We start from the raw sequence: 244,868 nt of genomic DNA, 5'->3' as shown, positions 1-244,868 counted from the left end.
AAATGCCTTTCCACTGGCAACAATAGTCTCCCGAGGAAAGGCCTGCACATTGCTCTGGCTTTCCGAAGCCACATGAAGTTTCCTCCTGCAGGCAACTTTGGAAAGTCAAAGCACAATGCGTAGGCCTTTCCTCTGGCGACTCCTATTGTTGCCAGTGGAAAGGCATACTGGAGCAGTTTGTCACCTGTGATAGCGGAGATCTATAGCGGGCAACTAACTCGCTCCATGGGTCATCAGCCTTAACTGCAGCTTGGAGAGCCAAATCAGATGCTATATAGGCATTTTGGAGAGGTTAGTTGCCTGTGTAAGCAGAGATCTGTCGCAGGTGACTAACGCACTCCGTGGCCCATCAGCCTAAAGGAAAGAAAGCTTATTTCCCTCTTCTTCTTCTATCTGAACTTCTATCTCTTGAAAATTTTGCCTTAATTAGTTCTATAAGAAATCCTGGTTAAGGTAAATGCCACCTGGGTGCTGGGCATTATTCAGAAAGCTATTACATGGGGGCTGTGAGATAGAACAAGGCTTTTCTCTCCTGAATAAAAGGCTGCTGTGACCTCGACACAATACCACTCCACTACCTTGTTGTGCTTGTTAAAGGTGGCTCTGACTTGCTGTTTAAAGAATAATCTTAACACCCTGGGAATGAAGTGTGAAAGTTATCTGAGCGCAAAGTTGAAATGAACAGTTGGAAACAAATGGACTGCATCGTTAGAAACATAATTCATTTCTGCAATTTTACTTCAGCTGCTTTTTTTTTTTTTCTTTAATTACAAATTTAAAAATCACTGTACCTTATTCTTGCCAAACTAATTTGTAACTAATTTTTAAATGACTTATGAAAAGTGTATTTTATCCACAGTTTATCCAATAGTAATGGATATATAATATGTATGTAAGAGTATTGGCACAATGGAGTACTCGAGGTATTATTAATATCAGGGCTGTGGAGTCGGTAGATAAATTCTCCGACTCCGACTCCTCCGTTTCTGATACTTCCGACTCCGACTCCTCTGTTTTTAACATGCTAATGTATTTTATACATCCAGGAAGGGGAAGGGGCACTTAAAACACAACTGAACTGATAATAAACTGATAGACAATTTTATCTATACTCCTAATGATTTCCCTAGAATCCCATAGTCATGTTTAAAGTTTAAGCTAACATTACAGCTGAATTACAGCAGTTTTTCAAATGTTTTAACGCTTCAGTCTTAAAGGAACAGTAACACCAAAAAAGTATATATTTCAAAGAAATTAAACTATAATGTGCTGCTGCCCTGCACTGGTAAAAGTTTTTTGTGTTTGCTTCAGAGACATTACTACAGTTTATATAAACCCTGGTGTGTAGCCATGGGGGCAGCCATTCAAAAGAAGAAAAGGCACAGGTTACATAGAAGCTAACAGATAAACCCTGTAGAATACAATGGTGTCTTATCTGTTATCTGCTATGTAACCTGTGCCCTTTCTCCTTTTTTCCAGCTTGAATGGCTGCCCCCGGGGCTACACAGCGGGGTATTTATATAAACTATAGTAGGGTTTCTGTAGCAAACACCCCAGCTGTACCAGTGCAGGAATGGCTGCCCCCGGGGCTACACAGCGGGGTATTTATATAAACTATAGTAGGGTTTCTGTAGCAAACACCCCAGCTGTACCGGTGCAGGAACGGCTGCCCCCGGGGCTACACAGCGGGGTATTTATATAAACTATAGTAGGGTTTCTGTAGCAAACACCCCAGCTGTACCAGTGCAGGAATGGCTGCCCCCGGGGCTACACAGCGGGGTATTTATATAAACTATAGTAGGGTTTCTGTAGCAAACACCCCAGCTGTACCGGTGCAGGAATGGCTGCCCCCGGGGCTACACAGCGGGGTATTTATATAAACTATAGTAGGGTTTCTGTAGCAAACACCCCAGCTGTACCAGTGCAGGAACAGCTGCCCCCGGGGCTACACAGCGGGGTATTTATATAAACTATAGTAGGGTTCCTGAAGCAAACACCCCCGTTTCACCAGTGCAGGGCCACAGTACATTATATTTCAATTACTTTAAAACACTTTGAAAAGCATGCTTCATGGTCAATCAACGTTTTCGTTTATGCACTGTGTGCATTGGGCTTTATTCTTATAGCAGAGAAGTAACTAATTATGACTGTTTATGAATTGGGAAATTTAAACTTGCTGTATTTTTTTTTTTTGATTCCTATTTAAATTTAGTAGGAGTCGGAGTCGGAGTTGGTTCATTTTTTGCCGACTCCGACTCCAGGTACCCAAAATTGCCTCCGACTCCTCGACTCCGACTCAACAGCCCTGATTAATATTGGTGAAAATCAGTGTTTCTTACTAAACTCAGGTGCTATCGAAAAATATATATAGGGGGGAGCACGAAACAAAATGAAAAATCTCTGCAAAAAAGTGCTTTTATTTTTATGCCATACACGACATGTTTCGGGCCCCTTTCGTGCCCTTTATCAAGTGTATCAGGTGCTGACTTGGCTGCTACTTACTTTGTCTTTCCCGTTACACAATTACTGACAATTACTGTATAGTCTGCAATATTTTTGGGGAGGAAGCCCACCTACATTCCACATACAGTACAGACATTTTGAGGCACAGAGTTGGTTAGCCTAATGACTTCTAGGTTCAACATTTTTGCCATTCTTGACACTGCCACATTCACTTTTTATGTGAAATTATAATTGGGTTTGTTCCTTTATGTTCTGACAGGCAAAGCACTTGAGAGGCCACATTGTAATCACTGGGACTCATTTCTGCTGCCATCAGCAATTCAAAGGGGTCTAGTGACTAAGTACAGTAGTTTACTACCAGTTAGGGCAGTGACACACGGGGAGAGTAGTCACCGCGCGACAAATCTTCACTGTCACGGGCGACTTATCACCCTGCAATGCCATCCCACCAGCTAGAATGTAAATCTCTGGTGGGATGGCATACGCAGCACCGCGATTTGCCTCTCAAGGCACCTTTGGCGACTTCGGCAAATTGCGGTGCCATGTATGCCATCCCACCAGCGATTTACATTCTAGCCAGTGGGATGGCATTGCAGGGAGATTTGTTGCGGCGCAACTAATCTTCCCGTGTACCCCTGCCCTTAGAGGAGGAAAGCTTGATGATTCCTATGGACAACTACACAGCTATCTTTGTAACCCGGCCCCAAGAGGTATTGTATTAAAACATTCAAAGTTTGCCTTCATGTCACAACCCAGAGCAACCCGTTTTTTTCAACGGTCCGACTGTTTTTATTTACTTTTTCAATATTTATTGAAGTTCCTAAAATAAAATAAACAAGTTATAGCTTCAAGAAAGATTACAGATATGGAGTACAGCTCTTGGAAGTATATAAATTACAATCTGTTCAAAAGATTGGTTGTATGAATAACAAACAATATATTTGTTAAAAATAATATGTATCAGAATGAATTATACTAACCTACTACCTGCTGATTTGTTTCCTGCTTGTCTAGTAACCAGTCAGTTTCCCGCTAATTAGTTACTTGAGCAAATATTTCACCTTTTATTACACAAGGCTCCTGCCACACAGGGCAGATTCTCAGATTCCGGATAAACGCATGCTGAGAATCTGCCCCTACGCTTCAAAAAGCTTACTGATGTGCCTGCACCCGGAGTCATTGCGTCAGCCCCTGGTGTAGGCACACTGAATGGATTTTGGGGCGTAAGTGCACGAGTATGCAGTTATGCTCCTAATCAAGTCAATGTGCCTGTACCTGGGCCAACACTATGGCTCAATGTGCTGGCACATCAATTAGCTGTTTAAAGTGTAGGGGCAGATTCTTGGCCCTGAATGGCAGGAGCCTTATTTCATAATCTTTATTATGCAAATCTGCAGCCTAAAACACTTTTTAATTGCTGTGGTTATTGCTTTTTCTTTGAATCTTCCAATTCTAAAACTAAATGTGCAAATCACCTAGAGCACTATTCTAAGATACTTCTGCGCTGGTACTTAACTCAAGCAGCCTGCTGGCGACAATGGGGGGCAATAGGTACAATAAAACATAAATTCTGGGACTGCCCAGTTATCCAGAACGTGTGGAAAGATCTGTCAAGGTTTCTGGCAACCAAACTGGACATCAACTTGACACTCACACCACTAATGACGCTATTACATGGGTTCCCACCAAACATAGAAAAGGGACAGGCTTTCAAGTTTTTATTGTTATATAGAAATAACAATAAAGCTTTCCTCACACACCAACTTCTATTTGCAGTCACAACTTTGATAGCCCGAATGTGGAAGTCAGCAATTGTTCCCACACTCAATCAGATTCTTAAAGAAGAGGAAAACAACATAAGAAGGGAGGAGAGACTAGATACGGATACAACACGCAGAACGCAAACAATACTCTATGGAAGGCATGGAGAAGAGACCAATATTTGCAGATATGCAGGCAAATGTTTATAACCCCAGTGGCCCAAAACACCAATAACACAGGAACTGCTTAAACACGATATTGAATACTAAGAGCTTGGAAAAAAAGGTGATGCCAGGACCCCTGCCCCCCGCATCCTCCTATTGCAACCCGTACTAACAAACCCCTCCCGTTCCCATAAAAATTGTATTGCAATGACAAAAGTGTACTGTTTTCCTTCTTTATTTCTTTTTCTATGCATATTAAGTATGCTACAAAATGTCAATATATAGTCTTTTTTACTATGCATTTCCTGCTTCCCCTGACCCCACTTATGTAAAAACCAATAAAGAAAGATTTAAATAATATACCTACATAATCTGTTCCTTCAAAAAGTATGAATAAATACCATTTTTATATGCTGAAATCCAGCTGCAAAACAGTTCTTGTCTTTCTGCATCATTAAAAATCCTGGCAGGGGAGAAGGAACTAAAACATTGATGTTACAAATTGTAAGAATTTTTCCACAGCTTACAGACAGCATGCAGGAACTACATACCCCACAATGCATTGCACTGTGATGTTCCTTTCCTTATTGACATCACATGTGCAAGGAATTGTGGGATTTGGAGGATGCAGGCTGAGGGCAGTTGCCTACTTTGAGTCTCAAAGTAGATCAGCAGGGGAACAGGGGGTGGGGCTTACAGAACTGTTCCAAACCTTATTATTACATTAAAAATCAAAGCATATTTTTTAATTAATGTATATTGCTTGAAATTATGTTTTCTTTTGAAAAATTGTTTGGGTGGCATTCCCCTATAATTATGGTTCCATTAGGAGAAATAACAACATAAAAATCACAATTGTGGACAATTCTAAACGCAAATACAGTAAAGATTTTTATACTTACCTTAAGGCTGATGCCACACGTGGCGTAGGGCTGATTTTTTCGGGAAGCAGAAAAACGCAAAAATTCAGCCCTACGCCTGCTACTTGTGCCTGCACCCGAATGAATGGAATACGCTCGGGTGCAGGCACATGAAGCCGATATACGCATGAAAACGCGACACTTTCCATTATCTCGCGTTTTCATGCGTATATCGGCTTCATGTGCCTGCACCCGAGCGTATTCCATTCATTCGGGTGCAGGCACAAGTAGCAGGCGTAGGGCTGAATTTTAGGGCAAGCGCTTTTCCGCTTGTCGAAAAAATCAGCCCTACGCCACGTGTGGCATCAGCCTAAAATGAGTTGGGTTGGATTGGTTGCCCCTGAGCAAATAATATTTAATTGAACCCCTGGCCTTCCTTTGGAGCTAGCGCATGTATAGAATTACTCAGTGAATGGGTGATCTGTAAGTGGAATAAAAAAATAACAGAAGTTTAAAACTTTAGTCAGTTTACTCTAAGTGGATACACCTGGGGGCAGATTTATCAAAATGTGAGTTTAGAGCTTAATACGAAAAAAACTCACCCACGTTCTATTCATTCCTATGGGATCTTTAGAAGCATACTTATCAAATGGTAAGTTCTAACTTACCCATAACACCCATTGATAAATACACTTCTAAAAATCCCATAGGAATGAATAGAACGAGTGAGTTTTTTTTGTCTGCTGCACATACCAGTCAATTTGGGGGGTGGATCAATCAATTAACCAGTCACCAAAAAAATCATACCCTTTTTATCTTGTGCAGAATATCTCTTATTTTCAGATACTGTGCATTCCAGCGTTTCTGGATCTTTATTCTGCTATCCCAGTCACTGACCCTTCTTCCCAGAGGCTATTATCCCACTGCTACTATAGGCACCATCTCTCCCTACTATACCTGCTATCCCACAGCCACAGTCCCTTCCCAGAGGCTATTATCCCACTGTTACTATAGGCACCATCTCTCCCTACTATACCTGCTATCCCACAGTCACAGTCCCTTCCCAGAGGCTATTATCCCACTGCTACTATAGGCACCATCTCTCCCTACTATACCTGCTATCCCACAGCCACAGTCCCTTCCCAGAGGCTTTTATCCCACTGCTACTATAGGCACCATCTCTCCTACTATACCTGCTATCCCACAGTCACAGTCCCTTCCCAGAGGCTATTATCCCACTGCTACTATAGGCACCATCTCTCCCTACTATACCTGCTATCCCACAGCCACAGTCCCTTCCCAGAGTCTATTATCCCCCCACTGCTACTATAGGTACCATCTCTCCCTACTATACCTGCTATCCCACAGTCACAGTCCCTTCCCAGAGGCTATTATCCCCCCACTGCTACTATAGGCACCATCTCTCCCTACTATACCTGCTATCCCACAGCCACAGTCCATTCCCAGAGGCTATTATCCCACTGCTACTATAGGCACCATCTCTCCCTACTATACCTGCTATCCCACAGCCACAGTCCCTTCCCAGAGGCTATTATCCCACTGTTACTATAGGCACCATCTCTCCCTACTATACCTGCTATCCCACAGCCCCAGTCCCTTCCCAGAGGCTATTATCCCACTGCATGTATGTATGACTTTATTTGTAAAGCGCCACAAGGGTACGCAGTGCTGTACAATCTTACAGTATACACAATTACACACAGGGAGGACAAGTGTTATAATAAATACAATAAATAAATATAAATAAGTAAGTGCCATGTGGTATGAGACACAGTAGAAAGGAGGTCCCTGCCCCGTAGAGCTTACAATCTGAGTGGTTGGGTAACATACAGGCACAAACTGGAAGGTAAGAGTGCACCAGGTATGGGCATTTGCCCTTAAGCGCAGGACTGGGCAAAATAATGTTTTAGTGCTCCAGAAGGTAACAGCTGAGTTTTTTCTTAAAGAGAGTGGGGGAGTTTTCCCTACGGAGGGATTCAGGGATAGAGTTCCAGAGGTAAGGAGCAGCGAGATAGAAAGGTTTAAGATGAGAGAGCGCAGTGGGTGTGGATGGTGTAAAAAGACGGAGGCTCTGAGAGGAGCGGAGGAGACGACCAGGAACATGTAGGGAGACCAGTGAAGAAATGTAGTGAGGAGCAGAGTATACCTGCTATCCCAAAGCCACAGTCTCTTCCCAGAGGCTATTATCCCCCCACTGCTAATATAGGCACCATCTCTCCCTTCTATACCTGCTATCCCACAGCCCCAGTCCCTTCCCAGAGGCTATTATCCCCCCACTGCTACTATAGGCACCATCTCTCCCTACTATACCTGCTATCCCACAGCCACAGTCCCTTCCCAGAGGCTATTATCCCCCCACTGCTACTATAGGCACCATCTCTCCCTTCTATACCTGCTATCCCACAACCACAGTCCCTTCCCAGAGGCTATTATCCCCCCACTGCTAATATAGGCGCCATCTCTCCCTACTATACCTGCTATGCCAAAGCCACAGTCCCTTCCCAGGGGCTATTATCCCCCCACTGCTACTATAGGCACCATCTCTCCCTACTATACCTGCTATCCCACAGCCCCAGTCCCTTCCCAGAGGCTATTACCCCCCCCCCCCACTGCTACTATAGGCACCATCTCTCCATACTATACCTGGTATTGGTATCCCACAGCCACAGTCCCTTCCCAGAGGCTATTATCCCCCCACTGCTACTATAGGCACCATCTCTCCCTACTATACCTGCTATCCCACAGCCCCAGTCCCTTCCCAGAGGCTATTACCCCCCCCCCCCCACTGCTACTATAGGCACCATCTCTCCATACTATACCTGCTATCCCACAGCCACAGTCCCTTCCCAGAGACTATTATCCCCCCACTGCTACTATAGGCACCATCTCTCCTACTATACCTGCTATTCCACAGCCACATTCCCTTCCCAGAGGCTATTATCCCCCCACTGCTACTATAGGTACTATCTCTCCCCACTATACTGCTATCCCACAGCCCCAGTCCCTTCCCAGAGGCTATTATCCCCACTGTTACTATAGGCACCATCTCTCCCTACTATACCTGCTATCCCACAGCCACAGTCCCTTCCCAGAGGCTATTATCCCACTGTTACTATAGGCACCATCTCTCCCTACTATACCTGCTATCCCACAGCCACAGTCCCTTCCCAGAGGCTATTATCCCACTGTTACTATAGGCACCATCTCTCCCTACTATACCTGCTATACCACAGCCACAGTACCATTTCCGACTAGAGAAGCACGGAGAAGGCACTGACAGCAGGTTCGGATCTGGGATTCAGAATAGGCCCTGGCATTTCAAGTACATAGAGGCCCAAACAGCCCCCCACCAGCCCAAAACATACCGATTGTCAATTGCATCTTACAGCTGCCCCTCTGGCATTTGCCAGAATCCACAGATTGCCAGTCAAGGCCTGATTGACAAATATTAAACTGCTGGCCAAAAGTTATTGCTGCTCCAGTGTCCCCTTTGTTTACTGCACTCCACCCATGTCAGCCAAATCCAGATTCCCGAAGTGAAGCTGGGGAGAGCGCAGAGATGTGCAACTGGACTAGTAAAGGGGATGGAAGATATAAACTGTGAGGAAAGACTGTCATGGCAGGTGTCATTTTCCCAAGTGAGGGGACATGATTACTATGCTAAGAACAAGAGGCAACCCCTATAGACATAAATAAAACTTTGTTTCTTTAAGGTGAGGGCTGTGAGATTTTGGGATGCCCTGCCGGGTGATGTTATCATGGCAGATTCTATTAATAAGTGGCTGGGTGACTTTTTGGAAAAGCACAATATTGAGCTCCCTCCCGGGGCAGGTAGCCTAGCGCTGACAGGGGTAGTTTTTTTAAAAAATTAATTTTAAAAATTGATATTAGCTCACACCTCTGTTGGGGGAAACATAGGGGTGATAGGTGAGCTTTCCCATTTTTAGTTCTATAAAAGTACGTGTGTGTGTGTGCGTGTATATAAATAATATATATATATATATGTCTCCCAAGACATCACCTGTACAAACGTTTATATAGAAATAGAGATATATGAACTGGCGATAATTACTTAGGATTGTACTTGATGAACTACAGTCTCTCTCAACCCCAATAAACTATGTATTTAAAAAGTTAACAAGTGCTCCTCTCATGGAAATAGGAAGGCAATATGTTACATTAAAGCATAATTTGTTTATAACCCAGAAGTACGAATTTTCCACACACTGCTTTATTTTATTCAATCATTTCTATTTCTTTGGAAATGCATTCCATTCTCACTTAGATGTATTCCCTTCTCATTACTAGCACTTAGACAGCCCTATGCTCCCTATGTCCATTCGTTCAGTTCACCTCAGAAATACTTTCACAGACTGCCCCCTCGCCCACCCCACACTCTGCCTCTGCCAAGCCAATGTATTCCCAGCATGCACTGCGGTTCCCGTCAAAAAGCCGTCAGGCACATTCAGGCCTTGTCAACATGTGACGCTCCTGTACTGCTCAATACTTCACAACTAGGCCCCGCCCAGCCGCCGACGACACCTGAGACGTCAGTGTTCGGCCATATTAGAACTGGTACCCACATCGGCTGTCAGCGTCCTCCCGTTTCACTACGAGCCCTCCCCCCTCCAGCAGATGCAGAACGGAAGCCGGGGGGGGGATGAAAAGGACCCAGAGGAGAGTGAGGGGAGCATTGAGCGGCGCAGGTATTACTCTTTTATGTTCAGAGGCTTCATGTTAGTGACTCCATCCCCCCCAAATGTGTTTTAGGGTACATAGCCATGGGTGTTTATGCGATCAGGGGGAGGGGTGGGGAGGCTGCTACAGGTAATAGGAATTCAGAGACTGAAGGGTGAATATTAGGCGCATCCCGTGCGATTACCTGCGCCTGACGCACTCAGATGCGACAAGATGCTGCCCAGTTTGCCATAGTGCGGGGATGCAGGCCCACCTCCAGCAACACACCACGCCTTAAACGCAACTGTATGGTAGGGAATTGGCATCTGTACCCTGGGCCCCACATTCCCAGGGCCCCTGTGGCATATACTGATCAGAGTACCAAGCAGCTGCCATTGTCTCACATTCACCCCCCCCGGCTGTGTCCCTTCAGCTGTTGCTTTACTACATTTCCCTGAATACTGAGAGTTGTAGTACAACTGCAGCTAGAGGAACTCATTATGGGTTTCCCCACAGGTTGGAGCCCATTCTCTCCATGTTGTTGGCCCCTTTCTTCATCTCTTGCTTTGGCCCCAACAGCCTCAAGCTATAAAGCCATTGGGCTCATATGGGTATAAGTGCACTTACCTTTAGCAGGTACTGGTATGGGGCCTGTTATCCAGATTGCTCAGGACCTGGGGTTTTCCAGATAAGGGATCTTTCCGTAATTTGGATCTCCATAACTTAAATCTGCTAAACATCATTTAAATATTGAATAAACCCAATAGGGCTGTTCTGCCCCCAATAAGGGGTAATTATATCTTAGTTGGGATCAAGTACAGGTACTGTTTTATTATTACAGAGAAAAGGGAATCATTTAACCATTAAATAAACCCAATAGGACTGTTCTGCCCCCAATAAGGGGTAATTATATCTTAGTTGGGATCAAGTACAGGTACTGTTTTATTATTACAGAGAAAAGGGAATCATTTAACCATTAAATAAACCCAATAGGCCTGTTCTGCCCCCAATAAGGGGTAATTATATCTTAGTTGGGATCAAGTACAGGTATTGTTTTATTATTACAGAGAAAAGGGAATCATTTAACCATTAAATAAACCCAATAGGGCTGTTCTGCCCCCAATAAGGGGTAATTATATCTTAGTTGGGATCAAGTACAGGTACTGTTTTATTATTACAGAGAAAGGGGAATCATTTAACCATTAAATAAACCCAATAGGGCTGTTCTGCCCCCAATAAGGGGTAATTATATCTTAGTTGGGATCAAGTACAGGTACTGTTTTATTATTACAGAGAAAAGGGAATCATTTAACCATTAAATAAACCCAATAGGGCTGTTCTGCCCCCAATAAGGGGTAATTATATCTTAGTTGGGATCAAATACAAGGAAATGTTTTATTATTACAGAGAGAAAGGAAATCATTTATAAGAATTAAAGATATTTGCTTATAACAGAGTCTATGGGCAATGGCCTTTCCATAATTCGGAAGTTTCTGGATAACTGGTTTCCAGATAAGGGATCCCATACCTGTATTTTAGATCAATCTGCTACAAGTTTCCAAAGACCTTGGTGCTCTTAAGAAATCATGTTTTATACTACAGTTTTCCTTTTTATTCTCTTTTCAGGCTTCCTGGGCTCTGACTCCATGGTTCTGATGTAAACCCAGCTGAACCACCCGTTATGGATTTGCCTGGGGGGTCTACATCCTGGGCTGATCCGACAACACTTTAGGGAACCTGCAAGGGCTTCAGTATTAAGATGAATCTAACGGAGAGACTGACGGAGTTTGGCGAGCAGGGTCGTTACGATTATGTTAATAGCACGTCCGTGTCGCACATTGGCAACGCTACCTTTAGAGACATCCAGGAGATTATACACACTGCCACCTTGGTCACGTGCACTTTTCTACTGATAATCATCTTTTGCCTGGGGTCCTATGGAAACCTTGTGGTCTTCTTGTCATTCTTTGATCCAGCTTTTAGGAAATTTAGGACCAACTTTGACTTCATGATCCTGAATCTGTCCTTCTGTGACCTTTTTATCTGTTGCATATCTGCCCCAATGTTTGCCTTTGTCTTGTTTCTAGATTCCGGCAAGAATGTCCCCGACGCGTTTTGCTTCACTTTCCATCTCACCAGTTCTGGATTCATTATTATGTCTCTTAAAACAGTGGCCGTGATTGCGCTTCACCGCCTGCGAATGGTGCTTGGGCAGCAGCCCAACAGGACAGCCTCTTTTCCCTGCACTTTAATGCTGACCGTTCTGTTGTGGACGACGAGTTTTACTTTGGCCACGCTGGCCACACTAAGGACAAGGAAGTCTCGGATTTGCCTTCCCATGTACAGCCTGATTAACGGAGAAGGGAAAATTATCTTGTACTTGTATGTTATTGATTTTACCTTCTGTGTTGCCATTGTGTCTGTTTCCTACATCATGATAGCGCAAACGCTGAGAAAAAATGCCCAAGTCCGAAAATGCCCTATAATCACTGTAGACACATCAAGACCACAGCCATTTATTGGGCCAGCAGTCGAGGGCGTGCATTGTGCTGTGCCTGCTCTGTACAGGAATCAGAATTACAATAAACTTCAGCATGTCCAGACACATGCCTACACCAAAAAACTAAGCCAGATGCCAGTGCCAGCCAGCCGATTGCAGCTTGTCTCTGCAGTCAACCTGTCCACTGCTAAAGACTCCAAAGCGGTGGTGACTTGTGTTGTGATTGTTCTCTCCGTTTTAATCTGTTGCCTCCCGTTAGGGATCTCATTGGTCCAAGATGTCCTAACTAGTAACAGCAGTTTTATCCTGTACCAGTTTGAGCTTTGTGGCTTCACTCTCATATTTCTGAAGTCTGGTTTGAACCCTTTTATATATTCCCGTAACAGTGCTGGACTGAGGAGGAGGGTCCTTTGGTGTCTGCAGTACGTTGCCCTGGGCTTTTTATGCTGCAAAAAAAAGACAAGATTACGTGCCATGGGCAAGGGGAGTCTAGAGGTCAACAGGAACAAGTCGTCCCACCACGAAACCAACTCTGCTTACATGTTGTCCCCAAAGCCACAAAAGAAGTTTGTGGACCAAGCGTGTGGCCCAAGCCACTCTAAAGACAGTGTTCTAAGCCCTAAAGGGTCTGCTGGGCATCAGCACTACGCACAAAGCAGCTCCACTCCAATTAATACCCGCATTGAACCCTATTACAGTATCTACAACAGCAGCCCCTCTCAAGAACTCAGCACGCCCAACAGCTTGCAGCCGGTGAACTCTACGTTTGGCTTTGCCAAGTCTTATATTGCCATGCATTACCATACGGCCAATGACTTGATGCAAGACTGCGAGAGCACCTCGGCCAAGCAGATACCTGTGCCATCTGTGTAGCAGCGATGCCATGTTGCGCATCATGTCAGCATTCGATTTCATTGCCATAAATCTCTAGGTTTAACAATTGACGGTTTCATGAGTATTAGGACTCAAGTGTATACAAAGTATTTTCATATAACTTTATTAAATAATGTAATGTTGCATTACTGGAGCGATTACTTTTTTAAGATTGCATTCTGCGATTAGGATCTGAGTTTCTTTTGTACTTACAAGGGCACTTACATTTTAAATCACTCAACAGGAACTCGTGTAGGTGCAAAACTGCTTTCCAGCAGTAGCACAGTAACCAATTAGCAGTTTGCTGCAGGAACATCATAGTCAGTAAATGCTGCTTATGTTCCAAATGTGCAGTTTCCATAGGTGTATGCATGAAACATGGCCTCTCACTTTTTTGTTTGCTAGTGCCCGTCTCTGTGCCAAGAATGGGGTCTCGCCTAAAAGGTTTGGACTATCAGAACTTAGCCACAAAGGTGCCAGTTGGTCAGGGGGTATGGCCAAATTTGGGTATGTGTGGCCACCTTTATAAAGCCCTGTTCCGTGCCAAAACATGTCTAATAGGCAACACTCCCAACTTTTGAATTACATTTCCCAGAATGCTTTAGTCATATGAAAGCTCCTCCGGCATTATAATTGCCATATTTTGCCAAACATGTCTCTCATATACTGAGTGCTGTATCTAAAATCATTCTACAACTCTGATCACTGCAGCCCCTCTCTCCCCCCTCCCCTTTTTCAATACGAAATGAAGTTTGGCTTCAGTATAAGGGCAAATTGAATAGAGTTCTATACAGGTTTCTTTTTTTAAATGTTGTCCTCTATAATGCAAGTATATTTTTGTATTAGGTGCAAAAAAATACAAAAGAAATATAAAATGGACAGAATTGTTTTTTATGGCAAGAATATCTAATTCTTATTTATTTGTCACCCCCCATAACATTGTTTTCCTTTTGTTTCTTTATTTATTGAGATTAAACATTACTTAATTTGAGCCTTTAAAATTTGTCTGATCCAATGCTCAATCCCAGAACACCTGTTCATGAGTCAGGGTCGGCCATGGTCAATATTCTGAGGGTACCGTAATGCTGACACTCAAACCCCCTCCCATTTTGGTATGTGGTTTGGGACTAAATTTTTGCTAAATCTGCAGCTGAATCACAATATGTAGATTAGGAAACAACGTACCCCCTGTTGTAATGTATAAGGAACAAATCCCAAACCGCTTCCAAACCAAAATTTGTTAAAGTACCCCACACAACACAGAAAACCCCTAATGTACCTATCACTGTAATCTGTTCCATCAAAAAGTATGAATGAATACTTTTTGAAGTATTATCATACACTGAAATCCAGCAAGCTGCAAAATAGTTCTCTCTGCTTCATTTGGTATCCTGGCAGGGGAGGAGGGAATTAAACATTGATGTTACAAATTGTAACAACTTCTTCTCCACAGCTTACAGACAGCGTGCAGGAACTACATGACCCACAATGCATTGCACTGATGTTCCTTTCTTTATTGACATCCCATTTGCAGGGAATTGTGGGATTTGGAGGATGCAAGCTGAAGGCAGGCTGAGGAAAGGCAACTACTGTTACATTTTATTTGAGTCTCAAAGTAGTCAGCCAGATCAGCAGGGGAACAGGGGGGCAGGCTTAGGGAACTGTTCCAACCATATAATAACATTAAGAATCATGAAAAGGCTGCATATTTTTGTTTACTTTTCAAAAAACCTTAAGTTGTGTTTGGGTGGAGTTCCCCTTTAATAAAACATATGACGGTATTAGAAGTCACCTCCATGACCTGAATATAAGCACTTTCCTTGCGGACTGCTCAGTGGCTTCTGTTATTGTTATACATTATATTATGGAGTAAACTGTACTTATAAATGTACAAGTATGGAATACCTGAAATCCATAATAGCCCTGTGTAGGATCTGAGCCTCAATGCAAGTTATGGAAGATACTGGAGAGAATGGCTATTTGCTCTCCTACATATACGGGGATGCCCAGCATAAAGGTCACGTAGGGTGAGATTTGCTTTTAAAACCTATTTGTTGTCTTAGATATTGTTGGAACAATGGCTGAATGACTGATCCACAGATTCCTTATGTTTATCCCTTTATAACCTAAAGGGAGCTCTGGCCCCAGGATGAGCCTCAAAGGGGAGCCTAAACTGTAAAACTGTGACAACCAAGCTGTAGTGTGTTCAGTACACCAGTACCATACGGCAGTGGCTGTTGGATTTTTTGGGGGTCAAGTCCCAGTTTGAGGCCCAACACTAGGTCTCCCTTAGCTTATAATTAGGTTCCAAATATCGTTAAAAAATTGCTGAATCAGCCATATAGCCTGAGTTCCAAGAAAACAAAAACTATATATATAAAGAATCCTACTTTTACATTTACCTGCTGCTAAAACCAAAGTAAATCCCAAAAAAATGTAATTACTTAGGCCAGACCGCAAATAATTGGCATAATTTCTGGGATACGGGATGCTTGGGATCATTTGGAAGGGTTGACATGATGGACTGTTGCATTTTTTTAAACCTCAATTAACTGTGTAACTATTTGAGACATTAAAGCAGTATTAATCCAAATCTTGTTATAACTGCTATGATGTCCTTCCAGAGGGATCTAGGAGAACAAATAGGCATTCTTCCCCAAATCTGCCCATACGGCCCATAGGCCTACCATCCAAGGCTTTGAGTCTCCCTAGGGGAACCAGCCCTGCACTTTGGGAGCCACTGCCCTAGGAGGAAATGGAAGGTTAAGGAATCTAAGGAGCAGATTTATCAGAATGTGAGTTTAGGACTCACCCCACTATTTATTCCTATGGGATTTTTAGAAGTGGTTTTATCAAATGAGGAACTCGAACTTTCACACATTGATAAATACGCTTCTAAAATCCCACAGGAATTTTCTGTAGTGAGTTTTAATTGTACGTTTTTATAAATCTGCCCTTGAGTGTACAGTTAAAGTTAATTTCTGAATTACTGAAGGGGCCCAAGTCATTATATTTTTTATTTTCACATACTATTGGCTGTATCCCAACATAGCTTTGTTTAACAACAGCTCCATGAAATAAAATCCTGCCATCTTAAATAATGAAACTGACCAGCTGCAAGCAGCACCCATATGCTGCACTTGGTCTAAACTACATTCTGGCATTGCCCAGCTGCTAGAAATGCTAGAATGCCATTATTGGCACATAAAGAGAAGAATGATTGCCAGAGCACAGTTTTAGCCTTTGTTTTGTTGCAAAAAAATACAGTATCAGTACAGGTATGGGATCCATTATCCATAACGTTTCAAATTACAGAAAGGCAATCTCCAATAGACTCCAAATAATTCAAATTGAATTCAAGATTTCCTTTTCCTCCATAATAATAAAACAGTACCTGTACTTGATCCCAACTAAGATATAATTACCCCTTATTGGGGGCAGAACAGCCCTATTGGGTTTATTTCATGGTTAAATGATTCCCTTTTCTCTGTAATAATAAAACAGTACCTGTACTTGATCCCAACTAAGATATAATTACCCCTTATTGGGGCAGAACAGCCCTATTGGGTTTATTTAATGGTTAAATGATTCCCTTTTCTCTGTAATAATAAAACAGTACCTGTACTTGATCCCAACTAAGATATAATTACCCCTTATTGGGGCAGAACAGCCCTATTGGGTTTATTTAATGGTTAAATTATTCCCATTTCTCTGTAATAATAAAACAGTACCTGTACTTGATCCCAACTAAGATATAATTACCCCTTATTGGGGGCAGAACAGTCCTATTGGGTTTATTTAATGGTTAAATTATTCCCTTTTCTCTGTAATAATAAAACAGTACCTGTACTTGATCCCAACTAAGATATAATTACCCCTTATTGGGGCAGAACAGCCCTATTGGGTTTATTTAATGGTTAAATGATTCCCTTTTCTCTGTAATAATAAAACAGTACCTGTACTTGATCCCAACTAAGATATAATTAATCTTTACTAGAGGCAAAACAACACTATTGGGTTTATTTAATATTAAATTGATTTTTGTAGATCCAACGCATGGAGATCCAAATTATGGAAAGATCCCTTATCTGGAAAACCCCAGGTGCCAAGCATTCTGGATAACCGGTCCCATACCTGTACCACACTTTGGTCAAAATATGTAAGATCACATGTCAAGGCCCTTCATTGTACTTTCTAAGACTGTGCCCCCTTACTGCCAGAGTTAACTAAGTAAGATCTACTCAAATCTGATTTTCCAAGTTACAGGAAAGAGCAAAAAAAAAAAAAAAAAAAGAGCCCCAGTATCAGCTTGAGTATCAGCTAATGGCGATGGCAGGGCCAAATCCTTCTTCATCGGAACTGATATCAGCAAGGGGCAGGACTGCCATGTTAACAGGGAGAGTTTCTTATCCCAACATGGACATTCCAATGTAGAATTGTGTCTCGGCAAAAATATATAAATGAAATCTGCATGAACTGAAAGCTGCTTTATTACAGTGGCTTTGTGCAGATGATATAATTCCCTTATTTCTTGCAATTTCACTTGAATCTTTCTAGGTTGTGCTAAGGGAAGGTTGTTTCATGTAATATTGGGTCACATGGTGATGGTGAATAATGAGAGGGGAAATTGGCAAAGTTGGCACAGTAAGATAAGGACCATGGGCAGCCAGACTGAGCCTGCTTTTATCCTTCATCAAACAGCTTTAATTGCAGCTTATTTAAAGGGGAACGCCACACAAACACAACTTTATATTTTCTTTTCAAAAAGCTTAAAAACATAATTTTAAGCAACTTTGCAGTATACATCAGTTAAAAAATATGCAGCTTTTTATGATTTTTAATGTAATAATACGGTTTGGAACAGTTCCCTAAGCCCCGCCCCCTGTTCCCCTGCTGGTCTGACTGACTACTTTGTGACTCAAATAAAATGTAACAGTAGTCGCCTGTCCTCAGCCTGCATCCTCCCAATCCCACAATTCCCTGCACACATGGTGTCAATAAGGAAAGGAACATCCCAGTGCAATGCATTGTGGGTTATGTAGTTCCTGCATGCTCTCTGTAAGCTGTGGTGAAGTTGTTACAATTTGTAACATCAATGTTTTAGTTCCTCCTCCCCTGCCAGGATATCAAATGATGCGGATAGACAAGAACTGTTTATAGCTGGATTTCAGCATATAAAAATGGTATTTATTCATACGTTTAGAAGGAACACATTACAGAGATAGGGATATTAGGGGTTTCCGTGTTGTGTGGGGCTCTTTAACAAATTTTGGAAACTGGAGCTCCCCTTTAAGGCATGAGAGGTAGGATCAGAACTGCTTCAGCTGCAAGAGAGAAACTGCACCAATACAGGATCTGTTCCCACCTCTATGTATAATGCACAGACCATTTAACATACATATGGCATATGGTAGTCCATGGCTTCACCAACATGTATCATACCCAGGGTTACAGTAATCTCAAGGTTCATAGTCAGTTTTGTATATTTATTTGTTTAGAGCACAAGCTCATATAGTGGGACTTGGTAACTCATAGCAACCAATCAGTGATTAGCTTTGCTTCACCAGCTGCAAGTAGAACAATGAAAGCACACAACTGATTGGTTGCCATTGGTAACTGCCCACATGCAAATTGGCTCAGTGTTTATACATGACCCCCAGTGTGTATATATGTTCACAGGGGATCATTTGGATGGATTCGCCATGAATGATGTTACTACGCTGTACAACATGTTCATTTTGCCAACTCTGTTGTTTGATGGACTGAAACACAAAACACTTGGGGTCCCCTCCTAATACTGCACTGCTCCATCTTTTGCCCTCAGAGTCAATGAGGCATTTGGATTACAGAGCTACAGGTTTGCTGTAATTGATGCTATGTACATACTGTATATGGAACCTTACACAGGTATGGGACCTGTTATCCAGAATGCTCGGGACCTGGCGGTTTCCAGATAAGGGATCTTTCCGTAATTTGGATCTCCATAACTTAAGTCTGCTAAAAATGATTTAAATATTAAATAAACCCAATAGGCTTGTTCTGCCCCCAATAAGGGGTAATTATATCTTAGTTGGGATCAAGTACAGGTACTGTTTTATTATTACAGAGAAAAGGGAATCATTTAACCATTAAATAAACCCAATAGGGCTGTTCTGCCCCCAATAAGGGGCAATTATATCTTAGTTGGGATCAAGTACAGGTACTGTTTTATTATTACAGAGAAAAGGGAATCATTTAACCATTAAATAAACCCAATAGGGCTGTTCTGCCCCCAATAAGGGGTAATTATATCTTAGTTGGGATCACATACAGGTACTGTTTTATTATTACAGAGAAAAGGGAATCATTTAACCATGAAATAAACCCAATAGGTCTGTTCTGCCCCAAATAAGGGGTAATTATATCTTAGTTGGGATCAAGTACAGGTACTGTTTTATTATTACAGAGAAAAGGGAATCATTTAACCATTAAATAAACCCAATAGGGCTGTTCTGCCCCCAATAAGGGGTAATTATATCTTAGTTGGGATCAAGTACTGGTACTGTTTTATTATTACAGAGAAAAGGGAATCATTTAACCATTAAATAAACCCAATAGGGCTGTTCTGCCCCCAATAAGGGGTAATTATATCTTAGTTGGGATCAAGTACAGGTACTGTTTTATTATTACAGAGAAAAGGAATCATTTAACCATTAAATAAACCCAATAGGACTGTTCTGCCCCCAATAAGGGGTAATTATATCTTAGTTGGGATCAAGTACAGGTACTGTTTTTATTATTACAGAGAAAAAGAAAATCATTTTTAAAAATTAGAATTATTTGCTTATAATGGAGTCTATGAGAGATGGTCTTTCCGTAATTCAGAACTTTCTGGATAGTGGGTTTCCGGATAAGGGATTCCATACCTGTACTGAAATTTTTTAAAAAATGTGGCCAGTCCTATATGACTAGAACAATTCCTTTCAATATAAATCTAAATAGAAATGCTAATGCAATATCTCTTTTTCCTAAATATCCTAAGGAATCCAAAGTCTTACACCCACCTCTCCCAGAATGAATTTAATTGGACGTTTCACTTTAGAGAAAGAATCTTTTCATATTCACACGTAATTGCAAAAAGGATCCTTGCAAACATATAAAAACAAGTGAGAACTTTATAACAGATTGTCATATTTAAAACGTTTCTGTATTATGCAATATATACACACATACATATAAACAGGATGGCTCATATTCATTCTCCTTTGTACAGTGCTCAGTCTGCCATTATGTACTAATTACAGGGTCCTGGAAGACTGTTTTACTTCATTTACACGTCAGTTGGGAATTGAAAGGAGTCCGTTCTCATCTGCGGTATCTAAAATTTTACATATTACTGGAGATTCCACCTGAAACAAAGTAAAAAAAAAATGGTAAAAATCAAAATCACACCTAATAAAGAGGGATAAAGCCAGCCATATGCAAGCTGTTATTGGCTGCGGCCCAGACTGGCAATCTGTGGATCCAGGGGTTGCTGTAGGATACAATAGACAGTATTTATTGGGCTGCTGGGGGGCTGTTTGGGCCTCTGTGTACCTGAAATGCCTGGGCCTATTTTGAAGCCCAGTCTGGGCCTGCCCATATGGCCACTCCTAAATTAGATGGCAGCTTACTGGTGCACATATGGGCTCAAAAGGATGAAAATGACCAACACTCAAAAGCCCTGGGCGTGGGCAAAGATACCCCAGTCACTACAACTCGAACTTTTATCCAACTCGGGGAACATCATGCTGCCATGTTTTCCTATACTCCCAGTTACCTTTATCTGCAATTTAAGTGTCTGTGCTTCCCCCGGGCAGTGCAAGGGATATCTAGAAGCTGGGAAAACATGGCAGTGCTTTGCATGAAAAAAGGTAAGCTTGCCTTGGGTAAAAGTGGCCTGTTTTAGTCACTATGGGGCACATTACAAATTAGCAACTCCCAGTGTAAAATGTTTTTCTTCTTTTATATTTTATAGTAAATTAAGAGCGCTGTACGTACCCCGAGAATGTACTGGCAGGTCTGTGGCTCAAGCATATATACAGTAACAGCGTGAGGGGACTCGGACTCTTTGCACCTGCAAATTTAACAAAAATGGGAGTTAATTAGGAAAAGAAATTCTCACCCATTAAGCAAAAAAAATAATAAAAAAACAAATACTTACTTTAATTTCACAATTACTTGTCTTGGCTGCTCACTTACTTCACACACATCTCCACCACCATAGAAATGGGATACAGTTCTGAAAAACAATCATGCAAAGATAATTAAAAAAATACCTTTCCCCCCAAATTCTAAGATGCAATAGTTTTAGGACAGTGACAACTAAATGGCCATAAGGTGCAGAACAAAGGTTGTTCATACAATGCGTTCCTCATATCATGAGGCATTCCAACAAAACAAATCCAAATATATCATCTAACACTTTCAAACATGAATATCCTGTAAATGATATCCATATAAAGTAAAATGGAGGGGACGGATGCCAGATAGACCCTGGAGGGGACCACAGGGGAAGGACACAGCAGTGGGGAAGACTGAGGGCAGAAAACAGATGGAAGTGCTAAAATTCTGAAAAAAAACATGCAGGAAAGGGCTGTAGTAAATACCCCTACTGTAATTAGTCCTATTCAAATAAATAGGAAGCAGCAGTCAGTGAAGGGTATTTTGAATGTTATATTCCTGAGAGGTCTAAGGAAGTAATGCCATCTTGAACCTAAGGGTTGCATTTTGTTTGGCATTTGCATTAAATCTGAATGTGCAGGCATAACATTATCTGGTAATAGTAGGATACTTGCTTTACAGTTTGGACTCCATCGGGTGTTGTCATGTACGCTCTTGCAAGGTTCTTTTTAGCCCATTCTTGGTGCTCATCAGCTTTCCATGTTCCAACAACAACCGTGGTTTTTCCAGTGTCCTTATCCTACAGGAGACTAAATTATTATTACTGAGCAAAGTGCCAACGTACAACTTACATACAACCTACCCACAACCTTTAAGTGCACAAAACACTGTAAATGTGCCTTCTGCTTTCATTATGTAATTTTCCTGTAACAGTCTCAGTGTTAATTAAACAGCATTGATTGTATCAGTACAACCAGTTCATTTCATTCACCTGACAGATGATCTATATGTTACAGGGGTGGTTCACCTTTAAGTTAACTTTATGTATGTTATAGAATGACCAATTCTAAGCAACTTTGCAATCAGACTTTTTTTTTTTATTTTCATAGTTTCTTAATTTTCTTTCTTCTTTGGATTCTTATCAGCTTTCAAACAGGGGTCACTGACCCCAGCATCTACAAACTATTGTTCTGTGAGGCTACAATTTAATTGTTAGTTTCATTACTTACCTTTCTGTCCAGGTCCTCTCGTAATCTTTTTGCAGTCTCTCATTTAAAACACTGCGTGGTTGCTAAGGTAATTTTGACTCTAGCAACCAGATAGCTACTGACATTCCATATACTGGAATGCTGCTAAACAAAAAGCCAAATAATTAAAAAAAATAAAGATCAACTGCAAGGTGTCTCAGAATATTGCTCTCTGCATTATATTAAGAATTAATTTAAAGGTGAAAGACCCCTTTAATGTCAAAGTATTATCAATATATAATGATAGATACAAATCTATTTAGGGCAATGAGGACATCTAGTGGACAATCTGTGTAGATGCAGTATAACCTACCTCATGATACTGATGCACATATTTTCCGTAGCAGAATTCATATTTCCACCAACCAACGCCCTGTTAAAGTAAGAAAATGATAAATTGAAATGTGCTCTGGCTATTATGGATATATTTATATGATTATTCATAAATATTTGACAAGACTAAATGAAGCAGATTAAATTTAAAAATAATTTAAATAAAAAAATGATTCTGGACAAATCAACTATGATCCAACAGGATCATCTGACACAATACACCTCCAAACCCACGTGGTTGAGAATTATAATAAAAAAAATAAGCCAAACTACCTGACTAACACTGGGCGTGTGGGGCCAGCTGTAGCTGCTATGTTTATACACAGCTTGGCATTTCCATTTGATGCCTTACCCCATGAAAACAATAGGAACCACTAAGAAACTCTTTAATCAGTTGCTCATCCGTCAGCCTGGAGATGTGAGTAGTTCCCACAGTTACTTGCTGCTGAGATCCCACTGTGACCGGCTTGTGAATCGTGGAGAACTTCTCTCTCAGCAACTGCTGTTCTTCCTGCAATGATTTCATGCAGACAACATTAACTTGCTTGAAGAGCCAGCAACAGCAGGATACATCTAAATATATTATACTGTTGCTATGCATTTGATACAATTGTGTGCTTGCTTCAGAAACTTTTATATACATTTATATAGTTATGTGAAATAGTATTCCATAAAACATTCCATGGACATCTTTTTCATTTAAACATACGTGGACATATCCATATCTGATCTTCAATTAAACAGTATATAAAAATAAAGGTGATTGAGAAAAAAGTGGCTTTGCAATGATTTATTCAACAAATAAAGTACATACACCTTTGGCTTTAATACCTGGAATTGCCCCCAGGGGCTCATATAATAGTCTTTAGCATTAGGTCCTTCAAACTGACACAAAGGCACCCATTCTGATTAGAAGGAAGGAGGTTCTGTCTAAATATTTGGATTTGTTACTGTGAGAGCTGTGAAGTTGTGGAATTCTCTCCCAGAACCAGTCGTATTGGCTGATACATTATATAGCTTCAAGAAGGGGCTGGATGGCAGAAGTACGTCATACCAACTGTAAAGGGTGGTGTTGGAAATGTTATGGTTATGGCTTTGCTGCATCAGGGCTGGGGTAGCTCACCATCATACAAGCCACTATAGATTCTTCATTGTACCAGAGGGTACACAAGACCATCTTACAGAGAGCGGATATTGCAACATGACAATAACTATAAACACTACAGTAAATCCACTGGGGAATGGCTAAAAGAAAAAGAAATGGAGGATATTGGAATGAAACATATACTGTTTGACTGAAGATCAAATACTGATATTTCCATATGCTGAAAAGAAATATTCCATGGGTGTACTTTCTTTGTAACATGACTGTAAACAAGTTCCTTTTCAGCAGTGGAGGCAGCATTGCAGGGTCCCGTAGGGCTATAGAACTTTGGCACACAGTTATGTTACCCAACACTGCCCATTAGTAAAGAATAGCCGCATCAAAATGCTCCCCGCCATTGCTCCTAATACTTAAAAATGAAAAGTGCCCTATATGAGGCACAGGGAGCAGCAATAGGTTTGTGCGTGCTAGGATTAATTGGAAGGGTTAAACTTGATGGACTCTGGTCTTTTTTCAACCCTATGTAACTATGTAAGGGTGGACCTTGGAGCCAAAATGCTCAAGTGCAAAAAAGCCTTGTGACATTAAGCTTAGGACAACTTTGAATTGTAGATAAGGGATACGTTACTTAAAGGACTATCATGTTAGTATTTCATAAGGGTGATAAGCAGAGATCAGATGTATTTCACATACCTTTAAACCCAGAGGAAACCCTAAATATAAAACAGTACTGTTGCTGCTGTGAAACATTCAGTTGGGGGAAGCTGGGGGATGTATCCAAGATCCCTTACTCCCACACAGAAGTAACATAAGGCAAATTTGCCCCTGCGAGCCACTCCAGAATAATAAAGGGCAATTCCTGCTTTTGGATGTGAATTACAGGAATCTAGAAATAGAGTAAAACTCTGCTTCCAGCATATTTAACAGGTACCTCTTTGTTGGGTTTTAATGGAGATTTGATTTCTTCCTTCTGGTGCTCAAGTTTCACCAGGCTCTGGGGTCGTAGTGGCGACCCTGGCATCGACTGGCAAAATATGTCATTTATAGGTGAAGTTCTAAACCTGCATTGGGAACAGAAGAAATATTTTAGTTTATAAATCTGCAAACATATGTGGCAAGAAAAGCATAAAAGTACCTGCTTTATCCCATGATATTTAACAGAACTAACCTGTATTTAGGGTGATTGCACAACAGGGGAGTCAGTATCACAACTTCATATTCGCACGTGGTTACTTCAGCTACAGACAGGATTTCATGTTTTGACTCAGGGTGGCATATATACATGACTGTGCTGCTCCGCGGTTGGTTCTGTTTCAAACTGCATGGTGTCCCATTTATCATCTCTACTGGATAGTATGGTGTCATCTGCCCTTCAATGTTTTTTGTATAAATCTGCCAGAAAGAAAAGGGGTTAAAAAGCAGGAAATGTTCTTTTTTTCTTGGCAGTGTAATTAATGATTTTTCAGTGATTTTAAATGTATTTGAAAATGCAATTTCTATTAAAAGCCGTTCCCATCTGTGCTTTGTCATTCTCTGCACTGCTGGTTCTGACTACATGCATCATCAAAACAATGTTGCAATAGCCAGTAGTGCTTTTCCCACAATGCCCTGAAAACTGTTATGGGTATTTTACTCACAGAACATGCAAGGTGCTGTGGGAATAGGACACTTAGCTGGAGAGGAACTGGCTTTCTTCCTTGCACAATCACAAAACAAAAACTGTAGTACCGTGTTAGCCAGTGTCAAAAATAATAATAAAAAAACAACAAAACACAAATACAAGAGTATTGTAGAAATGATACCTATATTGGCTAACAAAAAAAATGCATCGCAAGCTTTCGGAGCTCTAAGGCCCCTTCATCAGGCATAATGCCTTGCACAACAAATTCTAGTGCATTCGGTAAAGATACTGGAAATGTATATTGAGGCCAGTTGCCCTGCTGCTTGGTCGAAAATGACCAACTTGTACTACCAGTAATTAGTAGTAGACCAATTGGGTAAAATTAACAGACAAGCAACAATCTATGTAAGAAAGTCGATTACAATCTCCAATCGCCAAAATAACTTTTTGCCTAATAAAAGAAAACATAATCCCAAGCAATTTTCCAATGGCAACTTATTGAAAAAATTTCAGTGTTTAAAAGTTATTTGCAAATGTAATCGCTATTGAAAGCAGCATTTGCTGAACTCCTGGTTGTTACTTTTTAAACAATGTTGCAAATCCAGGCTCCAGGGCAGAGAATAAAAAAGGCAAACACTATTTCTACTAGCCGTTTATATATATATATATATATATATACATTATATATATATATATATATATATATATATATATATATATATATATATATATATATATATACAAATAAGTAAAAACACCATTGCACATTTGTAATAAATGTATATTGCAAAGTTGCTTACTTTTTACCCCAGACTGGTGCTCCTGTTCTGTAAGAAGGGCCCTATGCACATGTACAGCATAATATTTTACCAAAGTCCAGAACAGCTGCAAGGGACCAATAGGAGGTGACCAAAAATGGCTGAGCAACACAAGAGTAGCCCGACCAGTGGTAGTCTGGTCAAGGGTAAAAAGGAAGGGATTGTATTGACTGCTTGTTACCCCCCCCGTGAATAACATTTTACTTGTCCTTTAAAGCTATGTTCTAAATCCTTCTTTCCATGCCCATAGTATTCTAAGAACGATTTCAGGACACAAAAAAAAGCCTTTGGGTTTCCTCACTTACTTCTTTAGGGCTTTCTGTACTCTCTTTCTCTTCCTGGTTTTCACCTACAACATAGTTGGATACAAAAGGACACAAACTTTATTGATGATGAGATTTTATCAGTGTTTATCACAACTATAAAAATGAGTGAAAGTCTCTTTTGGAGAAAAACGACAAACCTGCTTCTGTAGTGCTCTTTTTCATCATCTTTCCCAGATAATACTCTTGTATGCTCAATTTCTTTAAAAAATAAAAAACTACATTAGATTTAGTATGTCATGGATACACAATTCAGTTTTGCCCCCAGATCACCATAAATAATTTGGGGATTTAAAATATGTACAAAACCCTAGTTCATATCTCCACAAACATAAGCCCAAAAACATGCACGGGGAACATGCAGAACACTTGGTAAATGCTGAGTTCCTAATTATCGTCTAGGATCTATATTTTAAAGGGGACCTGTCACCCAGACATAAAAAGCTGTATAACAAAAAGTCAAATTAAACATGAAACCTAAATTCATATTTCATTAACACATCCATAACCATTATAAAGGCATTTAAATATCCCAGCATCATATATTGCCTGCCCCGCTTTAGGCATAGAAGCAGGGGAAGACAATGAATTAAACTTTCTATTCAGAACTCACATTCCCCCTCCCTCCGAGAATCTGAGAAACTGCACACAAGATGGAGAAGCACAGTCTGTATGATTTTAATATGCAGGGCACTTCAGGGCAGTTATTGGACACAAAGACTTGTGAGTCTGCTGCCTGCTTTGAGGGGGCTTGCGACCTGTCTTAGTTCAGCAAAAACCTCTATAACTCATACACACAGATTCTTTTGAGACAGATTTAATGTCATTTTTAAGCATTTAAATTAAGAAACAAAATATGGAAGAAGGGTAAAATAGTCTTATTCATCTAATAAAAGTATATATGTTTACTCTAAATTCAACTTTTTGCATTCTATAGATGGGACTATTTGTGGCATTCTTTCACAGGCATCTATTACCTAAAAAGCTTTGGTATGAGTACCGATAGGCAAGTTTATGGTGGACTGTTTGGTTGCTTTAACAAAGCACTTTTGGTCTACTTAACCAAACTTAATGCACCTGAAACAGCCCTGTGTGCCATTACCATTAGGATTACTTTACATTGAATTTGTCAGTACAAATATAGGATCTATTATCCACAATTCTTGGGAAAGGGTTTTTTTCAGGATAAGGGATCTTTATGTAATTTGGATCACAATACTTTAAAATCTGCTAAAACTTATTTAAACATTAAATAAACCCAATAAGTTTGTTTTGCCACCAATATGGATTCATGCAGTTTAGTTACTATCAAGTACAAGGAACTGTTTTATTATTACAGATAAAAAGGAAATCATTTTTAAAAACTATAATTTTATGCTGAAATTGGCTCTATGGGGCATGGCTTCCTGTAGTTGAGCTTCCTGGATACTGGGTTTCTAGATAGGGGATCTTATATCTGTATTTGGAAGCCACAAATTTCACTTGAGATGTAGTAAAAAAAAAAGCTAGCCTCCAAACACTTTCCAGTGTGGATAATCAATAGCAGCCTGAAAAAATAAGGCTTCTGCTTTGCTTCTCTGATCTCTCCCATTAATCAACTTAAACCTATTAAGGCATAGTGCAGTCCATTACATAAATACAATTCTGAAAATGGTCTGATGACTTGTTGTTATATTAATCTCTTTAGAAGCCCAACAAAGGACTAAGGGGCAATTTAGAATATCTAGAGAGGTTTTGTCTGCCAGCCCAAAATAACTAATGCAGCTGAAGCTGCACCCTGCATTCTGCCATTGTGCTGAGAAATCTCTGCCACTTCAAAAGTGTCAATGATTTCCCTGCAGACTGACTGCAGTCAGTGCTATGCCTATTTTCCAAATTATGTTTGCGCCCACAGATTAAACCTTACCTACAAACATGAGAAAAGCCCTTTAAACATTGTTTTCTAATTAACATTATTTACTCATCTCTTTAATCATTTTGTTGGTTTCAAGGAATGGAAAGGGGGCTGTCAAGCACCTGCCCAGTTTCTTTCTCTTCATGGTACTGCCGAATGTACTTTCCATGGCACACCTCATATGTCCAGTATGATTCAATCTAAAATGAGAATAAATATTTGGAGTTTTTTTTTTTTTTAATAAAATGCAATAATAAACAAACTGGGATGCCTGTGCTTTCTCCATTAATAACAATTGATTGCATAAACAGACTTTAATAAACATATCCAAAAATGTTCGATAATTGCTATCCTTTTCTTGCCAAGTCACAGAACAAAATATAAAGTAAATCTTCTAGTAATCTAAACACATATTTATTCTTGGCGCACACAGAGTCAGACTGGGACCCCAGGGGCCCACCAGAAAACCTTAGACCAAAGGCCCACTTTCAAACTATTTTTCCTCCTTTCCTCACCCAACCTCTTTATTCTCCTAGTCTCTTTTATTAATATTCCAACATCTATTTCTCTTCTGTGCTTTCATTCAGAAATAGGGAATGACCATAAAGAAGGCCAAATGGCCAGGAGCAGGAGGGCCCACTGGGAGTTTTCCTGGTAGGCCAGTCCGACATTGGACGTACAGGAGAATTTTACTGCTTCATGTACAGAGATACAGGTTTATGTGCTATGGTTTCCCTTACAGCACCTTTCCTGTTTTCAGTGTTTCCCATCATCCCCCTGGGAAATCCAACAACACTCTCTATCTATAAAATTCAAAACCACCAAAAAAGAAATCATTGTACCCTGTATGAGCAGCTGCTTAGTTTGAAGAGTGGCTCCAGTAGTGCACCAGGGCTAGGCCCTTTGTATTCACCATCTTGTTCCTGAAATAAAATTTATATTGTTGAATAACATTTATTTCCCTGATTCACAAACATCTTCCTGGATGAAAGCAATAATCTTGCATGGTATTTTAACCATTTAATGGAAAAAATATAACACCTTTCTCATTCAGCTGGACTTATAAAATATATATATATATTTTTAATTTGTAACTTTTCAAAAGTTCCCATTGTGCATCTACTTTCTGAAATGGATTAAATACAGCTTCATTCTGCTTTCCATAGTGGTTGGTAGGCATTCTCGGAAAAGCAGAGAGATTTCAAGTCTCATATTCCATCAGTTCAAAATGCGACAAGATGAAAGAGGGGTTGCATTACTCTGTGAGCCAAAGGGGGGGTGGGGCTGAGGAAACCGTCCACTATTATGGTTTCCGTTCATTCTATGGAGTCAGGTTTGTCTGGGTAAAGGTCCCCATACACTGGCAGATCCACTCGCTTGGCAAAGTCGCCAAGCGAGCGGATCTTCTCTTGATATCCCCCACCTACGGGTGGGCGATATCGGGAGAATCCAGGGTAATTCGATCATTTGGCCCTGGGGGTATAGGCAAAGTCGGTCCGGGGACCGCATCAATGAGCCGATGCGGTCCCCAATCAGACTAGCTTTTCTAACCTGCCCAATCAAGATCTGGCCGATTTCAGGCCAGATATCAGTCGGGCAGGCCCGTCAGGAGTGCCCATACACGGCCCATTTAGCTGCCGAATCGGTCCGAGGGACCGATATCGGCAGCTACTATCGGCCCGTGTATGGGGACCTTTAAAGTTCAGATGCGTTCAGTGTTTATGCACCATTTAAATATGTCCAGTATATATTAGGCTAAAGTACCTCATTTCCATTGGCCATTAGAGGAAGCAAACACTTATATTTTTCTTTGTCAGCAGTGGTCATGATGATGTAGTTATCCTCTTTGTAGGGTATACCTGCTGTAGGCTGAAAAAAGAAAAAAAAACAAACTTACTACATTTCTATCTAAGGGTTTGAATATGAATATGATGATTTCTTTATTTCCAGCGGCTGCTTTACTGCTGCACCGGCACAGAATGTGCGCACCTCTGCTCTTTTTACATTGCACAAATGGTACTGTATATATGAAAAATGCTTTTAAAATTCAATGAAAGAAAAAGAGAGTATGTGTAGAATGGCATGTAAACAATAGCGGGGTAATAATGCCTCTAGTCAGTGCTAACACTCATCTAGCAAACCGTGACACAGTTTATATTTTTTATAGTTTTTCAGTTATTCAGCTCTCCAGTTTGAAATTTCAGAGGCTATCTGGTTGCTATAGTCTTCTTTATCCTAGCAACAAGGCAGTGGTTTTAATAAGAGACTTGAATATAAATAGGAGCGTGACTGAATCAAAAGATAAGTAACAAAAAGTAACAATAAGAACAAAATTGTAGCCTCACAGAGCAATCATTTTTTGGCTGCATCAGTGACCCCAGTTTGAAAACTGGAAAGAGGCAGAAGAAATTGGCAAATAATTAAAAAAACTAAAACTAAATAAATAATGAAGACCAATTGCAAAGTTGATTGGAATATGACAATACCAGTAGTACATTGGTCTTGTGTTTGGGATCATTGTTCTGCTAAAAAAATGAACTTTAACCCAAGCTTCTGCTTTTTGTTTGAATGAATGAAAACAGGTCCTCATTATTTATTCCTGCATTTTTCACCAGTTATTCCCACATCTTTAGATATGGGTCAGCCATATCAAGAACTCGGCATAACACTGACCTGCACGTGAGTAAGTGGTACAAAAGAAGCCATTTGAAACCACATCTGGAGTTTGCCAAAAGCCAATGAAGTCATCCAGCAGTGACAGAAGGAGGTGCTTTGTGGTCAGATGAAACCAAGGATGAATTTTTGGGAAAATGTTCTAAGTAATATAAGGTTCTCAACCTTATATTGGATAGGCAGTTTTGAACCCAGGCAATACACGTAAAAAAAAATCAATAGGTGGCAAACCCAGGCCCCATTGCCTCAAGAACAAAAAAGTGAATGCCCTATTAAGTTCCTAGTCAAAGCCATGATCTCAATTTACCTATTTATATGACAATTTGAAAAATGAGGTGTACAAGCTATTTCCAGTCTTATCTTGGAGGAAAAAAACAGTTTTTCTCATAATGTCATGTATAAGACAGGATCTGCATTTCAGTCCCTTCTATGTATAAAGCAGAAAGCCACTTCAGTGCTTTTTTTAAGAAACAAAAAGCACAAGCTTTCAGGGGATAGCCCCTTCTTCAGGTGTAGTACTGCACCTTAAGAAGGGGCTATCCCCTGAAAGCTTGAGCTTTTTGTTTCTGCAATAAATGAGTTAAAAGCATTGCCGGCATATTGGTGTGCTTCTTCCCTCTACAATGATACATGGAAAAGGCACGGGAGCGGCTGAGGAAGTTAAGCACCCTTTGACAGTATACATGTAAGTTGTGTGCTGAAGATTTTTTCTTTATGTTGATTGAACTTTTATTTAGGATTACATTGATCAGCATAATAAGCTTTTGCACTTCTCGGGTTAATAATAGACGCTCAAGGTTTCAGTGACATGTAGCTACAATTTATTACCTTAAATCTGAAATAGTATTTCTCCCTCAGGTTGTGACAGTACCATAGGAAGGAAGTACTAAATGCTTATGAGCAATATATTCACAGTATAAATTGGGTGAGTTTGATTCATTCCATAGGGTGTTTATGCAACAGGCATAGCAATTACATATAAACATATATAGGTAAAGGAGGCTCTGCTCACTAGCTTATAATCCCACTGTAACACAGTCAGTGGCTCTGTGTGCTTCACGTGATTCTTCCAATGAGCCCTAACAAGCCCTCTCCAGTTCACACCATCAATACAGCTTTAGCTTTCTTTTTCTAAGTGACTTTAAACCCACATTGCACTATTGCTGTTGCTAACTAGCTTCCATGTCCAGGACACATTTCGTGACCATATGTTCCACGCCCCCTGCTCCATTTTCCATATTACAATTACCTGCCACTACTGAACTTGCCCCCAAGCCAAGAATTCAAAAATAAGCACATGCTTTGAGGCCACTGGGAGCAACATCCAAAGGGTTGGAGAGCAACATGTTGCTCACGAGCCACTGGTTGGGGATCACTGTCCTATACTATTGTCAACCAACTGCCATCCCCTACCCTAATTGCCTCCATTCCCTGATTTCCTGTACCGTACAGCCTACCCAACCCAATTCTCTCCCCTGCTGCTCTCACACCTCTTCTCGTACCACGTCCTGATGCTCTCCCACCTAGGGTCACCCTGTACTCTCGCACAAGTCCCACCTAGTGCCGCCTTGTACCCTGCTGCTCTCCCACCTAGTGCCGCCTTGTACCCTGCTGCTCTCCTACCTAGTGTCGCCCTGTACCCTGCTGCTCTCCCACCTAGTGTGACCCTGTACCCTGCTGCTCTCCCACCTAGTGTGACCCTGTACCCTGCTGCTCTCCTACCTAGTGTCACCCTGTAACCTGCTGCTCTCCTACCTTGTGTCGCCCTGTACCCTGCTGCTCTCCTACCTAGTGTCGCCCTGTACCCTGCTGCTCTCCTACCTAGTGTCGCCCTGTACCCTGCTGCTCTCCTACCTAGTGTCGCCCTGTACCCTGCTGCTCTCCTACCTAGTGTCGCCCTGTACCCTGCTGCTCTCCTACCTTGTGTCGCCCTGTACCCTGCTGCTCTCCTACCTAGTGTCGCCCTGTACCCTGCTGCTCTCCTACCTAGTGTCGCCCTGTACCCTGCTGCTCTCCTACCTAGTGTCACCCTGTACCCTGCTGCTCTCCTACCTAGTGTCGCCCTGTACCCTGCTGCTCTCCTACCTAGTGTCACCCTGTACCCTGCTGCTCTCCTACCTAGTGTCGCCCTGTACCCTGCTGCTCTCCTACCTAGTGTCGCCCTGTACCTTGCTGCTCTCCTACCTAGTGTCGCCCTGTACCCTGCTGCTCTCCTACCTAGTGTCGCCCTGTACCCTGCTGCTCTCCTACCTAGTGTCGCCCTGTACCCTGCTGCTCTCCTACCTAGTGTCGCCCTGTACCCTGCTGCTCTCCTACCTAGTGTCGCCCTGTACCCTGCTGCTCTCCTACCTTGTGTCGCCCTGTACCCTGCTGCTCTCCTACCTAGTGTCGCCCTGTACCCTGCTGCTCTCCTACCTAGTGTCGCCCTGTACCCTGCTGCTCTCCCACCCCCTGCTCTCCAGCAATCAGTCCCTTATAATCTCCTGTAGTATAGTTGAGACATTACTGAGACATCAGTGCTTCCTACTAAACCATCTGTTACCCCTATGGTGCAGTCTGCCATAGTGAGACTGTAGCTGAGGCTGAAACAAGACCAGTCCCTATCCATGACACACACTGTAACGTTGCTTCGTATCTTTATTTCACATTCTGCTTCTTTCTTCTCTGGGACCTTCCCTCACTGTGTGTGCATATAACAGCCAATCACAGCCCCAGCCTGACAGCCTGCTCCGCTCTCCATACACGTCCCTACGCTATATAATGTATAACCCATGTTCGGTCACTCACCAGAGTGAAGTCTGGCCCGGGCCACTTGAGCCGGAATGGGATGTCATCACTGAGGGCTGGTAGTGTTCTGCCGCCAAAGGAGGAACGGAACACGCCGCATAAGACCACTAGCAGCGAAGCACCGGCACACCGTAACCGGTCACTCCTGCGCATTCTCTCCGCGGCACGGAGAAGCAGCCGCTATCCCGATGTTTGGCAGAAGTCTAGTCAGCCAATCACCGAGCTGCGACGCGCTGCACCACAGGCGCGCCACGTCTCTTCCGGGAGTAGTGAAGCCGGCTAGGGCATCCAACAGCTCAGCACTTCCGGGATGTCAAGTGCCAGTGTTTTTTTTTTTATTAAACTTTATTGTACAAAACAATCCTTTTCAATACAAAAAATATATGCATAGTACATGAGCAGAATGATCAACCATCTTCAGAAATCAGCTGGACTGTATAGATAAACCCTATGGTCAATGCTTCTCCCGTTGTACTGATACATTTACCTTCCCCGCTACCTATCCGACCCGCATCACTCCCACAGTCACATAACTTTCCTCTCAGACTGAACAGTAGTGTGTATCTCTTTAGATCCTTTAAAGTGCCAATCAGTTCTATAAACGGCACAGAATAATCGCAAATCACAAATGGCCTGTGTTCCCTACAGTTTACAGGCATATATAAATTTGAAGCACTACTTACACCGTAGTCTCATTGCTTTGCCTCTTGTCCAGTAACTGGTTACCTTGGAATTGAAGCCAAGAAGCATACCTCCCAACATTTGAAAAATGAAAAGAGGGACAAAACTATTTTGACCACACCCACTTTTGTGGCCACACCCCAATTACCACACCCCATTTTTTAAATAGTTGAAATAGTGCCCCCAATGGCCCAATAGACAGTGGCCCATTTGCCCCCATAAAAAGTTCCCCCATACACAGTGCCCCCAATTGCCCCCATACACAGTGCCCCCATACACAGTGCCTCCATACACAGTAGCCCCCAATTGCCCCCATAGAGAGTACCTCCAATACACAGTAGCCCCCAATTGCCCCCATAGAGAGTACCTCCAATACACAGTGCCCTCCATAGACACTGCTTCTTGTGGGTCCTGCTCCTTATGCGGCTCCTTCCACAGCGGCGACAGGTCCTTTTATTACGCGTGACGTCACATGTACGCACAGGCGCAACCTTATAAAAGGGCCTGTCGCCACTATATGAGGAGCCGAATAAGGAGCGGGAGCCACAGAACGAGCTGCAGCCGGAGCGCTCGGCTCCAGCCAGCGCATCCCGCTGTCCTGGATAGTTCAATGAATGTTCTGCATTTCCGTAATGCGGGACATTCCTTGAACTATCCGGGACAGCGGGATGCGCTGTAAAAACCGGGACTGTCCCGCGAAAAGCGGGACAGTTGGGGGGTATGAAGAAGTACATTCTGTAATTTAGATAATATGTGTAATATCACTGGTGCTAAAATACATTTTAAAAGCTTCATTGTTTTCATTCACGTTCATTTATTACTCCATTTGGTTTTCCCCATTTGTATTACTATGCAATTTTCTAAATTCAGTTATCAAACACTTGCCATAGGGTTCACTAAAGGCGTCAAAGACACTGTAGCATTGTTATGTATTATAATCATGTGATTAATTGGAAACATATGGTCTTAGGGGTAATACAGTGGGGGAGGATTTTCCAACAGGGATATATATCAGCAACAAAAGGCTGGTCTCACAGATATACAGACACACACACCCTTACACACACACACACTCTCAATTCACTCTAACACACATGCATACATTGTTACTATTTTAAATTAATACATACATACTTTGTATTGTATTGGGAAGCTGTCAATATTGTTTGTGACTGGCTTAATCATTGGTAACTTGTATGTAACTTCTGTAACTCTTTTCCACACATTAAATATACTTAAAATATCACCTTGGTGAGTGGTGTTTGTTGACCATAGAACTTACACAAATAGATTAGATAAGGATAATTATAACAGGCCTCATGATGGGTTCTACAAAATCAGAACATCGGGCTTGTATGCATATAAGAACTTTCAGTGGGAGATTCTCTCCAAGTGTAGGAAGTCTTTTCAAGAAAAAAACAAGGTTAACTTTGTGCTACGGGACAATTTTCTCTTAGAAGCCCTGTTGGCCGATGCCCGATGGGGAGATTAATCACCCACGGTTAAATCTCTGCTACAGCAGGCAGCTAATCTCCCCAAAATGCCTTTCCACCAACAATAAAGTGAATTACCTGTGTGGAAAGGCATACATGTTGCTTTGTTTTCCTGAGGTTGTGTGAAGTTTCCTCCTGCAGGCAAACCTCCTGCTCCAACCTGGCCCAAGGAAAGTCTCCCATAGGGCTCAATGGCACTCTGCAGCTCCAACCCGGCCCAAGGAAAGTCTCCCATAGGGCTCAATGGCACTCTGCAGCTCCAACCCGGCCCAAGGAAAGTCTCCCATAGGGCTCAATGGCACTCTGCAGCTCCAACCCGGCCCAAGGAAAGTCTCCCATAGGGCTCAATGGCACTCTGCAGCTCCAACCCGGCCCAAGGAAAGTCTCCCATAGGGCTCAATGGCACTCTGCAGCTCCAACCTGGCCCAAGGAAAGTCTCCCATAGGGCTCAATGGTACTCTGCAGCTCCAACCCGGCCCAAGGAAAGTCTCCCATAGGACTCAATGGCACTCTGCAGCTCCAACCTGGCCCAAGGAAAGTCTCCCATAGGGCTCAATGGCACTCTGCAGCTCCAACCCAGCCCAAGGAAAGTCTCCCATAGGGCTCAATGGCACTCTGCAGCTCCAACCCGGCCCAAGGAATGTCTCCCATAGGGCTCAATGGCACTCTGCAGCTCCAACCCGGCCCAAGGGAAGCCTCCCATAGGGCTCAATGGCACTCTGCAGCTCCAAGCCGGCCCAAGGAAAGTCTCCCATAGGGCTCAATGGCACTCTGCAGCTCCAACCTGGCCCAAGGAAAGTCTCCCATAGGGCTCAATGGCACTCTGCAGCTCCAACCCGGCCCAAGGGAAGTCTCCCATAGGGCTCAATGGCACTCTGCAGCTCCAACCTGGCCCAAGGAAAGTCTCCCATAGGGCTCAATGGCACTCTGCAGCTCCAACCCGGCCCAAGGGAAGTCTCCCATAGGGCTCAATGGCACTCTGCAGCTCCAACCTGGCCCAAGGAAAGTCTCCCATAGGGCTCAATGGCACTCTGCAGCTCCAACCCGGCCCAAGGAAAGTCTCCCATAGGGCTCAATGGCACTCTGCAGCTCCAACCCGGCCCAAGGAAAGTCTCCCATAGGGCTCAATGGCACTCTGCAGCTCCAACCTGGCCCAAGGAAAGTCTCCCATAGGGCTCAATGGCACTCTGCAGCTCCAACCCGGCCCAAGGAAAGTCTCCCATAGGGCTCAATGGCACTCTGCAGCTCCAACCTGGCCCAAGGAAAGTCTCCCATAGGGCTCAATGGCACTCTGCAGCTCCAACCTGGCCCAAGGAAAGTCTCCCATAGGGCTCAATGGCACTCTGCAGCTCCAACCCGGCCCAAGGAAAGTCTCCCATAGGGCTCAATGGCACTCTGCAGCTCCAACCTGGCCCAAGGAAAGTCTCCCATAGGGCTCAATGGCACTCTGCAGCTCCAACCCGGCCCAAGGAAAGTCTCCCATAGGGCTCAATGGCACTCTGCAGCTCCAACCTGGCCCAAGGAAAGTCACGATACCAAAGCTTGAATGAATCCAAAACTTTCGTATTCGGCGTGACAATACGATTTTGTCGCACAAATTGTTTCACAAATTGTTGCAAAGTATCAAAAAGTCACGCAAATTAGCGAAAATGTCGCCGAAAACAAGCAAAAGTTGTAAACTTTAGAAAAAATACACATTTTTTGTATTCAGACCTGTTGTACTTTAATGAATGTGCCCCATGAAGTAATATTCTGAGATATGTCTTCATTTTCTATTATTTGTAGTTTTTTCATTATTTCAATTTTTGTTCAGCAGCTCTGCAGTTTGGAGTTTTAGCAGCTATCAGGTTGCTAAGGCCCAAGTTACCTTAGCAACCTGGGATTAATTTGAACAAGAATAGGAGAGGAATTAAGAGGAAAAATATGTAATAAAAAGTAACAATAACAATTAAAATGTAGCCTCACAGAGCAACAGTTTCTTGGCTGCTGGAGTCAGTGACCCCAATTTGAAAGCTGCAAAGGTAGGAGAAGGTGGCAAATAATTCTAAAACTATAAATTATAAATAATTAAGACCAACTGAAAGGATAGTTAGAAATGGCCATTTTAGAACATCCTAAAAGTTAACTTACAGTAAAAAGGAAATGGTAAGTTCTGCTCTTTCAGAAGTTAGAATATGAGTGAAGTACTGCAGGTCAAGCATAATGGTCTCCACTGCTGCTTTGTCAATAAGTCAGTAGCTGTGCAACACCCACATGGAATATACATCATTACTGATATTGGGGGAACATTCTGCACCATATACTGTCGCAGTTCAGAAGAAAAGGCAAACATTTGGGTTGCATTTTTGGTGGGTAATATGTGGATATAGGGTAATATTGTTGTAGTTCTTTTAGCAGTCTCTCCGAAAGCCGCAGGAACAACAGAAGCAGTGACGCTATATTTATATAGGCTCCTCAAGTGAGCAGAGGTGAAAAAAATTAAAACAAATACAGCCAATAAAAGTTTTAAGGGCTTATAATGTCAGTGAAATAAGAAGGCCTTTCACAAGATCCATTTGGTAGAAACACCCATCTACTGAGATTGCTCAGAACGGGAAGCCCCTTAAGCCCCAAGACGCTATCATACATTTACCGTAACAAGTATTCTACCCAGCCTATTATTTATAACAATGATTTGAATGGTTTACACACACACACAAAAACAAAATGTGTTGTATAAAATATTTAATTCCTAATCATTTTACATATTAAGGTAATATGCATGGGCTAGACTTTGGGATTATCTATTAGTGAACCAAAAGCACTATTGTAATTCACTATACTGATATAAAATATCACCTTTTCCCCTTTAGAAACAAATATATTGCTAACCATTATACCAATAAATATCTACACTCAAAAAAATACAGTACTTTTTAAAAACAGATTTAATGTGGTTGATAGATTCATGTTGTGAAAAGCATTTATCGTTACAGTTAAAATGAGAAGGGGCTTTGTCACATCCTATGCAGCATAAATAAAATGTGGACATATTACTGAACCGTGCAAGTGGTTAGACTTGAGGAAAGCTTTGGACATTGGATAAAGCAATCATTGACCCCGTAATATTATATACAATTTAGGTTTCGGTGTGCTTCCAAAAGCTGCCTAACTAGCCTCTCTAGAGAAAACAAATGCTCGTCTGCATCTTCGGGAACAAGATTTCTCAGGGAATTAGCTAGTTCAAATAGGTATTCTGTGTTTCTTCCACTGGGCCCAACAGCGTTCAAGATCTGTTCTGCAATGTCTTCTAAGGGTGCAGGGCCGAGGTAATCGGGGTTGTCACATGTTCCAATATACAGCAGCACATTAAATGGTTTGATTGAAGGGTCTTTTGGATAAAAGACACCAGTACTAGTCCTGTAGCCTCCTTTCTCTCTGAAGTCAAGGTAAGCTTTAACTTCTTCCTCTTTACCCTCAGGCAATCTGTACGCAACACCCCATACACAGCCCTAGTAAGAGAGAAAAAAATATATGCTATTATAATGATATAGTTATAGCTTCTTAGAAATAACAAAAAACAATACTTTTTGTCAACCTTCCCCCCAGAACAAGGAGGCTGCATTGTATAAATAGTTCCTTCATGTATAAACTATAATCTGTGGAAGAAGTAATTTATTTTCGGAGAGAAGAAATGGGAAAGGAAGCCAAGACTAAATTATTCCTTTTCACAAATCCAAGTACAGGTATGGGACCTGTTTTCCAGAATGCTCTGGACCTGGGGTTTTACAGATAAGGGATCTTTCCGTAATTTGGATCTCCCTAACTTAAGTCTGCTAAAAATTATTTAAATACCGAATAAACCCAATAGGCTTGTTTTGCCCCCAGTAAGGATTAATTATATCTTAGTTGGGATCAAGTACAAGGTACTGTTTTATTATTACAGAGAAAAGGGAATCATTTAACCATTAAATAAATCCAATAGGGCTGTTCTGCCCCCAATAAGGGGTAATTATATCTTAGTTGGGATCAAGTACAAGGTACTGTTTTATTATTACAGAGAAAAGGGAATCATTTAACCATTAAATAAACCCAATAGGCTTGTTCTGCCCCCAATAGGGGGTAATTATATCTTAGTTGGGATCAAGTACAGGTACTGTTTTATTATTACAGAGAAAAGGGAATCATTTAACCATTAAATAAACCCAATAGGACTGTTCTGCCCCCAATAAGGGGTAATTATATCTTAGTTGGGATCAAGTACAGGTACTGTTTTATTATTACAGAGAAAAAGGAAATCAGTTTTAAAAATTAGAATTATCTGTTTATAATGGAGTCTATGGGAGGTGACCTTTCTGTAATTCTGAACTTTCTGGATAACAGGTTTCCGGATAAGGGATTTTATACCTGTACAAGATTTGATTGGGAGGGCACTCGTATAAAAAAAAAAAAAATACCCCACTGATAGGTACTGCTTCATAACAACAAAACTACCCTTCCCCTAACAAATATTACAAACAATTGACACACACCTCCAATGATAAAGTACAGGGGAATTAAAAACAAACTATGGGGGACTATAGAAGGATGGAGAAACTCACAGCTTTATTAAAAATAGTAATATGAACAAATTTAAGAACACATAGCACATTTGGCTACCCATCTTTCCCCCTTCCTTTCCCTCTTTTCTGTGCTTATTTTTCCCTATAGTTTTAGTTAAATGAAAATTATATTGAGAGTATACAAAATATTGTAATTGCAGAGTACAAATGAAATAAAAGAAGAAGCTGAATATAGATAATAGTGTGAAGGGACTGCATTCATATAAATTATAAAAAAAAACAGCTTGGCTTTCAGGCGCTCCCTCCTGCAGTAACAATTGAGGCTTAATAGTGACAAAACAAGTACACAGAAACCATGAAGCCAGCATAATGGTGTGATATGTGCAGCAGTCAATTGTAGAGCAGGCTTACCAGAAAATGTCAGAAGCACCAATGGAAAAATAACAAATAACCCCGACTGCCAGGTCATTTATTTATTACAGAAAAGGGAACTATGTTGCTTTTAGTGTCCATACTCTTGCATAGGTATTGAGATACCAAAGGCTCAGATATAGTTAATAATCAATAAGTTCACTAATCCTCTGACGTAGGGCTCAGAATTAAATTACCAGGCTGGGCACTGAGATAATACATTTTAAATGCTGTATAAACTAGCTGAAAGGTGTGTTTCTTAAACTGTAAGTCGGGACCAATCTGTCCCCAAAATCTTACACTGTGATTTTCTTGATGTAATCGCAGTGTGCCTACTGCACTTGCATCCAATTCACCAAAATGGGTGCAACCGTGCATGCACTTCTTTGTAAATTGGCTGCAATTGCTCCAAATATTTTCTAGGTCTGCCTGGCACTATTTTCAGGGTTCAGGCCAGGATTTAAGCAGCTGGCACCCCGTGGCCTGCACTACAAGTTGCCCCCAGTCCTTTCCTTATAGTGTGAAACATGCACCCTGATCCACAGGGTATTTTTTTTGTTGGCTCCGGAGTACTTGGGATTGGCACACAGGAGATTTAAAGAGCTATCAAATCTTGTGTTCGATTCTTTAGGTGCTAGTGTGCTGCATATATTTACACAGGGCACTAAGGGAACCCTGCTGCTGGCCAGCGGGTGGCAGTAATTATAAGGTTCCTCTGTGTCACTAGGCTCAGCAGCACCTGATTCAGAACAGAAGATAAGAAGGATTGAGCGGCACTGAGCGCAACCATAGGGAAGTAGGAAGAGCACATTTTTTAAGGGGACCTGTCAGCATAAGAAATAATTTCAAATCCTTTTCTATCATCTTAATTAAGCAAAATAAACTTTACTTACTATATAAATTATTTTTGGAATTTACAGTCACAGCCAGCAGGCCGGCGCCATTTAGTTATTAAGAAAAGCTTTGTATTACCCCGATATCTTATGCATTTGCCATGTAAGAGATATCTAGGAAGTGCTGAATGGAAAGTTAAAGTGATTGTAATTAAAATCTAAGCTGCCAATCATATATTGCCTGCCCTGCCTCTATCCTTTATTTTATGTATAATGGTCCCTGCCTAATCAATATTGGAGAATGCTGGAATACCATAGGGAAAGTGGGTTAGAGGTTGCAGTACAGGACAACACCCGGTATGCACGTCCTGTTTGTAAAATGGGAACTGTGGAGAGGTCTAGAAATATTACAGAGACATATATATTAAAATAAATATAAATAAATTACCTCTGGATCTTCAACAAGAGTGACAACTCTTCCAGGCTACAAAGAAAAATAAGGTAAATGTTATTTATGTGTATAATAACCAAGAACTAGCAATTAGAATACACACAAGCCAGTTTCTCAGCTGATGATAGCTGTGGTGGAAGGCTGAGTGTGTAAGAGTGCATGTAGTATTAACGTGTATTTATAAAGCGCCAACATATTCTGTAGTGCTGTACAATAGATGGGTGTAGGATCCTGCAATCTAAATGGAGAAGAGGCATAAGAAATGTGGGGATGTGAAAAAAAACAGAAGTCAAAAAGGTAAGAGATATGGCATATGTTGCAAGGCATGGGGCAAAACCCAATTCAGTGGTGACACATTTGGCCAGTCAGGTACTGACGTCAACATTTTGTTTAAAGGGGAACTAAAGCTTAACAAAAAAGTAAGGTAGATAGAAGCTACATTATGTTTTGGCCTTCTGTACCAGCCCATGGAAAACAGAGCCCTTAAGCAGGGAAGACCTGAGCCTCTAAATATGCCTCCAGTAGCCCCCCCCTTCTTCTTTTCTGCTGATTCACTGCACTCTGTGCTGCTGTCAGTTATTGCTTAGAGGCCCCCTGTGCACAACTTTGAAGGCCTGGATCATTACTGTTATAGAGATTCTGCAACTTAAAGGACATGTAAACCCCACACACAAAAATGAGTGAACAGCCTCTTTGAAATGTTTCAATACCTGCCACACTGGTTGTCTAGAAGTTAATAGTAAGGCTGCAGCATCCCCTTAATCACTTAGATTTCCTTCTCCTCCTGTAACCCACTCAGCCCCCTCCCTCGGGAACTTGCTTTGACTTCTGGCTTGTGGGCATGCTCAGTTGTTCTAAGATCAAATTGCTAAACACGCCCCCCAGTCTAGCAGCCAGTGAAGAGATAGTATTGCTGGCTCCCATAGAAACTCAGCTCTAGCTGTCAGCTTCAATTTTTTTCTCCTAACTTTCTCTCCTGAGCTCAGCTCAAACAAAGTAGAACTTATATCAAAGACAGTTCTGCCTGTGTGAGCCTGTATTCTTGATGAAATGTATGCTGAATAAGGGTCTGTGTGTGTGTGTATGCTGCTTGCAGATTTAAATGTATCTGATTATGTATCATAAGAAAAATGGCCACCAGATGAAAGCTGCTATTTGCTTTAGGAAAATGTGATGGTGCTGGCAAGCGAGGGGATATATACAGTAAAAATGATGCCATTTGGGTGGGGGAGACGTGCCCAACTGATATACATTGTAGGCTTTACATATCCTTTAAGGCTAGTGCAGTAAGTTCAGTATATAAAATATGGCATTTCTACACACATTTATACTTAGGGATTAGTTCTCCTAACACAGACACAAAAATGGCTTGCCATTGTATTCTAGCCCACAATACAATCTGCAAGAGTAGAGGCTGCATTCAAGCAATAACCAACAAGGAGCTTTGTTGCCTTGCTCTTTCTTGGCAACAAAGTGCACAAAAAATACCTTTCTGTAACATGTCTATATATTTTTGTGAAATTACACAAAATCGCCACATTTAAAGTGATTTTAAATAAGGGGATTCCAATAGCAACAAATAGCAAGGTAATTCCAGGCACTTTGTTGCCTCAGAGAAAACAATGAGACCTATTTCTATCTGGCTACAGGTTGCAGCTATTTTCTCCCAGTGGGATATATGCCATGCAGTCTTTTAATCTAGGTGTGAGTCAAACAGGATCCAAAATGATTCAGCACAAAGAGCTAAAGGTGTGCAATGCAACAGCTATAGTCTGACATGTTGCACTCACATTCAGGGTGTTGTTTAACCATGTCTCCAAATGGCAGATTTTGTTCCTTGTACTCCCTATTTTCAAAATCTGAAGCATTCTGTACTGAAACCATTACCAGCACCTGCAGCACCCCTTTTCCTTGTCTTACAAAATAATGTATTAAGCATAATGCATTAATAATGATCTCTCTTTATATATATATATATATATATATATACACACATACATACATACATAGGGATCATTTAATTAATCGGGCAACTATGTCCTTACCGCTTGCTATAGGTCACGGGATGAGTACAGGGCAGCTTTATGGCCTGCAATAGAGCAGGATGGGAACCCTACATGCCTGCCCTACCAGCCCCTCATGAATACAGTTCTGCCAAGCACAGGCTGTGCTGCTGTATTCATGAGGCAGAAGCCATTTTGGGCACATATAAAAGGTGTTTTGTATTTTGCACCTTCTTTAATTTGTATGAGAGGCTTGGGGGTAGTTTTATCAAAGTATAAAATTAAGGTTCACTACAAAAAAACGTACCCACTTTCTATTCATTCCTATGGGAATGCTATGGTGAATGCTAACTTTCACCCACTGGTAAATAAGTTTCTAAAAATTCTATAGGCATGAACAGAAAGTTGGATAGTTTTTCTGGTGAGCTCTTATTTTATGCTTAAATTTGCCACATAATGCCTTCAATTTACAAATCAATTGTTTCTTAATAAAGCTGCTTCAGGTACACTCACATCACTTAATCCTTGGATGATGATGGGATGAAGTGAACCTAGCAAAGGGCTACCAGAACTTTCAATCATTATCAATCCAAAAGCACAATAAACATGGCTTAAGCCACCATCAGACTGGGGTGTGCGGGGCTGCAACCTCAAGGGCCCCACTCCCACATAAATCTGTATTTTCAATCTATGGCTTTGCCCTCTGTATGGACAAATTATGTAAGGAAAATAAAATATACCCTGAATGAAAACCAGGCTTTAATATGTACTATTAGTTCCTGGATAAAGTTGTAACCCCTGAAAAAAATAAAGGAATGAAAATCAGCCTTATGTTTTACTATTCCTGTCTGCAGGGCTTTATTTCTTGCATTACTGCCTCGTGTCTGTACAGATCAGGTTAATGGGGGGGGGGGGGGGGGGGGACTGTTCAAACTCTGTGACCTGTGCCGATGAGAGTGCAGCTGCTGACTCATTCTAACAAGGGACAGATATGGAACTACCCTATCTACAGCTTAAAATGGGAACAAGCATGCTAAAATGCAAGTCATATTCATTTGCAGAACAGAGGCTAATGGGATGTTTATATATATATATATATACACACATTCATAGGTGCGAGGAATATTAAGCAAACTAACACCAAGCTGAAAGGGTAAGTCAAAGTTAAATACAGAGTTTACAGAACACTGCAGGCATGCATGTTAATACACATTTTGTCCAGGATGAAATATCTGTCATTTACACTGCTTCATTTGGAGGGGAATGTACATTATAACATTATAACTGTATACTAAAGGACAGGATAATACATTCTCTTCACTAAGACTAATATTAGAGGTGGCGGTTACTCTGTGGCTCTGTCACTAAGAAGATTTAATGGTACAGGTATGGGATCTGTTATCCGGAAACCCATTGTACAGAAAGTTCCGAATTACGGAAGGCCATCTCCCCTAGATTCCGTTATAAGCAAATAATTCTAATTTTTAAAAATGATTTCCTTTTTCTCTGTAATAATAAAACAGTACACTGTACTTGATCCCAACTAAGATATAATTAATCCTTATTGGGGGCAGAACAGCCCTATTGGGTTTATTTAATGGTTAAATGATTCCTTTTTCTCGGTAATAATAAAACAGAACATTGTACTTGATTCCAACTAAGATATAATTAATCATTACTTAAGTTATGGAGATCCACATTATGGAAAGATACCTTATCCAGAAAACCCCAGGTCCGGAGCATTCTATATAATAGGTCCCATACCTGTACATTTGCTTTTCATGCACACATACATTTTCAGGCCAGAAAGGTATAGAAAAGGCCAGTTCTGACATTTGGTATTTTAACACACAGTCTATGGGGTAAAGTTGCCCGCTACTCTTCCTAATGACATCTACAAATACAGGCACATATCAGGCTGGACTGCCTGATATTCCAAATAGGCCCTGTACACAGATACCCAAACAGTCCCCCACATGTCCAATAAATAGTGACTGTCTGTGGCAACTTACAGCAGCCCCTCTGGCATTTGCCAGAATCCAGAGTAAGTGAATGCTAAAACATACTGTTACTGAAAATATGCTGCAATATTTCATATATTTACAAACACATCATTGTCTGGGCAGGATATATTCCTAGAAAGCAATATTCCGTGGCACAAATATAAGCGAGTCCAAGGATCCCATGAAAAACAGTGCTCAAAAGCGTATCTGAGAAACTACATTCAGTGTTATAGATAATGCTTATATAATACCGCTACATTGCTGGCCCTTTGGTTGGCAGTTTGTGCAGTGCTGGCTCAGCTCAACTGTGGCACTGGCATCTGATGCTTTATTTCTGTCTCATACAATTATTGAACTATACTCTATGCCAGTCCTTCTAATCAGACAAATCACTTTCCTTCATTTACCCATTGCATAGCAGCTAGACTACTGATCAGGGGCAAATCACCATACAGATGGAGCTCAAGGGCAGAGCTAGTCTAAAAAGCATCCAAAGCTGACATAAAGTGAGTATGGAATGTCATCAACTGCAAATTGGTGATGCATTATTTAAGGATAAAAAAAAAAAAGTAATCATATTACAATTGCTTTGTAACCTTTATGTATTACAGGTATAGGATCCTTTATCCGGAAAACAATTATACAGAAAGCTCCAAATTATGAGAAGGCCATCTCCCATAGACTGCATTTTAATCAAATAATTCTAATTTTTCAAAATGATTTCCTTTTTCCCTGTAATAATTAAACAGTACCTTGTACTTGGTCCTAGTAATGTTTCCAATGATTTAATGGTTTAATGATATATATACATATACCACTCAGAGGCAAAATAACTGAAATAAATAAAAGCCATAATGTTTGTCTTTAACGTGACCCATTCCCAAAATATTTGCAGAGATGTGTTGTATAGTGTATAAATATATATAGTGACACCATAGCAGTGGGCAGTAACCCAGAGCAACCAATCACATGGTTCAATGAAAAAAAAGTTGACAGCATGCCAGGGTTGCTGCAACCACTCCAACTAAAGCGCCCATTGGCCAACATCAGCACTCCAACTAAAGCGCCCATTGGCCAACATCAGCACTCCAACTAAAGCGCCCATTGGCCAACATCAGCACTCCAACTAAAGCGCCCATTGGCCAACATCAGCACTCCAACTAAAGCGCCCATTGGCCAACATCAGCACTCCAACTAAAGCGCCCATTGGCCAACATCAGCACTCCAACTAAAGCGCCCATTGGCCAACATCACACTCCAACTAAAGCGCCCATTGGCCAACATCACACTCCAACTAAAGCGCCCATTGGCCAACATCACACTCCAACTAAAGCGCCCATTGGCCAACATCAGCACTCCAACTAAAGCACCCATTAGCCAACATCACACTCCAACTAAAGCGCCCACAGCCCAACATCAGCACTCCAACTAAAGTGCCCATTGGCCAACATCACACTCCAACTAAAGTGCCCATTGGCCAACATCACACTCCAACTAAAGTGCCCATTGCCCAACATCAGCACTCCAACTAAAGTGCCCATTGGCCAACATCACACTCCAACTAAAGCGCCCATTGGCCAACATCACACTCCAACTAAAGCGCCCATTGGCCAACATCACACTCCAACTAAAGCGCCCATTGGCCAACATCAGCACTCCAACTAAAGCGCCCATTGGCCAACATCAGCACTCCAACTAAAGCGCCCATTGGCCAACATCAGCACTCCAACTAAAGCGCCCATTGGCCAACACCATCACTATAATTGAAGTATGTACACAGCCCAGCTTCAGGCCTGTTCCACTGTGGGAATCAGCTGACCTACAGATTGTATTCAATGTGAATGAAATACAGCAGCTCTAGTACCATGTGAAGCTGCGGGACGGGTCACTGTAGAGAGCTTACCTTGCCTGGGACCCCTCGGTGGTCAGTACTTCCCTGCCAGAACCTCCTGCTATAGCAGGTAATATAGCCCACAAGCTTTTCCACATAAGGGAAGTCCACCTTCCAGATCAGCGACCCGTAACCGAAGACCCACATGGCTCCGGCGCTCGTCCCTGGAAGGCAGCCAGCTCCCCGGGTAGATTATTTGCTTGCCGGTACTGAGCAGAAAGAGCAGGATCTCCCATCTGTTCTGTCAATAATCCCCGCCCATTACACGTTCTGTCCAATAGCAGCTAAGAGCAGAGCATGATGGGCGTGTGAGCTAATATTGGCTACGGCCTGTCTTTTTTTTAAACAAACTTTATTGCAAGTTATATGAATTAAACGTCAACAGTGTTGCTGTAGGAGGACTAGTCCATATGGGCGGGACTTACAGAGTCACATGACACGGGGCAAGCTGGCGATGTGAGAAGCGGCGTCCGTTCCGGCTGCAGGTGACGTCATAGTGCCCCTGAGCTCCATCCGTAATGTGCGAAATTACCTCATGTTCAGAACGTTCCCAAAAATATTCTCTTTGTGTAAAAATAGGTACAGAGCTTGCCACAGGCCAATGCGCCCACAGCAACCAATCAGCAGACAGCACTTATGGGCTAGCTGTTTAAAAGCAAAAGTTTTATTGGTTGCTATGGGTTCCTGCATCTGGCAACCTTTATACCTTTTTATCTCATATTAAGGTAGTGTGTATATGTATGGCTGTGCTTCAGGGGTATATAGATTTCATTCTTTCCTGTGGGTGTATAGAGTAATGTGCCCAATGTTCTTTTCCACTTGTTACAGAGGGGTACAGGCCATATTGCTGTACTTGGGGTCTCCATGGTCTTTTCTGTCATTGCTGCTCCCCAAAGCATTAATGGGCGTTTTTTTGTATTGTGGATTCATGGGTTTTAGGTAAGGGTTAAACGCCATAGGGCTGTGACAGACGGGGAGATTATTCAGCGCGCAACAAATCTCCCCGAAATGCTATCCCACCGGCTAGAATGTAAATCATCGGTGGATGGCATACGCTCGCCGAAATCGCCAATCCAGTTTCTGAACCCAAATGTGTTAAAGAGCCCCACACAACACAGAAACCCCTTATATACATATTACTGTTATCTATTCCTTCAAAAAGAATGGATAAATAACATTTTATAAGCTGAAATCCAGCTGCAAAACAGTTTTTCTTTTTCTGCATCATTTGAAATCCGGCAGGGGAGGAGGGACTAAAACATTAATGTTACAAATTGTAACAACTTCTCCACAGCTTACAGGCAGCATGCAGGAACTACATAATCCACAAGGATTTGCACTGCGATGTTCCTTTTCTTTTTGACATTACGTGTGCAGGGGATTGTGGGATTGGGAGGATGCAGGCTGAAGGCAGGCTGAGGACAGTCGACTGTACTGTTACATTTTATTTGGGTCAAAGTAGCCAGTCAGATCAGCAGGGCAACAGGGGGCGGGGCTTAGGTAACTGTTCCAAACCATATTATTATATTAAAAATCATGAAAAGGCTGCATATTTTTCATTGTTGTATATTGCAAAGTTGCTTGAAATTGTGTTTACTTTTTCAGTAATGATTTTTCAGCATGATGTCTATTAATGGGACCTTGTACATGTAACAGATATAATATAGCATTCACTCTCAACTGTATACGTGTGTGATCTACTATCCATAAACCCAGTATCCAGAAATCTCCAAAAACAGCATTGTCATGTCCCATGCAGTTATATTTAAAGCAGAAGGAAACTCTCGGTCATCGGGGGGGATGCCAAATAATAGTCATTGTAATCATTGTCCTTTAACCCTTTTAGTGCCATGGGACGTAGATTCTACGTCCTGGGTAGCAAAGGACCAAAGTGCCACAGGACGTAGAATCTACGTCCTACAGCACTATCAGGTTTACAAGCGCTGCGCTCGCTTTTAAAGCAGCGCAGCGCTTGTAAACCCTTCACAACCCCCTAGGCAACGAGCAGAGCGGATCATACTCACCGATCCGGTCCCACGATCGCGTCGCCAGCCAATGACAGCAGTGGACACGCGATGATGACGTGTCCACTGCTGTCCCTTTAAATAGCGCTGCCTACTGTCGGCTCCTCATTCCTGCTGCGCACTTCGGACCTGATGGAGCTCCCCTGCTGCCTTCCTGCTGCCTTCCTGCCAGATTGGTCGCCCCTGATCGCCTGCCTGCCTTGGGTAAGCTGAACTACAACTCTCTACCACTGTTTATTTTGCTTATTTCTATCTCAACTGTCTAAAATTTATTTTTTTTTTTTTCAATTTTTTCTTCTATCTTTGTCATTATTACACTTTTGCACACATACACACTTATTTACAACTTTCCCAAGCACACACAGACACTCACACACACACTTACACTTACACTTTTTTTTTTTTTCTATCTTTCTTTGCTTTCTTTGGCAGTCTTTTTTTTTACTAAAACTTTATTTCTGATCTTGCTCTATAATTATCTGATTTATTTGGTTGCATTTTAGTGTTTTTTTGGCATTTTCATAATTGATTTCTGTTTTTTTATTATTCTATTGCACTGTAACTTTTTTTATTGCTATTGGGTGCTGAATTTGCAGTGACGTTGGTGGATCCAGGGCTCTGACCACCGATTTCATTGCAATTATTGTTCTTCTGTTGGTTTAGGTGGTTTTATTGGATTTTACTGATTTTATGGTGTTTTATCTTTGCATTGTTCTTTGTGTGTTTAGTGCCCCCAAAAAGGTTGCTTTTGCAGTGACATTGGTGGATCCAGGGCTCTGACCACCGATTTCATTGCAATTATTGTTCTTTGATTGCTTTTAGTGGTTTTATTCCATTTTAACTTCATTTGATTTCAGTTGTTCTAGAAAGGCTAAGATTGTTCTGGTAGTTTCTATTGCCAAGGGTTAGGCTGATGCCACACATGGCGTAGGGCTGATTTTTTTCAGCAAGTGGAAAAACGCTGGCCGAAAATTCAGCCCTACGCCTGCTACTTGTGCCTGCACCCGAATGAATGGAATACGCTCGGGTGCAGACACATGTAGCCGATATACGCATGAAAACGCGAGACTTCATGCGTATATCGGCTACATGTGCCTGCACCCGAGCGTATTCCATTCATTCGGGTGCAGGCAAAAAAAAAGGGGTGCATAGAGTGCAGCCCCAATATTATGCATTTTCAGGTTTGGCGGCCATGTACTTATGTGCAACCAGACATAGGTATCGTTTTATTCAGGGGAACTTGCAGATTGATGTTTAGTAAGTTTTTGGTAGTTGCCATGGAAATTTTGGAGAGAAATCTAGGTTTGTATCTGGTTTTTCCTTGATTTCTGACCAAAGCGCTGACTTCTGCAAGGGACTGCGGCCACAATTTTCCATGTAGAAAGAGAAGAGTGGTGTCTCTGAATAGCTGAAGGTGTGCACTTTTCGTAAATATATTGATTGTGGGGGTTATTTCACAGGTATGGGGGTGTTTAGACTAAATAACTGCAGGTAGAGCACATAGAGCACAGACCCCCCTTATGCATTGCCCCTGTTTGGGGGCATTTGGTGGCCACGTCTTTATGTGCACCCATACATATGGGGTATCGTTTTATTCAGGGGAACTTGCAAATTGAGGTTTAGTAAGTTTTTGGTAGTTGCCATGGAGATTTTGGGGAGAAATCTAGGTTTTTATCTGGTTCTTCCTTGATTTCTGACCAAAATCTAGGTTTGTATCTGGTTTTTCCTTGATTTCTGACCAAAGCGCTGACTTCTGCAATGGACTGCAGCCACAATTTTCCATGTAGAAAGAGAAGAGTGGCGTCTCTGAATAGCTGAAGGTGTGCACTTTTCGTAAATATATTGATTGTGGGGGTTATCTCACAGGTAGGGGGGGTTAACACTGAAAAGCTGCAGGTAGTGCACATAGAGCGCAGCCCCCAAAATTTCAACTGAAATTGCCCTTATACATTGCCCCTGTTTTGGGGCATTTGGTGGCCACGTCTTTATGTGCTCCCATACATATGGGGTATCGTTTTATTCAGGGGAACTTGCAGATTGATGGTTAGTAAGTTTTTGGTAGTTGCCATGGAGATTTTGGGGAGAAATCTAGGTTTGTATCTGGTTTTTCCTTGATTTCTGACCAAAGCGCTGACTTCTGCAAGGGACTGCGGCCACAATTTTCCATGTAGAAAGAGAAGAGTGGTGTCTCTGAATAGCTGAAGGTGTGCACTTTTCGTAAATATATAGATTGTGGGGGTTATCTCACAGGTAGGGGGGGTTAACACTGAAAAACTGCAGGTAGTGCACATAGAGCGCAGCCCCCAAAATTTCAACTGAAATTGCCCTTATGCATTGCCCCTGTTTTGGGGCATTTGGTGGCCATGTCTTTATGTGCTCCCATACATATGGGGTATCGTTTTATTCAGGGGAACTTGCAGATTGATGGTTAGTAAGTTTTTGGTAGTTGCCATGGAGATTTTGGGGAGAAATCTAGGTTTTTTATCTGGTTTTTCCTTGATTTCTGACCAAAATCTAGGTTTGTATCTGGTTTTTCCTTGATTTCTGACCAAAGCGCTGACTTCTGCAAGGGACTGCAGCCACAATTTTCCATGTAGAAAGAGAAGAGTGGTGTCTCTGAATAGCTGAAGGTGTGCACTTTTCGTAAATATATAGATTGTGGGGGTTATTCCACAGGTAGGGGGGGTTAACACTGAAAAACTGCAGGTAGTGCACATAGAGCACAGCCCCCAAAATTTCAACTGAAATTGCCCTTATGCATTGCCCCTGTTTTGGGGCATTTGGTGGCCACGTCTTTATGTGCACCCATACATATGGGGTATCGTTTTATTCAGGGGAACTTGCAGATTGATGGTTAGTAAGTTTTTGGTAGTTGCCATGGAGATTTTGGGGAGAAATATAGGTTTGTATCTGGTTTTTCCTTGATTTCTGACCAAAGCGCTGACTTCTGCAAGGGACTGCGGCCACAATTTTTCATGTAGAAAGAGAAGAGTGGTGTCTCTGAATAGCTGAAGGTGTGCACTTTTTGTAAATATATAGTTTGCGGGGGTTATTTCACAGGTATGGGGGTGTTTAGACTATATAACTGCAGGTAGAGCACATAGAGCACAGCCCCCCCTTATGTATTGCCCCTGTTTGGGGGCATTTGGTGGCCACGTCTTTATGTGCACCCATACATATGGGGTATCGTTTTATTCAGGGGAACTTGCAGATTGATGTTTAGTAAGTTTTTGGTAGTTGCCATGGAGATTTTGGGGAGAAATCTAGGTTTTTTATCTGGTTTTTCCTTGATTTCTGACCAAAATCTAGGTTTGTATCTGGTTTTTCCTTGATTTCTGACCAAAGCGCTGACTTCTGCAAGGGACTGCGGCCACAATTTTTCATGTAGAAAGAGAAGAGTGGTGTCTCTGAATAGCTGAAGGTGTGCACTTTTTGTAAATATATAGTTTGCGGGGGTAATTTCACAGGTATGGGGGTGTTTAGACTATATAACTGCAGGTAGAGCACATAGAGCACAGCCCCCCCTTATGCATTGCCCCTGTTTGGTGGCCACGTCTTTATGTGCACCCATACATATGGGGTATCGTTTTATTCAGGGGAACTTGCAGATTGATGTTTAGTAAGTTTTTGGTAGTTGCCATGGAGATTTTGGGGAGAAATCTAGGTTTGTATCTGGTTTTTCCTTGATTTCTGACCAAAGCGCTGACTTCTGCAAGGGACTGCGGCCACAATTTTCCATGTAGAAAGAGAAGAGTGGTGTCTCTGAATAGCTGAAGGTGTGCACTTTTCGTAAATATATAGATTTTGGGGGTTATTTCACAGGTAGGGGGGTTAACACTGAAAAACTGCAGGTAGTGCACATAGAGCGTAGCCCCCAAAATTTCAACTGAAATTGCCCTTATGCATTGCCCCTGTTTTGGGGCATTTGGTGGCCACGTCTTTATGTGCTCCCATACATATGGGGTATCGTTTTATTCAGGGGAACTTGCAGATTGATGGTTAGTAAGATTTTGGTAGTTGCCATGGAGATTTTGGGGAGAAATCTAGGTTTGTATCTGGTTTTTCCTTGATTTCTGACCAAAGCGCTGACTTCTGCAAGGGACTGCGGCCACAATTTTCCATGTAGAAAGAGAAGAGTGGCGTCTCTGAATAGCTGAAGGTGTGCACTTTTTGTAAATATATAGATTGTGGGGGTTATCTCACAGGTAGGGGGGGTTAACACTGAAAAACTGCAGGTAGTGCACATAGAGCGCAGCCCCCAAAATTTCAACTGTAATTGCCCTTATGCATTGCCCCTGTTTTGGGGCATTTGGTGGCCACGTCTTTATGTGCACCCATACATATGGGGTATCGTTTTATTCAGGGGAACTTGCAAATTGAGGTTTAGTAAGTTTTTGGTAGTTGCCATGGAGATTTTGGGGAGAAATCTAGGTTTTTTATCTGGTTTTTCCTTGATTTCTGACCAAAATCTAGGTTTGTATCTGGTTTTTCCTTGATTTCTGACCAAAGCGCTGACTTCTGCAAGGGACTGCAGCCACAATTTTCCATGTAGAAAGAGAAGAGTGGTGTCTCTGAATAGCTGAAGGTGTGCACTTTTCGTAAATATATTGATTGTGGGGGTTATCTCACAGGTAGGGGGGGTTAACACTGAAAAACTGCAGGTAGTGCACATAGAGCGCAGCCCCCAAAATTTCAACTGAAATTGCCCTTATGCATTGCCCCTGTTTTGGGGCATTTGGTGGCCACGTCTTTATGTGCACCCATACATATGGGGTATCGTTTTATTCAGGGGAACTTGCAGATTGATGTTTAGTAAGTTTTTGGTAGTTGCCATGGAGATTTTGGGGAGAAATCTAGGTTTGTATCTGTTTTTTTCCTTGATTTCTGACCAAAGCGCTGACTTCTGCAAGGGACTGCATCCACAATTTTCCATGTAGAAAGAGAAGAGTGGTGTCTCTGAATAGCTGAAGGTGTGCACTTTTCAGAAATATATAGTTTGTGGGGGTTATTTCACAGGTAGGGGGGGTTAACACTGAAAAACTGCAGGTAGTGCACATAGAGTGCAGCCCCCAAATTTTTAGCTGTAATTGCCTTTATGCATTGCCCCTGCTTTGGAGTGTTTGGTGCCCATGTCTTTATGTGCACCCATACATATGGGGCATCATTTTATTCAGGAGAAGTTTGTCTTTCAAATTTGCCTTTGTTAGAAAATTTTTATGAGATTTTTTTTTGTCAAATCCACATTTGATCATGCGTCCAAGTTTACGTTTTAGAAAAAAAAAAAATGTCAAAAAAAGCTCCAAATTGCACAATGCACTGACAAAAAGTATTTGGCTTTTGAGAGAAAACTACATTGCACCTAGAAACCTGAAGGTCTGTAGTTTCTAAAGATACCGAACATGAGGAGATATTTTAGATTTACATATAAGTTATGCTGCATCAACTGTTACAAGCGCTTTTCCGCTTTGTTCTGGTGTGATATTGTACTAAGTATTGCTTTAGTTTGGGGGTTACTTCTGGACAGGAACTGTGGGGTACCACCACATATTTGGTATCGTTGGAATTGGGAGTATCAGGGCTTTTACAAACAATAAAAAAAAGTGAGTAAAATTAACTTTTCTATGGAAAAAAACCTCAAAATATACAGAAATGTTTCATAATTTTTTTTTTTTTTTACATATTTCACCCAAAATACACATCATATCTCCAGAAAAGTTATAAAATTTGATATGTATGTCGAAGCCCAATTAGTGACGAAAAAAACGATATATAATTTCCCTAGTTTCATGGAGGTTTCATTGTTAAAGTGAATGAGTACAAAATGCTTAAAAACGTCTGGCACTGGGGGGAACCGAAATGACGAATTCGGCTGGCACTTAAAGGGTTAAGATATGGTGATTCAGATTTCACAAAGATCCGTAGGCCCCATGCATTCCTGGTAATAGATCCGATACCCGTACTTTTAAATTTACTAGCATTGACAGTAACTTTATATTCCCCTTAACTCTAGTTAGGGGAAAGTACATTTTCGACACTATATTTATAGGAACCAAAGTAAACTTTATATTGGAGCTTCTGAGTCCTCTATGGCCTGATTTACAGTGGCTTGCAAAAGTATTCGGCCCCCTTGAACTTTTCCACATTTTGTCACATTACAGCCACAAACATGAATCAATTTTATTGGAATTCCACGTGAAAGGCCAATACAAAGTGGTGTACATGTGAGAAGTGGAACGAAAATCATACATGATTCCAAACATTTTTTACAAATAAATAACTGCAAGGTGGGGTGTGCGTAATTATTCAGCCCCCGTTGGTCTGAGTGCAGTCAGTTCCCCATAGACATTGCCTGATGAGTGCTAATGACTAAATAGAGTGCACCTGTGTGTAATCTAATGTCAGTACAAATACAGCTGCTCTGTGACGGCCTCAGAGGTTGTCTAAGAGAATATTGGGAGCAACTACACCATGAAGTCCAAAGAACTCACCAGACAGGTCAGGGATAAAATTATTGAGACATTTAAAGCAGGCTTAAGCTACAAAAAGATTTCCAAAGCCTTGAACATCCCACGGAGCACTGTTCAAGCGATCATTCAGAAATGGAAGGAGTATGGCACAACTGTAAACCTACCACGACAAGGCCGTCCCCCTAAACTCACAGGCCGAACAAGGAGAGCACTGATCAGAAATACAGCCAAGAGGCCCATGGTGACTCTGGGGGAGCTGCAGAGATCTACAGCTCAGGTGGGGGAATCTGTCCATAGGACAACTATTAGTCGTGCACTGCACAAAGTTGGCCTTTATGGAAGAGTGGCAAGAAGAAAGCCATTGTTCACAGAAAACCATAAGAAGTCCCGTTTGCAGTTTGCCACAAGCCATGTGGGGGACACAGCAAACATGTGGAAGAAGGTGCTCTGGTCAGATGAGACAAAAATGGAACTTTTTGGCCAAAATGCAAAACGCTATTTGTGGTGGAAAACTAACGCTGCACATCACTCTGAACACACCATCCCCACTGTCAAATATGGTGGTGGCAGCATCATGCTCTGGGGGTGCTTCTCTTCAGCAGGGACAGGGAAGCTGGTCAAAGTTGATGGGAAGATGGATGGAGCCAAATACAGGGCAATCTTGGAAGAAAACCTCTTGGAGTCTGCAAAAGACTTGAGACTGGGGTGGAGGTTCACCTTCCAGCAGGACAATGACCCTAAACATAAAGCCAGGGCAACAATGGAATGGTTTAAAACAAAACATATCCATGTGTTAGAATGGCCCAGTCACAGTCCAGATATAAATCCAATCGAGAATCTGTGGCAAGATCTGAAAACTGCTGTTCACAAACGCTGTCCATCTAATCTGACTGAGCTGGAGCTGTTTTGCAAAGAAGAATGGGCAAGGATTTCAGTCTGTAGATGGGCAAAGCTGGTAGAGACATACCCTAAAAGCCTGGCAGCTGTAATTGCAGCAAAAGGGGGTTCTACAAAGTATTGACTCAGGGGGCTGAATAATTACGCACACCCCACTTTGCAGTTATTTATTTGTAAAAAATGTTTGGAATCATGTATGATTTTCATTTCACTTCTCACGTGTACACCACTTTGTATTGGTCTTTCACGTGGAATTCCAATAAAATTGATTCATGTTTGTGGCTGTAATGTGACAAAATGTGGAAAAGTTCAAGGGGGCCGAATACTTTTGCAAGCCACTGTATATAATCGTGTTACTGTGATAAAGGGGCTGTTTCAGAACCTTAGTTGCACACAAAAAAAAGCAGGTAGACAATGAGCCACATTCTGCTTTCTCCCTTCACTGTTCCAGCTAACCCCATACCCCACTGTTGCACACTCAGCCGCAATCCTGCTCTCTCCCTCATTGTCCCAACTCATCCCAAATTCCATTGTTGCACACTCAGCTACACATATACTTTCATTCCCTGTACTAGCTCATTCCAAATCCCAGTGTGGCACATTTTGCTAAAAAACAGCTCTCTCCTAATTGGCCCAAATTTAGCTACAGACCTGCTTGCTCTTTCCAATCTCCAGCCAGAAGCACCCACACGATCATGCACCCGTTTTGTCACAATACAAACTTAACCCAGTTTGTCATTTACCTTTTACTTCATGGTAACTAAGCTGCATCATACCATTCTGGTTGCAGTCCTACTCAGTTTATTCATTTTTTACTTTTTTTTTTCAAGACATTACACAAAGATCCACGGGTCCCAAACATTCCAAACACTAGTGGTTGTATTTATAGTTTATGTATGTGAGTGTATAGATTGGTATGTGTGGGTTAGGTGTGCTGGGTTTACTTGGATGGATTGAACTTGATGGACACTGGTCTTTTTTCAACCCTATGTAACTATGTAACTATGTAACTATTCCAGATAATAGATCCTATACCTGTACTTTGAAATGTTCATTCTACTACCCTGTTTCCCCGAAAATAGGACATCCTCGAAAGTAAGGCACCCCCCCGATTTTTCACCCCCCTTGGAAAATAAGGCACCCCCCAAAAATAAGACACCCACCTAGGGCTGGGCGATAAATCTGTACTGTATTCTTCTTCATGGAAAAATAAGACATCCCCTGAAAATAAGACCTAGTGCATATTTTGGAGCTTAAAAAAATATAAGACAGTGTCTTATTTTCGGGGAAACACGGTATTGACAGCAACTTGACATTTCACTTAACTTTAGTTAAAGGAGAAGGAAAGGTAAAAACTAAGTAAGCTTTATCAGAAAGGGCTATGTAAATACAGTCATAAGCGCTTACAGTAATGCTGCGGAGTCCTCTATCAAAAGAAACACTGGATTTCTTGTCTCTTTTTTTTTGTAAACATGATGTTTATCTGACTTCCTCTCTCAGAAACATCCTTAATTCTGTGGCCAGAGTCTGGACAGTTCTCTCCTCTCTTCCTTTTTCCTGCTTCCCCCTCCCTCAAGAATGCTAAGAACTCCCTTAGGAATGTGTGATCTCTGCTATATCGGCTAGACTGTAGGCAGGAAGCTACCTAAAATGGCAGCTGCTATCTTAAGCAAACAGAGAAAGATTCTTAAGTTGTGTACTCAGGTATGGTAATGGTTTTTGCAGAATAAATATAATGTTCTCTGTGGCACTAATGTGGCAAATCTATTGGCAGTAAAATGCCAAAATGACTTTCCTTCTCCTTTAAGGTGAAAGTACAACTTCAACACAGGGCTGGAACTAGGGGTAGGCAGAAGAGGCACGCGCCTAGGGTCATGGGGAGCTAGGCACATACCACTTTCGGCTACTCTTTGCCCCCACTGCTCTCCTGTCTTTTTCTTTCCTCCCCTCCATCTTCAGCATGGCCAAACGCACACTCATTCGTGCATACACACAGGGGTGGGAACGAGGAGGCCGGCCAGGTTGCCTAGAGTGTCCAACTGGCTTGGCCCGGCACTGCTTCAACATTATTTTTATAGGAACCAAAGTAACCTTTGTATTACAGCTTCAAAGTCCTTTATGGCCTGGTTTATTTACTGGTGTTACTGTGATAAAGGGGCTGTCCCCTTGATTGTAATTTTAACAAACACAGAGCCCAAGTTTAGTGATAAAGTTTGGGATATTGGGTTTTACTATTAAAAACAAGTGAGGCCTAAAGTGTGTTCGTCACTGTGAATATGGTTATTTTTTTAACTAAAATATAGAAAAGAGTGTTCTCACTGGAATTATATTGATACCTTTTTCTAAATTAATGCACTTTAAACATAATTTCATTGTCATAATTTCCCTTCCAAATAAACAATTTTATCTTCTGTTTTCATTTCCCAATAACTAACTGCCGCAAGAGTAATATATAATATTGTTCTCTGTAGATCTGCTTATGGAAAAACGATCCTTGTTATGATGTTTATAATCGGTGGCTGTAAATCCAAATCACTTAATGAACAATGATAATAAATTAGTCATTGCTAAAAGAACAAAACAAAGTGCAAGTGTGTTTAAGGCTAACCTAGAAAATACAAGGCTAACCTAGAAATATATATATATATATAGTGAGCACATAGCCTAAAGACCTAAATAGCTGACGTGTAAAACAGCAGGCCAAGACAAAGAATAGGGGTCAAACTTCGAAAAAGTGAAATGACTACAAATTCCTGATCCAGAGAAAACTGTTTTGTGTAGAACTTGCTTGTATGCACAGGAAAGGGTTTTCCTTTGTTTCATACATAGCTCCCTTGTGCATAAAACCTGAATATGGGCTTGAAACAATGTTCCGTCTAAAACAGCAAATGGTAGCCTCTCAAGAACTTAGGTTAGAGCCACTAAATGCTCCAAATGTCCACTTTGTTCCACTTTGTGACACTACATATAAAGTAGTGTAAGGAACTGTTCTCTTATACTAGGAGCTATACTGGTTTATTGATGCAACAGGCTTCAAGTCACAATGCCAATGACAAATGTATATGCTCCTGCTGCAATTAACCTCTTTGACTACTAGGACCCATTAGGATGGCAACAATTAGGAGGAGTTGGCCTAGTGATTAAAGGTCACCTATAACCCTAAATTTTTTTCCCCACCTGAGGTGCAGGCTTATAGAGACCACACTCTGGTTGGGGGAAATAATAGTTTAAAAAAACATTCCCAGTTGGTACTAGGCCGTCTGCATCGGGAGGGAGCTTCAGGTGCAGGCAGCCATGTTATTTAGCGTGCATACTTTGGATCGGTGGATGATACTCACCCTTCTACGTCTAGGTGGCATGTGAAAATTTTTATCAATGCAGGTGTCAAGGAGCTGCTATCTTGCTACCTTCCCATTGTCCTGCTGATTGGCTGCTGGAGTGGGAGGTGGTGATATGACTTTCAGTGCAGCAGTAAAGAGACTAAAGTTCCTCAGACCACAAGTCACATGGCTGAGGGCTCCTGGGAAACTAAGAATGTGTCTAGCCCCATGTTAAATTTAAAATCAAATGTAAAAAAATCTGTTTGCTCTTTTCAAAAACGGATTTCAGAGCACTTAACTGATGTTTCCCAGCATGCTTTGTGCACCTATAATAGCTGCCTTGCATGCAGTAAATCACTTTGAGTCCTACTGAAGAAAAGCGCTATATACATGTTTCCAATTTGTCTATTCCTTGTCTCTTGAATCACTTTGCCCTCACATACTCTAAGCAGTGATGGGTAAGCTAAGCAGCACTGTTACAGCACAGAATTTTACGGGTGTGTTCAGAGAACATTAATAGCCACAGTGCATCTGTCAGGGGCATTTCGGGCCCGATGTCCAGAGCGTGCAATTGCACTCTGCACTAAAAGCTGACTTTTTAAAAAAAAAAAAAAAATGGACATGGTTGAGCTCTGATGCCCACTGGCACTAAAAGGGAGAAACGAAATATCCTAGGCTTTTAAAGAAAGTTAAGCAGCTTGTACATGCCTTGGAGACATTATGGTGAGCAGCTTCAAATACATTTATTGCTTGTTTCTCATTACAACAAAATGTAATTGCAATCTAGCCGTCCCACTGGTGAAGAATTTTCTACCTTTAAATAATTTTGTTTTTGTCCACAGGTGATAATGGATTTTACAGAGGCCTACACTGATAGATGCTCCTCAGTCGGGCATGCCGCTCGGATAGGAGATGCGAAATCCCTGCGGAAGCTAATTAAGAAGGGGAGCAGTGTGGATGTGCCTGATAACAGAGGATGGATGCCAATTCATGAAGCTGCCTTCTCCAAGTCAACTCATTGTTTGCAGTTGTTAATTCATTCAGGTGAAAAGAAATAATTGATTTGTTCATTGGACAGGATTCTCAAACACTTTGCCTGTGTTTAATCGGCTTTTTTGCTATTACCTTCTACGGTTCTTTATTTAAAGCATATCCAGGATCTTGATCAGCTTTTATTACATTCTCTGTTAAGTTCTACTTTGGTTGGTACAGACACAGTACAGAATTAAAAAGTCAACCTGCACCCAACATGAACCAGCCGTATGTATTTATAGACCCTCACCTGACCTGCCCAGCTCTGATGTCACCAAAGGGCGAAGGGCAGACTATGCACGAGTTTATAAATACAGGCTGTCTGGCCTACACATGACTAAAGGTGGCCATACATGGTAAGATCCGCAAGGTCGCCAAGCAAGCGGATCGTCTCCCGATATCCCCACCTACTGATTGGCGATATCGGGATAATTTGGTCGTTTGGCCCCAAACGATGGTTATAGGTGCCGTCGGTTCGGGGACTACATCAACTAGCCTATGCGGTGCCTGATCCGATGAAAAATCAAACCTTCCCTGATCTGGCCAATTTCAGTTGAGCATGCCCGTCGTTAATGCCCATACACAGGCAGAGAAGACCAGATATTCCACAGTGCTGTACAATAGGGCTGGGAATTTGTATTGTAGCTCTAAACACTTTAATGCTGCATACACAACTGTCCAAAGCAATAGTTGCCATGTAGCTCAATGACAGTTCTTCAGCATCTGCCATACCACTAGAAACATTATACTGCAAAAAAAAAAAAAATTTTGCTGCTTTTGCTATAGAGTCTGTATACATGAGACTTTTCTAGATGTAAAATTCTCTTTAAAAGGACCTTAAAGAAAAAGTAGAAGGTCATTAAGTGTGAGTGCTGCAATCAGACAAATACTGGATGAGGGTTCTGCAAAGACTGGAATATTAAGGATCCTTCTATGTGAGCGATGGCCGGGGGAAAGGCTAGAGCAGATAAAGCCTGAGCTGTTCATCATTGTAATATGACAAAGAAGAGCGCTATTAATTTATTGCTATCGTGGAAAAATGCAGGCTGCTGCAATGTGAATCTCCATTTGCAGTGTCCTACCCTAGCTGTAATTCATAGCATTTATCTAACTGACTGCCCATTCTAAAGCATGTCTTTTTTGCTTTGTGTGTGAAGGGTCATACTGGCCTGCCAGAGGGCCAGAGGATCTCTCGGTGGGCCCCAGCCAAGGGCCATTCCCATTAGCCTGTACTTATTTACCACCATACCTCTGTATCATACCTAAAGCTTTTAACACTTTCTACATTTGATTGGTGTATGGAAGAGGATTTCAGGGTTCTCTGATGTTCCCTAGGAGGCCCAGTCCCACACTGGTCTTTTTGCTTAAAACATTTGGATCTGCTGTTTTGGATACATAGGCCACATCCCTGATGTATTCCTTGGTTCATCTAATGCATTTATAAATAACAGTTTTCCTCTAGTTTGAACTTAGCAACTAAGATATCATCTTTTTTTATTTTATCAGCTCCTTCCAGCTCATATATAAGAGCAAAGACATTCGAAGGGGAAACTGCTCTGCATCTGGCTGCTAAGAGTGGCAGTGTTAGATGTGTGCAGCTACTTTTGCAGGCCGGTGCTGATCCAAATGAAGTCACTAATGAAGAGACAACACCTCTGTTTTTAGGTAAGACTATGAAACCTCTAGCTATTTAAAAGGCTGGTTCACCGTCAGGTAAACTTTTAGTACGTTAAAGAATGGTCTAAGCAGCTTTTCAGTTGCCAATAAACTGCTTTACTTTGTGAGGCTACAACGTTATTGCTACTTTTTATTGCTTATCTTTCTATTTAGGTCTTCCTCTAGTCCAGCCATTGCCTGGTTGCTAGGTTGGACCTTAGCAACCAGGTAGCTGCCTAAATTACAAACTTGAGTGCTACTAAACAAAATGCTGAATAGTTGCTATTATAAAAAATGACCACCGATTTCAAATTGTCTCAGAATAGCACTCTCTACATCATACTTAAATGTAATTAAAAGGTAAAGAACGCCTTAACCTGACATTTGTTTTAAGGTTTAAATAAACAAGTTACAAATATAAATGAATGAATAAACTTGATTTGCCTCAAGTCAAAATAAGAAAATGAAGTAATTATGTGAATAGCTAAAATATTTCTGTTATTGTTCTTTGTATTATTGGACACACTTTCATTTAGCAGCTGAAGTACGGGGCTAGTAGGATGTACTTGGAAATAGCTAAATGGCCTTCATTTTCCCTTAATCTACTGCATATGTACATTATCTTTATTGCTGCTTATATATTCCGATCGATGGTATGCTAAGTTTAGCAACTAAAGTACATGAGGAGTTATATTTGTTTATGGGCATTTGAGTAGCACAGGAGTAGTTTATGTGTAGATAAGTGAACGCCAAGCATTTTACTATATCTAAGTGCACTATATATAAACTTTAACTGTGCTGAATATCCAGTGTTTTGTTTTACTAGTAGCTAGAGTACTCTATAACATTATTACTTTCAATAACAATAACTGCTTTTTATGTACGTAACTTTAGAAATGACTACAGCAATTTATATTTTTATCCTTTAAACAATGCTTCTGTCAGCAGTTGAAACCTCATGCACTTCTAATAACTGAACCAGTTTAAAATTATGTAATTAAATGGTTAGTGCTACTTTGCCATATTTAGCATGGACTCACCACTCTGCCCTTTTATCCTGGGCTAACAATCAGATTATAATTGGGGCATTGGGAGATCCATTGGGCAAGGGCCGCTTTAACACACCAATGCAGTTCTTGTGATGGGATTTTCTATCCTGCCCAATAGATACCTGGTCAAAGTCAGGCAGGGCGCCGGGAATACCCCATACACATGTCAGTAAGCTGACAAACTGATTATTGGCCCATATAGGCACCTTTAGATTTACCAGCAGAGAGAGTACAAAGATAGTTGTGAGTATGTATATACTGTAAGTAAATGCCACAGGCCCTTCAGCTAGGCAGTGTTCTATTTATAAATATTAATAAAGCAAAGTATGTGTAGAACTAATATTTACTCTAGTAATAACATTTGCTTATATATTTTCTTTATGGTAAACACACTGTAGAGTACTTTGGAGAACAGGATAAAATACATGAAAAATTATAGGGAGCACTAACCAATCTAATGGCTCTGTGCTACAACTTTAGACAGGAAAGAAAATCATCAGGGAATAACAAAATTATAAATGTAACCTTTATAATGTTCCCATAAAATCATACACCATGAGTCAGGAGCGAAAATCCCATGTTTGGCACATTTTGTGGTACCCACATTTGTTTACACACATGTATAAACTTATATTACTCAAATTATGGTTACAATCATAGTACAGGTATTGGATCCATTATCCGGAAACCCATTATCCAGAAAGCTCTGAATTACCGAAAGCCGTCTCCCATAGACTCCATTTTAATCAAATAATATAGAATTTTAAAACTGATTTCCTTTTTCTCTATAGTAATAAAACAGTACCTTGTAATTGATCCCAACTAAGATATAAATAATCCTTATTGGATGCAAAACAATCCTATGGGGTTTCATTAATGTTTTATTGATTTTTTAGTAGACTTAAGGTATGGAGATCCAAATTACGGAAAGACCACTTATCCAGAATACCCTTGGTCCCGAGCATTCCTGATAATGGGTCCTATACCTGTATCTACAAAAAAAGTGTTCATACAGTATAGTTGAAACCGAAATTTCAATAATAGCAGGAAACTTCCCAATCCCTGTTCTTCCCCTATATATTTCTGTAGTTCTTAAAATATAGATCTAATACATCTTGTTTAGAGAGTCTCTTAATTTTGCTGACTTATGCTGTATGGTTTTATTATAAGATAATAAGATTGTAAGATAATAAAAGTTACATTTGAAGTTGCTCCATGAATATTTCCTTTCCTGTGCACATAGGAGAACACAACTGTAGAGTACATTTTCAATCCTGATGATCTAGCTTAGTATTTCGTCCAGAATGCTCGGGACCTGGGATTTTCCGGATAAGGGGTCTTTCTCTAAGTCTGCTAAAAAAAAATTATTTAAACAGTAATTAAACCAAATAGGATTGCTTTGGCTCCAGTAAGGATTAATTATATCTTAGTTGGGATCAAGTACAAGGTAATGTTTTATTATTATAGAGAAAAAGGAAATCATTTTGAAAAATGTGACTTATTTGATTAAAATTAAGTCTATGGGAGATGGTCTTTCCGTTTTTTAATTCGGGAACTCTCTGGATAAGTGGTTTCCGGATAAGGGGTCCGATACCTGTACCGTTTAAACCCCAATCTCACCCTAAATAACCTTCAAGTTGTATCTCTATGAGAAAATATTGTGTATGTGAATGCATAATGCTGGATAGTTGTATATTTGTACTGCAAATGTAACATGGATCTTCCGATTCTTCATCACTTCTGCTAGATGTTTGGCGAATGTTGAATAAGCTCAGTTTATGTAAAACGAGTGTATAGAGCAAACAGATTGCTATGGAGAAAGACCGCACAGCTTATTTTCTGTAATTTACCTGCTTTTCTAACATATTTCAGCCCAACAAGCCTGTAGCATTGTCAGCCTTTGAATATTTTATAACTTTTGAATGATTAAGGGAAGGCATATGCTCTACGACTAAAAAATAGCTGTGCTTTCCTGGCATTTCTGGTAATACTTTACCTGCATACTTCAGATTATGTGATCTTGATAACAATAACATTTGTAAACAAGAGACAAAATTGATTCTAAACTGGTAATGTTCCATTAAACATGCAGCAAAAATATCCATATGAATATTATTAAGCTGGTAAGCCATCTAATGCAAGTTACATGCATAGATTTAGTTGGTTGCTACAGGGTGCAATTTAGCACCTATATTAATGAGGGGTTTTTTTGGATGGTGGCCCTTAATCCTAAAATAATGCCTGAACTGGGAACTTGGCCCTACCAATTTGCATTGAGTGACTGGGACCAATTTGTGAACAGTTTTGTGCTAAAGCAGAAATCTATAGATTTTAATGCACAACTGTCAGTGCTGGATGCAATTTTGGAATGGTGCAATATATTTGGGCAGCTGACAGTATAATGTGTGATTACTGCTATGTTATAGACACAATTACAGTGCCAAAATAGCACTTATAGTTAGGCTAATCATGCTAGATGAGCTGGCACATAGAACATTTTGTGGTTATTTATTCATGGAAGCACAGACCGCTTACAGTTATCTTAAAGAGACACTTACACCAGAAATTAAACCTTTTTTACATCTATTATAACATTGTCTTTGCATGCTATTTATAATTTTGCCTTAAAAGTATTTGCCCAACGCTGTTTAATTACCTGATCCCCTATGTTCCTCTATGAGGGGGCTGCCATGTTTGTGCAGCAGGAGGCCGTTAGCATTAGAAGCGATAAGTGACAGGCTGAGAAGGGACAGTCAGGTCAGCAAAACAGTCAGGCTTAGGGACTTCAATTAACAATTACTTACAAAAGCAACCCTATCAGTGAAAAATGATCAACATGACCTATAGGGAACTTTTAATGTACATTCATATTTTGAAGAGTAGTTTTTCAGTTTCAGTATCACTTTAAGAGAAGAATCTTGGAAATCACTTTAGCTATGGAAATCTCACAAAACATCCCACAATATATGAATTTGGGGTTTATTACTGCCCTTGTATGCCCCCTTTTTTTTGCAGACATCGTTCCCGTTGTTTTGATTCCAATTGTTTGATTTCAATTGTCCCCTGTGTGGTTGGTCTCACTTTGTCCCACCATTAAATATTTTGCCTGGATGCCCATGGGAATACTTGGGTGGTGGGATTATTCTATACAAGCAGTGAGGAAGCACGGAGAGTTGTCTCTGCTTGCCTAGCAGTGCTCCAGTAGCATCAGGACATCCATGGGCCTTTAGGCCCACTCCCCTTGCTGGGGATTATAACACAATAGGACAGTTATGGGAGCAGGATGATTGTGAACAGCCAGCCTGAGACACAGGTTAGGCAACAGTGCAACCCAAGCCATTAACTGCAACATCAAAGAAAGCTAGGGAAACAAAACATGAGCCACACAGTGACCAGTAAGTGAGTGGGGGATTTCTGGGGCCCTGTAACTTTATGCTAGCCATATTATACACTGGTGCACAGGCCCTGGATCCCTACAGCCAGCTGCTGCCTGACTGAATATGTTGATTTATTCTGTGCTGTGTCATACATTGATTTATAGCCCATTTTGTTTGGTGTATTGATCTAAGAAAAAAGGAAAAAATCTGTACAAACTTTGCTGGGGAGTAACATGTTTTAATAAATGCCATTGCACTGTGCAGTAATCTCTTTCTACAGAGATATTTGTATGAACAAATAGTATATTTTCAATCAACAACACACTATAAAAATACAGTTCTAAATAGTAGCAATTTAGGCAACATGTTATTGTAGTATCAGTGAAATGCCCTGTAACAAATAATATAACATTTTCATCTTTTTAAGGCAGTTTTATTGATACAGAGGGACAAAACTGTACATGTAAAGAAGGCAATTTAACTATTAGAAAGTGCCCAGGGCCTGCCAATAAGCCACCCAATAATGGCTGTTTATGCACAGAGCCACATAAATGGGCAGTTTTCCAATCATTGGCTGATACTATTTGGCAAATGACTATCAGGGCTGAACGGATGAATCCTGTCTGAGGGATCCTGCTTTGTATGGCCTCCTCTGTATTCTTTCAGTTATGCTGACAGCCCAAACGATTGGTAGAGCAGAGAGGCGCTGCAGCTCATCTTCACTTCACCATCTGTCAATCCACCATATACTGGCCGACATAAACAAATGATATTTTCAAACATGTCCACTTGGCAAATTGATCAATATCCTTGGTACCGTGATGGCTGAGAACATCTACCCTACAAACACATAGGGACATTTTAATGATATATAATTACAGTACTTCCCACCTTTCAGGGTGTATCCTGCTGGGCTGAGCACTTCTCTTGGGCCTGCTCCATCTGTCTGACTCTTATCCAGACAGAACAGAAAACATGGACGGAAACAAAATAGGCTGGACACCATTTCCATTTATAGCAGTAGCACCATTAAGGCTTCCACATAGTAAGGCACGGAAACTTCTGCTAACAGGAACGCTGACTGTGGGGTTTAATTCAGGCACCACTTGCTGGTGTTACCTATTCCATGGGCTTCTTTAATATTGTGCTGAGGTATATAACAGCCAGATGGGGCATTATGATAGGGTTGCACAACCCACATCTTTATAAACAGACTGTTATGTTAAACCTAGTGATGTCTTCCTCACCAAATTAGAATGAATGCATTAAGATATAATTACATGTATCAAACACATTATCCAGAAAGCTCCGAATTACAGGAAGGTCATCTGCCACAGACTGCACTTTAATCAAATAATTCAAATTTTAAAAAAATGATTTCGTTTTTCTCTGTAATAATAAAACAGTACCTGTACTTGATCCCAACTAAGATATAATTACCCTTTATTGGGGGCAGAACAGCCCTATTGGGTTTATTTAATGGTTAAATGATTCCCTTTTCTCTGTAATAATAAAACAGTACCTGTACTTGATCCCAACTAAGATATAATTACCCCTTATTGGGGCAGAACAGTCCTATTGGGTTTATTTAATGGTTAAATGATTCCCTTTTCTCTGTAATAATAAAACAGTACCTGTACTTGATCCCAACTAAGATATAATTACCCTTTATTGGGGGCAGAACAATCCTATTGGGTTTATTTAATGGTTAAATGATTCCCTTTTCTCTGTAATAATAAAACAGTACATGTACTTGATCCCAACTAAGATATAATTTCCCCTTATTGGGGGCAGAACAGCCCTATTGGGTTTATTTCATGGTTAAATGATTCCCTTTTCTCTGTAATAATAAAACAGTACCTGTACTTGATCCCAACTAAGATATAATTTCCCCTTATTGGGGGCAGAACAGCCCTATTGGGTTTATTTCATGGTTAAATGATTCCCTTTTCTCTGTAATAATAAAACAGTACCTGTACTTGATCCCAACTAAGATATAATTACCCCTTATTGGGGGCAGAACAGCCCTATTGGGTTTATTTAATGGTTAAATGATTCCCTTTTCTCTGTAATAATAAAACAGTACCTGTACTTGATCCCAGCTAAGACATATTTCATCCTTATTGGTGGCAAAACAATCCTATTGGGTTTATCTAATGTTTAAAAGATTTTCTTTAGTGAATTTAAGTTATGGAGATCTAAATTACAGAAAGACCCCCTATCTGGAGAGCCCCGGGTTCCAAGCATTCTGGATTATGGGTCCTATACTTGTACTATTATTAACATTCATTTATAAAGAGGCAAAATATTTCACAGCTCTGTACAACAGACATAATCTTCGGTCTCTTAAAGGAGAAGTAAAGGTAAAAACTAAGTAAGCTTTATCAGAAAGGTCTATGTAAATACAGCCAAAAGCACTCACAGAGAAGCTACACTGAGTCCTCTATCAAAAGAAACACAGGATTTCTGGTCTCCTTTTTTGTAAACATGTAAACAGTATCTGACTTCCTCTCTCAGACAAATCCTTTATTCCCGAGGCCAGAGAGTTTAGTGCTTAGTACATGAAAACTCACCCACGTTCTATTCATTCCTATGGGGTTTTTAGAAGTGGATTTATCAATGGGTGAAAGTTAGAGTTCACCATTTAATAAATACACTTCATGGGAATAAATAGAACATGAGTTGTTTTTTTATGTATTAAGCTTTAAACTGACATTTTTATAAATCTGCCCCTTAGTGTCATGTATAGTGAGACAATTTGCAATTGGTCTTCACTTTTTATTTTTCTTCTGTATTTGAATTATTTAGCTTTTTGTTTAGTAGCTCTCCACTTTGGGATTTCATCCGCTATCTGGTTGCCAGGGTCCAAATTACCCTAGCAACCAGGCAGTAATTTGAATGTGAGAGGACTTGAATAGAGAGATAAGTAATACAAAGTAACTATAAAATTGTAGCCTCACAGAGAAATAGTTTTTGGCTGCTGGCTCAATGACCCCCATTTGAAAGCTGGAAAGCTTCAGAAGAAGGAGGCAAATAATTCAAAATCTGGAAAAAATAAAAAATGAAGTTGTTAGGAATCAGCCATTCTATAACATATAAAAGTTAACTGAACGGTGAGCTACCTCTTTAAAGGGGTAATAATTTCTTTAGTTTATTGTTCACTAAATGTATATTTTGAATAACTTCTTTTATTCATTCTAAAATAGAACCTATCTGCAAAGAACCATGAAAATGCATTGTCACAATAGATGGCTGCTATAAGTCAAATTCCAGGTGACAGAGAAACTTGTAAAGGATGTGGGGCCACCAATAAAGTGTCAGGGGCCACAAACCTAAATGCCAGTTTGACAAGTTTTGTCCTTTCTGCTGCTCATGTGATGCATGCAGTTGTGGGTTTGTGAGTCCTTTGGGCAGCACAGCAATCACTAATGAACGCAAGTGAGTTCTAAGTTAAATTTTACAATTTTCTCACCATGGTTACTGAGCAACTCCCCACTAGGTGTCACTATGATCATACACTAGCAACCCATGTAAAAAAAAAAACAATTTTGTAAGCAGCTTATCAAAAATAAACCGCTTTAAATGAAAGAAAATAAATGAATTGGTGAAAAATATAAATAGAATCTAATTTCACTTAATTTTTGTACTCCCCGTGTTCATTCCTGCTAATGGATTTTAAACAGTTACCGCTTTTTCATCCTATGATATTTTCCCCAGCTGTAGTGGAAAGTAAAGTTGCGGCGTTGTATGAATTCAGCGTGACTGCATTATATTCTCGATATGCCTATAGACAGACAAACATTGATGTAGGCTTAAGCATTGCAGATATTTGAATTGATATATTCTAATGACCAGCAGGTGTCAGTAAAGCAAAGCCGACAATATTCAGGGCTGTAATATATTGTTCAGTCATAGCACTATGTTATTTATGGCCATCTGAAAGCATTAAATTTGTGGTAATCCGTTAATGACATGATATGAGAAGCAGATCATCTTTGTTTGTAATATTTTTTTAATGCCTGGATGTAAATTAATTGATCGGTAAGGCAATGCGTGCCATTATATGTTCCACAGTAATGCTTGTGGCTTTGAATTGATTAGTCAGCATCCATATTGTGCCAATATTCCCCCTAATGATCTCAGACAGTGTCAGCATGCTGCAGAAGTCACAGCTAACTTCAGTGTACATAAGGCATCATTGTATTTCTGTTTGACCCACCCCTCCATCCTTGTTGGTTCCTTTCTGTTTAAAGTTGGGTTACCAGGAACATCCATTACTAAGGGTCTATGAAATATTCTGAATAATTACTGCATAAAATTGCACCTTGCAGAAGGCATTACTCTTATCTATTCCTTATAAAGCTTATATAATATACAAATGGAACAGGGTTTAATAGTGCAGTATATTGCACATACAGTAACAGCCATTGCATTACATTGGGCTGACAGCTTCATTAAAGGTTCGTTTTTTTCTGTATATATATGTGTAGCGAAGCCCTGTAGTTGCCACAGTTTCTTCTACTAAGCCTGCTCCACTATGGAACACACGGCCATCTTTAACTTTGTTTTGAATCTTTCCAGAGTAGTTGCAGGCAGGCAGCAGGGCCCAACAGAACTGGGGCCCATTGGGATTTCTTCTGGTGGGTCGGTCTGAACCTGCAAGCATGTTAATAAAATGGATCAAATTGATACCAGTTGTGTTATACCTACTAATTAATCAGAAATTTCATGCAACCAGTTTAATGTGACCACTATAAGTAGAGGTTTGGTTACTATATTCTGTTGCAAAATTGCACCAGTGTTTCCATTTCCATTTTCCTGCATTTCCCAATCCAACCCAGTGATTTTGTAGGTGTTAATCTTCCCCTACTGTGAAATGTCCCTAAATGTCAGACATGACATGTTGAAGATCTTGGCCCAAGGGTGTTATGATGTATTCCCTGGTATATAAAAAGAAAGGGATACCAGTATAGGTCCCTTTGGCCTCTACTTTGTGGGTAAATAATACCCAAGGCAGGAGTCCTCAGTAAAGAAGAATGTAGCAAGTGTTTCAGTGAAAATCTGGGATCCTGTGAAAGAGAAGTAGATTGTTTGAGTCTAGCCCCTGTTATATCAGTCTGTTGTTGTAGGGGGCAGGTGTAGGATATACTGTGATCAGTCAGTGCTCCACAAAGGAGGCAGAGTGCGGGGTTAAAACTTGTCAGAGTAGAGACTTAAGAGGTGGTGGACATTCTCTGGCAACATTGTGAACTGGTACTTATATAGTGAATAACATACCACCTATTGTAAAATATAAGGATATTCACTGAGTCACCGAGAATTCCAAGCACAAGACCGAAGGCCTCATTATACAAATGAGTATTACCCAAAAACTGTCAGCTGTAATTGGTTCATACAGTATGAAGCCCCTGTCTGAAGAATCTCTACAGCAATAAAGTTCCACTTTCAGTTAATGTGAGTAAATCTACTTTGAAGACCGTTTCCTCCAATACAATAGCAAGAGCTATTCTTGTGTGAGTATAATATAGGTACTCTACTACAGTATGATAGGGTATAGACTGTAAGCTACACTGGGGCACAGACTGATGGGAATGATGTAAAGCTCTGCCAAATATATCAGTGCAATATGATATAAAGAGTAATAAATGGCACCTATCTAGTCATTGACTATAGAGGAAGAGGGTGCTTTCTGTGCTTTTACATCATATAGCAACTTTGCTCATTGTACAGTCAGCGGAGAGCGTGCCACTGTAGGTCCTCACACATCTCATCAGAGCCCAATAACAGTCACGTTTCCAAATAAACTCCCAGCAGTACAGATGGATCAGAGGGAATTCCTGTTGTGTAGATATATCCATACATAGATATGTACAAAATCCACCCTGTTGGGACAGATGACAGGTTCATTCCTTTTGATGCCAGGTCTCCTTGATCTTGTTGTGTCACACGTTGCCACGCATAGATTAAAGACTTACCTGGAAACATATATTTTGAGGCAACGACAGTCAGGTCCATTACAGCTGTCGTATATACTGTATACTATGCCTTACACCAAGGTTAGCCAAGTGGAGCTCAGGAGCTTTAATTACTTTAATTCATTTAATTTAATTCAATGCACCGAATCCAGGATTCGGTTTGGTATTCGGCCAGGGTTCAGCATTGTTTGGCAGGGTTTGGTTTGGTATTCAGCCAGGATTCAGCATTGTTTGGCAGGGTTCGGTTTGGTATTCAGCCAGGATTCAGCATTGTTTGGCAGGGTTTGGTTTGGTATTCGGCCAGGGTTCAGCATTGTTTGGCAGGGTTCGGTTTGGTATTCAGCCAGGATTCAGCATTGTTTGGCAGGGTTCGGTTTGGTATTCGGCCAGGGTTCAGCATTGTTTGGCAGGGTTCGGTTTGGTATTCAGCCAGGATTCAGCATTGTTTGGCAGGGTTTGGTTTGGTATTCAGCCAGGATTCAGCATTGTTTGGCAGGGTTCGGTTTGGTATTCGGCCAGGGTTCAGCATTGTTTGGCAGGGTTCGGTTTGGTATTCGGCCAGGATTCAGCATTGTTTGGCAGGGTTCGGTTTGGTATTCGGCCAGGGTTCAGCATTGTTTGGCAGGGTTCGGTTTGGTATTCGGCCAGGGTTCAGCATTGTTTGGCAGGGTTCGGTTTTGGCCGAAAACTGAATTTTTTTTCCCCCTAAAGCAGGGGTGTCAAACTCAATCACATAAGGGGGCCGAAATCTAAAACACAGGCTAAGTCGCGGGCCAGATTTTTTATTAATATACTTAGTAAGATACTAAGGGGTATATTTATCACAATGTGTAAAAAATGGAGTAAGTCTTTACCGGTGATGTTGCTCATTGCAGCCAATAGATGCTTTGCTACTGTTGAAATCTGATTACTGATTGGATGCCTTGGGCAACATCCCCGGTAATGCTTCACTCCACTTTTTACACAGCATGATAAATATACCCCTTAGTCTTAGTTACTATGTGAGGAAAATGGAAATTGATCAGGCTGGATGGTCAGACACACACACCAAGGGCCACATAAAACAGCCAGGTGGGCCGGATTTGGCCCCCAGGCCTTGTGTTTGACATATATGGCCTAAGGTGATTAAAGGCGATTTTTAACCCTTCCGGGTCCTAATTAGCATGTGCCAATTAGGATTTGGATTCACTTTGGTATTCGGCTGAATCCATCAGAGTCGATTTGTGGGTTCTGCCGAACCCAAAAAAACTGGGTTCGGTGCATCCCTACTTTCAACCATGACTTAGTGGGAGATTTTTGGGAGCAACATAAGGAGTTTTTATCCTTATATCTGGTTCTAATCACTAAGCAGATACAAATCATATGAGCAGTCCCTATAAGTTACTTCTTGTCTTGTACAGATCGCAGTTTTAGAATTCGGTGTTCTTAATTGTATGTATTTGTTCATTTTGGACTTATTTCAAAAAATTCTTTGATAACCGAAATACAAAGAAAATGCGTTACAGTGAAATCTAAAAACATGAATCTCTAAAATCCATTTGAATATATAAACTAAAAAGTACTATTTTTTATTTTTTTTAAATGTTCTAAAAAGTTTAGGTGAAGAATGCAAATGGTTTATCCTTCAAGTGCAGCTTGGAATGACATATAGTATCCCTGTCTCATTGGTTTGATTTAGCAGTTCTTTTGCTGAACATGGTATGCTAGAAACATTAATAAGAAAAATGAGATAGAGGCTTGTTGTTGCAGGGCTTCTAGTATAACTAAATATAAACCATATGGAAATATATCAGCCAAAGAGACTTGTATTTATACATCTTTGTTTATAAGTGACAGTCGTAATGCTATTGTAGCTCAAGGTTTTCAAATGACCTTTCATAGCTAATACGAAGACAAAGTAATATGAGTTTTTATTGTGGTTATCTTTCATTAGTTGCTGGGATCTCTGAAGTAAATTTTTTGAAAATAGGGATGCGCTGAATCCAGGATTCGGGTCGGGATTCAACCAAGATTCAGCTGTTTTCAGCAGGGTTTGGCCGAATCCTTAAAATCATGTGACTTTTTGTCACATAAACATGAAGGTTAAAACATTTTCACCATACAATCTCTCTTTAACCCTTCCTTGTCCTAATTTACATATGAAAATTAGGAGTCCGATTGGTGTTTGACCAGTATTTCACAAAGGATTCAGGGTTTGGCTGGATCATAAAATAGTGGATTTGGTGCATGCCTACTTGAAAACCTGTATAGGACCCATTAAGTGGAAACCTATTATCCAGAAAGCACCGAATTATGGGAAGGCCACCTCTCAGAAAAACAATTTAAAATGTTATAAATGATTTCCATTTTCTCTGAAATAATAAAACAGTACCTTTCACTTGATCCTAACCAAGGTATAAGTAATCCTTGTTGGAGGCAAAACAATCCTATTGGGTTTATTCAATGTTTAAAAAATTTTTAGTATACGGTACTTAAATTATGATGATCCAAATTATGGAAAAAAAACCTTATTCAGAAACCCCAGGTCCCAAGCATGCTGGATATCTAATATTCTATATGTTTGGAGTAGGGTCTTTTTATTATGGGCTTTACCTGGCTGTATTACTTGTTTTTTAATGCATTTTAAAGCAATATGCCTTAGAAAAACAAAGCTTATGTGGGTCTGCAAAATGGTATCTTTAAACTATGCCTCAAATTTCCAAGATTTTTTGTTGCTGTAAGTAACCTAAAATTGCTTACTGGTGGGGTTTACTTTAGCACGGTGTTATTTTCATTTAAGCTATATTCAATCAACATTATTTATAACTGTGAAATAAAACCAATGGGAAGTTAAACTAGATATTGGGGCATGCCATTGATGTCATTGATTCCAAGAAAAATATGTATTGAAAGAAGGACTGTGAGCCTTGTCCTCATCATCATTAGTTATTATGACCATTGGCTTATAAGATAGCAACAAATGTCCTCTCCCCTTCTGCTTATTTTTTTGGTTACTTTTGTAACCCCACACCACTATAAGTCACCATGTTACCTGAGGCCCACCTCTCCTGGTGTCCAGTGAGGGGCATTTAAGGCTATGTGTCATGCCTTAGCACATGTCCAATCCATCTCAATGGCCTATACATTGTGATGGTGGCTATATTCTCCAGGTGACTTTGGTCAAGAAACAGTCATTGAAGCAGTAAATGAAGCTTGGTTCATCTTTGTTGTTTCTAAGGCTTTTCAGTTGGAAACAATGTAATTGCTTTGCTTTGGCCTGAGATGGAGTCTAATATTGGCTTCTTTTTAAGAGATTCTGTGGATTTTATAACCAGTATCCATGAGCTGCAAGTTCTTTTGCCTCGTACTGTTCAATAGAAATGACAGCACTGACTTCTAAATTGCTTTGGAACAATACCCACTTGTATCTGATTTTCTCAGACTTTGACTGTAGATGAAACTTACTGTATTTAAGTGCAGGGTCGGACTGGACCGGGGGACACTGGGAAAATACCTGGTGGGCCCCAGTGGCCCAGACCCGACCCTGTTGCCACTTCCCCTGGCCGCCGATGTCCTCCTGTAATGCGTTTCCCATACGTACGTTTAGGGTAGGACGTTGGGCTGGGCCCCTGCGGGGGGTGGGGGGTGTGGGGCCCCTGGGGCGGTAGCCCCGGTGGGCCCTACACCCCCCAGGTCCAACCATGTTTAAGTGTTAGCTTAAAATTTGCCTTCAGAGAGGAAGTGATTAACTTTCCACTATGGCGGAAATGTTGTTAGCTTAACCTGATTTGAAATTAAGCTGACCACTGGGACTATCAAGCCACCCTTATTTAATTTCTGTCTGTGGGCATCCCCTAGATCAGTGATCCCCAACCAGTGGCTCACCAACCCCTTGGATGTTGCGCCCAGTGCCCCCCAAACCAGGTAGTTATTTTTGAATTCCTGACTTGGGGGCAAGTTTTGGTTGAATAAAAACAAGATTCACTACCAAATAAAGCCCCCTGTAAGCTGATAGTGTGCATAGAGGCTCACGAGTAAAGGTTGGGGATCCCTGCCCTAGATATTTGAAGTTGGATTTTTGCAGTTCACAGTTCAATACTCACTATGAATTCTGGCACTGGCTATTTAGGACTGCCTCGGGAATCATGACATGGAATTCATGCCCATGGTACTTTCATTTGCTGTTCAGTACTATGACAATATTAAATGCATATAAATGATATGTACCACTAAATTATTGCTTTATATAAAACAACCTTAGGAAGTGATTTTCTTCTTCGCTTTAAAGACATTTATATGGCGTTTGATTACACCATGTGCGTTTTGCCAAGCAGTGTCTGGCCACTAGGGAACATTTTGGACTTGCACGGAGGCATTAAACAAAGGATTCTCTCATCAGACTGAACATTTTATTAGATAAATATTTTAGCCCTTGCCTTGAAACTTTGCTGTGCTCCTTGCTAGAAAGCCTTTCCAAAAGCCCAAAATAAGTGATAAAACCTGCATCATATCCATCCGTGAAAGAAACGTTATCCTAGATGAACTATTTTGTTCATCCCTAGTAGTGCTGAATAGGGGACTGCGGCATAACTAATTACAACTTACAGTATATTGCCAAAAAGCTGAAGCCATGTTTTACTTTTTAAATTATAAAATTGCTTGTTCTTGCAGTGTTCCTCCTGGCTTGTGGGGTTGCTTGCTTTCTCTATAGGTTTAAATTCCAATATACTTGTATCTGAATGCTGACAAAGATTTTGCAACGTAGAATTTGTAGTCATAACCATAAAAATATCCATGATGTGACTGCTTTACCTTTTATATTTAAGGTGACTTTTGTAGCCGGTGTTAGCTTCATATTAATCCGGCATAATTGTAGCATTTAGAGCAAAAATTCTACTTGTGCACAGAGGAAACCTGATATTTCTCTACATTGCTTCTTTCATTACTGGCTCCATTGCCTAGAGGTAAAATATTAATGCAAATTAATGTGTATATAAGCAGCTAAGCTTCCAAAGGTGCCCTACATTTCAATGCCTGCTTGGACTTTCCCACCGGTAAAGAAAGTGCTCCTAGTAATTCACTTCATACGGGTAGTTTAGTCTTATCGTTTTCTATGGGGCTTTCAAAACTGTGTTAAATAAGATTCTGTGACTATTTCTAGAAAATAGTGGAAAATAAAAGCATTTCTTGGCAGCAAATTCTGTTCCTGTTATATTTGAGTCCCACTAAAACAAGCAAAAACTTACAATATTAATGAACCACACATTGTTGCAGATGTATAAGCCACCTTTCTGTGATTTGAATGGAATTCATCTTGTTTTGCAAAGAAACACTGTAAAATTATTTGAAAAAACAGTCCATAATGCCACGTTGCATATCTGCTATAAATGAACAAAGTGTTACCCCACAATACTAAACCCTTAATGGGCATATTGAACATTTTTTTTGTATGTTTTCCAGCTGTGGAGGGGGGGCATAAAGAAGTTGTTGAGCTGTTGCTGAAGAATAAAGCAAATATTAATGGGCCCCACTCGTGTTCTGGATGGAATCCATTACACCAAGCTTCTTTGATGGTAAGTAAGCTATCTGTGTAGACTTCATTCACTTGAAGAGTCATCTTCTTCCATTTGGTGTGCATAGCGACACATGTATAGCTCTTTATAGTCCATATTGGCAGCTAAAGCTAGCTGTTGTGTCATCATACCCAAAAGGGCAAGGTGAAAATTGTCTTTTAATAGCATTAGATAAACAGAACGTGAAAAACAACCTTTTCATCCTTTAGGAAAATTTGTAGGATTAGTTGTTGACAAAAACATTACATCACGCTTTACCTCTTGTCTTCTTTAGCCATCCGGCAACACACAGCTGTGCCTCTATAGGCACTTCCCAAAGAGTAAGACAAGAAAAGCCCCCAAAATAATACTTTTGTAAATATGACGCCCATTTGTGAACTGCTACATTGTTGTGCACCCAAAATTATCTACATTTGTTGATATTCGTGGCTGCCATATTGTTTTTGGGTCATCCTTCAGGCCATTTTCGCATACATGCAATTCCAGGGTAAATGATGATGCTAACTAATTCTATGTGACGTTTGCATCATCTCGCTATTCAGTAGCTCCATGTTTGTGCGTGTGTGTAGCATTTCCTACTAGCGGTCCCCGATCCGACTGGATTTTCTAACCTGGCCGATCGATATCTGGCCAATTTCAGCCCAGATATCGGTCGGCCAGGCCGCTCGTTTCTGCCCATACACGGGCCGATTAGCTGCCGAATCGGTCCAAGGGACCGATATCGGCAGCTTCTATTGGCCTGTGTATGGGGGCCTTTAGGTTTACTGCTTTAATTTCCTTTAAAACAAAAATAAAACAGTATATTTGTTTTAATTATTTTCTACTCATACTCCTGTCATGCTTTGAGTTGATTTTATTATTGTCTCTACATTTATGGTTCAGCTGACTGACCCTATTAAGGTACTGTTTTAATACAAAGGGAAATACTCCAAAATGTGGTCAATGGCTCCCTGTGGAGTAATACACACAAAACTATATCAACAGACAAAACTGTAGATGGATTTAGTCTTGTGTGGTCAAGTATTCCCTCTAAGATCCATCAGCTTCCATGTGGCTCTTCAAACCTATGAACTTAAATGGACAGAACAAATGATTAATTGCTCTGTGATCACCCTGAACCTGCTGGGATGTCTCCACATACATTGTGCAGCACATCTCTTCCCTTCCAGAAGTCGTGTCTCCAGGGTTCCAGCAGATGCTCATTCTTCACTAGACTGAGCATTTTTCCAAACACATTTTGCCATCAGCTTCAGTCACTTTCTGATTGGATATTAGTGTTAAATATATTAGTAACTCTGAAACAAATCTAATAACCCAATAAAGCCCTTTATTTTCTTATAAAAAAAAATATTATTTTAATTATTTTCAAGCAAATATCTCATTTGGTGCATATTATTTACTATTAAAGGAGAAGGAAAGGTACAATCACTGGGGGAAGGGGGGGGGGTTGCCAAAATGTTAGGCACCCCCTCCAGTGATTGTAATTGCTTACCTTATACCCTTGATTGGTGCTCCTGTTAAGAGAAAACCGCACCACCCCGGGGTAGCTGCAAAAATAGCGATCCTCTTCCTTCTTTGCGCTGCTTGCGCATCCACAGTAGAATGAAAAGGTGAACTTTAACAAAAAGCCGGCTTCTTCACTCTAATGTGCATGCCTCGGCCCCGGGATCACAAGGAAAAAAGACAGGAGGAAGAGGGTCGCTCGTTTGCAGCTACCCCGGGCTCGTGCTATTTATTCTTAACAGGAGCACCAACCCAGGGTATAAGGTAAGCGATTACAATCACTGGGGGGTGCCTAACATTTTGGTACCCCCAGTGATTTTACCTTCCCTTCTTCTTAATCTCTTGCCAAACCATACAAAACGTATTTCTTTTTAATGAATCTCTGTTATAGGACTGATGTACAAGCCTGCAGATATAGCTGCCCCATGACTTACCTTTATAATGGTCAGTGATTTAGAGGCCATCTTATTTACTTCTCTGTGCATGATACATGTTGAATTTTTAACTAGAAGCCTATTTATGACCTAATTCTAGAACGATTAGATTGCAATTTAGTTGATTAAAAACATGAGACTGTTATGCTTTAGGTGCATTTGCCAGTGTTTCAATCAGTTTTCTGCAGGCTTGTGTTAGTGAAAAAACCTTTAAAACAGCAAGATTTTGGGGTTATGGGGGAAGTGAACAGTATTTCTAATGGTGTAGGCAACAGTAACCTGACAACTGATCTTCATGTTTAGACACTGATCTGATTGCAACTGATTGCAAGCTTCGGCTGTGTAAATGTGCCCATACTTTAAAGATCAGCTCGTTTGGCGAGGCCTTTGCTCTATCTTGAGGTAGGCAATAACGGTTGATGGTCAAATAATCGGATCACAATGACAGGGATACAGGCCATTAGGGTAAGAACCGCATCAATGAGCCGCTGTAGTCCTCGCCCAATGGGATTTTCAGACCTCTCCTGTGGGCCCTTAAGCTGCTGACTTGGTCTGTCAACAGCTTTTATCAGCTTGTCCAGCTTTATGCCTGCACCCCCTCTACTTCTCCAAGCCTTGCACAAGCCTTTTCTTATACAACATCATATGGGGAAGGGGGGAGGCAATATATGGCTCATTTCTTATAATACAGTATATTGTATTGCAAAAGCTTGCACGTATATTTTAATTCATTGCCCTATTTGACCGTCTCAACTGTATATTGTGAGCAGAAATAGACTGTTATTTAGCATAAAAATGCTCACTTTATTATAAATTCCATGAACAGGAGAAAATCTTTGCCAGAGTTGGCCTGTTTCTTGGAAACCCCCTGTACTTCTCCCAGCCTTGCACAAGACTTTTGTAATACAACATCATATGGGGAAGGGGGTGGGGAGGCAATACATGGCTATGTGACCGTCTCAACTATAGTGAGCAGGAATAAACTGTTATTTATCATAAAAATGCCCACTTTATTATAAATTCCATGGACAGAAGCAAACCCTTTCCACAGTTGGCCTGTAACTAAAAAATATGTTTTTTTTTATTGGAAACCATCCACACTGTAGCCCTTTATCCACTCAGATCTGAAGTTTCTTAACTCTCACTGGAACATGCTCCCTTAGGGTTCCAAGTTTGCCGTAGTTAAACCAGGACAAAGGGTCGAACCAATAACGTTAGGGGGCGGGTGCAGTTATGTAGGCAGCAAGGCTGTGCTTTTGGAGGCAGAACCCTGACATACTGGAGTGGGACTATGATGTCAATGGCAGGGTTACTGCATTGCTCAGATGCAATTGGGTGGATTTCTGTGAAAATCCGGATGGAAAGTTTTAAACCAGACAGCCCTTTGAATAATCAGACTGCCTGGTTTAAAACCAGATAGGTGGCAACCCTGTTCTCCCTCTGACCAGATAGCAGATACGAAGCTAATTATACCTGTGTGTGTATTTCCTGATATTTTTGTTGTAATTATATATTTATAAAACAGCTGAAAATGTGTTTGCTTTTCAGGGACGCACAGATATAATCCTGTTACTTCTTGAAAATGGAGTTGACAAGGAATGTGAAGATGACTTTGGGATCACACCAACATTTATTGCATCCCAATATGGAAAATATGAGAGCTTAAACCTGCTCCTGTTGCATGGTGAGTGCTTGATTGGATTATTATTTACAGGGATTATGGGTTATGATGAAATGAACAGATCAAAAAATTTTGACTTCTAAAACACCAGTTTGATTTGATAGAGGAGAAAAACATTGGACACAATTTCTGGTTTACATCAACCCTTAAGCAGGCAGTTTCTGAGACTGTCCACCTTTTAACCCTCCTGCAGATGGAACAAGAAGGGCCTTAGGTGGGACATCTATAACCTAAGCTGGCTGAATTTGGAGTGAAATTCTAAATGGCTCAACTGTTGTGCTGTGTGTAGTTGCACCTTTCTTTCTCTTGTATAAAATTACAAACAGTCTAGTGACAAATTGTGTAACAGCCTCCTGGCAGGAAGGGAGCTTTATTGGAAGATAGTATCAATGGGACATGTAGTCAGAACCAGCAGTGCAGAGAACAGCAAAGCACAGGCCAAAACTGCTTTCACTAGCAATTACATTTTACAAATCATTCAACATTTGTTATTAATGTACAGATTGATTGATTATCCGGAAACACATTATGCAGAAAACGATCAAATACAGGAGACTATATATGTTTTAACTGATTTCCATGAAAATAGTACGTTTTACTTGATGGCAACTAAGCTGCATGAATCCATGTTGGAACAATCTGTTGGGTTTTTTATGACTACATTTTATAGCAGAGATCTTGTATGGCGTTCCAAAACCCCTACAAAGAAACCCTCAGGTCCCAAGCAGGCAAAAAATTTAAAAAATTAATTTAACAATTTAATTGAACAGTTGAACAATGTAATTGAAACAAAGGTGTATATAGGTTTATATATTTTCCCCATGCACTTTCTATAATACAGTATGCATTAGAACAACGCTGCCAACTTCTGTGGTACCGAGTGCTGGAATTTTTCTGGCCTACCTGGCGGAGGGCACACAGACAGCATAGGGCAGACAGAGTATGGCCCACACAGGCAGCATAGGGCAGAAAGAGTATTGCACACAGGCAGCACAGGGCAGGCAGAGTATGGCACACACAGGCAGCATAGGGCAGACAGAGTATGGCCCACACAGGCAGCATAGGGCAGGCAGCACATACAGGGACACAATGCTGGCACTGCTCTTACAGTCTGATGTATGAACAGGTGAACAATGTGGGTGATTACAGTCTGAGCCTGAGTGGTGAGCAATGCAGGGGGTGAACAATGCACTATAAAGTGTGAACAAAACAGGGTCTTAAAGTTGTGAACAACACAGGGGATTACAGCCTGAATTTAAGGTGTGAAGCATGCAGGGGGCCAGTTAATCTCAGTACTGATACCATTTAAAGCTTATACAAAGGTAAGCCATCAATGCAGCCAGACAGGTGGGGGCCACACAGAGGGGGGCGCCAGTTGGACAGCACTGCATTAAAAAAATCGGTTCATCATAGATAATATGAGGTCTCATTGCTACAAGAATGGAAATAATCATCACAATTTAATCTGATCACCTGCTTTTTGTTTAGGGACCCAAGATAAAGAATATAAGGATTTTTTTTCTAGTTTGCAATTTTGGTTTGATGATGTATTTGTAATTCTGCATTTTTGATCTGAAGAACTGACTGTCCACCCGTGGGTTTGTTATTTACACAGTTGCGTGGGGTTTAGTTTTCTCAAATTGGTAATGCATATTCTTTCATACAATGCCAACTCATATTAAATGTTTGCTTGTGATTAACTAAACACCATTAGTTATTCTGCCTAATGATTATATAACCTAAGCACTGAATACCCTTATTACCCCTTTAGCTGTTGTACTGGTCCCTCATTCATCAAGTGGTTTTCTTATTCCTACAGTGAAGAATGTGCCGTTGTGCTGTTTTTGTTACAATTTACGCCTAAAATAATTGTAGATTTGTTTGTCCCTTACAAATGAAATAATTCTCTGTGTGTTTCTGTTTACTAAATAACATCATGATGTTTTCACAAGCATTTGAGGATTTGTCGCATCATAAATATTTCAGGCGTTATCATGCATCATTCATGTACCTGTTTGCCCATACAAATGACTCGGCTGTCTCACAGCTAAAAGGTACTTGCTGCCATTTATATTTTATGGCTTGAGTTAAAGGCACATAAGTTTCCCGTTCGAGGTATCACATTTGACATTTCCTGTTTGATTGGCCTTTTGTCAGCTTACACTCAGTGCATCTGTTCATGCGGGCCTGTAACCTTGAGAGGACACAATGTGTATTGCAAACTTTGTGCTCTTTAGCTTTTTTTCAATTTACATGAATTATTTGCTTTAGTTCTTTTAGTTTTCTAGATATTAGCAGGTTTTAAACGGCTAATATATTGAATTTAAAACAACTCTACCTGAGGTTTATTTCAATTGACTGATTACAGTCGGCTGAAAATACATTTTATGAGAAAAGGAACACGTTGTGATGTTGCTCTGCCTTGAATAAAGTGAACATAGAAGAGTCACCTTCGGGTAAGGCGTCACGTTGAGTATGCAGTGCAGTTTTGGACTTAAGAAGGATATTAATGAACTAGAAAGAGTGCAGAGACGCAGGGTCATACTGGGATGATCCCCACAGGGTGATCCCCGATACAGCAAGTTGTTTTTTAACTTACCCTTCTGATCTGGCTCCAAAATGATGTCACTACCGGTATACACTGTCATCACTTTAGGTTTTACAAGTCCCAGGTCTGAAGGTAAGTTACCTATTTGCAGTTAGGGGTGGGTAGTGGGTCTGGGTAAGTGGACATATAGGGTGGTGGGTGCAGGTCATGTAGTTGTTAGGGTTCCTGACTGCGGACTCTTAAGTATAGGAACCTGTGGGAGCCCTCCTGCCAGGACAAAGGCATATACGGGAACAAGAAGGACACAACCACAATGGAAGTTCAAACTTTAATTTATTGTTAAGTGATCATAACCTTTATAACCTTCGGCGCAATTACATAGGGGTGTGTTATAACAAATAAAAAAAAGACTATTGTTAATTCAAAGATGGCCTTCAAGGATGGCCTGTACCAGACAGGAATGTAACTAATAAGATAAATAATATGTATTTTGCGATGTGCAAGCCCTGCAAGGACACTATTTGGGAAAAACAAACTATTGTGAGTTGTTCGAGCTTTGCTGTTTGCAGTTACAAAATTGAGATGTATTTCTAAAATGGAGCATGATATTCTAAGCTCCAAGGTATAGCAAAGTATATGAATATACGGATAAATGATTATATCAATATGAGAGTATAAGATATCATGTCAAACCTCACAGTAGTGAGTCCAGGTTGGACACATATCTGCTCAACAAGACCTGTGCCTGCTCAACAAGACCTGTGCAGAACTCTACACTGGGTGTAATTTGGAGGGGTTGAACTTTACTTTTTTCAACCCAAATTACTATCTAATGTAAATTTGCCAAAGTGCTTAGAAGAATCCTCTGGTCAATTTTACATTCATTTGCATTCTTGACTTCATTCAAGAGCTTTTAAATCACTGAACATAAGATTGCCGCTCTAGGAATTTTTAGACCCCTGAGACCTGGGCAGGCAGCTTTGAACCAACCAGACTGTCTGGTTTAAAATCCAAGAGATTTCCCATTCTGTATATAGGGTGTGGGATTCAAAATCTTGCACCCATTTTAGGCTTATGAAATCTATTAATCATGCCAGTTATTGAATATCCATTGAAACTGAGCAGATATAGTTGTGGAACATAAGAATGAATACAAATAAAACACATGAAAGAATTTTGTTCCAGTCTTTCTTGTTGGTGAATTAAAGCAACTGACACTATGAAGCATTCGGGTTTTTAGTGACTTCTAATCAAAAGTAAATAAATTCCATATACTATAGAAGAATTCAGGGCTCTCCACAAAGGACAGACATTTCTATTTGAGTATTAATTCTTCATGTTTATAAATACACAGTTTATTTTCTAACCAAAAACCAACAACTGGCAGTAGCTACAGGCTCCCTTATGGCAGTCTGTATTTAGTGTAGGAGCCTTCCCAATCCACCATAGACAAATATATCATTCATAGGACATCTACTGTAAATATCAGTATTCAGCCCAGCACAAATTGCTCTACCAACCAAACAAATCGACTACAGTTTTGCTTGATGAACATTAGTAATCATAGGCAGCTGATAAAGCCAGTTCACATAAATCCCAATATATGGAGGAATTCTATTGATGTGTGTGCTTTTTATAAACTAAGTAAGAAATTGTACAATATTGACACTTACAATTGGTCTTTGTTTCTTTATTATTTGGGGTTTTTAAATTGTTTTCTCCATGCACATAAATGAGGACTTCTCTGCTCAACCATAATGCTTTTCTAGTGAATCCACTTCCCTAGATCTACATATGCTTATTGGAAAACCCTACGCCCCAATAAGGGCAAAACTGATCTACATTTTAGAATCCCATTATCATACTGCCCTGGCTGTGCTTTAAAACCCAGTGGGTAAGGCTCAGTGTGATGGGTATTCCATGTAAATGGGCATTTTAGGAGTGACATAGGAGTGACATAGGTCAGGCATGTATAAAAAAACAAAAAAATACTTAATATGAATGTGTAAAGGAACTACCGTATATACTCGTGTATAAGCCAATCCGAATATAAGCCGAGGTACCTAATTTTATCTAAGAAAACTGGAAAAACTTATTGACTCGAGTATAAGCCTACAGGGTGGGAAATGCAGCAGCTATTGCTAAGTTTCAGTAATCAAAATAAATACCAATACAATTACATTAAATGAGGCATGAGTGGGGTATATGTAAATTAGCTCTGTAAGTGGAGAAGAGGGTCAACAAAAACAATATGGTATCAACAATGATACCTTAAGAGTACTACCCCCTTAGCTCAATCAGCAACCAAGCTAAAACACAAAGAGTAAAAATCATTCAAAACTATATATAGATTATATAGAATATAAAGTGCAATGTCTAGTGCAGAATGGGACAGGTGAGAATGGTAGAAGAAGATGAATTTGGGAGTGGGCCAGGGCACTGGAGGGTCTGGTTGCGGGGGGCCTAATTTGCACACAAAAGACAGGGTGCAAGACTGGAGGCACCCGACTCGAGTATAAGCCGAGGGTGACTTTTTCAGCACATTTTGGGTGCTCAAAAACTAGGCTTATACTCGAGTATATACAGTAATTAGCATGACTGACTAATTGATTCCTTTAAACATCCATGAAAAATAATTCTATGCACATTCTATGCATTTTCTCATTGTGCAGTCATACATGGTGGCCAAAGCCCAGGGACTTATTGCGGGGGGGCAACTCCCAGTGGTTGCTGTATTAACTCCAAACATCGTTGATGCAGATATATCCCATTTAAACACTGGAGACCAAAACGGCACGGCATATTCTAGATGGGGCCTTACCAGTAAAGTGAAAGGATGACCCCCCTCCTCCTGTCTCCAGTTTTTGTTGTTTTTTAATTATTTATATTTTTTCTTCCTGTGTAGCTCTCAGGCTTGAAGCTTTAATGGCTACCTGGTCACCAGGGCTTACATACTGTAGCCACAAGGCAGCCGTTTGGAAGCCAGAATGGAAGATGAATAGCAGAGAGCCTGTTCATAAATACAAGCAATGAAAAATAAGGATAACACAATTACAAGATTAAAGCCTCAGAGTTGAGCTTTTTATGGTTGCCAGGGACAGTGAGCCAACAAAAAAAAAGGCAGCATTGTCTAATAACGTGAAATCCATAATACTTAAAAAATAAAAACCAGATAAAAAGTAACTTATAATGAATACTTATATGTCTTACATAGAGAATACCTAGTTCAATATAGTTTTATATATAAAATCACATAATGGCATCAGAAAAGAGAATACAGCAATAAATCATAGGTAATTACAGAGAAGTTGGCAGTACTACTAGTGGCTCAGTGGTTAGCACTTCTGCCTTTCAGCTCTAAGGAGTTTGATGTTTGCATGGTATAAACATAATAGACAGGCTAATTGGCACCTCATACAGTTGTATATACAGTAAACAGCACCATTTAAATTCTGTAACATTAAAAAAGCCTTTATTCCATCATGGCTATATGCTGGATAGTACAAGCGAACAGGATATAACCATGATGGAAAAAGATTAAGGAATTTAAATGGTGCTGTTTACTGGATACAAAGTTGATGCTGTGATATGTGGCCACTAAGAAAACATGGCGTAGCTTTGTGCTGTTCCGAGTTTTTCTTTTTTGGACCTGATAAAATTGTCCACAGTCTGTGTATGGATGTGAGAGGGACCTTAGACTGTAAGCTCCACTGGGCCAGGGACTGTAATAATGTGTACAGGACTGAGGAAAAGTGTCAGCGCTATATAAATAACAGATATAACAAATAAATGATAATAACTTTTAGTTCAGCTTAAAATCAGCTTTTACTGTGATGTACGTCATTATTCTTTTTATATCTTATATTCTGCTGTTCTTAATTACCCTAGGAACCAGGAAGCAGGCTGGAAAGCAGAATGGAAGATGAATAGCAGTGTGCCCGAATAGAAAGATAGAGTGAAAGATAAGAACAGTAATATAATTGAAGCCTCACTCACAGTTAATCTGTTTTTTTTTTTTGGTTGCCAGGGTCAGTGACCCCAGCAATTAGACAGTATTTGCAGCTGCAGGCAGAAGACAGGATACAATGTCAAATAATTAAACAAAATAAATAAATAAATAAAAAGTGAAAACCATTTAAAATGTTCTTTTATAGAATACTGAAAAGGATATGTTTACAGGTATAGTACCCCCTAAAATACCTATGGGGTTATGTAATAAAAGACACTAAGTTTGCCCAAGAGCAGTAACCCATAGCAACCAATTAGCTGAAAGCATTTACTGGTCACCTGTTTAAAAGCAAACTTCTTATTGGTTCCTGTGGGTTACTTCTCATGGGCAAACTTTGTATTTTATATTCCATATGGGGGCTAAACCCTGTCTTTTGTTTTTTTGCTAGGGGAACCTCCACATCAGGGCAAGAACTGGGGATAGGCAGAGCTGCTTAAGGCACAAGAGGGTTAAAGGAGAAGAAGTAAAAACTAAGTAAGAAGTAAAAAGCTGCAATAGGTCCTCTATCAAAAGAAGCACAGGATTTATTGTCTTCTTTTGTGTGCACATGTACTTCGGTATCAGGCTTCCTCTCTCAGAAAAATCCTTCATAAGAATTCACTCCCCCTCCCATCAGATTGTGTGATCTGAGCTACCAGCCCCTAGAGCTGCAGCAGGAAGCTACTGAGACCAAACTAAAATGGCAGCTGCTATCTTAAACAAACAGAGGGAACTTATAGGGCTGTTTAGCTTTCTGCAGAATAAATATAGCATTCTAGCTTGTGGCTAATTTATTGGCAGTAAAATGCCAAAACGACTTTCCTTTTCCTTTAAGGGTGCAATTCCAAGGTAGAGAATGGACTAATGACTGGCTGTGGGGGTTGGATTTGTGAGTGTAGTAGTAGTAGTAGAAGGAGTACGTGGGGCTTGAGCAATAGGAGTAGTGGAGAGGGGGAGTCTGAGTAGAGACAGTATGTTTAGTGGTGCTAGGCCAGTTAGTATCCTTTGTATACATCAGGATTCATTTACTAATTGCAGGGCAGAAAGACAAAAGGATGCAAAGTGCAATGATTTTAGCATGTTCCCCCAGAGTGTAGCATATCCCATGGGTACAATGCTCAGTGGAAGGGCCATAATCTTGCACCCCTTAATGCTATATCAACCATAAATATTGTAGCATGGGTTTATTTTCTTCTGCATTTCTTTCAGTTCAAACAAGTGCATTTTGGCGCATCCAAGTTCGGAATGAATATCCCTCAATGTAGAAGTATCTCCATTTACTGCAGACTTCTCTCCTTTATCATAAAGCTTGTTACTTAGCTTGCTGGGTGTATAATCTGTCAGACTAAGTACACATTCAGAATAATTGGTAACCATAAGGAAGGTGAATTGCTTTTAGAATGGTCCACATTTAGCAGTTCTGGGAAATACACACAATTTTTCAAGCCAGTTGGCCCCCATAATGAAGGAAAGCACAAGACAATAAAAGCCATTGAGCGGTTTCCTTGTGCCAACTATCTGGTTCTCTGTGACTGATCTGGCAAGTTCCATGTGACTGGAGCTCCAGTTGGCCGCAGTGGATCTTGCAGATTAGTACTGACAGGAGCATTGTTCCTTAGTTACTTCTATTATGGGGATTTTTTTTTTTTAAATAACATTTTTGCCTAATGTCTCTCTGTTCCCTCCCTTAGTTTTTTTTCCCCATGGATGTTTAGAGCCATGACATTGATCTGCTCGTGCCCCATCAGGCAATACCCAGCCGACAGGCTAGAAGTCAGAAACAGCTACAGCAATTTGTATGTTTGTGTTGATGCTGTAAATCCTGTTGGTTTTTATTAGCTTGGCTTGACACAATCCTTCGATTGCCTTCGAACACCCCCCCCCCTCAGCCGCCTTTTAGTCATATCTTTCATTATACTGAATGTCATCCTCCCTCGCTCGGTTCAGATCATTCATCTTTTATCACTGGATTTAAAAGAGCTGACTTCATATTCCATCACTTTGTGCTGGTGGCACAGTATCTCACCACTTCCTTCAAAACAGAATGAATTGCCGCGACGTGCCGCCATCATCGTGCAGACATGAGACTTTCCAGCAAAGTCTTTGGTGTTCAAAGAGTTCCACCACTTTTATAATTTATTGTAACGTGAGTGATTGGAAAAGAAGTTCAACAAAACAAATATAAACAGGCAGGAGAAATTTCACTTACAATGTGGATTGTGGATAACGATATTGTGGGTGCAATTACGTTTTGGTAAATCAAGTGCAAGTTGTTGTGCGCACTTTTCCCTCTGCATTCTTGCTTGTATGGCCTCTGAATCACGTTGCACAAGTCAGTTGCGGCTATTGAGACTCGTTTATAAACACTGAGCAAACTTGCACCTGGGCAGTATCCCATAGCAACCAATCAGTTTTACCCTTTTTTTAGCCAGCTGCTGGTAGAACAGTGAAAACAAACCTCTGGTTGGGATACTGCCCAGGTGCAAATTTGCCCAGGCTTTATAAATGAGCCCCATTAACACTTGCCAAAGGAACCCTGGAATTAGCTGCAGGTCCTAGCTGATGGTACTTCCAGTGCTGACTTGCATCAGTGTGTGCTCTTGTGTGCAATTCATCAGAGCAGGCAGAAGGGGCACTTGCCCCAAGTTGCAAAGGAGCATCTATGGGCTCAAGTACCTTTCTTTACAGAAAGGTACTTTCTGTTGTTTTACCTGTAATGCAGTGTTTTTCCCCTATAATTCCAGGGTCTTTCTCACTGCATGGCAAGTTCAACCATCATCTGGGGCAAACCTGGCTGCCACCTCAAGGTTCCCCACACAGGCCCAGCGCCACAGTCGCGAGGTCCTTCTCACAACCCTCCACTTATACTTTTTCATTGTGGTGCAATCAGGTGAAGGTCAGGAGGAGCACTTCTGGGTCATCAGTGACTGTGTGGGAAATTGCACCCAGTGTTGTTGGGTCCTGGAGCCTACCTAGGGCTGCTGTTTCAGGGCCCCCCCACACAGCACCTGGGTCCCTGCTCCAGTCATAAGGTCCTTAACACACCTTAACTCCCTGTGTGTAACTTGTACTTTTCCCTTGTGGACACGATTGAGGGATGGTCAGGGGGAGTGTCTGTAGCGTCAGACAAGGAGCGAGTCTGGGTCAGTGGGGCACACCGGATTTTTCCTGGTGTCCCGCTGGGCCAGTCCATCCCTGGTTGCACCCAAAACAATTGCACTCCATGCATCAAAATGAATGAGCATATGTACAATAGGAAATCGGGTACAAGTTGTGGGTAAACTTTTCAGATTCACAATTAAGTCAATTTAAATGATGTTATCATGTGTCTCAGGTTTGCTTTGCTTGCAACCTGCCAAGGACTTACCCATACATTCAGGGGAGCACAATAAATATTCTAAACGGGAACAATAAATATTCTTTCTGGGAGATTCAGTTGAATGTATGTAATAGGTGTAGGTCTGCTTTTTTTTCTATAAAAAGTCCTCTTCTGCTGTCTGTGCCATTTAGTAAGCAAACAAGCGTAAATTTGCCTTGCTAGTGACAATAACATTGATGTAGCATATGGTTTTGGTAGATACCTCATTAACACTGCTGCATTTGTTACATCGGCCTAATCTTTGCAGGAATTGTTGATGATTTTCTATTAAGAGCTTCATTATGTATCAGGTGCAAACTCCGACTGCCAGGCCAAGGACAAAGCCACGCCGTTATTCATCGCCGCACAGGAAGGCCATGACAAGTGTGTGGAGCTGCTACTGTCCAAGGGAGCCGATCCAAACCTTTACTGCAACGATGACAACTGGCAGTTGCCAATTCATGCGGCTGCTCAGATGGGCCAAAGCAAGTAAGTCCTCTGATATATGGGTCTGATTAAGGAATTTTGTGGCCACATAAGCTAATTAGAAAATATGATATTGTTTTATAAAATGATCAGTCTACTGCAGTTGGCCTAAGTATAATTTCATAGCTCTTATTCATTTGGCACAAGAGCCTGTGCCTAGTTATGACAGACTAATGGGTATTTAGTGATATCAGAATCCGTATTTAAAGGTATAATCTTATCCAAAACATATAAATTTTAACTAAAGTAGCTGATTTCTTGAAAAATATTTAATTTAACAATCCAATTTCTAGATAAATGGAAGTATTTCTTGGATGCCTGCCCTCTCCCAAGGGAACCTCACCTGTTTACCCCCAAAATTACCCCTTAGTTTACTTACCTGTTGAGAATAAGCAGAGTAGAAGAATATGGTTGAAGGACACCTTGCACCTCTAAATTTTCTCTAATTGGTTGGAAACTCTCTAAACAAAACTCCCATCCAGAATATCTGGTTAGTCTGTTCCTATTATTGTTGGTTGAGAAATTTAATTGCATCTTCTATTTCCCCTCCACTAGTGTGATAGGAGATTCAGTTCCTCTGCTAGTGGAGATATGTACCAGTGCATAGGCTCCTATCTGTATACATTTCTTGCCTTTAGCCTATAGAAACATCAACTGGAGGCATTTATTTTCTTTAGGACTTTGGATTTGCTACTGCCGGTCACAGATTCAGCTGGTGGAGTAGAGAATGGGAAAGTGAGCCCCGTGTATTCTGCAGTTTATGGGGGCCACAAAGACTGTCTGGAAAAGTTGCTGATGAGCGGATATAGCCCCGAAGCTCAAAAGTGCCCATTGTTTGGATGTGAAACACCAATGTGTATGGTTTTCCAGAGAAGGTATGCATATCATATACTTTTATTTTTATCCTCTTAAAGTATGCTTGTGTAAAAAATGAATTTGTAAAAAATAAATTTGCAGAATTTAGAAGATTTCTACAGCGGTTTACCAAATCTCTACTTTAATTCAGCTTCCACATCCACCACCCCCCAATAGTTGTGGGTCCATGCACCAGTTATTCCCTATTTCGAGGGCTAATCCCAGGCAGCCTTCAGTGTTTCAGGTGAATATAAGAGATCTGGTATGGATTAAGTATTGTGATTGCTGCCATAAGTATTGATACTTGCAAAGTAGCATGTGTGCCATATCTCTTGTCGCTGCTCTATGCTTGATGTAAATAGTATGTAATGCATATCTAATGGGTCTAGGTCAGATGTTTCTTGAGTCAAGGAAAGTTCTTAGAGCAGTTATTTAGATGAGATTGGTTCTCCAACTTATTGACAACATTTTAGCAATGCTACTAAAGGGATTTGACAAGAATCAGAATCTAGTTTTTGTTTCTGTGCCAAGCATGGATTGGTTAGGTTCAACTTCCAGAGGACAGCTACAAGTGTAAATCCAGACTCTGGTATAATAATTTATTTCTAGACGTTCTCTTGCTTTCCTTGGCAGTTAACTTGTGATCCTCCCCTTCTATGACATCAGCAATGTGTTTGGTTTGGACCTTGGAATATGGTCCAGGGTTGATCAGTGTTTGGTGTGGGTTGATGTGTTCTCTAATCTGCACATTACTAGTGTCAAGCATCCATTAATGCGTTACCATGGGTTACCAACCTTTCCGTATTACATTATAGCTAGAAGAAAACACTCTTTCAAGAACTGTTGACATTATGTCAAGAAGTCATTGACATTCCTGTGTTTCATGGAAAAGGAATCTTCTAAATCAGAGCTAGGTAATATATTTAGCCTGAGGGGTGCACATAAAATGTGTACCAGTGAAAACCACTTAGCTGTTTTTTTGTATAGGAGAAGGGACCCAGCACTAATCCAGTACAGGGGCCCTGGCAGTACATGCATAGATTTGTTTGATTGAGTTTCTTTACACTGTGAGGGGATGGGTGGGAAAGGGTCATACTTTAAGTCTTAAGGTCCCCATACACTATAAGATCCGCTCGCTTGGCGATGTCGCCAAGCGAGCGGATCTTCACCCGATATCCCCACCTACGGGTGGGCAATATCGGGTAGCAAGTAGCTAAAAAAAAAAAAAATCTGATCGCTTGGCCCTGGGGCCAAACGATCGAATTACATTTGCGGCCATGGGGCAGTCGGTTCGGGGACCACATCAACGAGCTGATGCGGTCCCCGATGCGACTGGATTTTTTAACCTGGCCGATCGAGATCTGGCCAATTTCAGGCCAGATATCGGTCGGCCAGGCCGCTCGGTTCTGCCCATATCTACTATCGGCCCGTGTATGGGGACCTTTACTTCCTTTCATATTTTGTGGTGTGACCCTGGCTGGCTAAAGGATTGGTTCATGCGCTACATGGAAGAAGGCAAATTGGCCATTTGACCAGTTTATGAGCCAGACCTTTAGCTTAATGGCACCCTCCCACCTTGTCTGTGAGTGATCTAATCAAATCAGAATTAAAAAGGATTTTTTTAAATGTCCTTTTTTCATTGGTGAATGTTTTACTAAATGTTACCTAACATTTTCTCCATAGTGCGCACCATGCATTTCAGCTGTAGTTCCCTTTTACTTCAACACAATATGCTCTTATAACTGCAAGGAGGCATATGCATGTCTTCATCCGCCTTCAACAGCATATTTGCAGGGTCTCAGACGTGATAAATGATCTAACTAAATTGACACTTTCTTATATATTGGATGAATAGCAAGCTCCGAGTCGCTTACCCATGTCTCTATGACAGGTTTTTTTTGTGTGTGTGTGTAGTATATTTCACAAACTGGGGTTGATTCATCAAGAATCAATAAACTAACTGAAACGTGTAGGTGCTTCTTTGAATGTATAAACAGCGGCTGCATTTGCCTAGAGTTGGTCCTTATTGTATTTAGGAGTAGCAGAATTGATGGGGTTTCAGTGGGGAAAGTCAGTGTGCATGTAAATGTTTTTTACTCCCACAATGTTTTTACAACACTAAAACGGAGACTCTCCATACACAAGGAAGACTTTTCAAATGCAAAAAAGCTGAAGTATTGATTCCTTATCTGATATGGTCAAAATGCAAAGATCGATTTTTCTGCGTAATGCCTCTTGAGGCCTAATTAAATCCACTTGAACTTTGTATGCGTGCTAGAGGTCAGGGGGGGATATAGATGGGGAAACATGAAGTCCTAAACATTGTCATTAAGGGAGGAAATTAACCGCTATTGGATAACAACCAAGTGAATATGGATTTTCTTATGCCTATTGCCAAGTACAAGTTGGAGTAAATTGATTTTATTTTCCTTTTGCCTACAAATGAAAACAAATACCGCCAATAACATTCCAGCATCTGGTAGAAAGTCTTCCTAGAAGATTAAAAGTCCTTTTAGCAGCAAAGAGAAGACTAGCTTCATATTAATGCCCTTTGGCTTTGAAATGAGATGTTAGACACACAGATCTCCACCTACTTTTGGCCATAAAGTGTAGCTTAGTCAGGATTTACAAATTCCAGGATTTGAACTAAACCAGAAATCCACCATTTTAAACATTTACTACGTCTCCCAGACTTTCACTACTGGCCTAGGCTTGGGGTCCGTTACTTACAAGACCTCCTGTTCCCAATCCTCAACCAATTAAAAGAGACGCTAAACCAGCCATCTATTGTCTTGTATCTCTACCTCCAACTGCGCCACTTACATACATAAACTATATATACCAATATCAATACTAACTTAAGGTTTTAGTATCACGATAGCCTTGGATACAAGGTTTTTTAGGGACCTAAACCCTAAAAAGCTGGTATCTGATCCATACAAGATGCTCATAACGGCTCTGGGGGCCCCAATTGCTAAAAATGCAAATGGGAAGGTGATATCCCACAACTGGATGATGATAAATGGGCAGATGTGCAGACGATTTGTGGGTTGACTTTTGATTTGTAATTGTGGCTTGACTTTTAGTGCAGAAAAGTTTCTGTGTATTTCTTTGATAAAAGCAATTAATAAATACCAGGTGTACAGACTATTTAAAGCCCATATCTCTAGAAGTTTAAAATTCAGCCAACAAATTGAATAAGTTAAATTAGGGCTGGGCGATATACCATTTAATACCGAATACCGGTGTTTTTTTTTTTAAACTATATTCATTTTTCAGATACCGCAATACCGGGGTGTCAGGGTACTCACCCGTGCGGCCCGGTCTCGTGTGCCCCCTTGCGTGCACACTTTGACATGTACGTGCGCTTTGACGCACGCGTACTTGTCAAAGTGTGCATGTCCACGATGCGCTGACAGCGCCGGTTCTGCGCATGCGTGGGCGGTATTTAAAGCTATCAAACGCCTCCTCCTGTGCTATGTTGTCTGCGGCCTTGCCTGGGAAACTAAGCCTGCCTGATTTACCTTACGACTTTCTGTTGCCGATCCTTCGCTTGCCTGACTCTGATTTTCAATACTGCAGTAATTATTCTCTAATTTATTAGGAAATGGGGTTAAAACCTAATCATGAATGGAAAAAAAAAATACCGTCAAATACTGTGACACCGATATAATTTTGAAAAATACTGTGATATAAATTTTTGGTCATACTGCCCAGCTCTAAGTTAAATATCTTCTATTCTGTTTCTTTCTTTGTCAGCGTCGCTAGCCCCACACACAAAATAGTCACTAGACGGACAGTAACACCTCCCACTAACCCATATTGGTTGTTAGGAGGTCAGCTGTTTCATTTGGTGGTAAACATTTCACAAAATAAATCCAGGCTTCAAAAAAAGATTGAAAAAAAAAAAACTGAACAAGTTTGTTGCTTACATAATTGTGCAAATTCTGAGCCAGCAAACAGGTAAGAAGCACCCCCAGATGTCAACAACATTTGTATTAGAGCGCACCTATTACTCCTAATGTTTCTGTGGTCAAACTAGGAATGAGATGAAATTGCTGGAGGCAAGAGCTCATCCAGATCCTCGGGTGCACATGTGAATACATTCGTCTGGATAAAAGCCAGAGCCTTCTCTGCCAGGTGCCTTATACATTATGGATGAGGCTAGCGATGAAGCGATGCTCATAGTTCATCGTATGGCCTTTTTACAGTGTATCACTTGGAGCGCATCTTCAGAAATCCTCGCCCGACATTTGTTTTGTTTCGTCTATTGCAAATGGCTGAATAAACAGGCATAAACATCAGCATTTCTTCATTTTAATCAGCCCGACTTGCCCTCGCCATGAGTTATATAAAGAGAAATGTAATCAAATGAGCCTGTCTGATACGGATCTGCGGTCATCCGACAGCAGTTTTTTTTAGTTTCTCAAGAAAAACACGGGGAATGTCGCAGCAGCTTTCCAACATTTTATTGCAGAGACCTCTTGCAGCCGAGGGTCAGACACTCATTATGCACCTGTCTAGGCTTTTAAAATTATTTTAACGTCTTCAGAAGAGACCGGCAAAGCAAGAGGCACATTTACTGCACGCGTGCAATAATCATCCCTGTCTCTTATTGGGGGATTAGTCATTGGGCTATTAGCTATGACTGCCATCAGGCTGACTGAATAAAATATATTCTATTGACAGCCAGTGGCCAGTTTCTTCGTTGTGTGTGTGTTTTTTTTATTTAGGGCATAGCAGAGTGTGAACAGAATAACAATCATGTTGTCAGACGCTGAGCTACAATTCATCTTGACTTGTGTTTTGGTTTCCATGAAGCAACTGCTCAATTACAGTGACCTTGTTTTAAGATGTAAATCATAATTATTTGTTCTTGTGCATGTTACTACAAATTACACTGTAACGCGATCTCGCCATATTCACGTATATCAAGCCTTTCACATTCTGTGCACATAATTGCCGACCAGCTTTATAATTCACTGTTTGCTGTTTATTCCAGGCACTTTGAAATGGTACCCGTTCTTCTCAAATACGGCTTCAGACTGTCTAGCGCACATTTAATGTGCTGTCTGGAAAACAAAACCTTTGATCTGTTCCGCTATTTCTTGAATCAGCGCTGCCCGTTGCCATCTGGGAAAGAGGTAGCTGCACTTAGTCAGTACGTTTGTAACGCACAGCGGGAATGGGAGGAATGGCTGCCTGATCTGTTACTGGCCGGATTTGATCCCCTGCTTTTGTTGGAAGCTACATGGTAAGGGATTTTAATTGCAGTTATTTCTGTGCCCACAGCTACACTGCAATGTATGTATATGGAGTAATGGACTCCTTTCTGTAAAATACAAGAAGTCACCAAGGTGCCAACATTCAGAGCCTGGCCAAGTAGTATTACCGCCCAATACTACTTTGCCTGGTGTCTAACCAGCATCCTGCCGCCACAGCCTTCTCATCCTCCATAATTGCTGCCATTGTTACTCCCCACATAGCTGCCACTCAGTCCTTTCCCTTTATGCCAACCATCACCACCATCACTACCTGCTCCCTAGGCACTAGTGATGTGCAAGCCAGCCTGAAGCCAACGGTTCAGGCCAACATTCACACAACCTTTGGGGGTCACTACCGGGTTCGGGCTGAACCTAAAGATGTTGCTATTTATATATTAGTGTCTGCATGTCCGGCCCCTTTTATGAAATTAGGGCCGGGGCGGATGTGTGTCTATAAATACAGAGGCTCACCGGTTTAGGGTCAGATGCAGGATAAGGAAGGAGCAGATTTTAGTCGGTACGGGTAGACTTTTTGTCGACCCACACATCAATACTAGACACCTGCAAACATTTTCCACAATACTTTAGAGCGATTATAGCGCACATCAATTAAATCAATCCCTGCCTACAATTCCCTTTTACACACCCAAGAAATTGGCACCATTTATATCTGAAGGCAACAATAGGCACTGTTTACGTAGAGGATAATGATTATGTAAAGTGCTGCAGAATATATTGGCACTATATAAAAATATAATGAATAATATTAATGTACCCCTTACTGCAATTTATAAGACACCTCATATTTTTGTAACCATATAAAAAGCACAAGGCCACAGTTCAAGTGCTTTACTAAAGGTATCCTAATTCTGTTTTTAATATTTATATGAAACTTATATAAGGTTATTTAAAGGTAACAATTAAAGGAAACTATCATGAAATCAAAAGGCAAATTGTTGAGCTTTGCAACCTGTATAACAGGTTGCATAGATCAGGACTGTGGTGGTCTCCATAGTATAATCTTGCACACACGCTAATGCATATGTGTGGCCGTGTGTTCACGCCTGTATGTGTGTGTGCTTTACAAATTTAAGGGCAAAAATTCCTGATTGGCATTAACTAAGATCATTGGAGCCCACTATTTTATACATTTGTGGCAGTGACCCCCAAACTATGGGCCCCCTGCAGCAAAACAGAGGACAGGAAGGAAGATGGAAATAGGAAAGACAATTAGGGTGAGGTTTGACAGCCGTTGCACTCTAGATACCCCTGTATGCCCAACTAGGGGGCCCATTTACTTACTCACGAACGGGCCGAATGCGTCCGATTGCGTTTTTTTCGTAATGATCGGTATTTTGCGATTTTTTCGGAAAATTATCGCGACTTTTTCGTTACCAATACGATTTTTGCGGAAAAACGCGAGTTTTTCGTAGCCATTCCGAAAGTTGCGATTTTTTCGTAGCGTTAAAACTTGCGCAAAAAGTTGCGCTTTTTTCGTAGCGTTAAAACTCAAAAGGCGCGACGTATTGCGCAAGTTTTAACACTACGAAAAAATCGCAACTTTTTGCGCAAGTTTTAACGCTACGAAAAAATCGCAACTTTCGGAATGGCTACGAAAAACTCGCGTTTTTTCGCGCAAATCGTATTGGTAACGAAAAAGTCGCGATAATTTCCGAAAAGTTGTAAAGGCGCCGAAAAAATCGCAAAAAATACGAAAAAGTCGCAAAATGTTCGTTTTCCAATCGGAATTTTTCCAATTCGGTCGGAATTCGTGTCTTAGTAAATCAGCCCCTAGGTGTTGTGTTAAGGCGAGTACTTATTTTCTGCCCTAGATATCTAGTATAAATAAACCTAAAGCAACTGGACTTGTTAGGTAATCATTGAAGACGTTTCACTACTCATCCGAGCAGCTTCTTCAGGTCAACTGACTGGTATGGGAATATATTCTCTTCCACTAATCCAATCACAATGGCACTTTGTAACTCTTCAGAGAGGTGACATCTGAAACTCACAGAGGTGTGAATGCTGTGGAGTTACTTTTTTTTTAGATTTTTTTTAGATTTATTTATACTAGATAAACCATGACCTGGATGAAAAATATTGAAAATCTTCATAGACATTCTGCCCTAGATATTCTTAGAAATGTAGGAATAGTTGATCCAGCAGTGATTTCCTATATCTGTAACCTGGTTATGAGCCCTTATCGATGAAGGACGTTAATGGGGATCTTCAACCAAAAAGTCTAAAAACTACTAAACTGCTTTGTGGACTTGTACAGGTACGGGATCTGTTATCCAGAATGATCTGGACCTGGGGTATTCTAGGTAAAGGATCTCTATCTTTTTTAAAATGGCATCTATGGGAGGTGACCATCCTGTAATTCAATAATGTGTAGTAAAATTGTCCGACCAAATGTGCATATTATACATTTACATGTGTGCCAAGTTTTGGTGCTAGGGAATTATGAAAACATAGAGATTGGTAGGCTCTAATTTGAGGTAATTTTGCATTTTCTTGACCATTATTTAAAATAAACTAATGACTTCAATAATGTTTAAAGACATTTTAGTCTTAATTCCAGTATCCTCTGCTGGAAAGCTTTTACTGGGAATAAAGTGACGTGTCAGCATGACAGTGACCCTCAGGCATGTTTTTCAATCAGCTATTGGGCTAGCGAACATAAAATCGATGTTTTTGATTGGCCGTTACAGTTTTCTGACCTCAATACAACTGAACATTTGGGATTTGAACTCAATAAAGCAGTTCACAAAAAGCAAAGCACAGGGATATGAAGCAGCTTATTGAAACATTACCGAAAGCGTCATCTCAGCGCGATCAAAGCAAAAACACAAATTACTGATTGCCGGGTGTGAAAATAATTCCCGTCTCTCTGGTTTGTTTTATAAGCCTGGGAAAAGCGAATAATGGAGCTGTTTTTTATTTATAAAAATAAATCCCATTTACCTGAGCAGAAAATACATTTCACAAATGGTACATTTCTGTTGAACGGTGTTTTCAGTTCCATTTATACGGGAAAGGCGCTGTTGTATATTTATGAAAGAGTTCATTGTTGGGGAATAAAACTGTTGAGTTTATATACGCATTATCCTTGTATATATTTTTATTGTTATATTATTATTTCCCTGGTAGCCATTTCCATTTTATAGAAACACCCTAGAAGGTTTGGCGTGAAGCTGCAGTCAGCGGGAGCAAGATCTAGCAAGAGTCACAGAGTCACAGACGCCTAGGTTCAGAAACAAACTTGTGCACCTCTTGAAAATGATTGAGCCGCCACAGCAGGGCAGTTCAATGCAGGCAGCTCCCCTGCGCTTATATTGGGCGTGTTTACTAAGATTGGAGATAAATATCTCCAGTTTCCATAGCAACCAATCAGCAATAAGATTTGAATAGTCACCTACAATTAAGAAATCAAAACAAAGATCTAATTGGTTGCTAAAGGCAACACCACCGGTGATATTTATCTCCATTCTTAGATTCTTAGTAAACATACCCCTCAGTCACAAACATTGGGACCCCTTTGTCAGGTATAGAAACCATCCCACTTAATTAAAGATAGGAAAGTCATTTTGGCATTTTACTGCCAATAGATTTGCCACATTAGTACCACTTAGAACACTAAATTTATTCTGCAGAAACCAGTACTATGCTTAAGTAAACAGCTTTAGAAGCTTTCTCCTATAGCAGCTGCCATTTTAAGTAGCTTCCTTCCTGCAGTCTAGCTGTCACATTCCTAAGGGAGAGAGGGGAGCAAGTAAAAGCTTCAGTAGAACCTTTATGCCACATTTTATAACCAGAGTAATGTAGATATGTGCTTGGCTACTGCCTGCCTCGAATCACCAGCAGGTCCGGGTAATGGTAATTAAAGAGTACTCTTGCGGAAATGCTTACACACGCTTGTAATTCATCAGAGCAGGCAGAAGGGGCACAATGGCATTCTCCATAATCATGGGCCGATTGTATGGGGGGTTTCATAAAAGTCGATTTTATTTAAATTAAAAAATGCTCTAAAATTTACAGTTTGGAAATTTGATAAACGAGCCTTCCCTACTCCCATGTAATAACAAGTAACAGCAAAAATATGAATAAACATAAAATGTAAATTGTACAGGTATGGAACCCATTAACCAGAATGCTCGGGACCTGGGGTTTTCTAGATCAGGGGTCTTTCTGTAATTAGGATCTCCTACTCTAAGGGGCCCATTTACTTACTCACGAACGGGCCGAATGCGTCCGATTGCGTTTTTTTCGTAATGATCGGTATTTTGCGATTTTTTCGGAAAATTATCGCGACTTTTTCGTTACCAATACGATTTTTGCGGAAAAACGTGAGTTTTTCGTAGCCATTCCGAAAGTTGCGATTTTTTCGTAGCGTTAAAACTTGCGCGAAACGTTGCGCCTTTTAAGTTTTAACGCTACGAAAAAAGCGCAACTTTTCGCGCAAGTTTTAACGCTACGAAAAAATCGCAACTTTCGGAATGGCTACGAAAAACTCGCGTTTTTTCGCGCAAATCGTATTGGTAATGAAAAAGTCGCGATAATTTCCGAAAAGTCGTAAAGGCGCCGAAAAAATCGCAAAAAATACGAAAAAGTCGCAAAATGTTCGTTTTCCAATCGGAATTTTTCCAATTCGGTCGGAATTCGTGTCTTAGTAAATCAGCCCCTAAGTATGCTAAAAAAATTATTTAAACCCAATTAAACTAATTAAACCCAACAGGATTGTTTTGCCTCTAATAAGAATTAATTATGTCTTAGGTGGGATAAAGTACAAGGTAAAAGTATGGGACCTGGGGTTTTCCGGATAAGGGATCTTTCCGTAATTTGGATCTCCATAACTTAAGTCTGCTAAAAATCATTTAAATATTGAATAAACCCAATAGGCTTGTTTTGCCTCCAATAAGGATTGATTATATTTTAGTTGGTATCAAGTACAGGTACTGTTTTATTATTACAGAGAAAAGGGAATCATTTAACCATTAAATAAACCCAATAGGGCTGTTCTGCTCCCAATAAGGGGTAATTATATCTTAGTTGGGATCAAGTACAGGTACTGTTTTATTATTACAGAGAAAAGGGAATCATTTAACCATTAAATAAACCCAATAGGGCTGTTTTGGCCCCAATAAGGGGTAATTATATCTTAGTTGGGATCAAGTACAGGTACTGTTTTATTATTACAGAGAAAAGGGAATCATTTAACCATTAAATAAACCCAATAGGGCTGTTCTGCCCCCAATAAGGGGTAATTATATCTTAGTTGGGATCAAGTACAGGTACTGTTTTATAATTACAGAGCAAGGAAACCATTTTTATTATTTGCTTATAATGGAGTCTATGGGAGACAGCCTTTCCGTAACTCGTAACTTTCTGGATAACAGGTTTCCGGATAGTGGATCCCATACCTGTACTGTTTTATTATTACTGAGAAAAAGGAAATCATATTTAAAAATTTGAATTATTTGCTTACAATGAAGTCTATGGGAGGTGGCCTTCCCACAATTTGGAGCTCTCCGTAATTCGGAACTTTCTGGATAATGGGTTTCTGGATAAGGGATCCTATACCTGTATACTTCTTCTTCTGGCTTGTGTACAACAAAGTGCTGCATTGAGAGGTTTAGATGTAGAATCTTGTTCATCTGTTGTAAGCAGAGTTGTCGAAGACATTTAGTGGCCATGGAGCACAATTCTTTCATTTCATATGGCAGATAATTCCCTTCTAAATAGATCAGAAACAAATGGCTGTTTTTTTGCGGGAGAGTTGTGCCGCCACTGAATGGCAACATATAGAGTAAGCTAAATTAGCAACATTTCTTCTTCCTTTGGAAACTGTTTTAATTAGTTTTATAGGTTTTTTCCAGCCACTTTGTCTGACTTGCAATCATTTTATATATCATGCCTGTCGTAAGCCTTTTCAGCATATCTCATTTCCAGACTGTACCGTGACAGGCAATTATTTTACCAAGTAAGCTTAACTTCAGAAAGTTTAATTTTTTGTGTGTACTTTCCAGCGCTTGAAAGTAATGAACAATCAATGGCAAATGGCGTTAGTACCGCAGGGGAACAAGTGCCAGTTTTTATCAGTGTGTTGAGTAATGAAATCCATAATGTTATACAAGTTTTTTACATTTTGGTTATATGCAAAAAAGCTTTAATCATTTTTCTGCAAATATGTATGGCCTTTGTGTAACAGTAATGTTTATACTATATTTCACTCATTCGAATGTTCACTAGTAGGCACGCTATTAGCTTGGAGGACCTAGAATAATGCTACTGGCAATTAAAAAAAAAGTTAAAGGTTCTCGAACTCAAACCAAAACATTAACAAATTAAACTTTTTTAATACTAAAAAAGGCCCAATGTGCACTTTGCAATCTCTCTGTGTGTATGTTGCCTTTGGGGTTATGTAATAAAAGGCACTATGTTTGCCCAGGAGCAGTAACCCATAGCAACCAGCCAGCAGGTAGAATTTACTGGTCACCTGTTTAAAAGCAATGGTTGGTTGCTATGGGTTACTTCAACTAGGCAAACTTAGTGCCTTTTATTACATATGGGGGCTTATGGGTGTGCGTGTATGTATGTATGTGTATGTATATATATATATATATATATATAATTTATAAAACTAAATACAGCACTCATAGGACTTAATAGATGGAATGAACAAGCATTAGGACTTTTTAAATACAGAAAAAAAGTAAAACTATTTAAAATTGTTTAACATTTAGGAATGGCGTTGGTATATTTTAGGAGAAAATATTCTTATACCTGTAATAAAATAACAGTTTCAGCTATTTATGTGTTTTCTATTTATTAGCTTTAAAGGTGCTGTTTTAAGGCAAATTTATTTGATTTAGGGTTGTCACCTTTTCTGGCAAAAAAAACTTCCAGCCTTTCTGTATTTTTATGCCTTATTAATAACATTGACATCAAGCTCTGTTTTTACCGGCCAGGCCGGTAAACATACAAAATACAAATTTTTTGTAATTCGTACCTGTCGTACTTTAATAATTAGGCCCCTAAATCTCTCCACTGCAGTTATCTACCTTTTATCCTCATTAATGAAAAAAACAGTTCTCCATCAAGATCTTGACATATAAGGGCAAATTTATTATAGCGTGTAAGCCAACATTACTTGTGATCTTCCCCATAGCAACCAATCAGATCTTTGCTTTTGTTTTCTAACTTGTAGGTGACCATTCAAATCGAATTGCTGATTTGTTGCTATGGGCAACATCACCGGTAATGTTGATTTACACATTATAATAAATATGTCCCTATAATATATGTGTAACATATGTGCAACATTTAAAATTCACTTACATTCGACACCCAATTCATGTGGCCTGTTGAGTATGTTTCCTGTGATAAAGATGCCCTTCAATCATGCCAGTGTAACCTTGCCACAAATATATAACCCAATTATCATTTTAATTACATCATTAATTACTGCATGTATTGGCTAATTGAGGGCTGACATCATAGAGTGCTACTAGGGTTGTGTCCCTGACCAAACATAGTGCTGGTTAATTGTTCCACACTCCCATCCATGTGCACTTTTTGTAGTAATTTATAATGTTATTATTGTTTATCATTAGAAATATTGTGCAGATCTAGAAGGTTTTTTTTAGATTTCATTGTGTGGCCTGGCTTCTTGACTGAAATCACAGATGATGAATTGCCCTGAATGTCTGGAGATTACGTCAAGACCATTGATTTTTTTTTCTCAGCCGCTATAGGAAGATTAGCTTTTGTAATGGTAGGAAAATGGGTTTCTTATTCGAATAACAAAAGTGTGGAAACATTGGAATTTGCCTTTACTTTATTCTGCTCAAAACACACGAACAGGGTGCTTTTCTTCTCTACAAAGCTTACAAATATATAGCAGTCGCTCACAGATTTGATTGTAGTCTTCCTTACTATCCCAGCCCCCCCCCACACCACAGGGGTAGCTCCCTGCTATTCACAGGTCATCGACAAAGATCTACTTTTCTCTTTGTCTACAACCCAGACTACACAGCCTAGTCCATGTTGTCTTCAATGATAGTACTTTCCCAAGCATGGTCTTTTGGCCCTCAGTCTTTGATTCTCTGAGGCCCATAGCTCTCTCTTAATCTCAAGCTCCACAGCCCCTTGGCTCACTCTCAGGCTCCACAGCCACTTAGCTCTCTCTTAATCTCAGGCTCCACAGTCCCCTGTCTATCTCTCTCTTAGGCTCCATAACCCATTAGCTGTCTCAGGCTTTACAGCCCCTTGGCTTTCTCTGTCGCAGGCTCCACACCCCTTTGTCTCTGTCTCAGGCTCCACAACCCATTAGTTATCTGAACCTCAGGCTCCACAGCCCCTTGTCTCTGTCTTAGGATCCACAGCCCATTAGTTATCTGAACCTCAGGCTCCACACCCCTTTGTCTCTGTCTCAGGCTCCACAACCCATTAGTTATCTGAACCTCAGGCTCCACAGCCCCTTGTCTCTGTCTTAGGATCCACAGCCCATTAGCTCTCTTAACCTCAGGCTCCACAGCCCATTAGCTCTCTCAACCTCAGGCTGCACAGCCCATTAGCTCTCTCAACCTCAGGCTCCACAACCCATTAGCTATCTGAACCTCAGGCTCCACAGCCCCTTGTCTCTGTCTTAGGCTCCACAGCCCATTAGCTCTCTCAACCTCAGGCTCCACAGCCCATTAGCTCTCTCAACCTCAGGCTCCACAGCCCATTAGCTCTCTCAACCTCAGGCTCCACAGCCCATTAGCTCTCTCAACCTCAGGCTCCACAGCCCATTAGCTCTCTCAACCTCAGGCTTTACAGCCCCTTGTCTCTGTCTCAGACTCCCCAGCCCATTAGCTATCTCAGCCCCAGGCTCCACAACCCCATGTCTCTCTGACTCTCAGGCTCCACAGCCCCTTGGCTGACTATCAATCTCCATGGCCCTTTTGTAGCCCTCTGCAGCCTATATATTACACCTTAAAGAAACACATCTATGTACTTTCCAAAATAGAAAGGTGGGTTTTCTAACCACACTGCCATTTTACGTATTGCAGATTCTAATGAAAGCTTAACATCATTATCTGTATTATGTTTCCTGCCAAGCTTTAGCTAAGCTATAATTATTGTTAGATGTGCATACTTTCTAGCCATAACCCATCTTCCATCAAAAGTATGGTAAGTTGGGGAAATCTGAGATGATTGTAATTAGTTGATGTAGAACTGGGGTGATTGACATAAGGAATACATAGGGCTTGACTTTGGCCTAAACACCTCTATTCTTGCGTGCCCCTTCTTATACATGCCAGACTGAGCGCTTACCTCCCACATATAAAAAGGATGCTGAGATGATAATTATACTTATTTCCTCTTTTGAACGATTCTTTTTCAGCTGTCTCTCTAGTTGTAAATATATGTTATTAAATAAAAGATTGACTTGCCATAAAGCGACAGTGCTACGGTTACATTGTCTCTCGTTACGATTTTTATCTCTCCCATTCTGCTTCTTAATTCTGTTAAGGACTCTCCATGCTGTAGTGGTGCAATCAATACCAGCCCTTATTTCTGTCTTTATTTAGAGAGTATCTATGTCTCTCCTGTGGCTCCTGTTATGTTCTACAGTAAGTAACAGATCTGCTATATATATATATATACATCCAGCAAAGTAGGAATATGGGGACTTAGTCTAACTTTCAACACACTTCTCTGTTTTTATGTTTCAGTAAATTTTCTTCTAGTAATTTCAGTGTGTGTGTATATATATATATATATATATATATATATATATATATATATATATATTCTGACATAAACCAATATTCTCAGGCACAAATAAATCTAAATTCCAGTTATATACTTGAGCTTGCCTTTCATTCTGTTGCCTAGGATGAGTTCTGCTAATGATGATATCCTGAATTTTACCCTGGAGTTCAGTGATTGGAAGAGGCTGCCTAGACATGTGGAGCAGTACCTGTCTACACAGGGAAAGGCTTCAGTTTGGGCTCCACACAAACAGTTTGGTAAGTGAAGAATTGGAGGGTGAATTTGTTGTCTTGTAGGGAATCGTAACCCTAATTTACAACTGCACGTGCGACCTGTATATGAATTAATAAGCCAAACACAAAATATTGCATACATGGAAAAATCCTCGTTCATGAAAGGCTTTCAAACATGAGCTTTGGATTTAACAAGTCACTAAAATATTATATTTCCTTGTATTTTTGAGCTGGCCAAGGTTACGTGTACTTTGAGGATAATGTTAAATCAAAAGAGTAATACAGAGCCTTAACGTCCATTGATACTGGCAAGTATGTCATATTCCTGCCCAGATACTTGGCACAGAGTCAGGAGATGGTGCCAATTTTGTTGTTTTTCCTCATCTACTTCTGCAGAGTTTATAGAAATCCAGTATGTTCAGCAAAAAATAAAATATTACTGCTCGAGGATGGTTCATTCATTACTGACTGGGTCAAAAAGATGTATTTTTATGGGGCAGTTCCAAGTCCCATACACTGAACTGTTCAATGTATATATTTGTAATCCTGGAGGAACAGAAAAGGGTGTTAGTTTTGCTTATAATAAAGCACTGCAATATTTTTTGGACAAATCTACCCCAAGCCATCCCCAGCCCAGCATTGATTACCCTTCTAGACTTTGGTTGGATTGGTTTCACCCAATCCAAAAAAGTGGAGGCTTATGGGAAAGTATCGCTTGAGTCCTGGAAAGATGCACCTGCTAATAACCTAAGAATTGGGGTAACAGGGAATGGACTGGGATCTAACATTCAGACAGATGGTTTTACTGCTACAAAGAAGAACTAGTAACATTGATTGTGGAAAGTCCATTTTCCCTTTATTCCAGTCTGTCTGTGCTCCTTGATAAGTAAGATCATATATAACTTAAATTGCATTTATCTCTCTGTAACATTAAAATAAAATCTCTAAATGATCACAAAAGGATGATACAGGGGCACATTTACTGAGCAATTTTGAGAAAAAGTCGATTTTTATTTTACTTCTAGATATTTTCAAGATTTATGAATGGGTTTTTTGCAGTTCTTGATTTTTTTTTATATTGTTTCTCTAAAAAATCAAGTTTTTCTAAAATAACATAATTTGTGATTTACTAATGCTTGGTTAACTTTTTTTGTAAAAAAAAAAAAAGAATTGGCAGGTCAGATCTGTCAAGTACCTAAATCCTATAGAGCAGTGGTTCTCAACCTGTGGGTCGGGACCCCTTTGGGGGTTGAACTACCCTTTCACAGGGGTCGCCTAAGACCATTGGAAAACACATATTTACGATGGTCTTAGGAATAATCTTATGGTTGGGGTCACCACAACATGAGCAACTGTATTAAAGGGTCGCGGCATTAGGAAGGTTGAGAACCACTGCTATAGAATAATGCTTAGAATAATAGCGGAATAGAATAGTCAGTGACATCCTGACTACAAACTTTCAAGGAGAAGTTAATCCCTTCATTGTTTTCTGTTTCACTCAGTTTCAAGGGGAAATTAACCCCCTCATTGTTTCCTATTTCACACATCTTCAAGGGGAAATTAATCCCATCATAGTTTTTTTATTTCATCCCTTTTCAAGTGAAACGTAAACAGATTATTGTTTTCCAAGAATGAGTGCCAATGCTCCTAAAATGGCTGCTGGAGCAATTCCTGTTTGGAGAAAAATAAAGAGGATTCATGGAAACAAACATCTGTTAAAACCCGAATTTTTCAAATTTTAACAATACTTTCAACTCGAAAAATTCGAGATTTTCAAAACACAGCAATGATCAAGTTTAATTCAAATTTATACCATGTCGAGTTTATACGACTTTCAAGGACAGAAAAAAAAATGAGTTCTAGTAAATGTGCCCATAAAGTTGCCTATCTAACATTCTTCTCCATTCTTTCCACTGAAGAATCCATTCCAACACTGACGCACCTCTGTCGGCTGAAAATACGCTCCTTGTTGAAGACAGAACGTTTGCGATCCAGTGAATTTCTGTGCCATTTGCCACTCCCTGTGTGTCTCCAGGACTTTCTCCATTATTCTGAAGTGCTACGAAAATACGGCATTACCCGGAAACCTAATTCCACCGACAGTATACTGAGAAGCGACTGACTAGAATCTGTGTGCCGTGCAACAAACAAATACTGTGTCTTGGACTGCTGAGATTATTCTAGAACATTACTCCTTTACATGTATTTTTATATAAACTTATCTGTGGTTCATTTCGTATTTTCTTTGCTTTAAAGGGGTTGTTCACCTTTAAAATCACTTTTACTGTGACATAGGCGATGATATTCTGAGACAACTTGCAGTTTTTTACTTTTTGTGGTTTTTCAATTATTTAGCTCCAGTTTGGAATTTCAGAAGCTATCTGGTTGCTAGGGTCTTGTTTACCTTAGCATCACAGAGCAATAGTTTATTAGCTGCCGGGGTCAGTGACCCCCCATTTGGAAGCTGAGAAGATGTAGCAGAAGAAGGCAAATAATTAAAAAACTAAAAAAATAAATAATAAAGGCCAGTAGCAAAGTTGCCATTAAAGGTGAACCACCCCTTTAAAGTTTTTAAGACACAAGTATGCCAATGGAATGGAAATATAAGCAAAAAGGTCCATTTTGATGTATATAATGTATTTATTTTTTTGACTTTCAATTTATTTCTATGTGCCTATATTTAATGGGCTATTATGCCAACGGACAATATACTCCCATGCATGAGATTCTTTGTTTCAAAGTCCATGTTTGGGAGAGCCCATCAAGTATTCTACCAGCCGTTATTATAGGTTGGCCACCAGAGGGTGCTGCTCAGTATCCTGTAGGTCAGTGTTGGACTGAAGACACAAGGGCCCAATGGCAGACCAGACCTCCAGGGCACAACTGCCACCAACCCCACACTCCAGCCACTGTTATCAATGCCCCTGGCCCACAACTCAATCCCCCACCAACGGCATACATACCTACTCAAACCCCCACCCACTGCATACATACCTACCCTATGAACCCAGACCAATGCTATTTTCAGTGGAGTTTTTATTCAACATATTCATTGTTATGACATATATTGTCTTCTCCTGTCCCAAATGGCAATGAAAATTCTTCTATTTTTTACATGAACAAGTTTGGTTTTGTCTTTACATATAATACATTTACTATCTCTAATACAAAATATACACCAGGCAGATCAGTAGTCTTCCCTCACATCTCACATTGATTGCATGAGCATATTTCTGTTATTCTTAATATTCTATGATATTGCTGCTTTCATATTACGAGATGTAAACCCGTTCTCACTTACCCACTGCTCCTATTACACCGGGAATTTCTTTCTGTTAATGGCAGTTTTTATTAGTCATATCTCTCCGTTTACTGCTCCAAATCCGTAAGATCGGAGGCAGTAACATATATTAGTATTATGGAGTTTTAATGGAGAAAGAAAAACACCAGTGTTATCCAAGGTATATAAGTTTTTCCCATAAGCCAATAATAATCAGTGATGACTTGAACGTTCAATCCATTGTGTCAGTGGTGCAATTTAGAGAGTCAGACTGCAGGAAATACTGAATCAGCCCAAGGGGGAAAGGCACTTTATAGAGAAGCATGTATACAATATGTAAATATAAACAACTGATAGGGAAACAACATTATGAGCCAAGAGATTCTGACTATATACTCCTAACGAATGTTCTGCAATATATCCTTGTAGTATGTTTCTAATTAGGAGGGAAAGCAGCCGTTGGTACAACAGTATTGCTGGGAATCTCAGACGTTTTTTAGATCAGCAAAAGAGCTTCTCCTCCACCTGCGGCAGAGAGTTACATGAGGTAACTTAGTGTCCCATATACCCAAAAGTATAATCACTGCTGCTATATACCCTAATGTATAGTCGCTGCTGCTTTCTAGATACAAGAATAGGACCTGTTATTCACAATGCTCAGGACCTGGAGTTCTCTGGATAAGGGATGTTTCTGTAATTTTAATCTCCAAACTGCTAAAAAACTATTTAAACAGTAATTAAACCCAATAGGATCGTTTTATCTTCAATGAGGATTAATTATATCTTAGTTGGGATCAAGTATAAGGTACTGTTTTATTATTACAGAGAAAAGGGAATCATTTAACCATTAAATAAACCCAATAGGGCTGTTCTGCCCCCAATAAGGGGTAATTATATCTTAGTTGGGATCAAGTACAGGTACTGTTTTATTATTACAGAGAAAAGGGAATCATTTAACCATTAAATAAACCCAATAGGGCTGTTCTGCCCCAATAAGGGGTAATTATATCTTAGTTGGGATCAAGTACAGGTACTGTTTTATTATTACAGAGAAAAGGGAATCATTTAACCATGAAATAAACCCAATAGGGCTGTTCTGCCCCCAATAAGGGGTAATTATATCTTAGTTGGGATCAAGTACAGGTACTGTTTTATTATTACAGAGAAAAGGGAATCATTTAACCATTAAATAAACCCAATAGGGCTGTTCTGCCCCAATAAGGGGTAATTATATCTTAGTTGGGATCAAGTACAGGTACTGTTTTATTATTACAGAGAAAAGGGAATCATTTAACCATTAAATAAACCCAATAGGGCTGTTCTGCCCCCAATAAGGGGTAATTATATCTTAGTTGGGATCAAGTACAGGTACTGTTTTATTATTACAGAGAAAAGGGAATCATTTAACCATTAAATAAACCCAATAGGGCTGTTCTGCCCCCAATAAGGGGTAATTATATCTTAGTTGGGATCAAGTACAGGTACTGTTTTATTATTACAGAGAAAAGGGAATCATTTAACCATTAAATAAACCCAATAGGGCTGTTCTGCCCCAATAAGGGGTAATTATATCTTAGTTGGGATCAAGTACAGGTACTGTTTTATTATTACAGAGAAAAGGGAATCATTTAACCATTAAATAAACCCAATAGGGCTGTTCTGCCCCCAATAAGGGGTAATTATATCTTAGTTGGGATCAAGTACAAGGTACAGTTTTATTATTACAGAGATAAAGGAAATATGTTTTCAAATTTTGAATGATTTTATTGAAAATGAGTCTATGGGAGATGATCTTCCCATCATTTGGAACTTTCTGGATAATGGATGTTATACCTGTACCAAATTTTAGTGTTGAGGCTCCCCATAGCACATCCAAATGCCTTTATTTTTGTTAATACCATGAACTCATACACTGTACTCTATAGGCCCTTGATTTTAAGCTAGTCCTCTGCATACTAATTGCATGTTACCAGAATAGTGTACAGGTACGGGATCCATTATCCAGAAATCTCCAAATTACAGGAGGGCCATCTCTGTAATAATAAAACAGCTGTGTTTAGTTATTCTTTTGCACAAACCTTGTGTAGGCCTTACGTTCATATTGCCCCCGACTCAATCATTCTCTCAGAACTGAATGTTTTCCAGAATGTGATATTTTCCAAAACAAAAACAACTTTAAAATCTTTAGTAATTCCAGTTCCTTGGCATCTTGCTCAAGTGTAAAGATTCAGAACAAGGAGAGTTTCTATATGGCTGTACTTTGTAGTGCAGACACCATTGATAACCAAGAGGGCGTTGAGCGGATGACATTTAGAGGAACCATAGTTAATGAGTGAGTCGGTTACTGTGTGTGGGGAAGTAATGTAAAAAAGTTATTGGTTTTATATTAGGGTCCAAAATGAACTCGGAGGCAGCGTAGGAGGAATTGGAAATTGTGGGAGGATTTATGAGGGAAGCGCCTGGCAGATGTATTTATGGAAGATTGTAAAGGCCAGGATCTAATTGCAGGAGATCAATAAGAAGGGAATTGCTGGAAGGCTTGAAATCTTCAAACGATACAGATTTTTTTTTCTACTGGTAGATTGGATTAGGAATAGTGTAAAGGTGTGAGCCAATACAGTTCCCCCCATAGAGTCTTTAAATAATTTAAATTTAAACATGACGGTAAAGGGATGACAGACATAACAGATATTTAGGTTTTAAAGGGGCCATTCTAGCACAAAATGTCTTATAAAAGTATTACATTTTCTTTCATGGGGCAAAATTGTATTTTTGGGGTTACAACCCCTCACCCAGCGGCTTTTCAAGGTGATTAACACCCAAGTAAAACATTTGAACAGTAACTGTTTATGATGCTGGCCACACAGAAGATTTTGGGTTGGTTATTTCAGCAACACATCTTATTTGCTTTAAATTGGTTTATGGTCTCTGGAGTTGCAAGGAAAGGAAGCAGAAATGAGCAGTAGACCAAGGCAGGATGAGAGCGGATAAGACGAGAGCCAGGGTATAAGCCTCAGTATTAAACAACAATACATAGGCCAAGAAGTGATCTGGGAGAATGAATTAAATAGGGCGCACCCAGCTCTAATTGGCCCTAAAAAGCCCATAAGGTTGCTGGGCCACAATGGGAAAGACCAATGAAGAGACCATACACACCTGAAGTTTTCTGGCTGCCCATTTATTAGGGAGCAATATCTAGATAATAAGAGAGATCGGGTCTGAATCCCAGCAGAGCATTAAGACTGGTGTCAGCCACCCCATGTGACCAATAGTCCATCAGTATTTTTTATGGTATCACAATTTAAGTTTTAGATGAATTTATGAAGTTTCCCAGGACTGTTGTTTTCTTGTAATATAGGGCTGCTGGGTGTGTGGAATAACGAGCTGTCACAGTCATGAATATAAAGGTAGGGAGGGAGAGAGTTGGATTGCTGTGAAAACAATTCAAATGTATTCGATTTGTCTTTAGTAAGTTTCACTGTTGTTTAAATAATGTTCCATTTGGCCAGGGATGTTCAACCTGAAGCCTTCCAGCTGTTGTTTTACTGTAACTCTCTCATCCCCTTGCAGTATATGAATTTCTATGTGAACAACATCTGGTAGGCCGCATATTGCAGATCCTTTCCGAACCTTTGCCAAACTCACAGGTGTTATTTCCTTGGCCAGACTTTACTACCTTGTCCTATCATCCAAATCCCCATCAAAGCCAAGCTCTCCTAGCCGCACAGGTCTCAAATACACTCCAGCAAAGTTCTAATATATTCAAGTAGTCCAACAGCAGCAACAAGCAACCGGAACAGGTGTTAATTGCAACTGGGAATAGGAGACACAAGAATGACATCTGTTTGCGTCCTTCTGACTAGTTAATAATTATCATAACATTTAATTCACTGGTTTAGTCTGTGGATTATAAAGTCTATTATGAGTCATTATCAAGCGTTTATTGTCATTTTACTCTCAATTGGATTGTTCTGGTAGGATCCGGGTCCATCTGGAAAGCAGATATTAAAGGGAGCAGTAAAATATAATTGCCAAGGTTAATATGTGGGTGTCTAAAATAACCGGATCCGCAGGATTCGCTCAGACATTTAGGAGCGTCTGCTCCTCCACAATAGCCGTGGGAGAACGCTGAAATTGTGTTTGGTTTACAAATCATAGGCGCATTCCTTCGGTTTTAATGATTATCTCCAAGATGTATGCACCAATTAGAGCTTCGATTTACTTCTAAATAAGATTGAGTGAATGTGGCAGCTTTTCAGCGCTTTAATACGGGGAGAACTGCCATTGTAAAAACCCGGTTTCATCAGCTTTAATAAACATCTTTAGAAAAGAAAGGATAAAAAAGATAGAGAGGGGCTGCTGTGAGTGCCGCTGCCAGATAGAAGCAAGTCATGCAGGGAGCTATAATCAGGAACATAAAGCCCAAAGTATAGAGGGAAAGAAATAGCCTGCTTTCACTCAAAGCAACTCGCGCGGGAGGAGGAGTATTGATCCTCGCAAGTACTCTGCGCTATTTTATTTGTGCAGATTTCACTCCTTAATCTTCGAGAGCCCCAAAGATCATTTGCATGTGAAATTTACAATTATACAAGATCAGTTTTACAATGAGCACTTTGCACAGGGGATGCAACATCAGCGAGGGTTTTACTAAGCAAGATAAGCCATGGGTGTTAGTTCAGGGATATATCATGTCCTGTCTTGTACAGGGATGGGATTCATTATCCATAAGCCCATTATCCAGAGAGTTCGGAATTACAGGAACGCCATCTCCCACAGACATACATTGTAATCCAATAATTCAAATTTTTAAAAATGATTTCTTTTTTCTCTGTAATAATAACACAGTACCTTGTATTTAATGCTGACAATTAATCCTTATTGAAGGCAAAACAATCCTATTGGGTTTAATTAATGTTTACTTTTTTAAAGTTTCTTATTAAATTTAAAGGAGAAGGAAAGTCATTTTGGCATTTTACTGCCAATAGATTCGCCACGTTAGTGCCACCTAGAACGCTATATTTATTCTGCAGAAAGCATTACCATACCTGAGTAAAGAGCCCTAGAAGTTTTCTGTTTGTTTAAGATAGCAGCTGCCATTTTAAATAGCTTCCTGCTGCAGCTCTAGCCTTCAGATTACACATTCCTAAGGGTGGGGGGAGCAGGAGAGAGGAGAGTTGACAGACTTTGGCCCCTGGAATGAAGGATGAGAGAGGAAGTCTGATTCCGGAAGAACATGTTTACAAAAAAGGAGACAAGAAATCCTGTGTTTCTTTTGATAGAGAACTCAGTGCAGCGTTTCTGTGAGTGCTTATGGCTGTATTTACATATACCTTTCTGATACAGCTTATTTAGTTTTTACCTTTCCATAAAAGCTTTAAGTGATACTGACACCTGAAATTAAACTGTTTTTTTCAGTATATCATAACATTGTCTTTACCTTTATAATTTTAGAATTTTTCTATGGTACTTATCAGATCCCCCAAGTTCCTCTATGAGGGGCTGCCATATTTGTGCAGCAGGAGGCCGTTAGCATTAGAAGCTATAACTGACAGGCTGAGAAGGGACAGTCAGGTTTAGGAACTACAAAAGCAGCCCTATCAGGGAAAAATGATCAACATGACCTATAGGGAACTTTTAATGTACATTCATATTTTGAATAGCAGATTTTTAGTGTCAGTATCACAGAGTATCATAAAGCTCAGAAGCAATGCAAATGGTATTTTGGAACTCCGTACCAGCCCAAGGCAACCACAAGCCTCCAACAGGGAAGATCTGTGTCCCCAGTAGTCCCCCACATCTTCTTTTCAGTTGAGCTTAGGGACCAACTCACAATATACTGTATATATGGAATATAAATGTCACATTTTCATTACATGGCAGCTCAGAAACCAGTACAGTTAGCTTCAGAATTTAATAACCAGCGCTGTAGCATTATCTTCTATGACTTGTGATCCTTATTTTCTGCTTAATGAATGGCAACAACCCCTAAGCTTAGATTCTCAACAGCTGCACGGAGTACACTGAGCATGTGCAGTGTCATTGACACTCCTAACAAAATCCAAGATGGTGACTCCCTGTACACAATTTCAAAGGCCCAAATCATTACAGGTATAATAATTCTAAATCTTGAGGCTGATGTAGCTCATTATATACAATATGGCATTTCAAGCCTTATTAGTTTTTATTGTTTAGTTCTCCTTTGAGGGGATGCCATTTTGATAGCAATGCACTATTTAGATGAATGTTTTCTGTTGACAGATATAAACCATGTTTGCATGCACTGTTAAAAGTATGACACTGTCAGCCAGGTCCAGACTGAGATTTAAAAAAAAGACCTGCATATCAAATCCACAGTATATAGTGAATCTCTCCAGTACCTTCCAGCAGCTCCTCTGCCATTTGGCACAATCTACACATTGCCAGATTAGGCTTTTATCAACCAGGGTCAGACTGGGCTGGCAATACACCGGAAAAAAACATAGTGGGTCCCGCTGACCCAGGCCTTCTCCCTGACGGTACATGGGGGTGCTGCAAAGCCCCCATCCCCAATTTAGCACAAAGAGGAGCAAATGGTACAGGGAGCATGTGAGGGTGCTGAGTTTGCCATGAGCAGGAGCTTCCAGGTAAGGTCAGGGCCCCCAGTGGTGGCAGCTCCTGTTGTCCCAAGCCAGCCCAGTGCGAAGCTGATGTCAACCACTATGTTTGTAAGCTAGGCCATACTTACTTATTTTATGCTACTATAGATCTTTTGTTGTTGAGCTGCTACTCATGCCTTGTTCTGCCATTGACTCTGCTCCATGTACCCTGATCTACATCTTAGCCCCCATCCATATCCCACCCTCGCTTCTTCTCCTCTGTGCCCACACACCATTCCTCCCTGAGCCTTGGAACTTGCCAGTCAGTGGGGGTCATTTATCAACACTGGGCAAATTTGCCCGTGGGCAGTAACCTATGCCAACCAATCATTGTTCTACCTGCAACTGGCTGAGAATAGCCAATCACTGATAGGTTGCTATGGCTTACTGCCCATGGGCAAATTTGCCCAGTGTTGATAAATGACCCCCACTTGTTCCCTGATTGTCAAGACTTTATTTTCTCATCAGCTTATAAATATATTTTAACTTTGCCACTTGCCAGGAGTCAGCTGTACTTTATGGCTCTTGGCATCTTTTCAAGGTCCTTCCGTCCTGTCCACGGAGGGGAAGTTTCCCAGGTACAGTTATTCACAGAGGCGCCTGCAGCTGTTTCAGCATTTTCTGGGATATCTGTCATTTTATTTATGAGCGACTTGGTGAATTGCAACTACAGAGTCCTGTTTCCAGAGCCGAGACACCTGGCACACCCAGGGAAACTGATACGGACGCTCTAATGCAGCAGTTAATATCTGATGCTTCCCGGACAGCTTATGCGAGCTCTCGGAATGAATGGCTGCAATCTAAAGATCAATTCGGCGGTTTTAATGACATATTGGATGCAGAGCAGTTAATTGTTTTCATGCTGCATAACGGCCAATTAGACTTAGCTGTCCCTGCTCCGAAGGGGGAAAAAAACTGTCAGGCGTTCCTTCTTTGTATAGATTTTTAATGAGAAGGACATAGCTAATTCTTTTCTACTGAGGCAAGTCATAGAGGTTGCTGGAAAAGATTGGTTAAAGACAAACAACCATGAAGACAAAATACACATCCAGTGCTGTTGCCAGAATATCCACAATCAAGTCTTCATGGCTTGGGGCAAATCTTATACTTCTTTCACATGTTTCACATAATGGGCCACATTCAATTCTATAAGAAAACATTATTTTCTATCTCCTATGTGTAGCTGAGAACAAAATTAGGAGAAAAGGAAAGACAATTGAAGAGACCTTGAGTGGCTTGTCTTTCCTCTGAATTTTGAGAAAACTATATGCTTTCTTATTTTACTGTTGCTTTCTTTGTTTATATATTCATACAAGGCAGTTCTTCATTTTTTTAACCCATTTTATTAATGTACAAGGGGCATGGCTAAACTTTAAAGGAGAACTTAACCATAAAAATGAATATGTCTAAAAATGTTATTTTATATACTGAGCTTACAGCATCAGCCTAAAGGTTCAGCATCTCTATAACAATAATGATCCAGACCTTCACAGTTGTGCACAGGAGCTTCCCATCTTGGATTTTGTTAGAAGTGTCAGTGGCACTGCACATGCTCAGTGGGCTCTGAGCAGCAGTTGAGAAGCTAAGTTTAGGGGTCATTGCAAATTATCAAGCAGGAAATTAGGTTTGTCTGTCATATAAGCTGATGCTACAGGGCTGATTATTACATTGTGATGCTGTCATGTACTAATTATCTGTATCAATTACTTACTAGGCTTGTATTGTGACTTCATGTTCTATGTATACAGTATATTGTGAGTTAGTTCGTAAGCTCAGCAGCCTACAATATGTGCAGTGGAAGAAGATTGGGGGCTACTGGGGTTATATTCAGGGGCACAAATCTTCCCTGCTTTAGGGCTGTTGTTGCCTTGGGATGGTTCAGAGCCCCAAGCATTTCTGCCCACCTATTCTATTTGTTCACGGAGCTACTAGTAGCAGTTACTTGTCGCGGCTACAAAAACAGACAATGCTGATCATTTAGTGATAATTGTCTCTACATGTGTTTTTAGCAGAGGCAGCTCTCAGTATTTTCTATGGGTAATTTCTGATGTTTAGAAACCATGACTAAGTAGCTCCACAACCAAAGCTCCGCAGCGACTCATGTCTATGGCAACTAAATTGCAGCGACTGAGCTTTTAAAAGTTGTGGTGACTAATCGCACCGTGTGTCATCCCTTAGCCCTTATCTGCATTACTGATGGGCCACATTTATTTCTTGCGGAAAACCTCCTAATTCAATTACAGATTTCCCCATAGAGCCAGATGCAATTCAGTGAGGAAAAACTTATCTCAATGTTTATCACATGAAAACTCTATTGACATCTATGGGAACAAATCAGTCCTGAATTAGGAGAAAAGTTTTCCCTCTCCAAACTGAATCTCGCCCATAAGTTTTCATATAATAAACTATAAATAGAGAATAAATAACATTCTATAATGCTGAAAATAACACTTGGGGGTTATTTATCAACCTTAGTATTTCTTTGCCGCAATTCAAGTTTTTTGTGTTATAAAAAAATGTAATAATGATATTAAAAAACTGTGTGTGTGACAGAGCAAGAGAATTAAAGATATACTGTTTTTTACAAACACATCAGTTAATGGTGCTGCTCCAGCAGAATCCTGCATTGAAATCCGTTTTCAAAAGAGCAAATAGGTTTTTTTTGTATTTAATTTATATTTTTAAATTCACCATAGGGCTAGCCATATTCTAAGTTTCCCAGGTGTTCCCAGCCACACTTCCCCAGTCACACTTTACTGTGTTGCTGCAAGTGATGTCTGTGCCCCAAACAGAGCCATACCTGGTCAGCCTGTCAGGCAGGTATCAGGATAACCGCTCTGACTCCTCTTTAGAAGGATTCTGCTGCCTTAGGGCTGTGACAGATGAGGAGATTAGACACCGCGCAACAAATCTCCCTTGACTTGGGCAACTAATCTCCCCAAAATGCCATCCTACCGGCTAGAATGTAAATCACCGGTGGGATGGCAAACGCGGCGCCTCGATTTGCAGAAGTCGCCTTGAGAGGATTTACATTCTAGCTGGTGGGATGGCATTTTGGGGAGATTAGTCGCCCGCGATGAGGGAGATTTGTCGCGCGGTGTCTAATCCCCCCGTCTGTCACAGTCCTTAAAATGAAGACATAATCCCTTTAACGGACAATGAAAGGTTAATATAAATTAAAAGTAAGTCTAAAGGCATTCTTTTTAAGTACTTACTGCATATCTAAATTCCCAGATCCCTGCTTGCTTCTCTGAGATATGGTGCTGGCAGCCTACAGCAGTGTGAAGCCTACAGTGACATCACTGAAATCTCTCTCCCCTTCCTGTAGGTGCCAGCGGCAGCCTTCCTATTCTCTGAGCATGTGTGTAACTTGATCCTGTCTCCTGTTCTGAGCTACACATGCCCACCAGCCAATCAGAAGCGGATCTGGCAGAGGGGGGGGGGGGAGGGAATGAAACACATGTGCAGTATGAAGCAAGGAGGGAAAGGAAGGGAGAATACCTGTTTAGAGATGGCTGCCTGTTCTAGAAAATGTGAAGTAAGTGTGACTGAGTAAATATGTGATTAGGTGAGCCAAAAGTGTGGCGTTTTTACTAAACAATAGGAGGACTATTGGGCAGTATGCTTTTTACATTTTGACTTGCATTCTCCTTTAAGTTATGTGGCAATGTTTGTGTAATAAAACTAAATACAATGTACTAATCAGAATATACATCCCCCCAGGATACTGCAAGGGTTTGTAACAGGTCTGGATATACACTCCCAGGAGTAGCCAGAGGTGCAGTGGCATAACTAGATGTTACTGGGCCCCAAAACATTGGTAAGGTGACCTATTCTACCAAGATATATTAAAATTGCTTATTCTTTAGGGCCTTACCGGAGCCTTTACACTCCAGGCACCCTGCAACCACAGGGTCTGCTTCTTCTGTAGTTACCCCCCTGCTGAGGTGTCTTTCTCTAACCATGGTAGCCCAATATTCATTGTGAAGATAACCCTTCACCTTATGGGTTCTCCAAGTCATATGAAGCTGCCCAGTGGCAATATAAAGGATAAGACATATGGTAAATAGACCAATACAGGGCTAAATATGATATAGATATGCAAAACTTTGGGTAAAACTTCTTGTTTTAGTGCATCTGGGGCAAATAGCTTGTGCGAGGGAAAACTTGGGTTGCTTAGAGACTTCTGAAGATGTTAGTTTGGTGCCGAGGCAGGAAAGCACAGAATTGGAGCCATTAGCCCAAGAAAACCCCTTATTTTCATGCTTGGACAACACATAGATGCAATGTTTACTGTAAAGGTGTGTGGTGTAGCGTGAAACCCTGCATGTCCCCGAGCGAGACCTCTCCATTATAGTTCTGATACAGGGAGACACTCAGGAATGTTCTTGTTGTTCTTGACTGAAGTAAAATTGGACATGACTTCAATTAATTTTTTTCCCCCTCTCTCAGCAATAATGGAAACTGAAATAATCCAAACTTGATGCACTTATGCCTCTCTTAAACATTCCTCGCTGTGAAACAATTCAGCTATGAAACAACAACACTTAGTGGTCAGCATTTTATTTGACCCATAAGCGTTCTCTCTCGCAGTCCCACGGCGCGGTCTTGCCTTAAATTTCCACTGTTCTGCCTTGAGAAGCAAGAGTGGATTTCTAGGTTAAAATGCATTTAAGAAATATATGTTAGAAACTTAAGTGTTAGTCCAAGAAAACGACTTTTTAACCCATTTTCTAGTCATTACAAAGATTTAATGCCTATTATGGAAAAAAGAAAGAGGCATGGATGTTGCAAATTAAAGGAAAACTATACCCCCAGAATAAATACTTAACCAACAGATTATATTATGTTAAGTGACCTATTAAAGAATCTCGCCAAACTGGAATATATATATTGGTAAATATTGCCCTTTTACATCTTTTCCCTTGAGCCGCCATTTAGTGACGGGCTGTGTGCTCCCTCAGAGATCAGCTGACAGGAAATAATGCAGCTCTAACTGTAACAGGAAGTAGTGTGGGAGTAAAAATCAGAACACTGCCCATTAATTGGCTGATGGGGCCTAGCATGTATGTGTGCCTTGGCTTGTTTGTGTGCACTGTGAATCCCAGGGGGTGGCCCTTCATTTTTAAAATGGCAGTTTTCTATTTAGGATGACCCCAATGGCACATACTGCTAAAATGCATATTTATATGAAAATGGTTTATTTAGATGAAGCAGGGTTTTGCATATAAGTTTGTTTATGCAATATATTTTTATAGAGACCTACATTGTTTGGGGGTATAACCATTTAGGGAACACACCACTGTGACAGAGCATGGGAGGCTTGTTGTTGAACACTCAGAAGAATGTGGGAGCATTTATGATCGCAAGTGCAGTTGCGTGTGCAACCCATTAACTAAAGGTATTTGGATTAAAATCCACTCCTTCACTTTGGTATAGTTGCAGTTGCCTCTTTCCTCCTGTTTCAAACCAGGTAATTCGGTGCTTATTGATGAAGAGGAACCCTGGCGCTACCCCCACCTCTGCTGTAGCTCCAGGGTTCCCTTAGCACCCAGCGCAAATGGGCAGGATGTATTTAGATCCGGTGACTATTGTGGCCACCTTAGATATCGAACCTAAGTACGCCCCTTAGAGGGTGAAATTGATGTCACGTGCATGGGTGCACATGATGTCACTTCCACCGATGTCATGGGGGGGAAATGTGTTGGACCCCTATAGTAAGTTGGATTTCCACTGGTAGGTCGGATGGCAGCTGCAGAGGGTTTTTATTTTTTTGTAACTGTGAGTGCTACCAGGCAGGCAAGCTAAAAGAACTCAAATGTAAAAATTCTGTGTCTACAAGCTAAGAGTACTCCTAGCAAAATTCAAGCATTTTTTTTTAAAGTTTGTGGACTCATTGCAAATGATGAATGCAATGGCACCGTGTTGAAGGTTTTTTTTACATTTTGTAACCAACTGAGGTTCGAGTTTTTGTTTTATAAATAAACTCAAATTTGAGTTTGGTGAGTTTTTGGTTTTAAATTAAAAAAAAAACTCTCAAACTCAAATTTTTATAAATTGTCCTTAAATCTGTCCTTATATCTAAATGCATTTAGTGTATTGAGATATAAGAGTATTGGAATTTGTTGTTTCCTGCAGCAGCCCAGTGGGTAGTACTGATGCCTTACAGCGCTGGGCTCCTGAGTTCAATCCCAGACAGGGCACTAGCTGCAAGGAGTTTGTATGTTCTTCCCATGTCTGTGTGGGTTTCCTTCCACTCTTCAAAAACATACAGGCAGCATAACTGGCTCCTGATAAAATGTGCCTTTCTGAATGTGATAGGGATTTTAGATTGTAAACTCCACTGGGGCAGGGACTGATGTAAAGGGTGTATTTGATGGAAAATGCTGCGGAAATGTGTCAGAGCTATAGAAATCCAAGGAATAAATAAAAACTGCCCTTTTAAATGCATTTATAAACATAACAATCCTAATATTGTATATCATGTATTGATTCTTTAATGTGCTATTCCCAAAAATTATCAGCTAAAATTGTCTTAAAAATTTGATTCACAGTACAGGTATGGGATCCATTATCCTCAAACCTGTTATCCAGAAAGCTCTGAATTACAGAAAGGCCAATCAAACACTTCACATTTTTTCAAATGATTCCCTTTTCTCTTTAATAATAAAACAGTACCTGTACTTGATCCCAACTAAGATATAATTATCCCTTATTGGGGCAGAACAGCCCTATTGGGTTTATTTCATGGTTAAATGATTCCCTTTTCTCTGTAATAATAAAACAGTACCTGTACTTGATCCCAACTTAGATATAATTACCCCTTATTGGGGCAGAACAGCCCTATTGGGTTTATTTAATGGTTAAATGATTCCCTTTTCTCTGTAATAATAAAACAGTACCTGTACTTGATCCCAACTAAGATATAATTACCCCTTATTGGGGCAGAACAGCCCTATTGGGTTTATTTAATGGTTAAATGATTCCCTTTTCTCTGTAATAATAAAACAGTACCTGTACTTGATCCCAACTTAGATATAATTACCCCTTATTGGGGCAGAACAGCCCTATTGGGTTTATTTAATGGTTAAATGATTCCCTTTTCTCTGTAATAATAAAACAGTACCTGTACTTGATCCCAACTAAGATATAATTACCCCTTATTGGGGGCAGAACAGCCCTATTGGGTTTATTTAATGGTTAAATGATTCCCTTTTCTCTGTAATAATAAAACAGTACCTGTACTTGATCCCAACTAAGATATAATTACCCCTTATTGGGGGCAGAACAGCCCTATTGGGTTTATTTTTTTTTTAACCTTTTTTTATGATACTGTTTCCCTTTTTCAGTTTTCGAGGCAAACGGCACCTCAGAACGGCAGCCTTTAACTCAGACGTGAGCCCAACCAGTTTGCATTTGAGATTTCCCATGAGGCTTCTCTGTTCTCCAGACCAAAATGAATCTTAATTCTTTGTTTTCTTGCCAATGATACTTAATCCTCACGGCCGGCAGTGTGAGCTGAGGAAACCCTTGCTGCGCACAAACCAAATTTGTTGTTCTGCAAAAAAAGAATAAAAAAAATAAAAAAAGAGATCAATGTCTTTGCTAGCAATGATTGAATTAAACCAAATCCATAATAAATGAAAAAAAAAGCAAATCCATTATGTGGCCTAAATAAAAGCCTGAGAGGCAATGGGGAATTTAGAACTGCATAAAGCAATATTTTATTCTTCCATGTTTTCTTAATGAATCAGATGTCGCTTTTGATTGCATACCATTTTATTTGTAGCCTCCACATATTCCAAAGGTGCCTTCCTTAATAATTTGGTTTGAGCACATTGATACCCATTTCCCTTGATCGATGTTCAGTACGGACGCATAACGGACTTCAGCCATTAGAATTTTTGGTACAAGATGAAGAAATAAAGGCACAATAAGGGGCCTACTTATCATACTGTGTATAAGAAACAGTGATGTACGTGGCCACCTATCACCATCGCCAGACATTGTAGTGTCAAATGAAGCCTTGTATGGTTTTACAGGTATGGAACCCGTTATCCAGAATGCTCGGGACCTAGGGTATTCCGGATAAGGGATCTTTCCGTAATTCGAAACTCCTGCCTTAAATCTACTAAAACAATTATCTAAACAGTAATTAAACCCAATAGGATTGTTTTGCCTCCAATAAGGGGTAATTATATCTTAGTTGGGATCAAGTAAAGGTACTGTTTTATTATTACAGAGAAAAGGGAATCATTTAACCATGAAATAAACCCAATAGGGCTGTTCTGCCCCCAATAAGGGGTAATTATATCTTAGTTGGGATCAAGTACAGGTACTGTTTTATTATTACAGAGAAAAGGGAATCATTTAACCATTAAATAAACCCAATAGGGCTGTTCTGCCCCCAATAAGGGGTAATTATATCTTAGTTGGGATCAAGTACAGGTACTGTTTTATTATTACAGAGAAAAGGGAATCATTTAACCATTAAATGAACCCAATAGGGCTGTTCTGCCCCCAATAAGGGGTAATTATATCTTAGTTGGGATCAAGTACAGGTACTGTTTTATTATTACAGAGAAAAGGGAATCATTTAACCATTAAATAAACCCAATAGGGCTGTTCTGCCCCCAATAAGGGGTAATTATATCTTAGTTGGGATCAAGTACAGGTACTGTTTTATTATTACAGAGAAAAAGGAAATTATTTTTAAAAATGTGAATTATTTGAGTCTATCGGAGATGGCCTTTTTTCTGTAATTCGGAACTTTCTGGATAATGCGTTTTCAGATAAGGGGTCCGATACCTGTAGTAAAATTTACAGCATAAAAAGCAGCAGCTATCTATCTATCTATCTATCTATCTATTTATCTATCATCTATTATCTATCTATCTATCTGTCATCTATCATATCTATCTATCTATCTATCTATCTATCTATCATCTATCTATCTATCTATCTATCTATCTATCTATCATCTATCTATCCTTCTATCCATCCATCATCTCTCCCTCTCTCTCTTTATCTATGTTGATATGACGTGTTCAGGCTACAATTGACTGTGAAATTTGTCAAAGGTTGGAGTCAATAGCCCGGGGGCGGAAATGACCATCCCTAAACCCATTTTTACCCCTTGTTAGCGTAAATACTAAGGGTAAGACTAAAACATATTTTTTAAAAAATGTGCAGTAAAGGCTGATTAATGTGGCCTAAATTGTAACGTAAACAAAGCTGGTTTACCTGATAGGGGTCCCTCCAGTGTAGTCATCCAGAAACGTCCCAGAAACTTCTTGTTTTGCTCCAATATACAAATGGATCAGCACAAGAAACCTCCTTCCCCTGTCCCACTAAGTACAGTGTGGGAGAAGGGTCAACTCAAGCCATCTCAAGCAGCATAATAGCTGTTGTTATAAAACATGTTTTAACTCAGATGTTAATTAATTTCATATGTTCATATGAATACCTGGACCTGTCAGTTTGTGGTTCCCGTGAGCTGTACTGAGGGCATCTCCTTGCACTCAAACTCCACACTGAGCAATTCAGAAGGTCTAAGGGCAAGTGAAGGCTGAAAGCAAAACCTTTATGAGTTTAAAATATTTACCTTAATTACAAATACACTTCTGCCCTCTTCATATATTGCAATTTTGATCTTGTACTAGTTTCCTTTTATTGCCCACATCATGATGTTAATATTGCACTTTGATATACGCAGATGCCATCATACAGTCTGCAGCACTCCGCGTCCTGAAATACAAAACATAAATTGTGCATCTACAAAAACATTCCCTGGTTTTATTTGGATAGTGCTGCCTGTTATGGCAATTTACGGCTGACTAGAAATGATCCTGACAGAAGCATGTTGAAATACAGTGAGCTGGTTAGACATATAAAACAAATATACTGTAATCTTTTCACCGTCTCCAGCACCTTCATATTTTATTTATTGTGGATGATCCATCCTTACAGGAATTTGCCCTTAAATACAGCACATATAACATTATTTAATGCCTGTGGTTCTATTGACCTCATTTTAAATCAGGTTCCCAGAGATATATCCAGAAGTGCTAAAAACCGATGCTTATGGGAAGATATTTTAGGCTCATCACATGAATATACCAGAGTTAACGGATACATCTTCTGCCATCAAACTTGCTTTTATTACTTGTTGAATTATGCTGATGCTTTTTTGTAATGCAACACAGAATCATGAGCAAATGGTTTTAAAGGGGAAAATCACAGCGGTTTTTGTGCTCCAGTTGATACAGAGTTAGAAATGGTTTCAAAAGTTATACATTAACTTCAAAACTTTTTGTAAATTTAGCAAAAATTCGCAAAGAGACCATCCAATTAGGGCGGTTTCACAACAATTCACACTTCCAGTCATGTACTTTGAAGGATTAAAGGTGCCCATACATAGTAAGATCCACTCGCCAAGCGAGCCGATCTTCCCCCGATATCCCCACCTACGGGTGGCCGATATCAGGGAGCTTGAAGTTAAAAAAAAAAATAATCCGATCGGATTATGTAGGTGGCAATGGGGCAGTCGGTTCGGGGACCGCATCAATTAGCCGATGCGGTCCCCGATCCGACTGGATTTTCTAACCTGGCCGATCAATATCTGGCCAATTTCAGGCCAGATATCGGTCAGTCAGCCAGCCCGCTCGTTTCTGCCCCTACACGGGCCGATAAGCTGCCGAGTCGGTCCAAGGGACCAATATCGGCAGCTTCTATCGGCCCGTGTATGGGGGCCTTAACACCTTCATCAATGAGAATCATGGTACCATTGTGATTGGATCATACCTTACACCTGTCAGTTTCAGCTAACACCTAACTGACAAGTTCAATGGAACCATTGTGATTGGATGTCTGTGACTCTACTACCATCAAGAGTTTAAATACTGGGGAATTCCCTACCAGTCATTTGAACTGAAGAAGCCACTCGGATGAGTGGTGAATTGTTTTCAAGAAAACCTCAGAAAAGTCCAGTTGTTTTAGATTTAATTCTACTTGATACCATTCAATTAATTTAATGCTTATTTTGGTGCAACCGTAGTAGATATTTGTTTTTACAGAAGGCATATACTTTACATACATAGTTACCCATAAGGTTAATGGGACCTATGGCTTTAAGTCCCCTACACTTTTTATTCTTTTCGTTACTAGGCAGAAGCCACTGTATCTAGTTCTCTGCTTTGCATATTTTTATTATTGGCCCATAGGTTTAGTGACCTCTTCCTGTCACACTTTCATTTGGTGTTTGAAAAGGGTGAGGCACTTCCTTTTTGACCTTCATCTGTTGGAGCCTGAAGTCAACAAGGGCCAGTAAAGCTGTTCTGCCCTAGAGGGACCCTACCTCCCAGTAAAAGTTGGGGAACAGGGACCCCATAAACAAGGTTTAGTCAGTTACTGGACAGCATCTGTTATAGTATGTTCTAGAATGACAAGATATTCAGGAAAAACTAGAAAGAGCAGCTTTATGCTCCACCAATGATTGATAGCTGGAGATAGCTCTTCCCTAGGCTCTGCTAGATTCAGGTTATATTAAGTTATGTTCTTCTCCCTGATTTTTTTCTACCGTAGGGGCTCGAGACCACATACACTAGAAACCCTAGAAAGTGAACCTGAACCTATAAGGCTGTTTCCACAGGGTGTCAAATTGCTGTCTCTGCCTTGATTGTATCTGGCATCTACAGGTATTTCCATTCGACCTCTATTGGATCTTTGAGCATAATCTTGTGGTGCTTTGACAATAAACCCTGTTGTTACTTTAATGTGCAAGTACTTCTCTTTATCAAGTAATTCCTTTCTCTATATTTTACAAAACAGTAAGTGAGGTGTAGTTCCTCAACGCCCTCACTTTCCTTTACCACTTAGGGAAGGTACATCTGGAGGAGAGAGTCCAATGTCACCCCTATTCTACTGGTCATTAGCTTGGGAAGGCCTGTTTTAGCCAAGAAAGAATTACAAATATAAAAATAGATCTTTTAAAATTGATTTAAAAAAAAAAAAAAATTTCATAAAGGCCACAATTGCATGATAAAAAAGATATATTCCTTGTGGTGTCATTCTCATGTTGACATAGAAGTGGCATGCTGATTTTGTCTCCTTGGATCAATCACTGACAACAAAGGATCTAGCAGTCAGGAAATACGACACAGACTGGTACTGGGTAGAACCAGGAGGAAAAGATCTGTAAATGTACCGATGTATCTATAAAATCAAAGAATCGGAATTGGTACTTTCTGCCATTCTTTATAATGTGAAAGCTGAACATAAAGAAGCAGAAGACTATTGATGCCTTTGAACTTTGGTGTTGCCGAAGACTTATGAGAACAAAAACAAATGGATCTTAAACCAATAAAGCCCAATCTTCTATGTCAGCATAAATAACCAGACTGAAGCTCAGATGGAACATATTAGGTGAAGGCCCAATTGGAAAAGACAATTACACGTGGAAGATTAAAAAGGAAAAGAGGAAGAGGGCAATCAGCAACAAGAAGAATGGATCCAATTACAACCACCATCCACGTGCTACTGAGAAGCTAAAAGACCCAAACACATGATTGAAAATGATGGAGAAAACTTTCTGTATGATCTTAGGATTCAACATTAGCTTGACACTGCTTAAGGGGGTCCTCTACCTGAAACCTGTTTAGAAAATATAATTCTTAGCATCTTTCCAATATACATTCTCACAGTGATTTTTAAGTTATTTTCAATGCAATTGATACTGAAAACAGTGTTTTTTCCCCCTTACTATTCTTTGGGACTGACTCTTAAATCAGTGTAACAGGAGTCAGGTCTTTTAGAGAGGCTTCTCTTTAATTGTAAATAATATTGTACTAATGGTGTTTCTGCAGCACAATCTCAGTTTTAAGCCCTATGGAATAAATTGGCCTTTGACTAAAACTGGTGAAAAGTGATATTGCAACTCTATTGTAAAGTTTGATACAGGTCTAATCACTATTGCAGCTAACTGGCAGATAACATTTACTGGTCCCGTTTAAAAGCGGAAACCTGATTGATTGGTTGGTATAGGTTGCTAGACCATTTATTACATTATCTAGACACTGGGGGTCATTTATCAACACTGGGCAAATGTGCCCATGGACAATAACCCATGGAAACCAATCATATTATTGCATTCATTGTTCTACCTGCAGCTGGCTAAAAAAAGGCAGTCACTGATTGATTGGTTGCTATTGGTTACTGCCCATGGGCAAATTTGCCCAGTGTTGATAAATGCTCCCCAATGTGTCATTTGTTTTTGCAATAACTTTTAAACAAAGCTCCTCTCAGATGAGAGTTATCTGTGTCCATAAGCCTTTTTATTTTTTAGATTTATTCTTGGTTATTTTCTATTCTTCACTCAATACATTTTCTATTTTTTAAAGGGTCCTTATACCCTAAAATGTTCCTGCACAGTCATGCATAGTACAGGGGGCACACTTGTTTATTGATAAATGGCATCCCCTTATATAGATGATGGGAAACCTAAAGTGCTGCCCCTGCAAAGGTATGTTTTTTTTATTACTATTTTATTACCATACGCCCTTGGCCAAGGCCAAATCGACTACAGAAGCTAAGTCAGTGGCTTAAAACAAGAGTAAAATAAATATATCCTTATTTCTTTCAGTCTAAGAAACTTTAGTGGGCAAATAGTAATGAGTCCTTGATTTTACTTGGGAGGCCCTAGATCAATGGCAGGCAACATACTGACCCCCAGATGCTGCTTCCAGTATTCCACCATCAGTTGAAGGGCTGCAGGTTGACAAGCCATTATAACCTATGGGTGCCAATATACTTGACTAGGTTTTTCAACTGTTCTATCAATTAAACAGGAGTTTGCCAGAGGTTTTCTTCACAAAATACACTGAGCTTGAATGAAAAGGACAACAGTTGATTAAGCAGATTCAAAGAATAATAATTAGGAAAATAATGAAACATTTTCCTTCTGGTAGTATAAAACTCCAAAAAGAACGCCTGCAAAGCCAAAAAATGTTCTAACAAGTCTGCAAATTGAATTTCAGAGTACAAAAAATATAATTAAAATGTAGATAAATCAACTGTGCCCAAAGTCATCATAGTTTACATGGGAGAAATATGTTAATGCGAAAGGAAGAAATGATGGTACACCTACCTAGCGTGAAGCACGTCCCGGGCAAATTGTTTCATTTCGTTCCTCTGGAATATTGATGATTCCTTGAATATTTGCAATTATGTGGCGGCTGTACTGAGCGATGAAGAACTTTATGAAAATTAAAACTTAATAACTGAAATAAGCTGTGTACGTATAATCCCCATAATAAAGTAGTTCACGTTAGTGTTTATCTAAATTGGGGTAATGTTATACTTTGAAGTTCTTACTCCTGAATAAGTTATAAAAACGTGCATTTAGATATTATGGGAGGATTTTATAAGGGATATAAGCAGAGCCTGTGCATCTCTACTACTGTCTAACCCAGCCGATTGTTTTTTCTTTTTTTTTACAGAACCAGCCTGAAAAAAAAGATGCTTTGGTCAGGAAACACAAGGCGAGAGAATGGGCATAGATCAAATCATTTTTGGGGGTTTCTATTTTGATCTTTGGCAGTAAGTGGGGGTGAAATTGTAGCAGTGTGCTCTGCTATCCCCAAACTTGTTGCTAGGATGGAGTAGAGCAGGGATCCCAAACCTTTCTTACTTGTGAGCCACAGTCACATTTAAAAACACTTGGAGAGCAACACAAGCACCATAAAAGTTCATGGAGGTGCCAAATAAGACTATTGACTATTTGGTAGCCTCTATGCCAGCGGTTCTCAACCTGTGGGTTGAACGACCCTTTCACTGGGGTTGCCCAAGACCATTGGAAAACACATATTTCTGATGGCCTTAGGAATAATTTTATGGTTGGGGGTCACCACAACATGAGGAACTGCATTAAAGGGTCGCGGCATTAGGAAGGTTGAGAACCACTGCTCTATGCAGACCATCAGCCTACAGGAGGCTTTGTTTGGTAGTGCTTTTATTCAACCAAAACTTGCCACCAAGCCAGGAATTCAAAAATAACCACCAGCTTTGGGGAGCAACATTCAAAAGGTTGGTAAGTAACATGTTGGGGATCACTGGAGTAGCACCTGGGTGGTAAGCGAGTTCCTGCATTGTCAAGCTTTTGAGCAGAAGGGTATAGCTGCATTTAGGTGTAGAGTGACCCAGATCACCCAACAGTGTTGTAATACTTGATGGGGCTTTACTTTAAAGCAGTCAATGACAAATTAGAAGCCTATAAGTCATTTGCAATGACCAAAAGCATAGTGTAAAGAGCCACCATCAAAGTCTAAGGGGCCTCCTGGGTGGTAGGCCAAACAAACCCAAATGAGTAGAATAGGACTCCGTTTTATAAAGAATTCTCATCTTAATAGGCCATGTCCCAAACATTGCCCATCCTCTGGCAAGCTCTGGCCTTTTGGGACTGTAGTCCTGGCCCCTTGACAGGCTTTCCACTGAGCCACCCCCACCATTATGGCGGCCCTGTTTACAGGTCTTAAAGCTTATTGATGTCCTTAGGGCAGTGATCCCCAACTAGTGGCTCGGGGGCAACATGTTGCTCACCAACCCCTTGGATGTTGCTCTCAGTGCCCCCAGACCAGGTAGTTATTGTTGAATTCCTGACTTGGTGGCAAGTTTTGGTTGAATAAAAAACAGATTTACTACCAAATAAAGCCTTCTGTAAGCTGATAGAGGCTACCTAATAGCCTTCTGTGCATAGAGGCTACCTAATAGCCAATCTTAGCCCTTATTTGGCTCCTCCATGAACATTTATGATACTGTGGCTCACGAGTAAGAAAGGTTGGGGACCCCTGCCTTAGGGCAACGGCACGCAGGACATTTGTTGGTGAATATCGGCTCTGTGTGTGTCTGCAACTGGGGATAGTAAGTGCTTCTGGGTGCAGGCACAACAGGAAGTTTTTGAAGCGTATGTGTGCCCTTGCCCTGAATATGCATGTTTTCTGTTTGCCTCCATGTTCTAAAATGTGTGTGTTTACTCTAACAAACAAACACTTTATTTGGGTTTTTTTCGCTCACAGTTTTCAAGTAATTATAAAGAAATGTCAAAAGAACAAAAGGAAGTGACAAAAGAACAGATAATAGACCAAGCATTAAACAGAATCTCTTCACGTTCTATTTAAACTGAAAGACAGTGTCAGTGATGCTCTTTAAAACATGCAACTGTAGAATAGAGCTAATTAAAATTCTCCCCATGAAATCCAACCTTAATTTGTTTTATTGAAGAGAAAGGTACCAATTTAATATAGGACACAATCCAAATGAATTTGTTGTTCATTACAATACCATTAGTCATGATGAAGTAATGAGGCATTAATGTTGATGCAGTATGTGTTTTCCAAGGAATTTCATGGTATGTAAGCAACTAATTAATGCATGTGTAAATTGCCACTTGTTACAATGAATTATAATGTTATTTGGCTGTTCTATTGCACCACTTGCCGGAGGATCTATTGTGACTATTACATTCCTCTCATGGACCGACCCTATTGAAACAGTCAGCCATTAGCAGTGGGTTGATCCTTAAAATGAAAAACTGTGTCTAAACACTTTGGGTGGAGATTTACACGCTCTTGCAATTCAAAAATCCATTAATCTCTTTTCTGTGCTGAAACAATTCCTTCCAGCTCAAAAACCCTTGCCCTATACCTTATCCCCTTGCCAAATTGATCAGGGATTAAGGATTCAGAGTGGTGTTACAGCTCAGGGCTGCCTCCGAACTCTAACACCCTATCGAGCAGAATTATGTCTCAAGCACAAGTTGTACAGGTATCAGACCCCTTATCCGGAAAACCATTATCCAGAAAGTTCCGAATTACAGAAAGGCCACCTCCCATAGACTCCATTACAAGCAAATATTTCTAATTTTATAAAAATGATTCCCTTTTTCTCCGTAATAATAAAACAGTACCTGTACTTGATCCCAACTAAGATATAATTACCCCTTATTGGGGCAGAACAGCCCCATTGGGTTTATTTAATGGTTACATGATTCCCTTTTCTCTGTAATAATAAAACAGTACCTGTACTTGATCCCAACTAAGATATAATTACCCCTTATTGGGGCAGAACAGCCCTATTGGGTTTATTTCATGGTTAAATGATTCATTTTTCTCTGTAATAATAAAACAGTACCTGTACTTGATCCCAACTAAGATATAATTACCCCTTATTGGGGGCAGAACAGCCCTATTGGGTTTATTTCATGGTTAAATGATTCATTTTTCTCTGTAATAATAAAACAGTACCTGTACTTGATCCCAACTAAGATATAATTACCCCTTATTGGGGGCAGAACAGCCCTATTGGGTTTATTTCATGGTTAAATGATTCCCTTTTCTCTGTAATAATAAAACATTACCTGTACTTGATCCCAACTAAGATATAATTACCCCTTATTGGGGGCAGAACAATCCTATTGGGTTTATTTAATGGTTAAATGATTCCCTTTTCTCTGTAATAATAAAACAGTACCTGTACTTGATCCCAACTAAGATATAATTACCCCTTATTGGGGGCAGAACAGCCCTATTGGGTTTATTTAATGGTTAAATGATTCCCTTTTCTCTGTAATAATAAAACAGTACCTGTACTTGATCCCAACTAAGATATAATTACCCCTTATTGGGGGCAGAACAATCCTATTGGGTTTATTTAATGGTTAAATGATTCCCTTTTCTCTGTAATAATAAAACAGTACCTGTACTTGATCCCAACTAAGATATAATTACCCCTTATTGGGGGCAGAACAGCCCTATTGGGTTTATTTAATGGTTAAATGATTCCCTTTTCTCTGTAATAATAAAACATTACCTGTACTTGATCCCAACTAAGATATAATTACCCCTTATTGGGGGCAGAACAATCCTATTGGGTTTATTTAATGGTTAAATGATTCCCTTTTCTCTGTAATAATAAAACAGTACCTGTACTTGATCCCAACTAAGATATAATTACCCCTTATTGGGGGCAGAACAATCCTATTGGGTTTATTTAATGGTTAAATGATTCTGGTATTAGAAGTATAGATATTGCTCCTTAAGCTGGCCATACATGCACCAATAAAATTGTCCAAAATCTAGTTTTGTATGATTTTTGGACCATATGTGGGCTCAGAAATTATCATCCCATTCATTTTTGTACCATGATGAAGCGTTAAGTTGATCAACCAGGTAAGAAAATTTCGGCCATCCAAGCCAATAGAAGCTGCAGGAGTTTTTTTAAGCTGGAATGTACCCCTGTGTATTTTGCAAAAACTCCAAATAAAGGTTTTTTTTTGGACATTAGTAAACATTGTTATTTTATAATAAGGGAAACTTAAACCTACATTTGAAAATTAAGGGTTAATTGTAATAAATGCAGGTTGATGGGTTGCAGTGGCTGATACCTCACTGCATATGCAACAAATCTGTGATATGATAACTAACATGAAGTAAATATCAATATTGAAAATAAGAGAAATGTAAAAGAAAAAGCCCCCCTACCCGACACATGATGGAATGTTCTTAGATGCTATTTCATGGCTACCTGCTTTTATTGATATGGCAACCATCTCTGTACTTAGCTCAACTAAAGCTTCATAATGGATTAGGCTAAATATAATGTGTTGTATACTCATTTCTTTCTATAAGAAGCCACAGGCATTGCATTAGTTCTTATATAGAGCTCCAGCTTATATACTGCACCAAACACAGAATTCTGTAAGAACAATAAATCACAGTTGCCTAGAACATTCTACAGGGGAATATAATAACAGCTATTAATTGAAAAAAATAAGCACACTTTCCCTTTGGATGTATTTAATATAAGGTTCCCAACTGATAAGAGATTGTAGGATTCCTTGCTTGCACCAGTTGGCAGAAGTTTAGAATGACTGGAAAATGTGTTATTTCGCAGCAAATAAACTTGGCACATCTCAGATAAAAGCAGGTAAAATTTGTGAATAGAGTTCAACTTATACTACACAGGCTGGCTAGGATGTACCCAGGATACCCAGTACAGTTGTGTCAAGAAGCACTGGCACCCAAGGCCAGGGTCGGACTGGGGGGTGAAGGGCCCACCCCAGGGGCCCTGCAGGTGCATGCACCGCACCCCCCCCCTTGGAGGGCCTCCCATCCGATGTCCTTCCCCGAGCCCGTAAATTTAACACATCAGGGAGGAGCGGTCAGGCAGGGGGAGCACAGGTAAGGGACGGGTCTGGGCCCACCGACCCTGTCCGACCCTGCCCAAGGCAAGTACCTCTCATCCCTGCTCCCTTTTGCTACCCCAATTATTTGCCTACCCACCACCGCTACTCAGCTACAACAGCCTGCCTTCTTCTCTGTCACCCCAGTCCCCCCTCTTGCTCACCCAACTCCTACTTACCCTTTCAAAAGCTTCAAGGAGAAGGATAGCCTAAATCATTGGTTGGTGCCAAATTTTAGACACCCCCCCCCCCCCCGGTCATTGTAATCACTTACCTGATACCCATGGCCGGTGGTCCTATTAGCAGAAAACTGCCCCAGCTGTGGATCTACCCAATGAGAACTACCAAGCGTTCCTCTTTATTTACAACTGCTGCTTTTGCAAAAGAGTGAAAAAGCCGGCTTTTTTGTTAAAGTTCAACTTTTTACTCTACTATGCATGCACAGCTGCAAGAAAAAGAAAGAAGCAAGAAGAGGATCGCTTTGTGGTATTTGCTGAGATGAACCCTGGGCTGAGGCAGTTTTCTGCTAACGGAAGCACTGGCCTGGGGTGTTGGGTAACTCATTACAATCACTGTGGGTGCCTAACATTTGCCACCCCCAGCAGTTTATACTTTTCTTCTCCTTTAAAGTAAACCAGGGAAGAGGTAGTAGAGTGGGTTATGCAATTTTTTGGGGGGTAGGAATTGTGCACCCCTTCCCTTTATTGCCTCTTCTGCCTACCCCTAGTTCTGCCCAGGGTACCAAGATTCCTGGCTAAAATAAAATACAGAGCAGTCAACATACTTATGTGTTTTCTGGGATTGACATCAGATCCAACTCTATTTGCCTTACCCTGCCCTGTGCCTCCTGGGATATACAAAGGACTAGATTCAGATTAGATACTAGATTAGATACAGTGTCCAATGAGCTGCGATAATGCTCAAGATCTCCAAACTTCTCTGGACTGTACCTGTTTTTTCTACTTTTTCACTATTCTTCCTCTACATTTTCACCTAAATTGTCTTGAATTCATAAATAATATAGTGAAGAAGTATCCCCTTTTGTAACAAATAAGAATATTATAAGTCATGTGACAGAAATGACATCACTAAGCACTGATTATAACTGATGCCATCACTAAGCACCGTTTATAAGGCTATAATTTACAGAATATTCACGGCTCTTGTGTATTATAAAATAATAAAGAAAATGTGATCTAATATGTAATATATCCAATATGTAATTGTAGGGAACTGGTAAATTGTACCTTTTCTAACTCTGGGTCCCCTAGTATTTGGACAGCTATGAAGGGTCCTAAATATAATAGGAAGTAAGTCCCTGTTCCTGGGTCATAGCATGACCCTTTGTACATTTTCACAGTTTGGCCATAAGGTGGCACTGTGGTATAAAAGGCTAGAGCCATGAGGCCAGACAGCCATTTTGGTGAAGTCTCTGCTGAATAAGCAGGCAGGCTGTGGAATCTGGGAGTAGGTAGGTTCAGAAAGAATAGCCAGCTCCTGTTATAGATCACACTAGGGGGCACATTTACTAATCCACGAATCCAAATCACGAATGGGAAAAAATCGTATTGGAAACGAAAATTTCGTAAGATCGCAAATATCATGAAAATGCTTACGAAAAAATCGTATTAGTCACGATAATATCGTATTGGCGATCCGAAAGTCACGAAATTTTCATACCGAACAATTGTAAACAGCGGTAAAACCTTTCCGATTTTTTCGTGCAAACGTCCGAAAAAGTCGTGCGCCGTCCGAAAAAGTCGTGCGGACACGCCCGAAAAAATCGTCGAAAATACGCTCGGAGCGTTCGTGCTTTTGTAAATGTGCCCCTAGGTGTGATAGACAGGCAGGGCTATTTAGTGAGCCGCATTTGCTCCAACCAGGATTGTAGAGGCATTATAAGCCGGGTATAATACTGCCCAGAGTAGGGTAACAGTGTACAGACCTAGGGTTAAATAGTGATCACCCAGGTTCCACTGGAAGCCATAACCTGAAAGCTGGGACTTAACCCATTGTGCCCTGCAGCTAAAGGATAATTGTGACTATTCCTTGTAAGTACTCCCTATGCTGTGAAATGCTACTACCTGCCTATTCTGTAATTACTCCTAAGTGGCTGTGTAAAGAAACAGTTCATGGTTTCAAGGTTAAGAACCACTGGCGCCCATTTATTGAGAAATACAACACATATCCACCTGGCCTCCATACAAAGCGAGGACTCACCCCTGAAAGATACAGTCTCACCTGGGATAAAATATGGTGTAGCTTGTGGTAATTGAAGGGCTAATTTACTATAAGATTACATAATCTAATATTTAATTTATAAACACATGTAGCAAACACACACAGACAGCAGATATCAAGTTGTCATTTTGTTCCAAATTGTTTTCACTTGTAGCGCAATAACACACGTAACAGAGCAAATTAATATAATGAACCCGTCCAAAATGTAACTGTTAATCACAATGCAGCTAAATTCCAGAATAATTTCAGGCATCATGATTCAATATAGAGACGAAGTTGCTAATGATTAATCTCCATATTCATGCTCCATTTAGGGGTTAAGGGTAGAAAAAGGTTCATTAATTTCAATACAATTATTAAGTCTTCGGCGAGTAGGCAGCTTTTAATTGCTGTGTTTCTCTCCTTACCAGAGTTCTTTCTCGCCATTAACGTAACATATTCATTTTTATACATTAACAAATGTATCTACGGAAGTTTCCAGCAGAAGTGATTTATGGTCCTGGTTTGAGCCCGTTAATTCATTATTTTGTCCTATAAAAAGGCTTTAGGAGGTTATTATTTCATTACAATGCATTATTGTCTAATCTGTTAGCATATAGATATTTCTATTAGAGCCAATCATGTGAAACTGGAAACAAATTAAACCACACGTCTGTGGACTTGGAATATGATGTTAAAAGTGAAAATATGTGCTATTTATTAGTACTGTTTGTCTTCTATTTATTTTCCCTTAAAGACTCATTAACTTTCTTTTTATTTTTCAATTTATAATTGTCTAGGGAAAAATGCATATTAGGCATTATTTATTTTCCTTATAATGCATGTCATTTGTTACAGTTCCTTCCATCGCTTTTATTAAGGAGTCTGCTTAGTTATCATAGTTCTGTAGCTACTCCATGGTTTAAAGGAGACATATACTGTAGGAAAAACGAATAAACCTTTAATCTTGTAGGCAATTATGAATAATATAAGGTGCTGGTTTCACTTTGGTTTAAAAATGAATATTGTCTGTAACAATGGCCCCTTTATTGGAGCTCCCTATAGATCCTATCAGGTCCCTGTCTGGGTTTCAAATGATGGGTGGGCGTGTCCTAACGGTCCCTGCCAGAAGCACAGTAGGTGGGGAGTAGCCAATTACAGCTCTGCAGTCGCACAAGCAAAGACAGGCTTCAGTTCCCTATCAGGTCCGCCTGGTTGCTGATTGGTTCCCATCCTACAGTGCAGTGTACTGAGGGCCGCCGGCTCCCCTGCACAGCCTGGGAAAGGAGGCAGCAGGAAGGGGAATAGATGGGACGGGGTTAGCAGGGTTTTTGGAAACATTTCCAATAAATCTTTTAGAAAACAATATTTTTTAAAAAACATTCCTTCAATATTTAGATGTGTACAAGTCATTGTTTTCACACAATATGTCCCCTTTAAAGAAGAACAGAACCCTAAAAATGAATTCCATATTTTATATATATATATATATATATATGTACTTACAGCATCTCTGTAATGATACAGGCCTTTAACGTTTTCACAGGAGGTCCTGAGGTCCATCTTGGAAGGTATCAGCGACACTGCACATGCTCAGTGTGCTCTGAGCGGCTCTTATGAAGCTGAACCATCTTGTCACCCCTCTTGCAGTACCCATGCATCAGCACCAGTCGTAACAATTCATGGCCATAGGCCCCCAGGGCAAGCATTCCACCGCCAACTGTGACAAACAAACATTTTTGGACCCAAGTGAGTCCCCACCTGTCACTATTATGACCTCTCCTATAGGGCGGGTGGGAGGGACGCTGCTCCGCTCTTCCAAAATGGCGCCACTTCTCCTGAGAGCTGCACCTCTGTCTCCCCTCCCCTACCTATTGTGTCACTTCCTGCTTCCTCCCAGCCCTGTCACTGCCCTCCTCCCTGCACTGTGGGCCGTCCGGGGCTCCTATTCTCTGACATCTACAAATAAAAAACACTTTAAATTCCCCTCCACCTCACACTGAGGCACAGCCATAGTCTATGACAGTCTCCCACTCTCTCTCACACAGCATCATGTGACATGGCTCAATTCTGGGCAAAAAGGAAACAATGTAAAGAAATATCAGGGCCTCAGCAGCTGCCGAGAGATCTGAAATGTTATCAGGAGAGAGACTCACAATCAGCAGTAGTCTGATTAAACTCAGTTATGGGGACCTGAGGCACTTCTTCTTGCCCTGTCTCAGGGGGAATCTTTAAGTATGGCACTTCCTATGGAGACCTATGCCAGCAACTGAAGCAAACAGTTAGAGGTGGCTAGCAGAAATGTATAAATCATTAAAGGACATATAAAGTCTAAAATGTTATAAACCCCCCAGTGAAATGGATCCTAAGTTTTTTTCCACAGGCTGGTGGTCCTGTTAGGTCTGAGCACCACCATTTGGTTAGGTCTGAGCACCGCCATTTGGTTAGGTCTGAGCACCGCCATTTGGTTAGGTCTGAGCACCGCCATTTGGTTAGGTCTGAGCACCGCCATTTGGTTAGGTCTGAGCACCGCCATTTGGTTAGGTCTGAGCACCGCCATTTGGTTAGGTCTGAGCACCGCCATTTGGTTTGGTCTGAGCACCGCCATTTGGTTAGGTCTGAGCACCGCCATTTGGTTAGGTCTGAGCACCGCCATTTGGTTAGGTCTGAACACCGCCATTTGGTTAGGTCTGAGCACCGCCATTTGGTTAGGTCTGAGCACCGCCATTTGGTTAGGTCTGAGCACCACCATTTTGGTTTGGTCTGAGCACCACCATTTTGGTCTGAGCACCGCCATTTTGGTCTGAGCACCACCATTTTGGTCTGAGCACCACCATTTAACTTACCTTTCTACTGGAGTCTCCCAGGCATCCCCTATGGAAATTCCTTTTCGTGCATACGCAGCGCCGGATTTGTTATCATGTTGCCCCGAGGCAACCCCCACTCGCCACAAATCCGGGCTTGTGCATATGCAGTAGTGTATATCTGTTGAGATTTACTCTATTGGGCAGGCACAAACACCAAGTGGCAAGCAATAATAAAGGAATGTAAGGAGATGCCGGCGGGGTGCTCAGAAAAAACGTATAAAACAATTTCACTGGGGGGGTGCCTAAAATGTCGGCACCCCTACCCCCAGTAAAATAGACTTCACACGTCCTTTAAAAAGCCCTGTAAGGAATTGCCAGGTTCACAATCTAGATATAATCAATAAAGTGCATGGATAAAAAGCAGTTAATTTAGATTCAGTCTCTAATAATAGATCAGGTGATTTCCCTGGATCTTCGTCATGGAAATGATGAGTGCCCCCGGTGGGCCAGACATCTGCTCTGGGGGTCAGAGACTGCAGTTATAAGAATGCATTTGTCAGCAGGAATCATGAACTTGCCGTTCTAGTCTTCTCTTTGTATCCTGCTCTGCAGCAGCAGACATGTTGTTTTATTCCGGAGACCACCTATTGTGAGTTAAGGTAAAGCAACCTGTCAGCCTGTGGGAAAGACAAGTGAATCATGGAATATACAATTCTGGCAGGTTCTTATAATTACTGTCCGGGGCCACTAAGGAACTGCACAGTGAAGCCCCACAGGAATATGGCGGGTCAGTTGCATAGATATGAGCAACCTGCCACGTTTCCCTGTAAGGTCAGAGGTTATAGTTTGCCTTTGAAGACCAGTAAGTGCTTTTATAGTAGCGCAGATCCACTGATCAAGATAATTAGCTTTTGAAATGTTCATTGGGTTTACACTGAATGTTGTTCACGAGCCATATAACTTCTCTTCATGTCATTTTTTTTAAGCTAAAAGTTCTCTGATATTCATGCTAAAAATGTTCATTAATTTGTTATGCTCCCTTTTATGTCTGAAACTGCATTTTTAATATCTCGGCAGATGGTACGCAGACACTTATGAATTTTACACCCCAAGATCCCTTGATGCCAGGAAGGTATCTCTTTTATGTAGCACATTTTTTTGCTGTCTTATTATACCATATTGCATTTTCATCATCAAGCTAATTTTATACCTTGCTCCCTCTTTTAATTAAAATTTTAGAATCAGGTCATTTGCAAAAGTGCTTTCTTACAGCAAGTTGTCAGTGCCGAATGGAGAACCATATGTACATGTACAAATGTTGGTCTGTCATTAGTGTTGCTAATCCGAGGGGAGAAGTGGCTTCTAAAAGGGACCGTTTATTTGTTTAAGGCACACATATTGCGTGGCTTCCAGGAATATATCGAAATCCATTATTCATATATAAAATTAAATAACAAATCCTCAGTTATAAATGTGAATGTGTTTTGGGCTGCATTCTAAAGATAATCCAATTTTTATTTGTTGGATGTGTAGCTCTAATAATATTACAGGTATGGGATCCCTTATCCGGAAACCTGTTATCTAAAGCATCTCTATTACAGAAAGCCTGTCTCCCATAGACTCCATTTTAACCAAATAATTCAGAATTTTAAAACTGATTTCCTTTTTCTCTGTAATAATAAAACAGTACCTGTAATTGATCCCAACTAAGATATAATTAATCCTTATTCGATGCAAAACAATCCTGTTGCGTTTAATTCATGTTTTATTGATTTTTTAGCAGACTTAAGGTATGGAGATCCAAATTACGGAAAGACCCCTTATCCGGAATACCCTTGGTCCCAAGCATTCTGGAAAATAGATCCTATACCTGTATACTGTCTTAAACATATATATACATTTATGCACGCTGCAGTATTGGCAGGGTTGGACTGGCCCACTGGGTTACCAGTAAAAATCCTGTTGGGCCCTTGTCCTATTGGGCTCTACCACCTGCCTGCAAATACTTCAGAAAGCTTAAAATGAAATTAAAGATGGCTGTGCATCCTACAGTGGTATGGGCATTTTTACATTTTCCCCAGAGCCTGATCTATGTTGAGTAGTAAGTAGATGTGTGGTGCAATGGGGCAGAAAGGGAGTAGGTAGGGGTTAGGGTGGGGGATTTCAGTGCAGTAGTGGTTGGGTGGTGGGCCTTTGACAAAATAGAACATTTTTTAAATATTTAATTTTGAGATTTGACGTGGGGCTAGACATGATCTTAGCTTCCCAGGTGCCCTGAGCCATCTGACTTGTGTTCTGAAAAACTTCAGCATTTCATTATGGCTGCACTGAAGATTTAAGTGATGTCACCCCTTTTACTTTTTACCATGATAGTAAAACCGACCATGACTCCTCCAGTCACAATGAGCAAGAGAAACAGTAGCTTACCTGAAAGCAGTTCTAATGTGTAGTGCTGGCTCCTACACACAACTAAAAAAAAAATACTTTTATTGGTCAAGAATAAAATTTTAAATAGTAAAAACATTATATAAACATTTTGCATGGTTTGTATAATTTTTGTTTTTACAAATCAATATTTCTAACTGTATATTCAACTGATACAACATCAGTGTCAAAGTAATAAACACAGAATTTTTTTTAAGATGCACATTAAACAGAAAATGGATGGTGATGTACAATGTAAGTCACCTTCTGTAAATTTAGATTTACTCTGCTTTTGTGCCTTAATATTAATTTAGAAGAATATTGTAGAGGCTAGCAATGGGGAAACATCACTTTTGTGTTTAAGCATTTTAAAACATATTTCCACTTATCTTTTTCTGTTCCATAGAATGTTTGCATATATTGTTTGCATTATTCAAATATTACTAACATATTCTTGTTATTGTCAGTCAGTCCACGTGGAGCTTACGATCTAAAGTGATTACAACCCCCCACACCCCTGGAGAGCCTGCCTGTAAACTAAGGTTGGTCTTCCTTCTGTTTTTCCTTTACATTCTTTGTCTCCCTTGCGCCTCTCTTGTTCCCTCCTTTGACATTTTATCCTTTTATACTGTATACTTCTCTCACCTTTTCAACACATCCCAATTTATCTTTTTTACCCACCTTATCTACTTTCTTTTAGCTTTATGTTTAGATTCTCCATCTTTACCTCTTGTTTCTCTTTATTTGTTTGCCCCTTGACCTATCACCTTCTATTCTTTCCCTTAAACCCCAATCAAATGTCCCACTTTCCTTTAGCTCTCTTTCTTTCTGAACAGGCTCCACTTTCTGTGATACTCTCCACTTGTCTCTATCCCTGTCTTCATGTAAACTCCCTTCTCTTCTCCAACTCAATTCTGCTCTCCCTTCCTTTCTCCTTTCTTTTCAGATATGTCTCCTTCTATTTATCTTATTTTGCCCCATTCTCTTTCCCTGCTACCCCTTTAACATTTTGCTTCCATTTCTCTACTCTTTCCTTTCTGCTTGTCTCATTTATATTTTGGTTTCAAGTTCTCTCCTTTCTTATTCTGCTTATCTTCTTTACCTTTTGATTTGCCATTCCTAAATTGATTCCTAAGATGTCCTGTTCCCGCAGCAATCAGGATTCTGAGACTATGTAAGGTTACATGGTGTTTGTAGCCAGGTCTGCTTGTGGCCCACCTTTGTGCCCATCTGGTCGAGATGCAGCCAGATGTGAATATAAGTAATTATTGCTTTCTATTTCCTAAAGAATGTTGCTGTATTTTCATACTCAAAACCTATGTATTTGATAGATTAATCCTGGAATCCAATAATAATTGAATAATAACTGATTCTGTAAAATAATTTCTGCTGCACTAGTTTTATTATCTCCTCTGCTTAATACGGACATTTATGATATCAGACCCACTCTTTTGCGTTTATTTAGTAAAGACTAACTCCTAAATTAAAGGTCTATGTTTTGGATATATTTTTCCTTAATTTAACATCATTGAATTTCCTTCTCACTTTTTCTTATTTTAAATGAGATTGAACTGAGCATTGTACCACTGGGGTATTTCACATTAAGTTCTGTGCGCATCTTTACAACCCGCTGTGTTGCAGGTATTATGCTCAAATTAGGCATTTGAATAAAGAATCATTTTGTGATTTGTTGCTACAGATAATTGCCATGACATTTCATAACATTTGATGAGAGATTCATTTGTGACTGACAACAACATATTATTTTGTCAAAGGGAAACTATACCTTTTAAAATATCAGGTCTCTGTAAAAATATATCACATAAAGCAGCCCATATCATATCTATAAAGCATATTCATGAAACCTATATTTATTAAGTGGTATGCACTGGATAATTCAATATAGAGAAACTACCATTTTAAGTACCAAAGTCTGTCCTCACACACAAACCGAGGGCATACATACATGCTAGGTTACATCAGCCAATGAATGAACAGAGCTGTATCTGTTTCTCGCAGACTTCCTTTTGAAAACCCGTCTGGTTTTGACCCAGACAGCTCGGTTTTGGTAAAACTGTTCGGGTCAAGACCACCTGTCTGGTTTTTCAAATTAGGAAGGCAGGACTCTCCAAGACTGAAGGGATGATTGGCCAATCACTGACTGCCACATCATAGCCCCACCCCTTGACTTCACTACCCTGCCCAGAGGAGTCACTTTCCCTGCCATGTGACGTCACCCCCCTGCATCAATAGGTGCATCAATAGGTGCAGTTCCATGGATCAGTTTTTGGCCTACGGCACAAGGTATTAAATAGACTGATCACCAGAGCAGATTAAAAGTCACATTGTTATAAAGAATGAAACTGTGTAGGAGAGTAAAATAATATTTGTGCTGGGAACCATGTTGTTTTGTTTGTGTCTGCTTTGTTCTTTTTTCATGTTGGTGTTCTTGAGTAGTGTGGTTAAAAGAACAGCTCAGTGTAAAAATGAAACAGGGTAAAATAGATAGATTGTGCAAAATAATCATCACTTGTAATGTAAATAATTACATAATGTAGGCAAAAATGTAATCTATAAAGGCTGGAGTGAGCAGATGTCTAACATAATAGCCAGAACACTACTTCCTGCTTTCAGCTCCCTAACCTCTTAGTTAGTCAGTGACTTTGGGGGGGGTGGGGGGGGCACATGGGACATAACTGTTCAGTTAGTTTGGGAGCAGTTTGTGAGCACTTACGTCGCATTCAAATGCAAACTAAATGAACAGTTATGTCCCATATGGCCCTCCCTCAAGTCACTGATTGGATACTGGATACTGACTGCTAACAGCTTAGAGAGCTGTAAAGGAAGGAAGTAGTGTTATGGCCATTATGTTAGATACCTGCTCACTCCAGCCTTTATAGATTACATATTTGCCTTACGAACTATATTGAAAACATTTTTTATTTTGTGTAGTCTGTCTATTTTGCCCATTTTCATTTTTACACTGTTCCTTTAATAAAGTTTCTTACAGGCAGGGCTATACAGGGAAGGCAATGCTACTCAGGAAAAAGCCAAGAGCCCAGGCTGCGCAGGACACGGTCATGGCCAGTTCTTAGCGACTTTTCAACTTCATTTTTTTTAATTTTTCATAATTTTTGAATTATTTTCTTTCCTTTTCAGAATCTTTCCAGCTTTTAAATGTAGGTCGCTGATGCTGATAGCTAAAAACTATTGCTCTGAGAGGCTACAATTTTATTTATATAAGTACCTTATACTTGATGCTAATAAAGCTAGCATAAATCTGTCTTTCCAGCAATCCTTTTTAGTTTTTTTTTAATGTTCAAATGTATTTAGCTAGCAAAATCCATTGATGTTTTGTACTCATGTTGAAATGCTTTTAGTAGCCGTTAGCAATGTTGCTTCCCATATCTGTAAAACTCCAGGCCCCAAGCATTCTGGATTTTATATCCCATGTAAAGAATCCTTTTTAATTGACTAACTGTGTATGACGTTGGCCCTTAGTCTCAGCTCAGTGACAGAAGAGAAGCTGACGCAGCAGTTGTGAGTGGAGTTCTGTTCTCTGGCGAGTTCCTTGCGCTGGTTTGTCAGTAGGAGTTAGAAGGCACTGTGCTCACTACAGATGTTTTCTCTATGTGACAGTGAATGATTTCTGCTGTTTTAACCATCTGCCATTGAGATGCCAAAGGGGAACTGGTAACTGAGAAATAAGGAGGCTTGTGGGGAAGGAAATGTCTAATCACGGGGGGCTGACAAAATGTTAGGCACCCCCCCTAGTGATTGTAATCACTTACCTGAAACCCCGGGCTGGTGCCCCTGTTAGGAAGAAACTGCACCGACCCGGAGTTCATGCATCCAAGCCTCTCCCTTCCCTTGTCTGCTAAAGAAGCAGCATTTGAATATTACAGGTATGGGATCCATTATGCTTTATACTGAAAGCTCCAAATTACGGGAAGGCCATCTCCTTTTTGGAAACAAAACAATCCCATTGGGTTTATTTCATGTTTAAATAATTTTTGTCACTAACCTGACGACAATCCTGTGGGGATCAAAACGCGTAGATGGGCAGAGAATAAAGGACTACTTTTTGTATATTGGTTGCCGGGAGGGCTCTCTATGGACTTATTATATTTTGTTGGTCAGCACCTGGCTAATGTTTTTGAATAGGGAGTGCCGTTGACTGGACACTATATATATATATATATATATATAATAGAAGAACAGAATGCTGCACAGACAGATAACAAAAAAATTCTTATTCATCCAACGTTTCGAACACTAAATGTGTTTGCGGCATTCTGTTCTTCTGTTATATAAATTTTGGCCAGCACCTGGGGCAGTTGATTGTCTGTAGGGAGTGCTCCTTGTGTTTCTTTTTCTGCACTAAATCACACACAGAACTGATTTATACAGGTAATCAATACTGCAGGATACTAACCCTTCTGGTCCCCTTGTTGGGACCTCTGGCTGCTTCCTTAGCTACCCTGATCCCTTTACACCTTAAAAGACCTCTACAGAAACTGTAGACTTCTATCTCAGGCTCTTCTGTCACCAACCACCTCCTCCAGCAAGTGGGGGATCCACAAAATGACGACAAACACAGGGGTGACTTTTCTTTTTTGTAGACTAGGGAATCCTGACACCCCCTGGCCAAATACTGAACTGCCAGGGAGGGGGAAACAGTTCCTGACTAAAGGTGTATAAAACCTTTACCTTCCTACAGTTACTTGTTTTGGTGAAACAATAACAAGCTCAGCACCATTATTTTTTTTAACTTTATACCCTTTAAATGAAATGCTCAACATATCAAGATTCAGAAACAATAATGACAAAATCAAGTTCTACAATATATTCGTTTCTGTTCCTAGGAGTATTATCTTTGCTGGCAAACACATTGTTTTAATATTATGCCTTCAGCAAACCTACTTCTCTCAGCTACTGATGAAGTTCGGGGTTTTAAGCCTCAGCTGACCTACATTTATTAGCAGGATGTCGAATCAACCGCAGTCAGAACTATTTGTACATACGCTATTCACTGCGTTTGCTTGACACGTCTCTGGCGCCCCGGCTCTCATTCTTTCTCACTAATTGAACTGGAACGTTAAGAGCACATACTGCATTATGCCTGAGAAGAAGCATTTTTTTATGTTCGGTACTTTTCATGAATCCCAGAGAAAATGAACAACTGATAATTCATTTATTCTTTGCAAATCTCTAAATTTTCAAAATGACCCTGATAAGACTCTCAGGCAGCAGTAATATGTTATCCCATCATTAAATCTTACAATTTTAGGGTTTTTTTTAATATAAAATTGGAAACTTTTCACACAAGAATAACTTTTTCAGATTTATTTGTGCCTAAAAGGTGATATAAATGAGAAGCATATAATGCCTGAGAGATATAAGTCTGTGTGATAGTAAGATGATTTGATTATAAACATAGGAAAGGTTGTTATTACTAATATGGTCTCACACTAGAAGTGTGGAAAATCAGTTCTCCTTTGCTGGGGTTCAGAGAAACCTCCTTTTCTAGTGCAATATGACATATGTAGTTGGGACTACTCAACAAGTGGTAGCATTGTGTCATGGGTTTTGACTGATCTCTTTGGGTCAGGGATTATTTTTCTCCTTCTCACGGGACCGGGACTAGGGGCAAGGAACACCTGCCTAGGGCATAAGTGGAGAGGAGTCCAAGGGGAATAACTAGCAAATGGTTGGTGCAGGGAGGGTTAGTTATAGACCAAGTATCTGGCCGGGCTTGTGCAAGCAATGGTAAGTGGTGACCACAGGGCAGATGGTCCAGTAAGCAGGGGCACTGAGAATAACTTTTTCAGATTTATTTGTGCCTAAAAGGTGATATAAATGAGAAGCATATGATGCCTGAGAGATATAAGTCTGTGTGATAGTAAGATGATTTGATTATAAACATAGGAAAGGTTTTTATTACTAATATGGTCTCACACTAGAAGTGGTGAAAATCAGTTCTCCTTTGTTGGAGTTCAGAGAAACCTCCTTTTCTAGTGCAATATGACATATGTAGTTGGGACTACTCAACAAGTGGTAGCATTGTGTCATGGGTTTTGATTGATCTCTTTGGGTCAGGGATTATTTTTCTCCTTCTCACAGGGCCGGGACTAGGGGCAAGGAACACCTGCCTAGGGCATAAGTGGAGAGGAGGGTTAGTTATAGACCAAGTATCTGGCCGGGCTTGTGCAAGCAATGGTAAGTGGTGACCACAGGGCAGATGGTCCAGTAAGCAGGGGCACTGAGCTAGGTGGCATTGACTCAGGCACAAATACAGCTTGGCCCACTTCAGCTACATTCCAGGTTGTCCTAATGGGAGTTTTTTTGCTTTACAATATGGGCAGATTGATTAAAATTTAAGTTTTTGCCTCTGCTCAAGAAAATTGCTTCCAAAAAATCATCAGTTTGAATAAATTCAAATTCAAGTTCAACAACATAAATTGTGAAAACGTATCAGTTTGAATTAAAAAGACTCCAGCTGCTAAATTGTATTTTCAACAATCAAGCTGTTTTATAATCCTTTTTTTTTAAGTCAAAAAATAAACAGTTTGTTTTTCCATTATTTAGAAAATAATGTAATTTTGAAAATTAATATAATGGCTTCCCCATATACAGTGTTTTGGATGGGATTAAAATGGTGGAGTCTGTTCTCGACTTAAAGGAGACATATTGGATAAATGGTAAAAACCCTAATATTGTAGGCAATTATGAATAATATAAGGTGCTGGTTTCCCTTTGGGCTAAACATTAATCCTATCTGTAACAATGGCCCCTTTATTGGAGCTCCCTATAGATCCAATCACTCCTCTGTCAGAGTTTGAAATGAGGGGTGGGCGTGTCCTAACGGTCTCTGCCAGAAGCACAGTAGGAGGGGGAGAGCCAATCACAGCCCTGCACTCACACAAGCACAGACAGGCTTCAGTTCCCTATAAGGTCAGCCTAGCTGCTGATTGGTTCCTGTCCTACAGTGCAGTGTATGGAGGGCCGCCGGCTCCCCAGCTCATCCAGAGAATTCAGCCAGCAGGAAGTGGAACAGATGGGCGGGGCTAGTGGGGTTTTGGGCGAATTTCTCAATAAATCAGTCCGAAACACAACTTTTTTAGCACAATCCTTCTATATCTAGAGGAGTACAGTTCCCTGGTACATTATTAATTTTTATAGGATATGTCTCCTTTAAAAGAGAACTAAAGTTTAGATCACTGGGGGGGGGGGGGGGTAGGGGGTGACACTGATTATAATGCCTCACCAGATACCCCTGGCCGGTGTTCATGTTCACTAATAACTGTACCAGCTCAGGGTATTATGTAAACCATCTTCTTCAGCTTTATCAGTCTTCTGTTCCTTCCAGTAGAGTAGAGTAAAAGCCAAACTTGACATGATAGGCCGGCATTTATTCTGCTAACTGAAGCACCCCAGTGATTTTAACTTTAGTTCTCCTTTAACTTACTATGTAGTCTGCTATGATATCATTATTCATTATTATTATTATTATTATTATTATTATTATTATTATTATATACAGTTTAAAGCCACCATAGTCCACAGCACTGTAAATAAACTGTGGGGAAATAACAAACCCAAGATATGAGTATTAAGTTGTCGGAGACACAGGCCTACTGGGAAAACTAGAGACAAATGATGTTATTAGCGCCATGAATAACTCCAAGAACACATCTAGACATATACACTTCATTCATTCCTTTGTTTCTTCTAAAACTTTATATTGCTTGTATAAGTGTCCTTATCTGTCACATCAAGGCTGTTGTACCTATTGAATCATTTGTTTTTCTTTCTCCACAGCCTTCGCAATTTGCCAAATTTGCCCTTTGTAAATTTGTGTTGAATGTAGACTCCTTGTATTGTTTAAACGAGTATTCTTGTGCCTCTTGTAGGAAGTGAGAAAGATGTAAGGGACATCTGCTACAGCTCAGGGTTGGGAAGTGTCCAACAGTGGCAGTGCCAAGGTCAAGGCCTCTCCAAGGTATCTCCAATCTGACCAGCAAGCAGAACCATAATCAGAATAAAGAGTAATGCATTCCAAGGCTCCAGTAAAAGAGACAGTCCATGAGAAAGAAGAACAATATGGACATCATTGGCTATTTGCAAAAGGGTTGGTTTTCATATTTAACACCCATAGTGTATATTTATTCATTGATGGCTTTCTGCTGAGGCTCTTCACCCTGCACCTTGTCTTTATCAACTTGTAAAATAAATCATTTTTGACATTTTCTTAACATGTTTTCTACGTTCATTTGCTTCAATTCTAATACCCTAACACAATAGAGAAACATTTTATCATTCATTTTGGCATCCCCTTATTTAAACACTGTATCATATCTCCTGAGGCCTAATTTAACTTGGTCTTTGACCATCAGTACATCTTCATCTCTTTCTATAAAGCTCTGATCCAATGTATCAGCATGATGCTCATGGGGCTCCTATGTAAGCTCCCAAAAACACTGACCTTTTCATACATTAAGGATAACTTGTGATCGGGAACAGATTGTTTCTATCTCGACTTTGTTCGAGTGTTATTTAGTGCTTTGGTCACGCTGTACCAGAACAGCTGTCTGTAACAAAATGATGTGAGCTATTAATGAACGGATGTATTCTGGGACGTCGTGCCCCTAAATATGTGAGGAAAGTCTGTGCTTTCTTTATGCTTCTTTGTGTAAAGGAATTGTACTGAAGAACACAAAAACAATGGATTGATAGCCTTTATTATCCATATATTGTACTGTGCTGACTAGACAAAGAACCATCAGAATTTATGTGCAGAAAAGTCTAAGGCAAGTAGAAACAGAATGATAGATACACTATTTCTTCCCAATCAGACCCTTTTTATGGCTGTTTTTGAGATGAGATCTGTCATTACATAAAGACAAGAGGCACTCTGTCATACTGGAGCTGTTGTTCAAATTGCATCATATTGTTTATTGGGATTTTCAAATAAATGTGTCGGCAGTTTATGGAGTATTACAAGACACGTTTTATATTGTTTAAAATACTTTTTGTGCTACGCGAATAAAATGCTAAATATGTTGCTGTCTATTTAAGGCACAGAGTAGATTGGTATGCTCTCAGCGTGAGTATTCTATGCCAAAGCTGTCTAACTGCTGGCCCATGAACCCCATTGTGCTCTTGGGCTCTGGTGCCCATTGACTATTTCACGTTAGCTTTTTCCCTCACTCCTCTGTTTGCTCTTACTGGATCAAAAGCTTTAATTTACTTTTTAATTTAGTGATTTTTTTTACCTAATGCAGCGGTGTACATGTTGCAACAGTGGTCTAGATTGTCCCAAGGAAGTTGAGTTCCCACATTTTGCATAGAACACATAATCTGGGCATGTACCCCAAGTGCTATGTTACATGTGCCTTTCCTGAGATAATCCGAAGCCCTGACACAACTGTGGGTGCAGAGTTAGTAGTGTTTTACTAAAGTTTACTGTACAGGAAGAAATAGGGAGAAATTGTGCATTGGCACACAACTGTGCATTTTTTTGCCAACAGGCAACTTAAGTTGGACAGCATTCCCATACAGCCATGGATGGCATAGAGGGTCAGGGAGCACTGTATCTACAAGAGCAAACAGATCTAAAATGTACAGTAGTTGGTAAGTGATTTCCTACCTGCTTTAACACCCAAACAGTGACAATCTGTTCCTACATAAGCTGTTTGGGAACACAATATATGGCACATATGCTCATAGATGTAACGCAACTTGAAAACGATGGGATTATTTTTTTTTTAAGTTTCTTGCTACCCGATATCGCCCACCCGTAGGTGGGGATATCGGGTGAAGATCCGCTCGCTTGGCGACATCGCCAAGCGAGTGGATCTTATAGTGTATGGGCACCTTTAGTCTTATCCAGATAAGATAAAAGGATCCTTTTTAATGAATGTGCATGCTTCTTTAAGTTATAAACCTCGCCTTGTGATGTCAGAGCATGCCTATGATTTACAGTCGGCTCCGGTGGGATTTATATTGTAGTGTTTATACCCAAGGAACTAAACACATTTCAAGATGCCTCTTTCACTTCAGTGTCATTTATTTGTACTATCAAAACACTAAACACATTTTAGTAGCACTGAAACTGCTAATCTATGGGTAAATGAATTCATTTCATGTACTTAGAACTCTGATTAATCTACTCATCACACCAATTAACCTAATAAATGGTATTTTTACAACATTTTAATTAAGATTAACTAATGAGCCTGGTGCTTAGAATCACAGTATTCTGATTAATTATACTTTAATTGGATCCACAAATTATGACATTAACCAATTTAATAATACAACAAAAATGTATATTTCTTTGACAACAAAAGCCATATTATTTTTACTGAAATATGTTCAGTCTCGAATAATGTTATATGTCTTCAGTCTACCCAAATGTATCTTTTAGAAATCAAAGTTGGCCTTAAATAGACCTTTTCACCTTACTTGTATACCCTGCAGAGATTGTTATTAAATATATTTATTATTAATAGCAATTGTTCAGCACGGCCCTAACGTGCACTGGGGCATACAGTACATAGCTCTGCCACAAGCTGTGCTCTGTATTCTATATACACACAGCTGTATATAGAATATATACACTTAGGGCTATAGAATACGGGGCAAATTTGAGCTTTTTGGCACAAGTGTGACTTTAAACTTGGCAGGTAGGTGACTTGAATTTTATCCTCAAAGTATTTGCTCCAAAGTATTTGCTCTGACCCTGCCCGTGGACTCAGTAGCAGATTACCATAAGTCCTATCCAGGCCCCTGGATCAAAGGGGGCCCAGTGTCGGAAGTGTTGGGAGTGGAGCTTGGGTGAACCAGGGTTGTGGGGGGGGGGCAGTATTACATATTGAATTCTGTGGTAGAACAGAAGATACTCATAGCATCTGATAGCGGACAGGTGGCAGTTGAGAGTATAAAAGGATAGACAGACAGATACTACAATTTCCAACAGTTTTCCATGTAACAGCGCCACCTAGTGATCTCACAATCATAGTTAATACATAACAGGCGGAGTTGGGGCAGGTCACCACCCAGATAACTAGGGGAGATTAATCCGCCCCTCGGTAGACCCATGGGTCAGGTGATTATCGTTTAGCGAGTGGTAGTTGCCTGAAATCATGTGGGTGGCAAAAAGCTCAAATTTGCTTCATGTGTCTTAGTGGAAGGGAAGCAAAGCCCTTGTCTGGGGTTTCATCACAGTGTATTTCTCTCTGTAACCAAACCTCAGAAAATGAGCAGACCCGCACTAAGTAATCAGGGAATTTCTTTCTTTAAGTATGGGATCTCTGATCCAAAAACCCATTATCCAGGAAGCTCCAAATTATGGAAAGTCTATCTGCCCCATTGTACCAGGTCACAACATTAAAGGAGAAGGAAAGGTAAAAACTAAGTAAGCTTTATCAGAAAGGTCTATGTAAATACAGCCATAAGCACTCACAGAAACACTGCACTGAGTTCTCCCTTAGGAATGTGGATCTGAGCCAATCAGCAGGAAGCTTCCTGATAGTCTTACTAACTGAGCATGTTCACTGGTCTGGGTCTTGGTGCAGAAGCAAGGCATTATGGGAACTTTATTTACACAGCTCAGTGTTTTTTTTTCCTGTTTGGCTTCTGAACAGATGAAATATGGGGAGACTTAAGGGCACTATTGAGAGAACTGAAGGTATGTCTGCAGCTTTAGATTAAAGGAGAAAGAAAGGTAAAAACTAAGTAAGCTACATAGTTACATAGGGTTGAAAAAAGACCAGTGTCCATCAAGTTCAACCCATCCAAGTAAACCCAGCACACCTAACCCACACCTACCAATCTATACACTCACATACATAAACTATAAATACAACCACTAGTACTAACTGTAGATATTAGTATCACAATAGCCTTGGATATTCTGATTGATCAAGAACTCATCCAGGCCCCTCTTATAGGCATTAACAGAATCTGCCATTACCCCATCACTAGGAAGGGCATTCCCCAACCTCACTGCCCTCACCGTGAGGAACCCCCTACACTGCTTCAAATGGAAGCTCTGTTCCTCTAATCTAAAGGGGGGGCCTCTGGTGCGCTGATTGTTTTTATGGGAAAAAAGAACACCCCCCAACTGCCTATAATCCCCTCTAATGTACTTGTACAGAGTAATCATGTCCCCTCGCAAGCGCCTCTTTTCCAGAGAAAACAACCCCAACCTCGACAGTCTCACCTCATAGCTTAAATCTTCCATCCCCTTAACCAGTTTAGTTGCACGTCTCTGCACTCTCTCCAGCTCATTAATATCCTTCTTAAGGACTGGAGCCCAAAACTGCACTGCATACTCAAGGTGAGGCCTTACCAGGGACCTATAAAGGGGCAAAATTATGTTCTCATCCCTTGAGTCAATGCCCTTTTTATACAAGACAGCACTTTATTTGCTTTAGTAGCCACAGAATGACACTGCCTGGCATTAGACAACTTGTTATCAACAAAAACCCCTAGATCCTTTTCCATTAAGGATACCCCCAACACACTACCATTCAGTAGATAGTTTGCGTTTATATTATTTCTACCAAAGTGCATAACTTTGCACTTATCAACATTGAACCTCATTTTCCAGTTTGCTGCCCAGTTATCTAATTTTGTCAAATCGCTCTGCAAAGCGGCAGCATCCTGCATGGAACTTATAGTTTTGCACAATTTTGTGTCATCAGCAAAAATAGAAACAGTACTGTCTATGCCCACCTCCAGGTCATTAATAAACAAGTTAAAAAGCAAAGGCCCAAGGACTGACCCCTGCGGTACTCCACTAACCACACTGGTCCAATTAGAAAATGTTCCATTTACAACCACTCTTTGAACTCTATCCTTCAGCCAGTTTTCTATCCAATTACAAATATTATGTTCTAGGCCAATATTCCTTAATTTGATCATTAACCTTCTGTGAGGTACTGTATCAAACGCTTTAGCAAAGCTTTATCAGAAAGGTCTATGTAAATACAGCCATAAGCACTCACAGAAACGCTGTACTGAATTCTCTGAAAAAAGATTTGTTGTGTCTGTAATTCCTGTGCCAGAGACACGCAGCTTTCTGTTCTCTGCTCTTTCCTGCCCCCCCGTCCCTCAAGAACACTAAGAACTCACTCCCCCTTAGGAATATGGATCTGAGCCAATCAGCAGGAAGCTGTCTCACTTGGTCTGGGTGTCTGTGCAGGAGTGAGGCATTATGGGAACTTTCTTTACACAGCTCAGTGTTTTTTCTTCCTGTTTGGCTTCTGATCATCTGAACAGGAAAAATATGGGGAGACTTAAGGGCACTGTTGAGAGAACTGAAGGTATGCCTGCAGCTTGAGATTAACTCTTTACTAGCCTTTCCTTCTCCTTTAACTCTTTATTAGCCTTTCCTTCTCCTTTAATATGAAAGGATGTAGTGTACTCTGGCTCAGTGCCCATTATAAAGCAGCTATGGGGCTGTTAGAGTGTTTACAAGTAGATGGTAGTGGCCCAACTACCTATACAGTAGACCCCTAATAGGGGGGCCTGGACCACAGGGTCTTCTGTATTGCAGTCCCCCCTCCCCGGCCCTTCTATTTTTAAAATAGTGGCGCAGTGCGGGCTGGAAGGTGTGGCATGAGCAGGGCAAGAGGGTGTGGGGGAGATTTTTTTGCAGGGGGGCCCCACGTGACCAAGTTATGCTACTGGTCGATAGATACTCTATACATAAAATCTTGGTGGTGTGCCCTTGCAGCACTATATTTTCCTCCAACCAGGATGAGGGTGTATGTGCCTGTGCCTAGGGCAGCAGCTTTAGGGGAGTGGCCCTTTGGTGCCTATCTAATAAAAAACAATAGAAAAACACCCCAGCTGCTGGCCAATCAAACCTATTAAGATCAGGTGCAGGGGCTGGGGGGGGGGGTAAGGGGGTACAGGGCTACTGTAGGAAGTGCTCCATCTGCTGTTTGCCGCAGAACAACAGGTTAATTCCAAGTCTAACATACTCAGTGCTAGGAACTAGAATTTTTGTTTAATGAAATAACATTTTGTTGTCTGGTTAGCTCCTTATATGGCAGGCGTTTTTAACAGATTTGTATATTATTTTTTTCCCTCGTCATTGTGTTGTATTGCATGTTGCCGCTGTGGTGCCATAGTAACACTCTTTGTTTTGTAGCCACATTCAGTTTCAAGGTCTCACCGCTAAACGTTTGTCAGCTCAGATAATCACACTCAGAAATCAAGCTCCTCTGCCCTAATGTATGTCATGTTCTTTCCATCACTAACACTAATGAATATGACGCCAAGCTTGCAGTTAGCTGCTACCCCTATCTGACTCAATATTGGCTGACTCAGAGCGCTTGGGAGAAACTGACTTTTTAACTTGACAGCTTATTGATTCATTTATTAAAAGTGTGCAATGTTTTATTAGATAATGTAGGTTTTATGCTACCATTTTATCCGCTCTCTATTTCATGCTGGATTACTTTTATTTTGTGCCATATAGGAAAGCAGTTGAGGAAAGCTATAATCAATTGTTTACTGGAGATTACATTTAAAGGTAAATAGCTCACTTGTGCAAGTAAAACCCTGCAGTATTTATAAAGATGTATAATATTTATAGCTTCACTAAATACGGTGGAAATACAAATGTCCAAATCTATTTGCCATTAGTGTTTGTTTGTGGACTCTCTAATACGTGTGGGGCCTGATAAACACTTCAACCGGAACGGAAATGGTCCAACATAAAAGCACTTTTAGTTGTTATTGTTTATTTACAAACACAGCTGCAGTGCTTAAAGTTCATTTTCACACAGAGTTGACATTTTCTTTACCCATGATGCCATGGTTTTAGAAAAGGGGCAGCATAGGCAGAGGGTGATTTTTGTCTTTGGCGAATTAACAATGCTTTCTACATAGTATCCCAGGGACAGTTCTCCAGAACTCATGGCAGGAAAAATGAAATGGAATACAGCATCAGTTTCATATTTAATTCCCCAGAATGCATGGTAGTACCAATACTGCACCAATTCCATAATACCCAGAACACATAACAAGAAAAATACAGTACATCACCAGTTCCACATACTGTATAATACCCCATAAAACATGACAAGATAAATACAGTGCCAATTCCATATGTAATGCCCCATGAAACATGACAAAATAAATACAGCACCAGTTATATATATATAATGCCCAATAACACAATAAATACAGTGCTAATATATGCTAGAACATTGCAGGATAAATACAGCACCAGTTCTATATATAATGCCCCATAACACATGCCAAAATAAATACAGTGCCATTTTCATACATACTAGAACACACGGCAGGATAAATAAAGCTCCAAAGTTTCATATTTAATTCCCCAGAATGCATGGTAGTACCAACACTGCACCAATTTTATAATAACCAGAACACATAACAAGAAAAATACAGTACATCACCAGTTCCACATACTGTTTAATACCCCATAAAACATGACAAGATAAATACAGCGCCAATTCCATATGTAATGCCCCATGAAACATGACAAATAAATAAAGCACCAGTTACATTTATAATGCCCCAGAACAAATGGTAGTATAAATACTTTGCCATTTTACATATAATAAACCCAGAACACATCACAAGGTATGTGGCATCCTGCTGCTGTAAATTGTAGGCATTTGTTTCAATAAATCCCAATAAATTTAGTTTTTTCACAATAGTTTTGCTATGTGAATATGTACTTGCATGATTGGGGTAGGGTTGGAACCGTAATAGGGAGCAGTCTCTAATGTTTTGGGGAGCTCATTGCCAAGACCTAACAAATGAGTCAAAACCCAAAAATGGTTCCCCAGGCTGTTTAAGATGTGACTCTTAAACAGGATGAGTAGTATTTGCACCCTAGGCAATATTATTTGGCTTTGTTCCCCTGCTCACTGTACCTCCCCCACTCACTCCCTGCCACTAGTGATGAGCGAATCTGTCCCGTTTTGTTTCGCCAATAATTTGCAAATCTTTCAAAAGATTTGCAAAACGGCGAAAATGTCTCGTGGAAAAAGAATTGACACCTGCGACTATTCTTGTGACAATTTGGACGTGCGACTATTCTTTTGACGCCTGCGACTATTCTTGCGACAATTTGGACGTGCGACTATTCTTTTGACGCCTGTGACTATTCTTGTGACAATTTGGATGTGCGACTATTCTTGCGACAATTTTTGGACGTTCTGCAAATTTTTCTGCTGTGAATCCATGCCTAGCGAAACATTTTGCCCATCACTACCTGCCACTGCTAACATCACCCCTGCCAGATGCTCATTCGCTATCTCAGCATTGTGCCCCCAGTCCACTTGCACCCAAGGCAGGTGTCTCTGCATTTTACCCCTAGTTCTGGCTCTGGCGGGCCTCCACAATCCTCCTGAATATTGTGAGATACCTTTCTACAAGTATACATATTAATTACAAGATTATTACCTTATTCTAAAAACATTTTTTTTGGTCACAAAGCAAATTTTACAACTTTATTTGTGTTCCCCAAGAAAAAAGGTTATAAATATGAGGCAAAACTCTTTATATTAATTTACAATGGGCTTGACCATCTGCAACCCTTCTGCAAGTGGATCAAGCTCATGTGAAGTGAAAATGTCTCCTTGTTATATTTTTTTTGTTCATTAGCAGTGACTGCAGCGTCAGTGGGTCTAATATTCTGCAAATGATCAATATTCCAAGACCTCCAGGGTGTTAGATTTACATCCCTCAATGTTATTATTATCCTATAGTCAATTCTTCTGCAAGATTAATCAGCCACTTGAGATTTCTTATTATCAGTTATGGTGATATTAGTTTTAGTTTCTGATAGCTTTACACCAATTGTAGATGATAAGAAGTCCATGATGTATATCTGAAGCTGCTCCAGTCAAGAAAAGGTGCCAGACTGTAAAGGTGCCAGTCTGTAAAGGTGCCAGTCTGTAATGGTGCCAGTCTGTAAAGGCTGAGGTGCTATGTAATAACTCAATAAATGTGGATTGGGCTGGTGCCATCTATATTTTCTTATTGCCTGTATTTCTGTACTTATGGGACATTCTGTAGGTTCAGTACTTTTGAACATACAGCGCCTTCACAATGATCAGCTGTAAATAATTCAGTTGCCATTGAGTATATAGGTTTATTCATATTGTAATCATGTCTCTGGCTCATTGTGGGAGATGCTATGTTTTGCTTACACCAAAATATGATATTTCAAGGTTGATCATTTTTAGCAATCAATACATTATTTATGAATTTGATAAATATTAAAACAACTGGTAGATTGTTCAAACATATTAACAAAGTAATTAGGGCAACTGTTAAAACCTGCCTACCTGCTAGCTGATCCAGAGGTGCATCAGAGAGATTATTTTATGGTTCCCTTATATATCTATACAGTTATCATATCCCCCTTTAGCACCCGTTCTTCAGTGTAAACGGCCCCAACTTGGCCAGTCTTTCTTTGAGACTTTCCATGTCCTTTACTAGCTTAGTTACTCATGTTTGGACTCTATTTCAGTAATAACCCATTTGAGCAATGGAGACCAAATCTGCATGGGGTATTCTATAGCTATACCACTTTCAATACAGCTCAGTTATTTGCAGTTTCTAACTGGCCTTGCTTGCCACAGCCACATTTCTACTCCATAATTACCCCTAGATCCTAGTCCATCAAGCATATTCTTAACCCACTATGAGTATCAGTAGCCTGCATTATCTTACATTTATTAACACTGAATCTCATCCGCCACTTAGCTGCCCAGACTGCCAGTTTGCCCAGTTGCCTTTTGCCTATGACTCTGTACAGCAGCATCAGTTTTAATTTGTACAATTATAAAGAAATTAGCGACTATTTTAACATATTATTTGTCATAGACACGGCTTGTAACGGCTCATAGTTCCGGATATTGCCCTCCTAATCCACAGAAATAATATTTGTTTGCTTGTCTTGTTGTTTCCTATTGATCTTCCTTTTTACTCTGTGAGGCTCCTCTTTAAGCCTAAACATGATACGAGCTGATCTTGATAAGGCCATTCCTAAGCATCTCTTTCAAATATAACTTCCCAATTTCCCATATCCCTTTCCTTATCGCCAGTCACTTTCTGGAGCAATGCCAGCCAACAAAGTTCATCCGTTCCATTATCACCGTCTCCAGAATAATGCGCTGTGCGCCTATTAGCTAATGACATTTATCTGACATTTTGAATGCTGATTTCCTGGTGGCAAATCTCTTTCCTGTAAGATGTGCCATTCTTGATATAAACGCTGGAAATGTAGTGTATCCATATGCACGTGCCACAGACTGTTATCTAAAGGAGCCGCACAGATGGAAAGGGATAGTATGGGAAACGCACTTTGCATTTATAGATAAAGAGATGTTTGTTTTCTGATTTAATAATAATATGCAGAAATAGATGAGTTGTTCAGATAACGCTGATGTTCAGCTACATGTGAAGGGCATTTATGCTCCGTGTTAGCAGGTGTTTCACCATGTGAAGGGTACTTTGATCCAGTGCTTACTAAATTTGGGTGACAATTATTACTTCCCTGCAGAGATTGTTGCAACTGGGATTTTGCAATGGAAGGTTAGTTTGCAATTAACCAAATAACCTTGGAATGAAAAAAAAAAACATGTTTAGGAAAAAGCTAGATCAGTCTATCTATATCTGTCTATGTATTTAACTATGTAGCACTAAAACTCTATGTATTTCTAACTATTAAACGCCATGCTTTAAAGGGCATCTGTCACCACAAAATTGTTTCATCTGCAAGAGGTGGGGGATAATAGAGCCCACACTCTGGTTGAGAACCCTGAATCATGCCTTAGCAAGGGCACTGGGGATAAGTCACTATTTTTACCAAAGTTCAGAACCACTAAGACAGCTTTGATACAGAGAATTGTAGTGTATAGAAGACAGGTTTAAGGAAATCCCAGGGCCACAGTGACAAAGACACACGCTGGTAGTTCTGTTCATCTGTAACCAGAAGCAGGCTCCAGTTGGCAGGGATATTACTGCATCAGTGGTTAGGGGGCTGGCTGAAAGTATGTTGGCAGGAGGGCCCACCATCCCTCTGACTGGCCACACCTGATTAATGTAGTCCATCATAAACAGTGTTTGGCTAATCTCCAGTGCTGGATTGTGACGTCAAATGAAGTATGGAACATAGAATCATTCCATCAGCAACAATAAATGCCTCTTAGTCACAGTGCTCCAGCAAATACCCCAGGGGACACTTGCTTATCTGGCTATAGCCTTTATGTAGCCATAGGGAGGATGGTACAGGAGTCTTTCTCATGGTGTTCAAATGCCATGGCAGCTTCAACCTTTTGGCCTAAGCCTTACATCGCTACACACAAATATATGCTGGTATACTGTACATGCAATGTAGTTGCCAGATATGAATATAACATATATTTATTATTTTGCTGAGCAGAATCACTTTTCCAATTAGTGTTTTGTCTCAATGCTGCCATTTTATTCTGCGGATATGTGTGTCCTGCACAGAACCAGTTTTTGAGACACGGACTCGCAACCTACATTTTTACTCACTTTGACCCGCTACCTGACCCAACCTACAACTGGCTTATCAGCAACCTGATCCGCTCGTGGCCACCATTAAGCAGAATGTACTGTTGCAAAATGGAAGTGACATCATCAGAAGTGGGCAGAGGTAAAATAAAACACATTTAAAGAAATGTATAAAGGAGTAAAATTTAGATAATATAGGTAATATAATATAAGAAATATGTATAAGACCCATGACCCGACCTGCAGACTTGCATCTATATCCACCTCTGAAAATCCTACCTACAACTTGCCTTGTGAGTAACACGCGGGTACCTGACCCACTGAAGGGCAAAGGCATAATTCCCTTAGTTCTGATCTGTCAGTATAACACTTGCACTGACAGTTAGGATTTGCAATAGCAGGATATACACCATTTCTGGATATCTGTACACTGCCATTTCAACATGTGTTTTACTCTTGCTAGGCCTGTCTCAATAATATACACGCAGTTAAATCTTAGACCTTAAGAAGCTAAACTTGACGTGTGCTTTTACCTGCAAACCCATCATGGCCGCTGACTGATCCTGCACAGAATTCTCTGTTCTTGTCCTAGAGAAATGTCAGAAGCCCACCTGTTAAGAAGAAATTATACCATGCCCATGTCCATAACTACTGTATCTGATTTATATGACAGTACAATGAAGCCGGCTAATGAGGTCTAGGGGGCAGTTTAGGGCAAGACAGACAGGAAATTTGCCCTGAGCCTATGGCCTTGATGATTAAAAACCTACATATTATCACAGTGTATAAAATTAATGAATGTTATTAGATTCAATGTTTGTCAGTGTTTGATTAACACAATCATGTCACTATGGCTCTACTATACACAGAACGCACCACTAACAGCTCATGTACAGGTATCGGACCCCTTATCCGGAAACCCATTATCCAGAAAGTTCTGAATTACGGTAAGGCCATCTCCCATAGACTCCATTTTAATCAAATAATTCACATTTTTAAAAATTATTTCCTTTTTCTCTGTAATAATAAAACTGTGCCTTGTACTTGATCCCAACTAAGATATAATTAATCCTTATTGGAGGTAAAACAATCCTATTGGGTTTAATTACCGTTTAATTAATTTTTGTAGCAGTCTTAATGTAGAAGATCTGAATTATGGAAAGAACCCTTATCCAGAAAACTCCAGGTCCTGAGCTTTCTGGATAACGGATCCTATACCTGTACTTGAATTGAGAAACAAATAAGTTACAATCCAATTTTAGCTTCTGTAATGCCAAGTACAAATACACTGTAATAAGGAGCTTTCTGGGTTTCTGGATAACGGATCCCATACCTGTACTTCAAGTAGCCGCTTACATGTCAGACTTTCCTGCTTTTGCTTTTGAGGGCTTCTTCTGTCCCCACCTCTCAGCCCGACCCATCAAAGCAAAAATTAAAAATGTTAAATCACTATATAAATACAGATATCAGATCCGTTATCTGGAAACCCGTTATCCAGAAAGCTCCGAATTACGAAAAGCCTGTCTCCCATACACTCCATTTTAATCAAATAATTCAGATTTTTAAAATTGATTTCCTATTTCTCTGTAATAATAAAACAGTACCTGTACTTGATCCCAACTAAGTTATAATTACCCCTTATTGGGGGCAGAACAGCCCTATTGGGTTTATTTCATGGTTAAATGATTCCCTTTTCTCTGTAATAATAAAACAGTACCTGTACTTGATCCCAACTAAGATATAATTACCCCTTATTGGGGGTAGAACAGCCCTATTGGGTTTATTTAATGGTTAAATGATTCCCTTTTCTCTGTAATAATAAAACAGTACCTGTACTTGATCCCAACTAAGATATAATTACCCCTTATTGGGGGCAGAACAGCCCTATTGGGTTTATTTAATGGTTAAATGATTCCCTTTTCTCTGTAATAATAAAACAGTACCTGTACTTGATCCCAACTAAGATATAATTACCCCTTATTGGGGGCAGAACAGCCCTATTGGGTTTATTTAATGGTTAAATGATTCCCTTTTCTCTGTAATAATAAAACAGTACCTGTACTTGATCCCAACTAAGATATAATTACCCCTTATTGGGGGCAGAACAGCCCTATTGGGTTTATTTAATGGTTAAATGATTCCCTTTTCTCTGTAATAATAAAACAGTACCTGTACTTGATCCCAACTAAGATATAATTACCCCTTATTGGGGGCAGAACAGCCCTATTGGGTTTATTTAATGGTTAAATGATTCCCTTTTCTCTGTAATAATAAAACAGTACCTGTACTTGATCCCAACTAAGATATAAATAATCCTTGTTGGGTGCAAAAGAATCCTATTGCGTTTGATCAATGTTTTATTCATTTTTTAGTATTCTTAAGGTATGGAGATCCAAATTACAGAAAGACCCCTTATCCGGAATACCCTTGGTCCAGAGCATTTTGGATCTTATACCTGTATTGCATTTTTGGTATACTGAATTATCATATTTGAGAGAGTTCACCTTTAATAACTGCATCCCTTCCATTCTTCCTATTTTTGGCCTTTACTAACGCTTCAGAAAAGTTGACTTCAATCACACGTTCTCCGGTTCTCAATTATTTCTTTCAGCGAGATGGCCGGCTCCTTCCCCGATGTGTCTGAGCTGCTCAGCAGACTGAGAAATTTCCTGCTTCAGGTGTTCTGTATCCGTGCCAGTTGCACCCAGCTGCAGGATGCTTCTCAATCTCCTTTTCCCCCAGCACCGTATCTGTCAGGGCCACCCGAATCCGTCATCTGGCAGCCCTAGCATGACAGCACTCATTAGCTGCAAACACATCAATTCTTTCTGGGCTTTTTCTGACAAGAAACTTTCTTAAAGTGTAATATTTATTTTTCATCATGTGCTTGGATAAATATCCGTTTCAAATACTTCCTGAGTAATAATATGACCAGTGGGCAAAGTCTTAAACATATATGAAAGGGTAAGTAAGCCTTTTATTTTAAAATCCCCTAAAATTACTCTATAGCCCCCAGAATAACATACCTTTCATCCTGCATGCAGATTTATTTTGTTTCTAAATTATAAGCAGCTGAACAGCAGTTATATTAGTTATTAGGTTCTAGCATGAAGCTCCACCCCCTTTTTTATTGAAACACTCCTCTCCAACTATAAAGAGCTCAAATAGGTGCCTACTCAGGGTCGGACTGGGGGGTGCAGGGCCCACCGGGGCTACCGTCCCAGGGGCCCTGCAGGTGCCCCCGCTGGCTGCGACCCCCAAACCCCCTAGGGGCCCTCGCTCAGCCTCCCTAACCCCCTGCAGCGGCCCCCGCCCGATGTCCTCCCCTGAGCGTGATTAAGTTTAACGCATCACAGGAAGGAACACCGTCGGCCAGGGGAACGGCGGCAAGGGTCGGATTTTTTGTCAGTGTCCCAGCGGCCTAGTCTGACCCTGTGCCTACTGGGCATGCTCACTGCCTCAATTAAAAACATTTAACATGTCCAGTAGGCACCTCTTTTAGGTCATCATAGTCGAAGAGAGGAGGGCTCAGAAAGCAAAAGGTGCGCTATCAGGGTCAGATTGGGCCGCCGGGACACCGGGAAAATACCCGGGGGGCCCCTGGCCCTTGTGGGCCCCAGCGGCCCAGACCCAACTCTACTGCCGCTTCCTCTGTCCTCCGATGTCCTCCCCTGATGCAGCCAGAGGAGGCACCTTGGGGGGTGCAGCTTAGAAAAGGTTAACTTATTCTTTAAAATAAGCAGAGTTTTTTCTTAAAGAATTTTTATATTTACTATGATTGTTAATAAGCAATAGGAAATTGTTTTGCTTTCGCACTCACTAACAAGTGGTTATTCTACTTTTAATTGACTTTTAGTAAGTTGTATAGAGTGCTAGTCTGAAACAGTTTGCAATTGGTCTTCATTTTTTTATTGGTGTTTCATTTTTTATTTGCAGTTTTTCAAATATTTAGACTTTTATTCAGCAACTCTCCAGTTTTGAATTTGTAGCAGCTATATTGTTGCTAGGGTCCAAATTACCCTAACAATCAGGTAGTGGTTTGAATGAGACACTGGAAGAGAGAAGAAGTGGGTCTGAATAGAAATATAAGTAATAAAAAGTGACAATAACAGTGAATAAGCAAATAATTGATTAAACAATCAAACAATGAAGACCTATTGAAAAGTTGCTAAGAAATGGCTATTCCATAACATACTAAAAGTTAACTTAATGGTGAGTCACCCCTTTAACTACAGAAAATGAGCTCTGTATAAACAGCCCCCTCCCATCCACCCCTGTGCTATAAATGCTTTGGCTTACAGATAAGAAGCCCATTATGTAATAAGTTTTTTTGTGCACTGGTAATCTGATTTTCTACCTTAAAAGAAGCAGAGAAATAGAAATGTGTATAAGCATAGGCAAAATTTCAAAAAGGCTAAGAGAGGCTTAGCCTCCCCAAACCTGCTTTTGCACCTTAAAAAAAAAACAAAAAAACCTTGCTCCGTTTCTGCACTGTCCTAGAAATCTTCTCCTGTTCCTTCAAGCTCCATGTTCTGCTGTAACAAGCAGGGCTCTGATTGGATCTTTCTTCTTGGGAATTCTCCAATCAGAGCACAGCTTTCTTGACAGACAGTAAAATTGACCAACTCTGAACTTTGGCTGCAGTTTTCATCCCATAGGTATGTAGGGATCCATAGGGTTAACTAGTCCCTATGGCTTTAAACCCTGCAGCTTCCTTGTTTTGTGCTGTTACTGGGCAAAGACCCATGTATCAGTTTTGAGTTTTCATCTGTGTGTTTATTGGGTAACAGGGAGACCACTCCCTTGGCACTCTGATATAGTGTTTAGCAGGGGGGTGGGCCTGCCTCTTTGGCTGCCTTTGCTCACAGGGGAAGGAGCACTGTGCTGGAGCAGATCTAGGCCCCAGTAAGCCATGTGCCCCAGAGTGTTATCACCCACTCTGGTGAAGTTGGGGACAGGGACCCTGTGAATCAGGACCAGTTAGAGAGCAAGTTTTGTGGAGCACTTTGTAGGAAAGTGAGATAGTAATGGAAGGGAGCAGTGCAGTTTGGCTCAGAGGAAAGTAGCTGTGGGAGTTCCTTCCAGACAGGCATTGTTGCCTCAGCTTAGGGCCACCAGGCCCGGATTTGTGGCGAGGCCACAAAGGCCCGGGCCTAGGGCGGCATGCCACCCCGCCGCAACAAAATTTTAACATTTAATGGCCATACGGAGCAATGGGGACTTCTCCCAACTGCTCCGTATAGGAGTTTAAATGGCCGCGCATGCGCATTTGCGTCAGCGTATCGCGGCACGGCAAGGTTTGTTCGCGCATGCGCGCTGGGGATAGGGGGGGGGGGGCGCGAATGGGGGGCGGCCTCGGGGTGGGTGGGTTTGAAATCCGGCGCTGAGGGCCACGGTTTAGACATAGGAGGCAGGTAGTGTGTGAACCCTGATCCAGAGTTGTCATGGGGCCTAAGAGCTAGAGGGGTTCAACCTGAGGAGTGTGGTATCCAAGCTGACTGTTCCAGAGAATGGGCAACTGAACCGGTGGCACTGACCCTGCCCGGGCTCAAGCGCAGTTGGGAGGAGTGGGTGTGCCCCCTCTCTATGCTGTGAGTATCCTGTAATAACCCTGCATATTAATTGTCTCTGACTATAAACCAGTTCTACTGTTCAACTGCAAGAACCTTCTGTTATTCTGCACTGCACACAGCTACATCTCCGTTTGGTCACTTCCACATAGCGAAGGCCCATCCTGAGTCGCGTGTACCCCATGCTCTAGACCTATATAGCCGTGCTATTGGCTTGGTTACAGCCAAGCAAGGGTTACAGGTACTATACTGTACATGTTCTACAGTAAAGACTGAATTCTAATGCAGGAGGCTGGCATGCAGGAAAGGTTTTCAGAGCAGCACCAATACATACCCCCGGCCCTCCCCAGCACAAACACCTTTTACAGCCCTTGGTCTATACAAAAAAATGTATGTAGATGATAGATAGGACAGATAGATAATAGATTATAGATGACAGATAGATAGACAGATAGGTAGGATAGACAGACGGACAGAGAGAGAGGGCAGAGAGAAGTAGTTGATAGATTGCAGTGGCTGCATTATGACAGTATGCCTCATTTTAGCAAAACATAATCGAGTATATTATGGCAAATGCTGTATCTGATAATGTCCTAATTGAAAGCTTTACTCAGTCTGAGACATAATATAAAGGACAGCAAAAATCAATAATAAAGGGGATAAAACCCTGGTGCCTTTCATACAGTATCTGTGCTTGGCTCCTCACCTCAGATGCCCTCCACTAATATTATATTCAGAGCCAACGCTGAAGCAGCTGTGATAGCGCTGGGATAAAACTGAATGAAACTGGATACCCTGTCCCTGTCTCTAATGAGACAAATACTTTATTAATATACTGATATAAAGTAATCTGTTTTTGTTCATAAGCTGTGCTAGCAGTCTAAAACAAGTCCTGAAGTAATGAAATAATTGTGTCTATGCATAACGACAAACAGAAGTTTAAAGGGCAAATAACGATATGACCAACTTCTATTACAGTAGACTAATGGCACAAGTAGGCACAAACACAATTAAAGCAAATCAGTAGTCCAGCAAGAAGCCTCTTTATAAGGAAACCATCCATTAACCCAGCTGCAGCATGGTAGGCTTTTAGATAAGGAGCAGCTCATTATAAAGAGGGTCTCTCAGGGCAACTAGGAAGTGTAAATGTGTGTTTACTTTCAGAATTCACCTTGTTTAGTGCAAGAAATAACAGAAACCATAGATATTTAAGTTTAAACAACAAACAAACAAACACTATGCTTATTCAACTAATGGGGTCACTGACCTCAGCAACCATATTACAATTGAACGTGAGGAAAATTATAATTTGCATCAGTATTGGTCGATCAGGTGCAAATTCTGGGGAAAACACTGAATTGTGAGTATAAAACATTTGCATCACAAACTGGCACTATGCACAGAATACTAAAATGAGGTTTTATCTGCTACTGATATAAAACTGTAGAACACAGGTATGCTATGGGACATCTGGATAAGGGATTGTTCCCATGCCTATTAAGGGCATAATGTGTAATCTCTGTAATATGGTGTGGAATATGTCAGTGCTATATAAATGCAGAGGCACAAAAATTAAGATTTGATGACTGGAAGGAATGGGATAATTGTGTTGTTGTTTTGTGATATGTTTAAATCCATTTAGCTCAGTAGAAAGATAATCCATAATTATCTGAACTATTTTTATGGGTTTGGCATAATGCTGTAACATCTGTTGAATGCAACACAGGCCTCATATAAAAGTAAAGACAACTTTAGGTGGAGGTCTCCAAATGAGCGGATCTTTCCCTTGATATACGCACCTTGGGTGGGCAATATTGTGCTAATGCCAACGTTTGGCCCTAGGGATTGCAGTACAATGCGGGGATATGAGCCATCAGAGCGATGACCATATCAAACAGTCAATGCGGTCCTTGATCTGAGGGGAAAATCAAGCCTACCCGAGCCTACCTGATCGGCATCAGTCAGGGAGGCCTGTCAGAGGGTCACATACACGGGCAGGTACGCTGTCAAAACGGTCTCAAGGGCTGGAATCAGCAGTGTAAATCTGCCTGTGTATGGCCACCTCTAGCTGGCTCCAAAATTTGTCAGTCATTGTGAAGGATATTTGTAGCACGGGAAGGGGGGTACCTTAAGGACAGTATGAGGAGTAAGGGGTGTACAATTAGAATGAAGGGTTGCGTCTGAATGTCTACATCACTTTCCAAATGGGCTGAAAAAGACCAGTGTTTTATCTAGGGATAGGTAGAAAAGACATGTGTGCGATATACCTATGCTGATATACCTATGCTGATATACCTATGCTGATATACCTATGCTGATATACCTATGCCGACATACCTATGCTGATATACCTATGCTGATATACCTATGCTTGATATACCTATGCAGAGATACCTATGCTGATATACCTATGCTTGATATACCTATGCAGACATACCTATGCTGATATACCTATGCTGATATACCTATGCGATATACCTATGCTGATATACCTATGCTGATATACCTATGCTTGATATACCTATGCTTGATATACCTATGCTTGATATACCTATGCTGATATACCTATTCTTGATATACCTATGCAGACATACCTATGCTGATATACCTATGCTGATATACCTATGCTGATATACCTATGCTGATATACCTATGCTGATATACCTATGCTGATATACCTATGCAGACATACCTATGCTGATATACCTATGCTGATATACCTATTCTTGATATACCTATGCTGATATACCTATGCTGATATACCTATGCTGATATACCTATTCTTGATATACCTATGCTGATATACCTATGCTGATATACCTATTCTTGATATACCTATGCTGATATACCTATGCTGATATACCTATGCTGATATACCTATTCTTGATATACCTATGCTGATATACCTATGCTGATATACCTATGCTGATATACCTATTCTTGATATACCTATGCTGATATACCTATGCTGATATACCTATGCTGATATACCTATGCTGATATACCTATGCTGATATACCTATGCTGATATACCTATGCAGACATACCTATGCTGATATACCTATGCTGATATACCTATGCTGATATACCTATGCTGATATACCTATGCTTGATATACCTATGCTGATATACCTATGCTGATATACCTATGCTTGATATACCTATGCTTGATATACCTATGCTGATATACCTATGCTGATATACCTATTCTTGATATACCTATGCTGATATACCTATGCTGATATACCTATGCTGATATACCTATGCTGATATACCTATGCTTGATATACCTATGCTTGATATACCTATGCTGATATACCTATGCTGATATACCTATGCTGATATACCTATGCTGATATACCTATGCTGATATACCTATGCTGATATACCTATGCTGATATACCTATGCTGATATACCTATGCTGATATACCTATGCTGATATACCTATGCTGATATACCTATGCTTGATATACCTATGCTTGATATACCTATGCTGATATACCTATGCTGATATACCTATGCTGATGTACCTATGCTGATGTACCTATGCTGATGTACCTATGCTTGATATACCTATGCTGATATACCTATGCTGATATACCTATTCTTGATATACCTATGCTGATAAACCTATGCTGATATACCTATGCTTGATATACCTATGCTGATATACCTATGCTGATATACCTATTCTTGATATACCTATGCTGATATACCTATGCTGATATACCTATGCTGATATACCTATGCTGATATACCTATGCAGACATACCTATGCTGATATACCTATGCTGATATACCTATGCTGATATACCTATGCTGATATACCTATGCTTGATATACCTATGCTGATATACCTATGCTGATATACCTATGCTTGATATACCTATGCTTGATATACCTATGCTGATATACCTATGCTGATATACCTATGCAGACATACCTATGCTGATATACCTATGCTTGATATACCTATGCTGATATACCTATGCTGATATACCTATGCTGATATACCTATGCTTGATATACCTATGCTGATATACCTATGCTGATATACCTATGCTTGATATACCTATGCTTGATATACCTATGCTGATATACCTATGCTGATATACCTATGCTGATATACCTATGCTGATATACCTATGCTGATATACCTATGCTGATATACCTATGCTTGATATACCTATGCTGATATACCTATGCTGATATACCTATTCTTGATATACCTATGCTGATATACCTATGCTGATATACCTATGCTTGATATACCTATGCTGATATACCTATGCTGATATACCTATGCTGATATACCTATTCTTGATATACCTATGCTGATATACCTATGCTGATATACCTATGCTGATATACCTATGCTTGATATACCTATGCTGATATACCTATGCTGATATACCTATGCTGATATACCTATGCTGATATACCTATGCTGATATACCTATTCTTGATATACCTATGCTGATATACCTATGCTTGATATACCTATGCCGATATACCTATGCCGATATACCTATTCTTGATATACCTATGCTGATATACCTATGCTGATATACCTATGCTGATATACCTATGCTGATATACCTATGCTGATATACCTATGCAGACATACCTATGCTGATATACCTATGCTGATATACCTATGCTGATATACCTATGCTGATATACCTATGCTTGATATACCTATGCTGATATACCTATGCTTGATATACCTATGCTGATATACCTATGCTGATATACCTATGCTGATATACCTATGCTGATATACCTATGCTGATATACCTATGCTGATATACCTATGCTTGATATACCTATGCTGATATACCTATGCTGATATACCTATGCCGATATACCTATGCAGACATACCTATGCTGATATACCTATGCAGACATACCTATGAAGCAGACAAGCAAGCAGGTTATTGGGGTTGGAGATTGGGTGAGCAGGGCAAGAGGAAGAGATGGCAAGCTTCTTATGCATTTGCCCTCGCTCTGATGACTGAGCATCTGATAGAGAATCACTAGAACTAAAGCACATACTGATAGTAACTGTACTTGTTCTGCACAGTACATTCTTTTGAATAAAATACAGCATGATTACTATAATCTCAGTTTATTGCCTTCTAACTCAAGTAGAATGTAACTGAATCTTATCACTACTTTTCACGCTTGCTGCCTACTTGTTACAGATATACAAATTCCGTGGCCCTGCTTTACGCTGAATTCATTGAACACCATCTGTCCAAAACTACAAATCCCATGATCCCACCATATGATCCACATTTTATACCATACTGTACGCCAAGACGATCATTTAAAAAATATATATTGCCTTCTAACAGAAATGTTTTCTATGTCTGTCACTCAATATTCAATTTCAGAATGCCATACACCACCCACAAAATACGGTCAAATAACCGTTTCCAACCATGCGTTGGATGTTCTTTCCTTTAAAGTGTAGCCTACAGGAACTCTAAATTTTATAAGCTAATTTTCTCTAACCTTTTTTTTTTTTCTCCTTTTTCTTTTTATCTCCCAAACATTTCTATCTTCATTTTCTTTTTCTATTTCACACTATGTTGGTAGATTTGCCCGGGGATGTGCTGGGGCAGCTTATGCAAATATAAAAGGTAATTTGAACTGCTGTGAATTATGAAAAGAGTTCCTGTGACTGTAGGCTAGTGGAATCCGAACAACCTTTTACCAAGGCACGGTGTCAAAAGAGAACAATGAATTGTCCCATTATTCACCTTTTATGATAGCACGGAGTTAGAAAGGGAAGAAATTCTCCCAATTTAAAAGCAGCCCATTGAAATGCATCAGCGCACTCAGCGGTCTAGGAAGGGGTAGAGGCAGTTGAAAGAAATACCAACACAAAAGGCCAGTCTACAGGATCCATATCAAGAATACAAATATTCCATATTGGGGGGAGAATGGGAAAGGTAAAACAAAATATAAACCTTCCAAGAATGAGCTCCTGATCACAGAAATGTTTGGCTGTGTTTCATTCAATACTCCCAGCAGGTAGAACCTATTGAATTGTATCTGTCGCTGGTGGTCGAGTTGTTGATAATATCCCCTACCTGGCAGGCGTCGCCGAGCCATTCTGTAAAAAAGAATAAATGTATTTATTTATTCATGCATTTAGAATCCGTCCGTGCAAATGCTAATAATCCATGGCTGCCGCCGTATATCAAGGGGAAAATGAGCTGTCGTTTATATTTCTTTTTTTTTAACCATCAGCAGATTTCACATAAATTTACATTTCTTTATACAAATGATAAGAGGCTGCGAAGGTATTGTAGATCTCAGAAGTCTGCTTTTAAAGGAAATATAGCACAACAGGGTCCTAGCCGACAACTGCTTAGAGATTCATTTTGTTTTCATCAATTAATTTTGCTGTTTGAGTTGCAAGGCATAAATGGTTTACGGGCAACGGAGGAAAGAGCAGAAACGTGAACGCAGAGCTCGGGAACCTGATTGATTCGATCAATTAACAGGTTTAAAATGAGCCCTTGTTCTGCGGAAGCAATACTGATATGGGAAATGTTTGGGTTCTTGTTTTCATTTGTTGCTTGACATATTGAGGATTAAAAAATGCAAAAGACTAAAGGGCATTAAAGAAGGTTGATAATAAAAGGGTGGGGATCTGGGCTTTTGTCTAAATGAATTCTGACTTGTTACAGTAGGATATTACAGGTATGGGATCCCTTATCTGCAAACCCGTTATCCAGAAAGTTCCGAATTACGGAAAGGCCATCTCCCATAGACTCCATTATAAGCAAATAATTCTAATTTTTAAAACTGATTCCCTTTTCTCTGTAATAATAAAACAGTACCTGTACTTGATCCCAACTAAGATATAATTACCCCTTATTGGGGGCAGAACAGCCCTATTGGGTTTATTTAATGGTTAAATGATTCCCTTTTCTCTGTAATAATAAAACAGTACCTGTACTTGATCCCAACTAAGATATAATTACCCCTTATTGGGGGCAGAACAGCCCTATTGGGTTAATTTAATGGTTAAATGATTCCCTTTTCTCTGTAATAATAAAACAGTACCTGTACTTGATCCCAACTAAGATATAATTACCCCTTATTGGGGGCAGAACAGCCCTATTGGGTTTATTTAATGGTTAAATGATTCCCTTTTCTCTGTAATAATAAAACAGTACCTGTACTTGATCCCAACTAAGATATAATTACCCCTTATTGGGGGCAGAACAGTGCTATTGGGTTTATTTAATGGTTAAATGATTCCCTTTTCTCCGTAATAATAAAACAGTACCTGTACTTGATCCCAACTAAGATATAATTACCCCTTATTGGGGGGCAGAACAGCCCTATTGGGTTTATTTAATGGTTAAATGATTCCCTTTTCTCTGTAATAATAAAACAGTACCTGTACTCGATCCCAACTAAGATATAATTACCCCTTATTGGGGGCAGAACAGCCCTATTGGGTTTATTCAATATTAAAATGATTTTTAGCAGATTAAAGTTATGGAGATCCAAATAACGGAAAGATCCCTTATCCAGAAAACCCCAGGTCCCGAGCATTCGGGATAACGGGTCCCATACCTGTATTAGGAATGCACCTAAACCTGGATATGGTTTAGGATTTGGCCAAGATTCAGCCTTTTTCAACAGGATTCAGACAAATCCACATGTCTGGCCGAACTGAATCTGAATCCTTAAAATCACGTGACTTTTCATTTCATAAAGACAGAAGTTGAAAATTTTTCACCACACCCTGTGCACAGATCCCTTCGACCCTTCATTATCCTCATTTGGTATTTGGCTGAATCGTTCACAAAGGCTTTGGGGTTCAGCAAATCTGAAACTAGTGGATTTAGTTCAATATTACATTAGTAATATTGTGAATATTAGTGGGGCTAAAAGCGCCATCTTTGCCTGTTTGGCCACTCAGGTGATGGGCCTGATCAGGATGATCTGATTAGTATCACAAAACGTTGGATGGTAACTGGTTCTGGTGCTGACAGCTCTTTAACACTCCCCATCAAAGAGAGCTAAATCCAGAAATCATATATATATACTTGGTAAGTCCAGCGGCACCTCAGGGGGTTTTAGCTGCCTGAAATGGCCAAGTTTATGCCGCCAGGGGGTGATGAATCACTAGTACAGAGAGCATAATAGGGGCTCTCTGCACTAAAAAATGGAAATAGAACAATGCACAATAAATATCTAAGGGCAAAGACAGACGGGGCAATTAGTCGCTGGAACTGTTAAGAAACCCCAGTTGCAGTGACTTAAAACACAGTTGTGGCAACTAACCTCCATGTAAAATATAGTAGTCATCGCAACCAAGGGTACAAGTTGCGTCAATTTTTAGCAGTAGCGATCACAACTGCATTAAATAAAAATCTTGGTAACTTATTGCCCCAAATGTCTTTGCCCTAAACATTGAGACTTTGGTGAGTTAGACCATGGTTTTGGCCCCATACACTGGTAAATAAGCTGTTGGCTAGGTGAAGAGTGTCCTATAGGGCTAGACTTAGGGAATGTCTGCGAGAGCCCAAAATCAGTGCTGCAAGTAAGTGGGAACGATCAAGAATGGTGATCCCAAAAGATCTTGGTTGTGCAGTGTGCAAAGTGTCAGTTGAGTGCAAAGTTTTTTTACCCACAATGAGGTACTTTTTTCAAAATTTCAGCATAATTGCGGCCATGAGGTGGCTATGGGCCTAAATCAATTGCACCTGACGTGGGAGCAAATTCATCATCATCCTTTATTTATATACACGTTATACATAAACCCATTATCCAGAAATCCAAGTTCTGGATTTCGGGAAGGCAATCTCCCATAGACTTCATTTTAAACAAATAATTCACATATTTAAAAATTATTTCCTTTTTCTCTGTAATAATAAAACAGTACCTGTACTTGATCACAAGCTATAATTACCCCTTATTGGAGCCAAAACAATCCTACTGGGTTAATGTAATGTTTAAATGATTTTTTAATTATGTAAAGATCTTTATATATCCCTTACTGGAAAACCCCAAACCCCGAGCATTCTGGATAACAGATCCCATACCTGTAGTGCCAGTAAGCCGCATAGCATCAGTTCCAGAGCATCATTTTGATGGTGGTGATGATATTGAGTTTCCATTTTTGCACTTTGCACTGCACTTTGCCAGCAGTACAGCAGCACCAATGCCAGTAATGATCCATACAGCTGTATCCAGTCGTACCCCACCTTTCTTTTCATGGTTATCCCCCTTCTTTTATGAGTTTAACAAACACTTCTTTAATTAGCAATTGCATGTATAAATAACTTTAAAAGCATTACAAATCTGCAAGGAATGTATTCTGGAAAGTTGCTTAGAATTACAGTTTCTTACATTAGGCAAAATTATATTTGGGGCTTTACTTTTCCTTTCAAGCATGACAAGACTAAGAAGAAAGAGACATGAATGCATTTCCATAAGTAAGCATGAAATTTACTATAATGCATCTCAGAATCTATGAGAATAAACTTTTTCCCTAATGATGGTGGTTTCCTACACAGCAAGCTCTCAGTGGCGTCTAAATGCAGTTTAAGCAGCAGATATCTCATTGGTCTTTTCCCCGCAAAATATTTTTTCATGCGTCCTAAACTTTTATTTGCCTTTCCTGCTTCTGACTCCAAATATCCACTTAGTTGTGGTTTATAACCCATTGCAGCATGGTAGTTGCATCCCAAATCACAGCTTTGATAGCGACATCCCTTCGCACATATGGAAGCCGAGTGTCCTGTGCTCATCACAAAGCACTTGAACCGTATTGAATCCTATTAATATTCCTCCATTCAGGACCAGCTCTTTAAAATGAGATACATTGCTGTCTTTTCTGAATGCATTTTATTGCACAAATAGAACGGCAGTCCCGGTTAGTTCCTCCGCTCAGTTGTATTCATCCATGTCAGAGCAATTTGGTGCTCTCCAAGGTTCATATAAAGTCTGCGTGTAATAATGTCTATGCTGGAATTGGGAAGCTGAGAGCATGGCCCATCGAAATAAACATGGGGAAAGCGCAATATTCTCTAAAGCCGTTAGCTACTAAATATATAAAATTTATGATACTCTTTGTTCTTTAATAGTTTGTGCAAATATTAAGGGCTGTAGACCCCAGGGCCCAATACATTTATATAGAGGAAATATGTTCCTGAAGCCAACATCTTAAGAAGACAAATTGCAGTTTTATCCGCCATAGGGTCCCCATTACCTTAAACACTTCATGGCCCGTGGCGACTTTAATAAAGTGATCATAAGATTTCCACAGGATACATACCCAATGAAGATAGGTTTCTGAAACAATCTCTCCATTACGTCCATGTATATAATTCTGTTCTTCATACATGGCCTATTCTCTTCCAGATAAGGATACTATTTAGTATTTATTTGATGTCTCTCTCTCTCTTTCTCTATATATCCCCTATTGTAAAATATAAAGATATTAGAATTCACCAAGGAGTGCCATTATTTTTAGTGAGTCATGTTACGCAAATGACATCACTAAGAACCTGTTATAACCAATGACATTACTAATCTCCATTTATATAGTAAAAAATGTACCCCCTATTGTAAAATATAAGGATATTTTATATAAGTCTCCGAGGAGTTCCATGACCATATTACGGCACATAGCTGAAGGTCAAGCGCTTTTATACAGGCCGTGGAACCCCAAGGTCTAATATCTTCATATTTTACAACAGGGGGTACATTATTTAGTATAATACACAAGTTTTAATGAGTCATGTGACAGAAATGATATCGCTAAGCAGTGGTTATAATTGATGACATCATCATTTCTAAGTGAAGGGTTTGGGGTATAAACATCCGAAACACCTGGCGTATTTGGGGAGCACCTATTAATTTAAACACACTCTAGATCACTAATTTAGTTAGTCTATAGAAAGTTCAAGTATAGAAGGACCTAACTTGTTATTTTCTATGTTTTAGGATTTTGATCTTTCATGTATTGAAAGATGAACGGATGGTGCACAACACTACAATAAGAACCTGTCTCAGTCTGGCTCACAATTATGATCCCATTTACTGTTCCCTTAAAAATGACCCAACACGTATGAGTTCATCATGAGCCATGGCATTTATATCAGGTATATATTGTGTGGCATAGCATCCCTGCACAGGCATGACTTCAGTTAATATTCATTTCTTCAGTATTTTGCACCCCAGTACTGAATGCATTTTCATAGCAATCCTGTCCTTTAGTTACCCCCAGGGGGAAAATAACTGATCGCGGGGAGTCAAAAACAGTGTAAGCTTGGATGAAGCAATCAAAATGCATATGAAGTTTAAATGCCAATATACATCCAAATATGATTGCAACTGTGTGTGATTTGCATTTCCATTGTTAATGGCGGCTTCACACTGGTTATTAGCAATGCTGACAATGTCACAGAGATTTAGAGCATTAAAGCACAGATATCACAAGCTAATTCCCCCTAGGAGAATCATTCCCTGTACGAGTATAATTGTGATTGCCCCTTTTTTCACCTTCACCTTAAAAGCATATGTTAAAGTGGAATATATGAACATTTCCCTATGAATAAATAATATTGTACCTAGTGCGTATATTAGGACCAACCATGACAAACAGAAATACATGAATTTAATGTCTTTAAGATATAGTGAGTAGCTAGTTTGTCCTATAAATTGTAAAGCATCAAAGGATCCCAACACACAATTTTGGCTTCCAACCTCCTAAATGCCATCACCACCTGAGTGCCAGACACCACTGAGCAAAATCCGGCACATTTATAAAGCTGGGTATTCATTTTGGAGTACAAGAAGCCCAGAGTACAGTTCCATTGAGGGTCAGAACCAGGGGTAGGCAGAAGAGAAACGTGCTGAGTAGTGATGAATGAATCTGTCCTCTTTCATAGAAAAATTTGCGAAACTGCTTAAAAATTAGCAAAACTAAGAAAAATTTAAGAAATGCATTGAGGTAAATAGGTGCTTTTTTACGCAAAATACATTGAAGACAATAGGCGTTTTTTCTTAAAATTTTTCTTGCTTGCATTAAAGCCATTTGCATTTTTTTTCTCATGCCAAATGCTTTCAACTCAATGGAATTTTTTTCTCACTCCAAATGATTATAGTGAATGGGCATTTTTTGTGGTGTTTTCTCAAATTTCCGTGGGAAATTTTTTTTGAAATTTGAATTACCAACAATGTCCAATCAGTGAGCAGATTGGAAAATGTAGGTGAAGAATGCTCTCTTTTTTCCATACCCTAAAACTCACCCAGGAATCTGAATGCTTGCAACTAGTGATGAGCGAATCTGTTCCGTTCCGCTTTGCCGAACAATTTGTGAATCTTTCAAAAGATCCGCGAAACGGCGAAAATGTTGTGTGGCAAAAAAAATTGTCGCCCGTGGCTATTCTTTTGTCGCATGGCTATTATTTTGTCGCCCGCGGCTATTATTTTGTTGCTCAGCTATTATTTTGTTGCCCGCGGCTATTATTTTGTCGCACGGCTATTCTTTTGTTGCACAAGGCTATTATTTCGTTGCGCGGTTATTCTTTTGACGCCCGCGACTATTCTTTTTTGATGCTGGCGTAAATTTTTGGACATGCTGCAAATTTTTCTGCGGCGAAATTTTTCATCCATTTCGCGAAACAATCCGCCAATGGCGAAACGCGAAAATTCGCTGCGAATCCATGCCTGGCAAAACATTTCGCCCATCACTACTTGCGACCACCTAGGCTTGTCTGGTATATAGACACACGGGAACAGGGAGAACAAAGGGATTAACTGGAAGGGGGGAAGATGAGAGAAAAATATGAATTGCTAAGAGCAAACATGATGGCTAGCCATGATGAAAGTTAAAAAAATGGAAAGCACAAGATTATAGAATAAAAAGGAGAAGGGCGGAGGACTCTATAGAAGGTGGAGGAAAAGGCAGAGTACAAGAGCAAGGGGTCAAGGGAGAGAGAGCAGAAAACATAGGGAAAGGTTGCAGAAAAGAGAGTATAAGATAAAGTGGAAAGAGAATAGAAAGGGTAGAAGTTAGTTGGAAAGGGCAGAAGGGTCGAACAGAAAATGGAAGGAGAGAACAGGAATGCAGAAGGGAAGGGAGTAGAGTGTAAATGTGGGAATAAAGACATGGAAAAAGAAAGAGAAATATATGAAGAAAAATAACTCATTTGATGAGGAGGAACAGAAAGGAGAAGCAAGAAGTAAATAATTCCACTGCGCTTATGGTATAGGATTATTACTATAACATTACCCACAGCTTTCATTTTATTTTTATTTTGGGGCTGGAATCACCTTAGGGCACTGTTCTACATTAGTGACTTTTAACAATTCAAAAGTGACAGGCAGAATTCTATATGGGAGGAGGTTTTACATTGTGTACAGTGCAGTTCTTCTCTAGACGCTGGATGTGTATTTTTAGAAAAGGATTCTTAAGAATTGGCTTTACAATGACATTTTTTTTATATTGTTAAATTTCATTTACAGTACATGTTCCACAACAGTACATGGTTCATACAGTATGTATATACTGTATATGACACCTAAGATCTTTACAGTCCTTGGGGGTGATATAATAAAAGGTGCACATTTGCTCAGGTCTTGGAGCCCAAAGCAGCCAATCAGCAGGATGTATTTATGGGTCAGCAATCAGAAAGCAAAGCCATTTTTAGGACATAAGACCATGTGTATTATATGTGCAATAATAGAAGGTGGCAAGTATCCTGTTTAACACATATTTAGGATGACAGCAACTATAAAGGGTCATTTACAAACACAAGGGCAGTTTGCAAAGTGCAATTCCAATGCTCTTCGCCATGTTTTTACCTAGAATGCAGATTTTTCCCCCATAATTCCAGCATATTTTGTGGCAATAAGGGAAAGTTGCATCTACAAGTGTGATTTCATGAGGTTTGTGTAACATCCTGCCTGAATCCTGGTACACTTCAATAATATCCTTAGTTATCCAGGCAGGAATGATGCCTACAGGTGCCACACCTGTTTTGAATCTTTAATTATCTAGCCTTTAAATCCATACATCCAAGTTTCTCCCTTGCCTGTTTTAGGCTAATGCCAGACGTGGCGTTTGGCGTATATATTTTCTGCAAAAATAGCGCCATATGCTCCTACCTGTGTCTGCACCCGAATGAATGGAATACGCTTGGGTGCAGGCACATGTAGCTTATATCCGCTGAAGACATGAAGTCTCGCGTTTTTTGGTGGATACCAGCTACATGTACCTACACGTGCGTATTCCATTCATTCTGGTGCAGGCACAGGTAGGAGCGAATGGCACTATTTTCGGCTTGCTGAAAATAATAGTCAAACGCAACGTTTGGCATTAGCCATAGATCTATCTACCATAGTTCCTGGGTGTGCATTTTGTCCTGTCTTATCTGTTTCTGACCCCTGCCTGCATCCTGACTTTGAGCGAATTCTGCCTGGATTGATCCCTTTGCCTGTTTGACTCTGCGTCTGGATCTTGATTCTGTACTGCGCTACCGTTCTGGTTTTGACCTGGCTTGCCTGACTCTGATTCTTGTAAGCCCCCTTAGTTTTCCTGTAACGATCTGGTTCCCTTGCTCACTCAGAACTTTTTCCCTGGTCCTCTCACTTTAAGGCCTTGTGGAGGCTAGCGGAGGGCTCCACCCAAAGCCAAAGGTTATAGGCAGAAGAGTGAGCTGTGACCGGGACCTTGGCAATTGTTCTGGGTTTTGGGTTACCGATCGTGACAGTTTGACACAAATCATACTCAACTCAGATGAAAACCTTCTAAGTCCGGATGCTGTCATTTCTGATGCTTAGAATCAAAATGATGTCTGCGCCTGTTGGGTCTGCTGTATCAGGAGGTATTGGTGACCCAGTTGGGCACTTTCAATTTAAAAAGGTTTTAGTCCAAAGTCTTATGGTACCCTATAATTATTTTGCTGCAGGGCCCATTAACTTTAAGTTATACCACCAAATCCAGCATCAGTAGGTGGCCAACACCTTTCCAATCAATAGTGGAGGACGACACTGCAGTCACAAGGGTCCAGGAGACTGGGGGGCCCAGACCGCAGAATCTGCTTCCTCTATGATTGCATATAAATCCTACTTCTTGCCAGCTCTCAGGTAGGAGAGTGGGCGGGGAGCTGAGATTTATATACAAATGGGTGGGGGGCATGTGTGGGCAGGGGAAAAAAGTCCAGGCAGGCCCGGATTTGTGACAAGGCCACAAAGGCCTGGGCCTAGGGCGGCATGCCGCCCCGCCGCTCCGAGGTTTTTAAATTTGGCTCCCATACGATGCAATAGGGACCTCTCCCCACTGCTCCATATGGGACTTTAAATGTTTGCGCATGCGCACTTGTGCTTTAAAGAATAAGTAAACCTTTTTTTTTTTTTTCTATTAGTAAAATTAATCTAAACAGCCTCCCGAATTAACTACCTTTGTCCCAGCATTCTTTCTGACGTGGTTCCTCAGTCAGAAGGTGATCGTTTTTCTTCGCTTCCTTGTGCAGAGTGAAGCCCCGCCCCCACTTCCTGTTCAGGTCTCTCATCAAAAAAAAAACCCTGCTAATGCACAGACTGGCTCCTGCTGCCTCCAGGCATGCCCAGAAGGCTCTCCAGGTCGACTACAGGTAGTCGAATTGAAGAGAGACCTGAACAGGAAGTGGGGGCGGGGCTTCACTCTGCACAAGGAAGCAAAGAAAAATGATCACCTTCTGACTGAGGAACCACGTCAGAAAGAATGCTGGGACAAAGGTAGGTAATTCTGGAGGCTGTTTAGAGTAATTTTACTGATAGAAAAAAGGTTTACTTATTCTTTAAATGTTCGCGCAAGCGCACACGGGGGGGGGGGTGACAAATGGGGGCGGCCTAGGGGGCAGCCACAAGACAAATCTGGCGCTAAGGCCAGGTATGGTTTGCTACTCTGCATCGCGCAACCCTCCCTGTAAAAAGAACATAGGAGGGGCCTGGCACAAAGTAGCAAACCCTACCCATAGTACACCACTGTTTCCAATATAACTCACCAATTGATACTTATTTTTTAGGGTGTATTTTGGTATTGCTGAATTCACTGTTAGAAAAAAAGCTGATACAGAGGAAACCTACAATAGTTAAACAACAACCTCCCTATTAGTATCATTTTTTTCAGCCTTGCTGCTTTCAGTTCAGCTTGCTTCATCTCCCTCTAACAAAATTAAGCGTAATGAACATTTATTAAGAATATTGATTCACTTACAGCACAGCTCAAGATTGGATTTCCTTATTGTCAGTGTATTTTTGATTAGAAAGCTAAAGGAAATTCACTTCTGTCTTTAATATCCTGGAAACCTTGCCCGACAGAAAGAGAAAACACAGTGCATTAAAAAAATTTCCGACTAACAAATAGCTGATACTTACACTTCTACGTCTGTTCGCACCCAAAACTGATAAAGGATTAGAACCTTGCAGATAACTTGAATTGCAGGTTTATTGGGCAAGATGTCCCTGCTTTAATTCCCTGGGCTGTTTGGGATATTGGTTTATTATATACTGGCATATTCCTCCATTAACCTGGAAAAGGAGAAAAAAAAAGATCAATATCAATTTTCATTTACATTGCAGCAGCACTTTTGTGATTTGCCGGATAACATACCCTTGCGTATGAATGCATGTTAGTAAAACCGAATGGACGCCTAGGAAAGGAATTGCAAATTACTGCACAGATGTAGAACAGTTATAAAAAGTAGTTCCAACAACCTGCGGCGCAGCCTTTCCCACATAACCAGCAAGCGACAATGAATTCTCTGGACACCGAACATAATCCTGTAATGGGACTGCATGGAATTGCTCTATAACATTCCTAAACATGGAGGCATAAATTCACTAACCTTGCCACGGCTGCTTTATGTAGTGTTCATGAAACATAGCAAAGCCTGCTGGCTACCCAAGTGCTGTGTTAAAGGCGCCACACCTAGAATTACTCTCTCGAGGCAAACAAGTTATATAGACTATTAGAGAAACAAGGATTCTACATATATCACAGTTCCCATCTGATTAAAGAAGACTGGTTTATCCTTAGTATATTTCATAGTATTCAGCAAACCATTACAAGCAAATAAGATTATTGCCCATGTCATATAAAGGCATCATTCAGCAGGGGTAGGTCTTATTGGCTGGTGTCATCTCCACCCTATATTTAAGCAGGGCAACATGGTGGCTAAGTGGGTAGTACAGGTATGGAACCCATTATCCAGAATGCTCGGGACCAAGGGTATTCCGGATAAGGGGTCTTTCCGTAATTTGGATCTCCATACCTAAAGTTTGCTAAAAAATTAATAAAACATTAATTAACCCCAATAGGATTGTTTTGCATCCAATAAGGATTATTTATATCTTAGTTGGGATCAATTACAAGGTACTGTTTTATTACTACAGAGAAAAAGGAAATCAGTTTTAAAATTCTGAATTATTTGATTAAAATGGAGTCTATGGGAGACAGGCTTTCCGTAATTCGGAGCTTTCTGGATAACGGGTTTCCGGATAAGGGGTCCGATACCTGTACTGCTGTCTTGCAGCTCTGGGGTCTAAAGGGGGTGTCCAAGACTAATGCCTGCCCTGATTGCCCTACAATGCTACAGGTGCATATGTGAGCAGGGTGATTAGGTGCAGTGCAGGCAGGCAGGGTACATGCCCAGCTCCCCCCAACCACTGGGCCATTGGTACATGCCACTTTTGCTACCCCTACATCCGGCCTTGGATTCCTGCCAGAACACTATCTGCAAAGAGTTTTTATGTTCTCCCTGTGTCTGTGTGAAGTTCCTTTGGGTACTCCAGTTTTCTAGCAGGATCAAAACACATACAGGCAGGTTAATTATAGGTAGGTCCAGCCCTACTGTGTGTGAATATGATAGGGACCTTGGATTATAAGCTCCACTGGGGCAGGGACTGATATGAATCATATATAATCTCTGTAAAGCACTCTGTATTGGAACTGTATAAATACCATGAAATCAATGAATAAAAATATACCCTGTAACCTCTGTGTCATAATATATGTATATGCTGGCATTGATCACTGCGACATTTAAAGGGGGGTTTCCCTTGATTAAAGTAGCCTTTGTAACATTATTAGGGCCCTTCTACTGAATTAGAAGAAATATGGTGCAGCAAAGATATTTATTGATGATGTGCGCTAAACCCAAACACCTGTGGGATGTGAGGAGCTACTCACAGAGGGGCGGCCAGACCCCCTTACCTTCCTGGCTGGTACCATCATGCTTTCTCCATTTCAATTTAAGCCCCTACTGCTTCACTGATGCTTTCTAGGTGGTTGGTTGACTTCTTCACTTGTGGGCAGTGACATAACCACGCAGACATGTCTCCTGTTTCTCAAGTGAAATAGAGCTCCACCCAGCCCCACCTCAGGGGTGGAGTTGATGCCACCCCCCTCGCTCCCCCACGTGCTTAGCTTTTTTTGTCTCAGAGTGGGGAAAGGGGGGGGGGCACATCACTATTACATAGAGCTGAAATTCCAATTTAAATATCAGAATTTCAGTTCTTTAAGTTACAAGGAGCAGCTTTTTGCCCCCCTGCTAACTTGCTTGGGCTGCTGTTGGCAGCGCCCCAGGCTCTACCTCTCCCTTCAGTGTTTGTGTTACTGCACCGAATCAGTATTCTCCACAACCATAGAATAGTACACTCTATTCATGTCAATAGTCGATTCAATTGTTGCTGAAGTTGATTGTACCTACTTATCTACAGTATTGATAAGGATATTGATAAGGGCCATTTGTGCAGGGTTAGAGTGTTGGGAAGGTATAGTTGGCTTTTTATGCATCCAGTGTTGGGCACAGAATTATTGTTATTCCCTGATATTGAGCGTGCTAACCTGTGTACTGCGGAGGTACAGTTACATTAAAGGGATGCTGTCTCCATATATTGTACATATCTTATTATTATTAATTACTTAATTATCTTTTATCATTTCTGTTATTACTGTACGTTCCACTGGAGAAAGAAAGGAACACTGTAAACGATGCCAGGCAGACTTGGCACAATTGCACCTGGGTTTATTTAATGGTTAAATGATTCCCTTTTCTCTGTAATAATAAAACAGTACATGTACTTGATCCCAACTAAGATATAATTACCCCTTATTGGGGGCAGAACAGCCCTATTGGGTTTATTTAATGGTTAAATGATTCCCTTTTTCTCTGTAATAATAAAACAGTACCTGTACTTGATCCCAACTAAGATATAATTACCCCTTATTGGGGGCAGAACAGCCCTATTGGGTTTATTTAATGGTTAAATGATTCCCTTTTCTCTGTAATAATAAAACAGTACCTGTACTCGATCCCAACTAAGATATAATTACCCCTTATTGGGGGCAGAACAGCCCTATTGGGTTTATTTAATGGTTAAATGATTACCTTTTCTCTGTAATAATAAAACAGTACCTGTACTTGATCCCAACTAAGATATAATTACCCCTTATTGGGGGCAGAACAGCCCTGTTGGGTTTATTTAATGGTTAAATGATTCCCTTTTCTCTGTAATAATAAAACAGTACCTGTACTCGATCCCAACTAAGATATAATTACCCCTTATTGGGGGCAGAACAGCCCTATTGGGTTTATTTAATGGTTAAATGATTACCTTTTCTCTGTAATAATAAAACAGTACCTGTACTTGATCCCAAATAAGATATAATTACCCCTTATTGGGGGCAGAACAGCCCTATTGGGTTTATTTAATGGTTAAATGATTCCCTTTTCTCTGTAATAATAAAACAGTACCTGTACTTGATCCCAACTAAGATGTAATTACCCCTTATTGGAAGCAAAACAAGCCTATTGTGTTTATTCAATATTTATATGATTTTTAGCAGACTTAAGTTATGGAGATCCAAATTACGGAAAGATCCCTTATCCAGAAAACCCAGGTCCCGAGCATTCTGGATAACAGGTCCCATACCTGTACATTAAATTGCAAGCGCAGTGTTTTAACGCCTGTGGAACAATTTGCGTCAATCCCCCTCCTGGCTGCAAAAATGCTGAATTCTGGGTAAAATTCATGCCAAACTGACTCTGAAATCACACTTTGCCTGCTGCATTCTTAATGAGTTACAAATACCACTTAGGGAGCATTACAAAAGGCAACAATTGATATATTTCACTCAAAGAAAGGCATGGCACTTCCCAGTGAAATGTGTTTTACTTGTCAAAGAGGTAGATAAACTGTGTTATTTCTAAAGGTGGCCATACACGCACCGATATTATCGTACGAAATCGGTGCGTGTATGGTATGTCAGCGAGCCGACCGATGTCGCAGGAAGCTGCTGAAATCGGTCGGCACGTCGATCGGCCAGGTTAGAAAATTTTGATCGGGCGCCATAGAAGGCGCCTGACCAAAATTCTCCCTTCAGAGCTGAATCGGCAGAAGGAGGTAGAAATCCTATTGTTTCTACCTCCTTACCTGCCGATTCAGCCCTGAATGGTGTGTGGCGGATCTGACGATGTTTCGTGCGACCGATGGTCGTACGAAACATCGTCGGATCGCCACGTGTATGGCCAGCTTTAGTTGTGTTATAAAAAGCTTTCTTGTTAGCAACTTTACAGTTGGTCTACATTTATCATTTTTTATAATTTTTGAATTGTTTACTTAAGGTGGCCAAATAAGGTATCTGATGAATAGGCCCACAGGAAGAGACAGATAGCATACAAGGAGCCACATATTGCAAAACTGCCTATTCATTGGGCAGATATGGGCAATACGCTGCAATGGCAAGTGACAACCCATTTGATCCTCTAACAAAGCAACAGCCAGAGTAGATGGATACTAGTGGGAATAACAGGCCACCAACCATCTAGTGTACCACAAGTCATTAGACCTTTGTTTAGTATGATATGATCAGTAAGGGTATGGCCAACGTTACTTATCAAACGGTTCACTTCTCTTTAAAATGAAAGGTAGACATGCCTTGGTCACAGTCAGCAGCAGCAGAGGGCCCCTGTGCAGGTTTATCAGCCACATAGTCTGTCTACCCTACCAGTATTCTAATAGTTACCTATTACCTAATAGCAATCAGTTGGTTTATGCCAACATGATGTTTATCACTTCCTTACCTGGTCACTTGTTTGAGGGATTCAGTATGTGCAGTAATTTCCTTTCTAGTCAGTTTTTCATCAGGCTGATCAGTTATGAATTTGTGTTTTAAGAGGTTTTTTTTTTGCTGTGGCTTAATTCTTCATTATTGTCTTTAAACAGAATCTAAAAATGCTCGGAAATCATCAGACCTGCAACCAAAAAATAGAAGTGTTACATAATTCTAATTAACAGCAAGTTTTGAACCCTCTTCTTACAAAATTATTATAGAAAGATATCAAAAGAGCAAAGGGTCCCATCTTAAACACCAATAAGGGTAATACATGTATGGGACCCGTTATCCAGAATGCTTGGGAACTGGGGTTTTCTGCATAAGGGGTCTTTCTGTAATTCGGATCTCCTACCTAAAGTCTGCTAAAAGCATTATTTAAACAGTAATTAAACACAATAGGATTGTTTTGCCTCCAATAAGGATTAATTATATCTTAGTTGGGATCAAGTACAGGTACTGTTTTATTATTACAGAGAAAAGGGAATCATTTAACCATTAAATAAACCCAATAGGGCTGTTCTGCCCCCAATAAGGGGTAATTATATCTTAGTTGGGATCAAGTACAGGTACTGTTTTATTATTACAGAGAAAAGGGAATCATTTAACCATTAAATAAACCCAATAGGGCTGTTCTGCCCCAATAAGGGGTAATTATACCTTAGTTGGGATCAAGTACAGGTACTGTTTTATTATTACAGAGAAAAGGGAATCATTTAACCATTAAATAAACCCAATAGGGCTGTTCTGCCCCAATAAGGGGTACTTATACCTTAGTTGGGATCAAGTACAGGTACTGTTTTATTATTACAGAGAAAAAGGAAAACATTTTTAAAAATTTGAATTATTTGATTAAAATGGAGTCTATGGGAGATGGCCTTTCTGTAATTCAGAACTTTCTGGATAATGGGTGTCTGGATAAGGGGTCCGATACCCGTATTTTGGGAGAGTTTTATTTTTTCAGGATACTTGCAGAATGCTGCAGGTGGGAGGGATTCATCACGAGGGCAGGGTCCCAAACAGATATTGGACTATAAAAGTGAACAAAACCACAAAAAGACTACAAATCCTCTGGGATATGATGATTACTCAACATTTTTCTGATTTTAAGGTTGGAGGCTCATTCATATTAATATATAAAAAATATGAACTTGATTGACACCTGGGTAAACCACTGTATGCTAAAAGATAGGAAAAAAGTGTTAGATAAATATAATTTTATGTCATGTATTAATTTTTCATTTGTATTAAAGCTTTTATTGTTTTTTATGTTTTACTCTTCACTCTGATCTTGTAAATCACCAGTGGATTAAGGAAAATCGATGTAAAGACACAGACAGAGCAAACTTCTATCTAGATGTTGGCTTTGATGGCTTATTTTCCAATTTAAGATCATTATCACACACTTTTTCATTGAAATGAATGTTTTGACATGGTGCCGTGGTGTTCTGTTGTAAGCTGCGCGAGCTTTGTGATAGCTAAAAGTTTGCTCCAACTGTACAAAGTCATATTCATATTATTCATTCATATTATGTTTTCAAGAATAATTCATTATATATGTCTATAAAGATGTTCATTCATCCAGGTCATGATGAACAGTATCTAGTAGAAATACTGTAAGTCTAAAGCAACTGGACTGGAGTATTTTGGAAAAATATTTTTCATTTGCGGCTTTTCAGAAGAAGTGACTCAGATGAGTGATGAAACATTTTAAAAAACATTCAAAAAGTTTAGTTGCTTTAGACTTATCTCTACTAGATACTTGAATACATTAAGTACAGGTATGGGATCCCTTATCCGGAAACCTGTTATCCAGAAAGCTCCGAATTACGGAAAGGCCATCTCCAATAGACACCCTTTTCTCTGTAATAATAAAACAATACCTGTATTTGATCCCAACTAAGATATAATTACCCTTTATTGGGGGCAAAACAGCCCTATTGGGTTTATTTAATGGTTAAATGATTCCCTTTTCTCTGTAATAATAAAACAGTACCTGTACTTGATCCCAACTAAGATATAATTACCCCTTATTGGGGGCAGAACAGCCCTATTGGGTTTATTTAATGGTTAAATGATTCCCTTTTCTCTGTAATAATAAAACAGTACCTGTACTTGATCCCAACTAAGATATAATTACCCCTATTGGGGGCAGAACAGCCCTATTGGGTTTATTTAATGGTTAAATGATTCCCTTTTCTCTGTAATAATAAAACAGTACCTGTACTTGATCCCAACTAAGATATAATTACCCCTATTGGGGGCAGAACAGCCCTATTGGGTTTATTTAATGGTTAAATGATTCCCTTTTCTCTGTAATAATAAAACAGTACCTGTTACTTGATCCCAGCTAAGATATAATTAATCCTTATAGGATGCAAAACAGTCTTATTGGGGCTAATTAATGTTTTGTTGATTTTTTAGTAGACTTTAGGTATGGAGATCCAAATTATGGAAAGACCCCTTATCCAGAATACCCTTGGTCCCGAGCATTCTGGATAACGGGTCCTATACCTGTACTAGCTGAGTTCTATGACAAACTGATCACGCAAATTAAATTTTTTTTAATGAGGTAACTGGGGGGCAGCCAATTCCTGTTGTAGAGAACTTTTGCAACTCTCTTTCGTAACTGTGTAAATGATGATCTATTCTTATCCATAGTTACAAATATAGGTGCTAATTGCAAAAGATCTGAGTTGCTATTGGCCGTTACACTTATTGAATTTAGCGCTTATATTCATAAATAAGGCCTACAGTGTACTACTGGCAGCAATGATAGGGTTTTACTTATGTGGATTTCCTTCAGCCACTTAAATAGCAGTAATTCCAAGTGGCCAGATGTCACACTAGAGTTACATAAGGTATTCATTTAGCATTGCATGTTTTATGTAGAGGACAATGTATAATACTAGAAGGGCAGGATCATAACGGAGCCAGTCTGTATGTTACAGTTATAATATGCACTATAGCATGATGCAGATAACGTTAGCCTGCTCATTCACAGCAGTACAGGGCATGTGCTATTGTGACCCATTGTATGTACTCATGTTGTAGAAATAATAAAACAATCCCAAACCCCAGAGGAAACCTCAGTAGGTTAATACAAGACCTACCTATAACATCTCCTTGCAGATGTATTTAATCCAGTGTTCCGGAAGGGAATTGGATTCGGTGCTTTTTATTAAATCACGGACAGAGCCACCTCCGCAATATTCCATAGCGCACTGCATGACTAGGGGCATGACCCATTGTTCCCTCCTTCTTCCCACTGTACCAAATAACCACGCGTGACATCACCTTCCATTGGATGATATGGCCACAGCTTTTATTTGTACATCGGTCATGTAGCTAAACTTTATTGTTTACATAGCAGAGAAAATTGTGGTTAGTAACATTGTACAACTTTGTAACGATTGACAATAACAATTGACAACAATTTGTAACAATCTGTATCCCTTGGTAAGGCCCTCTGCCAGTCTGCCCTTCCAGATGCCAGCAATGCTCACTAGCCGCTTGCCCCTAGCTCAGTGAGCATGCATAGCGTTGTAATATCCACACCATAGTTGCTAAACCAAAAAACAATCCACAAGGGACCAAGCCCTGGGGAAATTAAGTGAACGTAATTCAACCTCACCGTGGGTACCCACCTTAGGGGTTGCCCCAACGGTCCAGTATTGTCCAAACCAACATGCCCGGCAGACTGGCAAGGGACCCGCCAGAGCTGTGACTAGTATGCTGCCCTGAGTAGCCCATCTGGTCTACCTACTCGGCTCCATTCAAGTGTTCTCCTCGACCCTATTCCCGCCTTTTCGCTTACCTAATTCCCTTTCCCTCTAGCTTTTGCCATGGGGAGGGTGGGTGGGGATTATTGCCGCTACTGCCTCCTTCGCCTGCTGTCTTCCCGCGCGACTGCCTGCGCCTGCGTCTGCACCCCCCTTTTAACCCTTTGCTGACCCAGTCTAGCTGACCAATCGCCGCTCACGTAGCCTGCCCCGTCATGTGGGCCCTCCCCCCTACGCTGCGCCCGGTGTCCGTGCCCTTCTTGACTAGGGGCATGACCCATTGTTCCCTCCTTCTTCCCACTGTACCAAATAACCACGCGTGACATCACCTTCCATTGGATGATATGGCCACAGCTTTTATTTGTACATCGGTCATGTAGCTAAACTTTATTGTTTACATAGCAGAGAAAATTGTGGTTAGTAACATTGTACAACTTTGTAACGATTGACAATAACAATTGACAACAATTTGTAACAATCTGTATCCCTTGGTAAGGCCCTCTGCCAGTCTGCCCTTCCAGATGCCAGCAATGCTCACTAGCCGCTTGCCCCTAGCTCAGTGAGCATGCATAGCGTTGTAATATCCACACCATAGTTGCTAAACCAAAAAACAATCCACAAGGGACCAAGCCCTGGGGAAATTAAGTGAACGTAATTCAACCTCACCGTGGGTACCCACCTTAGGGGTTGCCCCAACGGTCCAGTATTGTCCAAACCAACATGCCCGGCAGACTGGCAAGGGACCCGCCATGCTATGTGTGCTTGGACACCTTCAAGCACACATACGCCTCCACACTCTACGGGCCATTTCGATCGTATCCTGTAAGGCTGCATTAAATATGTCTAACCCCACCTCGTTCAAATGTACCCCGTCGGGCCGCAAGAACTGCTCCACTGGCTTCAGTAATGGGTGTTCTACTACCATGCCCCCACGGCTTTTTACAAATTTTGCCACCGCTTTGTTAATCTTAATTCTGGCCTTGTTAATGGCGGCCGGTGACCTGGCCCCCCGCCAATCCATCCTTTCTACCATGTCGGACCAGATTAAAATCACCCAGGGGAAAAGCGACCAGAGCCTTATAAAATCCCTACGTATGGTCTTAATAAGCTGCTTCATGGGGCATTTGCCCAGGTCGTTGCCTCCTGCGTGTATCAGGATCGCCTGTGGTGGTCCTACCTTTTTGGCCTGTTGTATGATAATAGGGACTACTTCGTCCCATAGCAAGCCCCTATGCCCCATCCAGGATATGGGTACTTCTTGTTCTATAAAGCCCAGCTGGGCACCGTTCTTGCGAACCCTCGCTCTTTTTTCCGCCCAGTGGATATAGGAATGGCCGACCACCCATACTGAGCACGGGACTGGACCTAGTAACAGAGAAAATGTAAATATTACAACAGCAAACTCGCCCCCCCTCTTTTTTTTTTTTTTTTTTTTTTTTTTTTTTATTTATTCCACCCTGTGCGGCCTGATGTATGATCTGAATCTCTGCGATTCCCATCGCCCTATGCGTTTTAGCGCTGCAGTATCCAGGCCCCAGCGTGCCGCCTCCGTAGCTGCTCCTATACGAAAGGAGTGGCTGCCGTATTCTCTGTATGCCATCCCCATGGCTTGCAGGCCTTTTTTGAAAACTGCCACAAATTGGAACCTGGACAGGAGAGACCCATCCGCATGGACTAGACAAGGGCCCGTCATCACTGGTCTAACCCTCTGATACGCCAGGAAACACTGCACTGGGCATGTGATGCACCCATCGACCCTGGCTAATGTGACTAGGAACCCCTTGCCTTTTTTATCCGTCTTTGACTCCCTTATCTTAATAGTTAGCAGCTCGTTCACCAGTTGGACGTCCTCCCAGAGGACTCCACCCGGGGTGTGCCTGTTGTTGCTCACCAATTCGGAGATCCGAAAGGCACCGAAAAAGGCCCAAGAGAATGCTAGCTTGAATAGGGTCCCCTCGTACTCGCTGCGTGTAATTACTTCTAGCTTGTCAAACAGGCCCTGTAGTATGGCTAATGTAACGGGCCTGCGACTATCCTCCCGCCCTTTCCCTTTTTTAAAACCTTTTACAGCCTGTTTTACCAGGAACTCTTTCGTGTAGTCCCTCCATCCCATTAGCTTGAAAAGAAAGGCCAGCGCTGCCAGCTTCGCGCTCAATGAGCTAGGAGATATGGAGTGTTCGAAGTATATGCCCAGCTGCCAAAGCAAAAGATCCATTCTATCCCTGTCAGTTTCTCCCGCCCCACTCCAATGCATAAGTTGAAGCCAGTCCAACCAGACTCTCTTGTAGCCCAACCAAGTGGATGCTGCGACGGACCTCTGTACCCATGTCATCATACCTCTCATATGATCTGCCAAAGGGATTCCGGGCATGGTTCTCCCTGAGGTTTCGCTCCTGGCACCAGGCCCCGGAATCTGTCCCACTGGAATCGGGATAAAGAGTCAGCAATATCGTTAGCTACACCTGGCAGGTGATGTGCTCGGAAACAAATGTTAAACTGCAAGCACCTTAGTACTAAATGTCGTAGCAATGCGAGCACTGGGCCCGATGATGAAGTCTGATTGTTGATGGCCAAGACTACTGACATGTTGTCTGTGTTGAATATTACATTTTTGTTAGAGAACCAGTGTCCCCAGAGCTCTATAGCCACTAGGATTGGGAATAGTTCCAAGAGGGTTAAGTTACGAGTTAGCCCGCCCGCTACCCAGCTCTCGGGCCATCTATCTGCACACCAACTGCCTCTAAAGTATGCCCCAAAACCGCAAGATCCTGCTGCGTCAGTGAACAGCTGCAGGTCTGTGTTGGAATCAGTTGTTTTGTGCCAGTAGGATCTACCATTATATGCTTGGAGAAACCTAGCCCAAATTCCTAGATCTGCCTTTAACTCCGCCCGCAGCCTGACAAAGTGGTGTGGCTTCTTTAGGCCGGAGGTCGCCATTGCCAATCTCCGCGAGAATACCCGCCCCATTGTGATAATCCTGCAGGCAAACGTTAGTTTGCCAAGCAGTGATTGGAGCTGTTTTAGGGTTAGCTTTTTAGAGGTAATTGCACGTTGGATGTCATCCCTCAGGGCACTAATCTTGTCTATTGGCAGCCTGCACTCTTGTCCCACCGTGTCTATCTCGATCCCGAGGAATTTTATGCAGGTGGCTGGGCCCTCGGTCTTGTCGGGGGCCAATGGCACCCCAAATTCTGATGTTACGCCCTGGATTGTTTGGAGCAATATGGCGCATGCTGGGGAATTGGCGGGGCCGATGCACAGAAAATCGTCCAGATAATGGATAATGGAATCCATACCCGACTGTTGCCTTATTACCCACTCCAGGAAGGTGCTGAACGCTTCAAAATAAGAGCAGGAAATGGAGCAACCCATGGGGAGGCACCTGTCTATATAAAAGGACCCCCCGAATTGGCAACCCAACAAGTGTAAGGAATCCGGGTGCACCGGCAGGAGCCGAAATGCGGCCTCGATATCGGTTTTTGCCATAAGTGCCCCTGGGCCCGCTGCGACCGCTAGGCGGATCGCTTCGTCAAATGAGGTGTAGGATACTTTGGTCAGCTCTTTGTCTATCCCATCGTTTACCGATGACCCCGCGGGGTACGACAAATGATGGATGAGCCGGTATTTTCCCATTTCTTTTTTGGGGACCAGGCCCAACGGGGATATGCGTGTGTTTTTGAATGGGGGTGCGCTAAATGGGCCTGCCATCCTGCCCAGACTGATCTCTTTTGTAAGCTTTTCCAGTACTAAGGATGGGTTGCCCTTTACGGACTTCAGGTTATTTACCGTTGGACATCCTGGGGTGTCTTCCCCCGGAATCCTGAAACCGTGTCGAAAACCCATCCTCAGTAGGTCCGCCTTCTCCTGGTTGGGGTACTTATCTAACCAGGGCCGCATCGCTGCGAGTCTCACTGGTGTCTCCCCTTTTTTTATTGTTATCTCCTGGCTTACCTGTCCCCTCTTTTGACCGTTTGAAGCATCTAGCATAGGGGTGTGCTCCTGTGCATAAGGAGCATTCATGCCGGTAGCGGCATGAGCTGCCCCACCTGCACTGGCTGTCGTTGTACAGCCAGCACACGCCCTTTTTTTGCGCTCCGGCTGGGCCACCGGCCTGCCCGCCGGAGCCCGCTTGAAAGGGCTGTTCGCGACTCATTCCTGAATACCCTTGATAACCCTTGCCATTCATAAGCCTCATCCATAAGCCGATGTCCCTGTGATCCCACCTTATTTCTGGTCTAATCGACATGCGTTGCCTAAATTGCTCATCGTATCTGAGCCAAGACATGCCCCCATACACCTTGTGGGCTTCCCAAATGGAGTCCAGGTAGCAGAAGAGCGCTGTGCAGCACTCTGGCTGCTTTTCGCCTATCACGCTTGCTAGTGTGGCGAACGCCTGGAGCCAGTTGCCAAATGTTCTGGGGATAAGGCGAAATCGTCGCCTATCCTCATCCTCCTCTTTTCTATGCTCCTTGCCTTTTTCCCACCTCTCTATGCTAAACCGCTCCAATGGGAGCAGGGTGAAGATATCTATATACTCCCGCTTCCAAATTTTTTCCCTTACTTCTGGCTTCAGGTGTGCCCCTAAGGGGCCCTCGAAGCAGATGTAGGCGTGCCCTTTTGCAGCGTCTGACATTGGAACTGGTTTTTCCCCTTTCTTTGCCGCCGCCTCCCCCAATGTTGGAGCCCCCCCCCCCGTGCCTTCGCTTGGCTGGGCTGTGCTATTGCCCCAGTCACTGGGGTGTTGTTCGTAGTCTGGGTTTGGGAGTGGGATGCCCCCGAGGAAGTTTCCCCCCTTTGGGGCCCCTGTATACCCCCACCTTCCCCTTGTACGTGGTCCGTCAGCTGTTTTTGGCTATACTGCGACATTAGCTGGCTTAGACCTGACAGAAATTGTCCCAGCATACCTTCTGTGTTTGCCTGCTGTGTGGGATTTGACTGTGAGAGAGGTACAATAGGTGACTGGCTGAGGTCAAAAGGAAAAAGTATACCTGAGGACCCAGATGCCTGGGTGTTGCCTGTGCCGTCTGTCCCGCCGTTCCCGCGTTGTCTACCCTCCTCGCCGTGCTCCCGCTGGGCCTGGGACGCCGGCTGGGTGAGGGGTGTGCTCCTGGCGCTAGCTGCCTGGCTTGGCGCCGCTGGGTGCGGCATTGTTAGCCTGCGTCGCACGCGGCTCCCACCTACCCTCAGTGGTGAGCTTGCTCCCTCATCTGCCTCGTCTCTCCCAGAGGGGCTGCTGCTGCCTTCTGAGGGGTAATCTATGGAGCGCGAGGGGATGGGTGAGGAGCGCCTCCTCCGTGAGGAGCGCCGCTGACCCCCGCTATCTGCCTGGGTAGGGGAGGTATCCCCCCTTGCCCGCTGCCTCTCCTGTTGGGTACCCAGGGGCAACGAGGACTGTCCCCACACTCCCCCTTCTGGAGGGGGGGGCTGACTGGTGGGTGCCCGCCTGCCTTCCTTCCTGCCTCTGCTGGTTGGGCCCTTTTTAGGCATGCCTTCCCTGGGTGCTGTGGCCTTTGGTGCCCGCTGCCTCCCCCCACGTGCAGTCCCCTCCGTCGGGCCGGAAGTGGCCCGCCTCTTCCTGCCTGTAACTGCTGACGCGCCCTCTGCCTCTGTCCCTGCGCTTGGGGGTTCAGGGGGCCCAGTACCTGCGTGCGTGCTGTGTGCGGCGGTCCTGACCGCCGGGTGTGAAGGGGGAGGGCTGGCGCTGCGCCGGCGGCCTGCAGCCGCTGGCGCCGGTGATGGACTGAGCCGGTCGGGGGGCCTGGCGCGGCGGGGTCGCAAACTCCGCTCCTCTGTCGCTTCCGGTCCTGGCTGCTGCAGCATCTGCCGGATCCATCCTTCGCCTCTCTGGGTTGCTTCCTCCCTCAGTCTGCCGAGCAGGGCCTCCAGCGTGGTCATGGTGAGTTGGGATTATTGCCGCTACTGCCTCCTTCGCCTGCTGTCTTCCCGCGCGACTGCCTGCGCCTGCGTCTGCACCCCCCTTTTAACCCTTTGCTGACCCAGTCTAGCTGACCAATCGCCGCTCACGTAGCCTGCCCCGTCATGTGGGCCCTCCCCCCTACGCTGCGCCCGGTGTCCGTGCCCTTCTATATGAAGAGAAAATGTCAGGTACACATTTATACTGAAATACACATTATCCAAACACAGGGCTACATGCAGTTATGTTTCTAAGTGCTTTTCCCCTTTTATATAATTGTGTACGCCATGCCAATGTCTCGTATATTTATAGTTATTAATACCAGCATTTCCTGAAATGCCAACATCTAGAATTTAGGGGTTTCACAATCACCAATAAGAACAAAGAAAAAAATTCTTACCCATAGCCTGTTATATTGTCCATTTTCAGGGGTTTTCTCCAACACTGCACTTGGCAAAGTTTGTTCAGAGTATTTTTCTAGGAAGTGTACTTCTTCCAGGGATTCCTCATTTGATTCTGGGTTCTAAATAAAACAACATGTTATGTTACACTAAGCAGCAAACAAAGAATAACAAATGGAATTAGAATGCATTTTAGTACTGTCAATGTCAGCAGTTAATGTTAAAATGCAGGAATTAGATGCCTTACCTTTTCTGCATTAATCACTTTTATAGCCACAGTATCATCATCTCCCAGAAAATGTCCCTGTAACACAAATAAAAAAGTTTATATAGTAGCAGTGGGATAATAACCTCTGGGAAGGGACTGTGGCTGTGGGATAGCAGGTATAGTAGGGAGAGATGGTGCCTATAGTAGCAGTGGGGGGATAATAGCCTCTGGGAAGGGACTGTGGTTGTGGGATAGCAGGTATAGTAGGGAGAGATGGTGCCTATAGTAGCAGTAGGGAGGATAATAGCCTCTGGGAAGGGACTGGGGCTGTGGGATAGCAGGTGTAGTAGGGAGAGATGGTGCCTATAGTAGCAATGGGGGGATAATAGCCTCTGGGAAGGGACTGTGGCTGTGGGATAGCAGGTATAGTAGGGAGAGATGGTGCCCATAGTAGCAGTGGGGGGGGGGTAATAGCCTCTGGGAAGGGACTGTGGCTGTGGGATAGCAGGTATAGTAGGGAGAGATGGTGCCTATAGTAGCAGTGGGGGGATAATAGCCTCTGGGAAGGGACTGGGGCTGTGGGATAGAAGGTATAGTAGGGAGAGGTGGTGCCTATAGTAGCAGTGGGGGATAATAGCCTCTGGGAAGGGACTGGGGCTGTGGGATAGCAGGTATAGTAGGGAGAGATGGTGCCTATAGTAGCAGTGGGATAATAGCCTCTGGGAAGGGACTGGGGCTGTGGGATAGCAGGTATAGTAGGGAGAGATGGTGCCTATAGTAGCAGTGGGGGGATAATAGCCTCTGGGAAGGGACTGGGGCTGTGGGATAGCAGGTATAGTAGGGAGAGATGGTGCCTATAGTAGCAGTGGGGGGATAATAGCCTCTGGGAAGGGACTGTGGCTGTGGGATAGAAGGTATAGTAGGGAGAGATGGTGCTTATAGTAGCAGTGGGGGATAATAGCCTCTGGGAAGGGACTGTGGCTGTGGGATAAAAGGTATAGTAGGGAGAGATGGTGCCTATAGTAGCAGTGGGGGATAATAGCCTCTGGGAAGGGAGTGTGGCTGTGGGATAGCAGGTATAGTAGGGAGAGATGGTGCCTATAGTAGCAGTGGGGGGGATAATAGCCTCTGGGAAAGGACTGTGGCTGTGGGATAGAAGGTATAGTAGGGAGAGATGGTGCCTATAGTAGCAGTGGGGGATAATAGCCTCTGGGAAGGGGGTGTGGCTGTGGGATAGCAGGTATAGTAGGGAGAGATGGTGCCTTTAGTAGCAGTGGGGAGATAATAGCCTCTGGGAAGGGACTGTGGCTGTGGGATAGCAGGTATAGTAGGGAGAGATGGTGCCTATAGTAGCAGTGGGATAATAGCCTCTGGGAAGGGACTGTGGCTGTGGGATAGCAGGTATAGTAGGGAGAGATGGTGCCTATAGTAGCAGTGGGGAGATAATAGCCTCTGGGAAGGGACTGTGGCTGTGGGATAGAAGGTATAGTAGGGAGAGATGGTGCCTATAGTAGCAGTGGGGAGATAATAGCCTCTGGGAAGGGACTGTGGCTGTGGGATAGAAGGTATAGTAGGGAGAGATGGTGCCTATAGTAGCAGTGGACTGGTGTGACAGGAGCATTTTATGTTAGGGCTGCCCAACCTGCGGCCTCTGAAATTGCAACTCCCAACAACCAGTAATACCTGTATAGGTCACAGTATTCATTACCACTAAAACTACTATGTTAGTTAATATACTGGGCAAGATGCCATTCTATGACAGAATAGTTTTTCCTGCACAAACTAAATCTGACCCATTACCAGAAACCTTTAAGAAAATATAAATAGAGCACTTATTTGATAGCTGCTCCTTTGAGTAATATTTAGGAGCCATACACCCCTCTAACAGTACAAAGTATATATCAGCCTAGGTACGGTGCTTTGCTTAACACATGGGTAGGGGCTGAGAGAATTCTTATGCTGTAAGTACCAGTCATTTTAATTAGATCTTTCCACGGAGAACTTACCTGGAACACATTGCCAAATCCTCCGCTGCTGATATGTTTAAGATGATCAAATCTTGTAACTGGATCCTGAAAAGAATCAGTATATGTTATTGTGGTTATTGACGCCATCTTGGCTAGAGCTGCAGCAAGTTACCCTAGGCAGAGGATGGCATGCATATATAGGGCAGAGCTCAGAGCTAATGGAAAAATTCTGCCATTAGTGGATAATATGTATTTTAGTTTTTGAAGCAAATAAGGTTAGGAGATTCAGGGGCATCTCTAATACATGCATATTCCAGGGCTACACTGACAGCAAAGAGATTGCATTGAATGAAACAGTCAATGCAGCCCTGCTCAGCGCAGTCATTACATCTGTCCCTGACTTTTGAAAGTACAGGTAAGGGACCTGTTATCCAGAATGTGCGGGACCTGTGATTTTCCGGATAGGGGGTCTTCCTGTAATTGGGATCGCTGTCCTTAAACCTTTACATGTTAAATAAACCCAATAAGAATGTTTTACCTTCAATAAGGATTAATTATATCTTAGTTGGGATCAAGTACAGGTACTGTTTTATTATTACAGAGAAAAGGGAATTATTTAACCATTAAATAAACCCAATAGGGCTGTTCTGCCCCCAATAAGGGGTAATTATATCTTAGTTGGGATCAAGTACAGGTACTGTTTTATTATTACAGAGGAAAGGGTTATTATAGTTATCCATAAAGAATCCTTTGGCGTCCATTATTACTATTTGCACCACACAACCTCAGATAGTTGTAGTTCAACTACACCCTCGCTCCATAGTAACTCTCCCATTTAGCGGAGACCCACTCCTAAGTATTAAGGTGGCATGTAACACATGCTCTACCTTACGCTACTAGCCTGGATTTGCCTTATTTAAGTCAAATAGGTGTTAAATACAGGTACTGTTTTATTATTACAGAGAAAAAGGAATCATTTAACCATGAAATAAACCCAATAGGGCTGTTCTGCCCCCAATAAGGGGTAATTATATCTTAGTTGGGATCAAGTACAGGTACTGTTTTATTATTACAGAGAAAAGGGAATCATTTAACCATTAAATAAACCCAATAGGACTGTTCTGCCCCCAATAAGGGGTAATTATATCTTAGTTGGGATCAAGTACAGGTACTGTTTTATTACTACAGAGAAAAGGGAATCATTTAACCATTAAATAAACCCAATAGGGCTGTTCTGCCCCCAATAAGGGGTAATTATATCTTAGTTGGGATCAAGTACAGGTACTGTTTTATTATTACAGAGAAAAGGGAATCATTTAACCATGAAATAAACCCAATAGGGCTGTTCTGCCCCCAATAAGGGGTAATTATATCTTAGTTGGGATCAAGTGCAAGGTTCTGTTTTACCACTATTTTGTATTACTATAGAGAAAAAGGGAATGAATTTGAATAATTTGATTAAAATGGAGTCTATGGGAGATGGCCTTTCTGTAATTTGGAGCTTTCCGAGTAAAGGGTTTTCCGGATACCGGATCCTACATCCATAGTAATTTTCAAATAAATTACACAAAATAGAAACTCATTGTAGGGAGATAGTGCTGGTCCCTGCACTTACCCCCCTCCTGCAGCATACCCCCCAACTGTCCCGCTTTCTGCTTTCTGCAAAACTAGTACATAGTTATAACTCACTTATAACTCCCTGCCTTCTCTCTATATTTGTATTTTATATGTAGGAGTTGCTATATTGTTTTTCTTAGGTAGTACAGTATGAGGGTATAGCACATTTGCGTCTGATCCCGCCATTTCAACTATATAAAAGGTATATAAAAAAGTATTTTTTAAAAAAAAAAATGGTGTGGTAATTGGGGAGTGCGCCAAATCTTTTTGTCCCTCTTCATTTTTCAAATGTTGGGAGGTATACCATATGTTGGGGAGGATGCTGGGGGAGCTGGAGGATGTTGGGGAGGACACTGGGGGAGCTGGAGGATGTTGGGGAGGACACTGGGGGAGCTGGAGGATGTTGGGGAGGACACTGGGGGAGCTGGAGGATGTTGGGGAGGACGCTGGGAGGAGCTGGAGGAAGGTAAGGGGCAGCTGAAGGATGTTGGGGAGGACGCTGGGGGGAGTTGGAGGATGTTGGGTGGATGCTGGGGGAAGCTGAAGGATGTTGGGGAGGACACTGGGGGGAGCTGAAGAATGTTGGGGAGGATGCTGGGGGGAGCTGGAGGATGTTGGGGAGGACGCTGGGGGGAGCTGGAGGATGTTGGGGAGGACGTTGGGGGAAGCTGAAGGATGTTGGGGAGGACGCTGGGAGGAGCTGGAGGAAGGTAAGGGGCAGCTGGAGGATGTTGGGTGGGATGCTGGGGGAAGCTGGAGGATGTTGGGTGGATGCTGGGGGGATCTGAAGGATGTTGTTGAGGAGTCTGCAGTTGGGAGCGGCCCATAGTATGGGGACACTGGGGGAGGACCAGCAATATTTTATGGGGTCCTTCTCTAGCACCAATGCAAAATATAAAACCTGGCTACCAATATTTTAGGGGGCCCTGCCTACCTATGTCCGTCATGAGTCTGTCATTAAATACAGGTGCCACAGTGCTTAATGAAATCCTTAGGGCCACAATATGTCATAAAATGATTGGGGCCACCGTGTCTGTCTTATGGTGCGCTTTGTGTATGTTATGCTTTTCAGGCGTGGTTTTGTAAAATGGGCCTGTTTGGATGGGGGCGTGGCCAAAAAGTGGGTGTGGCCTAAAAATTTTGCCTGGGGGAACAACCACCTGCAGGGGGATCCCATCTGAGTAGCTAAAGGGGCTAGTAGTCGCACTGCATGTCCGTAGGTGCTAGACTCGCCTGAAGGTTCTGTGTGAAGCATCCACAGGGATTGCTGGAGTGAGTATAATTAAAGTGACAGTAATAAAGGAGCGATTGAAGATTTACAGCATATAAGACTGTTTCCTTTGGACTGAGCTAAAGGACTTTACACAGTTAGTGAGACAGCTTGCGCTGGCGGAGGTAGTTGGTGAGGCCCTTATTGCAACTTCGTTAGGAGCGTTATGTGTATTAGTTTCCCCTTTATTTCAGATAAAAGTTATTTCGTTTATCAAGTACTGTGTGTGCATTATTATTGTTCCTAGTGGGGCCCCCGTAGGTGCACTCTCGGATCCCACTAGGTGGAGACACCGCGCTAATAAGTACAGGTATCGGACCCCTTATCCGAAAACCCATTATCCAGAAAGCTCCGAATTACGGAAAGCCTGTCTCCCATAGACTCCATTTTAGTCAAGTAATTCAGATTTTTAAAACTCTGTAAAAAATAAAACTGTACCTTGTATTTGATCCCAGCTAACATATAATTAATACTTATTGGATGCAGAACAGTCCTACTGATTTAATTAATATTTTATTGGTTTTTCAGTAGACTTCAGGTATGAAGACCCAAATTACGGAAAGACCCCTTATGCGGAATACCCTTGGTCCCGAGCATTCTGGAAACAGGTGCTATACCTGTACTAGGTACCCAGTCTCTCCCGATACCACTGCGTGGTGATTCAGGTTTGTCCCGTGCCATCAGGTAAGCGCCACACGTAGAGTGTAACACTGCCAAAAGTGCCAGAAGCGGTGAGGATAGGGTTACATCATCTTTTGCTATTTTCTGAGCTAAGGCCACAAAGCTGCATAGAAAATAAACCATGTATTTTTTATTTTACTTTCAAGTGGTTAAAGGGGAATAAAACCACCCAGTAATTGAACTAAACAGTTCTTAAGTAGCCACTTGCACTGTCTCTGAGGTTTCTGGATGAAATTAAAAATCAAAAAGCCTAAAAAAAAGTATTTCTGTGCAATTCTAATGTCAAATAAAACACCTACCTCTGTCTAAGGTTGAATAAAACAGCTAAAAAGTTGCAGTAGAAGCTTTACAGCCATTTTGTCAAATTTCTCTGGACAGTTAATAACAAGAAGACAAATTAAAATTCAGTGCATTCTGGATAAAATAGCTTTTCATATGATACTGTGAATGAGGAAAGTATGAGCAACAGTACAGAAGTGGGAATTAAATAAATTGGGCCCTTCTTTTCTTCTGAATTAAGTCTTCGTTTATTTCTGTAAATAAAGAGATGCAACTAAAATAAACTTTTAGTATTTGGTTTGTTATCTTATTTTGGGGTATAATGGCAACATTATTTAAGCATAATGCTCTATTAATGGATGTAGTGATAAAGCATGCTGGGAAAAATGGAGAATTATAGCCACAGTTTTGTAAATGAACTGATAATTTGGAACCCTGCAGCACTGTGATTAAAAAAACATGATTTGTTGGCCTGAATGGGACATTAGATTATAAGAAGCAGCACTGAGCCTGGGGCATCTCTAAAACTGCCATTATATTATGCTGTGTAGTACAAGAGATTTAGAGAATACATCAGATTATATATATTTTCATTTAAACTGACACGGGGCACATGTTAAAACGCATACTTGAAGGTTGTCATGGGAACAAGCCAGTTTGACCCCATCATGGCCAATTTAGCCCGAAAGCCAGCAACTGGGAACAGGGGTTACTATTATGCTGCTACATATGCAGTATGTATTATACATAAATACTGGTTACAGGTAATACTTTGTCAGCCCTTAGTTACCTGAAGGCCTAGGCATTTTCAAATTATCAAATTAATTTTTGAGCAATTGTGCAGCATTTGTACCCAAATAAACTCATAATTTGTAACAATTTGTCCTTATTAATAACATTGATATTAGGTATGATATTTACCTGCCAGGTATCAGTGCTACAGGGCATTTTGGGAAGAAAATACAGAATTATTGGAAGAATATGGTGGTTTCTACAAAAACTCTCACTTTGTACCTTGCAATACCCAAATGAGTGACCCATAGTGTGTTCAGATTATTAGCAAATTACATTGCTGATTAAAGTTGAATGTGTCTTCCAAATTGACATGATGTGAATTTGGCCATTAGGCATAACAGTTCCTGACAGGTAGAAGATCTCTGCTCTGTATGATGTGTCCGACCATTCCTGGATTGGGTTAGGAACCCATTCCCCAACCCACTCACCAGCTGCCTATTTTCTCTCTTAGTAAACTCAGCAACCAATGAAATGCAGCCTCCAACAATCAGGGAAAGGGCCCTTCCTATACAAAGGTTCTGTTCAGTTTATAATAGGAGTGCTGGAACCCATCAAAGGAACAGACAGAGTTTACATACCTTTTTATGCATTTACTGTATATGCATTGTGTCAATGTTATTTTTTGTATTCCTCTTTTAAAACAAATGTTTTCACCAGAAATTGGATTGCGTATATTTGTGTTGTATTGACTAAGTGTCTCCATTGAAGTAAGCTGAAAAAAAAAGTAAATAAAAGACAGGCAGTGCATAAAAAACTACATAAAATATAATAAGACCCACCATTAACTAGTGATGAGCAAAACCGACCCAAAAACATGTAGCCGATGGTTTGGAGTCAATGGAAAGGCATTTGTATTTTTTATGTATTGTTATGCTGAAAAAAAGCTTTTTTTTCTGGGAAAGAAATGCATGGCAAAAAGTCTCACACAGCTGGGGCACATTTCTGGGCCAGAATTGAAGAACAGGAGCCAAAGTACAGAACATGGTGCAGGGCCTGGGCCATCTCCTTCTAGCAAAACACTAGTATCTTTAGTTGATCAGTTTTCTTTTCCTGTAGTGGCCCCATTTTTTAATAAGCATTCAATGTATGTTGGTACAGAGGGGTGCAGTTAGACCTCTGTTAAGTTTGGCAAGCACAGACTAATTATTATATGGTGGAACCCCCACTTTAGAATAGTACTATCACAAAGTTCTTGGGGTGGCTGTGGGGATATGCCAGTGAGACCTTTACCCTGGGCACACTGGTACCTTACAGTGGCCCTGTGTTTGAGAAAACTTGAGAACCCGTGAAAAAACCAAACACTGGAGTTTCAGTTTCATACGAAAGTCCTTGCAGATAGGGCAATGGTTGGATACACCAGATCCCAGGGCTGTTAGGTAATAATTTAAAGAAGAAGTATTTAGGGACCAAGAAAGTTGTCTCCTCCCATAACAGGCACCTTTGGATTTTATGCACTCCAACTGATATAAAACACTGGACACAATTTAAGGAGTAATCCACAGATTATATCAATATAGGGTCGATAAGGAAGTTTTCCTTTTTTTCTTTTACTTTTTATCTTTTCCAAAAATATTACTGTGCCCCATTTTTTACTGTTTTCTATTCTTTGTATGTTTTTATAGTTATGGTGAGATGGGAGCACCTCCACATACTTCGGGATTTGTGTAATGGACCTGTGCCAATTGGTGACCAGTGTGATTCTATCAAAATACAGACTTTCCAATGGCTCTCATGTCAGCGGCCTGGTGTATCCAAGCATTGAAATAGTAAGTGAAATTAAAGCGCTTATGGGCAGAGATTATAACTGTTTTTGCCCGGTGCGTTCAACTCCAAAATAAAATAGCATTGTTTCTGCATGACTAGAGAATTGTCATGCCTTATTATCAAAGTTGATTGAGATTGTAAGAAGTGAATTTTTGGTACTTATTCAAAAAGCTTAATAACCGATGAATAATATATTTTGCTAAGAAGAAAAGAAAGAAAATATCATTTTAAAATACAATCATATTAAATTACCCTGTGGCTAGAAATAAAATAAAATATTAAAAGTCCACGATAAACAACAGAAAAACAATCAAGTTTGTATTCCTTTAGCTGCTAATCTGCTTATACATAAATCTGAATATAGTGTACATGAAGATGGCTTAGGATCCCCATCTCCAATTGATCAACCCTGTTTCAAGGTACAGGTATAGGACCCGTTATCCAGAATGCTCGGGACCAAGGGTATTCCGGATAAGGGGTCTTTCCGTAATTTGGATCTCCATACCTGAAGTCTGCTAAAAAATGAATAAAACATTATTTAAACCCAATAGGATTATTTTGCATCCAATGAGGATTATTTATATCTTAGTTGGGATCAAGTACAAGGTACTGTTTTATTATTACAGAGAAAAGGGAATCATTTAACCATTAAATAAACCCAATAGGGCTGTTCTGCCCCCAATAAGGGGTAATTATATCTTAGTTGGGATCAAGTACAGGTACTGTTTTATTATTACAGAGAAAAAGGAAATCAGTTTTAGAATTCTCAGTTATTTGATTATAATGGAGTCTATGGGAGACAGGCTTTCCGTAATTCGGAGCTTTCTGGATAACGGGTTTCCGGATAAGGGATCCCATACCTGTATCATCCCCGGGTTCTATAGTTGCCAACAAAAGCCCCTGACTGATAGAACTAAAGTAAATGTGCTTGGCAGGTGTCAGCCTAGTGCTGTGCTTCCCCACCACCCCATTAATTAAACTTTGCCTCTCTTTTCTGTCCATTGTCACTTTCTCCTCATTCTACTGATGCAGGGGAACCCTGGAGCTACTGCTACCCTCTGATCAGGCTGAAGCTCAACTGCTCCCATGTGTCAATAGGTGCAATTTGAAACAGAAGGCTGGAGTGGTAATGCTGGAATACTAAGGGAATATGCTACATTGTAGGGGGAAAAAAACATGGTGCTTAGCCTAGAATTTTTTTTTTGCTCACTGCATTTGTTAACGTAAATGAGCCCTACTTAGGGTTGCCACGTTTCTGGTTTTCAATTTGGAAAGCCGGGCAGGAATCTCCAAAATTGACGAGGCGATCAGCCAGTCGGCCCCTGTGACATCACCGGTCTGCCCATTTGACATGATATCCCCACCCCCCACCCGGAGTTAAGCCCACCAAGATGGCAACCCTAGCCCTACTATCTACTATCCTTCCCTCTATTTCTCTTTATAGACACATGGACAATGTTGGTGGTACAGCCATATAAATGGTTGAGTTAGCAGGAGGGCCCACCAGGAGATTTCTTGGTATCCGAGTGGGTCAGTCTGATAGTAAAGAAGAGCAGGGCCGGATTAAGGCTCCAGGTGCCCCTAGGCCTGCACGGCTGGTTACCCCTCCCCTGCCCTCTTCCCAGCTTCAAACGCGCGCACACATGTGCATAGTTTTGTTTTTTTTCTCACGTCCGAGGCTCTGGGGATTGCCACAAGGTTTAAAGGGCTATTGCATGTCCTCTGTACTTTGGAACGAATTCGGATGCTAATGGGCAGCATGTCATCCCTAAAATTCTGTCACCCTAAGCCCAGGCCTTTTTAGCTTTTCCATAAATCTAGGCCTGAAGAAGGGGAAGCTGCAACATGCAATAAACATGGCACCCCTAATTTATGCCAAAAGTAGGATCTCTTAACGAATAGCTCATCTGATTATTACATTACTACATCTGGTCTTATATATATACCAGCATGTAGTTTGCACTCCATTTATATAAGCTAATTGCCTGGGTGCCAGGATCAAAAGACTATATAATATCATATAAAACTGCACTCACAGGTCTTGCAAAGTCAAAAGAGTGGTAATATATATATATATATATATATATATATAATAATCTGCAAAGAAATAGCAAGACTGCAGTGCTGTCAAACACAAAGGCAAAAGAAGCAATCCCTGAATGAATCTAACAAATATTTAGATGGCTGAAAAAAAATATTTAAATTGTAAAACTTTGACAAGAAAATATTATTTTAGCTAAATAAATAAATCCATCTTTGACAGGCCTGTCACAAATAGTGACACCTGTGTGGAACCATGGCGCTAAGAAGTGGAAAGGAAGAAATAGCATTTTCCCCCTAACATCATTGCGAGCGCGAGAGAGAATCTATGGGAAGCCCTGCCATCATGACAGCTCACATATTTCTGTCAAAGGCTCACAGTAATCGATGACAGTGTAAATCTGTGACATATACTGAAAGATAGACACTCGGCTTAACAAATACAGATAAAGAGAATGTCGGAGGCAGAGAACGCTGCTTTGTGCCTATTGGCTCATTGATAATGGACGTCGAATGTGTCCAACTCGGCGCAGATCAAAGGCGCACAGGGAAAAGAAATCAATATTTTCAGGACAAAAAAAAATCATCTGTCATAAAAGCACAGGTATATGCCAACTAAATATATAGAAGAAACATGGATTTAAAGTGAAATTGTCACCATTCTTTTGTTATAATCTTGACCAAGCTGGGCAGGCTCACTTTCTGCCAAGGTGCCCTCCCTCTTAAACTGCAGCCACAAGGAGTGGGTTCAGGGCATGGTTCCCCCTTACCATTATCAGTAAACCATTATACACACATTGATAACAATTGTTTGACCGCTTGCAGCATTTGGGGCTACATTACACAAAGTCATAAACACCACAGGGTTTATTTATTAAAGGGTAAACATAAAGCTTGCCATAGTTCACTAGATGAGAGCACAGCCCTCTATTTGCTTTCATAGGATTTTTAGGACCATGTTTCTTTACACGATTGTTTGACGATCGGTTTACCATACGATATTCCATCCACAGACTACAATTATTTGAAAAGATGTCATTGCATTGTTGACGTAAATTATAGAAAGATCATACATCTACTTACGATCTGATATTGTGGCGGAAGCAGTATTTACCCCTGTCTGCCCTAAGCTCTGTGTGTGCCATACTCCTGTCTGCCCTAAGCTCTGTGTGTGCCATACTCCTGCCAGCCCCATGCTCCTGTGTGTGCCATACTCCTGCCAGCCCCATGCTCCTGTGTGTCCCATACTCCTGCCAGCCCCATGCTCCTGTGTGTGCCATACTCCTGCAGCCCCATGCTCCTGTGTGTGCCATACCCAACTCTACCAGTAGTTCTGGGGCATTTCGCCAGCATTTTGGAAATGGTTGCAACTTGCTGCACTATCCAAAAAACATGCTTTATTAAAGGCTATGTAATATGTAGCGTTCACATACGCGTGAACCCTGCAATAAGCAAATTAAGGTTCCACATAGAACGTTTGTGTACTTCAGTATATGTTAGTTGACTTCTGCTGGCAGTCATGACATGCGCAGGGAACAATCGCTCAGTGACTAATGTCTGGCACTCACACCACCTGGCAAAATTTTTTAAAACCAGCTGATCAATCTTTTGGCCAATAATGTTGGGCCGATTAGTGGCGATCATTCGTACACCATCAACTATATGATAAGTTAACGATATTATCAGATCGTTCAGATCGGTCATTTTAAAGTAAAAAATCGGCTCGTGTATGGCCACCTTAAGCGCTCCACCACACTTTAATAAATAATTGCTGTGCTACAAATCCCAGCACATAATATCAAGGGCAAAAATATACAAAAACTTCTTGCAGAATTAAAACACAGGTATGGGACCTGTTATCCAGAATACTCAGGACCTGAGGTTTTCCAGATAAGATCTCCATACTGTCTACTACAAAAATCATTTAAACATAAAATAAACCCTCCAGGATTGTTTTGCCTCCAAAAAGGATTAATTATATCTTAGTTGGGATCAAGTACAGGTACTGTTTTATTATTACAGAGAAAAGGGAATAATTTAACCATTAAATAAACCCAATAGGGCTGTTCTGCCCCCAATAAGGGGTAATTATATCTTAGTTGGGATCAAGTACAGGTACTGTTTTATTATTACAGAGAAAAGGGAATCATTTAACCATGAAATAAACCCAATAGGGCTGTTCTGCCCCAATAAGGGGTAATTATATCTTAGTTGGGATCAAGTACAGGTACTGTTTTATTATTACAGAGAAAAGGGAATCATTTAACCATTAAATAAACCCAATAGGGCTGTTCTGCCCCCAATAAGGGGTAATTATATCTTAGTTGGGATCAAGTACAGGTACTGTTTTACTATTACAGAGAAAAAGGAAAGTCTTTTGTAAAAATGTAATCATTGTATTAAAATGGAGCATATGGGAGATGGCCTTCCCATAATTTGGAGTTTTCAGAATAAAGGGTTTCCAGATAACGGATCCCATACCTGTATTATTCAAATCCACCTCTTAAGAGCACTAAACTATTAGCTATTTTATAATAAAGGCCACATACAACTGCTTATAGTTAATCAAATGCTGAAAAGCATGATATAGCAATAAAGTATTGATCATGCAAAGGCAGCTTTCAGCCTTCCTTCCTATATAGGCCCCCAGTATCCCTCATCCACTCTTAAAGTGTCATGCACCCAGAGCTTTGAGCATTCCATGGCCCCACAAGCCTCCTTATCTCTCAGTTACCAGTTCCCCTTTGGCATCTCAATGGCAGATGGTTAAAACAGCAGAAATCATTCACTGTCACATAGAGAAAACATCTGTAGTGAGCACAGTGCCTTCTAACTCCTACTGACAAACCAGCGCAAGGAACTCGCCAGAGAACAGAACTCCACTCACAACTGCTGCGTCAGCTTCTCTTCTGTCACTGAGCTGAGACTAAGGGCCAACGTCATACACAGTTAGTCAATTAAAAAGGATTCTTTACATGGGATATAAAATCCAGAATGCTTGGGACCTGGAGTTTTACAGATATGGGGAGCAACATTGCTAACATTAATACAAAAACATCAGTGGTTTTGCTAGCTAAATAGATTTAAACATTGCTGGAAAGAGATGTATGCTTAATTAGCATTAGCACTGAGGCACCTACTTTTTTTTACCAACCGGGCACCTAATGAGGCCACTGGGGGCAACATGAAAGGGGGTGGTGAGCAATATGTTGCTCCCGAGCCACTGGTTGGTGACTGTAATAGTCAAAACTTAAGACACTATAGGGGTAATTTACGATTACCCCAGAAAGAAACATTAAGAGACACAAAGGATGCAAGAGTGTGTCCGTTAGTGCTTATCTGCTCTGGGAAATTACTGTACATTGCAACTGGTTTTTGCATTTTGCACACTAGGCAGGAGGTTGTAAATCACCTCCTTATAGGAAATGGCACTGCTGTTTTATAGTGGAAAAAATCTGGTCAGTTTACCATATTTTTTAATCACATTTAGGATTATTGCCTTAGAATTCCAGCATAATTGTACTACAATCTGGTTCAATGCTGTGCACAGATTAGTAAATTGCATGCAATTGGGGGCAACTTTTACCCGCAAGGTAAGGGGTAGCACGTAGGCAGGACAGGGATATGTACTTATACTAGTCCCATCATCTGCATGTGCATTATCTGGCACAATCAGTGCCAGGCCAAGCCGGGCGAGCTCCCTAGGCAACCTGGTCGGCTTGGCCTTCCCCCCATTTGTGCAAGCGCATGTGAAAACATGATGTGCACACACAGGGTGGTGGGGTTACCGGGGCTGCTGCAGTGGGGGGGAAAGGGTCCGGAACTAGTGGTAGGTGAAAGAAGAGGTTCCTGCCTGGCGCCCCCCCCACCATTGCGCCTTAGACAGGTGCCTCTTCTGCCTACCCCTAGTTCCAGCCCTGGGCACAAGTGAAAGCTCAAGTGCCTATAGGTGCTAGGGTAAGTGTTAACATCACGATTACCTCATACACCACGGTAGGCTCAACCGGAAAATTCCTGTATGTCACTTATATAGTTGTTCACCTTTACATTAACTTTTAAAGTGTTGTAGTGAGCGCTATTCTGAGACAATCTGCGACTGGTCTTCATTTTTTATTATTTGTGGTGTTTAAATTTCTTAGCTTTTTGTTCAGCAACCTTCAAGTTTGGAATTTTAGCAGCTATTTGGTTGCTACGGTCCACATTACCCTAGTAACCAGACAGTGGTTATAAGTAGTAGGGGGCTTGAATAAAAAGCAAAGTAATAAAACGTAAAAATAAAATTATAGCCTCAAAGAGCAATAGTTTTTTTTAATTGCGGGCATCAGTGACCCCCATTTGAAAGCTGAAAAGAGTCTGTAGAGCAGCGGTTCTGAACTTGTGGGTCGGGACCCCTTTCGGGTCCGATGGTCTTAGGAATAATTTTATGGTTGGGGGTCACCACAACATGAGGAACTGTATTAAAGGGTCGCGGCATTAGGAAGGTTGAGAACCACTGCACTAGGTAATTAGTTGTTCCAAATTTATCTCATTGCTTCATTCTTTCTAACAGGATACACTTACCTAATACGATGTATAGAGCTGAGTGGCCATAGAACAATATGTTAAAAGACTAAAAATGTCAGGAAAAAATTATAATATTGGGAAAAGAAGTGACATACTGAAAAAAGAGTGTTTTACATGAAAGAAAAAAAACAATTTTTTTCTGTATTTTATTTTGGAAACAATAACCGTTTCTTTCTTTATGGCCGGAATTTCAACTTTATTTATAATATCTTGTAAATCTTAGGGGAACATTTACTAAGCAATTTTGAGAAAAAGTTGATTTTTTTTTTTTACTTCTAGATAATTTCGAGATTTACAAATAGTTTTTTGTTAGCACTAGATTTTTCTGATATTGTTTCTCAAAAAATTCATGTTTTTGGAAATTTTCCCCAAAATATTTGAGTTTTCCAAAAATAACTCCCATAATTTGTGATTTATTAATGTTTAGTTAACTTATTTTTGTCAAAATATTTTTTGTAAGTATCTGTTGACTACCATTGAGTCTTATGGAGGCTTAGAATAGTCGAGGAATAGAATAGTCATTAACAGCCTGTCCTGTTTCAACTACGTGTTGAAAGACACAAAGCGCATCAGGATTAATGTGAATAAAGCTTTTTCTTAACCACCTTCCCCTGTGTTTGTAGTACGTACCCATCGGCCATTGTGCTTGTGAGTGCTGGGTCTCCCTGTGTGTCTGGGGCGCTGCACCGGGACCGTTGGATCAGTGGGGTGAGTGTCCATGAAAAACTGTCATTTATGTGATATTTTTTAAAAGGAAATAATCGTGGAACAAATTTTTCCCCTGAGTGAAGGGTCTGGGGCAAAGCACCTAGACCGACTTTGTGAAGGGGTGAGCGAATGCTAGTTGAGACTGGCTGTTTTAAACTTTAAATTTGGTTTGATGCACAGGGGGGCTTACAGCAAGTTTGGAACAATTGTATTTAGTTAACAACCTGTCCTTGGCACATTTTCAGGGAGACGTTAATCCCCTCAGTGTTTTCAATTTCACACATTTTCAAGGGCAAATTAATCCCATCACTGTTTCCCATTTCACCCAGTTTCAAGTGAAACTTTAACACAAATTCCCATACATGCAAAAATGGGAAAATGAGCTGCAACTTCAAATTACCACAGAACAATGGCAGCAAATACTATCAGCATATAAAGGAACAACCAATTGCACCAACCATATAGAAGTCCATATAAAAATTACACACAGATGGTATCTAACACCTAAAAGAATAAATCAAATTAATCCACAATACCCATCGCTATGTTGGAGACAATGTGGACAACAAGGAACACTCCTACATATGTGCTGGCAGTGTCCATCAGTAAAATCCTTCTGGAGAGAAGTTTTCAACCTAAACAAACATAAACTGGGATGGAACCTACCTGTACAACCTCAAATAGCACTACAGCAACTATACCCACCGGACATATTACCACCAAATAAAAAACTTTTATTCCATATCTTTAACACAGCACTCTCTCTTATTGCAAAAGGGTGGAAACAACCTTTCCACCCCAAGCTTTCAACACTTAATCCAACAAGTCAACTTCAGAGCAATGATGGAGAAAATGACAGCCAACACACCGGACCGCAAAAATAAATTAGACTTAGTTTGGGATCCCTGGCATAATGACCAAGTAACAATAAATCTATAAAAGCCCACCAAATGCTACAACATACTTACCTCTAGTACAATACCACACCGTCTAGATTCACTTACAAAAAGAGAAATCAAAACCTTCCAAAAGTATATAGGAATAAATATATGCTCTACAATTTTTTCCTCTTTCTTACTGTTATGTATGTAATAAATATTATTTTGTTGTATCTGCTATAAGATGTAACTTTGCACAAATACTCAATAAAAATTATGAGTTACAAAAAAAAAACTTTAACACATTATTGTTTTCCAAAAATAAGCGGGACAGCTCCTAAAATGGCTGCTGGAGCAATATCTCTTTTGGAAAAATAAAGAGGATTCATAGAAATGAACATCCGTTTAAACTCAAATTTTTTTTGCAGAAGACAATGGGTCATTTTCACTAATTACTACTTTTGGTAATTAAATGGTTACTATGCTAAGATTTGGCCCATAATCTGATTGCATCACTGAGGAAGAGGTAAATGTGTTATTCAGAAATGAACTTGCACATGATTTGCGGGAAGACACAGACACATTTTCGTGTGCTTTGACGAATTGGGCCCAATTGCAGCAGATACAACTCAGAGCATGGCTGTTACACTGGATTGCCAGAAGAAAATGCTGCATTATGCATCTTATCTATGAGGGCTCATTTACTAATAGAGGGGCAGAGAATAAAATATGGGTGTAAAGTTTTTCTTTTACTCTTTAAATTTGACTTTTTACATAGTAGGCCAAAATAGGAGCAAAGCTGAATGCAGGTAGAGTGTAAGTTCTTCAGACAGGGAGCTCATTCTTCTTGTCTCTTTAACAATTAGCACTTAATTTTTAAAGCAATTCTACTTTGTATTTATTTGCATATATTATTGTATTGCCGCCTCTTTATTATATAAATGTTCTGCTGTTCATCATTGTTTACATATATAGTACAAGATAAATAGAAATGTACATAAAATGCAGCAAATATAGCCACAATTTTTTGCCTCCATTTAGGATACAGGCAACAAATAAGTGCAAAATACACGCAAATGTTATTATTCCAGATACATTCTCTAGCAGCAACTATTCCTTATTAGAATTCCTGCTGGAAAGCTATTAATGCCATATAATACAAAAAACTTAAAGGGGTGTGGTAATGAGCGAGGAAGAGAGAAAGGCACATTGAGAGGGGAAATGGACACATATAATATGGCAGATGGGTAGGGTCAATAGAGATAGAATGATACTTGGGGGGGGGGCTAGGAGGGCAGACAAGTACAGGGAGTTTGTGCAAGGAAAAATTAATTGGACAGTTCAAAGCAGTATTTGTAAATGCAATGTGATTTTATTGTAGAAGTGATGAAACACACATCAAAAAAACTTGCGTGCATCTAAAAAGAAATACGGCACCGTTTTGCCGTTTCGCTAATTTTTCCATAGTTTTGCAAAATTTTCGGCAAAGTGAGACGGGACAGAATCGCTCGTCACTACTGCTACTGCTATTCATATTCCATTTGTAGCATTATTTTCATCACCATGCATTCTACAAATAAAAATTGTATTGGAAGCTCTTTCATTCCATATTATTCATAATTTAATTATGGTGCCATAATATTAGAAAAAGAAAAAAAAACACAGTACAGTGAAATGTTTAAGTAGGTGGATGAAGAAAACTCATACAACCAACCAATAGCACCACCCAGTTTACATTTTGACCGATAATTATCCTTTAGCAGTTTAGATTTAAAAAATGTTAATAGACATTTTTGGATCAATTACAGATCTGCTGGCTCATATTATTAATGCTCTTTTTATATTCTTTAATGTTGAGCCACTTGAGATTTTTGCTCTTAGAAAGTTTTCTGTACTCCTGCATTAGAGAAAGGGTTGCAGTGTCATAATGCCAGTGATGCCATTGCTGGGGGTCACATGCCTCACCCAGCTCAACTGCCACAGACCAACTGCCGTTGGATAGCGAGTAGGAGAGGCAGCGTTTGTCATCAGTGAGAGAGAAAATCATAGAAATTGCGATAGAGTGCGAGTAAAATCTATAAAAAATAGTGTAGGAGGAGAGAACATCATGGAATTGAGTAAGAAAAGGAGTTTGAGTCCATCTGGAGAGGTATTAGATAGAGCAAAAAGCTTTAGAGAAGAGGAGCCCAACAAGGATTGGAGCCAGGTAAGGAGTCAGGAGATAGAAACCAGAGAAGCAGCAAACCATCAAGAAAGCTGCAAAACTGAACAAAAAGATCAGAATGAGATCATTAAAAGAAGAAGGAGTGAAGAGAAAGAGTCAGAAAATGAAAAGAAGACCAGTGAGAATGGGAGAATTAAGAAGAGAAGAATTGAAGGACAGTTGGAAAAGGAAGAGCAAACAGAGAAAAAGACCAATGAAGATGGAAGGTTTAAAAGGAAAAGATCTGAAGAAGAACAGAAAGAAAAGGAAAGCCAAGCAGAGGAGAAGCCCAGGGAAGACCCCTTAGAAGGTAAGGGAAATACACTGCACTTTTTGTATGTATTTAATGGGCTCATATAGTACATTATAACTTAATGGGAAATTGCTTGGTGCTATTATCTGCTAAGTCCCTGTCATATTCAAAGACTTTATTGTAAATGGTACTAGGAGCCAATTAACCTGTCTGTATTTTTATGACGTGTGGCAGGGAATATACCTTAATTTTCCCTATATGTCCCTTCTCCCTTTTCCCTCATTTGCTAATAATTACCAGCGAGCACAACTGCCAATTTCTCTACATACCTTGCGCTGCTAACATCCCACTGCTTTTATTTTGGTTTAACATTTGATGGTCTTTTGATTTTAATGATTGATACTTGAGGTTGTGTGGATGGCTGCTGGGTGGGGTAACTGGAAGAAAAGGCGCAGCTTCAGCTGACTTTGTTTTCTAATTGTGATTTTTAAAACGCTTTCTCCTTAACATTTATCTTAACACTGTTTTCCCTCCAAGATCCTTGAGGTTTGCGGTTTTGTAGGATAATTTAGTCCTCTAATAAGTATTAGGCAAGGTAAACTTTGAGACCGCAGCCACATCTGCCTTATCTTTGCTTTGTGGCATCCCTTAAATTAGTCAGAAAAAACTGAGATAGTTTTGGGATACAATTGGGATGTCTCCACACCTCTAAAATCTTCCTTTTCTCTCTATAACACCCAATAAGGTGAATTATCAATCAATAATTTGGCTGATAGTTTGTTGTTTCATTGATTCAATAGTATTTTATTCATTTTTGACTTTGTAATAAGAAAACTACATATAAATAGTGATATTTAATGGTTTTGAAGGAATAACACATGCATTGGATGATTTCTAAAGGTCTTTTTAAGTGAGATTATAAAAATTGGCACCTTAAACACTTGCACATTTTTTATCTAATTTATTCAGTCACCAATTGATGGTTTCGAAGAGAAATTGTGAGAATACAAAACTATATAGCACATGCACTTTTAGAAAAAGGCTTTTTTAAGTGACAGTATTGAAAAAGCTAGCACTTTTGCACAATTGCAAAATTCATTTTAAGGTGAATCAAACAGTTGGAATCTATTGTTAAAAGTGTTTTCTAATTAAGGGGTTATCTTTTTCTTCATCTTATATTTCGTATTTTATACCCCCAAGAAAACACAAGTTTCAGAGGAAATTTATTGGATAAGAAAATTTCTTCTTTCCCCATTCCCCTTTTCCTGTAATAAGTCATATGTTAGTATGTACAGTCTATCTCTGATATGAGCTACTAATGGAATGTTTTTCTCTAACAAGGCGGAAGTGGACAGAAGAGATCCCGTGTGGACACCAGAAGACCTGTTCCCCTGGACATCAAGAACTACAAGTTCCACGCAGAGCTGGGACAAGGGGGCTTTGGCCAGGTGAGTGAAGTATATCCCCAGTCATTCTGTATGGAATTGTTTTATCTCTACAGGAGACACTGCGATATTGAATGTGTTTTCTTATTTTTATTAGGTGATGTTGGCTTCTTTTAGACCAAACAAACAACTAGTGGCAATAAAGGTCTTGAAGAAGCAGTCAGAGAAGATCAACCCTTATACCGTCGCTAGAGAGGCCAATTTATTGAAGATCAGCAGAGAATGTGCATTTTTATGCCATTCTTATGCAACTTTTCAATCAGAGGTAACCATACTGTATGTGTATATGTCTGTTGCTTTTGTATGTGTGTCTGAGATTCAGTTCTTGGCATCCCCTGACCTTACTGTCATTTAGTACTCACCAAAAAATGACTTTGTTAGTGTCAGTAAATTCACGTCAGTGTACAGAAGCGGTACTTTCATGGTGCTTATTACTGGGAAATTATTTATCATTGAAATATATTTAGCAAAACCTATTTATATTACTTTAGTCCCCTGCAGAGGTCTCCCACCCACTTCCTGAAAGGTACCACACATTACCCTAATACTGCTCTATTTGCCCTGTTACTAAAATGCAGAGTAGCACAACAGGGTTGGCTGCTTGGCATCCTTTGCCCAACTGCATGGAGCAAGGCAGAGAGCTGCCGCCATTCAGTGATCATCAGTGATCAGCAATAGATGGCAGCCACCAGGCCAACAGCACTACTCTGCATCTTATTTGGAGTGGTGTTTGGTGCAGTTCAGCAGGAAGGGCTGTGTAGGAGGTCATTGCAGAGATCCTAAGTTATTTGGGATGGTTTTATCATTAATTAAATAAGTACCTTGAATCCCATCTTATTACCAGCTGTATTTCTGGGTGTTAGTGTCCCGTGTCTCACTTTCATTAAATCTGTCCTTACCAGCTGGAAGCCTTCTTGGTGTTGGAGTATTGCAGTGGGAAATCTATATGGGAAATGATTGGACGGAAAGGAAATCTGCCAGAGTCAAGAATCATGTGAGTATTATCGGGCAAAAATAATTATTCCAGGGTAAACGTTGTCCCTTCACTTAAAACCAGCTAGTGATGGTAGAACATGGGTCACCCTGGACTCCTTTTCCCAAATGGAACCTTGTAAAATGAAGGAGGGAGGGTTTGGGTGTTGTGCAACTACATCCCTCTACTGCAGTAATAAGTGGATAAGAAGTCAGAGGCTCTTGAACATATAACAAAAGAATCATTGTGAAACACAGCCGTTATACTCATAAATCCCGAGCAGTAGATATATAATGTCAGAAATATATATATATATACTATGCCAAAATCCCTTCAGCACTGTTGTCCCTACACTTTAAACCAGTTAAGCCTAAGGGCAAGGGCACATGGGGCAGATTGTACAGGCTAACAATCCGCCCCTATGCTTCTAGTTGCGCCTGGACCTGGAAGCATTGAATGTGCCCGGGTGCAGGCACAAGCAGCTGATATTTGCCAACAAACACCAAGTCTTGCGTTTGTTAGTAGATATCGGTTGCATGTAGCTGCACCCAGGTGGATTCAGTGGGGGCAGATATTCAGCCTGCACTTATCCACAGGCTGACAATTTGCCCCATGTTCCCTTACCCTTAGGCTTAACTGGTTTAAAGTGAAGGGACAACAGCGCTGAAGGGATTTTGGCATAGTATATACTCCCTGAATACCTAAAAGTGTATCTTAAACCTACCTAATGTCTCCATTGTGGTGCAAGGGTTAAACTCTGCTTTGAATATATCTGACATTATATATCTACTGCTCATGATTTATGAGTATAACGGCTGTGTTTCACAATAATTCTTTTATTACTGCAGCAAAGGGATGTAGTTGCACAACACCCACCTCCTTCATTTTACAAGGTTCCATTTGGGAAAATGAGTTCTGGGTGACCCATGTTCTACCATCACTAGGTTTGAAAAGGTATTTTGGGCCAAGATAGGGTAACCAAAATATATTAGGGTAAAAAAGGGTGTTGATACTTTAACTTCAACTTTGTAAGGACCAAACATGTTTGCCCTGTTCAGCTCAATAAGAACCACAGAATTTTCATTATTTAGACAATAGACAAACCGTATGTTCAGCACAAGCACTATTTAATGCACTCATGTTGAACATGGGGATGTACTGCCCCTTTTAATAAGTGGAATAAGTGTTTGTCCATGTGCTCAACACACTAATGGATACACGGATTAGTTATCAAGTTCTGTTATCAAGAGAGATATGAGAAATGTGCGTGATACAGGAATGGTTATTATTTTCTGTTTTTGAAAAGGTTCTACACAGCAGAGATGGTGGTTGCCCTCCAGTTCCTGCATGCCAAGGGAATCATTCATCGGTCAGTAAAATCTCAGTATATTATGTTATACCTTTAATGTGTTCTTTAAACTGGTCACTGTTCTCATTCTTGCCGTGGCACAGAGCATCTTGTGGGATCCATTACCGAGAGCTGTTGAAATCTTTTGAATTAGCACTTTCTTTTGTGGTTAATTTTTTTGCTCATTGCAAGGTTCCAAAAGAGCCAAAGAAGTCCAGCACAATATTTCTATTTCCTTTCCAAAGCTGAAAAGAGTCCCCACAAATGATCTCCTATGTCCCTCGGGATTGTAGGTGCACCCCTTGAGGAACCCAACAATACATAATGAATTCCCTTCCACCACCAAGACTGTGACCTTAAAAAAATGTGATTATAGAGACCCTCTAAAGTAGACCTGTACATCCTTTAACTTTATAACGTATTAACTTCCTTCCCAAAACTCGATGTACTTTGCTATGAATGCAAATTGTTCCTATTGTTTCACCTACAGTGATCTGAAGCCGGACAATATTCTGGTGGATAAAGATGGCCATATTAAGATCGGCGACTTTGGCCTTGCTCAAGTGGGCATGATTGGGCAGGAGAAGATCCGCGGCATAGCAGGAACCCCTGGATACCGGGCACCAGAGGTGACATAATTTGTTTTTAATGTTTACAATATGTGCCGAGTAGCATATACAGCATCTAACAAGTACTGGCACAATGCAATGTCGGGTTATTGCAATCTAGGGCTGTTTAAAACTTATTGGTAATTGCATTAAAAGAGCTGAAGCAAATGATGAGTTAAGCCTCACCCCATTTTTGAGTTCTTCTGGAATCCTAACACTTGTTACTCATCAAAATCAATGCCTTCTAACCTAATCTGTATGTCTCCAAAAGTCTTTCTGACACTGGGAGAAGAGAGCAGTATCTTTCTGTCACATCTTAAGTGTTCCAATATGTTAGAGCAAAAAGACATGCCGGGTTTTGGGAAAGAATTGCCTCGCTATACCATAAGCAGTTTGATACCTATTGACAGTAATGAGAAGCAGTTTACAGCAATCATATGGAGAAAACTGCCAATGTACCCTTGTAATTAACTTTCAATACTTGTTGTTTTTTCCTCAAAGCTTCTATGGACGCTTTATAATGCAGGAGCGGATTGGTGGTCATTTGGGGCTACGATGTACGAAATGGCCACAGGTGAATTGCCTTTTTCACCATCAGGCAGCATTTTAGAGCAAATTTTGGCAATTAACATGTACCAACCTAGATACCCAGAATATCTGAGCGAGGAGATGCTGGACCTCCTGCCAAAGGTAAATATCAGTAGTTATATAGAGGAATACTTAAGGGAATTAAAGGGTAATTAATATTCTATGTATATCACTTATTGTACAGCGCTGCGGAATATGTTGGCGCTTTATAAATAAATGTTAATAATAATAATAGCTTTGGTACACAAAAGTACCTTGCAAGTATCAGAGGTTCCATTTGTGTCCCATATTTAACTGAAAATGCTTGCACTTATATATTTCATATTACTGAAATGATAACCAATAAAAATAACGTTATAACAACGGTTATTAACCCTGAACTAACAGTAAGAGTAATTGATAACAATTAGCAGGAAATAGGAAATGAAACATTAACATTTGATAAGGTATATGAGTGATATTGGGGAAGAGCTACATAGAAAACTGGGAGAAGAAGGGATGAAAGGTGTCCCTGGTGGCAAACCTTTTAAAGAACAAAGTAAGGGAAAATCTCTTTATGGTACAAAATTTTTTCTATCCTTTTACTACATGTTGGCCCTCCTCTTTAAACAATTCACCATCTTTTTCAAATTTTCCAGTTAAAATCTGTACTAGTCCCAGCTGGGCGCATACGCAGTACAGAAATCTCTAAGGAAAAGTCTGTACAGCCTATGCACCTGCCTGAGCCCCTACAGGGATATCTGTATGCCGAGCCACAGTATTTTTAGGAAGGAGTATAGTTCTGGAAGCATTAAAATAAAAAAAAGTCTTCCTTTTCTTATTCTTGCGAGTGGCAGGCAACAGTAATGGGTCTGGGTGTTGGCTAAAATAAGAGAAAATGTGGCACAAACTTGGGGGAAAGTGTTCTGCTCCATATTAAATAATGCAGAGGGCAGCCAGTATAATATCTGCAGTATTCAAATAAAGAACTGTCTTTCTCTTTAGCTTTTGAGGTTTGATGAGACTCAGCGGCTGGGACTGCATGGGCACATCAGGGAGCATGCTTTCTACAGAACAATCAACTGGGAAGATCTAGAACATCGAAGATTGAAGCCCCCTTTCCAGCCAGGAATGGTAAATTCATGCACTGAACCAATCAATGTGATAATCTAGTAATATCCTGCGGGGGCACTACTACTCATTTTTTACTCTTGAGGTCTTCTCTTGCTCGTGCTATAGAAATATGAAATATATGAAAACGAAGTTGTAACAATTACTCTTCCATTGTTCAAGTGATGTCCAGGTGGAACATCCATTGTACATTTTGAACCAAAATTGGCCATCAAGTTGGGCCTCCCTTAGTGACTTAGGGTCCCATTAGGGAGACAGGCCGATAATATGCTGCTGCTCATATTTACCAGAATGATAGGAGTGTTAAGACAAAGAGGTTGTCCCAGTAGTTTAGGACCCTTGCTGTTATTGAGATAGAGGGTAGGTCAGCTCCATAATAACACCAGACAACTGGGTTAGCCCTTTTCTTCCTTGCAATTAGCAATCCCTAAGTGACCGCATTATTCATTTGTTTGATTCCCATATCCCTATAACAGAAGAAGGGAGTGTATTCTTCTTTTCTGTGAAGCCCAGATTTTAAACATTTGCCAGTATATATGCTCAATATTTCAGTAGGCTAACGGGCATAATTAATCAAGTATGATAATTAATCTACGTTAAAAACAGTGGCGGTTGAAATAAAATGATACAATGCTGTATAAAAGGTTAAATACTTTTTTTTAACTTGTTCATAGCCATCAGCTGACGACTTCGATGAATACCAGGTCGCATTCTCCCCTCATAGTTCCAACAAGGAAACCAACTGGAAGGATTTCTCCTATGTGGATCCCAGCTGGAATTGGCAGGAGTAAGGCATCACCTCGAATATAATGTGGGATAACATCATTAGTTACTGCCTGTAACAACCTGAGGCCAATAACATCGTACCATCTATAACAAGCTAAACCCCTAAACAACCAATCCACCTGCTATACCAACCCTAAACCATCTCCTGTTAATGTCATCTGGTTCTACCGTTGATGCCAGCACCACACGGGATCTCTGACTGCAACTTCTAAAGGAAGGAAAGGTAAGAAAGGTAAGTAAAAGCAGCCTTACCCCCACCCCTAAACTTCTGTCTCCCACCTGTTCCCTAACCTGTGATTTTCCTCCTAATCACTGCCTCACCCACCCCAAACTTCTGGTTTTCTTTTATTCCCTTACCTGTGATTAACCCCTTTCCTAGCCAGTTCCTCACACCAGTGGTTTAATCATGGAGGAAGCAGACCTTGCGGCCGCGGGGGGCCCAGGTCTACTTCCTACAGGGGGCTGGGAGGGGGGGTCACAGGGGACCTGCAAGCTAGATCTTATTGCAGCACAGCAGTGGTGTAACTATAGCGGAAGCAGACCCACGGCCGCGGGGGGCCCGGATCTACTTCTTCTACATGGGGGCCCACATAGGGGTGTGGCGGGAGGCCCGTGATGCACAAAAAATCTCATTGCGGGGTGGTTGGGCCCATAAAGTTACACCACTGCCCCACATCCCAACCTTCTGTCTTCCTCTTTTTCCATTACCCATAATTAACCCTCTACCTAACCACTACCCTCACCGATGATTAACCCACTTCAAATCATTGCCCCACAGCAGTGGCGTAACTGTAGAAGAAGCAGACCCACGGCCGCGGGGGGCCCGGATCTACTTTTTCTACATGGGGGCCCACATAGGGGTGTGGCGGGTGGTCCGTAATGCATGCAAAATCTCATTGCGGGGTGCTTGGGCCCATACAGTTACACCACTGCCCCACATCCCAACCTTCTGTCTTCCTCTTTTTCCATTACCCATAATTAACCCTCTTCCTAACTAATTACCCCCCAAACAAATCTTTGATCACTCTCTTACCCCCCTACCTGTGATTAATCCACTTCTAATCATTGCCCCAGAGCAGTGGCTAACTATAGAGGAAGCAGACCCATGGCCGCGGGGGGCCCGGATCTACTTCCTCTACATGGGGGCCCACATAGGGGTGTGGCGGGTGGCCCGTAATGCACATAAAATCTCATTGCGGGGTGCTTGGGCCCATAAAGTTACACCACTGCCTCCCACCCTTAACTTCTGTCTTCCTCTTTTTTCAATAGCCATAATTAACTAATTACCCCCCAAAAAAATCTTTGATCACTCTCTTATCCCCCTACGTGTGATTAACCGACTTCTAATCATTGCCCCTGAGCAGTGGTGTAACTATAGAGGAAGCAGACCCATGGCCGCGGGGGGCCCGGATCTGCTTCCTAAACATGGGGGCCCACATAGGGGTGTGGCGGGTGGCCCGTGATGCACATAAAATCTCATTGCGGGGTGCTTGGGCCCATAAAGTTACACCACTGCCCCACATTCCAACCTTCTGTCTTCCTCTTTTTCCATTACCCATAATTAACCCTCTTCCTAACTAATTACCCCCCAAAAAATCTTTGATCACTCTCTTATCCCCCTACCTGTGATTAACCCACTTCTAATCATTGCCCCAGAGCAGTGGCGTAACTAGAGGAAGCAGACCCACGGCCGCGGGGGGCCCGGATCTATTTGCTTCACATGGGGGCCCACATAGGGGTGTGGCGGGTGGCCCGTAATGCACATAAAATCTCATTGCGGGGTGCTTGGGCCCATAAAGTTACACCACTGCCTCCCACCCTTAACTTCTCTCTCCCACCAGTTCCCTAAGCTGTGATTTTCCTCCTTCCTAATCACTGCCTCACCCACCCCAAACTTTTGTTTCTCTTTTATTCTCTTACCTGTGATTAACCCCTTTCCTAGCCAGTTCCTCACACCAGTGGTTTAATCATGGAGGAAGCAGACCTTGCGGCCGCGGGGGGCCCAGGTCTACTTCCTACAGGGGGCTGGGAGGGGGGTTCACAGGGGACCTGCAAGCAAAATCTCATTGCGGGTATGCCCTCTTCCTAACCACTACCCTTACCGATGATAACCCCCACTTCTAATCATTGCCCCAGAGCAGTGGTGTAACTATAGAGGAAGCAGACCCATGGCCGCGGGGGGCCCGGATCTACTTGCTCCACATGGGGGCCCACATAGGGGTGTGGCGGGGGGCCCGTGATGCACATAAAATCTCATTGCGGGATGCTTGGGCCCATAAAGTTACACCACTGCCCCACATCCCAACCTTCTGTCTTCCTCTTTTTCCATTACCCATAATTAACCCTCTTCCTAACTAATTACCCCCCAAAAAATCTTTGATCACTCTCTTATCCCCTACCTGTGATTAACCCACTTCTAATCATTGCCCCAGAGCAGTGGTGTAACTAGAGGAAGCAGACCCACGGCTGCGGGGGGCCCGGATCTACTTGCTCCACATGGGGGCCCACATAGGGGTGTGGCGGGGGCCCGTGATGCACATAAAATCTTATTGCGGGGTGCTTGGGCCCATAAAGTTACACCACTGCCCCACATCCCAACCTTCTGTTTCATCTTTTTCCATTACCCATAATTAACCCTCTTCCTAACTAATTACCCCCCAAAATATCTTTGATCACTCTCTTATCCCCTACCTGTGATTAACCCACTTCTAATCATTGCCCCAGAGCAGTGGCGTAACTAGAGGAAGCAGACCCATGGCCGCGGGGGGCCCGGATCTACTTGCTCCACATGGGGGCCCAAATAGGGGTGTGGCGGGGGGCTTGTAATGCACATAAAATCTTATTGCGGGTTGCTTCGGCCCATAAAGTTACACCACTGCCCCACATCCCAACCTTCTGTCTTCATCTTTTTTCATTACCCATAATTAACCCTCTTCCTAACTAATTACCCCCCAAAAAATCTTTGATCACTCTCTTATCCCCCTACGTGTGATTAACCGACTTCTAATCATTGCCTCACAGCAGTGGTGTAACTATAGAGAAAGCAGACCCACGGCCGCGGGGGGCCCGGATCTGCTTCTTAAACATGGGGGCCCACATAGGGGTGTGGCGGGGGGCCCGTGATGCACATCAAATCTCATTGCGGGGTGCTTCGGCCCATAAAGTTACACCACTGCCCCACATCCCAACCTTCTGTCTTCCAATTTTTCCATTACCCATAATTAACCCTCTTCCTAACTAATTACCCCCCAAAAAATCTTTAATCACTCTCTTATCCCCCTACCTGTGATTAACCCACTTCTAATCATTGCCCCAGAGCAGTGGTGTAACTATAGAGGAAGCAGACCCACGGCCGCGGGGGGCCCGGATCTACTTGCTTCACATGGGGGCCCACATAGGGGTGTGGCGGGTGGCCCGTGATGCACATAAAATCTCATTGCGGGGTGCTTGGGCCCATAAAGTTACACCACTGCCTCCCACCCTTAACTTCTCTCTCCCACCAGTTCCCTAATCTGTGATTTTCCTCCTCCCTAATCACTGCCTCACCCACCCCAAACTTTTGTTTCTCTTTTATTCTCTTACCTGTGATTAACCCCTTTACTAGCCAGTTCCTCACACCAGTGGTTTAATCATGGAGGAAGCAGACCTTGCGGCCGCGGGGGGCCCAGGTCTACTTCCTACAGGGGGCTGGGAGGGGGGTTCACAGGGGACCTGCAAGCAAAATCTCATTGCGGGTATGCCCTCTTCCTAACCACTACCCTTACCGATGATAACCCCCACTTCTAATCATTGCCCCAGAGCAGTGGTGTAACTATAGAGGAAGCAGACCCACGGCCGCGGGGGGCCCGGATCTACTTGCTCCACATGGGGGCCCACATAGGGGTGTGGCGGGAGGCCCGTGATGCAAATAAAATCTCATTGCGGGGTGCTTGGGCCCATAAAGTTACACCACTGCCCCACATCCCAACCTTCTGTCTTCCTCTTTTTCCATTACCCATAATTAACACTCTTCCTAACTAATTACCCCCCAAAAAATCTTTGATCACTCTCTTATCCCCCTACCTGTGATTAACCCACTTCTAATCATTGCCCCACAGCAGTGGCGTAACTAGAGGAAGCAGACCCATGGCCGCGGGGGGCCCGGATCTGCTTGCTCCACATGGGGGTCCACATAGGGGTGTGGCGGGGGGCCCGTGATGCACATAAAATCTCATTGCGGGGTGCTTGGGCCCATAAAGTTACACCACTGCCCCACATCCCAACCTTCTGTCTTCCTCTTTTTCCAATACCCATAATTAACACTCTTCCTAACTAATTACCCCCCAAAAAATCTTTGATCACTCTCTTATCCCCCTACCTGTGATTAACCCACTTCTAATCATTGCCCCAGAGCAGTGGTGTAACTATAAAGGAAGCAGACCCATGGCCGCGGGGGGCCCGGATCTTCTTGCTCCACATGGGGGCCCACATAGGGGGTGTGGTGGGAGGCCCGTGATGCACATAAAATCTCATTGCGGGGTGCTTGGGCCCATAAAGTTACACCACTGCCCCACATCCCAACCTTCTGTCTTCATCTTTTTCCAATACCCATAATTAACCCTCTTCCTAACTAATTACCCCCCCAAAGAAATCTTTGATCACTCTCTTACCCCCCTACCTGTGATTAACCCACTTCTAATCATTGCCCCACAGCAGTGGTGTAACTATAGAGGAAGCAGACCCATGGCCGCGGGGGGCCCGGATCTACTTGCTCCACATGGGGGCCCACATAGGGGTGTGGCGGGGGGCCCGTGATGCACATAAAATCTCATTGCGGGGTACTTGGGCCCATAAAGTTACACCACTGCCCCACATCCCAACCTTCTGTCTTCCTCTTTTTCCATTACCCATAATTAACCCTCTTCGTAACTAATTACCCCCCAAACAAATCTTTGATCACTCTCTTACCCCCCTACCTGTGATTAACCCACTTCTAATCATTGCCCCAGAGCAGTGGTGTAACTATAGAGGAAGCAGAGCCACGGCCGCGGGGGGCCCGGATCTACTTGCTCCACATGGGGGCCCACATAGGGGTGTGGCGGGTGGCCCGTGATGCACATGAAATCTCATTGCGGGGTGCTTGGGCCCATAAAGTTACACCACTGCCCCACATCCCAACCTTCTGTCTTCCTCTTTTTCCATTACCCATAATTAACCCTCTTCCTAACTAATTACCCCCCAAAAAATCTTTGATCACTCTCTTATCCCCCTACCTGTGTTTAACCGACTTCTAATCATTGCCCCAGAGCAGTGGTGTAACTATAGAGGAAGCAGACCCACGGCCGCGGGGGGCCCGGATCTACTTGCTCCACATGGGGGCCCACATAGGGGTGTGGCGGGAGGCCCGTGATGCACATAAAATCTCATTGCGGGGTGCTTGGGCCCATAAAGTTACACCACTGCCCCACATCCCAACCTTCTGTCTTCCTCTTTTTCCATTACCCATAATTAACACTCTTCCTAACTAATTACCCCCCAAAAAATCTTTGATCACTCTCTTATCCCCTACCTGTGATTAACCCACTTCTAATTATTGCCCCAGAGCAGTGGTGTAACTAGAGGAAGCAGACCCACGGCTGCGGGGGGCCCGGATCTACTTGCTCCACATGGGGGCCCACATAAAGGTGTGGCGGGGGGCCCGTAATGCACATAAAATCTCATTGCGGGGTGCATGGGCCCATAAGGTTACACCACTGCCCCACATCCCAACCTTCTGTCTTCCAATTTTTCCATTACCCATAATTAACACTCTTTCTAACTAATTACCCTCCAAAATATCTTTGATCACTCTCTTATCCCCCTACCTGTGATTAACCCACTTCTAATCATTGCCCCAGAGCAGTGGTGTAACTATAGAGGAAGCAGACCCACGGCCGCGGGGGGCCCGGATCTACTTGCTCCACATGGTGGCCCACGTAGGGGTGTGGCGGGGGGCCCGTGATGCACATAAAATCTCATTGCGGGGTGCTTGGGCCCATAAAGTTACACCACTGCCCCACATCCCAACCTTCTGTCTTCATCTTTTTCCATTACCCATAATTAACCCTCTTCCTAACTAATTACCCTCCAAAAAATCTTTGATCACTCTCCTATCCCCCTACCTGTGATTAACCCACTCCTAATCATTGCCCCAGAGCAGTGGTGTAACTATAGAGGAAGCAGACCCATGGCCGCGGGGGGCCCGGATCTACTTGCTCCACATGGGGGCCCACATAGGGGTGTGGTGGGTGGCCCGTAATGCACATAAAATCTCATTGCGGGGTGCTTGGGCCCATAAAGTTACACCACTGCCTCCCACCCTTAACTTCTCTCTCCCACCAGTTCCCTAACCTGTGATTTTCCTCCTTCCTAATCACTGCCTCACCCACCCCAAACTTTTGTTTCTCTTTTATTCTCTTACCTGTGATTAACCCCTTTCCTAGCCAGTTCCTCACACCAGTGGTTTAATCATGGAGGATGCAGACCTTGCGGCCGCGGGGGGCCCAGGTCTACTTCCTACAGGGGGCTGGGAGGGGGGTTCACAGGGGACCTGCAAGCAAAATCTCATTGCGGGTATGCCCTCTTCCTAACCACTACCCTTACCGATGATAACCCCCACTTCTAATCATTGCCCCAAAGCAGTTGTGTAACTATAGAGGAAGCAGACCCACGGCCGCGGGGGGCCCAGATCTACTTGCTCCACGTGGGGGCCCACATAGGGGTGTGGCGGGGGGCCCGTGATGCACATAAAATCTCATTGCGGGGTGCTTGGGCCCATAAAGTTACACCACTGCCCCACATCCCAACCTTCTGTCTTCATCTTTTTCCATTACCCATAATTAACCCTCTTCCTAACTAATTACCCCCCAAAAATCTTTCATCACTCTCTTATCCCCCTACCTGTGATTAACCCACTTCTAATCATTGCCCCAGAGCAGTGGTGTAACTATAGAGGAAGCAGACCCACGGCCGCGGGGGATCCGGATCTACTTGCTCCACATGGGGGCCCACATAGGGGTGTGGCGGGGGCCCGTGATGCACATAAAATCTCATTGCGGGGTGCTTGGGCCCATAAAGTTACACCACTGCCCCACATCCCAACCTTCTGTCTTCATCTTTTTCCATTACCCATAATTAACCCTCTTCCTAACTAATTACCCTCCAAAAAATCTTTGATCACTCTCTTATCCCCCTACCTGTGTATAACCCACTTCTAATCATTGCCCCAGAGCAGTGGTGTAACTATAGAGGAAGCAGACCCACGGCCGCGGGGGGTCCGGATCTGCTTCCTAAACATGGGGGAGGCACTCCGAATTATTTGTTGCAAAAGTAGAAAAATGCAGCCAGTAGAAAATAATTAAGTTAAAAAAGTATAAATTTTATTTTATCCATATGTAAAAGCAAATAGCCTTACGCGTTTCATACCAATAGGGTACTTAGTCATAGGCTGAATACATTAAACACAATACACCATATTTAAAGACAAATTGACCAATGAGGTAAACTTTGCAATCAGCCAATCAGACCAAAAGGTCATTTGGCTAGGGAAAGTAGATAAAAAGTCATAAATTCACATAGGGATATATTAAGCATTATATACAATAGATTTGTGTATAACCATAAAAAGCTAGATTTAGGTAATTATACATAGCAAGTAACATCATAATCGTAGTTGAGTCCATATGGTTGTCGAGTTTTTAGGAAGAAAATCCACTTTGTTTCTTTTCTAATTAACACTGAGGAAATGTCGCCCCCTCTAGGACTAGGGATAGCTCTATCTATCCCTATAACTTGTAAAAAAGACAGGGATCTATTTGAACATTCGAAAAAATGTTTTGCAACAGTAGTAAGACTGTTAACGTTAGTAATGTTCAATACGTGTTCCCTTATCCTATCTTTGAGCTTTCTACCTGTCTGACCAACATATTGTTTCATGCACTTAGTGCAAGTAAGAAGGTAAATAACATTTTGGTGTTACAATTGATAAAATGTTTTATCTGATATTTTTTCATAGTCATAGACGAGGTGAATGAATCTGTTTTTTGTATATAGTTGCAAGTAATGCATTGTCTAGATCTAGACAATGCATTACTTGCAACTATATACAAAAAACAGATTCATTCACCTCGTCTATGACTATGAAAAAATATCAGATAAAACATTTTATCAATTGTAACACCAAAAATGTTATTTACCTTCTTACTTGCACTAAGTGCATGAAACAATATGTTGGTCAGACAGGTAGAAAGCTCAAAGATAGGATAAGGGAACACGTATTGAACATTACTAACGTTAACAGTCTTACTACTGTTGCAAAACATTTTTTCGAATGTTCAAATAGATCCCTGTCTTTTTTACAAGTTATAGGGATAGATAGAGCTATCCCTAGTCCTAGAGGGGGCGACATTTCCTCAGTGTTAATTAGAAAAGAAACAAAGTGGATTTTCTTCCTAAAAACTCGACAACCATATGGACTCAACTACGATTATGATGTTACTTGCTATGTATAATTACCTAAATCTAGCTTTTTATGGTTATACACAAATCTATTGTATATAATGCTTAATATATCCCTATGTGAATTTATGACTTTTTATCTACTTTCCCTAGCCAAATGACCTTTTGGTCTGATTGGCTGATTGCAAAGTTTACCTCATTGGTCAATTTGTCTTTAAATATGGTGTATTGTGTTTAATGTATTCAGCCTATGACTAAGTACCCTATTGGTATGAAACGCGTAAGGCTATTTGCTTTTACATATGGATAAAATAAAATTTATACTTTTTTAACTTAATTATTTTCTACTGGCTGCATTTTTCTACTTTTGCAACAAATAATTCGGAGTGCCTGCCTATCTTCATACTTGATTTTCTGTGATGGCTCCCTGTGCTGAATGGTCTGGGGCATGAGCACCCGGACCCACCGTCACTGTGGGTAAGAGCTGTATATCCACAAAAAAGTGTGATCACATTCTATTGTGTTTTGTTTTTTCCTAAACATGGGGACCCACATAGGGGTGTGGCGGGTGGCCCGTGATGCACATAAAATCTCATTGTGGGGTGCTTGGGCCCATAAAGTTACACCACTGCCCCACATCCCAACCTTCTGTCTTCCTCTTTTTCCATTACCCATAATTAACACTCTTCCTAACTAATTACCCCCAAAATATCTTTGATCGCTCTCTTATCCCCTACCTGTGATTAACCCACTTCTAATCATTGCCCCAGAGCAGTGGCGTAACTAGAGGAAGCAGACCCACGGCTGCGGGGGGCCCGGATCTACTTGCTCCACATGGGGGCCCACATAAGGGTGTGGCGGGGGGCCAGTAATGCACATAAAATCTCATTGCGGGGTGCTTGGGCTCATAAGGTTACACCACTGCCCCACATCCCAACCTTCTGTCTTCCAATTTTTCCATTACCCATAATTAACACTCTTTCTAACTAATTACCCTCCAAAATATCTTTGATCACTCTCTTATCCCCCTACCTGTGATTAACCCACTTCTAATCATTGCCCCAGAACAGTGGCGTAACTAGAGGAAGCAGACCCATGGCCGCGGGGGGCCCGGATCTGCTTGCTCCACATGGGGACCCACATAGGGGTGTGGCGGGGGGCCCGTGATGCACATAAAATCTCATTGCGGGGTGCTTGGGCCCATAAAGTTACACCACTGCCCCACATCCCAACCTTCTGTCTTCCTCCTTTTCCAATACCCATAATTAACACTCTTCCTAACTAATTACCCCCCAAAAAATCTTTGATCACTCTCTTATCCCCCTACCTGTGATTAACCCACTTCTAATCATTGCCCCACAGCAGTGGTGTAACTATAGAGGAAGCAGACCCATGGCCGCGGGGGGCCCGGATCTTCTTGCTCCACATGGGGGCCCACATAGGGGTGTGGTGGGAGGCCCGTGATGCACATAAAATCTCATTGCGGGGTGCTTGGGCCCATAAAGTTACACCACTGCCCCACATCCCAACCTTCTGTCTTCATCTTTTTCCAATACCCATAATTAACCCTCTTCCTAACTAATTACCCCCAAAATATCTTTGATCACTCTCTTATCCCCCTACCTGTGATTAACCCACTTCTAATCATTGCCCCAGAGCAGTGGCGTAACTAGAGGAAGCAGACCCACGGCCGCGGGGGGCCCGGATCTACTTGCACCACATGGGGGCCCACATAGGGGTGTGGCGGGGGCCCGTAATGCACATAAAATCTCATTGCGGGGTGCTTGGGCCCATAAAGTTACACCACTGCCCCACATCCCAACCTTCTGTCTTCATCTTTTTCCAATACCCATAATTAACCCTCTTCCTAACTAATTACCCCCCAAAATATCTTTGATCACTCTCTTATCCCCCTACCTGTGATTAACCCACTTCTAATCATTGCCCCACAACAGTGGCGTAACTAGAGGAAGCAGACCCATGGCCGCGGGGGGCCCGGATCTGCTTGCTCCACATGGGGGCCCACATAGGGGTGTGGCGGGTGGTCCGTGATGCACATAAAATCTCATTGCGGGGTGCTTGGGCCCATAAAGTTACACCACTGCCCCACATCCCAACCTTCTGTCTTCCTCTTTTTCCATTACCCATAATTAACCCTCTTCCTAACTAATTACCCTCCAAAAAATCTTTGATCACTCTCCTATCCCCCTACCTGTGATTAACCCACTTCTAATCATTGCCCCAGAGCAGTGGTGTAACTATAGAGGAAGCAGACCCACGGCCGCGGGGGGCCCAGATCTGCTTGCTCCACATGGGGGCCCACATAGGGGTGTGGCGGGAGGCCCGTAATGCACATAAAATCTCATTGCGGGGTGCTTGGGCCCATAAAGTTACACCACTGCCTCCCACCCTTAACTTCTCTCTCCCACCAGTTCCCTAACCTGTGATTTTCCTCCTTCCTAATCACTGCCTCACTGTATGTATGTATGCATGGTGTGTGTGTATGCATGCTGTGTGTATGTGTGTGTGTGTATGTATGCATGCTGTGTGTGTATGTGTGTATGCATGGTGTGTGTGTGTGTGTGTATGCATGCTGTGTGTGTATATGTGTATGCATGGTGTGTGTGTGTGTGTATGCATGCTGTGTGTATGTGTGTGTGTGTGTATGTGTATGCATGCTGTGTGTGTATGTGTATGTGTGTGTATGCATGCTATGTGTGTATGTGTGTGTATGCATGCTATGTGTGTATGTGTGTGTATGCATGCTATGTGTGTATGTGTGTGTATGCATGCATGCTGTGTGTGTATGTGTGTGTGTGTATGCATGCATGCTGTGCGTGTATGTGTGTGTGTGTGTATGTGTATGCATGCCGTGTGTGTGTATGTTTTTGCATGCTGTGTGTGTGTGTATGCATGCTATGTGTGTGTGTGTATGCATGCATGCTGTGTGTGAATGTGTGTATGTGTGCGTGTGTATGTATGCTGTGTGTGTATGTGTGTATGTGTATGTGTGTATGCATGCTGTGTGTGTGTATGCATGCTGTGTGAATGCTGTGTGTGTGTGTGTGTATGAATGCTGTGTGTGTGTGTGTGTGTGTGTGTGTGTGTGTATGAATGCTGTGTGTGTGAGTGTAAGTCAGTTAAGTCAATTAAAATGCTCACCCATTCGTTGAACAGGGGAACACTGAGATAAGTTTTTTCACTATTATCCGCTGGCATTTCTAGGTGCTTCTATGGCCATTTTACTTGCAGCACAGCCCATAGCCATATATATAGTATTAAGAGCAGAGAGCTGCAGTTCAGCATATTTACAGAGCTTGCATTAACAGCGCAGCAGCTGCTGACTGTACTACAGGTGAGATTGGCTTAGAAGCACCCCCAAATGCCTGTGTGTTTATATAGAGCCTTACTGTTCTCCCATTCAACGGACCAGTAACCAGTGTTAGGATATTGTTATATCCTGGTACTTTACCAAATGTCTGCCAATACTGAGCCAGCCCATACGCCAAGCATGTAGCAGTGTACTGACTGTACGAGGCTACTGTTATTGGCATAATTAGGCCTCCATTGATCCAGGGATTGAACCGATTGCCATTTTGGAGTCAGGAAGGAATTTTTTTCCCCTTCTGAAGCAAATAAGAAATTGCTTCAGACGGGGTTTTTTTGCCTTCCTCTGGATCTTGTAGGAATTAAATAGGATTTGTTTTGTTTCAAATATAAAGCTAATGCCCCACCAGCCTGAAAAAGCTGTTCTGCTCCCATCCACTCCATGGTATAAGTGCACCAACGGAGCAGAGTTTGGCAGGGAAATACATCCTTACGCACTAAAACCCACCGTTTGTATGAGCACAGGCCGCTGCTGTGCCTATCGGTGGCACCATGGATGGGACGGGAGCGGGTCGGCTTTAGCACAGCCTGGCGTGACATTAGCCTCACTAATAAGTAATCTGTCACAGCAGGTGAGACCTATATTCACCTTTAGAACATAAATAAAGCAACTAAAAGAAACCCCCCCCAAATACAAAGGATAGCTAAAGTAAATCATATACAGTAGCAGTGGTTCAGTTCTGGCTTTTTTAAGCCAGCGATTGGCTACATATGAAACTAGGGTAAGTTACCATTACAGCAGTTATATAAGCTTGTTTATACCAATTGCTTACACTGTGATTTGTCTCGAAATGTATGAATGATGTACGGTTTTGTGAGATGTGTGTGTGTCATGTGACAGTAGTGCACTTTGTAAAAATATGCCCAACTATCTCAGGCCATATTTGGTGTAAAATACAGGGAAACTCCAGGTTTAGAAAAAACCAGGCCAAGCTTGATTAACCAAAATGCTGCCTAGGCACAGCCTGCTACTTTGCCCGCAGGTTTGAGTAATTTATGTAATCTACAGCATAAATAGGGCCATCATTAGTCATTAACCAGTATTTATATTCTCAAATCCTTACTGCTTAGGGGAGTATTGCAGCAAATCATAAGGTTAGCTAAGTAGCGGAGGTATAAATGCCACCTATGCTATGCTGCAACACAGTAAAAATAGCCAATGTGTGTGTGAGTGAAAGCCAGTGATGTGTCTGAATATTCACCTAAATAGGGACCGTATAGGGAATCATTGCAGCAAATCATGTGCTTAGCAAAGCAGTGGGGATTTAACCCTTACACTTATGATAACTCCATGTGATTTGCTGCAACAAACTAAAATGAGCTAAGATCTGTGTGAGTGAAAGCCAATTAAATATGCGTGTATGGATTAGTTAGCCAATAGCAGGAGCTATTGTTCCTGCTAAAGGTCCCATGACGTTTTGTCACTCGGTGCTGGACCAGATAGGGAACTATTGCAGTAAATGATAGGGTGAGCCATTTCCTGCAATAGGTGTGTGAATGGACAGTAACAAGAGTTGAAGCCTTGACGTGGCGTTACTGCTCACATGGGTAACCGTGTGCCAATTCAACCATTGAATAGAGTAGAATTATGGAAGGTCTGAGTGCTTTGCAATAGCATTCAACCCCACGAACAATTAGAAATATGATGTTTGCATAAGTATTCACACTTTAATATTTGATAAAGTTGTGTTTTGCCACAATAACAGGTTTCAGCCCATGGGTAAGCAGGTACCAGCAAGGGGCTTGGGCGGCCGCAGACAGGACTGGGCTTCCTACATAAGGGCTGGGGTTTAGCTGGTTTAGGAGTTTTGGAGGATGAGGGGGACGGATTGTGAGGATCAGGGCTTTATCAGGTTGGGTTTGGGTCCCCACAATTCCTTGCAGTTATCTTGAATGTAGGAGAGTCACCTTTTTCTTATTAATGGACAAGGAAACCTTCATTCATTGGGGGTGGCAGTATCTAAGCTACCCCTGATCTGTTTCAATCATTAAGGGGATCTTTTTCATTAACAATTGCTCTGGTCCCTGTAACTTTCATATCAGCTACATGTCATGATTTTTCTTTACTTTCCCAGTAAAGAAATCTGCACAGTGGTGTGACACCTGAATATGGACCCAGGGCCAAATGACCGAAGGATTAAGGCAGGCTGACTACTGTAGTCAGACGGATCAGCAGGGGAATAGGGGTTTAGGCTTAGGTGTTTGGGCGGAGTTCCCCTTTAACATGCTGCCAAAAGAAACAGGAAAGATGGTAGCATGACCAGTTTTAGCTATTAAACAGGATAAATATTAGCACTATACCTTTCAGAAGGTTTTGACACCTCCAGGAGGATACAGACATCATTAGATGAAACTTCAAAGATTTCAGATACGTTTATAACTTAGAAACAGTTTAAGAAAACCACTGTGTGTGCATTTATTCCTTTATCTGTTCTTTTCTCTTACGGGTTAGAATAGCACAGTGATGTCTATGTAGAGCAGGGGTCCCCAACCTTTCTTACTCGTGAGCCACAGTCAAATGTAAAAAGACTTGGAGAGCAACACAAGCACCATAAAAGTTCATGGAGGTGCCAAATAAGGGCTAAGATTGGCTATTAGGGGCCTCTATGCACACTATCAGCTTACAGGGGGCTTTATTTGGGAGTAAATCTTGTTTTTATTCAACCCCCGAGTCAGGAATTCAAAAATAACTCCCTGGTTTGGGGGCACTGAGAGCAACATCCAAGGGGTTGGTGAGCAACATGTTGCCCCCGAGCCACTGGTTGGGGATCACTGATGTAGAGGCTTGATTGGTTTAACATCATAAACCTGGTAGATTTGCAGTTTCATGAATATTTGTTTTTTTCTTCCTTGGCTCTTTCACCTTATCAAAGAATCTACACTACTAAGAAGTCAAAGAGATACAGTATATAATATTTACCAGGGCAGGAAATTGACCAGCTTTTAGGGTGAAGACACACTAGGGCAGTAGTTCTCAACCTGTGGGTCGGGACCCCTTTGGGGGTCGAACAACTCTTTCACAGGGGTCACCTAAGACCATCGGAAAACACATATTTCCGATGGTCTTAGGAATAATTTTATGGTTGGGGGTCACCACAACATGAGGAACTGTATTAAAGGGTCACGGCATTAGTAAGGTTGAGAACCAGTGCTGTAGAGGAAAGCAAATAATTCAAAAATTGTGAAAAAAATAAAAGGAATGGAAGACCAATTGAAAAGTTGCTAAGAATTGCCATTCTATGACATACTATACTAAGCTAACTCCTCCAAGAGCAAGTCTGTGCAAATGCTTTGTATAATGAACCCTCTGGTGTTACATACAAACAAATATGGTAGACTGGTTCTATTGCTATAAAGCAAAGTATTTAGTCTGTATGACTTTGCCAGCCATTCCCTAGGTTACACACAGTACAGACGGTGCAGTGCGACCGTGTCCTGCTCAGCCTGGGCTCTTGGACTTTCCCTGAATAGCACTGCCTCCAGGGTTGCCAGATTTATTTTTCCAAACCAGCCAAAGTCAGTTCTAAAACCAGCCCAAAACTAGCCAAAAGCCACTTTGAAAGTAGCCCAAAAATATCCAAAAAAAAAAAATTCTAAAAAAATAAAAGTATATATGGGAAAATATGCCTTTTTAAAGCAAATCCCTACCTATGCCCTGTGCCCCCTCTCCAGTTACTGGGATGGCTGATAATTCCCTGCCCTCTCTGCCCAGTCCAGCTGGGAAGTCACTACAGAAACAGATTACGAATGTTGCATTAACCCCAGACATGATATACATATGGGTGCGTTTAACTACAACTCTCAGCCCCAAGATATCCTGAGAGTTACAGCTTAAGGATCAACTGCAGAACTGCCCCCACATCACAGTAAAAAGTAATAGTACAATCACATACCCTATAGAGCAGGGAGCTGGCTGTAGGGCAGACAGGTTGAGCCTGAAAGAGCAAAA

The 244,868-nt window shown here is 41.0% G+C and overlaps 5 protein-coding genes across 9 annotated transcripts; 3 read left to right on the top strand and 2 right to left on the bottom strand.

The window, feature by feature from the left end:
- Positions 1–9,763: 9,763 nt before the first annotated feature.
- On the top strand, positions 9,764–14,320 carry gpr75 (G protein-coupled receptor 75). The gene is made up of 2 exons (XM_004914744.4): positions 9,764–9,975; positions 11,573–14,320. The coding sequence occupies exon 2, from the start codon at positions 11,706–11,708 to the stop codon at positions 13,317–13,319; it is 1,614 nt and encodes a 537-aa protein (XP_004914801.1). The 5' UTR covers positions 9,764–9,975; positions 11,573–11,705; the 3' UTR covers positions 13,320–14,320.
- Positions 14,321–20,455: 6,135 nt separating this feature from the next.
- erlec1 (endoplasmic reticulum lectin 1) lies at positions 20,456–34,969 on the bottom strand. 2 transcript variants are annotated; one of them, XM_012962861.3, is made up of 14 exons: positions 34,946–34,969; positions 30,567–30,671; positions 29,645–29,725; positions 28,925–29,002; positions 27,049–27,109; positions 26,891–26,934; positions 25,315–25,538; positions 25,078–25,207; positions 23,394–23,552; positions 23,022–23,081; positions 22,136–22,260; positions 21,502–21,579; positions 21,339–21,414; positions 20,456–20,707 (listed from the first exon to the last, which is right to left on the bottom strand). In XM_012962861.3, exons 2-14 carry the CDS (start codon positions 30,627–30,629, stop codon positions 20,636–20,638), a joined length of 1,251 nt encoding a protein of 416 aa, XP_012818315.1. In that variant the 5' UTR covers positions 30,630–30,671; positions 34,946–34,969; the 3' UTR covers positions 20,456–20,635. The 2 variants fall into 2 exon arrangements, with proteins under 2 accessions (XP_012818315.1, NP_998860.1); NM_213695.1 differs by lacking the exon at positions 34,946–34,969 and adding an exon at positions 34,263–34,451.
- A 4,176-nt stretch (positions 34,970–39,145) lies between these two features.
- chac2 (ChaC, cation transport regulator homolog 2) lies at positions 39,146–48,892 on the bottom strand. Its single transcript, NM_001017137.2, has 3 exons — positions 48,582–48,892; positions 42,670–42,705; positions 39,146–39,927 (listed from the first exon to the last, which is right to left on the bottom strand). The coding sequence occupies exons 1-3, from the start codon at positions 48,714–48,716 to the stop codon at positions 39,544–39,546; spliced, it is 555 nt and encodes a 184-aa protein (NP_001017137.1). The 5' UTR covers positions 48,717–48,892; the 3' UTR covers positions 39,146–39,543.
- Positions 48,893–48,953: 61 nt separating this feature from the next.
- asb3 (ankyrin repeat and SOCS box containing 3) lies at positions 48,954–113,147 on the top strand. 4 transcript variants are annotated; one of them, XM_012962820.3, is made up of 10 exons: positions 48,954–49,054; positions 62,120–62,321; positions 63,816–63,974; positions 79,806–79,918; positions 83,404–83,539; positions 93,742–93,919; positions 94,594–94,791; positions 99,774–100,025; positions 109,918–110,051; positions 111,947–113,147. In XM_012962820.3, exons 2-10 carry the CDS (start codon positions 62,126–62,128, stop codon positions 112,147–112,149), a joined length of 1,569 nt encoding a protein of 522 aa, XP_012818274.1. In that variant the 5' UTR covers positions 48,954–49,054; positions 62,120–62,125; the 3' UTR covers positions 112,150–113,147. The 4 variants fall into 4 exon arrangements, with proteins under 4 accessions (XP_012818274.1, XP_017949306.1, XP_012818275.1 ...); XM_012962821.3 differs by having other exon boundaries at positions 48,991–49,089; XM_018093817.2 differs by lacking the exon at positions 99,774–100,025.
- A 108,703-nt stretch (positions 113,148–221,850) lies between these two features.
- Positions 221,851–229,062, top strand: LOC116410877 (protein kinase C theta type-like). Its single transcript, XM_031902261.1, has 8 exons — positions 221,851–222,256; positions 223,541–223,647; positions 223,742–223,909; positions 224,547–224,638; positions 226,456–226,594; positions 227,075–227,263; positions 228,146–228,274; positions 228,946–229,062. Exons 1-8 carry the CDS (start codon positions 221,851–221,853, stop codon positions 229,060–229,062), a joined length of 1,347 nt encoding a protein of 448 aa, XP_031758121.1.
- The last annotated feature ends 15,806 nt before the right edge of the window (positions 229,063–244,868 follow it).

This window comes from Xenopus tropicalis, chromosome 5, assembly GCF_000004195.4.
Source record: "Xenopus tropicalis strain Nigerian chromosome 5, UCB_Xtro_10.0, whole genome shotgun sequence".
Lineage (NCBI taxonomy): Eukaryota > Metazoa > Chordata > Amphibia > Anura > Pipidae > Xenopus > Xenopus tropicalis.
The sequence above is the reverse complement of the archived record's forward strand: the minus strand, read 5'-3'. Positions and strand labels throughout refer to the sequence as shown.

Coding starts and splice junctions, on each gene's coding strand:
- gpr75 (XM_004914744.4), top strand. CDS start 11,706: ATGAATCTAACGGAGAGACTGACGGAGTTTGGCGAGCAGGGTCGTTAC.
- erlec1 (NM_213695.1), bottom strand. CDS start 34,415: ATGCGCAGGAGTGACCGGTTACGGTGTGCCGGTGCTTCGCTGCTAGTG. Junction 25,539..26,890: donor GTACAGAAAGCCCTAAAGAA/GTAAGTGAGGAA, acceptor TCTTTCTGGCAG/ATTTATACAAAAAACATTGA. Junction 21,415..21,501: donor CAAGTAATTGTGAAATTAAA/GTAAGTATTTGT, acceptor TTAAATTTGCAG/GTGCAAAGAGTCCGAGTCCC.
- LOC116410877 (XM_031902261.1), top strand. CDS start 221,851: ATGGAATTGAGTAAGAAAAGGAGTTTGAGTCCATCTGGAGAGGTATTA. Junction 223,648..223,741: donor GACAAGGGGGCTTTGGCCAG/GTGAGTGAAGTA, acceptor TATTTTTATTAG/GTGATGTTGGCTTCTTTTAG. Junction 223,910..224,546: donor ATGCAACTTTTCAATCAGAG/GTAACCATACTG, acceptor TGTCCTTACCAG/CTGGAAGCCTTCTTGGTGTT.
- asb3 (XM_012962820.3), top strand. CDS start 62,126: ATGGATTTTACAGAGGCCTACACTGATAGATGCTCCTCAGTCGGGCAT. Junction 63,975..79,805: donor GACAACACCTCTGTTTTTAG/GTAAGACTATGA, acceptor TATGTTTTCCAG/CTGTGGAGGGGGGGCATAAA. Junction 110,052..111,946: donor GGCTCCACACAAACAGTTTG/GTAAGTGAAGAA, acceptor TTTCCACTGAAG/AATCCATTCCAACACTGACG.
- chac2 (NM_001017137.2), bottom strand. CDS start 48,716: ATGTGGGTCTTCGGTTACGGGTCGCTGATCTGGAAGGTGGACTTCCCT. Junction 42,706..48,581: donor ACCGAGGGGTCCCAGGCAAG/GTAAGCTCTCTA, acceptor TTTTCTTTGTAG/CCTGGAAGAGTTGTCACTCT. Junction 39,928..42,669: donor CTCTTGTTGAAGATCCAGAG/GTAATTTATTTA, acceptor CTCTCTTACTAG/GGCTGTGTATGGGGTGTTGC.